At 42.0% G+C, this 271201-nt stretch overlaps 1 protein-coding gene and 1 long non-coding RNA gene across 3 annotated transcripts; both read right to left on the bottom strand.

The window, feature by feature from the left end:
• Positions 1 to 79413: 79413 nt before the first annotated feature.
• CDH20 (cadherin 20) lies at positions 79414 to 143592 on the bottom strand. 2 transcript variants are annotated; one of them, XM_063130270.1, is made up of 10 exons: positions 143379 to 143393; positions 119491 to 119610; positions 115092 to 115259; positions 112985 to 113172; positions 107408 to 107661; positions 98493 to 98629; positions 95937 to 96058; positions 91163 to 91280; positions 82241 to 82492; positions 79414 to 81033 (listed from the first exon to the last, which is right to left on the bottom strand). In XM_063130270.1, exons 3-10 carry the CDS (start codon positions 115237 to 115239, stop codon positions 80534 to 80536), a joined length of 1719 nt encoding a protein of 572 aa, XP_062986340.1. In that variant the 5' UTR covers positions 115240 to 115259; positions 119491 to 119610; positions 143379 to 143393; the 3' UTR covers positions 79414 to 80533. The 2 variants fall into 2 exon arrangements, with proteins under 2 accessions (XP_062986340.1, XP_062986338.1); XM_063130268.1 differs by lacking the exons at positions 79414 to 81033; positions 82241 to 82492 and adding an exon at positions 122236 to 122530 and having other exon boundaries at positions 91155 to 91280; positions 143379 to 143592.
• Positions 143593 to 143599: 7 nt separating this feature from the next.
• LOC134401384 (uncharacterized) lies at positions 143600 to 269710 on the bottom strand. The gene is made up of 3 exons (XR_010025649.1): positions 269684 to 269710; positions 176439 to 176590; positions 143600 to 143741 (listed from the first exon to the last, which is right to left on the bottom strand). It is a non-coding gene; the product is annotated as an uncharacterized LOC134401384 (long non-coding RNA).
• Between the last annotated feature and the right edge of the window lie 1491 nt (positions 269711 to 271201).

Here is a 271201-nt window from a genome sequence, read left to right as displayed (position 1 = left end):
TACATTTGGGGGTGCTGGGGGAGAGGTGCATGGTCCATTTTTTCCATATTCCCAGTTGGCCTATTTATTTATTTATTACATTTATATACCGCCCCATAGCCGAAGCTCTCTGGGCGGTTTACAAAAGTTAAAATCATCAAAAGCATAAAAACAACAACTTCCATTGAAAACAATCTATGCTGACAGCTAATGTAAGGCGGCAATCAACTCCATTCTTTGTAACGTCGTCATGGCATAGCTTTTTATCCCTTACTCCTGCATGGCTTTACCTCACCAATGGCATTTCTCCCGGTATATATCAATGACAGTAAAGAAACAAGGTGTTTAAATTCCCAAAGAACAAAGCCCTTCTGAAGAAAGGATTTATTTATTGGCAAAACAAACTAGCGTCACTAGTCTGTCATTCATGGCTCATTAGGAGGTTCACATTTAGCATTCAAGTGGCGATGTTCCTTCCCTGGTGTCTTGTCAACAGACAGATAAAGAGTGGGGTGTTTTGGATCTAGTTAAGGAAAAAGCTAATTTTTGCTCCCCTTGGAATCAGCTTAGAAACCACAGCAGGCCCTGGACCCCTGCTTTCTGCCAGGTCTCAGACCTGCTCTGAAGGTCAGGGAGGAGGCGATATCTCTGTTGCTTCTTCCCTACTTTGAAGGCCTTGGGATAGGAGTCCAGCCCAGCACTCTTGAGATGTGCAAGATCTTTTCCCCTTTTCTGATCTAGATAGTAGAAGATACAAACATATTCTTGATGGTTTGGAATCTTCAGCTGTGCTATAACATCCGAACAAAGACCCATCTAATCCTTCATCATTCTGTTCACACTGTAGCCAAACAGTTGTCCATGGGAAGTCCACAACCAGCACCAGAGCTCAACCGCACCCTCCTGTTCATGTTCCTCTGCAACTGGCATATAGAAAATCACAGCGCCTCTGAGATTGGAAGGAATATAGCCATTGTGACTAATAGCCACTGATAGCTAGGGATGGGCATATGAACAACTTTGAAGCTTGTTCTGTCTTGTGTGTATCATATTGCAAGGTTTGGGAGGGGGGTTGCATGAAGATTTGTGTGCATTTCCCCAAATTCTGCACATATTTGAAATGTGCACATTCTTCTCTGACTCATGAAAGTCCATTTGTGTGTATTTTTCAAAAGCGCACCATTTTCCTGTGAGCATTTTCCAAATGTACGCATGCCGTCGAACACATTTTGGGAGGGGGGAATCCGCAAACCACACTGCAAGCTCAGAATTGTTTGGATGTCGATTGGAGATTATATCTGAGTCCATGCTCAGTCTGGGAGGTGCAAAGTGGAAAAATCCTGATTAAAAAAATGAACTGAACTGAATTTCTTGTACATCTCTATTGATAGCCTTAACTTCCATGAATTTGTGAAATTGTTGAATTTGTGGAATCAAAGGAAAGACATTGTCATGCTGTCTCAAATCATCATCCCTGCAAGGAACTCTGCACATGCTCTGAAACTCAAGATTCTTCTCAAGCAGTTATTATCATTATCATTATAATTGTCTAATGCATTTCTATATCACCTTTCTGCCAAGGCATGAGATGCAAATTACAATTTTAAAATACAAAAATCAACGCATGTGAGTTCTCTCAGGCTGACTGAATGTTTCTTCAGATGCTGATGGCAGAAGATGCCGTGTTTGGGTTCTCCTCTGTGGATGTCCATTTTCTAGAATTATTTCCTTCATCTTTGAAACATGGGTGGTTTAATCTGGAGAATAGCCATGGATTCTGTTTGGAGAGTCTTTGGCAGGGGGAGGAGGAATGGGTACAATTGATCACGGTCTGGGGGTTTACAGGAGCTTGGACTTTACTTTCATATTGTTATGAAACAATAACAATATTGTTATTATTGTTATAACAATAACCATATTGAGAGCTCCAGCTATTGGGGGGTATAGAAATGTAATAAATAAATAAATAAATAAATATTTGCATCAGATAACACAGATGCGTGAATTGCACAAATGTTATTTTGGGACTGCACATTCCCCCCTCCCTGGACTGCACATTTTGTGTCTGGTTTCACATTTTGAAAAGCCTTGGGAATAAAAGGTGAATCTGCATTATTATATATCTTTGATGGCTCATCCACACATCACTTGCTTTTGCAGTCATCAGGTGATAAAGATGCATGGGTGAACCAGCCATGGGTAAAAAATAATAATCTCAAAAGGCTTTCCTTGTAAGCTTTCCCCATCTTTGCAGAGTAGCCTTTTGTAGCTTGCCATCCCAAAAAGCACTCGGCTAATCAGAGCTGAGATGGACTCTCTCGCTCTCATTACTTCCTGAGATGGCTTGTATCTTCTCTAGGGACAGGGGCTTTACAATGTTTGAGATTCGGGCCCCCATTGTTATAAGATTATCTGAATGTCCACATAGTCAAGAGATATTGAATTTAATATTTTCACAGTAGTTATTGTCTGCCTTTCTTCACAGCCCTTATCTCCTTCTCTTTAAATCACTTTGATCGGATGGACTGATTTATGTCCAGCAGTTCCGATAGTGCCATCGTTTGCCTATTTACCCTTTGTGTAGCCGGGCCAGTGCAAACAGTTGTCATTCTCTTTTATTTCATGATTTGCTTGTGTGATATGCTGTGTTTGGTTGCTTTATCACTTTAAAAACCTTTGTCCCAGGTAAGCCTACACTTTATTTTCCAGTCCCCTTTAAGATCTTTTGTTAGTGACATTATAGAGAGTTGTTTTTTTTTGCCGATGTGCCTCTCAGCGAGGTTCTTTGCAAGTTGTTTTTAAGCCAGAAGCATCAGGATTGAACATGGTGTTGACATTTTAGGCTGTGCTATTTCGACCTTTGCTCATGTGAAATGTTCTTTCCAGCGGCTGGACACACTTAATGGTTCCGCTCAAGAGCTGTGAACAAACCCAGGTGAGCAAAGAGAGAACGGAGTTTACGTGTGATGACTTGCCTTTTTGTCAATAGCTTCCAAAAATATACTCTGCTCCAGTTTGATACATACCATGCTTGATTGTCTACCTGATAATACCTTATTACTTACATGATATTGATCGGAAGGAGCTAGTTCTGAGCCGTGAGGTTTCATTGATTCGTGGTGTACAGGCAAGCTGAATAGAGGATATTGTACTGATCTGTCTTGGAAATGTTTATTGGAGTGCATGCCCAAAATGTAACAGAGCAAATGGCAATTATTAGTATAACTCAGTGGACAAAAATAAAAATAAAATAAACACCAGGAATGAATTTGGCACGATCTTTCCCAATTGCAAGGAGGAGAAGTAAATTTTGTATTAGAAGCCTGTTGAAAATGGAAAGGTGTTAAAGAGGAAGGAATGCATTGCTTTTATTGATTTCTGCAATAGGTTGGAACGCTAGAATACAAATTGCTCTCAAGATGATCCTCTGCTCAGACTAATTAATTGATGGCAGGTGAGGCTAGGGCATTAATTGCAACAATATATCACTGATTCATGGTCATTTTTACTGCAGCTGCTGAAGTGAATGGTGCTTTTCTAATTCCACAAATCATATAAGACTTGTTGTTGTCTTTGACCCCTTCTTGTGAACTTCGGTTGCCCCAACTTCCTGGCAGCACAAATTCACTCTTTGCCTCTTACATCGATAGAGCCATCCAATAACATTTTTGGTCCCTTTAGAATAAGGGCTAACACTAACAAAGTTCTTCCAAGTTCCTAATGGCCGGAAGCCATTTGGATAAAAGAATTTGGGGTTCAACTTCCAGCATTCCTGGCCATTGGCCATGCTGGCAGGCAGGGTCTTCTGGGAGTTGAAACCCCAAACATCTGGAGATTTACCTTCTGCCCACTCCTGCCACAGATGACATCCGATAAGAATTTTAGTGGGCTATGATGACTTGCATACATATGAAATGTCCATCTTGCATCAAATGCCACAATCCTCAAAAGCAATATTTTTTGATGGTGGTAGTTCACACTCTTGGCCATGACTCATTTTGTGATCTGCAACACGTCAAACTGGCATTTAAATTGCTTTATTTGCATTTCCTATTATGGTCTGAGCAGGCAGTTTATATCCTCCGCTATAGTATGCATTGTGTACAATCGTCTTATGTACCATAACCACAACTATTTATTTATAGGGATGGATAACTCTGTCTGTTTTGTTAGCTTCCTCATTTGATTTCTTTAAATCTCATGCTCTTTCTGTACCATTTATGAAGAAATTCATAATGTGAATTTTGGTAAAGTATAAAAAATGAACCAACCAAAATTCTCACCCATCCTAGGGGGTTGGACTTGATGGCCTTACAGGCCCCATCCAATTCTACTATGCTATGATTCTACAGTTCTATTTATTTAGGGCACAATACCATAGCCAGTAGACCTTATCTAGAGGGCCATAAGATTTTTCAGTTTTTTCAGAAATTGCACTCCCTGCTCCTGTCCCTTCCTCTCCCCTTCATAGCCAGTATGGTTCTCAACATGCTGGCTACATCTCCACATTAGGAAACAGAGTTCTGAGAGGCTGAAAAGGAGTCAGTCCCAGGGGCAGGGAGGGCAGGAGACTATGGAAGCCCTTTGATGTAGCATCTTATCCAGCCCCCTTCCTTCCCCCTTCCCAAAGCTGGGCGGCTGGAACATGGAGGAGAAGATACCTTCCGTGCTCCAGCTGCCCTGCATAGGATAGTTGGCAACTTCCAATTTCAGAGTCTGGTGATTATCCGGCTAGAATTGTGCCCTTAATTGACTTTACATGGGCTTCTTGTAATGGAGCTGTAGCATGAACAAAAGGGTTAAAATTCCAATGCAAGTATAAATGAGTGGAACATATGATATCAAATTGACTATGTTCCACCAGGCCTAGAAAGAGAAATACAGGCGTAAAGCAGTCTGTCCTGTTTGTGTCGGGGCCTTTCCATTGCAGCAGTTGGAGAAGCTTTCAATCCAATACCAGAAGGTCAGGTGGTGGCGCACCCACCTTTCCTTAGTTCAAAAGGTATGAGCAAGCTGATTTCTTGACGAGAATGTGGTTTTCTCTCCATCCTCATCATTAACAGCCACCTGCCCATTTCTCTTACCTCAGCTCCTTTCAGATGCACAATGAATAGGTAAGGAGCAGGCTCCGATCCCAAACTAGGTGTGTTTGTTCTTAGGTTTGAAAAGATCCTGCATAGCTGAAGAGACCACACTACTGTTTTAAAGCGCTTTAAAGCGCTTTATAACAGTTTTGACAACTGTATATGGCATGTGTCCTGGGCCCCAACAGTTGTCAAAACTGTTATAAAGTGCTTTTAAAGTAGTAGTGAAGATCCTGCCCAGTTTTTTTTATATTGTATTTTGTATTTGTGCTTCTAACCTGTTGGTTGTCTTACTATGGTTTTAATTTTTGTGAACCGCCCAGAGAGATTCTATTACATAGAAATGTAATTAATAATAATAATAAATTTTCCTAAGGTTCTTGAATGCACGGAGAGTTCGTTGTGGGTACAGTTATATTATGTGTGGATTTCTTTTCAGACCTTACAATGAACACACATAGGCTGGAAGGGGGAGGGGGGCAGAGAGTGTCAGTGTGATGCTACCCCCATCCCAGAGAGCTTTGGCTATGGGGCGGTATATAAATGCAATAAATAAATAAATAAATCCCGTGTACGTCATCAAACATACTGATGATGTCTGAAGAGGGCACAAGAAAGCAACCACAAATGTTAAAGGTGTGCAGCTTTGACTCTGATCCTGATGTGGTTCTTCAGAAAACGGCCAAATTTGGCCCAGACTGATTTAGAGGCTGGCCACTTTGACATGGTCCTGCACCCATCAAGGTTCTGAAAGTGAAGATTTCATACTCCCCCCCCCCCCACACACACCCTGCTCATAATTAGCATTTAGAGAAACAAAACCAAAAGACGCTCTTTGCAGGAGATAGAAAGTCTGTCCATCTTTGAACCCTGGATTGCTAAGGATGCCTTGTTCTGGAGCAGCTACGGTTCTGTCCTTTGGATGGAAGCTTACTTTGCCTCAGGAAGCAATAGAATCACCCCAAAGTGACCTGATTCCGCTCAGGCTTTGTCCAAATCCAATGCATATCTTTCGCCTCCCTTCCAATCCATGATTCACAACTGCTTCAACATTCCTGAAATACTAGAGCATAGAAACAAAATAAAACTGTTTGATAACTCAGAAGAAGACGAAGACAGAAAAACTGAACGTGTGCAATTTTGCATTTTAAACTCATTTAATTTATTATAGCATCATAACTACAGGAATAAAATGGAGTTTACTTCTGCTCCCTGGTGCTAAACATACATAATTTGGAAAATAATTTTGTTGTAGAAAAAGATAATATGTATTTTACAGAAACAATAATAAAATTAGCATATGTAGCTATGGCTGTGCCCAGTCAGTTGCCCCTTAACTCTAATATGTTCTTTAAAAAATAAAAAGAAACAGCATCAAGACCCCTTCGTGACCATGTTGGTCCAGGTGCTGATGCAGGGCCTTTTTGCCACTGACCCCATCACTTGCCACTCTTTGGGTGGCTATATGGAGGTCTAAAGAGCTGTGGGGACACTGGACCTTAGCCCTTAGGTCCAACCCTAGCAGGCCTACTGTGGATGGTGTCCCTCTGGATGGGGATCACTGTTCAGAAATTGGCAGAGAGATGAAGGCCCTTCATCATGTCTGGTGTGTTCTTTACAGGACCATAGGTCAGTGGCTAGAGCACATGCTTTGAATACAGAAGGCCCCAGGTTGGATCCCCAGGATCTCCAGATTGGGCTAGAAAAATTCCTGCCTGAATCCCTGGAAAGCTGCTGCCAGTCAGTGTCGATAGTACTGGGCTAAATAGACCAAGGGTCTGTCTCAATATAACACAGCTTCCTATGTTCCAGTCCAGAAAGTATAGAATGGTGGATGCATTCAAGATGGCACCTTGATGTCTGCCCTTTAAATGATCCCTGGCAGATACTTTGGGCATCACCGAATTAAACAGACTGCCTGGCATTGAAAGTGGCCAGTAAATCACCCCTGTGATGTGATTTTGTTTATTTGAGATGCATCACAGGTTTAAAATTAACATAGGCATGACAGCACATTTCATTAGGGTGTGTACCCAGGGAATTTAATTTTTTTTTATTGAATACTCAATCGTAAAGGACATTATATTTATTTATTTATTTATTTATTTATTTATTAAACACTGTAAACATTGATGCCCTATTCTGTGTTGAGCTTGCTTGACTGTAAGAGGACCATTGCAGATGGGGAAAGGGAGTGAGGAGACGCTGGCCAGACAAGGGGTTTATGAGGTAATATTAGCTTTCGGAAGCCCTCCTCCTGGCCTTTTTCCTGGCTCCCAACAGAGCGATTCTTTTTCGCTCCTGCTGCCAAGAGCAATGGTGCTCTCTTGGAGGCAGTGGTTCTTTAGCGCAGCAGTAGATCAACGAGAGGCAGCTGGAGGACCCTGGATCCCTACTTAGTGGCTCCTCAATTAGCTGCTTATTGCTTGAGACATTAGGGTGTGCCTGGACACACCCGGCACACCCCTTGCACACGTCTATGAAAATTAAATAAATACATTTCCAATGAAGTCTGAGAACCTTTGCTTAGTTTTGGGAACAACACCTGCTTATCTTTAAACATAGGGACGGTAACCTTAGAGCACCTGAAGGGTATTGCAATACATTTTGAATGACTTCCATAAAACTGGTTGGAAACACTGCCGTGTATTATTTAATTCCATAAAGCATTTTTTTTGTGGTGGGTGGGTGAATTGTGATGTGTGGAACAGATACTACACAATCAAGCCATGTTTTAATGGGCTGAACTATGCATCACCCCAACCTATAAGAAGGGTTTAATGCTTTGATGGATCAGTCCAAAAGCAAACAGTAGTAAAAGTCCCAGGCTAGACATGATTTCGCTATTCCCTTTGCTAATGTATGTATCAACCTTAATGGACTTATCTTCCTCTCTGACTAGGCATACACAGAGCTATTACAGCAGATATTAGATAATCTAAGGCTGTTAACAGTTACAGCTTAGACTTTATCCTAGTAATTTTGCCCATTATTAAATAAGCATCAGCGTGGGTTCTTCCATGTTTGCTGAGATGCACATTTAGATTCATAATGATTACCAGCCAAATGACTGCTGTAAAATCTGCTTCAACATTCTTTGGGAAGCTTCAGCTGCACAGAATAGGCTCAGGGGAGAACACCACCATCTCAGTTCTTTTTAGGTAACTTTTCGTCGAAATGAATAACAGTGGTAGTGAATATAATTCACACAGAGGTGTGCTCAAAGTCCCACTCTCAGTCTTGCTCTCTTTCAAAACCGTTCCCCTCCTGCTCAGGCAGGCAGGGCTGGTGCTGCCATAGAGGCAGCTCAGGCGGCGGCCTAGAGCGCCAAGAAAAGGAGGGAGCCAAACAGCGCACCCGGAAGCTGCTCTCCTAGAGCGGCTTCCGGGTGCGCTGTTCCAAAGCCGCTGCCCTGCCCCCCAACCCCAGCGTCCTGGCTTCCAAGCCAGCGCCTGCTCCTGGCTTCAAAGCCAGGATGCTGGGGGTGGGGGGCAGGGTGGCAGCTTCAGAGTGGCGAGCCCAGAAGCCACTTCCGGGCGCGCCGCTTCGAAGCCTCTGCCCCGTCCCCCAACCCCAGCATCCTGGCTTCGAAGCCAGCGCCCGCTCCTGGCTTCAAAGCCAGGATGCTGGGGTTGGGGGGCGGGGCGGCAGCTTCAGAACGGCACGCCTGGGCGCACCATTCTGAAGCCGCCCCCCCGCCCCCCAACCCCAGCATCCTGGCTTCCAAGCCAGGAGCGGGCATGGGGGGCAGCTTCAGTATGGCATGCCCGGGCACGCCATTCTGAAGTTGCCACCCGCCTCCCAACCCCAGCATCCTGGCTTCCAAGCCAGGAGCAGGCAGCTTCAGTATGGCGTGCCCGGGCACGCCATTCTGAAGTTGCCACCCGCCTCCCAACCCCAGCGTCCTGGCTTCCAAGCCAGGAGCAGGCACGGGGGGCAGGGGGTGGCTTCAGTACGGCGTGCCTGCCTAGGGCGCAAAATAGTCTGGCACCGGCCCTGCAGGCAGGGTCCATCTAAGACAGTGGTCTATCAACTGGTCCAGACCTAAGACCCACCTTGGACTCCCAAATTGCAACGTGGGCCCCACTTTCACAATTTTCTCCATGCCCAACATGGCAACAGCTTTGCTGTGACCCAGCTGATCTCACCACCCACTTTTGGCTTACAACTGACCAGTTGAAGACATTTTGCTGCCTGAGGCAGAACAGCAAGCCACCCCCCCTCCCCAAGTCAATCATCAGTGTACTGATGACACTTTACTTCCAATCTCCTAATGACCACTATCAGCAACTTCATATAGGTGTTAAACAGCATTGAGGATGAAATGGAACCCTGAGTATCAACTAGACTGCCATGTTGAATTACATTTTGATATTGATTTGATTTGATATTGATATTGCAATTGGAATATTGATTTTGAACTGTTGGAATTGTAATTGGACTACTGACATTGTATTTGCTATATGCATTCTGTATGTATGACTGTATGTATGACTGTGGTAAAAGTATTTATTTGTTAAATATACATTACTGAATCAACAAAAACATCTCACAATATAATTTGCATTCTAAACTTTTTAAATATTTTAGGACTTTGAACTATACTCCATAGGTCCTTACCTATACTTGACTATTGCGAAGGCCACTCCCTTCTTTTTTCGTGTTTGGACTTCTAAATCCCTACACTGTGGTGTAATGGTTAGAGTTAGGGAATATATGAATTTTGTAAAATCCACTCCACCAGCATTTTGCAGATTGTCAGGTCGCTTTTGTTCTGTCGCGTAGTTATTAGTGGAATCATTTTTTTTCATTTTCCTGAGTTTGTGCAAATTCGCATTTGCACCAATTTGCATTTGCAAAAAAGGTGCAAATTGCCCCCCCCCCCCATGTGCATTTTCATGCTTTAGCACATGGGGGAAATCCACATGTCCATCTGGTGTTTTATATTTTAGGTATTTTTTTATGACTAAATTTGCGTAAAATTCCGGAAAGTAAAAACAAAACAAAACAACAACAACAACATTCGACAAGTCTGTGGAGTCCATGCAACTCAGGAAAAGCTGGTCTGCTGTGGAAGTTGCACTTCACCTCACATTGCCCATGCATGGAAGGCACCAATCAGCACGCAGAAACACCAGGAACACCTGACCATGTGTCCGGTATAGGTACAAGGCCGGCCTTATACCTAGTAGGTAGATTTATTAAGAAATAGTTTGAGAATGTCAGACGTCTCCGCAAGCTTATATTTTATGATTTTATTTATTTTATTTATTACATTTCTTATACTGCCCAATAGCCGAAGCTCTCTGGGCGGTTCACAGCTTATCTCTGTAAGAAGTTCTCACGGGATTTAGCTTCCTTACTTTCTGTTGTGGTTTTGAAGCTGCTGGTTCTCTGGGAACTTGAGAGTGTTTTGGATAAGGACGTGGCCACTCTTGGAAGCTGTCACTCAGACATTGTAGTAGGTAGTGCCATCCCGCCCTTTTGGCACATGGGCATAGCTTACAGGTCAGAGGACCTGTCTGTCAAGTAGCTTTGACTAGGCCTTAAATGCTAGTGCAAAGCTGAAAAAGCCTTGCTAGGTTTCATCTCTCGGCACAATGCCTGACCTTCTCGCTTTAGATTTCATCTCTGATTGGAACTTTAAAAGCGTTGTGCACATGGACGCTTTGCTATTTAGACTTTAGATATCTAAGAACTGTGTCATAAAAAGTAGTGAACCATAGACTTGGACTTGCATTTGCTGTGGAGTGTGTGTGTGTGTCCGTGTGTCCTAGACTCAAGTAGCAAGAGCGCTTCCCCGGAGCTAACGTTACATGCAGGGGAGTTCTTGAGCCTGAGATGTTACTTTCCCTGTAGTCACGGTAACTAGGGTCAGCTCAGTTGTGGCAGGCTGAGATTGACAAGTGTGTGACCGGTCTTTTCTGCCCGACTATAGTAGCTCAGAGCAACTTTTCTCTGAGATTTTGTTTTAGGCAATTAGCTATGTCCTTTGAGGTGCCAGCGTATGCAGCGACTAGAGAAGCTCAAATAGGATGGTGGCGTACCCTAAACACCCCCCTCCTGCCCCAAGTGTTTGGCTTAAAGGTCATTTCAGAAAAAGAGCCTAAAGCTTTCTAACCATTGTTCAGCTTTGAGTGTGGTTTAGAGATTGTGTAACCATTAAGCTTGTCTACCGTGTGATTTCCTCAATTAAAGAAGTCTCACTGATGTGAGTGTCTCGTGTCAGCTTGCCAGCACATGTGAATGCCAAAGGGAACAAGCGTGAACACGACACTATGGTACAAAGTGCCCCTTTCAACAAATGTTTTCTATCAAATGGTTCTATCAACAAGTGATGTAGACCCGCTCCGCACAGCTTGATATGTACTCTGAGCCTGGAGCTTACCTACTTGTAGTGGTGCGCTGTGATTGGCTCCTGAGTTAGTCAGAATCCTATTTTCCATTGTGGTGGAGGGGCGGGGTTTGGCAGACATGAGGAGCCAGTTGTCCAGTGCTTTCCATCAACTTCAGTGGCAGTGTTCTTACTTACATCACCACTTTTGTTGGTGCAGTACAGGGGTGGGCAACACAAAGCCTCCAAGCCAGATGTGCTCCCCGGCCTCTGGTGCAGCTGCAGCAACAGGACTGCCACCCTTGAGGGGGGGAGGGTCCAAGAGGGTGGAAAGTGGCCCCTGAAGTTGCCCACCCTTGGTGTACTGTCATGGGAGTAAGCTTCCCCATTGGGTCTCCAACTTTTTCCAATTTGTCCCCTTGTACTGGTGGGAGTCCCCCCACCAGGACGTTACTTCTGATAAGGTTGTTCCAGTGTACCAAGGCCAGCTTAATAGTAAGGCTGGCTTTAACTCCTCCTCAGAATATCCAGGAGAAGAAATTGAATCGCAGGATGAGGGGTTAGGACAAGTGAAGGCTGATGGCTCCTATTTCAATGGGGTGGTAAATGTGCCCTGGGTTTCAGTCAGAACTCAAAAGGAGCTATCCAAAGTACTGAACCACTTTTGGGGTAGGGTTCAGCACTTTGGATAGCTCTTTAGAGTTCTGACCAGTTCTGACTGAAACCCAGAGTAGATTCACGGCCGCACTGAAATAGGAGCCACTAGCCTACACTGGTTAGAAGCAAGGGCCAGCCAATTTTCTGAAAAGCTTGGTGAGAGCTTTTGCTATTAGCTCCCAGCAATTCCTAACTGAAGCCTTCCCTCACCCACTAAATTCTCTGGAGCGCCCCTCCCCTGTGATCAACTTGGTATTTTTAGTTGGGAAAAAATGATTTTGACCCAATCTTAGTGCTATATTTCCTGGCATGAATAAAACAAATTAATTTCTGGCTGCTTCCAAACACAAAAACCTACAGCACATGTCCCCCCCCCCCCCCATCATTGAATAGAATGTTATGTTTGGAACGAAGTCCCTTTCCGCCTGATCGTGTGAACAAATGAATTACTAATCTGTATATCAATTAAAGGACATAAACTATCAGATGCCACAAGAGGCAAATGAAAATGGATGCCGCACATTTGAGAAGTTCATTCACAGAGTTTTTCAGAATTACAACAAGAAAATGAGAAAGATGTACATGTAGCTGACTTTCATTCAAGTATAGGCTATAATTTAATGAAATGGTTGTGGTTGTGAAACATTTTCCATTTATTTTTTTCACTATGATACTACGGAGTGTCACTCAGCAAGGATGAAGGGTCTAATATCTCAACTCCCAGTCTCCGGAAAACACCCATGCCCCACCTCCCATTTCAATTCCTGGGGAAAACACTACTCCATCTCTACATCCATGGGGATCTATTACGGGGCACTACACAAGGTATCCCTTTCTCCCCAGGTGCCACTGGCTTAACCAACCGATTAAGTTCTCATCCACATCACCGCAAATGAAATAAATTATTCTATTAATTTGCTCGGCCACCTTGATTAATCTCTCAGGGTCTGAGATTTGGCAACTGTCCAGCGCTGGTGCAAAAGTGTCACTGTTAGGGACGGACACATCCATCACTTTTGGTTTCTCTCAGTTTCTCATCTTTTTCAGGTATGTTTGCAATAAAATGCAAAGTAAATAAATTTCTCCACCCATACCTAGTCACTAAGTGGAGATTCTCTATGCCAACATATCCAGCAGCCATAACTCAATAGACACAGTGAGAGTGTGAGAAATACATTTTTAAAAAATGCTGAAATGAGTACCTGGTACAATATATTTTTGTTTACAATGTAGTTCCATACATGTCTACTCAGAAGTAAGCCCTACTGAGTTCAATGTGACTTACTCCCAGTCCCAGGTAAATGTGCATAGGATTGCAGCCTTACAGCATCATCAGATGAGTGTTTCATACCATGCTCATTACTGGGCACATTGTCCATCTCCCACTCCTCCTGATCATTTTCCCGTCTCAAAAAAAGATCCAGCAAAATCTGGTTTTCTTTCCTGTAGTGAAACATGCCACCATTTCCTGCTGTGTGCAGGAAAAGCAGCACAGCAAACAAACCAACAAACCGCCCACTGAAAGGGCCATGTGGTCTTTGTTTACTTCTTTTTGCTACTACCTCCTCCATCTGAAGAAAGAGGAAGTGCTCATTCCTATTGTGGGACAGAAGCACGATTCAAAGCGATGGGAAGGAAACACGATTTCCCCTCTGGTCTGAAGAACCAGTGTGGTACGTTTGCAATAAAATGTGAAGTGAACGAATTTCTCCCAGTGTGGGAGACCCAGTGTGGGAGAGCTGTTAGAGTGGGAGTCAGGAGATCTAGGTTCTAGTACCCACTTGGTCATGGGAGCTCACTGGGTGACTTTGGGCCAGTCATAGACTCTCAGCCCAACCTACCTCTCTGTTGTTGTTTGGATAAAATGGAGGGGAAGAGAATCATATATGCTGTTTTGGGTTCCATGGAGGAAAAAAGGCGGGATATAAATGCAATAAATAAATATATCCTGTTCTACAGGGGTCTACCCAGAAGCAAGGCTCATTGAGTTGAACAGGATGTGCTTCCTAAATTGCAGCCTAAATTACATAGCATTCCTTATTTGGAAATGTACTTTACAGTCTTCTTTTAATGAGGCTTTGGAACAGTTGTAAGGGAAGAATGACATTGTTCCTCTTGGGAGAAGAGGCCAGTGTGTTCTGAAGGGGCTACTGAACAAAACAAAACAAAACACAAGAAGCAAATTAACAAGAAGGAGAAATGTTGCGCAGGAATGACCTCACTGGCTGTTACAATGATCAGAAACAGGTCTGAGCTCTTGCCGAAGGCTTCCGGCTTAGCTTGCACTGCCCATCCTTGCAGAAAGGCTTGTGGTTGTGAATTGAAAGGGTCACTTTCTCAGAGTCAGCTGCTCTCCCTTCTGAATTTGGCTTTTTTGGCTGAAATCATGGTGGGAAATACAGCGAACGCTGCAGGAGTTGTGCAGCCCCTTTAAATGAATGTAGGTGTAGGATAGGAACCTCTTTCTCCAGCTTGATTCCACCCCCACCCCCCAATTTTTAGCTCTTTGTATGTGAAGCTCCTGTCTGAAGCTGGCTATCTCTCCTCTTGATTAATGGGAACTCCTCTTTTGCCGCAGTGCTCTTGGCTCTTCTCTCTCGAGCCTGTCCAAAAGACTGCTTTAGTAATTTTCCTCTCTTGCTCCCCTGACGGTCACTTCTCTTCTGGTGGCCTCTTTAAAAAAAAATCACCCTAGAGACAATAAAGCTTCACTTCTACCCACCGTGCAAAGTTTTCCTTACAGTGATGGATGTCCTTTACCAGGAGGGAGAAAGATATGTAATTCCCACAATCTTTCTTATAAGAGTCAATAATAAATGGACATCTGACTAAGTCAAAGGGGGCTGGCAAATCTCATGACTCTGGCTATTTTCCTCTGGATTCTGCCATATTTAAACAAGCTCTTAAGTATATCCTGGGACCGACAATAGATGTAGGGTAACGGAAGCGGCAGGGGATAAAACCCATTTATAGATTTCACTCCCCTTAGAAATGTGTGTGTCTCCATTATTTATTAGTGTTTATTCATATTTAAAAACAAATTAAAAAAAACCCTTTGAGGATTTTAAAAATACAATATGTGTTTTATTCATCACTGTGCTCAGGATTGGTTTCTAACATTCATTCATCAGATGTATGTGTTTTAAATTATTGAGGATTTTATATATTATTATATTTCATTTGAAAATTGTATGTCACCTTGGAAAGGCTTCTTATGTCCTGGAAAGTGGTTTAGATGATGATAATAATAATAATAATAATAATAATAATAATAATAATAATAATATAATTGTTTAATAATAAATAAGTAGGATGAAATTAGGAAATGGGAAGAAACTTGGGCAAAACCAGAGTGTCCAAGGACACAATTCTAGGCATGTTTAGACTGAAAAAGTGTTGCAATTCCGAGTATGCTGGAAGCTGTAGGACTTTTTTTGGTCAAAACATGTATTTGATTGTGCCCTAATTGTATTTTAAGAAGGTTTTGTTTCCTGTATAAAAGAGGTCCGAGATGAAGACTCCAGAAGAAGGTATGTAGCAATATGGTAGAGAAAGGGCTTTCTGTTATGTTTTTTCTTTTATGTCTTTCTTCTTCATCGGTGTAGGTCTGAACTCCTCCTAGGAATCTGTAATTGTAGAGCAGCAAATACTGAACCATTTTCCTCTGGGTCATTTTGCAGGTGGCACCCATGACGCAGAAGTGAGAAATTGATGTGGAGTTGACATTGAATGACAAATTGATGTTTTTTGAAAAATGGAATGTAAATCAGATTTGTGAAGTGACGCTTGTAGGGGACACCCTGCTCATGCAGAAACCTTGGTGAGTAGCGACCACTTTATCATTGTCATCATCACGCCGGGATCTCACTGGAGCTTTCGATCTTCAAGGCAGCTTCTCTTATTGATATGTCTGTTGCGAGCAACCACACTCATCATTTTGTGCAACGTTTTCCAGCAAACAGGCATATATCTATGTTACAAACCATACAAACCTACCATTTATTCTGTCTTTTTTCCTACCAGAAAAAACAAATCATTAAAGAAGAAAGGATTGTATAGCTGCACCATACCTTTTGATCGTTAGCTATAGGAGCCCTCTGTTTGGAAGGACCTTCGGATGTTGAACAAAGATCAGATATATTATTAAGCATTTTTGGGATCACTCCTCCATTCATGGAGCACGTGAGGTGATGTACAAATAAAAGCAGTAAAAGAATAAAATATTTAAATTACTAAAAGCTGAACAACAAAAGAACAGATATCAATAATAAAAACAGAGAGTGGGATAACTTCTTCTTCTTCTTCTTCTTCTTCTTCTTCTTCTTCTTCTTCTTCTTCTTCTTCTTCTTCTTTATATACCACCCCATAGCCAAAGCTTTCTGGGCAGTTTACAAAGATTAAAAACAGTGAACATTAAAAACAAATATACAAAATTTAAAAAGCCTAAAAACAGACAATACCCATTTAAAAACTACTATTAAAAGCTTGAAGAAACAGTGTCTTTGTTGTTTAAAGCAGCGTTGGGCAGAATGTAACTCTCCAAATGTTTAGGTCTTTAGGTCAGAGTGTGATTTAGTTAACAACAACGACGACGACAACAGCTTTATGCTATGGGGATAATTCGAGGGAAACGGGTACGTGGGATGAAGCTCTTAGTCCGGCTCTCAGGGAAGGTCTTCCCCTAGTCACCTCTTGTGATGGGCCGGTTTGCAGAAACCTTACTTCTCTATGCTGGCCCTCCCCCTTGACCCTACGTCCGACCCTTGCATGTGTCATGCCCACCTCCTCTCTCCCTGTGAGTTGCTGTGGTCCCACAGAATGATAAGTTATGGTTGGTTTTGATCTAACTGATTCGTTGTTACCTGGGTGTAGATTCTTCCCTTTCTCTTTCTCCTTGAAGCTTGGGTTCTGCCCCCATCCCTTCGCACTGTTCTCCATCTGACTCTGACTCCTCTCCCATGGCCTCTGCACAGAGCCTGGGCTCCATCCTGACATGTCAGATCTCAGCGGCTTTGTCTTACTTACTATACTCAACCCCTCACACAACTCTCTAGCAATTTCATTGCATTATCCTTATATCTCACTGGGACCTTTTAAGGGATAGAGAAATTTAGTGCCAACTAGAGTAGCTCCATATTAAGATTTCTAATGAGACATTCACACAGCCATTTATTTCATTTCATTTATTTATTTCAAATATTTCTTGGCCTCCTTTTAGGGCAGAAGCCCTCCCAAGGTGGCTTACAGCAATAAAATATATAAAAACAGGTGAAATGTTAAACATGATTAAAAATATGAACACATAAAAATGGCAATAAAAATTACCATAGAAGCCATCAATAAAACCACCAGCACCAGCAGGAACAACAAATGAAATAACACCAACAGGTCTATTGGTTTTGCTTTTCTGCATGATTACTGCCAGCATAAATGCAAGAGAAGGCAGGCTAGAAACCAAGCAACAAAACATTTTGCTCACTGCAACTTATTATTGCTTTCCAGTAAGACAAAGAACAAAAAGCCCTTTGTCTGAAATTTGACATGAACATCAAGATTTATGGATCTGAGAAATAAATCTGTTTTAGAGATAACATATCTCCTTGAGAAGTAACAAAATATAGCATTTCATCAAGATAAGAAGCCGCTGTGTGGACTGTTGCATGAGTTCAAGAGCACATTAGGCTAGTACATTAGTTAATAGGAAACCAGACGAACTCTTTAAATGAGTATTCACAGGGGTTGTTTACATGATCAAGGACCATTTCGAGTCTGTTTTAGGGAATTTGTTACACACTTGCAGATGGGTAATAATTTATGATCCAACTGTGATTTTCTTGTGGGTTGAGTTGTTGTTTTTCCTTTTTTTAAAAAATTTAAGTTGCATTGTTTGAAATTGCTTGCGATTTTGTGATAACACATTGAAATTACACAACTGAATTAACAAAACGTCACAGAATGGAAGTGGCTTGAGAAATCTGAGGTATGATCATTTGTATTTTGAACAAACTATGTACTTCAGGATAGCTCAGGCTTTAAAATTTTCACATCTTGGGAAAATATATATGATTAGACTTAATAATAAATGTGTCTTGTGAAGCAAGACCTTCAATTTGTTTGAGTTGTCTTTAATGCATTCTGTTTATGCTTTACAACCTATATATTGTCCAATTTTGCAACCGCCTGCTTGGTTGGTCATGGTTACTACCATTTTGCATGTGATAAGAGAGCAGAGGTTGGAAGTGACATTTATGGCTTCTCAGTTCAAAATTCAACTCTATATTTTCTGATGAAAATGTTTATGAAAAACCATCCATTCTCCCAGGACAGCCCTTGTTAAAATCAACACCTTGAATTGCTGTCACAGGATCATTATTATTTTTTATCAGTCACAACTTTTGAGTAGTCGTTAAAGGTAGCCCTTTGGCAGTTCCTTAGATTTACGTTTATGAAGGCGTATTTGTGCTGGATAGAAAACTGACCACTATTCCCTCTAGCAACTTTCCAAGTCTCAAAGCCTGGGAAGATGGACTTCAAATATGGTTTATTTGTGCTGTCGCTATCTTCAGTTGTGATCATGTAAAAAAAAAAAGTAGTGAAATATTCTCTTAGTAGATGCAAATGGTGCCATTGGTCTTGGAGATAATGCTATCTACTCTGTCATATTGACACAAGCTGTATGTTTAGGAATGCTAAATGAAGTGTACTCCTTCCCCTACCCCCACTCCCATGGCTGACACATCTTACTGTCACTTACAATTTCAGAAAATCCCATCACCTTGGGCCCTCCACTTGAAATGTCACTGTTTTGTGATTAATGAACATAACATGGCATTTTCTGTTATGGAATATGCTCTGCCAGATGCATCCCCAACTTCCATATTAATGGGCCAAGAGGGCACCATTCAGATGTATTATGTATTGTCACTATTTGTTATCAACTTTTATAGTAGGCCACTAACCAGCATGCTTAAAAAAAAGAATCCCTGTGGTGTTTGGAAGATTATTCTCAGGTTGCCAACATGGTTTCAATAAAGATCAATGTAACATCAAGAATTTTTAAGATGTATTGATTCCTGTTCTAATGTTGTTCCCCGCCTTGATCCAAAGGGAGAGGCGGGTAAGAAATAAATAAAATATATTATTATTATTATTATTATTATTATTATTATTATTATTATTATTATTATTGGACCCTTGGATGGAACTCAGGGTCAGATCTGTGTAGAAAGAACTAGTGGAGTCTGGGGCAGAGACAAGAGAAGTTCTAGTAGGGAAGGAACAGAGCCAGGATGGAATTGGGTGGATCAGGGAGAGAGCCAAGGCAGCATTTGGCAAGTCAGCTGTGAAGCAAATTGGCATTATAGGTTGCAGCTGTTCTTATTGATAAGATACGGTTTTTCTGTTCATCGTATAATACTGGCTGGTTGACAGTCAGATTAGCATGTTGCTCCAACATGGGTGATCTATGCACAGATGCATGGATCCCCTTGCATAGGATTAGGTTCTCAAATAGGTCCTGGATTAGGTCCCTTTGCTAGATTTCATCCTGATTTCACCAGTAGAGGCTGGTGGCTGCAATTTCAGTGGAATCCATTCCAGGTTTCATACAGAGCCAGCCAAAACTCCAAAGGAACTATCCAAAGTGTTGAGCCCTATTCTCAAAATGTGTGTGGGCTGAATCTCACTTGAGCTTTGGTGCTGAGGTGAGGTGGGCAATTTCCAAAGCACTCTGAGTCAAATTTGGAGGCTCCGAATCGGCCTCCAAGGCAAGTCGGGGGGAGGCTGTGCACAGCCCTAGTAAATTCGCTCACGAAAATATTGCAAAATATTATGGTGGTAGCGCAAAAGTGGGGACACTCTTTTAGCCTGAGGGTCAAATTCAATTTCAGAGAAATTCTCAAGGAATGAATTCCAGTTGTGAGCGGGGCCAAAGGAAATAGGGGTGAGGCCCAAAATACAAAATAAAATAAAATAAATACCAGTATATTGTAGCTTAAAGCACTTACTGCCAATTACTCAGAGGCATTTAAACCTCTTAGAATACACAAAAGGTGGAAAACCACTTAAGGATCAGTAGTTGGGAGAAAGTGGGTGTGGCCAGAGGAGGGGCGGCCATCTTGGGAATCATAGGGCTGGTTTGAGACGTCAGGAGAGGCAGCTTTAGCCCCCACCCCACCCCTCTGTTATAGTAAAACCTCTATGTTTAAGACTGTCAGGGAGAAAAGCTATGCTTTCTAGAAGGGTAGCTGAAGGGCCATCAGATGCTGCTGGCAATGGGTGCTTCCAGACAGATGCCTCCAATGAAATGACATGGCATGGCTATTCCATCTTCCCTTCCTTAAGAAGAGGTGAGAAAACACTGGGTGGTTACAAATGGAAGGTGACATTGTTTGGACTCTGTGTAACTTTCTGTGAATGAGGCAGGATGATTTCACAAGAGAAAGCTTGTCTGGAAGTACCTGAAACTAGGGGTGTGCACGGACCCCCCGCTCCGCTTCACTTGCAGATCCGCCATTTTCCGGATCGGGCCGCTCCGCCCCGCCCCCGCTCCGCCCACTTCCGCTCCGCTCCGCTCGGAGCTCCGGATCCGGATCCGGAGCTCCGTTTCCCCCCCCCATAGGCTTGCATTGAAAGCTAAAAAATTATACAACTTTTTTTCTGTTCAAGTTAGAAACCTCATGTTTGGCACCATGACACCTCATGGGGATATACACATGCACGCCAAGTTTCAAAGCAATCCCATCATCCCCTGATTTTTGGGGAATTTTTGAAAATCGGGCACCCCACACACAACATCCCTGCGAGGTGGGCAGGGGAGGAGGGAGGGAAGGCAGGCAGGCATGCAGCTGGCATTTCTGGGGGCATAAGGAAGTGAGCCAAGGATAAGCCAGTAATGCATATAAAATGGAATAAATCAATCAATAAACAAAGGAGGGGTGGAATTAAAAGCAGCAGTGTTGCTTAATAAACAGCAAGAAGAATTTTTTTAAAAAGGCTATATCTGTCTTTTACCAGCAATAGGGGGACGTGCCCGGGGGAGGGGGAAGTAGCTGCCAGTTCAAGACAGCCACCAACAGCTCTGAGAAGAAGTAAAACGCTCACTTCAACTCATAACAGGCATTGCTCCACCACTGAAAAGTGACCATTCACTTCAACTCATGATAGGCATTGCTCCACCGTTTTACTCTCTTTGGAAGGCTCTAATGGCCTTCCAGTGCAGGAGAGAGTGGGGGCACGTCCACGATGAGATGCCCTAGGGGAGCTCATCCCCTTGCACCACATCTATTCAGTTGTTCCCCAAGGTTAGGGTGGGGAGCAGTGCTGTGTTTCTATCTCTTATTCTTGGCTTAGTATATGATTTCAGGTTGTGTTTGTGCATTTGGTGGGGCTACTGTGTTAAAAAACACGGGGAAAAGCCCGTTCAGATGAAGAAAGAGAAGTTTCCCAGAATCCCAAGTTACCCATTTTGCCTATGCCCTCCTCCAACTTTGGGATCATCATGACCGGGAGCTGACTCTGCCCCTCAGCCCTTTGAAAAAGGTATTTTTCCCGCCGATTTTTTAAAAACTTCTAGCGCGCGACCCGTACGATGCAGAAAGTTGAGAGTAGTCTCAAAATGACCCCCATCCACGACTCTCTGTGCACAAGAATTTTCAGAATGATAGCTTAAACCCCCCCCAGTTATCCCCGATTCTTTCCCTCAATGCAATCCTATGGGCGAAAAGCCGAAAACGCCGTTTGAGCCGCGCGGTTGACCCGATTTTCACAAAAATATAGCACGCGACCCAGACAACGCAGAGAGGTGAGAGTGGTCTCAAAATGACCCCCATCCACGACTCTCTGTGCACAAGAATTTTCAGAATGATAGCTTAAACCCCCCCCCAGTTATCCCCGATTCTTTCCCTCAATGCAATCCTATGGGCGAAAAGCCGAAAACGCCGTTTGAGCCGCGCGGTTGACCCGATTTTCACAAAAATATAGCACGCGACCCACACAACGCAGAGAGGTGAGAGTGGTCTCAAAATGACCCCCATCCACGACTCTCTGAGCACAAGAATTTCTAGAACGATAGCTTCAAAAACAACCTAGTTATGCGCGATTATTTGCTGCAATGCAATCCTATGGCGAAATGTTTTCAAGATGGTGACCGGAGCGCTCCGCCTGAACTAGGAGCTCCGAAAAATGGCCACTTCTCTTCGCCTTGCTTCTAGGGGGTCCGCGGTCCGCTCCTACTCCGCCTCTGGGTAAGGCGGAGCAGGCCAATCCGCTACTGCTTCTACGCTCCTAATCGGAGCGGATCACACCCCTACCTGAAACCATTAAATCCCTGAAACAGGAAGTAGCAATGAAGTACTTCCGGCTGTGTCATCCCACCCCCAATCACTGGCAGGAATGGCATGGTTTCCCAGGTGCACTTTTCATAGCACAACATCTTGAGCCTTGTTCCCTCTCTACACACATGATTGACAGCAGGCTGCTCTAAGCAGGCCGGTTCTGTTAAAATCAATGGCAACTTGCCAATGATGTCGGAGGGATGAAGACTGCAAAATGAATGTTTTCACTTGTACTACGTCTTCTAGTATCTCCTTGTGTGAAGGTATTGAAAATGGACCCTTTGCATACAAAGCATGCCCTCTGCCATCAAGAGAGCAATCCTATGACCCCTGGATGGTGTATAAGAGGCCTCAGGATACTGGGGATTTCCTCACCAAGGCATCGGAGGAGAAAATCCCCTCCCAGCTGCAGTGGAAAGCTCCATGGCAGCTCCACTCTGGGCTTGAGATCTGACCTTTGACCTTGGGGAAAAGATGAAGAAGGTGGGAGGGCAGGAAGGAGGGAGGGGAGGTGCACCTTGTGTGTGGGGAAGAGGACAGAAGAGGAGAAACTGTGGCGCTGCCAGGCGACAAGGCCTCTCAGCTCCTGTCCTTACCTCTGGCAGTGGAAGATTGGTAGATGGGCTCAGATGTCCATCTAGCACAAAATACAGCAAAGGAGGACAGAGAGGCTAAAAGGTCTCCTGCTGTCCTGCTGGCAACAGCCTGGCAGGGCACTGGGTTCTTGGAAGCCTCTGATCTCAGAGGGTTCTTTCACGGGGGTGTCAATCCCACAGGAAGGCACCCTAAGCTCGTTATATCTTGATCTTAGCTGGGCTTCTTAGATCTTTAGTCTTTGTACCCTGAGAACACAAGGCTGGGAGGAGTGGGGTTGCACATGGCTTCCCTGCGTTCAAACTATGTGAATTCACTTGAAGGCCTAAAATGAGCTCATATGTGTACAACTCTAAAGACACAGAACTCTTTCAGGGCAATCCAGAATTCTGAAAAAGCAAGTCCCTTGTGGCATGAAAGCCCTATGTGCCGCTGGAAGCTGTAGGCTCTTTTTTGACCTTACAAACAAATATCTAGGAACATACACATGGGGGAAATGATCTAGCATTAGCCAAAGGCTGGGGATGGTGGGAGTTGTTGTCTGCCAGGTTGGGGAAGGCTGCTGTAGGGTATTAGCAGAGTTTTTGAAGCAAAGAAAAAGGTTAGTTTTCCTGACATGAAGTCGTAAATATTAATCGAAACTTAGCTGAGGCTCTGCAGACACGCATAATGGAAATTTTCCAGCTGCCATTCACTTCTGACTCTGACAGTCGTAATGAAATGCTGCCGGCATAGAGGGTGTTCCTCAAGGACCTTAAAGGCTGAAACAGGTTTCTGGCCTTATAAAAAGATAAATGATAGGCTGTCAGCCAATTTTCTTCCCATCGAGAAACACAGAACATTTTGTGTGTGTGCACTGGGCCAAAGAGCCCAATATTAGGGCCCATGTGGCCCACAGTGAGCTTTGGAGATCACCGGCCTTCCTCAATTTCCACTCCTTTCACTCATATTGTGAATATACTTGACTGTGTGAGGCAGCATTTAGGGCATGAGTCTAATTAAGAAGGCCATTCTTGTTTCTTTTTTGAGAAGATGGAAATGTCACAGAGAATAGCCATTAGTTAAACATTGGCAGCTGGTGGTAACTATCACACACCAGCGGCAAAAAAATAATGTCTGGGGCATGGTTGCTCTGTAACAGAACTCTTGTCAGAGTGAAGGATCTGCTTCCTTGACACCTTTAGCGACAAAGACATATTTTCAAGGAGAAGGATGTGGGCATGTAAATAGAGATGTAAAATTTCTGGAAATTTTGAAGCCATGGAAACATTTTTTCCCCATTTTAAATTGCAATTTTTGGAAAATTGGGGGGGGGGAATGCAATATTAGGACTTTTTACAGACAGAAAGTCACTTTGTTACTTTAAAAACATAAAATGTAATTATGCCCAAGTTGGTTTGGCATAAAATTATTACATTTGGTATATTGAAAGTACGGTGTATTCAAAAAATGATTACAAATTGAATTTACTTTTTAAACGTTTTACTTTTTGGGTAACAAATGTCGCTACAAGCTCCTGAACAGTGAAGAACACCTGCATTGTAAGGAACCTCTTTGATTTTGCCAGTTTATGAGGAGCAGGCAAAAAACCCCAAACAATTTAAAAAACAACAACAGAAGGAACCGTCAACATTAGTAACAAAGAAAATTATGTCTCCGCTAGTCCTCTACAGTGTCAAGCAGACATAAAGCACCCATGCCCATAAAAAGAACTGAGGGAAAAAAGGACCAAGATTCAATGAATATGCATGACATTTAATCTGACTCATTTCCTGATCTATAGCTATCACTATCAGTTCAGCCTCTGCTTCAATGGCAGTGCCCCTAGAGGCAAAAATGCACCTCGCTCTTGCATTTCCTAGTTGTAGTCTCAGTTTGCAACCTCGGACTTACTTACTTGCACAGAAATTGTAATAATCTGATACTGTACATAGTTTTTAGAAATCATTTGGAGAAGGAAATAACTGGACATCTTGTCTTAAACATTTTATTCTTCATGCTAAAAAAAAACATTCCATAATCCATTTTCTTCATTTCCCCCCCCCAATTTTTCCAATTTTTTTTTGAAAAAACAAAAACAAAAAAGGCTTTGTAAAAAAACAGGGTGTGTGGAAATGTCCCCCCCTCCATCCCCCCCCAGCCTTTACATCTTTACATGTAAATAATTGTTTCAGTGCCTGTAGTGTTCTCCCAGCATTGAGACCTGTTACCTGTCATGCAGCATGATGGTGCACTTACTTTGTAGCAGCTGGAAAGGTAGACAGGGATTCCGTGGCTCTGCCGGCCACACCCTACCGCTGCCACCATCTCCCCAGATCCCTGCACCTGAGGCTTGGAGGAAACTTGTCAGGCGCTTGAACGCTCACAGCCAGATACTACAGGCAAGTGACCCACTAGATTTAGTGCTTGACCCAAAGGAAAGAAATAGTGGCACAAAATATAGAGATAGAGAGTTTATTTACAAGTTACGGGTAAGGGAATGGGAAGAATAGTGAGTCAAAAATACAGATCCCCCCCCCCCAAACCCAATATCTTGTTTGGAAACCTAATACATCTAAAATAATAAAACTACCTGGCTAGCTACTTACTCTTAAGCAGGGTCCTCTCCAGCAACTGAGGCAGAATCTACATTACTGCTTTATATCAGTTTATAACAGTATTAACATCTGTTGGGGCCCATGACACATGTCATATACTGTTTTCAACCTGTTTTCAAAGTGTTATACGTTGAAACCTGTTTTCAAAGTGTTATACTTGGTGTAGATCTGGCCCAAGACACCTCCACCAAGGCAGGATGGAAACCAAAGGATAAAGAGCTGAAATATCCCTCCAGGCTATATACCATCTCAAACGCGGCTTCAACTATTCTACTCACCGCCATCCTCCTCCAAGGGAGGAGGAGATGGCATATTCACACCTCACCATATGGGACTAGTCTCTCTGTAGGCGGAAATAGTTTACAGCCTTGAATTGAGATAAAAGTCTTGCCTGGAGTCTTGAGATAATCTAGGCCTTGCAGAAAATGGGAGTTTTCTGTTTTTCCAGGAAGTCAGGTGCTGTGCTTAGGGATAGATTTTTGGTCAACAGTTTGTTTCTTGCCCTGTTTGATTTTTAAAAACCAGTTTGATTTTTAAAAACTGATTATAGTTTTGACCAATAGCATGATGCTAATCACAACTAACTATGATACAGTATTAAACTGACACCGGTGGTATTTAATATCACTTAGGGTTCCACTATACACTGTGAATGCTGTGACAAACATTTATTTTTTACCTGTGTTTTATGCAATAGCTGTGTTAATTCTGAAGGTAAAAATATGTACACACATCTTCAAACAGCCTTGTACACTTGTCTGGGAAGCCTAGGCCAATCAGAGCTCCTGAACCCTATCCAGCCATTCTGATTCTCTGAAGAGTGTGAACACTTCAGGAGGGGCAGCACGCCAGCTGTGCACCCCTCTGTCATCACTGCCGTTGCTCTGAACTTGTGGAGGGCCACTCTCTGAAGACTAGAGCCTACTGTACCCATGGGGGCTCTCCACAAAATTTAGACTGCTGATTTTCCAACGTTCTGAATCCTGCATTGAGCGGGGGGTTGGACTCGATGGCCTTACAGGCCCCTTCCAACTCTACTATTCTATGATTCTATGTGGAGAAACTGTAGGGATACAGGAGGCTCTCCTCTTCAGAAAGTCACCCTCCAGATGCAGAGGGTGATGAATGTGATGGATTGTGATGCGTAGCTAGTGCGCACACCCTCCCAATGTGTTTACTCTACGCAGAATCAGAACACCTGAACAGGGTTCCAGGCACACATACACGAGAGTTTAAAGAGGCACGTATACGTGCATTTTACTTTTTACTTTTGTTGCGGAAAATACTGGCACAACACTGACGTTTCCTGCAGCAAACATAATATATAGCGCCCTATATCATAAAATGTAGAGGGCTACAAGATTATGCTTTCCCCCCTACCGATGGTTGGAGGAACAAATGGCTGCCACAACGATTAGAAGCATACTGCATGGTGCATTGGAAGTTGGGCACGGCCTCTCTGTTTCCAACTGAAATATCTAGGCAGCGCAGTCTCTTTTCTACAAAATGAAAAAAAAAAAGTTATTAATTTTTAAAGCGTATTAACATATAATGAAGTGCATACATAATTCAGCTTGGTAAGCTCTGCTACTCGTGCCTCTTAGTTGTTATAAAGTACCTATTTAAATATACTGCATTCTCTGTTTTACGTTCTGAGGCTGTACACGTCCCATAGATGCTGCCTTTCTGTTTGTGTTGTTAAGGCTAATGCAAGCCTAGAAGTGTTAGTAGATATGTGCATTTTCCAGTGCCCTAATTCATTTGTTTATAACAGGGCTGTCGAACCTCTTTAAGCCCAAGGCACGAATTCCGTTCCGGAGAATCTCTTGGGGTGGGGGCTATATTCTGGTGGTGGGAGGAGTTGAATTCAAAAGGGGTGGAGCCAGGATGCTAGCATCTTTTAGCAGAAAGTTCTTACTGTCGTTAACTAACCTGTCCATCTCTGCTGTAAAACACAAATTCCCTCTTCAAGCCTCCATCTCTCTGGGCTCCATCACACCAGCTTTTTATCACACTCTCATCATGCCTGGTTTGCCGTTTTGCAGCGTGGTACTAATATGACATCATGCCTGTCCTGCAGTCACCCTGCCTCTTCCCCTTCTTTGTTTTCCTAGAGTGAGGAAAGTTTGGTTTATTTCCTCCATGTGGGATTAAAGCGCCCTTCTGCCCCCATGTATTGCCATCCTCATGCTATGTCCTTTGTTGGGGGCATGTGTTTTGAGGTCTTTCTGATGAAAGAGGAGGGCAGGGCGGTTCTCCTCCTCCAGCACACCATGTCGAATCAACAGGCTTGTGCTGACTCAGTTGAACAGACTTTTGCTGCTCCAACACCACTCACATTGCCCTCAGAAATGGCCCCCAGCCAATGAAACGTTAAATTGGTAAAATGCTAGACAACAAAGCCCAAGTGAGAGGGAGAAGGCGCCCGTCCATCACAATATCCATCAACGACAAGAACCAATGAACTGGAGAGGGAAGGAGAAAGGATAGGGCAGGGTGGAGTGGGAGAGCAAACTAGTGAAAGGAGATTTCACTGGTACTGTGGTGATACCACAAACACACGTGAAAGGGACCGTTAGCTTGATGTACTAATGAAACAGAGGTGGAAATCGCGGAGGCAAACCAGGAAAAAAAAAGTAGGTGTGATGGAGCCCTCTGACTCCATTGGCTGCTGCCATTGTTCAGCGAAGCTCCAAGTGCCTTGATGCTCTGTTCAGCAGTTGGGACAACCCCCCCGTCCTGACCCATTGCAATTGCACACGCAGGTTGGAAAAAGCCTAATTTTTGTTTCCTGCTGGTCCTCCATTAAGAATCAGGCTCAATTTTTCCTTCCTGGCCCAAAGGTGAGCAGCCAAATTCCATGCATAACCAAGCAGACCCGCCCCACTGCCATCTTCTAACCCCACAGAATTCTAGCTTGCCAGACAAAAAGATCTGCGCTTTGCTGGCAACCGGTTTTGTCAAAGGCTGCCTTGCTTAAGGTACATGAGCCGAGGTTTCCTTTGCCCTGAGCCACGCTAATTTTTATCATATATTCTGAGCTGCTATCACTGTAACTCACACCATGGAGTGGTGGCACGCTCTGGGATTTCCCCCCCATTGTAGCCATGGCGGAGGCCTGGCTGTCGCATTCTTTCCACGAAGTCTTGTTACAAAGCCTTCATGTGATTTCTAATTGTGTCCCAGGAGAAGGTTTCTGAATCACGTTGCATGTCGGTGAATTTCTCTCACCCAACTTCAGTCTGTGGTATAGCTTAGTACAGCCTCATTTGTCCGTGCATGCATGCGTTTTATTTTGCAGCACTCATGGTATATAGAATAGAAAAGGAATTAAAATGGAGAAGATATTACTGTCTATGGTTGTTGGAGGGTTTTTTTTTTCCTTTTGCTAATTGTGTTGCCCTAACAGTTGTTTTGCCTCCGGCCTTTTCCAGCTGTACCCGAGTTCAGCAGCACACTATTGCATTCTCTAAATTTAGAATTCTGCTAAGATAACAAGAGGGCTTATTCTTTAAGCCCTTTTAATTAGACATATGTCTCCCCGTGTCTCCGAGTACTGATAGCACACTCTGACATTTCTCTTTTCTCGAGGAATCAGAGGAAAATGGTATGATCTGCCTTGCTGATTTCCATTTAATGAATTTCTTCTAAAGTGATTTTTTATTTTGGTTCTACTTGCCATAATATTTTGTTTGGGAAAATAAATGGAGGATCCCTGGGTCAAAGTACAAAGAAAGTTGTTAGCTGAGATGTGATTACATTGTGTGGTAATGTAATATGAACCTCATATAATTAAGATAATGGTGAGATGATGATGATGATGATGATGATGATGATGATGATGTGGTTACATCATACTTTGTGTACAAAGTTTGATGTAACTGTAGAGGTATACAAAAGTATGCACAGCATGGAGAAAATGGATAGGAAAACATTTTTCTCCCTCTCTCATAATACTAGAACCCGGAGTCATTCCAAGAAACTGACCTGTGGGACATTTAGGACAGATAAAAGGAAGAACTTCTTCACACGGCAAATATACTATGGAATTCACTCTCACAAGTTGTAGTTATGGGCACTGATTTGGATGGCTCAATGGACAAATTCCTGGAGGATAGTGCGACCTAACAGCCCTTTATTAATTAATTAAATTAATTAATAAATTTATTATACATCGCACAAACCCTTCTTAGGCCGAGCACCACCACTTGAAAACCTGAGGGAAGGTTAATTAAAACCTTTCCCCTAGCTTTGAGAGAAACAGGTTTAACATTGGATCTCTCTGAATCTACTGTGGGCATAATCTGGTGTAGGTGTTTAATAACTGTAAGGCAGGTAAATAATGCCAAGCTGACGTGGTATTTTGTAGCTAACAAAATAATAATAATAATAATAATAATAATAATAATAATAATTTTATTGTTATTTAAAAGCTTTAAATCAAAATATAATACTTTCAATCCTGCCTAATCTAAACTCTCCACACACCAACCATCTCACTGTCTTCACACCAATCCTAAGTCCCTAGAATTCAAACACCTCAATAAACAACTCTCTCTCACTCATTCCTCAAACTCACACCCATACCTCACAAACTCCCAACACTCTCCTTATATACTCCTCTTTCCCCCCACCTATGACATCATAAACCACACCCACTCAGTTCTAATGTTCCATACTTACCAGACATACTAATCTAGACATATACAAGATACTAAATTGTGGGATAACACCACAGATAGGGCTATCAAAACTATTAGTTGTGATGGCTATAAACTGCCTCCAGTATCAAAGGCAGTATTCCTATGTACACCAGTTGCTGGGGAACATGGCCAGGGGGGTGCTGTTACATTCACGTCCACTTTGTTGTTGATTTCCCGTAGGCAGCTGATTGGCCACTGTGTGAACAGAATGCTGGGCTAGATGGACCCTTGGTCTGATCCAATATGGCTCTTCTTATGTTCTTACTTTCTCTAAATGTTATAAATACATAATTTTAGTAATCCTTGTAAAAGCCCTGTAAAATAGACCACTATTATCACCCCGAGTTTACAGACACAGTCTGAAGCTAAGAGGTGGTGTGGCTTGCCTAAGGCCACCCAGCGATTTCACAGCCCATGCTTGAAATTTGCATCCCCCCCAAAAAAGGTCCTATTTGTTTCAATGAGACTTCTCTCTCACTTTTGCAATGCAATGAATAAATAAATAAATAAAAATAAAAATATGTCAGGACCACGGTGTGGGCAGGCAAAGAGTTAAAGCCCCCTACCTGCCCGCCACACTAGAGATCCAGTCCAAAAAGGTCTGCCTGCACTGGCAATTTGTATAGGGGGAAAAGACAAGGCTGAGTAATTTGGCCCTTCATCTCATAGAATTCTTTAAGTGACTGTAAAAGACATCCGAATGGGCAAAATATATTTAGTAGCAAAATTTTATGGCTGCTACTAAGAAGAAATGTAAGGAGGAAAAATAATTCAGAGGACAAGCTACAATGTTTATAGAGCAAACTTTAGAACTATAGAAGAGGCTGCACCTATAGGAATAATTGGTATTGGCTTAAATTCAGTGGTTGAACCCAAACTAAGGTACTCACATTTAGTTCAGTTAATCATTACTAACTTGACATGTTGATTTCAATGGGACTGAAGTGGAAGCAACTTAATCTGGATACAACCAAATGACTGAAGCATTGTTGCGTGAAATTATAACCAGTCAATTTGCAAGTATCTTGAAGAAAATATGGGTAATTACCTGCAGCCATTGGGAATCTTTTTGAAGTAAAGCATAACCATGCCAAGAATTTGTTCTTTGGAACTTAAATAAAACACAAAACTTTAGCAATTTGTTTTATAGAAGCACCGCAGAGCATCTCACTGATAATCTGTGTCAGGCGGGGGAATCTGTGGACCTCCAGAAGTTGTTAGACTAAAATTCCTATCATCCCCACTGGCCACGGTGACTGTGGCTGATGGGAGTTGGAGTCCAATGACATCTGAAGGGCCAGAGTTTTCTCTTTCCTTCTTCATGTAGAATGGAGCCCACCTTTCAACAAAGTTCCCAGCACATGCACTTTATCCACTGGCCATGCTCCCAGCTTGTGTGTGCCACCTGAACCCCTCCAGATCTTTCTGCATTGGGCAAGATATGGAAATGGTATGAGTGAGGGTTCTATAGTCCAGTCGCATGTACAGCATAGGTAATGCCCATTTTTACAGTTCACCCAATTCAGGAAGGTTGGAGGCTGGGTCAGTGGATGGGAACACGAGACAGGGGCTTATGCCTCCCAGGTAGCAGGTGAACTCTCGTTCAGAGTGTACATCTTTTTTCAGTGTACCTGAATTGTGCTCTTTATTGGCAAGTAATGCTCTGACCAAACATCTCAAAAGAAAGCCCCTGAGCAATGAACCTGGCCATTAAATACCTTTCCTGAATCAGGGAATGTTTTTAAGCACCTAATTAAGAATTTTAATATGTTACGCTAATTGGAATTTGGTAAATGAAACCTTCCCCTGCTTTGTGCAGGGTGAGATGCTAGAAACAGGTTTTAGGGAGCTGATTTGTTTATATAAACTGGAAGTCAAGTACATAGGAACGAATCATGGTTAGGGTAGTCATGGTTAGGTAGGCCCATTGAAATCAGGGCAGTGCAAATCGGCAAAATGCACGCTTGCTGAAATTCTCCAAGTTCCACTTTGAAGCTTGTTCTGTCCATATCATCCATATCAGATTTCGAGCTTTGTGTTTCGCTTTTCCAATGAAAATCTGTGTGTATTTTCATATGTATTTTATTTTATTTTATTACTATTTACACTAGCAGTAGATTTGGACGAAGAAAAAGAAAAATAAAGAAAAGAAAAGAGAAGAAAATATTTTTGGCTGTTCCTTTCCACTTTGTCCTGGTTCTGCCATGTGCAACAAAACAAACTCATTTGTTACTCTCACAGCGAATGATCTATTTCTAAGGTGTGACATGGTGAGCGTGCTGCTGCTGCTGCTCCCTTCAGAGTGTTGTATCTTGGTGTCCTTCCATCTCCGCAGGAAGCAAGGCAGCCTGGGTGAAATTCATAGAAAAACAAACACAACTATTAGTGTTTTGCTTACGTCCTTTGGAGGACTCAAAAGAGAATTCAAGATCTTGTTGACATTAACCTCAAATGCTTTGCTGGCTTTTGTTAAATTGACGCTTCCATCAGTTCAAACGGAGGGTCAGCCCTCCTGCAAGGGGAAAAGCACGTATATCTCTGGCAAAGTTAGCAGTGTTGCCAAGAAGCAAGGAGGTAGAGGACGGGGATGGGGCGGCGATCTTGTCTTGGGAATGAGAAAGACAATTGCGCCTGAGGACTGCCTGAAATTGAGTATCCCGTAAAAGCTAATGTGCACACCATGTCAGTGATGGAATAAGTAGTACGTAAGGTGCAATCCTGTGCAAGTTTAGACAGACAAAAGTCCTACAACGTCCTCATGGCTGGTTGAGGAAGGCTGGGAGTAGTAGGACTTTTTCTCTCTGCATAGGATTGCACCCTTACATTGATTAGTTTAGACGACGACTGTAGGTCAAAACAAAATTTAGAAATCAAATAAGCAACTAAAAACATTTCATCTAGACAGTCATTTATCATTCAAATAACCCACGACATGTTCAAAGACAGATGTTACTGCAATTAGAAATGGCATGAAGTGATCAGCAGGCACAAGAGCTCATGGAAAGGACATGGTGGGCCTCAGCTGCTGCTAAAATGAAAAAAAAAATCCAGGCGTGTGCAACAAACTCATGCGAGTTATGGTGATAGTAGCTCAGAAGATCTGATTAAGATTAGTATGACCTGATGCAAAGGAGGGCTGAGCTCAGGTACCTTAAACAAGTTGCCTGGTTTCCAATAAAGCATGTGAGCAGGGAGTGTGGCTGCGCTGTGTATCCCCACTCCTGATATCATATGTGTGATGTATAATATAGGCCTCCTCAGGTATTTGTGCATATGGTATGAATGTCTGCAATCTGGAGGGCGACGCGTGTACAGCTGTAGGCTACATCACTTGCACCACATCAAGGGGCAGGGCTACGCAATGTGGCCCTTTTGCCTACTCATGAACTGTGATAAGCATGTATTGAACACCTGAATAGGACTCAGAAGAAAGGAAAGGAACCTCTCGTGCAAGCACTGAGTCATTACTGACTCTTGGAGGGACACCAGCTTTCGCTGACGTTTTCTTGGCAGGCCTTATAGCGGGGTGGTTTGCCGTTGCCTTCCCCAGCCATTATTACCTTTCCCCCAGCTAACTGGGTAGTCATTCTACCGACTTCGGGAGGATGGAAGGCTGAGTCGACCCGAGCCGGCTGCCTGAAACCAGCTTCTGCTGGGATCGAACTCAGGCCATGGGGAGAGTTTCAGCTGCAGAAACTGCTGCTTTACTGCTCTGTGCCACATGAGGCTCTCGGAATAGGACTCAAGTCTTGTCCTATTCTGGTCTCTGATGGTTATTTCAGACTGGACCATCTCAGTCAGGACCATCACTTTCCCATCATCAGTTATGCTCTGGGTAAGGAGGGAAATCTCTTCCCTTCATAAAATTCATAACTGATTTTCCTGATGGTTGATATCTTCTCTCTCTCAGACCTGGTTAACATGACACAATAACCCATGGTTGGTGGTGGTCCATGTTTTGTCATGTGAACCCAGTGTGGATGCTTCAGTGTGGTTTGTTAACCATGCACAAGCTACCCTAAGAACCCATGGCTCATTGTGTGTTTGAGGGATGCTTCTGTCATGATGTCCAAACCTGGCAGCGTGGCTTATGAATGACTTGTCAGCGTGGGCTATGGTGCTGCCTACCAAGAGTGATGAAAAACCGAGCCTCACTTCACTGTCTCACTAGTCCGACTATTTGTGTATCCAGCTCAGTATTTTCAACACCGGCAGTGGCTCTCCAAGGTTTCAGGCAAAATTCTTTTCCAGCCATTCCTGGCGATGCCGTGCATTGGACCTGGACCTTTTGCATGCAAAACATGTGCTCTACCACTGAGATACACTGCCACTGCCCTGGTATTTCAAGTTATGGTCCAACTGATATGACAGATTAATAAATAACTCAGCACTGAATCCAGTCTATGGTGCCAAGAGATGTTTCAGTCATATCTGAATGTCAGGTGTGGTTTGATATTTGGACTGATAGCTGCCTGGTAGTTAATTAAATGTACAATCGACCATTTATGATCTTTAGTACAACCAGTGAGGTTTACAGGTTAAAGGGATGTTCATGTTGTCGAGAGTATTATGCATCATTTGTGTCAAGGGTTTATTGAGTGACATTCTCGTAGAGAAATATGAAATGTAAATTATCGTTCCGAGCTGTTCATATTTGTTTGCTGCTCATGGGCTTTCGCTCAATTAGCGCTGCCACTTTCCCTCTGTACAGCATGCTTCAGAAAGGGGCACGGTTGCACAGGCATTCCATTCCGCTTAGACAGATAAATGAGCTTTCTCCAAGGAGTGCAGGTTTATTACAGAGCAACGCCCCTCCTAGAAGCCCATTTTACATTGAGTGGGTAACTCATGATTCACCGAAGTTTTGGCGTATTCAGCCTGACACAGCATTCGCTGAAAACATTCATCTCTCAGAAGCACTCAGAGCTGTTGGCTAAAACATTGAGGCCCGTTCTGAACGAGCTCCATAGCCTTCAGTTATGTCCGGCCTTTTCAGTTGGTATTTCATTAATATGACAAAATGATACTCATCCTTGTCCACATTCCACACTGATGACTTGCATTCTATTGTATCTTTGCTGATCACCATTAGGCAAAGGTACCTCTGAGCGGGTACGCATGCAGGCATTAATTTCGTTGGGGATTTTGAGTTTGCAATGTTTTGTCTTGGCATTGGGGGAAGGAGCCTCGCTGCCTGTGGATCCCTAAAAAACAAAACAAGAAATTTATTTATTTATTTATTACATTTCTATACCGCCCAATAGCTGGAGCTCTCTGGGCGGTTCACAAAAATGTGTGCTCCAATGCTAGAGAGGCAGAGGGCACCAGAGACACGATCCTTTCTCTTGATCACTGTAATCCTTTATTGGCTAGAATGGACATCACCAACGCCAGAGAATGGAAGTATTGCACAGGTGCCTTAAAGGGCCAATGACAAAGATGCAGCATAGCCATTTTGGTTCTATTTGGGTGCAAGGCCCAGCCAGGTTGGTGCCAGAGTTCTGCACCAACTTAGAATATGCCGCAGAGCTCCATGTGGCAGTGGACAGTCTTCTGTGGGTCAAACCCAGTTCAAGTCAGCAAGGTAAAAAATAATGGCTGGGTTCACACAACATAACAAGACAGAATAGTACAGGTTGAGTATGGGTTGAGTGTGGGTTGTGACTGTGGGTTGTTCTTGAAGTGTGGGTTATTGTGTTAAGTGAACCCATATGTATGAACCCATCCGGATTAACCACAAACAACCCATAGTTTACAGACCAACAACAAACCTTGGATTCTCTTCATGGGTTGTTCATGGTTAACAAACCATGGTTTGTTAGTGCAGCTGGGTTCACACAACCCAACAACCCACACTTCAATGACAACCCATACTCTACTCATATTCAGCCTATATTCTAGCTTGTCATGTTGTGTGAACCCAGTCAGTGTGAGCTGCCTTCAACTTTCCAGGAGCCCTTGTTAAATGGCAATACACCCCAGAGTCCAGAGGAGTCTGGGATATTGTTGCATTTAGTTTGCCTGGACCTGAGAATGTATATTGGATTTATCCCCTCCCCCCTTCTTTTTTTAACCAATGGCTTTCTTTTGATTTCTCTCTTGCATTAATGCTGTAAGCAGTGCTCTTAGTGATTAGAGTTGTCATGGACAGTTTACTATCTGGGCCTGATCTACACCAAGCAGGATATAACACTTTTGAAGCAACATGAAAACGGTATATGTAATGTGTCCTGGGCCTGAACAGTTGTCATAACCCTTATAAACTGTTACAAGCAGTAGTGTAGATCCTGCCCTGGTTAGGTTTGGGTTGCAAGCTTCCTCTACCCTTTGCAGGGGTGGACGTCCAATGTTAAAAGTCTGCCCTTGGAGATTTAGTAGATTGTAGATTTTAAAATGTAGTTTTAAAATGGATTTACAATCCATTGTAGATTTTAAAACGCGTTTGAAAACTAATTTGTTTTCAATAGCTTTTGGTATTTTAGCTTGATTTACTGTTCTTATTACTATGATTATTCTCTTATTTCTGTTTTGTGATCCCCTTTCCCCCTTCATATGTTTTAATGTGATTTCAGGTTGTAAGCCTCTAGGCAGGTTATCGCTGTTTTATTTGTATATTTTGTACAGCACCAAGTACTTTGTTGGTGCTAAATAAATAAATAAATAAATAATAATAATTACAAAGATGAATGGTGTCCTGACGTCACTGGGAGAGTTTCCTGCAGAATTTGCCAGTAGTTCTGAAGTACTGGTCAGCTCCTGGAATCAGGAGGTGACTAGGGTTTCCATACAATTGCTGTTAAACATCTTCAGCTAAACCATAGAGTCATATTAGCTTCCTAGCATGCTGAAGAGTTGAAAGTGATGACTAGAATGCAGATTCAAAGTGAATATAATCAAACACAGATTAGAACGCATTTTAGGGCCCATTTTAGTGGTTGTGGTAGCAGTGAAAAAGCTTATTTCTCCACCATCACAATGTTGGCTAATGGAGCTCTTTCAGATAGTCCAATGGGTTGGCAGTTGGAACATTTGAAGGTCCATTGTGATAATTTTGGATTGCATTTTGCAGAAAGCAAAATGCTTACTCTGACTTGGATACTACAGTTTTGACAGAATCCTCCTCTTGTTATGAATAATTTTGAGCTTGTGCAGCCTGAGGACGTTGTCAAGCTGCTTGGAGGACTAAGGCCGACCACTTGCTCTTTAGATCTTTGCCCCTCCTGGCTAAATGCAGTTTGTCATACCAGAAGTGGTCAATGTCTCATTAAGGGACAGGGTAATTCCAGTGGTCCTGAAGGAGGCCTTTAAAGCCCATTATCTGAAAGATCACCTACACCTACGAGCCTTTCCCCCCCCCCCCACCTGGCATTTGAATAATGTGTATGTTATCTTGCACCTTATGGCCTTAGCTAGACCTAAGGTTTATCCCGGGGCCATCCCTGCCTGCTCCTGGGATCCCCTGTGTGTCATTTACATGAACAGGGATGACCTCGGGACAATCCCGGGATAAACTTTAGGTCTAGCTAAAATCTATCTATCTATCTATCTATCTATCTATCTATCTATCTATCTATCTTCTATCTTGCTTCTTATTCTCTGGTGTAATAACCTCACAAAATGCAAGGGATGTTTTTATTTCAGTCTCTGCAGGATTCCTAACAGACATTTTGCTTTGGCACCATTACTTCCCTCTATTCAGATTAACAGTGGAGATGGAAAAGCAACTTCCTCTTATCATGTATTTTTCTTTGTGTTGCTGCTCACTTTTCTCCTCCCATTTCAAGAGATCTCTCTGTCTCCAAGTAGCCAATTGCTGCTGGCCAGCAGGCAAATGCACAACATGTGCCATCCATGTATGCTATGTATCCATGTCACTTCCGTGACCTATTTGCGACACTAGCCACATGCCAGATGCTTTCCTTAGGGTAGCTTAGGAGGGGGAATACATTAGAAAACTGGGAAGGCTGCAGTGCCGTTTAGAAGTCTTTTCCTGCCATAATTCACAATCTACTTTCTCTCGATGTACTCAGCATTTCTAAGGTATATTCATAACCTTTTAAATTTGCTTTAGCTATACTATCATATACACAATCAGGGAAGATAAAGGACTAGTTACTTAAGTTACTTAAGTATCTAGTTACTTAAGGTTGTTGGTGTTTAATTAACATTTTATTGAAAGATTTTTAAAAATTTTATATGTGGATAAACACTCTCCATTCCCCTCTCTGCTCTATTTCCTACACATTTACTTCCCTGTCATATCTATCTATCTGCACACCACTCATATTAACACGTATAGTAATATATAACTAGGAGGAGGGCCTTCTCTGCTGTGGCACCCCGGCTGTGGAATGAGTTCCCCAGAGAGGTGTGCTTGGCAGCTACACTGTACTCCTTTCGTCGCCAGCTGAAGACCTTTTTATTTTCTCAGTATTTTAACACTTAATTTAACTTAAATTTAAACTTTGCTGTTTTAATTCCATATTTTAACCTATATCAATTTTTGGTGTGTGGTTTTAATCTTGGTAGTGCTTTTTATATTGTATTTTGTATTCGTGTTTTTAAATTGTTGGTTGTTTTTATGCTCTTCATGGTTTTAATTTTTGTAAACCACCCAGTAGAGCTTCGGCTACTGGGCGGTATAAAAATGTAATAAATAAATAAATAAATAAACAAACAAACAAACATTAAATAAAGAAAAAGAAGAAGAAACTCACACAATGGACCTCCTCCCTATGTACATCCAAATCATCCTTATTTTTACCCTCCACCTCATCTTCTCTTACTTGCAAATCTGCTTTATTTGTTTGGGATGGGCCATGAGAACATACCTCCTACCAGGGCCTTCATACTGTCATGTGGAGTGCAACCCTCTCATTTTTCAAGAGGGTTTGGGAAATATGTTCTTGGGCTATCCCTTAACTCAAATTATGCCCTCACCCATAGTTCTACTTGATATGAGTAAAGTGCAGAGAACAGCACTTTGGATGCATTGCTGTTTTCGGTCACACTTGGGAGACAGGACACTGAAGAGCTCAATCCAGTTCACCAATTTGTTTAACCAACCAGTAAAACCTTTTTGTACTTGGGCAGGTTCAACAGAGCTTTATGATACTTTTGACCTCACGAAAGCCCTGTGATGATGAGTCACTGGCTGCTATTCCAGTGCATGGAGGTAACCAAGGTAGAGAGCAAGCGACCTGCCCACATCTACCCAGTGACCAAAGCTGTGCTCTGAACCCAGGTCGATGTCCAACACTCTTCACTAGAAACCACTGGCTTAAGAAAGAAGAAGAGCTTTCATTCAGTTCAATCCCTTTAATCAGGAGCCAAAGGTGGCTGTTCTATTAATTTGCAGCAAATGGTGTGTGTGTGTGTGTTATTTTCCGGGACAGTGATATCCCAGCAATGGACACTTTCATTAAGGACGTGGGGTGGGGGAGAGGGTTAAGACATGCTGAGGCCCTAAGTCATGTCAGCATTCAGAGGCCCTATACCATAAAATAAAGAGATAGAGAGAAATAGAGAGATAGAAATCTATTAGATTATAATAGAAAGGGTAATGAAAGGGTACTAGCCAGCATTAGGGGATGTTTGTAGTTAAACGGTGTTAAATTGCCTTCTCTGAAGATGTGTATAAAAGCACAAATAAAGTAAGTTGATTTGAACTTTTTAAAAACTGGCTCTCATTTGTGCTGATTGCCTTCAATATGAAATTTATTTATTTATTTATTACATTTATATATCGCCCCATAGCCGAAGCTCTCTGGGCGGTTTACAAAAGTTAAAAATGCTGTGTTGCCATGCTTTCTCTCTCTATAAAGCAACTCTGCTGTAAGTCATACCAGACTTTAAGCCAACATATTTAAGCCAAAGTGATTTCATCTTAATTATCATGCATCTTAGTTATCTCCAACATATTTAGAGGACTCTCATAATATGAATCCCTTAACCATGGCTTATTTAGCTTGTTCCTAAATCCAGCACTGCTGCTCAAGCATTAAAATCACACATAAGAAGCCTGCAGGCTTGCCCCGCCCCTGCCATCAACCACGTCCCATTTGGAGGGCCTCTACGCCATCATATGTGCATTGAACTCCTCCAAATTAGAGGATACCCTGGGGCCTGGCTAGCCCACACAGACCCACAATCACTTCATGCATGCTTTTAAGAAAGGTATCTAGACTCTTCTTCCAATGATGTACATTTGCTGACAGACATGGTCTAGGAAATTGAACAGAGGGTGTGAAAAAATATGTGTGCATTTGTGTGCGTGGAGAAGGCATAACTAGAAAGTTGCTGACATCTGTCTGTATCCTAGAGCCAGCATAGATTAGATATCACACCCCCAGACTAATACGGATGTATCTGTATCTGCAGGCATTGCTTGTGCTATCCTATTAGCAAGACATTTTGAGGTTTCTCCCTCATTCTCGCTGCTCTGTCTATGCAACCGTAACTACCTGATGTGCAGTTCTGCATCTTAACACTGCACTTTTGGCAGCCCAAGGGGCTTGGAAGTATTGCTTCCTGGAAAATTAAGTTGATCTAACTCGAGCATTGGCTTCTGTAGGGGCGGAGATGTTTTGCTATTTGGGCAAACTGCTGCCCCCCTCCCCCCAACCCCTGCTGCAGCATTTGCTTTAGAAGCACAACTGGTGGGAGGTAATCAGTAACCTACTGGTCATTTGTACCTAGGAACAAAAGTTTTATGGAGCTACATAATGGCTATTAGCAAAAGCAAAACTTGGCACATCAAACTCGCAAATGAACCTTTTTTGGGTTTTTGTGTGTGTGTTATTTTACCAAGAAAGGTAGCATATAAAATCAATACAATATTAAAATAACAATCACAGCATCTTAAAATTATTATGTTTAAAAATCATCTGGGTAGGCTTGCTGGAAGAGACTAGTCTTTACGGCTGTCTTAAACTCCAAGAGAGCATTAAGCTGATGAATCTCCTGTGGCAGGCCATTCCACAGTCTGGGGAAGAAAAGGTCCTTTGGGTAACAGTTGCCAGCCTAGTTGTGGCTGACTGGAGTAAACCCTTCCCAGAGGAACTGAGTGTATGGGGCAGATGGTATGGGAGAAGGGGATCCTGCAGTTAACCTGGACCTAAACCATGAAGGCTTTTAAAGGTAATAACCAACACTTTATACTTTGCCCAGAAACTAATTGGCAGCTAGTGAAGTGATTTTAAAGTTGGTGTAATATGGTCACCCCTAGGTGTACGGGTGACCAACCTGGCTGCCATATTTTGAACTAGTTGAAGTTTCCAGACTAGGCACAAACGTAGCCCTATTTACAGCACATTGCAGAAGTCAAGCCTCAAAGTTACCAGCACATGCACTACAGTCTTTAGGTCTAGGATGGGGGGCAGCTGGTGTATCAACCAAAGCTGGTAGTAGGCACTCCTGGCAGTTGCAACTATCTGGGCTGTCATTTGGAGCGATGGATCTAGGAGCACCTCCAAGCTGCAAACACAGTCTTTCAGGGGTGCATTAATAATATGCTGTAGTTGTTGTCTAACTGCATCTCTTTCCTGGACAACCAGCCATGAAGGACAGGGATCGAGAGGGCAAGTTGTTCTCACTCGTTCAAGCAGCTTGTCCATGTCCTCGGTACTCACCAACTGAAACCGATCCAGTGTAATCTTGGATCACTACTACACTGGTAGTAAGGATAAGAAAGAGGATGAGGTGACAATGGCAGTGAGAAAGTAGATTCACTGAGGGAGGGGCACACTGAGGGCATCTTGCTTAAGGGCCCTCACAAACCTGGACACGGCACTGGTGACGGTAGAACAGTTCTCCACTTATTACCGTCCTTTGCGTGTGGAGATGAACTAGAGAGCATGTCGGTGTTTTGCTCTTTAAATCCTACATTTTGCAAACCTTCTGTGCCTCCTCCAGAGCTGAAACATTTGCAACAGCACAAAGTGGGGTCTGGCCATCTCAGTGGGGATTCGGAAACCAGAGAAGAGCTTGGCGGAGAGGTTTTACCAACCTAGCAGCAAGTTGCCTCCGTGACATTATGATGGATGACTCAAGCGGGAAACTTGCATAGGAACAGCCATGGAGGGGGGCGGGCAGGCGGGATCGTACTTGTGCATAACGCAGTCTTTCTGATATGCTCCTTTAACGTAACCTTGGAGTGGCCGGGGTTGGGGGGGGGAAGAGAATTTTTTTTAACCAACTTTGCAGTTGGTAATTATTCCACACAATCTCCATTCGATGTCCAGGACCAAAACTACTGCGAGGTCCCTAAAAATCTTCTCCTTGATTCTCAGGCAATCCATAGCCTAGTGGGGCTGATTTCTAGTGATAAAGGCACACTAAGGCCTAATCTACTCCAAGCAGGATATTCCACTATGAAAGCGGTATATAAAAGGCAGGAGCCACACTACTGCTTTGTAGCGGTATTGAAGTGCACCGACAACTGTCGGGCCCATTGGCACATACCACATACCGCTTTCATAGTCCTATATCCTGCTTGGTGTGGCTCCTGCCTTTTATATACCACTTTCATAGTGCTATATCCTGCTTGGTATAGATTAGGCCCAAGGCTAAATATTCTACCCCAAAACTGCACTCACTCTCTGACCTGGAAGTCCTACCTCTCCTCCCAATGCTTGAACTGGAATGAGATACCATCCCACCTTTTCAGGTAAGCCTAAAACCATCCCACTACTTTTCAGCAGACGCATCCAAAGCTAACAGAAAGGTAAAAGCATCAGCCACCACAAAATGATCTGCAAATGAGCCTTTAAATGTCTGATTCTAAACATGGAAACCCAGTGAGAATCCCCACTTGAGATCAAAGTTAGACTTACGTTCCAGTAAATATAATTATTAAGAACTGCATGTGAGTGACTGTGTGTATGGAGGGGAAGAATGTGGTTTGTGTATTGTGTGACTAGCTTTTGGGAAACGGGTACACCCCCATATATCGATATCATCTATTTGTTATTTATTTGTGAATTGGATTTCCCCTCCTGAAATGGCTAAATTTATTTCATAAACTTTGCAAGTCACGACTAACTCCGAGTTTACTCTGGGCAGTGAGTGAGTGATCTGCCTACCATGAACTCAGCACTCCTGCTTTGCATCTGCTTTCATGAACTTGAAACTCTGGATTATAGAAGGACAAACAAGCCAGACTTTTAACCCACGATTTGTTGTAGTGTTTCGGCATTCCTGGGTTGTTCATGAAAATAGAAGCAAAGCAGAAATGCTTAGTGTGCAGGAGACAGTACCCTTGCTCCCTCCCCGTCTTTTTGAGGCTCCATGATGTAGTAAGTAATTTGCAACCCAGCCACATATTTTTACAGGCAATCCTCAAGAGACACAACATTTTCTTTAATTTTGCATAGAATATTTGCACCACAATGTCTGGCCTGTGTTTGGGGAATGAGTTCCTGCCATTTTGGATTACACATAAATGTGATACAATGAGCTGGACTTCCACATCTATGCACCACCATAGCTATAGCATCTTGATGTACAATTGTGACATTCCTGGGAGGCTACCCAAATAAGGGGATGGTAACTAAACCTGCTGGAGATGGTCTGACTGTGACTGCAAAACGCATTGCACAAGACACCATAAACCCTGCTGCTTAACCGAGAGTCTTAACTAGCAGGGTTTAAGGGGTCTTTTGAACAGGTCCAGTATGTTGCTCTTTCAAACCATTTCTGTATGTATGTGTGCAATCCCAAATTGAGGAGAACCAAAGATTTTGAAGATGTGTCATTTAGTTTAGCCCTAGCGAGGTGTATTTCCTGCCTAGTTTACAATCCCTCCTCCCCCTTACAGAAATTAGGGTGAAATTAGCTACCCTAGTTCCAAGGCTAATTGTAGCTGATGGGCCAGATTGGGCCAAGATTGGGGAATGGAGTGGCTTTGGGTTCAGCAGACCCAAGCTCCTCCCTTCCCCCAGAATGCCCCACTATGGCAACATTCTGCCCACCTAGGGCAGAGGGGCCTTGGCCACAGCAGAGCCTCCCATGGCTGTTATGGAAAAATAACTGATTTCCCACTACTCCCTTCGCCCATCTCTTCTCTCCCCTCCTTCTTCCAAGATCCCTCATTTCCCTTTCGCAAAATGCCATCCTTGGGTGATTTCTAAGTGATTTGGACGACTAGAATAGACCCTCTACTCCCAGGTAGGAGAGGAAAGTCCCATTTACCTATTTGGGTAAGGTCGCTTACTCAGGTGTAAAGGACGAGCCCTAGCCGCTGGTTAAATCGCCAGGTGCTTGCTTGCGCAGCTGGCATAAACGCACACTCCTCTTATTTCCTTTCCCCACAGCTCAGCGGGAAACCAGGGAGAGAAATAAGAGGTGCGAAGCTCGCCCATCGAAAGGAATGTCAGGCGCCATCTTGAGGGCTGGGGACTTCTTCTTCACCTTCCTTTCCACACGCTCCGGTGGGAATTTGGGAAGGGACAGTGAATACTGATTGGATGGAAGGAAGGTGACGCGGGAAAGTTTCTGCCACGTAGGCAAGGTGGGACAGGAATGTCCCAGGGGACATTGCGAAGGGGGGGGGAACCAGGGAGGGAGTGGTGGACAGGGATTAGTTAAAGGCAATGGAATACGTGACAGGAATGTCCCAGGATTCATTGCTAAGGGAATCATGTGATAATGGAGTTTTGCAAGGTCAACGGGGTCTCTCCCTATCTGAGCATGCTCGATGACACTAAGGATGACGATTTGGGCTAATAGCCAATCATAGATGTAAGATGTTTTGCCTTCTGTATAAAACTAAAGGTCAACCTTTGTTTGTTGTCTCTCTCGCTCATTTTGAACTGCGGGAGGGAGTTCAAGGGAACGTTGCGCAAGGGATTTTTGGTACGTAATGGTGGAAATAAAACCTTCTTTTTAAAACTGCATCCGGATGTCTTTTTATTTGATTTAATTGGGTTGTGATCTACAATTTTTGTAACATGGCCATCAACATAGGGGTGGACTGGTGCCTTAAGAATGCGCTCTACATTATATAATGTAAGTTTTCTCTCTCTTTTTCTTGGCATTGATTCAGCTTCCGTTTTTAATAGTAAAGGGTTTTTTTTTATGGCAAATGGAGCACAGCTGGACACTCTTGCCCTACTTGCCAAGTTTATGGTGATGCTTTAGCTGCCACTGCAGAAAATTGCCCCCTTTTTGCCACAGCAATTCAAACTGATAAATAGTATTGGGCTCTTAGTGGAATTTATTTTACCCTGCCTTAGAAATGAGTTTATTATATTGGAAGTTCACATTGTTATGCCTTTTATGTGAGACTGTGTCTGTGTCAAAGGAAGGACATCGAAAAATATGAAATAATGAAGGAGACAAAATAGAATGCAGCAAAAAAGAGACCAAACGAGGATGCTGATTTGTATCAAATTTGCCTATGCTAATTTATATGTACAGAAGCAAATTAAAAAGTGATTATTACATGTGAAATAGAAACACAGTACGTCTCACCATAGTGTGGAAGACTGCAGCCAGGGGACCAGCCTGCCTTTCTCAGTCAGCTGTCCAGGTGCTGTTGGTGGGCAGCTTCTAGGCCCCTGGGCTCTTCCTTCTGATGGTTCTTCTGGACTTGGACAGGATATCCTGTCAAATAAAGGATGCCTTCAAAATAGAGGACACTAGTCTGGCAGCCCTTCAAATAAAGGACTGTCCTCGGTAAAAGAGAACACGTGGCTACCCTATCATATCCTTCATGTGAGTCCGCGTCATGAAGATTGATGTCTGAAAGGGTGTTGGGTTCTGAGCAGGGTGCGTGGGATTGCTGAGCATTGGGAAAGGGCGGGGCAACGGAGATAACCAGGTTTGCTCATTTGCACGTGGGCCATGGCATTCTCTCTCTTTCTGCTGCCCAGTTGCCTAGCCTGAGCTCCACCTCCTGCCCTTCACATAGGAAACAGGGACACTTTTGAGTACTTTTAGCAAGGGATGCTATGTCCCTATGTATTTCCCATGTGTTTTCACTTTATATGTTTGACTTTATAAGTTTACCAATCCCATAGGCTAGAGCATATCAGGGTTGGGGGTGGGGGTGGGCAGAGGCAATGCCAATGGGATTGGCCCATGGGGACACTGGACTTGTTTCTAGGTGGAGACAGGAGTTTCCAGTGTTTGTTCTATTCTTCTGGAAGAGGTAGAGAGTGAGACCCTGTTCAGACAACACGCTAAGCCATGGTGGTTAAGTATTTTGAGCTAAACATTATGGCTTAGCATGTCATGTGAACCATTCCTAACCATGGTGGCTACATAACCATAGTATAAACATGTTCACTAACCATTTGCTGCAAAAGGTTTAGTGACCTAACCATTAGGGGTGTGCATGGACCCCCTGCTCCGCTTCACTTCCAGATCCGCGATTTTTGGATCGGGCCGCTTCGCCCCGCCCCCGCTCCACCCATTTCCGCTCCGCTCGGAGCTCCAGATCCGGATCGGAGCTCCGTTTCCCCCCCCATAGGGTTGCATTGAAAGCTAAAAAAGTAAACAACTTTTTTTTGGTTCAAGTTAGAAACCTCACATTTGGCACCATGACACCTCATGGACGTATACACATGCACGCCAAGTTTCAAGCCAATCCCATCATCCCCTGATTTTTGGGGAATTTATGAAAATCGGGCACCCCATTCAGACCCCTTTCCATAGCTCCGTCAATTTGCACGTTAGAAACCTCAAACTCGCCACCATGACAGCTTATCCATGTGTCCACATGGATGCCCAGACTCAAGGCAGTCCCATCATCCCCTGATTTTTGGGGAATTTATGAAAATCGGGCACCCCATTCAGACCCCTTTCCATAGCTCCGTCAATTTGCAAGTTAGAAGCCTCAAACTCGGCCCCATGATAGCTTATCCACGTGTCCACATGGACGCCAAGTTTCAAGGAAATCCCATCATCCCCTGATTTTTGGGGAATTTTTGAAAATCGGGCACCCCATTCACACCCCTTTCGATAACTCCGTCAATTTGCACGTTAGAAACCTCAAACTCACCACCATGAAAGCTTATCCAGGGATACATACGCACACCGAGACTCAAGGCAGTCCCATCATCCCCTGTTTTTTGGCGGGGCTTAAACCTGCAGACATCTCAATGGGGCCATTTCAAAGGAAATCCCAACATGCCATGAATTGGGGAGTATGAATCTTCTTCCACACTTGAAAAATGGATTTGGAACTTCCAAAACTCCAAGTGAGCGCAGGAAGGACTTCTCCCCTGAGTCAAAGCCAGACACACACAACACCCCTGCAAGGCGGGCAGGGGAGGAGAGAGGGAAGGCAGGCAGGCAGGCAGCAGACATTTCTGGGGGCATAAGGAAGTGAGCCAAGGATAAGCCAGTAATGCATATAAAATGGAATAAATAAATAAATAAAAAAACGAAGGAGGGGTGGAATTAAAAGCAGCAGTGTTGCTGAATAAACAACAAGAAGAACTTTTAAAAAAAGGTTATATCTGTCCTTTACCAGTAATAGGGGGGCATGCCCGGGGGAGGGGGAAGCAGCTGCCAATTTGACTGGTCCTAGTAGTGACCAGTCTTTTAAAAAGCAACGCTGTCAGTTCAACTCATGAAAGACATTGCTCCACCACTAAGAAGTAAAACGCTCAATTCAACTCATGATAGGCATCGCTCCACCACTAAGAGAAGTAGAACTGTCACTTCAACTCATGATAGGCATTGCTCCACCGGGTTACTCTCTTTGGAAGGCTCTGATGGCCTTCCAAGTACAGGAGAGAGTGGGGGCACGTCCACAATGAGATGCCTTAGGGGAGCTCATCCCCTTGCACCACATCTTTTCAGTTGTTCCCCAAAGTTAGGGTGGGTAGCAGTGCTCTCTTATTATTGGCTTAGTATATGATTTCAGGTTGTGTTTGTGCATTTGGTGGGGCTATTGTTTTAAAAAACACTAGGAAAAGTCCGTTCAGATTAAGAAAGAGAAGTTTCCCAGAATCCCAAGTTACCCATTTTGCCTATCCCCTCCTCTAACTTTGGGATCATGTGATCATGACCGGGAGTTGACTCTGCCCCTCAGCAATCGAAAAGGTAATCTTTTCCCCGCCTTTACCCTACTTTTTTAAAAATTCTAGCACGCGACCCGCACCACACAGAGAGCTGAGAGTAGTCTCAAAATGACCCCCATCCACGACTCTCTGAGCACAAGAATTTTCAGAACGATAGCTTAAAAAACAACCCAGTTATCCCTGATTCTTTTCTGCAATGCAATCCTATGGGCGAAAACCGCCGTTTGACCCACGCTGTCCCTGTTTGTAATGTTCGTTTACCCGATTTTTAAAAATATATAGCACGCGACCCGCACGACGCAGAGAGGTGAGAGTAGTCTCAAAATGACCCCCATCCACGACTGTCTAAGCACAAGAATTTTCAGAACGATAGCTTAAAAATCAACCCAGTTATCCCCGATTCTTTCCCACAATGCAATCCTATGGGCGAAAAGCCGAAAACAGCCGTTTGAGCCGCGCTGTCCCTGTTTGTTGACCCGATTTTTTAAAAAATATAGCATGCGACCCGCATGACGCAGAGAGGTGAGAGTAGTCTCAAAATGACCCCCATCCACGACTCTCTGAGCACAAGAATTTTCAGAACGATAGCTTCAAAAACAACCCAGTTATCTATGGGCGAAATGTTTTCAAGATGGCGATCGGAGCGCTCCGCGGAAAGAGAAGCGCTCCAAAAATGGGCGCTTCTCTTCGCCTTGCTTCTAGGGGTCCGCAGTCTGCTTCTACTCCGCCTCTGGACAAGGCGGAGCAGGCCAATTCGCTCCTGCTTCTGCGCTTCTAATCGGAGCGGAGCACATGCCTACTAACCATGGCTTAGCATGCTGTCTGAACAGGCCCAGTGAATAAAAAATCTGGTTTAGATTCCTGACTGCTCCATCCTCTAAGCCAGGAACCTTTCTGGGTTTGGGAGCTGGATTCCCCCCAGACAGTGCAGATGGCCTCAAGGCCCCTCCCCACACCCATTTTTTCCTTGTTTCATGCTTCTTTCTGCACAGAGAAAGACCAGCCACTGATGGAGCGGTTCCAGCTGAGTTGCACACACTAGTTCTCCCAACTGGGATAGCACATCATCATCATCATCATCATCATCATCATCATCATCATCATCATCATCATCATCTTTATTTGTACCCTGCCTTTTGCTGGGATACAATGCTGGGCCTCAAGATGGCTTTACAGAATTAAAACATATACAGGTAAAAGCTATAAGTAAAAATATACAAAAGTTAAAAATATAATTAAATAAGTTTTGATATTAAAACATTTCAACATTTAAAATACATATTAAATTTAAAACATAGATGGAGGTCCACATTATTCAGCAAAGGCCTGCTGGAATAAGAAAGTTTTTGCCTGTCTCTGAAAACACATCAAAGAGGGAGCCAGTCTAGCTTCCCTGGGGAGGGAGTTCCAGAGCACTGGAGCAGCCACGGAGAAGGCCCTCTCCTGTGTCCCCACCAGGTATGCCTGTGATGGTAGTGGGCCCAAGAGAAGGGCCTCCCCTGAAGATCTCAAAACATGGACAGGCTCGTAAGGGAGGATACGGTCTTTCAGATAACCTGGAACCAAGCTGTATAGGGCTTTATAGGTCATAACCAGCAATTTGAATTGTGCCCGGAAACAGACCAGAAGCAGTGCACCTGTAATCAGCCCTGGTCAAAAATCTGGCTGCAGCTCTTTGAAACAGCTGAAGTTTCCAAACACTCTTCAAAGGCAGCCTCATGTAGAGCATGTTACAGTAATCCAAACGGGATGTAACTAAGGCATGTGTCACCGTGGACATGGTGTGCAAAGCTGGCAATTGGGGGACCAGCTTCTCCATTCACTGGCCAGGTAGGGTGCCTGCTTTACCCCCTGCTCATTTTCCCAATGGGGACAGTGTATACTGTGCAAAGGAACTTAGACAACACTTGGTGGAGAAGCTCTTCCAAGCACTGTCCAAAGAGCTCACCTGGGAATCTGCACTGCTATTGGAAATTCCTCTCCGAGCGCCAGAGAAATGGACTCTCAGGCAAATGAGGACAGTTGGAGGGTATGTTCTCCCCCATTTAGTTCTCCCCCCACAGAAAAGAAAGGATACAGGCATTACTGAGAATGAGGCGTTAGGGATTTCTCTCTCTCTCTGTGTTACTATCATTTGCACTCAATTGCAGTTCATATCACAAGGAAGGTCAGACTCTCGGTGATTTAATTTGAATGGAGGAGATAGACCCAGAAGATTGAATTTTACCTCTGATCTGACCCATGATCTTTTGAGCTTTATGCTTTCTTTGAAGAGCATTCTTCACAGATGCACGTACAGCATAAAATAGAAATAAGGAAAAGAATACTGATGATAATGAACACTGACAGAGAAATCTGACAGTGTTTGCAGCACGTGTATTTCCTTCATCATGTCGACAAAATCTAGATGTGAAGCCCACAGATAGATTTAACTTTTCTTTATTTGAACAAATAATCCCTCATAACAGGATTCTAGTGTTTATGGACTGCAGCGCACAACTGCTGTTGAACTCCAACCCAAATGACCAAAACAATCCGTGACTGATATCGAGGCAACTCTTAGGGAGGCTGATGGTGCCATATGGCTGCACAGGGACTGGGCAAACTGCTTTAGTGAGATACATTGTTTGTTAATGGCAGAGAACAGGGGTAGTCTGTCAAGGGCTGCATTTCTGCAAAGGGCCACATTCCCCCACAGGCAAACTTTTTGGGGTCATATGGTAGTAGGCAGGCTAAAGCCAGCAATGCTCATGGCCAGAAACAAAAGTATGTAAGTCAGCCCTTTACTCTCTCTTTCTACCACTCCTTCCTCTGGCCAGATCTACACCAAGCAGATACAACACTTTGAAGACGTTTTGAAAATGGTATATATAATGTGTCCTCAGCTCAATCAGTTGTCAAAACTGTTATAAACTGTTATAAAGCACTAGTGTAGATTCTGCATCTCTCTCTCTCTCTCTCTCTCTCTCTCTCTCTCTTTCTTTCTTTCTTCTACCCCCTTTTTCTCTCTCTTTCTGCCACTCCCTTTCTCTTTCTGACACCCCCCTTTTCTCTCTCGCCCTCATGGCTGGCCTTTGGGGTGAGTGAACTGGGCAGTCACTTGGAACCCTTTTCTCAGAGGGGCACCAAACTGAGCTCAGTGGCTGTTTTTTTTTTTTTTTAATGTACTGTCTGCAGTGAGCTAGGATGGCAAAAACGAAGTGTCTGTAACCCCTTTTTTCAAGTTTCTACAGGTTGTTTGGGTGCTAACTACATAAATGATCTTCCTTCAATTAGCTTTAAAGTGGGCCTGTTCAGACGGCACTTCAGGCTCTGTGGTCCGCGAAACTATGGTTCTCTGGGGTTAACACTAACCACAAGTCGTACTGTTGCACACAACACTTTAAGCCATGGTTTGAGCCACTAAACCTGTTACAGATGGTTAGCAAAACGCATGGCACAAGACACCATAAACCCTGCTGCTTAACCGAAAGTCTTAACCAGCAGGGTTTAAGGGGTCTTCTGAACAGGCCCAGTATGTTGCTCTTTCAAACCATTTCTGTATGTATGTGTACAATCCTAAATTGAGGAGAACCACCGATTTTGAAGATGTGTCATTTGGTTTAGCCCTAGTAAGGGATTAACGTAGGGGTCCCCAACCTTTTGGGGTCAGTGAGCACACTTGGAATTTTGAGAGAATGTCATGAGTGCTCTCACAAAATGGCTATCATGGTCACAAAACACTTATTTCCCAGAAAGCAAAATGGGGACACTGAAAGAAAAGTAACATGGCCAAGAACTTAAGTACAAGGCGGGGTGGTGCTGGAGGGACGATCTAAGCTCCAAAACACAAAACTACTCTTTGAAACCACATAAAGATGGCACTGGAGGGCAGCCCTTTGTTTTGCAGCATTCCATCCTCTCAGTTTAAAAAAGTGAAATTAAAAAAGAACAGACAGCTTAAGAAATAAAATAGTAATGAGGAGGGACAGGGAGCCAGATTGGAGCATGATAGCTCTCTGTTGCCTCTCCTTAACAGTTGTCATTTCCTTCTACATGTTCAGGGCACCTGTCTGTAGAGAAAAAGCCTCCTCCATCCACAGTGACTTTCCCTGAGATGTTAGAATTTCCCAGGGTTCCAAAAGTCTCGAGAGAACTTACACATGAGGAGAATGCCTGAATTGGGCAACATTTGCATTCTGAACCAAGTGATAAGCATCGTGACATGGCAACAAGTGAGAGGGCCTTCGCAGTGGTGGTGCCCCAATTACCCCACCCCCCAGAGAGGCCCGCCTGTTGCCAACATTGCTATCGGTGCCAGGTTAAAACTTTTCTCTTTTCCCAGGCATTTAGCAATATGTGACAAGCTTCATTGATCCTGGATCTGTTTTTATAGTTGTTTATAATCATTTTTAGATATATGTTTCTGTGTATGTTGTATATTTTTGTGGTTTTAAATTTTGCATATTGTTTTCAATTGTTTTAATCTTATGTAAATCGACCAGAGAGCTTCGGCTATGGGGCGGTATAGAAATGTTATAAATAAATAAATAAATAAAATTAGAACTGCTAGCTATGGAGTTCTTCATTTTTGTTCTTCATTAAAGCAGCCATCAAAAGGACTCTGTTTTTGTTTTTAACTTGATAAGCACTAGGTTCTTAAACTGTGGGGTGGGCCCCATTAATCTGGAGCACAGGATACTTGTGAACACTTTCAGGGTGGGAAAGGAGGTAGTTCTGAGGCAGGCAGAACCTTTCCCTCAAAATAAAGATTACACAATTGGGGGCAAAGAGATACCGTTTGTACATTTATTAGATTCCTCCCCCCCCCCCCCCATTAAACATGGAGCAGTCTCCGTCATTTAAATGTTCACCAGTTTACAGAGTTGGACCCTTAAAAACTACAGCAATATGCTGCATTCACTGAAAAAAACTTAACACCCCCAAAATACAGTCTGGCCATGTAACTCTAACATTCTGAAGCACTGCCATCTTGTGGCAGCAACAACGTACGGTTTTTCTTGGGGTTTGTGTTGGAACGTTATCAAGGTGAGAATCATGCACCCTGTTGTGTTTGTTATTTTTATACTCTTTAGCTTCTGTGCATAAAATAGTAATCCAGGGTTTCATGTTTCTGCATGTCTTAATATAGCATGTCTTGAATAATTTAATTTTAATTAGATCTTAAACACAATTGAATTTTGAGGCAATTAGTCTCTGAAGGTTTCTAGAATCAGGGTTATTCTGCTGTTTAAAAACGCCAACATATTCTTGCTCATGTTATCATTTATTTATTTATTTTCTTTATTGAGCTCATCACTGCTCCCACTCGCTGCTACTAAGTAGGAGGTCCAACGTAGCTCACAAAGCAGAAAAATATGACACAGTTCTGTTTAGCCAGTCCATATAAATAACAAAACAAAAGAATTCAAAAGCTTTGTAGGCTGCAATCCATATTCCTGCTTGCCTGGAAGTACATCCCATTCTGAATTTGTATGTATGGTATTGTGCTGTTAATCTTGTGAATTTTTTGGTTGGTTCTTCACCGGTATACATTTTTTAAAATATGGCTGAGTTCTTGATTAAAACTGAGCCGTTTGCCTGTTTTTCCTCATCTCTAATGCATGGGTTCTGAAACATAAATCCTGGCATTACTGCTCAATTGGATTAAAATAGGAAAATTGAAAATAAGTATGTGACTGATCAGCCTTGTTCAGCTGACATGGGAGTGGGGTATCAGTGTGGTGTAGTGGCTAAAGTGTTGGACTGGGAGTCGGGAGATCTGGGTTCTAGTCCCCACTCGGCCATGGAAACCCACTGGGTGACTTTGGGCCAGTCTCAGACTCTCAGCCCAACCCACCTCACAGGGTGGTTGTTGTGAGGATAAAATTGAGAGGAGGATTATGTATGCCACCTTGGGTTCCTTGGAGGAAAAAAGGAGGAATATAAGTGTAATAAATAAATAAATATCATCCACTGTCTTTCCCAAACTCAGCATGTTCAGCTGAAATTCTGGACAGACCCTAAATGTGTGGAATTGATTCCATTGTGTTGGCTGTGTACATGCTTTTTGCAGGGCTACCAATAGAACAGAGAGAACCTAAGCATGCATACTTAAGCCCTATTCACACCTGCAGCTGAATGCATGGAGGCCAGGATTGGGGAAAGAAGACACAATCTTACTCTTCGCTGTCAATCTGTTTAGTGAATGGATGAAAAGGGCTAGAGCAGGAGTCCCCAAAGTTTTTGGGTTGGCGGGCACATTTGGAATTTTCAGACTGTGGCTGAGTGTGGACGACATGCTAATCAACTGGGGTGGTAGTAGGAACAGAATGGGAAACAACCCTTGATTAACGTGTCATCTGAACTCAGCCTGTGTCAAGGAGTTTGCTCACAAAATGGCTGCCATAATGGTGGGGCTTGGCTATTCAGGAAATGGCTCCCAAGGTTGTTCACAAAACACACCTTTCCCAGAAGGCAAACTGGTGAGACTAAGACCCTGTTCAGATGACATGTTAAGCCATGGTGGTTAAGCATATTTTGCTTAGCGGGTCGTGTGAATCATTCCTAACCATGGTGGTCACATAACCACTGTTTAAACATGCTCACTAACCATTTGCTGCAAAAGGCCTAGTAGCTTAACCATGGCTTAGTGTGTTGTGTGAAGAGGCCCTAAAAGAAAAGTAACTTGCCCAAGAACATAGGTACAAAGCATAGATCTGAGCTCCAAAACACAAAGTCAAGTTTGTGAACGCAAATAAAGATGGTACTTGCACTTTTCTTTGCAGCATATCAGTGTCAATAATAATAATAATAATAATAATAATAATAATATAATAATTCATACATCTTAAGAAATAAAATAAAATTTGGAGGAACAGGGAGCCTGGTGAGCACTGTGGGCATTTTTGATACCCCAGGCTAGAGAGAGAGAGAGAAAAAATCTGTCCTAAGTCTGCTTGGGACCTTAGATATATGCTTCAGCTTCATGTACAGAAGTGTTTTACCCTGAATGGTCTACATTCAAACCAGTGCCAAAAGAAGGTCCAGCTCCCCCCCACTTGCAAGAATTTCTCCTTTCACTTCAGCTAAGGGGTCAGCTTTGTGTACACAAAGGGATGCAAATATGAGGCTGCCTGCTCCATTGAAGTGAATGGGGGAAGCTGACATTCAGGATCACTGTCTATGCACTGCAGCTTACAGCACATTTCTAGATTGGTCTTCCTGTCTTCCACACATGTAGATAATAAGAACACATAGAGTATGTCCCAGACTCCTCCTGTCTAGCACTTTGGACTCAGCCAATTCATTGAATTGCTATGTATAAATAAGTGTGTGCCTCAGTCTCAGTTCCACATCTGTAAAACGTGTGTGTGTGGGGAGCTGTTACACAGCTTTCTATTAAACATTTTTTTTATTATAAATGAATAATAAAAATATGATTAAAACTGAGGGCCAGGATCTCTTCTTGATTATCCCAGAGTGCAGGACTCAGAATAATGGGCTCAAGTTACAGGAAGCCAGATTCCAGCTGGACATCAGAAAAAACTTCCTGATTGTTAGAGCAGTAAGACAATGGAACCAGTTACCTAGGGAGGTTGTGGGCTCTCCCACACTAGAGGCCTTCAAGAGGCAGCTGAACAGGCATCTGTCAGGGATGCTTTAGGGTGGATTCCTGCATTGAGCAGAGGGTTGGACTCGATGGTCTTATAGGCCCCTTCCAACTCTACTATTCTATGATTCTATGATTTACTGTGAAGAAATGCATAATTCCTATGCACAATATCCAAAGCACATGCAGCATTTGGACACCTTGAAAGTAAATATTAATCAGGGGTTAATTGGATTTACTGAGTGATCTCTCTATTTGGGGAGAATAAAGTACATTCTTGTGCTGTCAAGAGGTTGAGCAACGACCTGTGTGGCACTGTCATGTTCAGACAAATGAGAAATAATTACCTGAAAACGACAGGAACACTGTGAGTGATTCTCTCTCTCTCTCTCTCTCTCTCTCTCTCTCTCTCTCTCTCTCTCTCTCTGTGATTGACACCACTGTTGATTCATGACAGGGAATCCTGACTCACTGAAGATCTCTAACCTTGATCCTTGCTTGTGAATCTGGATCAGCCCAGTGCCTTCCGATGAACTGGCATTCATAAAATAGTAGAGTTGGAAGGGGCCTATAAGGCCATCGAGTCCAACCCCCTGCTCAGTGCAGGAATCCACATCAAAGCATCCCTGACAGATGGCTGTCCAGCTGCCTCTTGAATGCCTCTAGGGTAGGAGAGCCCACAACCTCCCTGGGTAATTGGTTCCATTGCCGTACTGCTCTAACATTCATTGGGCAAACGTAAGGCTTGTGTTCCCCATCCATTTGACCATCTATCAACCAGTCAGAACTCTAAAGGAGCTATCCAAAGTGAGGAACCCAATTGGAGATAGGGTTCAGCACCTTGGACATCTCATTTATAGTACTGGCTGGCTCTGACTGTAACCTGGAATGGATTCACAGCCCCACTGAAATTGGAGCTACCACCCTCCACTGGGCTGACTCAGTACAAGGCAGCTTCCTATGTATGTATGTGTAAGCCTACCTTTGGCCTTGACAAGGCAGTCATAACTTCTTCCAGCTTTCCCTACAATTGTTTACTTTGGCACTCTCCTCCGTCTCCTATACGGCACACATCTGAAGCCCTGCATGTTACACCGGACATGGGAAGGGGTGGAAGACAAGAACGAGAAAGGAATGTTTAGATCTCTGTGGCTGTCTCATCTTCCACCACGTTGGATAGTTTAAAACAGGGGTGTTGAAACTCTTTCAGCCAGAGGGCCAAATTCCATTGTGGAGAAACTCTCAGGGGCCGCATTCTAGTGGTGGGTGGGGCTGAAGGCCAACAGGGTGTGTCCAAAAAATACCAACGCATTTTAGCTTAAAGCTCTTACCGCCAGTAACGAAGTCTTAGGAGTGTCATTTCAACCTTTCAGAGTTGGGGAAAACCACAGCTAGGAAACCACAGAACAACCAGCAGTCATATTTTGCTAGCCCTCCAACCTCTCAGAAATACTTTGCTGTCCTCCCCTCCCCTATTCCCTTGTGGGAATTTGTAGAAGTAGCAAGAATCCTAGGAAGCCATAAACCATTCCACCGCTGACTTAGCTGGGATGAAATGACACCCACTTCTTGGTGAGGTAGAACAGGTTGAAACCTTCCTTCTGAATTAATCAACAGCTGCTGTCAATGAAGTTAATTTTCCTTAGTCTGAATACCTAGGAATTCAGAAGTTTTGGTAGAGGAGGGGCAGATACTGTGGCTGAGTTCGGACAACACGCTAATCAACGGTTGTTTCCCATTCTGTTCCTATTACCCGCCCACCCATGCAGTTGATTATCGTGTCATCCGAATTCAGTCTTTATCTCCCTATAAGTAGCCAAGTAGTTTAGAAACTGGCACATAGGTGAGACCGATTCTGTGAGTGAGCAAATTGATTTAGGGGCCAATCGTATGCATGTTACAGGAAAAAACAGTTCCCAGCATTCCTTAGCTGAACATCTAAACATGCATAGGTTTGTGCCTTTAATCAACTCCAGGCTTCAGATTCATGATATTGATTAACGTATTCAGAATAAGTGAATAGGAGAAATAAAGCAAATAGCACAAAAAGAAAAATAAACAGCATTTTTCGAGCTAACAGGGATACAATCCCCAAGAGGTTCTCAGCAACGCATATAAAGCACAGTATCTGTATATTTGCAAGGTGCCTGGGACCCATCTCTTAAAGGAGCAAACCAAGGAATTCTCAGTTAAATAAAACGACAAGGAGGATCAGAAAGACAGCAGTAAAAGCCAAACAAAACCAAAACAGACAACTGCAATGTTTAATTCCAGATGAATTTGTGTGCTGACGCTTTGTGGGACGGACGCAAGAAATGAGAGATGACACAAGTGCTGGAATTAAACTGGGCCACTTTTATTCAAGATCTGCAAAGGGGGTTCTCCTAAGGCATCCAGCCAGGCCTGCTTGCAGGCCTTCCTAAGTGAAAGGGCGAGCTTTCCTGGTACAGCCGGTGGCGCTCAGTTTCGCCACCCTGCTGTCCATCCCCAACCAGGGGTAGGGAGACCTTCCCTTGTCACCCCCAACCCCTGCCCCCCCGGGCTCAAGGTGGGTGAGCGAGGTCGGCCTCAAAGGTGGTCCTTATCCCCCGGCCTGGCCACAGGGCTCAACACCGGGAGCCCTCGGGAGTCACCAATCACTGGAACAGTGCCTTGGAATCTCGCCATTATATTCCCTCTGGATGCCTTCTCTACCTGCCTTGAAAATAGGTGACCAAATCGCTAGCAGCCGAATTGACCTAGTTATACTCCCCCGATGTCTCACAGTGTGGAGTAGGCGAAACAACTCACGTCCAATTCAGTGGCGACCCAAAGAACACACTGTCTACAGGGAGGGAGGGAGGGAGCCGTGGAGCACGAGGGCAAGAGGGCTTGGAGGGGTCGGGCACCCCTTGATAAAGGGCCCCAACCCCTCCCAATCCCCAGTGGCCCTGCCAATGCAGGGTGACCACGTCTCTGGCTTGCCCCGCCCACAAAACCCTCCCCATGCCCAGGCTCTGCCGGGCATGGCAGAATGTGCCTTTTGGAAGATTTCTTTTCATCGAGGGCAACTGAAACATTTGATACAAGGCATTCTTTAAAAGTTAATTCACATCTGTAGTGAAAACATAGTTGAGATACGTTTTACATTTTTATTCACTCAGTATTTTAACACTTAATTTTAACTTAAATTTAAATTTTACAGTTTTAACTCTGTATTTTAATCTTATATCAACTTTGCTGTGTGGTTTTATCCTGGTTGCGCTTTTTATACTGTATTTCGTAATTGTGTTTTTAACCTGTTGGATGTTTTTTGTGGTTTTAATTTTTGTGAACCGCCCAGAGAGCTTCGGCTATTGGGCGGTATAAAAATGTAATAAATAAATAAATAAATAAATTTAAAAGTAACGTACATCTCTCAAGAAAAATGTTTTTGGTATGTTTTTTAAAATGTATATCAGTATTTTTCTTCTTCTGAGATATATATTATTATTTTTTTTAACTGGAAAAATGTATCTCAAAATGTTTTCTTAAGCGATGTGAACTAGCTTTTAAAGAGTTCCTTGTGTCATATGTTTCAGTTTCTCATGAGGAAAAGAAGTTTCTTGAAACAATCAGCACACAATAATTTGGGAATTAAATCTTCCAGACTTCTAATGTACCCTATTTTTATGATGGGATCCAGGACGGGCAATGATTGAGAAGGGGAAAGTTAGTATCCAATCAGATAGGAATCTGGGCTGTCAGCTCCAACACAAATGCATAGATAACCAGTGAGAGACAGTGTGGTATAATGGTTAGAGTGTTGGACTGAGAGTCAGGAGACCCAACTTCCAGCCTCCACTCAGCTATAGAAGCTCACCGGGTAACTTTGGACCAGTCACGGATTCTCAGCCCAACCTTCCTCACAGAGTTGTTGTTGCAAGGATAAAATGGAGAGGAGGAGGATTACGTATACCTCCTTAGGTTCCTTGGAGGAAAAAAGGCGGGATATAAATGCAATAAAGGAATAAATAAACAAACACATCATTCTAACCGTTCTTAGCCAACGGAAGTAGTGTCAGGAAATGTACATCTGAGGAGATGCCTCTCTTCCCTGTCTGTCAGAGGTTCTTATGTATTCTGGAAAAATGTACGGACTACATGGCTTGCTCACCTTGCTGTTACAGAAGCAGGAATCTTTGACAGGTATAATGACTGACGAAAGAGGCAGAAGGCTGAAACATGGGCTTTTGTTACAGTTACTCCCGCCTGTTACTTCTCTAGCACCACCACCAGTTTCCAAAACAGCACACAATGACAACAACAACAACAACAACAACAACAACAACAACAAGTTACAACAACAACAGAACCCTTATTAAAGTGTAAAAACGTCCTTTGCAAGATCAACAAAAGCACTCTGGGGCTGAAGGGCCGACCCTAACATTGGGAAGAATGTGACAGCTGCCTCAGGCAGCTGGTCTGGGGAGTTATGAAAGGGCTGCAAAGGTATTTGTTGTTATTTGCTGCCAGAAAGCAGAGAGCTGCTTGTGGGAGTCTCTGTCTCAGGTTCCAAAATAAATTGATTGGCCTTGGGCTAAGCATTATGGGAGTTATTGTTGAGCACCAGGTTGAGGAGAGCTGCTCAGACATTGCACTGACTATGGACAGGGGCCCATGTGCATTAACGCCCATGTGAATGGTCCCCAATCATGCAGCCCATCCATTGTGGAACAGAGATGGATCGTTCATGTGAGAAAGCGAGCACGAGTGTTTATGCGCATAGTTCCCTGTTCATCGTCAAGGTCATATAAGTGATTGGAGAGCGTGCTCTCGTGCCCTCCCGTGTGTACAACCTACACAAAGCAATTACTCAGTTTAATTAGTATAAATGCAGTGTGATGTAATTTGTATATGTGAGAGTGAAGGGGCGCAAATGTATATCTGTGGGTGTTGGCATCACAACATTCCCAAACCTGATGTGCATACATAAAGTGATAAATATACCATTTTATTTCTATCTATATTTAAATGCCCTTTCTTCTCTTAATCCTTTGTATGAGATAATCCATTGTATCCCCTGGGCACTTATTCATCAAAGCAACTTTAAACCTCGTCTTCAAGATCAAATGGCTCTTTAATCCATCTGCCCACAGCTCAGTGTGTTATAGAAAATTAATCAGAAGTATTAGTTAGCATCTGCGGCACGAATCCTCTGAAGCCCTGTAACATCGTTATCATCAGTAATTCTCAAAGGAGAGGAATGAGAAATGAGATTTTTTTTTTAAGTCTTCTGATGTCTGTTGCTACCTTTACCCGTTATTACTGGTCACTCCCTGTAGTGCATTTATTTCTAGCTAATTCTTTATGTTTACTTTTAGGTTAGGTTAGGTTAGGTTAGCATTTGACTAGTCAAAACCAGTTGATGGGGTTGACAGGTCAAATATTAGTCAAATGTTAATCCTATTCAGGTGTTCGACTTTGGCATAGCATCAACATACATGGGGACAGAGCTATGACAAGCACGCTCTCGCTCAGCCTCCCATCACCCCTGCATGAGTTAGGGTGGGATAACCTCTGACGTGGGGAGGTGGCTCTACTCCTGTAGGCTCCCCCATGCAATGTGGAATCCTAGAAAACCAGAGTTCTACAACATGCGGAGAGTCTATACATGGCACATGTGCAGATTCCTCCTCCTTCCCACTTCGTGATGAGGATGTTTTCTTATTTGCCCAGAGACTGAAGGTTTGGCCTACTTGCCTCAGCCTACTTGCTTAGGAGGACCTTAACCCTGCAGATGCTACAGTTCTTTAGAAATGGGTTGGGCAATGGAGGCTGGTTGCTCCCATGTCAGTGGGGCAGTGAATCCACCTTGGATAGCTCCTTTAGAGTGCTGGTTCTGATTGAAACTTGGAGCAGGTTCACTGCCCCACTGACGTTGGAGGCACCAGCCTCGTCTGGGTTTGGGGGAAAACTGTTGGCAGTCAGGTGGAGGGTTCATTCAAAAGTTCATTGTCCCAGGATCCTCCCCGCCGCTCACTATTGAGGAACTCTGTCTTGACTTGTATAAGGCCCCTTCTTATGAGCTGCTGAGGGTGTGGCTGGCAAGGGGCGTGGCTGGTGCTTGCGGTGGGGGCGGGACTACTAGCATGACTCCTCATGCCTTCTTTCAATGTGTAAACCAGCAAGTGAACCCGTTATTGGATTGAAATGCCCCGCTACTCAATTTGTGGGGGTTGACTTTCCACACACACACCACAGCTCATCCCCATTCATTAGAGCCCCCTGACACTCTGTGTAGCAGTGTGGTGTAGTGGCTAAAGCATTGGACTGGGAGTCGGGAGATCTGGGTTCTAGTTCCCACTCAGCCATGAAAACCCACTGGGTGACTTTGGGCCAGTCACACACTCTCGGCCCAACCCACCTCACAGGGTTGTTGTTGTTGTGAGGATAAAATGGAGAGGAGGGGGATTATGTACGCTGCCTTGGGTTCCTTAAGATGAAAAAAGGCAGGATATAAATGCATAAATAAATAAATAAATAAATAAATAGGAACCATTTGGCTTCCCCTCTGGGTATGCTGGTTTATCTGCATTGCATCTAGAAGACCAACAAGCACACACACAAGGGGTTGGGTCCAGATTTAGGTTGGATCAAAGGCACTGGGCAAAATGGACCCTACTCCCCACTTCCCATGGTAGCCCCTCTGCCCCATGAAAATGCTACAGAGACAGTCAGGGGGCTCTGCTGAATGGGGGGGGGGTGAGCTGTGGTGTGTGTGGGAGGTGGGTCCCCACAATTTGAGCAGCGGGGCATTACATGAGCGGAGCACCTCCTCTTGTAGAAGGCAGAGCCTAGATCCATCATGATACCTACAAAATGGTGCTAGCTACCTCCATGGCACTCCCTTCGAACATAGGGAGCGGTGTAGTCTGCATTGACAGCGCAAAGCTTTCAGTGTTCACATGGTTACCCCTCTCATATCTAGTGGGGGTGGAAGTAGGGGTGGAAGGCTTCCAGTTTTAATTCAGAAAAACCTGTGATTTGGGGGCTTAGACATTTGGAAAACACGGTGTTTTTGTAAAGATATCGATGCTTCGTCCGTCTCATTTGCATCTGCTCACCATAATTATGCTGCCACCAACTTAACCAAATTGTTAGATCCGATTTAAAATGACACTCAATGGGTGCTACTGCAGCAGCGTTAGATGGGACGTAACGTAACAAGCCAATATTGATGTCAATCATGTCTTCCAACATGGCACCTCCAAACAATCTCACAATATCCACTTCACTTCCAATTACTTATATACCCGAGCTGGAATGATGGCTGAGCAGCTTCTTGTTACAGGGTAATGATCGGCTGATGCCAAAATAACAACCAAGGAAATGGGTTCTGTTGCAGCAAATGATTAATGGGGCAGACATAGTCATGTTCAGTGTTGCATGTTAATGGGTGCATGGGAATGTTCCCACAGATCCATTATGGGAAAGCTGATGGGCTTTTGTGTACAGGTCATTTTACATAACAGCCATTCAGGGGCCAAGTCCATTCCTTAGGACGCTGCTGCTGTCTATTTCTCCATTTACTTCTGTCCGCATCGAAAGGGTGTGGATTAAATGCTGTGCTTCTTAATTCTTGTGTTGGTAAATAAGTCATTTGCTGCAATCACAGCGCTTGATACTGCTATTGATTGCATTTTATAGAAGTGCTGATTAAAGGGCTGTTGAAGGCAAGATAAGAGAACGCAGCCCAGAATGAGGAGGAAGTCAGCAATGATAAAAGAAGTGGTGGTAAATTCATAGCTTCTGCCTCCCAAAAAGTGTACTGAATGTCACCCACTTATGCGATCCAGGCGATCCTTAAAGCAATTGCAATCATCTGACACGGAAAGAGCTTTTGCAAGGTTCCTCTGCAGTGAGGAATAGTGCAATTGGGTGACATTTTGAGCTTTTCTACAGGAGGCATTTATTGAGCGCTCGCTATTCCCTACTCACAGTTCTTGGTGGCTTCTTTATATGACATCACGACACTACAATTTGGCTTCTGTTTTAAACAGCACCTCTGGAGCTTTTCCAAATGAGGCTGTTAATCCACTACATCTACTTTTGGTTTCATCGCGGAATTGAGATCTGAGCTCTACACCAAGAGCTTTCCCTTTGCTGACTTTCTGCTATATAATCTCTAGGTGGCACTGTAGTATAGCAGAATTAGCACAATTACACAAGTGGAAAAAGTGTTTTCTTTTGTTTTCACAAATAAGACCACATTTTCCACATGGGGATGGGCCATAACTCAGTGTGAAAGAGTACATGCTTTGCATGCAGAAGGTCTCAGGGTTATCCAGCTTCTCTGGGGAAGGGGAGGTAGAAACTTTCCTGAAGCCCCAGAGAGCTACTGCCATTCACTATCAACAACAGTGGGCTTGATGGACCACTGGTCTGACTCAGTATATGGCAGCTGCCTTTGTTTCCCTGCTTTTTTAAAAAAAAACTTGCAGAAAGTGCTGCTTAAAAACAGAAACTAAACTGGAGTGTCTAAAGAACCCATAAAGAATTGTGAGTAGGGGATGATGACGAGTGCATTATAAATTGCTTGTGTAGAAAAGCTCTCAGGAGTGAGAGAAATTATGCCACTAAAGGCACAATCCTATACAAGTTTTGGCAGAAAAAAGTCCTAGTTTGGCTAGTTGGGGCATGCTGGGGATTTTAAGACTCCCCCCCCCCTGTCTCAACATGCATAGAATTATGCTCTAAATACCAGTTGCTAGGGAATAGAATTGCCCACAGGCCCTGCTTTAGTGTTAAGCAAAGACACGTCTGGGCAGGATCTACACTACTGCTTTAAAACAGTTTAGAACAGTAGTGACAACTATTGAAGCCCAGGACACACTCCATATACAGTTTTCAAAATGTTTTCAAACTGTTATATTCTGCTTGGTGTAGATCTGGTTGGCCTCTGACAGAAATAGGAGGCTTGGTCAGATAGGCCCTTGGTACAATGTAATAGGGGCCTTCTTGCATTCTAATAATTGAAACTGTCTCCTTTTCTCTAGAGTAAGAACATTCAATTGTCCTGTTACTCACACTGCATTTACACTGAACTATCAACCTGCCACTGTTTCCTGATAAATAAGTAAACAGGCCAGAACACCAGAAAACTCTAATGAATCCTAGATGTCCTCAGTTGCTATGGGTAATAGCTACTGTAGAGCCAATGCAATTAAAATTGGACAGCAGGGTCACTTCGGCTCCTCTTTAATTTGTGCCTTTCAATTTAACGCAATTAAAGCTTTCCCTCAGAAAAAAAAAACCCATGTTGTGTTGACTGTGTCACAGCCTTTTCCTGCCGCTAAAAAGAACACAGAAATAATGCTAAAGTAGCTACAAGCTTTCTGGTTGTGGGTTGGTGAACGGTCTTGTATCTTGTTCCAATGATGTGTTGAGACCTCTGAACAATCTTCTTCCATGTCGTTCAAACAGCTGGTGCTCAATTTTTTACACTGTGGTTACTCTTTTACTCAATTTTTTACACTGTGGTACTCTTGTGGGTTCCTGGTCATCAGCTGGTTGACCACTGTGGTTGACCACACGCTGACCACAGCTGGTTGACCACACGCTGAGAGGTCCAGGAGAACCAACAGGGTCGCATCCCCCCGTCTCTCTCCTGACAGGGCGACCAAGGCAGTTTCCGTTCCAAAACCAGGCCTGAAACCCGATTGAAATGGATCTAGATAATCCGTTTCATTCAAGAGTGCCTGGAGTTGTCCTGCAACCACCCGCTCAAGCACCTTGCCCAGGAAGGGGATATTAGCCACCGGCCTGTAGTTGTTAACGTCCTCCGGGTCCAGATTAGGCTTCTTGAGGAGTGGTCTAATTACCGCCTCTTTTAAAGGCGGTAATTTTACATTGCTCCTTCCTCCAGTCCAATTCATAATAAATCTAGGAAAACGGGAATAATCTGGGTTTGCCACGTTAATTATAAATTGGCATACATCAGGGGTGGACAACTCATGGACCTCCAGATGTTTTTGCCTACAACTAATAGGAACATAGGAAGCTTCCTTATACTGAATCTGACCATTGGTCCATCTAGCCCAGTACTGTTGATGCTGACTGGCAGCGGCTCTCCAGGGTTTCAGGCAGGATTCCTTCCTAGCCCTATCTGGAGATGCTGTGGATTGAACCTGGGACCTTCTGCATGCAGAACATGAGTTCTACCACTGAGCTATGGCCTCTCCACAAATTCCCATCACCCTTCACCATTAGTTATGCTGACTAGGGTTGATGCGAGTTGTTGATCAAGACATCTGGAGGGCCACAAGTTGCCCACATCTGGCATATCCCCTTCAGCTGAAAGAGGGCATCAGCTGTGGGGGGGGGAGTTCTACATCCTCTACATTCTCTACATCCCTCTCAGTATTATATGGTGCTCTCTCTACCTCCTTAAATGACACCATGGCAACAGGAGGGATGGAGGATGGCAGGACCCAGTCCACTCTATGCGGGGGATACAGTAGATATGGAGGACCATTCTGTACCCAATGGCAGCTTTGGATATGCAGTGAGTTCTAGAGGCCTCAGGAAGTCTAGATGTGTGTTGCTGTTTTACATCAGACTCCGGAATTTGTAAAACAAAACAAAAGGAAAACCAGCTCCCTAGATCTGCCAACCAGGCCGAAACATTTTAGTTTTTTGCACCGACTCTGTTATTCAATTATGAAGGAGATGCAGTTTCAGCCCCACTCTTTCAGTTTAGTTTATGCGTTCTAGAGTTTGATCCCAGAAATTGAGAACAGATGCCATGCCAGTATGAGCTCTGGCACAAATAAGCCCGGCTCACAGTATAATAAATCACACTGTCCAAACACAAATGGGGAAAGTAAAAGCTAAAATTCTCGATGAAGAAAGGTACACCTGTTGAATTTCTACCTGCCACGCAGATATTAAGGTCACAAGAAGAAAAAATGCAATAGCAACTTTAGCCTGACTGCTGGATTTTTTAAAAAAAATATTATTCCTGTAATGCTACGTTGATATTATATACTCTAAGGCAGAGTTTGTCTTGAGGTACTTTGGCATTTACAGCAAACTACTGAAACAGAGCTCTGCCTCCCTCCAGAAACATTTGGGCTTGGTTCATTTCATCACCCGTTCTACAGAGCCTGCTAACCTGATCATGCTTTGGAATCATTTCCCTCCTTCCATTCTATGTAGTGAACGTCTACACCTCCTGGCGTTCCGGGAGGGAGGGGGGATCTCGTGATATGCTGACTGTGAGATCCTCCCCCTTGGACAGATGGCATGGGCGAAAACCCCGGGAGGAACGAGGGATGCCACACCTGCCCTTTCTTAAAAACTGAAGATGAGTGCATGCGTGCTCCAATGAAAGAAGTAAAAAAAAAAAAAAAACCTGCTCCCCTCCCCCCACCCAATGGGCATGGAGTGCCTGTAGAGCTCCGTTCCCCATGCCCGGTTCCCATCTCCTCACGTTTACTTGCGAGGAGGTGGGATGAAGCCGGGATGGCTGCCCACACCTCCCGCTGTCTCTGGATGATCCCGAGACCACGGGAAAAATCAGGCTAAAAGTCGTTCCGGTTATCCTGAGGAAATGCAGGAATCTTTCCTCCCCGCCCCCGGGATCCCCTGTGCATCATGTGGATCCACAGGGATGATCCCAGGATGATCCCCAGGATAAGGCATGGTCTAGGTATGCCCCTAGTCTCCCAATGGGTTACCAGTTCTTTCCCTCTATTTCCATTGTTCAGGCTTTGAGTGCCATTAATTATCTATCTAAAATGATAACACCCATATACAAAGATGATGTATCAGCAGGCTTCTGGAAACCTCAAGGTTTTCAGAACTTAAAAAGAAAAAAAAAATAGAAATGAAAAACACCTAACAGAGGAACGAAACACCGAAACAGCCCCAGTGACGACTGAGCATGCTCAGTGGTCAAAGGATGCTTACTGATTGTTGTGGGGAAAACACCTGGAAAACAAGGGTGTGGGGAGGAGGAACGGAGTGGCTGATGTTCTGGAAGGCAGGTCAGGTCACACTCCTCATAGTGGATTTGCTCTTTGTTGATGAAGGACCGATGCACATGACTGTTGTATCACAATTACTCCTGATGTTGCAGAGTTATTTGATTTTGTCCCCTGTACTTTCTCCCAGGCAGATTTTTGTGAGTGTTGTGACACGACTACTGTTTAGGTATTTTTCAGACATCGATATCCATTGAGTTGTGACCAGAGAGACTCAATTCTCAGTGGAAAAATTTGTTTATGTGAATCTTCTTCTTCTTCTTCTTCTTCTTCTTCTTCTTCTTCTTCTTCTTCTTCTTCTTCTTCTTCTTCTTCTTCTTCTTCTTCTTCTTCTTCTTCTTCTCCTCCTCCTCCTCCTCCTCCTCCTCCTCCTCCTCCTCCTCCTCCTCAGTGTGTGTGCGTAAAGTAACATAAGAACAGGCTTACTGAATCAGACCAAGCGTTCATCTGTTTTAGCCAGCTAAAAACAGATTTGCTAAAAATCTGTGACATAATCAAATGGAGAGATACATTTTAAGATGGGTGATCTCCTGTATATTGAACCCCATTTTTATGGGGTATATTTGTATCTAATCCATTGGGCTGCAAGGGAAAACATAGAGACCTAACCTATATATAAAACCCTTAGGTATGTTTTCGTTAAGGCTTCAGCTGATACAGGTTGCTAAGCAACAGTAACAACATGTAATGTCAGCTGATACAGGTTGGTAAGCCCCTCGCAAGACTCCTCCAGGCTTTCCAAGGTAATCCTACTCCCCTTTCTGCCTCTTTGCTCCCCCCCCCATGAAGGGGGTAGTGCTATGGTCTGGAGCATGAGCGAGGCATGCCCGGGGCCCTTGGTGGCTGGGTGGGAGGCCGCTCACATGCTGCGAGCTGAGGCCCCGGCCTAATCTCATGCGAGCTGGGCGGCTGGCCCAAGGCTGACAAGAACCCTGGGGAGAGGGTCTGGATCATGAGCGAGGCACGGCTGGGGCCCTTAGTGGCCGGGTGGGAGGCCGCTTGCCTGCTGTGAGCCCAGGCCCCAGCCTAATCTCATGTGAGCTGGGCATCCGGCCGAAGGCTGACAGGAACCCCGGAGAGAGGGGGACACCTGCTCCCCCTTCCCCCGACCTCCCTGCCCCCGGGTCTGTCAGACGGTGCTGTATCGGCGGCCTCCAAGCAGCCTGCGCCCCCATGATGATATTTAATTAATAAACTTTAAGATATGCTACAACGGCGTATGTTACGCCGGGTACAGCTAGTATGTAATATATTTATCCTTGTCTCCCAACAGATAAAACATCTTCTGTCTTCAGTATTCTAACAGCGTCCAGCCATATGCTAGTTGAGGCCAGCTGAAGTATTTTCTTTCTAACTTCTTGTTCCTGTACCCAGCTCAGTTGTTCTTCACTGCTGTGTGTTTTCCCTTTTAAATGAACTTCTGCCCTTCATGGGTTGGGAGGCAGATTATACTGCTGATTCTCTGTTAATTACAAATACCATTATTATTGTTGTTATTTGCAGTGCCCCAGCAAGTGCGGAAACAGTAGGGTGAAGTCACATTTGCAGGGTGAAGTCACATTTGCTGCAGAGAGCGTGACTCAATTAGTGTTTGTGGGTAAACAGATACCTTGTAATTGAGGTTGTGGCTGTCGCAGCGACACATAAATGCCAAGAAACCCGTTGGTGAAGAAGAAATGGCAAGGCTGGCAGATAAATGAGCCCCTTATTTGTTTTTCATGTTGTGTGTTTGGAAGGGGGAGCACATGTGGAGCTGGCACTGAGTTGCATGTCCTTATCTACGAGCTTCTTAGGGAACACAGGACATTGCCTTATACTGAGCGAGACTACTGGCCCATCTAGTTCAGTATTGTCTACACTAGGGCCGGCCCTCCCATGAAGCAGGGTGAAACCCCTGCCTCAGGTGGCAGAATGGGAGGAGCACCGACTTGCACCACTCCCTCAACCCCTGCCAGGAAGGCCTGCTGCCACTTCCTCTAGCAGATGTTCCTGAGAGCCCTGCCAGTCACTCTTTTTCTGTGGCATTTGCCACAGTGAGACAGCAGACGGTGGCATTCTCCGGGGTGGCTAGCCTCTAGAGAGATGCGATGACTGACTAAGCAGCCAGTATGGCTCTCCAAAAAGCCCATCTGGCCAAAATGCCTGGCTCTGAGGAGGGTCCTTCCTCAGAGCCAGGCTTGGGAGTGGTGTCCCAGGAGATCACAATGCAGGAAGGGGGTGAGATGCAGTAAAGGGAAGGGGTGGAGCACAACGTAGTGTTGGGAAGCAGAAGGGGATTAGGAATGGTGGTTTGCAACGTGGTGGTGCATATGCTTTCTTGCCTTGAGCAGAGGGAGACCTTGCACTGGGGCTGATCTACACCAATTGGCAGTGCCTCTCCAGATTTTCAGAGAAGGGTCTTTCTAAGCCCTACCTGGAGATGCCAGGGATTGAACCTGGGGCCTTATCCATTCAAAGCCTGCTGACTGTCGCCGAGTAGCTATGGCCTTTCTTCAAGTAGTCACAAATATATTCATTAACAAAAAACACACCTTCTGGCTTAATGTGCTGCGCTAAAATAACGCATGTATTCAAGGCATGACTTTTCATGTTCATTCAAGGGCCAAAATGCCAGGAAAGTATGGCTGTTAAGGGCCATGCCTTGAACAGATGCATTATTTAGGCAATATGGATATGGTATGGTATCCTTTGCTGTAGCTACTTCCAGCTTCAACATTACCTTGGATAGCAGAGTGGTGGACCTAAGACCCAGATTTGTCTTTTTGCTGGAATATACACATGGAGTTGAGTCAACGGAAGCTACCATTCCATTTCACAAGTACACAACTTGCAACCAATACGATCCCTGTAGAATGATAGAATTGGATGGTCCATATGAATATATCAATTGTAATAATAATAGATCATTATATTGATAGCAACCAGAGCAATTGGTTTCACTAATACTAATGTTCTGACATTTTAATTTCCTTGCAAAATGAACAATATCAGCCATTAAAACATAACTGGGTTTCTTTTAGGTATGGATAAGTCTGGATCCAACTCAAGGGTAATGCCACATTGCCTCACATCCCTTGTATCCTAAGATGGATGAAGGATGTGTAATAAAAGACGAGGAAACATCAATGAGGAAATAGCAGACAGGGCTTGATGGGGGTGCGTGGGTGGGTGCAATTTTCTTGCTTGAGCCTAATGGTACTTTAAACAGCCAAGCTTCAATGCAACAAAGCACTGGGAGGCAATAGTTTAAAAAGATTATGAAAGGGAACTTTTGTATGAATGGTTGTGAGATAACCACCCAGAGAACTTAGGCTTTTGGGAGGTATAGGAATGAATTATCATCATCATCATCATCATCATCATCATCATCATCATCATCATCAATAGGCAGGACTGATTCATCCTTTACTTACCAGTTCAGGATACAGGAACAATATAAAAAGCAAAATACAACATATTTGGGGTTGTGAATGGTTCCAGGCCTTGGGGAGCCATTGAGCAGCAGGGGGTCAGAGGGCTGCCACCCCTGAGTGCACCCACTTTCTCCTCCTTTTCATGATCTCCACTGCCCATTCTCTGCCCTCTGCTTCAGGGTCCCCATTCTCACCAATTTCCAGAGAGAGAGAGAGAGAGAGAGAGGGCATAAGGTTGAGAAGGCTCATGTTCCTTCCCCTCACTTCTCTCATAGCTTGATCAATGAGACAGCACAGGTGAGCAGGTAGCAGGTAGGAGGCCCCTGCAAGTGGGGCAGTGAGTCCCCTGCTCCAGCAAGGACCATGACAGGTTCCACTGACACTGAACCCTGACACTGGTCCTGCGATCCAGGTGAAGTTACATTTAATCTCAGCGGGAGAGATTTAAGCAGCTATGTAAAGCAGAATGAGCTCCCCAGAGAGGTTCACTTGGCGCCTACAGTGTACTCCTTCCTTCGCCAGCTGAAGACCTTTTTATTTTCTCAGCATTTTAACACTTAATTTAACTTTAATTTAAACTTTGCTGTTTTAATTCTGTATTTTAACCTATATCAATTTTTGCTGTGTGGTTTTAATCTTGGTAGTGCTTTTTATATTGTATTTTGTATTCATGTTTTTAAATTGTTGGTTGTTTTATGCTTTTCATGGTTTAAATTTATAAATAAAATAAAATAAATGTAATACTGGGATTAATAGGCTTTAAGAATGCTGAAACTGCTCTTCCTGACCGAAGAAAACAAACAAACAAATCCAACACCCCCATCCTAACCCAGAATTAAAATGATTGTATCTCCAGATTCTTTTCACTGTATCCAACATTTATTCTTCAGCTGTTGAACAAATGGTTTGGGAGTCAGTTTTGAAAAGAAAACTGTACACGTCACATTTCAAAAATGCACCATAGGGAGTGCAATCCCACAGTCTTCAACGGGACTTGCAGAACAATTCTAGTTGTGTGTGTGTGTTATGTGGTAGGTGATCATCCTCTTCCCAAACTATACTGGTTTGCTGCAGCCACAGCAGGAGTTAGAGGGGAGCCTTTTTAAACCAGTTTTTTTTAATCCTTTCCCATTGAACAGAAATTAACTATGTCAGCTTTTGGGGGACGTATGAGGAGAGCAAGAGAGCTTCGAATACAGCAGATGCAAGGCCAACACTGACCTGCCCACCAAATGATCATTCTGCCATGCCCGGCACAGCCTGGGCATGGGGAGAAGATTGCGGTCAGGGCAAGGGAAGAGGCATGCCCAATGGTGATTGGGCATTGGGTTTGGCACCACGGGGATGGGAGGGGTGACCCAAGGGACAAAAACTGGGCACTCACCCTCCCAATGGCTGCCCCACACCTGCATGTCTACTGGGGGCTTTCAGGGTAGACATGTGGCTGCCCCACTAGCTGAGCTCCTTCACACTGGCAGACCAACACTTCTGCCCTATCCTAAAGCCCCACAGCCAGCTTTCAGGATTGCTCCATTGCTTCCTAGCAAATATATTTCGCTTCAGAGTGAAATTCTATGTATGTTTTCTCAGAAGTGAGTCCTACTCAGAAGTAAGTCATATACACATGTACCCAGGAGTAAGTACCATTGACCTCTATGAAACTTGCTTCTAAGTATACCTGTGTAGAATTGCTGTGCGTAACATTTTATGAAAATTCTCACGCACGTGATGGGAAAGCAACATGTTACGTTTCTTTTCGCTTTTACTAATGGCTGCTCTATTAATTTATGCCTTGGGAAATGTTGGGGGGGGAATCTGTTGGCAGAAGGACTCCTTTGTTTGTTTGTTTGTTTTCAAACCGTACTTAAATGCTGTTGCATACTAATGATTTTGGTCAGGTTGTGCTTGAATAAAATACAAACTTTAAAAAGACAACTCTGCTCCTGAGATGGAAAGCAGTACATCATTTTACCACCGGGTGGCAGTGTGGTTCAGCAAAAATATCGAAATTCCTCAATCTGGTATTTCAAAAGAGACTGAAATACTGGTGGTTTCATGTTATGAGCAGATGATTCTAAACTTACACACCAATCCAGTTTGCCCAATGAGGCATATTCAGTCCGCCTGCAAGTTCACTTCTCAGCTTATGGGAAGGTTGCCAACAGGGATGTGGCGGTAGGCAATGCTTGTGCCTGGAGAAGGGGGAAAGGTGGCAGGCTACAGATGCATCCCTTTAGATGTTGGTTGACTGATTCAATATTACTGAAGACTTTTCCTGTCTAGCTATGAAAGTTTTATCCAGTGAGATTGTAGCTCTTGAAAAAGTGTTTGTAGGTGTTAAAAAGAGACTGTCAGTGACCCAGTCTAGATTCAATGTTCCTGGCTTAATAAACCATAGTTCATTAAACCAGGAATGAATGTTAGGACCACATGTTCTTCCAGTGCTCTTCACCTCTGCTGCCTTCTTCTCTTCATGCACGAAATGTCCAAAGTGTGGAACTCTGGTTTAATGGCAGTTTATTAATCAGGTTTTAAAGTCATGGTTTGATCATGGATTAATTAAGTCACTGTTTTGGACTCTGATTTAAACAGATCATGACTGATGATTCAAAACCAGCATGCAAATAGAGGAAGGGAAGGGGAAGGACATAGGCCGCACACTCATTCATGGTTTAATAAACGATGGTTTATTAAGCCAAGAACATTATAACTGAAGAGGCCCAGTGTGTCTTTTATTGAGAACACACACACACACACACACACACACACACACACACACACACACACACACTATTATAGCCTTCTGTTGTGAAACAATTTTGTTTCTTTCCCGTTTTTTTTGTGGGAAAGCAAATACCATGAACTTTCCCTTCCTTTTGAGAAAGTGTGGTATATGTGCTTATGTTCAAAATACAAAACCGTATTGGACTGTAAAACAAAAGGGAATCATAACTTTAGTTTGACATATCAGCAATACCAATGCACTTTGCAGAGCATTCCCAGTGACCTCCCCCCACCTTAGTATATAATGATTTATACATATATATTCTTCTAAGGAAAGTTCTTTGGATACTGATTATGGGGCAAGTTGGTCTTAGGTGGCGTCACTGACTACATGGACACCTTAATCCAATAGCAGAAAATGCCCAGGCAACATCCAGTCATGTGTACACAAGTTTCTTCCTACTGGATTGAAGTGACAGAGAGAACAATGCAGAAGGCCTAACTTTGGGAAGGTTCATAAGATCACTTGACAAAACATGATAACTAGGGTGACCATGTATCCTATTTATTTATTTATTTATTTATTTATTTATTTATTACATTTATTATTGCATTTATATCCCACCTTTTTTCCTGCTGCATACATAATCCTCCTCCTCCTCTCCATTTTATCCTCACAACAACAACCCTGTGAGGTAGGTTGAGCTCAAAGTCTGTGACTGGCCCAAAGTCACCCAGTGGGTTTCCATGGCCGAGTGGGGACTAGAACCCAGACCTCCTGACTCCCAGTCTGACACTGTAGCCACTACACCACACTTGGCTGGTTTCCTATTTGCAAGTAGGTTAAAAATGCCGCAGTGCAAGGGGACATTTTAAAAAGTGATAATTCTCAGTTTGAAGTGGTACAGTCCATTCTGCTACCTCTGCACTCTAGTACCCACTGAAACTCCGATTAGATATAGATAAAGGGCCAAACTAAAGCCTTATTCTGGGGTTCAAAAAAGGGTTAAAATCAATCCGTGAGGAGAAGGAACACTCCAGCCCCGTCCCTCTGCCCCTCACGTATGTTGCCTCAACTCATGAAAGGTAACAGTCTGAAGAAGTCAGCCTCCTGTATCTGTGGACACTTTACAGACGAGCCAGAATGCTAGAGTACTGTTTCTCCTTGTGCACCGATTTTAACCCTTTTAAGAATGCCTGTATGTTCTGTTAATTGACTTACTTAATTTAGTGTAAGTGTGCAGGGGCTAGATTCGGATCAAGGAATTATGCTCCCCACTCCTGTTTTCGGACGGAAATTCCACATGTACCTCATCAGAGTGGGGATTAAAAAAAGAAAAGGCATCTTCATTGGATTCCAATGGGTCCAGTTCCCCCCTTTTAAAACCCCCTTGTGTGTGTGTGTGTGTATGTGTACATGTGTGTGTAATTTCAGCCCAAAAATAGGAGGGGGGAAGTTTAAATCCCCCCTCCTGAATTTCCATAGTCCCAATCCAAATTGGGCCTGTGCACTCTTACACTAAATTAAATAAGCCAACCACATATACCTCTGCTATGCGTAATTTGCAGACTGTTTAATTTGGCCCATAGATGCTTTCCTTTCCCCCCTCCTCCTCCTCCCTCCCAATCCCCTTTCCTTTTGTGTCATGTCTTTTAGATTGTAAGTCTATGGGCAGGGACTGTCAAGAAATACTTTTGTAAGCTACCGTGAGAGCCTTTTTTGGCTGAATGGCAGCATAAAAATCCTTAAATAAACAAAAATAGATTCAAAGTCCAAATTTCAGCTTTTTTGAAATCTACTGGTGACATTTGTCTATATGATTATTCCTCTTGGAGGAGCTGTTCTCCTGATTTTCAAAATGATGTTTATTATTTGATAATACTGCAGTTTGCAAAGTTTTTGGAGTAGTGAAATAGGGCCCCATTACATAAAGTTTATGTATGATGCTGCCATCTCTCTGAATGTGCATGTTGTAATAGTCATACAATAAAACAGTCACTTCTTTCCCCCCTCTTATATACATTACGGATGCATGACAGAGGAGTGTTCTATAATAGCAAACTCAGACAGTGAGTGCCAACATGATTGGAGCCAGAATGGGATCACTAGAAACACGAGGAGGCTTTTGGTATGCTTGGGCAAACTCTGTAGTTTGGCGAAGTACACAAACTCATGAAGCTGTGCTGCAACATTCTGTTGCAGGTCCCAGTTATGAGACTTTAATGTGAAAGAGGGAACATGCTGAAATGTTTGGAAATGAGATTTTGCTTGGAGAGTGAGTGAAAATCCTTTATGCAACTCCTGTATACTCAATGGACATCGGGGCTGGAGCATTCCCACAACAGCAGGTTTGTAGGTAATTGGCTCACTGAATCACAGTTATGGTGACACAGAATAACTGCTAGTGTTGTTAGACGAAGCAGAATCGCCACGAACACCAGAGCTACTACAGTGTTGAAACAACCACATACACCCCCCCTCCAACAAAACGTGCTTCTTTTATGCAGCCTTTCTCGTTGCACTTCTTCTTCCATCACTGATTATTAGAACATCTGTGAGTGCCCTTAAGAGGAAGAGCCAATGAGATGGAGGTATAAGACGATAAGCTGTGAATTTGGAAAACCGGGACTCTTGGCTAGTGAAACAATTAAGAATATGTCACCGCTTTTGTAGCTTCCATTTAGAATGTTTCATAACAACGGTATTCTGTTTCCCCCCAGCTTCAATTTGTATAGGAAATGGTACTTGTAAAACACTGCAATTTTCAGTGCTTCTGTAGATCTAGTTTCTAGCGGAGGGGAAAATCCTTGTCTGACCTCTGTGTGGTTGTGATTCATTTCCTTAGGGGGAACAGCTGTTTGGTAGCAGTTGCTGCCTTGAATACATGGATGCGACAGTGTTCTAAAAACTGTATGGTAGACTCTTCATTACTCTAACTGCAATAACTGAGACAAGTGAGCCAGAATGTTACTTAGTATACAAAGAGGCATATAGTCAATACAATGACACCAAATGGTCATTCTTCAGCAGCATTTTATACAAGGAGAGAGAGAGAGAGAGAGAGAGAGAGAGAGAGAGAGAGAGAGAGGGGGCCCGTTCAGAAGACACCTTAAATCATGGCTTCAACCACGGTGGTCAAGCCAGAAAGCCAGGTCGTGTTCAGAAGACACCTTAAACCACGACTTAACTACGGTGAATAAGACTTTTTGCTTTATTCACAATGGTTAAAGCCGTGGTTTAAGGTGTCTACTGAACACAGCCCAGCTTTCTGGCTTAACCACCATGGTTAAAGCATGGTATAAGGTGTTTTCTGAATGGGGCCAGAGAGAGAGAGAGAGAGAGAGAGAGAGAGAGAGAGAGAGAGAGAGAGACTTTCTACACCTAAGGATTACCCCAGGTAAATGGAGGGATCATCCCTGCCTGTTCCCGGGATCCCCTGTGTGTCATTTGGATGCACAGGGATGATCCCAGGACGATCCTGGGAAAAAAGGCAGGAGTAGAAACAGAGCAGCGAAGAGCATTGTCTGCCTCCTTCTCTCTCTCTCCCCAACTGTCCTCTGTAAAGTAGAACAGATAGCTATCCTGCATTCCAGTGATGACGATCAAGTTTGCCTTCTCCAAACTGGGTCCCTTCAGATGTTTTGGGGTATAGCATCCATCAGACACATTTATGAATGATGGGAATTGTAGTCCAAAATATCTGAAGTTTGGGGAAGGTTGATCTAGAGTTTCCTGAAGAACTTGTTCTCCATGGCCTTCCAAATTCTTGTACAGGTTGTTTGTTTAGGGTCATCCAAATTCTTGTCTGCATTCACAGTCTGGAGCAACTAGCCTTATGTAAATACGTTTTAAAAGTGTTATTAAGGCTGGATCTACACCTCGTGTCATATAGATATGATCCCATCATGGTGATGCCATATCCCTTTTGTGCATTTATACCTAGAGGCTACACAATGATCTCTTATAGTATTTTGGATAATATGGATGAAAAGGTGAGAAATAACACTAGAAAAGCGATATGCGGAATATGTAAATTGCCCCACTTCAATACTGATAAAAAGCTAGTATAGATCTAGTCTAAGCTAGGGTGACCAACTGTCAGGATTTCCCCGGATTTGTCCTGGTTTTTGTTCTTTCCATGTTGTCGGGGGATTTTCTATAATTTTCAATAATGTCCTGGAATAACACACCTTCCCCTTTAAGGCTGCCATTAGCATGGCAGGAGGGAATGACATGCTTTCTTGAGGCACATCATTCCCCCACCCCGAGCTCCAATTGAGGTCTTGGGGGGGAAGTGGGTCATTCGTGGACATTGCCCCAATTGGAGTGGATGGTGGTGGTGCAGAATGAAATCCTTTCCCCTCCTCCGCTCCAATCGGGTTCTTTAAGGTGGCGGGGGAATAACGTACTTTCTGCAGGACTCAGAAAGCTGCTTCCACACACACACACTAGGTGTCCTCTTTTTTGGTTTCCCAAATATGGTCACCCTAGTCTAAGCCCTGATCAAGGTGGTCATGGTTGCAATGCAAGTTTGATCGCAAATGCAGGTAGTCACAAATGCAAGTGGTCCTGCAAGCAAATGGTGGACATCTATTGGAAGGATTCAGTCCCAGAGTTTAAATGATGTTTGTGTGATACAAGTATAGGGAATATGAGGTGTACTTTAGGGCTCTTCAGATGTTGCCAAATTCCCACACAGAAGACACTTCTGTATAGGAAATTGTACAAATTTGATATGCAAACGGTCACGTGATGATCTTGTATGCCCATAGTTCAGTTTCAGCAAAGCTTTAAGTAGCTGTGGCGTCCAAATATTTGTATGTGACATCTACATGCAGCAATTTACATGCATGTATGATTGTAAGCCTGTTGTAATCAATAGACCTAAAAGTGTTAAACTGTTTCCATACATTTCATTGATTTCCTAATCCAAACATGGGAAAGCATTGGAAAAATCATCTCATGAAACTAACTCATTGGGGGCTCTTTAGACTTGTTTTTCTTGTGTAGTATTTGTGACATGGCATGGGAGAAGTAAGATGGTGGCCTAAGGCATTCATCCCTTTATTTTTCAATTTTATTTATTTATTATTGAATTTATATCCTGCCTTTTTTCCTCCAAGGAACCCAAGGCAGTGTACATAATCCTCCTCATCTCCATTTTATCCTTACAACAACAACCTTGTGAGGTGGGTTGGGCTGAGACTCCGTGACTGGCCCAAAGTCACCCAGTGGGTTTCCATGGCCGAGTGGGGACTAGAACCCGGATCTCCCGACTCCCAGTCCAACACTTTAGCCACTACACCACATATCTTTAGCTCGTAGACAATAGATAAGACACCCAAAACATCATCTTCAGATTTTTCCCTTCAGTTTAACTTTTATTAAAAGAGGTTCTAAGATACTGTACTGCATCCAGTACATGATATTTATTACCAAAATTATTAACAAATATACAAAACTTATATATGGAATATTTATTACATCCATTTATTCCTCTATAATACTGCATTTGTTCAAGTAGGTTACCTACAGTGTAAACTTCCCTCAGTTTGATCTCGCATAGTTTGGGAAAGCCCCTCTAACTCCATATAGTTATCAATATATTTTTTAAAAACTTTATTTGGCTTTTAGTGGTAGCATCTGATTTTCACATTTGGCACGTGGAGGAAGAAATATCTACAGTGCAAAAAGAGGCATATTTTTTTCTGGTTTAATTCTGAACCACATTTTTCAAAACTGAGGAGCGAGAACTCAACATACACTAATTTGATATTAGTATTAATGCTGATGAGACACAGGTCAGATGTCATTCAACTTGAGTGCAATTCAATTGCTTCCCCCCCCTCTCCCAGCCCCCCTCAATCAGACCTTTTTGCTGTGCAAGTTGGCAAAAGTCAGGCCCTTTATAAGGGCTAAATGACTCTTACTGGCAACAGAAACCCCCCAGTTTTGTGTTTTATTTTGTTCCGTTTTGTGCCTTCTTGAATTTGCTAGCAAGCAATTATTTTATGAACAGAGATAGGGGAGGAGGGCCCCAATCCACTGGGGAAGGCTTTCTGCAGACAATTTCCTTGTGAACTGAAAATTACGGGTCTTCGCACCCCAGATATAAGGAACGTATTAGCTGTCATGTGTTTTTTTTTTTTTAAAAAAAAAATCAGCAAAAAATGATGTCATTCCAGTCCAGGAGTGAAGCTTTCAAGTGTAGCCATAAAACAAAATAATTAAAAATAAAATCAAAACGCCCAGGAAATACTTTCCACCCCTTTTCTTTTCTACTTGTCATCGTTTACAAATGTAGCTTAATGTAACTGAGTAAAGCTGATCCAGAGAGAGCTTTTATTTATTTGCACTCCTCTTCTGCATTCTCCCTCAAGCACCATATTGCTATTTGTAGGAGGCCATCTCACCCATGTCCTCATATCTGATGAGTACCAATTCGGATGGCTGCGTTGAGTTCCGAGTACTCGGCCTTTTCCTTTTCGTTACCAAAGGGCCCCGCTCCCTTCTGTGGCACCGTACATTTCAGCCAGCTTCTTAAAGCGAGGTCCCCAGTCTGTCAGATAGTCATAGCTTTGCTCAGAGTCCGTAGTCACAGACTGTAAGGAGCTGAGTGACTCTGCCACTGAGCCATTGCCCTCAAACATATAGGTCTGGAGAGAGTCAAAGGGAGGGGCCCAGAGGTCCATGTCGGCTTCATAGAGCTTGGCCAACACGTAGCTATGAACGCTGCTGTCCATCGTGCAGGCCTGAGGCACATATCTGGAGAGGCTTTCGATTTCTGGCATCATGTCCTGCCTGGTCTTCAGCACCACTTGGGCCTCTCTAGGGTTCCACAGGGCTGCAATGTCAAAGGCCTCCGTGTCTTCCTCCCCACCCCCCTCGTCATCGTAGCGGACAATGTTCTCATGGATGTTCTCCTCTTCATCAATGATGTAAGGCTGCTTCCTGTGCCTTCTCATGGATAAGATTAGCAGCACCAGGACTATAGGGAGGAAGCAAAAAAACACAAGGCCTTTAGCGAATATTTTATCTTCAGTCAATGTCACACTGTCCCTTAGTCAAAGAATTTGAGATGAAGGGTGTCAAGGCTGATGGGCTTGTGAACACTGCAGTTTTTGGAGACCTTACCCTGGGAATAGCAACTACCTGATTTAATGCTAGGCTAAGCAGTGGAGTGTGGTGGCTCTGAGTTTACTGAAGCTGTGAATCCATTCTGGGTTCCATTCAGAATCACCCTGAGCTCTAAAGGAGCTCTCTAAGGTGCTGAACTCATTTTGGGGATGTTCATAATGCCCACTAGCATTTTAAGTGCTGCACAATTCACTTACCCTATTATAGTGAATCATCACCAGCTATTGTGTAAGGGCTTGTGGGATCTACTGTTGTTGTCATTTTTCTAGAGGTCTACCAACTGGAACCAGATGGACATACTCTAAGAATTATGGAAGTGGTTGTTTCACCCCAGGAATTTGTGAACAGTACCAGAACGAAGCTTTGAAGTCTTTCCACATAAAAAATCACTCCTAATTTTTGAGAGTGGGGTGGGTTTTTTTTTTTTGGGGGGGAGAGTTTTCAATTTTTGATATTGTTAAGATAATTGGGAGTCAGTTCCACTGCAAATCACTAGTGATGAAACTACCTGCAGCAGATGGTACATGCGCTAGATCAATTACTAGTCAACTGAATAAAAATAGGAAATGTTAACAAAAAGTCCCACACAACTTTAACAGGAGCATATAGCCTTTTCAAAGGCTTACTGTCTATTTCTAGAAGCCATATGGTGTAATACCTTTATTAGACTAAATGTGTGGGCTTTTGAGATCTCCAGATCTCTTCATCAGGCAAGATGTTACAAAAAGCAGGTTGACAAGGGGGCTGGGAGGAGAAAGAAAGGCTAACTATGCAGATGCCTGGATAGAGGTAGTCTAAAGATGACATGGAGGAGATGGGTTGCAGACATTCAAATTGGGCTCTGCAAATTGGTTTCAGGTTTCAGTGCCCCTAGGACCACCAGGAACAAGTAGCAGACAATTGTTAATCCTCCATTTTTTTAAAAAATATAAAATCCAGGTGACTCCATCCTGGGTGAACATTGGGTCTCCAATCCAGTGAGTATGGTAGCCTTCCCTATTGGGATTAAAATACACGTGATGTTATCCTTCAATTCAAGCAATGATATGTATATTTACCTAGCAAGACAAAGATGCAGGCTAGAATGGCAATAAGTGCTCCTCTGCTCAGGCTGACGGGGAGTACGTAGGCCTCTGCATTACAGGACATCACAAGACCTTTTTCATCACAGTTGCAGACGTGAATGGTTACAGTCCCCGTGCTGCTCAGCATGGGACGCCCATTATCAGCTATCAAGATAGGAAGGTAAAAAGTGTTCTGCTCATGCTGCCGGAAGCCTGATCTCCTGGTTAAAATCCAAGCTGTGTTATCTAGAGTAAAATTAGAAAAGCAAAGAATCTGATATTAATTTGCAGTGTCATAAGTCCAGCTTGGGAAGTATGATGGGAAAGGATGCAGGGGGGAAATCAGAAGGTGGTGGAAACCTGCACCCCTGCAAATATGAATTGAAGCACACATTTGCAGAGGTAACACGTTACCTGAAGATATGCCTGCTCAGAGGTCAAGCCTCACCCGAATTGCTGTCAGAAAGCAAGATAAAACTAGACATTGTGGGCTGCCTTTCCTTAGTAGATTTTCTCATGCTCACTGATTTTGTTTATTTGTTCCTGGAGAATTGAATTAGGCTTCTTGATTTATTCTGGGTGCAAGAAGTCCTGGGCTTAATTCCTCAAGAAACCCATGTCTTAATTTAACCCTTACACCAAAGGAAATGTTGTTCAGGGGACAATCCTATGCATATTTAGATGGAAAAATATCCTGGCTGGTTGTGTGTTTGTCTGTGTGTAGGGGGTAGCAAATGCTATTTTGGGATGCATTAATAGAAGTATAGCTTCCAAAATGAGTGAGGTACTAGTTCCCCTCTATTTGGCCCTGGTTAGGCCTCATCTTGAGTATTGTGTCAAGTTCTGGGCACCACACTTCAAGAAGGATGCTGACAAGCTGGAGCATGTTTAGAAGAGGGCAACAAGGATGATCAGGGGTCTGGAAACAAAGCCCTATGTGGAGAGACTGAAAGAACTGGGTATGTTTAGCCTGGAGAAGAGAAGATTGAGGGGAAACAGGATAGCACTCTTCAAATACTGGAAAGGTTGTCAAAGAGAGGAGGGCCAGGATCTCTTCTTGATCATCCCAGAGTGCAGAACATGGATTAATGGGCTCAAGTTACAGGCAGCCAAATTCTGGCTGGACATCAGGAAAAGCTTCCTGACTTTAAGAGAGGTACAACAATGGAACCGATTACCTAGGGAGGTCATGGGCTCTCCCACACTAGAGGCATCCAAGATGCAGTTGGACGGCTATCTGTCAGGTATGCTTTAAGGTGGATTCCTGCACTGAGCGGGGGGGGGGGGGGGTTGGACTCGATGGCCTTATAAGCCCCTTCTAAATCTACTATTCTATGATTCTACGAGTTGTAGGATTTCCCCCATGTCTAAACATGCATAGGATTGTACCTCAGTAGTTTAATTTGGGTGCTTTTATTAGGAGTGCATCCATGCGCTGTGGGTTCAAATCCCAGGTCCTTCCATTGCTATAGGCTACCTGGTGGTATTATTATTATTATTATTATTATTATTATTATTATTATTATTATTATTATTATATTTGTATCCCGCCTTTTGCCCAATGCTGGGCCTCAAGGCGGCCCTACAAAGTTTAAACATACATTGGGGGGGGGGGAATCCATAAAAGTTTAAAATAAACAACAAAATTATAAGACTTTAACATAGATGGAGGGCCAGCTTATTCTCCAAAGGCCTGCAGGAACAAAAAAAGTTTTGTTTGGTTTTCATACATTAAAAAAAAATGCTATAGAAGGGTTATAGCTCAGAGGGAGAAAGGATTCACTTACCCACTTTTCAAACAGAGGATCAGCACACAGTATCAGAGATAGGGCCGATGGGAATACTGTGTGTACATATCCAAATGTGTTCACCCAAGTGAAGGCAATATGCATGTGGAGCTGTGTTTCTGCACATGGGTTTCCCCCGCTGGACAGAAGTTTCTGCAGTGCCCTTAAGTTTTACCTAATGTTGGAACTTCACTGGCATGTGAACCCATTTTGTCTGATACAGTATTTCCCAGTCTTTGGAAATGATTCCCACAACTTGGCTTCTATAGATTTCGAGGTTTTTTTTGTCTTATAACAATAAAAGCAGATAACATTTAGACATCTGGCTAAGACCTTCCTCTTCAAGCAGGCATTTCATCTTTAATCTGTTGCTCTGATTATTCATTTTACTGCTGTCTCATTGCTTTTAATATTTTAAAAATATTTTAATGTTTAATACTGAAAGTTTAATTCTTGTATTTTTGTTTGGTTTTATTCTTGTATTGTTGTTTTGGGTTTTATGATACCCCAAAGGCATTTGCCTGTTGGACAGTATGCAAATCTAACTAACTAACTAACAAAGTAAAACAGATGAACTTTATAAATGCTCTGTCTGTATATCTTGATCCCAAGGACCCTTGGAAGTGCCCTGCTCATATCCATACCATGAATCCCTTGTTTTCTATAACTTATCAGCTTATGTACAGATAAAAGTATTGATGAAAAAAGAAAGTCAGACAAGGAAAAGAGAAGAGAGTGAAAAGAAAGGAGGTTAGAAAGAATGAGAGAAAGAAAAGGCGGAAAGGACAGAAGACAAAGCATGTGATAAAAGAGCTAGAGAAATATATAGTCCTATAAGATACTAAGGGGTGTATCCAGAGTCACACTGGATCAACAACAATGTTGGAACTGATCTTCCACTCCTTCCCACAGCAGCTCCTCCAGCCCTCTAAAAATGCTACATAGAGTCAGAAGAACCTGCCAATGAATGGGGCAAGCTGTGGTGTATGGGGGAGGGAAGATCTCCCCAAATAGGGTAGGTCTTCTGTAAGTGGAGCCCTTCCTCTCATGGGAGGTAACCCAAGGATTCATAAAGTTCCAGAAAATTTGATTAAATTTGCTTTGCTCTTTTTAATTTTAAGTAAGTGATTCTATTTTTTTTTTTAAAGTTGGACGTTATATGGATTTCTAGTAAAGGGCTTGGAGTTCAGTTTGATTTACTTACAAATTCCCTGGTGCTGTTAATTTTCTTACTAAGATGGATGAAAAATAACCACATCTAACTGGTTTCTTAGAGTTTAATTTTCCAGTAACATCTATGTTTTTCCCACCCTTTAACTTCTTTGACTAGTTTAATGTAAGGGCAGGCATCCAGTTCACCCCTACGGAAATTTCTAGACTTGTTGACAAATTGACAATTCAAGTGCAATGCATGTGTGCCAAACCTTGTTTGTGCTTGTCTCATAAGATGCCAGAGTGATTTGAGGCCATAAGTATTGGTTGCAAGTAACGTGATGGGATAAGACATGGCTGTCAGAAATCCAAGGCATTCCCATTCCCACCCCCAAGACCTTGCAATATGCCATCACATAAGAGAGACACTGGCTTTGTCACATGAAAGTTAGATGTCGACTACGTTTATCAGCCCACTCTCTATACAGTATAGAGATGTCACTTCTGCTGCGAGATGTTTATATGACAAACGCTCTGTTCACACATGCTATGACAAGGCTGCCACCCAAAAGCCACTTCTGGATGATCAGGTCACAGAAGTAACTGACGCAAGTGCTGATCACATGGCTTGTCCAGAGGTCATGTAGTAACATCCCATATCAGGAGCAGTCATGATGGGGTAGCACTAGTGTGGGTAGCAAGTATCCATTCTGGATGGTCTGATTTTTGCCTCTGTAAATATCGGACCATAGTATTTGCCTATGTTACTGCAAGAACTTAGATCCTGACTGTAGGGAAGTTGTAGTTTGATGACAGCTGCAACTTAGTGGCAATACATGAATTGGACCAAATGCACTAATTGGGCCAAAATAATCTCATGAACTATATTCTGAAAATATCCGTGGGCTGGATCCATCATCATCATCATCGTCATCAACATCCTCAACAGGATTAGTAGGAACAATTAGTGAATGGGTCATTTTTGTGGTTGTTGGTCCCTCACCCCAAATTACAGACCATTTTAATTACTATGCTTAAAATAATGCAATAAATATAAAAGGTTCCTATTTTACTTTGACCTTTAGCATTACTGAAGCCAAACATTTCTAATTCACAGTTCTAAAGATTCCGATTAAAAGTGGAAAGGGTTTAATGTTTAAATGAACATTAAATGCCAAAGGCCAGAACCATCTGATAACGGACATATACCTATAAACTGTCTATTGTGATGGGTAAAAACTCAGTCACTGCTGTCATTCCAGATTACACCGAACTTTGACTTAAGATATATATCTGAGGCTGATAATTTTTCCCAAGTCTCTGTCTCTCTCTTAGCATAATGCCTCAAGGGTTAAGTGAGCCTGTATCATCAGCAACGCATGTTCAAAAGAGAAAGACAAGGTCAGAGTGTGTTCCAACAAGGCAATGCCCTGGAAACTTGGGCAGCCATTTCCAAATAACCGATACGGGCAGTTTATTGCTATAACATTCTGATGTGGGAAGGCATTCTGTTTCTTGGTAGTGGTATCCTTTTAAAGATTCCAGTTTTGTCACTGAAGGAGAAAAGATCTACTAATACTTAGAATTTTCTTTAAAACATGTATATGTAGATTTCTGTCAATATGTATATTCAATTACGTTGTAATCTGATGATCTAGATGTATATAATCTTATGCACCTCAGCAGCTATAATTTTTGTGAACCGCCCAGAGAGCTTCGGCTATTGGGCGGTATAGAAATGTAATAAATAAATAAATAAATAAAAGTTAGTTTGGTGGAGAGAGAAATCCATCCTTGGAGGACTTGTTCTGACCTGAGATTCCCCCTCCCTGCCCTTGAGATAATCTCCACGACCCTTGGTTCTCAGAGCTCAGATGCAGTAGAGGCACAAGGGGGGCAGATCCACCACATCCAAAGCCCTCACAGTCCCAAATATGTCCTTAACACAAGGAAAATGTACAAAAATGATGGAGCTGGTTCCAATGGGAGGGAAATCGTTCTGCCACTAAATACACCATCTGGATTAACAGAGACAACCATATGTGTGGAAATTACTTATCTGCTTTTGTGAGTAAAGTATCCAGACATGTGTTGTAACATTTCAGTGGGGCAAATATCTTCATGGAAATAACTGGAAGTTTTCCATTCGTGCTTCGTTTGATATTGAACTAGTTTTCACCACTAGGTGATGCTACGGTGCTATTTATTTCTATACCATCCCATAGAGCAAACACAGGCCATTTCTACATGAGGCTTTTCTTCCTGGAATTGCACCATTGTTGCTTCTCCCTCTTCAATCACGGGCCCGTTACATTGGCGGGTTTTATCCCAGAACTTTCCATTTCTTTTCTTTACATGGAGAGGCAACACCTCTCTGGAGCAGCAGCACTGTTGCGAGTCAAGCCTTTGTACGATGGTTTGACTCTCGCACCTTCCTCTGTGGTTCACACTCATTTCCCTCCCTCTACGGAGCTATTGGTCACCCTGTCATGAATGGCTCACCCGTCCAGTATGGGTGAGCTTCACTGTAAAGAAACTACCCACGTTTCTCCAGGCAGGAGGGAAATCTCAGGCGCCAAAAGGCAAAGCAAGTGGAAGGAAAGTGGCAAATTCCTGTTCAAGATTGAAGTGATATGCAGGCGGTATGGGGGGGAGACTTAAAATGGATAAGGTAGAGGAGGGGCTAATGATTACATCCATACACAAGCATTTTTACTTTTTACTTGTGAGAGCAGCCCTCTGTCCTCCCTTTCTCCTTGCTGAGCCTGGGGTTGCAGCAGGACCTCTGGAGGGTTCCTCAGTGGACATATGAAATGCACCTTCTTCAGTGGAAGAGGCGGCCAAGCGCTCCATTCTACCTTTCACATGTCCACGCAGCGTCATAGAATCATAGAATAGCAGAGTTGGAAGGGGCCTACAAGGCCATCGAGTCCAACCCCCTGCTCAATGCAGGAATCCACCCTAAAGCATCCCTGACAGATGGTTGTCCATCTGCCCCTTGAATGCCTCTAGTGTGGGAGAGCCCACAACCTCCCTAGGTAGCTGATTCCACCGTCGCACTGCTCTAACAGTCAGGAAGTTTTTCCTGATGTCCAGCCAGAATCTGGCTTCCTTTAACTTGAGCCCATTATTCCGTGTCCTGCACTCTGGGAGGATCGAGAAGAGATCCTGGCCCTCCTCTGTGTGACAACCTTTTAAGTATTTGAAGAGTGCTATCATGTCTCCCCTCAATCTTCTCTTCTCCAGGCTAAACATGCCCAGTTCTTTCAGTCTCTCTTCATAGGGCTTTGTTTTTAGACCTCTGATCATCCTGGTTGCCCTCCTCTGAACACGCTCCAGCTTGTCTGCGTCCTTCTTGAATTGTGGAGCCCAGAACTGGACATAATACTCTAGATGAGGCCTAACCAGGGCCGAATAGAGAGGAACCAGTACCTCACGTGATTTGGAAGCTATACTTCTATCAATGCAGCCCAAAATAGCATTTGCCTTTCTTGCAGTCATATCGCACTGTTGGCTCATATTCAGCTTGTGATCTACAACAATTCCAAGATCTTTATCGTTTGTAGTATTGCTGAGCCAAGTATCCCCCATCTTGTAACTGTGCATTTGGTTTCTATTCCCTAAATGTAGAACTTGGCATTTATCCCTATTAAATTTCATTCTGTTGTTTTCAGCCCAGCACTCCAGCCTATCAAGATCACTCTGAAGTTTGTTTCTGTCTTCCAGGGTATTAGCTATCCCACCCAATTTTGTGTCATCTGCAAATGCCGGCGTGTCATCCTGTCAGCAACCCTTGTTCAGCAACGGCCATCCTGCTGACCTGCTGACACAACTGCAAATGGCGAAGGAGGAAGTGCCGGGAATGGGGAGGCAACAGACCGCCCCATCGTTGTCACAGCCTGATAACCACACCCCTCAGTTCTGCCCACATACATTGACGTGGCAACAATACAAGGACAGGCAATGGCGGTCTGACAGCATGCGTAGAAAAAATACTGCATTTTCCCCAGCTTAAAATAAAACTATTTAGGGAAGGGGAAATCTCAGGAAAGAAATGGCAGAATGATTGTGTCATATAAAGCTCCTGGTACATTCTGTGCCTGAGGATGTCGATTGCATCACAAAGTCATCGGTCTCCCATGTGTTGAGCCTTATGCAGCTAAAACAGCAGCAGCCGTACACAAAACGGAGGTGTCATCAGGCTTGGGAGAACCCAAGTATTTGCAGATTAAAGGGGAAAACAGCCCTAAAATGGCTCAATGAGAATTGAGCATGCTCCATGGCCATGAATTTGGCTGACATTTGGAGCAGGGATTGGAAAACCAGAGGGAAGGGGGAATGGAATGGAATAACTTTGAAGAGGGCATGACTAGCTAGCTTGACCTCTGAACAAAAGCACATTTTCCTCATGTTAGAGGCATTTTGTTGCACGTTCCACTTGTTTATTTGTGAGCTCAAGTCATTTATTTAGGTTTTTGTAGGTAGGAAGGGGGGTGGCTGGGTTGGGGAGTGGCAATGAAGGTATTTGTAGATACATCATTAAGGGCACAATTCTATGCATGTTTAGATGGGAAAAAAGTCCTAGAACTCCCAGCATTCCCCAGCCAGTGTCTTTTAATCATATAAATTCATCACCCTGGTGCTTTTATGGATAAAATCTGTTCAACCACACTGCAACCAAATGCAACGTCTCACACACATAAGTAACACCTGAATTAGATCTGATTTTATCTGTGTGCGTTAAATCCAGGTATATAGCTTATTTGAATGAATGCCTGCTCTAAGTAGGGATGGACAAATTTCTCAGTTTCAGTTTCTCTCCATTTCTCATTTTTCCAATCCTAAATTTAGCTCATCTCAAACTTTGAGATTTTCTCCAGTCTTAAATTCAGTTCGTCCCAAACTGTAATGATCTTTTTGAAAGTTATATGATAATTCATAAGTATGTTTGTGCACATTTATCCTAATACATACTATTTTTGTATTCATTTTGCCTAATTCCCCCCTTTTTTGCAAGCAATCTTCCTAAGCTAATACATTGTTTAACATTATTTCCCCTAACATATGCATTTTTTTGACTGGGGAACCCAATTGCAAAATTCTGAGCAATGTGAATTTTGAAGGAAAATTGAGTTTCAGTTTGCATAGTGGTTCAAAATTGTGAAACTAGGTAAACAAATTTCCCCTCTTCCCTAGTATGTAGCTTATATTCAGGAACAGCATTGGCTTGATCCTACCACATAAACCCTTATATATCAAACTGTTCAGTTCTCTTATATTCTGACTGTATTTCAAAAAACGGCAGCATATGTTTCTCCAGACAGAGTTGGATAACTCTGTATTTCTAAAACTTGTGACCAATTTGTGCGTGTCTCCTCATGGCTAGGATTTTCTTCTAGTTTTATATTTTTTATTTTAGAAAAATGCCTCTTACCTTTGTGCCAAATGTCTTCCTATATGAAGTCACTTCCATTTTAAAAGTAAACAAAATTAATTTAAGAAGAATAAAACTAAGTGAAAGAAAGAAAGAATCTGAAATATTAAGAAAATGACCTTTGCTATGTGGAGGGAATATGGGGAAAACTTGGGATACAAAAAGAACAAAATAATGTCCCTCTTATTCTCTCCACCACTCAATTCCACTTTTAAACCTGACCTTTAAATCATTTTGTGCAGAGTCCCATTCACAAAAGATGCCCACAGCATGAAAACAAGGTTTGGATTTGCACAACATTGGCATATTTCCTCAAAATAAAAGAACCTGTCACTGGGAAATATGTATACAGGGGCAAATTCGGTGTAAATGTTCAAAGTGTAAAATAATATGTCATTTTATCGTTGCTTTTAAGGAGCAGGTGTCACTTGGCATTATTTGTCTTGACAGTCACATGACGTACTGTTAAGCCAGAGCCTCTTAAGTCCAAAGCATTCTAGAAGACATTAGTTAGCAAAACAAATGGGTGTCCACTCTAATTACCTTGATTGTCCCTTAGTGTAAAATTGGGGTTGTTAGCTGCCTCGGGAGCCAAGCTGTAGTAGAAGTGCTGTCCCTCCTGTGGGTCATCTTGGTCTACCGCACTTACTGTCTGAATCAGCTGTAGGATGGAAGAGCAAAACAAAGAGACTGATGGCAGCTCCATTGGAGGAAGAGAGCAGCTTTTAAGGATTACATTGAAAACCAACCAAGCCTAGCATTTGAGCAGATCTTGCAAAAGAAGTAGACAGATCCATGAAGGCAATCAAAATGTTGCAGGGATCAATGGTGAATCAAACACAATGCGTGAAGTTACTTGGGCCAAAATATGTGAAGGACAAATTCCGTGAAGGACAAATTTGGGTGGTAAAGCACAAGGTCCAGCTGAAAGAAATTCAGGTAGCAGAGTTAGGAAAAAATTGTCTGAAAAGTTGGGGAGAGGCTACTAGTTTGTTTGTTTGTTTATTTATTTATTTACAGGATTGTAATACTGCTCTATATCTAATAAGATCCCCAAGTGGTGAACAATGGAAAAGAAGAAAAAAGAATCGAAATATAGAAGTGAAATATTTAAAATCAAACTATGCAAATAAAACATCTGTCAGGGAAGGCTTCTTTAAAGAAAGCAGATGTGCCAAAAACAAATCAACATTGGTGCCTACAAGTTAGAATAGAGAAGGCCAGACAGACGAACGAACTGACTTTGTATAACACAACTGAATAGACTGGATCCAGACATAGTTATACTCAGAGTATACCCACTGAAATCAGTGAGACTTCAGATCCAAACTTACTTGGATCCCATTGATTTCAATGGCCTTACTCTGACTAAGTCTGGATCCAATCATTTATGTTCAAATTTTTGACTGCAAAATCTATTTTAGTTCCAATATATTCCTGTTTTCCTTTCTTCCTTGGTAGGGAGGTGTTAGAGCTAATTTTACTCTGTTGTTAATGCTGCGGTGTATTTTTTAGCATTTTATTTGATTTTTTATCATTGATATATATATCCATATTTCTTTGATTGTAAGACACCATTGATTGTAAGACGCACACTAATTTCAGTATCACCAAAAGAAAAAAAGCTTGGATTCTAATCGCACCCGTGATTCTAAGACGCACCCCGTTTTTAGAGATGTTTATATGGGGAAAAAAGTGCGTCTTAGAATCGAAAAAATATGGTATATACGTATATCGTTGTTGTAATGTGCTTCTTTTAGTGTAAGCCACTTTGGAAAATTAGTTTGAAAAGTGGAGTATAAATAACAAATTCAAGCCCATTAAATGAAAAAAAGTTTCTAGATGCACACTACAATATGCAACTGCTATGAAAGACCTGTTGGCAAGGTAGTTTAAGGAATTTTTTAATCCCCCCCCCCGAAGACATTATATACAATTTGTACAATTTCTGTCTGAAGAAGATTTGTACATTCAAAACTGTAAGTGGAAAAAAGTCACCTTGTAATGATTTCCCCCTATTGTTCATTGTTTTCGCTATCATTTCCGCTATCATTTCCTATATCCCCTACAGTTAAACTTTCATACAAAGGCAGCATATATGGTTAGATCTTTTTTTACTACACTTTGAACAACTTTTTTCTAAAAAAAGATCCTTTACAATATGAGATTGAATTTGAAATAAGACTATGTGGGGTCCACCTCCACATATTCACCATGGACAACCAAAGTTAAGGTATGTGACTTCTTGTAGCTGTAGCTGTGAATGAGGTAAGCAGAACTGCATTGGACAGTGAGAAATGACCCAAAAATGAAGTCAACCAAATGAATTAATTAAATTTCTTTGGATAATGAATTGCGCAAAGAGACCCTGCCCAAAGCCCAGTGTCTACACAGCAACCCTGGAAGGAGAAGGGGCAAAATATTTCAGACTTCAATCCCTTATCCTAAACTGCCTTTTCTTGGTGGTGAGGTTCATGTTCTGAACCCCCTCAGTTTTCTGTCAATATCACAGTGCAAAATCGCAGTGTCCGATCATGTGGTATCTCTCTTATTCACTGGGTCCAGCACCGTAAACTTATTCAAAATAACGGAAACAGATTGATTTACCTGGCTTTTCATAATGATACGATTTTCAATTTTGCTTGCAAGCAGAGCTTCCATGTAAACTCTAAAAGTTTCAATTGAATTTGCACCAGAGCAGTGCTTGTGGGTGGTGGTGGTTAGGTAGTGGTTGACACTAGAGATGTCGTGAGCATTTGAGAAGAGAGGTGCTTTCCTAGGCCAACAGCCCTCCTCAAAGTTGTCATAAGCAGGAGCAGGGTAACCTGAGCCCTGCTCTTAGCCTGCAGCAAACACAGCTGTGTTCGCCTTGACCCTGCATACCACAAGCCTCCACCTCCCCACGCCTGAAGGCAAAGTTGTGTGCCGTTGGACCGGTGAAGAAAATTGGTCACAGGAACTGCTCCCAGTCCTCAGTGGAGTATTTTTTCCAACCAAGGAGACTAGCATCTCTGGTGGGAAAGCGATGCTGTGTGCCATTCCTGCCAAGAAGAAGTCTGGCCCAAAGGTACACTTCTTCAAATTATGAAAGATTGGATCATATTAACTGCCTTATCCAAGGTCAGACAATTTGGGATCCTTCACATGAGCAAAATAAGGACAGCTCATGACTGGCCACTCACTGAAGTTCACGGGTCCTTTTGACAACAACATGAACCTTCTTTATCTCCCGCTCCTTCCCCCCTGGTTGTTCAGTTTCTTAAAAAAACACCCTTAGATATCCCACTTTTTTCTGAAACATCTCAGAATTTCCTACTGTGCACAAGGGAAGTTGCACTACAAAACACCCACTACAGGGTGCTGATCCATTCAATACCATGACACTTTGAGCACCAAAGTTTTCAGTTACAGGCCACGTGGGGCCTTGCTAGACCAGGCCTTAGCGCGCCTTCAGACCCGGTTTCCCTGCTGTGTGTCCACATGACGCACAGGGGAATCCGGCGGCAGGCCACGCTGAGGCCTGGTCTAACGCGCCATAAGCGAATTCGCTTATGGCGCGCCTTTTCCCCAGCTCCGGCCTCAGGCTGGGGAACGTCTAGCGACTTCCGCGGCTTTTCGCGGTTACTCGCTCACTCGCGAGTAGCTGTGAAAAGCCGCAGACCTGCCTACGAGCGCTGTGCCCATCGGCCCGGGGGGGGGGGGAGAGAGGGGAGGGGGAAGGATGGCAGGGTGGGTGGCAAGGGGGCAGGGTGGGTGCGATCGCGCTGCACGCCGCCCGAGCAAGCAGCCGAGCGGCGCTTGCCCGGGCAATGCCGCCCCATGCCAGGCATTGCCCGGGCAAGCGCTGCTCGCCTGCTTGCTCGGGCGGCGAGCGGTGCGATCGCACCCGCCCTGCCCCCTTGCCACCCCCCTTGCCATCCTTCCCCCCCGTTAAAAAAAAACCCCACTTACCTTCTCCGTCTTCGGGGCGCACCGGCCCCTTTAACAAAAACAAAACAAACAAAAAAATGGCGGATGCCGCAGGGACTCGACGTCCCTGCGCGTCGTGCGTGTGGAAGCCTGGGGGAGGCGCACTAACGTTAGCGCGCCTCGGCCCCGCCTCCCTGCCGGCGTAAGCCGGCAGGTCTAGCAAAGCCCGTGGTCGCCTCTCTCCTTCTGTGTAATTCAGCTCATTACAATTGCAGAAGAGAAACAGGAAGCAAAGCACTGGTAAGCAAATGTGATTTTTCTTTAATCTAAAAAAGCCCTTTGTCTATCTGGCTCAGTATTATCTACTCTGAATGACAGCAGCGTTGTCAAAAAGCCTTTCCCATTCCTTGCTACCTGGTCCTTTTAACTTGCAATGCTAAGGTCTGAAACAAGACCTATTGGGTACCACTAAGTTATGGCAATAGTCATGGGGCAGGGAACCAGAGCAGGTGCTTCTTTAGTGCCTCCAGTGGCATTGCATGCATTTCCTGAGAATATCCACAAACCTTCTAACCCTTTCAGGGTAAACACAGGGATTGCTCAAGCATCCCTAGCTAGCACATCCCTGGAACCCATCCCCTGTGGTTGATTTAGGGCAGGGCAAACAGCTGTAATGATCACATTGGGTTTCTACTGAAAAATAATTTTTAGAAATATCATGGATACAACTGGGGTTTTCAGGGGTGCCAGCTGAAACATTAAAGGCTTGATTCTTTTATGTAGTAAGGTGAATGCTTTGAAAGTTGCACTGCGACTAGAAGCAGGGCAAAGAAATGAGTTAGCAGTTATAGTGGGAGTGGTTTTAGTGTGAAATATAGATGAAAGGGAAAGAGAAATAAAGCAGGTTTGCAGGGCCTTTTCCCTGAGTTCAGTTATAGCAGCAGAGATATAAACATTCATTGAATTTTGTTAATACCAATTGTGTTTGAGGGGAAAAAGATCTACCAGACCCATCACTTCAGGGATGTCATACTACTGGAACTTAAATTGACAACATCCATATTGCAACAAATGGAAATCCCAAATACAATTCTGCCTTTGTTCAGCATAGCTCAGGGGTGTCTCTCCAGCACAGTGGAGATTTGCACCAACCTTCTCTGGCATCTATGCTCAGCAGCCTGGCAATTCACCCATCATGATTCCTCAGTGACTCAAGTGCAATGATAGGAGAGCTACTATTGTAATTCCGTTATAGGCAGTGCACAAATCCTTAACTCAGGGATGCACAAGTAGTACAGACCAATTCCTCTTTTTATTTGTTAGCTAATGCTGTACAGTGGCATATTCACACAGAGCCATAGATGATGTCACCAGCCTTATACATATAGAATTTTTCTTAGTTTCTCACCTGTCCAGCTTTTGCATTTTCACACACAAAAGCCTCGTAGAATCTGGAAAATTCTGGCGCATTGTCATTCACATCCAGGACTCTTATTGTGACTGAAACACTGCCAACCTGTGAGGGATTGTCTGGAAGAAGGTAGAACGAATTAAAATCAGAGCGGTTTGGTCTTGGCATAAATTAATTCTGGGACTGTGAATTACGTTAGAGATTTCTAGCGGAGAACACACTGCCCAGGAAGAACAGGTGGGCATGCAATGTGTTAGGGTATACATGTTGAGCTCTTGAGGCTCTGATTTAATTACTTGTGTGTCTATGAAAACTTGCCAGCTTTTTATATAAAAGTATCTGTTGCATTTACTTCTGCAAGTGTGAATCTGAACAGCTAAACATCTTTTTTTTTTAAAAAAAATAGATTAATGAAATGATGGTGTTTGGCATCACAGTGATTTCATTATATTGTATTTAAGGATGTATGAGAAATTAATTCCAGCTGATTTTTGACCAGAATTTACCTAGTTCCTAGCTACCAGACCCAAAGTCAGACCCAAACACAATCTGTAGTCAAAATTCATACCTTTCCTAGCTTGCAATGCAATTAATGTCATGAAAAATGTGTTTCAAGAATGCATACATTTGCAAAATGCAAATGAAAAAATGCATACATTTTAAAAATGTGCACAGGCACCATTTAATCAGAGGAAGAAAATGTGTACATTTAAAAATGCATACAATTGATATGCAGTTCTGGAAAAAACGTGCACAAAAATACACATAATAATTCAGTCTCTAATTTTATTTCTAGATCCTATTTGTTACAGCAAATAGGACAAGAACTTGACACCAAGTCTGTTTGTTTGATGCCCCTGATCTGATTTGCTCGAATGTCTAGTTCCACCCAGTGTGTCATAGATTAAAACTCCAGCATGCATGCATGCATGAGTGCCGAGGGGTTCTCAGAAGTGCCACAGTAATTCTAAAGTCGCAGTGACCCAAAACTAAGTTTTTGTACATATCTGAGACTTTGGCAAGCAGCTTTTTCTGACCTAAGCAAGGTTTGTTACAAAATCATTTCTACAAGCCAGGGGGGAAAAAGGGGTGGTGGTAGAACAAGCAGATGGCTATGACAGCTACTCGCTACTGGCTCAAGGAGGGTTTGAACCAGTGACCTAGAAGTGAAAGGCTCTGAGCTCATTAGCAATTCCCTGAGCCATCCAATCCTTCTCGATAATGCTGCTCTCTACTCCGATAAGCTCTGCAATATTCAGAGCAGCTGTTTTTGCTACTAATAGTTCCTGGAGAGAGTGCGTGTGCTCGCTCTGATCTGAACTGCATTTCAAAAAAAAGCAAAGAAAAAGAACTGAACAACAATTCCCGTACATGCTAATGATCTGAGTAAACAACTTCACATTTCATTTCCAGAACCCCACAGGAGTGTAAAAATTAAATGCTAGTTTCATTCCCTCAATCAGACACAAAATGTGGTTTCCAGTTTCCACTGCAATGCATATAGATATGCATGCCCTATGGAGGATGTAGACTTAGCCCTGGCTTCTTTTTAACTGCAGTTAAATGATTTGAGAGCTGGTTGTGAGTTACTGGCTCTACATCCTGATTAAATGGGAAACCTGGTTAATGTTAATTGCAGTTAAGGTTGGTCCTTGTATATCCCTTAACTGTGGTTTAGGCAGGAAGGATGAATTTTCTCCGAAGAGGGAAGAGGATAGGAAGATGGTATTCACAATGTGTAGCCAGTTTTCACTCTTACCTCCACATACACATGCATCACAAATTATAAAGGGAAGAGATTATGAAGAACTGTTTGATCAATATATTTTCCTTCATTATGTGTACAGGTGTAAATATCTGTTTTAGTTCCAAAACGTTAAGCATCTCTAACCAGCATAATTTGGAATGTAGGAATAAGGATAAATGAGAATTACAATAAAGAGATTAGAGGAAGGGGTGGATGGGATATATGGGTAGATAACTGGGGTTCATATGGATGGTTAAGAAATTTGTTCAGTTTGCATTTTAATATGAACTTACTGAATTCTGCACTTTCAAAACACGGTGCAAAACAAAACTCAGTTATGCTTTGAAATTCATACGTCTCCAGATTTTGCAATGGAGTTCTCCACTCAAAAGAATGTGTACCAAAGATGTGTATATTAGGCAAAAATGCATACAAAATGCATGTCTTAGGAGAAGTGTGGACAAAATGCTTATGGGAGTTCATGTAAACTTTATTTCCTTCCTCCCCCCTCCCTCAAAGTTTGAATTTAATACCTGAGAAATTCTCAGAGTTTGAAATGAAATGAATTTAGGACTGGAAAAAAATGAATCCTGAGAGAAATGAAAACTGGCAGACTAGGAATATGTTTCTATGGTAGTGAAAAATCTCTTGAATTTCTATGTTAAAACCCAGTAAAATATAATTAAAAGAAGGATGTGGGTGGAGCCAGTGTTGCTTCTGCACCAGCCTCTACAGTTGAAGCAAAGCTGTCAACAGTGGCCACGCCATCCCTTTCCACTTTATCCCAGATGTTTTTTCTGCCTTACTCATCTCCACGGCAAGGACGGTGATATTGTGCCATGAAATGTCTTCCCGATCCAGAGGTCTTGCAGTCATCAGAGCACCCGTTGTAATGTCAACATAAAAGAAGCGTCCAGGATCACTGCTTCGATCAATGGAATATCTGTAAAAGTACAGATTTGGAAAGTATTATATCCACTGTGTCAAGCCATGAAACATTTGAGTTCAGTTCAGCTTCATTAGTATGTCTTTTTAAATCTCTGGGTTTGTTCCAGTTCAGACAGTAACTTGAAAATGTGGTTTGATAAGCAGTTCACCCACTTTAATCCGTAAATAGTCTTTTAATGCTGATTAGGGTAGCAGGAATAGAGGAGAACCATTTTAGCTAATTTCAGGTATTATGCTTTCGTTTTTCCTGGCAATGAAGGACCAGTATAATGCTGTTTTGCACTTATTCTTGGAATACTGGCTACTCCATCTCAAAAGGGGTATAAGAACTAAAATGATTGAGGGTTGGTGGATCTTCCTATGAGGAAAGGCTAAGGTGCATGGAGCTTTACTGCTCAGGGATGTCTGAGTCAACATGCATATGAGTAGGCACAGGGTCCCTAATCTGGATTAGGACCTGGAGTAGTAGGGCTAAGGTGGGGCTGATTCAATATACTGAGGAAATGTGTGCAAATTAGGGCCCTTTCTACACCTAAGGGTTGTCCCAGGAAAATGGAGGGATCTTCCCTGCCTGCTTCCGGGATCCCCTGTGTGGTATTTGGATGCACAGGAATGATCCCAGGATGATCCTGGGATATAGGGCTGGTGTAGACATGCCCTAGGAAATTTGCTGAAAGAGAACTCAGAATCGGGAACAAGACAAATGTGAGCACTTGTTCGACAATTTGTGAATATTTAGTGAACAGGTTCATGGTTGGAGCATCGAAAAGGGCAGGCTCACATGTTTTGTGAGCAAAAATGAAATTCTCATATATTCCTAATTAGGCCCTATCTACACCAAGCAGGATATTCCACTTTGAAAGTGGTATGAAAGCGGTATATAAAAGGCAGGAGCCATACTACTGCTTTATTGAAGTGCACTGACAACTGTTGGGGCCCATTGACACATACCATATACCACTTTCATACCGCTATATCCTGCTTGGTGTGGCTCCTGCCTTTTATATACCACTTTCATATTGCAATATCCTGCTTGGTGTAGATTAGGCCTGTATTATTTTCATCATCATGGAGATGAAACCCACTGAAAAAAGGAATGCAGGTAAGGACCAATAAGTATGTGAATGCTGTTGGGTTAAGTTTCTTGCTTCTTGCAATTCTCACATACTGCAGTGTAGCTCGAACAAGCCAGACATTTCTGTTTCAAAAAACAGCCCTGTTCTATTCACCATTTAAAATATAACTTTTTGTTAGGAACAGTTTTAATTCATTTAAATGGGAGAGTTAAGCATATGCTTACATTTTTCTCCCATTGAATCCCTATGAGATGGAAAAGTGCTTCTTCTTCTTCTTCTTCTTCTTCTTCTTCTTCTTCTTCTTCTTCTTCTTCTTCTTCTTCTTCTTCTTCTTCTTTATTACATTTATATACTGCCCCATAGCCAAAGCTCTCTGGGCAGTTTACTAAAATACTTTTTAGTATTTAAAATACTTTAGTATTTAAAATACAGTTTTAAAATACTTTTGAAGTCTACAGCTTAGTAGCTGTCATGCTTTATTGTCATACTAGAAAAGCAGTTTTTGCCAGGGTCAAGGTAAAGTCAGAAGAATGGTGGATCTTAGAATCTGGCTCTTTTCTCTTCTCAGATCTTCTCTGGTGGTTCTGTCAAAATATGCTCCTTTGTTGGTCTGTCTAGGGCAGGATCTACACTACTGCTTTATAAAGGTTTATAACAGTATTGACAACTGTTCAGGCCCAGGACACATTCCAGATACTGTTTCCCAAGTGTTATATCCTGCTTGGTGTAGATCTGGCTTAGGACAGGAAGAGAGAAGAGCCCTCTCTGATTACTGAAAATCCAACCACTTATTTGAAACTTTACACGGTGTGTGTGTGTGTGGTTAAGAAGTTAGTTCCAGTTTAGATTCATGGCAACTGAAATATTTTAGTTTCAGGTTCAGTTCTAGTTCAGTGAAAAATAATTCCCTGAATGAACTGGTTTTGAGGCTTGGATTCTGTTTCAGTGTGACTCCCTGATTACATGGTATCTTTTTGCAAAAGCATTCCAAGCAAGAGAAACATTGCTGCCAGCAAAGTACCTCATTTGCTCTGTACATTGGACGCTGTCATATAAAAGATAATTGTATTTCCTCTAGGCTTGATGCTATTTACTTCAGTTCGTCCAGGGCTGGGTAATTTTAACTATCAGTAGTTAAAATAGGTTCATGTTGCTAATACGTTGGATGATAGGAGATGTGAGGATAGAAGCTGTTCAGAAAGACTTTGTGGCAGCATGCAGTGAGGAAGTAACATGCTTCCATCAAGGTGTCAATATGAAACCACTGATGTAATTGGCAAACTCCCAATGATCTTAGTAATTCAGGATCAGGGGAGTGACACGTGCCCTTATTTATGAAAGAAGACAACTGTTCATTTGATCCAAGTGATATTACGTACAATACAAATATTTTCAGTAATCCCAGGGTAAACCTCCCAATTCATGAAATGTTGTCTACTTTGGCAAAGAACTTGGACAACATGGGCCTATGTCAATGGAAACAAATAGCTAGGCCCAGCATTCTGCTCAAGAATCCACAGCAATACTAAATTGGCTTAAATCTAGGTAGCTCAGTTTATCAAACGGAGAGCCGGTGTGGCATAGTGGTTACGGTCCAGTGTGTCTCCTGATCTATGGTGCTCTTGTGCTATCAGAGTTACAATAGGGTTTGTGCAGAAGTCTAAGTCATTTTTGGACTAGAACATGTTGGAGAATGCCTCTATTCTAAAAGGGTAACCCCCTGGGTAGTCCATGCATGTACAACTCCGTCTTTTGGTGTTCACATGCTTTATCCTAGTGCTCTTCCCACCCTCCAACAAAAAGTCTTTATTTTGGATTGGGGATTTGAACCAGACTGCCCTTGTCATTGACACCACTCCACCTCCTTATGCGAGCAAGTGATTAAGAGCAAAAAGGGGACATTCCATGTTCAGATCTCAGCTCCATCATGGATGGACCATGAGAAGCTACCATCTCTCTGCTCAGCCTCCCACCCATAATATAGAGATGCAGTCCAATCTTCTGCAAATGACTAAGATGCTGTATGAAAGGCGTTCTGAGCACTTAGGAAAAGTGCTATACAAAGAGTTAAATATATGAGCTGAGAACTACTTGCTTTAATCTCAGCTATGAACTCAGTGGCTAGCTTAGGGGACGTCACCAACTTTATCTCTAGTTGCCATGGCCAATGTTTACTGTCAAAACATCTGGAGGGCACTCCTGAGTTATTTATTATGTATTTATATATTTATTTTATTACATTTATATACCGCCCCATAGCTGAAGTTCTCTGGGCAGTTTACAAAAGTAACATATTGTTGTTGTTTATTTAAAAGACCGATAACATTCCCGACTTAAAACAAAAATGAGAAAAGGACAATGTTGGCCCGACTTTGGTCCCATACTCCAAAATGTCCAGTGAGCCTTCATTTCATTTAATGTTGCAATAACAGACCTAACCCTGGGCTTAATGAAGTAGGCAGGCCTTGTGTGGAGACAGCTGGCCGAGAGTTCCCCTATGACCCAAGGACTAATTATTGATAGATTATTAATTAATTAATTAATTAATTAATTTATATAGCACCATCAGTGTACCTGGTGCTGTACAGAGTAAAACAATAAAATAGCAAAACCCTGCCGCATAGGCTTACATTCTAATAAAATCATAATAAAACAATAAGAAGGGGAAGAAAATGCACCAAACAGGCACAGGGTAGAGTAAAACTAACAGTATAAAAGTCAGATAGAAACACATTCCCCCCTCCCAGAGAGATTTGACGTTGAACTGGGGTGAAAAATATGTAAGAATTGCATAGTAACCACATATATTTGTTTTTTAGCTAGGAAGTTATGTGAAAGAAGAGGAGGTTTTTCACAATGAGATGAGTGCTAGTTAGGGCTGTTGGAATCTGTGGGCTTGCAAGTTAGGGAGACAGGGGAAATTATTTTTATATCCTGTCTTGGGCCTATGGAATTTGAGGAGAAACACTCATTGCATGTTTAACACTTTATTTTTAAAACTGTGGATTGTATGCAGTTTTCATCATTCTGAGAGAAGACTCATTGAAATTCAGTGGGGCTTAAGCAAATCATGACTAACTTAGGCCCCATTGATTTCAATGGGGCTACTCTAAATATGACTTCTAGCTGTTATACTGGGCTTTTAACTGGAATGGAGTAAAATGGGTAAGGATAATAACATACGTATGTTTTTTTTCAATAAAGATATATCTTTATATAAAACAATGTATAGGAATGGTATGGACTTGTGTACATAAATGCAGTTGGTACAATTAACCTTACAGTTTAATGTGGTCCTTCTTGATCAGGGAAAAGCAGTATAAACCCAGATTCAGTGGGCTTTCTTTTCAATAATGTCTCAGTTCTGGGGTCTGTGGAAATCTCTGGTCAAGGGTGGAAGGGAATCCAGACAATAATATGGGGATCACAACACTGGCCTACTTCATGATGTTTGTAGTGATATCCACCTTTCCGTCCCTTAGGTATGTCTGAGTTTGTATGTCTAGCAAGTGCGGAATATTTGACTGAGTGGGTGTGGCTAGTGATGCGGTGAGAAAGGGGGAGGGAGGAGTAAAAATAGTTTGGCTAAGGGGATTGTGGTTTAGTTTGGTCTTGTCTTGTCTTATCTGATATTGATTCTTATTCTTGTGGAGTGTCTGAGGCTTGTGCTTCTTGAGAGTGTTTGGTGTGTGAGGAGTGAGAAGAGATAGGATTTTAAGGGACTTAGGATTGTTGTTTTAAATATAAAAATAAGCAGGTTTGATCTAAATTGAAATACCAAAGATCTGTTCAATTTCAAGAAACTTTACTGTTACCAAAAAACCACGTGTCAGCTCAGATTTGTTACCTGCTATTTTACACAGTGTAAAAAACATCTACCAATACACCTGCAGTTCAGTACCTCAACAATAGAACCTATTTTTCAAAACTCTTTACCTTTTCCCCTCACATATAGGGGAAAGGTTGTGTTGTTTTTACCCCTTCCTCAGGCTTTTCAAGAGGTGGCGCTTGGCTTGAGAAGGGTGTGCTAGGCAAGGCCTTCTGTGTGAGGTCGGTGTCATTGCAATGTTGTTAACAGGATTGAGAAAACACATGTGGCGGGCTTTGAGAAGGCAGAATAATTCTATATAAACGAAGGGCCTGTTCAGAAGACACACTAAGCCATGGTTAGGCCATTAATCCTTTTGCAGTAAATGTTTACTGAGCATGTTTAAACCATGTTTATGTAGCCACCATGGTTAGGAATGGTTCACACGACACACTAAACCATAGTGTTTAGCTCAAAATGCTTAACCATCATGGTTTAGTGTGTTGTCTGAACAGGGCCAATGTGTTATTATGCAAGAGAAGCACATGGAAAGGAAAACTCTTGGTACCCAGCATTGTAAAGCAGCTTGCAGGGAAAGAAGTAGCTTTATTTTGCATAAAAAATAAAGAGAAAACATTGTCATTGTCTACTCTCTCCCTTTTAAAATAAAGATGTTTCCTAGGGTGCTAAATTTATTAAGGGAATCTGCACAAAAGCTTTGTAAGACGTTGAAATAATGATCTTTCTTGCAAAGGCCTATTTAAAAAAATCTCCTGTGACAGTTTAAGGCTAACTTGTATCTGGAAATGAATATGGCCTTGAGATTAGTGGTGCAGCATTAATCACTGGTGTCATGTGGCACAGGTGGAAGCTTTGTATTGCATTCTCTGCACATGTTTGCCTATTATTAATAACTGATTCTCGACAGTATTCAAGTCCATTGAACTGTTTACATAATCTCCCTTAGTCATTCAGAATTAATCAGGCCATGCTTTCAGCAACCAGCATCTCCCAGTGTGGGCAATCCAGATGTCAAGAAAGCTAAAAATAAGAGGATTTGAAAGTTCCCAGCATATTCAGTGAGCACTTTGGAAATGTGATCTGGCTTTCTAAAAATTTCATTGACAAATCTTAGATGGCCACTTCTTATCAAAATAATCATTGGAATCTCAAAATATCTTGTGGTGGAATTAGTATTGTTATAATGACGCTCCATATACACAACCAAAAAAGGTCACTTGTAATGACGTCACCACCACCAGTGCCATACAACTGCAGAAGTATAGTGATCTTGTTAAGATCGCTTAAGACTAGAGGAGTTAATTAAATGATCAATAATGCTACAGTCTTAAGTAACTACGTTGGTCCATTAGGATCTGTGGATTGATGGTTCCTGAGGCCAGGAATTGGGAAGCAACCTGTTCTGGTTGGGGTAGCATTTATTGATTGCATTTTTATTCTGCCCCAAAGCCGAAGCTCCCTGTACTTCCTCTGAAGGAGCAGGCATGTAGCTTGGGAGTATTCCTAGATTCATTGTTCTCACTGGAGGCCCAGGTGAACTCTGTAGCTATGGAGTACTAGGTCTGCTTTGGCAGATGTGCCAGCTATGGCCTTTCCTGGACAAGGACAACCTAGCCACAGTAGTCCATGCGCTGGTAACTTCCCTATTAGACTACTGCAATGCACTCTACATGGGGCTGCCCTTGAAGATGGCTTGGAAGTTGCAAAACGCAGGGGCTAGACTGCTCACCGGAACATCTTATAAAGACCATATAACACCGGTCTGCCTATTCGCTTCTGGCTGGAATTCAAGGTATTCGCAACGGCACTTAAAGCCCTAAATGGCTTGGGACCTCGGTACTTGAGTGAGTGCCTCTCCCTATATATGCCTGCTCAAGATTTGAGACCTGTGGGAGGAGCCTTCCCACCAACACAAGGGTGGGACATGGGAGAGGGCTTTCTCTGTGGTGGCACTCTGGTTGTGGAATACCCTCTCTCTTTGGAGGCTCGACTGGTGCCAACGCTGGCTTCATTTTTGCGCCAAGTTAAACATGGTTTTTATTAAAGCCTTTGAAGGCTAAATTCTCCAAGGTTGCAGATAGTTTTAATTGTTTTAATTGTTTTTAAACTTTTCTACTGGCTTTAGTTTGTTAATGATTTGATACATTTTTAGCCGTGTATATTTATTGTATTACACTGCTCTGATTTTATCTCTATGCCACTTTGAGATCCCAGTAGATATAAGGCAGGATACACACATTTTAATAACAAATAAATAAATCGAAAGTAGGGCAATGCCTTTATTCAGCGGGTATGAAATCTTTTTCTTTATAATTTCAATGGCCACATTCCCTCAAGGGTAATCTGTCAGGGGTTATATGCAGGCAATGGGTGGGATCATCCACTTTCTTTCTCTTTATTTGCTATGTCCTTCTTTTCCTTTCTGCCACTAACTTTCTTTGTCTCTCCCCCCCCCCCGGCACCCCTTTTCTCTCCCTTTCCCTCCTTGTGCCTGCAGGGATCTTGCCAAAGGTCTGAACTGATTGCTTGCACAGGGCTTTTGAAATTAGGCTGAGGGTTGCCCATGCAGCCCTAGGTTGTCCACTTCTACATTATCATGACCAATCACAATATCACCAAGCTTTTCAGTTCTCCAGAACTCTTTTCCCCCCAGGTTGGGCATTAAACAAAGGATTGTGTTAAATGGTTACAAACTGCAGTCTTAGGGTTTTTAACATCATGGCATGCTAGTTCAGTGACAGAGCATATCCTAGGTTCAATCCCTGGCATCTTAAGGTAATAATAATAATAATAATAATAATAATAATAATAATAATAATAATAATAATTTCTTGCCCGCCTCTCCATTTTGATCAAGGTGGGGAACAACAATAAAAGATAAAATACATAGGCCTGAGAAAGATCCTGGTCTGAAACTCTGTATAGCCACAGACAATAAAGTGATGGCCAGATCAATGGATGGACCAGTGGTCTGATATGGTACTTCCTGCATGCTATATTATACATTTTAACATCCAGACTGAAAAAGAATTCTGAAGAATCTGTTCATGACTTTGTGACAATTTGGTTGGTCCTAATTAAGATTTTTGTATCTATACTATGGCAATTGACTTAAAAGAGATGCTGGTATACTGTTGGTGTAGCTAACTAATTTTTGACCATATAGATGCAGTCGAGGTTAAGAAAATTCTAGCTTATTTATGTGAGGAGTGAGAGAGAAACTAGGAGCCGGAAGGGGTTGTTGTTCCCCACAAACATGAAGGTAACTGGCTCTTTACGTTGGCCATGTAAATGCATCCCCAGGTAGGTATTATGTGGAAGGAGATTTTGGTTGCATAAGGTGCAATCCAAAGCATACTTAGATAGAAAAATGGGCATGCTGGGAGTTGTAGGACTTCTTTCTGTCAAAACATGCATAGGATTGTATCCTAAATCAGCATTCCCCAACATGGTGCCCTTCCAATATTTTTGTCCTCAACCCCAGCCAGCATCAGGGATGACGGGATTTGAGATCTAAAACATCTGGAGGGCACCAGGTGGGCTAGAATAATTATTTTCTCTTAACATTGGAACTGAATAATAATATGCAGCCTCCTACTGATAGAAGGTTCAGGGTGCTAATCTGGTGAAAGAATGGCTTTGGATGTGCTAGAGAACCAGGTGTTCATTCTAAGAACTGGTAGATGAGATTCTGACTGCAACAAACCGGTTCAAACCAAAGACTGCACAGCTTGCTAGCACTTAAGGATTTATTTCGGTTTGGCATTCTGAACCTGCATTACTCATCCAAAGCAGAAGAATCATTACTCATCCAAAGAAGAATGATCCTAGCAGTTGACATAGCAGATATGAGAGTGGTGAAAAAAACCTGATTGAGTTGTTGGTCACATCAGGGTCCTTGGCATAAATCATTTGTATGGTGGTCCCAATGTCCACATCTTCAGGTACCTCCACAAAATAAAAGCTCGGCTCAAACAGGGGAGGTTCATCCACATCCTCCACACTGATATGCACAGTTGTGGTGTCACGGAATGGGCCTAGATTCAGGAAACGCATCTCCAGGTGGGGATTGGCACCCTCCACTTTTAAAGTGTAGCTTTTCTTGCTCTCAAAGCTCAATGGCTGGAAGAGGAGGAGAAGGAGGAGAAGAAGAAGAAATAATTAGAAGACCATGTCTCAAGCTGAAATGAACATTTTGAGCCATATCATCCAACTCCCTTAAAACGTTTTCCATTTAGTTGTACAAACAGCAGGATAAACAAGACAACCCCACAAGTTTAGTACTTCCATTTTATCAATATGCACTCCTGAAAGTATTGTAACTTGGTGGTGGTGGGCAATTGTTAGTAGTTAGCGGTGCTGGTTAGCGGTTTGTGATCCATCTCAGGATATAGCAAGGGTGAATTTGTGCACTTTTGTCTGAATCTAGCTATAGCAATACTTAAAGAAGTATTTGTGCATAGTTATTCCTGAATATAGAAGGGAATGTATATTTGAATGCATACCCAACTGAAAACGGTATGATATGGTAGACAATATCTGTATGATGTGCATTTTGATACACATTCACTTTGGCCCTACAATTCCTGTCTCAGCAAGTTACATGCATGTGGATGATGTCTGTTCACATAAATGGATCTCATTAAGTGGATAGGAGTATTTTAGGGTGACCATAGGAAAAGGAGAACAGGGCTCCTGTATCTTTAACAGTTGCATAGAAAATGGAATTTCAGCAGGTGTCATTTGTATATATGGAGAACCTGGTGAAATTCCCTCTTCATCAAAACAGTTAAAGTGCAGGAGCTATACTAGACTGACCATATTTAAAAGAGGGCAGAGCACCTGCAGCTTTAACTGTTGTGATGAAGAGGAAATTTCACCAGGTTCTCCATATATACAAATGACAACTGCAGGAATTCCCTTTCCAATACAACTGTTAAATATACAGGAGCCCTGTCCTCCTTTTCATATTTACCTGTATATAAATACAATGCACACTTTGCATTTCTGTTCAGGAATTTACGTGCAGGCAAGAAACAACTGGTTACTTTGGTAGCCACTTCCATATTGTCCCCAAAGAGAAAATGTCTTACCCAAAAGAGAACTAAAGGTATGGATCTGCATATATCTGCTATGCTAATTTATATGTATAGATGCAGAATTAAAAACAGTATAATTTAAATAGAAAGTCTGTGACCTGGTGACCTTTTTGCCTGCTCAGTCTGCTGTCTGGTGCTAACTGTTGATGGGCAACTTCAAAGTCCCTGTTCTCCCTTCTGTTCTTATGGTTATTTATCTTTAAACTAAACTTGGAATGGACATCTCTTCAAAGAGAGGACACCTTCAAATAGAGGAAAGTCCTCTGTAGTTTAGGACACATGGCCACTCTATCATGGATTGTGGAATGGCCTGCCGGAAGAGATTCGTAAAATTAACTCTCTGTGTGATTTTAAGGCAGCTTTAAAGACTAGCCTTTTCTGGCAGGCCTATCCAGATCAATGTAAAATCAAGAATTTTTAAGATGTATTGATTCCTGTACTAATGTTGTTCCCTGCCTCGATCCAAAGGGAGAGGCGAGTAAGAAATAAATAAATATATTATTATTATTATTATTTACAAGAACATATAAACTTCTGAAAAAAATGAAGTATATTGGCGAGATATGGATGTGTTTAATAGTATGAGATGAAAGTTCCTGGTTCAAACCTTTCTGTAGCCATGAACCGACTGGGTGGCCTTAAGCAAGGCATCGTATGTTATCTTCATTTCCCTCCAATAATGCAGTGATAATAACACTAGGCATTTTGCAATTTTTTTTTGCAATATATAGGGTGACCATATTTTGGAAGCCAACAAGTAGGACAACATGGTCGGCCACCAACATGTCTGGCCCCAGGGGGCATGTCCAGCACCAAAGGGACGTGCCCACCTGAACATAGCCTTGGTCACATATTTGATTTTACAGCACACAATTAGAACAAATCTGTTCTACACAACATCTTAATATTAAAATCACTGAAATATAGATTGCTTTATCTACTCTCCAACCTTAACTACAGGAATACTGCTGTGTCCCTGTAAAACAGTTGAACCCAGCAACTGTTGGGGGAACTGAAAGCAAAGAGGGGATGAAAAACATCAACTAACGCTTTCCTTGCCTAGAAGGGCTAGGCAGTAACTTACTTCTGAGTAAACATTTTATTTATTTATTTATTTATTTATTTATTACATTTTTATACCATCCAGTAGCCGAAGCTCTCTGGGCGATTCACAAAAAACATGCATGGGATTGTGTGATAAATCCTAAAAACTGGTACAAATGAAACTCTCTGGTCAGTTCACAACAATTAAAACCACAAAGCACATTATAGATTACAATATAACATAGTGTAAAAGTTTTCCCCAAAGTTCCACCTTTTAATTTTTTTTAAAAAATGAAAATAAGTGAAAAGCTGCAATTAGGGAGGAAGGAATCTTGGTAAGGGGTGTTTACACTGCTCAGTCCTCACTGAAGTGTTTTTGAGATCCCCCTGCCCACTTAGGACTTCTTCTGTAAATCTTTGGGTTCCCCCAAGCCTACTGATACCTTTATCTTGCACATGGGTGCTGCCAATTGGGAACTGATAAGAAACAGCACCTGGAGAATTAGTTCAGTATTAGTAGGAATGAGTATTAGTAGTAATTCATTAAGTGCATTAAGCATTTAGCTAAAATGTTATGTAGGTGATAAATTATTACATTGTAATAATAGCTATAATCCAGCCATGGTTAAACACTGTTAATCTCAGTGTGAGATCGTTAAACACATGCTTAAGTATTACATTGAAATCAGTGAGACTCAAATATGCTCAACTTTGACTGGTTTTAAGCACTTTATTATTATTGCTGAAACTTTAGAGGAGGCCGTTATCATACAGTATATCCGATCCTGAAAAGCACCATGCTAACGTTTCCCTTTTGCAGATGAAATTCTATTCCATGCTGAGTTTTCATGCCTCTTTTCTGGGTACATTTTACATGGAAAGGAAATCAATGCTGATAATTGTACTGCAGTGATGCTTAATGTGTGCTTTTTATGTGTAACGATAAAATGATAATTGAAAAGAAAGTTAGTGACAACAGCAAAGCGAGGCCTAGGAATGACCAAAGAAACTTCATAAAAGTGGATATGGAAATGGTTGCAAGAGTCTTATTGAACATTATGAGGCTTCCTGCTGATAATTTAATTTCCAAGAATGCAACGGTTATATGCTCTTTACTTTTACATAATGGGTAGTTTAGTGCTGAATATTAGCAAAATGGAATCCTTGTAATTGGCACAGACCTTGATCGGAACAAAATGTGTGCTTCTTTAAGCAGTTGTCTCAGTTTGAGAGGCAAATGTGTTGGATGCGGTTCATTTTCATTTTCTGAATTGGATCTTTTAACACAAGTCAATGGCTTATATTTACTTTCATTTTTTGGCACGTCTTTTCTTGAGTAAGGCCAATGCTGCATTTTCACATTCAGGGTTGCTTTACACACTTAGCAGCAGCAAATCCAAGTCTGCTAGCAAACATTCAAGAGGCATTTATTGCCATCCAGTCCCATCTCCTTGACAAACATTCACATCTGATGCATGTGTCTGCAAACATGTATTTGTTATATTTATGCTTTCCTCTTGTTGAAATACTTGTAAAACACATGTTCCACTAAAATGGCCCTGATCCGGCTTCAGTTAGTTGCAACAAAGGTCCATTGAAGCCAATGGAAGATATTTTGTTCCCATCGACTTAGGCTGCAAGCCTAAACTCATTTACCTGGGACTAAGCTCCATCAAACTTAGTGGGGCTTACTACTGAGTTGACATCTGTAGGATTGGCTATTAGTCATAAAGAGCTTTACCTGGATCCAGGTCTGGCACAAGACCTCCTGCTACCTGAGGCGGCAGGTGATGTCACTTCTCTTTCCTCTACCCCTTGGCTATGATGACAGCTGAAAAACCCTTAAATTTGGGAGGACTATTCACTGATCCCTTGTGGTGGATTAAAATAAACTAACGAGCAAATGAATAGATCAAAGCACCTTGTTGTTGAGAGAGAGAGAGGGAGAGGGAGAGGGAGAGGGAGGATGAGCTATGTGCATTCACTCACTCACAGCAAGAAAGTAAAAAGCATGCTGGTCTATTAAACTGCCTTGAGGATCTGTAAGAGTGGACTAGCCGACTTAACCAAAGGTTTCTGTGTATGTAATATAATAAAATAGCAATTCACAGCTGGAAAAACAGCAAGTATCTCTTAGCCTAATTGGCATTTATGGATCTTCAAGTTGCAATTTTTTTAAAGATTGGATCTTCAAGTGGCAATTTTTATAGATTAAGGCCAGATCTACACCAAGCAGGATATGAAACTTTGAAAACAGTTTGAAAACTGTATGTGGAGTGTGTCCTGGGCCCCAACAGTTGTCACTACTGTTTTAAACTGTTTTAAAGCTGTAGTGTCGACCCTGCCTTACTGTTAACTGTATGTCTCACTTTATGATTGTTTATTGGTCACTAGAATGAAAAATGTGGATTCAGTTAAAATGCAAATATTGAACAAATCAGTCACCTACAAAAGTTATTTAAAAGTTTGCTGACTATGATGATTTTTGTGGAGAGGTTAATAACATAATTCTCTTTTAGGGTAGTTTTGTGAATAAAACTATCTATCTATCTATCTATCTATCTATCTATCTATCTATCTGTCTATCTACACACACTTATAGCCTGATTTTGTAATACACATGTATTACACAAGATGGCTCGCACCAATTCAAATTACAATATAAAAATTATAACAACAGTACCTGCAATAGAAAAATTGCAACAATCAATAGCAAATTCAAAGTATAAAAACAATATCAGCACTTGAACAGGACAGGAACAGCAGATATAACACAGCTTTCCACAAACACCAATTCAGACTGATAAATTAAAAGTCTTCTGAATTTTTTTTTTAAAAAATCTTACAAGCCAGCAAAAGGCAATCAAAGATGGAGCCACATCATATAACAGTGAGCCATACCACTGCTGTGGCCTGAGAGGAGGCCCTATTACAGGGCTCTTACAACACGAAGTTACTTAGTTACAGAAACTCATTGATAGTTCTCTCAGTAATAAGACAAGTATAATGTAATGAACTCCCTAGCACAGCCCAAAGATGCTGAAAGCTGTTCGGAATTTAAGGAAAAAGAAAAATCTGCCTTAGAGTGCAATCCTGTGATCCCTTGGAGAGTCTCCGAGGGACCATGGGATACTGAGGATTCCCCTTCCCTGAGATGTAGACAAATCTATAATCTCAGAGGGGGGGGGGAATACCTACTTGAATTTCCCCTTCCCCGACCCCCAGCCACTGCAGAGAGCTCTGTTCAGTAATTGTTGTAAGCGATTTAAGCTGTACGTTACTGAGAGACGTAAACTTATTACCTTTCTCACTGTGATGATGCCAACTTGGTAATTAGGATCAGTGGTAATATCAAAAACATCCAGCCCATCTCCATCCACCAAGCTGTATTTCATTTCCGCATTAATGCCTTCATCCAAGTCTTTAGCAAGAACACGGCCTACGGTAGCGCTGATGGGAGCAGTCTCCAGTACGGTCATCTGATAATGTTCTGGGGGTGGCGGGGGGGGGGAGACATTAATTGTGAAAGAAAAAGAAATGAGTGCAAAAACAAATAATCAAGGAAATAATCCAGCAAAGGTTAAACACTTGAAAGCCCCATATTGATTTTAAGGGGGAAATTAAATCAATATGCCTGAACGGTTCTTAAATGTAGCTGGATGGTGCCTTAAATATATAAATAAATTTAAAGATGTACAGAAATGAAATGCATCGGCCACTGTCAAGAAGTCTATAGGGAATTAGATCTGAAAGTTCCTAATGCTGGACTGAGAAAGCACACAGTCAACTCCAGTGGAGAAAGCCCAAACAAATTTAAATCTCCCTTGCTGAGATTCAATAAGCTTCCCAGCATATCGGGGGCATATTTAAATGGTTCTCATCAAAGCATCCATGCTTCCTGTGGCAACTTGAACTGAGAGCAAAACTGATGCATAACTGATTTGTTCTAATGGCAGGCCTGGGCCTGGGGAAAGACAAATCTACAGTGTTAAAAATTCCCCCTTGACTCTTACGAATACACCGTAGTTTGAATTGATTCCTTTTGCTACCTTCTCTTGTTATATGATTTTTTTAAACTCAAGAGCTGCACTATTTGTCGTCTTCAAACATTGAGTATGATATGATTTATTACTATAGGAACTTGGACTAGAAAACAGCAGGGGGAAATGGCCTAGTATAATTATTTTACTGAAAGGAAAACTAAATTGGAATAGATGAGCAATGTTGTATTTTAAAATGTAGGGGATTTAGGCTTGGAGCTGATTCCCATTGGAAATCGCAGAGCTTCCCATGAGAACTACGTAAGTATTCCTCCTCTCACCATCAGCAATTCTACATCACTGAAACGTAAGAATATCATGTCTGACAAAAAGCTCCATTCGATGAGCGTTTTATTGCACGCTTGTTACTGGGAACTCACGGAGTATGCTCAGGTCCCTCACATGATGTCGTCTGCCTTCAGCATGCCTTCCGCCCCTTCTGGCCTTTCTTGTGCGACAAAAAAACCCCTCATTAAGCGATGTTTTTTTAAACTCGGAATTGCTGCTCTCTCCTGCTGTGTGCAGGAGAAGCAGCGCCATTAAAACAGCAGACTCAATGGGCCTCGTGCTCGTTGCGTACTTTCTCTTTTGAAAAGAGGAAGTAATTGAGGAATGAAAACACTGGTGGAGAAGCGAAGGTAGGGAACGGGTTAACCCCCATTGTGATGGAGCTTTAAATGGGCTCAGCTCTCAAAAGCTGGGAGCACAGCAATCCTAAGGTGGCGGGCTAATTCTGTGGTGGAGCAAATGTCACATCTAAATCCGTCCTGGCATGGCTCTTTCAGTTTTTCCAGTTCTGTTTCTTCTCGCCCCCCCTCCCCCTTGACTGCAATGGGAGGGAATCATCAGCTCCAGGGCTGGCATAGTTTAGGGGCCTTTGGGAAGTGAATTGGGGAACAAGGAGGCTTTGTGTTCTGTGAATCCACAGTCTCCCCAACACCCCCCCCCCAGAATGCCCAGTTTCAGCCCCCACCATGGCAAGACACTGATGGAACTTTCTGCCACTTCACACACTTCCTTTCACACACGTGTGTGTACGTGTGTGTGTGTGATATAGTACCTCCAGAGGCAGACCTTCTTGGGGTGGGAATTTGTCTTGTTGTTACACAGATTGATGGCAATATATTTTAAATAATAACTAATATATACAAATCTTTATTGTGCAAATATTACTTCTGTTTACTTCTTTATTGTGCAACTATTACTTCTGTTTACTTTGGTACTATCCCAGAGATCTGCATATCATGGCCAATACTTACTGTGAGGACAGTTGAGTAGGGAAATAATAGTGCACCAAGTGAGGCATGTCCTGGAATTGAGAAATCTCATTTGGGGCACCCAAGAATTCTGAAACATAGCTGATACTTACTTTGTGGAAATCTGGGTGGATTGTCATTGACATCAGAGAGAGTGATATTGACCGTAGTTGTTCCGGCTAATCCTCCCAGCTGTCCACCCATATCTTTGGCCTGGATAATCACTTCATAATATTCTTTTGCTTCTCTATCCATGTTCATTAGTGCTGTCCTAATTAAGCCTATGAAAATGGCAGGGGGGTGGGGGAAGAAGCAAAAAAGACATTTCACTGAATAATAAAATATATATTAGTGTAATAATACCACGCCAATGTATTAACATTTTGTTTGAAAAGGCTTCCTTTTCAAAATGAAAAACAAGATTTCCTGGCAGCCTCCAAGAAAGGTCTTGCCCCTTTACAGAATAAAGGCAGGCTGTGTTCTCAAATCATCATGGCTTAGATGCCAATGTTGACCTCCACTGACGTCATTCTTGATTCATTGAAGGAATTGCTGTGAAGGATGCACTCGAGAATTAGTGAAATAAGAACTCGTACTTAGTTCTTTCTTCTGCTTTTTACAGAGATTCAAGTAGGAAAGAGTTCATTCTTTTCTCATATTTGTGTCATAAACTTGAATCAGTGCTGGGGTGGGGGTGCAATTTTAGGCTGAGCAAAAAGAGGTGCTTACGTTTTGGAGGTTATTCTAGTTTTGTAATAGGGAATACAAAAGAAAATATTAGAAACGTCTTCTTCTGACATTGAGCAGTAGCTACACTTTCTGACATTTTAAGTTATCTCACACTGTAGTACCTAAAAAGAGGCATAGAGGTTGTAATAATATGTACTTAATATTAACAATTAATTAATTAACAATTAATATTAACAATTAATTAATTAACAATTAATTACAATAATATGTAATTAAAATTAACAATGAATTAATTGGTTAAAAGACAGTTATTTAATCAGCAAGACTCATTTAATTTGTGAGCACTGAGCAATCCCAATAATTAATCTTTTGTAATCATGTTAACATTAGGCACATATCTGTGATGTTGTGCTCTTGACATAAAACCATGTACATTGATGGTGCAATATAAATAAATAAATAAATAATAATAATAATAATAATAATAATAATAATAATAATAGTGTATATTTGTTGTTGCAAGCATGCTACAGGACATTATTGCTATATCCATGAAAAAGTGGTGACTGGATGCCCAAACTGTTATGCACGTAAACTAGTTGTACACAAAATGTGAAACATTGATTCAGATCTTCATTATACTGCTTCAAGGGTGTCTTTCAGCGTGGAACATGATGTGCAGTTAAGCCAAGTGCAATTAACAATATACATAAGAAGAGCCATGGTGGATCAGACCAGGGGTCCATCTAGTCCAGCACTCTGTTCCCACAGTGGCCAACCAGATGCCTGTGGGAAGACCATATAAAGGACATGAGTGCAATAGCACCCTCCCACTTGTGTTCCCCGGCAACTAAGTACGCAGAGGCATATTGTCTCCAATACAGGAGGTAATAGATATTCATCATGACATTTCAAGCACATCAGTGATTGGATCTGTACTACAAAAATTGCATAGCCACTCTTTTGGATGGTGAAGATGAAAAGGTTCATAGAAATGGAGAACGGGTTCCCTCATCCCTGTTAATATCCAGGGTCAGTGAAATCAATTTTCCTTTCTGAGAGTTTTACTGAAACAGAACATGAGGTGGCAGCAAGGTGTCTCTGATAAAGCCTGTCAAGAGCTTCCAAGTACAATGACTACCTTTGTTGAATACTATTGCTCATTGTTGTAGAAGTATAGAATCCTAGGTCTAAACCTGTCTGGACTTTCAGGTAATACTTTATTATCTCTTTGCCTCCTGCTCCAAGGAACTTGGTGGAATAGATGATCTGTTTACGTGCATTCTCAGCTTACCTTCCAACCACCCTCTTTCTCTTTCCTCCCCTCCCCTCCCCTCCCCTCCCCTCCCCCTCTCTGGGTTTTCATAAACCTTCCACTATGTCCAGCAAAGAAACAAAGAATGTAAAACGTAAAGAAACCAGGGTACTGGGATTTTTTGCACAAAATCAATGCATGTGACAAAACAGTTGTTAAGTGTTATCATGCAAGCTATTGTAATCTCAGATAAAGGATTAAAAAAGAAAAGAAAAATAAGCAACTCATTTAGTTCTTCAGCAACCTTCCAACTTAAAACCTTTTTAGTTTTTGTGCCTTTAGGTAAACTGTCACGCACTTTCACTGAGTTAAAGCAAATGTCTATGGACTTCATGTCTTCATTGAATTGGCTTGGTGTTTGATGATGATGATGATGATGATGATGATAGTAGTAGAGTTGGAAGGGGCCTATAAAGCTATCTAGTCGAACCCTCTGCTCAATGCAGGAATCCACCTTGAAGCATCCCTGACAGCTGTCCAGCTGTATGTTGAAGGCCTGTAGTGTGGGACAGCCCATAACCTTCCTAGGTAATTGGTTCCATTGCTGTACTGCTTTATCAGCCAGGAAGTTTTTCCTGATGTTCAGCTGGAAGTTGGCTCCCTGTAACTTGAGCCCATTATTCCCTGTCCTGCACTCTGGGATGATCGAGAAGAGATCCTGGCCCTCCTCTGTGTGACAACCTTTCAAGGACTTGAAGAATGTTATCATGCCTCTTCTCTCCTCCAGGCTAAACATGCCCAGTTCATTCAGTCTCTCCTCATAGGGCTTTGTTTCCAGACCCCTGATCATCCTTGGTGATGCTGCTGCTGCTGTGTGTGATCCATCATTCCTCCGAAAAGACTAAACCTCACACCAACCACATGAGGCCGCTTAGGCTATGGTGAGTAATGATGGGACACCCTTGCAACTGCATAGCAGTGCAGGATATGAATCTGGATTTCCCCTGTATAAACTCAGTGCTGTAGCACCAAGTGCAATCTACATGGGTGTGGAACGAAAGCATATCATGATCATTCGTGACATGTGATGCATGGGACTGAGGCTGTGCCTGTACATGTAGGTTTGGTTGAGGATCTTTGCCTTGAGATTGATAAGGCCACCATACCCTCTTGATTCTTTCGGGGTACTATTTGATACTATTGTGCAGCCTTAGCATGTCATGTGAACCATTCCTGACCATGGTGGCTTGTGAGGGAACAGTGGGGTTCTCTGCCTCTTACCAAATGTCTTACAAGTCACTTATGGGATCACTGTTTTTCCCTGCACATGCTGAGACCCCTACGACAGTGCGAAGGGCAAGGACAGAGTGCCATGGATGGTGAGGGTTCAAACAGAGAGTGTTGCCAGCCGTTGGGTGCCTGCAGTTGGCCCCATCAGCCCCAACGAGCATCACCTGCAGTGGGGTGGTGGCAGCAAGGAGAGGGAGAGAAGTGAGGAGGATAAAAGGAAGACAGTAGAGGAAGGAAGGTGGCATCGGCAGGGAGAGCGAGATTGCCCACGAACACAGACGGCTGAGGAGGCAAGTCCAGACAGAGAGAAAGAAAGTCAAGAAAGGGAATTGACAAGGGAAAGTTATACCTGCCAGGGAGGGCAGGGTGCTCAAAGGGGGCGAGGTGTTTTGGGATGACTCTTGCTGGCTATGCTGCTCCCCCCGGTCATTAACCCTGGCATGGCAGGATGGACTGAGTGGCCTAGAGATTCAACTGTTGGGCATTGGAGAAAGTGGAAATATGTTCACGATTGTACATTAGAAACTAAACCACCTGGGGAATTGTCTGAGAAGGAGTGGGCAACACTGGGTTTAGTGCAGAACCTTCTTCAGTTAATGTGCTGTACAAGGACTGTACAAGGAGAAGATCCCTGCCTTGAATGTTGTCAGAGATTGTTTTATGGAGAGCTAAACCCTTTGTTGTTGTAGTAGTTTTAAGAGGACTGACAGTGAATGTAACTAGGGCAGTTCTATCAATAAAACCTATCTTAACACTCACTAACTGTTGCCAGTCTGATAGAGGGGGGTGTTGATGTTCCCCTTCTTGAAGACCTGCTAACATGGCTACATAACCATGGTTTAAACACACTCACTAATCATTTGTTGCAAAAAGGTTAGTGGCCTAACCATGGCTTAGTGTGTTGTCTGAACAGGACCTATGTGATTTTCTACCCTGCACAAAACTGTCTTTGCTAGTTTTCCAAAATCTAGTCTATCCATTTTGCATATTTCTTTTAAACTTCATTTTACTTATGTTGTTTTGCTTTCCTAGAGATAAGTGCAATGTCCATTGAGGTTTATTTTCCATTTATTTCACAGAATAGGCTATAATTGTTGCTGGAGTAGACATGCCATTGCTCATTCATGTTTTTTAGGGTGCTCTATTGCAAAACAACGGGATGCACAGGCACTGATGACTTAGATGTTTGGAGATATTTGGATCTTAAGGTGAATACCGAAGGAAAGCAAATGGAAAATGTCACATTCTTGGCTGATTTTTCTCTTGAATGAAATTACCTGTTCTGGAGTCCACAGAGAAATATGGCTGTCCTTGGAGAATGCTGTAGACTACCCTGGCACTGTTCCCATAGGTAGGGTCATCAGCATCTGTTGCTGTCACTTGGATAACAGAGGTGCCTGACAAAAACAGCACAGAACCTTGTTAGATTTGTAGCTGTGGAGAGAGGACACGGATCTAACGAGGTTCAGTGAATTATAAATGTTCCCCTGAACAGAAGCTTTGCTTAGGAGCCTGTTCTCTTTCGCTAGTTTGAGGGATTGACACATACAACTCATTAGCACTAATGGGAGTGACAGACACAAATCCATCAGAAATCAGTAGGACAGTAAATAATTTATAGAGAAACAACAGTTGGCATTCTTTTAAGAATTATATGGCGTTCATTTGCTGCCTTCTTTCTGTCCTGTACATTTTGCAGCTTTAAAATACATTTGTAAAACACATTCGGTATTTTGCTAATGGGGGAAAAAAAAGAATAAATTGCTGGGATAGGCCACCGAAAATTATATGTTGCAGAAGAGAGGAGAACTGAAGGGCAGATTGTGATGGGAAGGAAAAGGTATGTGAAAAAGAATCCTCTTAACTCTTCCCCCTACACCATTGTGAAATATCATGAATCATCCCTTATTGAATGTAAACACACAACCATGAATATAGTAGGTTCCAAATTACTGCTGGTGGATAAATTTCACTTATTCTAAACTATTGCTACTCATTTTATCATCCACAAAATGTGAAAAAATGTATGAGTCACAGTGTAATTCAATGCACTTCTATTCAGACGTAAGTTCCATTGAGATCAATGGGGCTTTCTCCCACATATGTGAGCACAGAATTGTAGCCTTAGTCTTTGAAAAACCTTGATATTTAAGCATAGACTTTTTATTTGTTCTGGACTCTGACAACCCTATCAACATTTATTTTTATGCAAGAATACTGATATTCCACCTGCAATGCTGGTAATTTTGTAGGACATGATCCAGTCACTATTAAGCAGTTTTAAGTCCCATTGGTTAATAACAGAGTTCAGCATATGTTCAGTTTTCTCTTACTAAAATCAAAGGTACTTAACTTTGGCTATATTGCATAGTATTGTGTAGCAGTGTGCAACACTGGTGTACTTATTAGCAGACCTTTCCTGAAATTTATCTTTGCAATTTTAAGGACTGGAAGCTTTTTAAAAGGCAAAAGTTGACTTTGCAGGGTTCTAATAAGAACTGGGCGTTATATGCACACATCCACACACAGGCATACACAAAACTATAAACATGCCTGGTGGTTAATAGAGCGATCACAAAGCCATCATTCCACAGAACATTTAGGCAAATGTTGGACAAAAAAAGCAACAATGAATTAAAAGCTGGAGAAGAGAATGGGCTCACGCTATAATAAAACGCACGTAGTCTTGGCCAATGTTATTAGGAAGGAGAGTAAAAAAGAAACAAAAAGAAACATTTACCTATATAACTATGACTATGTATCATGTCTGTCCCTCTGTATGATAATATGTTGTATATGTGAATAGTATTTGAGATTAGGAGGGCGGGATTTCAATATTGTCTTAGAAATAACAAAGGGTGTGGAGGTTACATTTTGTTCTATGCTTGATAATACAAAAAGAGCAGTGGATTTCTTATCTCATATACCTGTCCAAGTTTAAGGTGCTTTAAAACCACCATTGCTGTGCCTTGATCTATGGGCAGTCAAAGCCTCTTTTAGCTCCTGGTGTAAAACTGGCCAAGGCTCATGACTGATCTAATTTACACAGGATGATGATGGGCCCCTGGGGTTCGCTAAACAGCTTGAAAATCAATGAAGCACAAGGCTTGTTGCTACAGGTCTCCAGGGTCTCGTCTCGTCCTTATGGCTCTTTGCGCTCTGTTGTGGGCATATGGATGGCAGGTGGCAGCATCCCCTGGTTGAGCAGCAGAGTGTGCCCCCCACATCCTTTCACAGCCACAGCCTGCAGCAGACCAGTGTAACGTCATACTCAAGAAGCAAACACATCCCCCTCCTCCATGTGTAAACGTCCTATGTTGTTGCCATCTGCCTGGAACTTCAGGACAGGAGTGGGGGGCTTAACACCTGGTAGCAGGCCCTGGAGGCAAATGTCCCAAGCCTCACATAAAGAAGGAGTCAAATCAACATTGATACACCCACTTGAGGGGGAACCCCCACACACACCGATATTGAACAAAGTGCAGTGAGAAAAAAGGGGGAAAGGTTCAAATGAACATCCATTTCCCTGGCCTCTCAGACAGGCCTGTTTCCTAGGGCACCAATACACGTGTATTTGGCTGTGTTCACCTTGGCAAGACACAGCCATGCAAGTCCAATTTATAGAATTTGCTGGCAAAAGAGAAAGTGCAGAGGAGAGGATTGGGAGAGGATTCTCACATCAGGAACTGGATTACAGTAACCTCTTTCCCCAAACTAAGGAGACAATTTTGCTGATGGGAAAGTGCTATTAGACATTTAGGGTCATACATTTCCTGGTCCTTCTCCATCTCTTGTACATTGCTAGGAAAAGCAGAGTAAGGAATGGAGCAAACGCAAACAAAACATCCCCCCACCTCCTGCATTGTGCTTTGACTGGCTGAAGTTAAACTCTACATTGTAAATCTAATTTCCATCCTTCATTTTGCATTGTTTATATTAAGGAGCATGGACAAAGATTTCTCTAGTGTCTTTACGGATTAGTTTATTATGCATTAAAAGTGTGTTCATGAACTCCCCCTTACCCACTGGTGACATTTCTGGCACTGAAGCAACATATGGTCCATCCAGGAACTTGGGTTCATTGTCATTGATATCTTGGATTTTGATGATAAATTCAGATTCCGGTTCCATAGGCCTGCCTGTCCGTCTATCCAAGGCTTGAGCCCTTAGGGTATACTGTGATCTTTCTTCTCGGTCTAGTCTCTGAATGGCATGGATATCCCCAGTAGTGTCATCGATGGTAAATACAACACCTGCTCCTTCTCCTGACAGAATGTATTTGATTGATCCATCTCCTCTGTCCATATCAGAATGGAGCTGCAAAAAGTAACCAGATGAGGTTGGGGCTTTAGCACACATTATATACGGTGAGTTGATTAATGAGTTTGCTTCAGGACATTTTAGATGAAGCCCATTAACATTAGATCTTCTTCTTATCACCATCCCTACCATCATCAGCACCACCACCACCTCTGTCATCTCTTTGCTATTTGTTTTGGCAAGCTGCTTTCTAATCCATATTGCGCTCATGAGATATCCTTATAACACATACTGAGTTAAGTAATTAATAATACCCCCATTTTACAGATGGGGAACTGAGGCCCACAAGTGGAATTTGCACTCAGGTTCCCATGTTCTGTGGCAGGAGATATTTATGGGAAGGTTCAAAGACCCACTTTTGTGATTGTTCTTAAACCTTTGGATACAGAAATTTGAAGAAATGGAAGAATAATTTTCATAGGGTTCTCTAGATGTAGAACTGAATGACAAAGCACAGATAACATTTAGAAATTTAGAAAATCTAAACACCTAAGATTTAGGTGCTATTGATTATGCTGGTGAATGAGGTAGGGAATAAAATGAATACTCTTTGCTTGACTACCCATCACCAAGCAAAACAAAGTCTAAATACATGTAGTTTTTTTTAGCTTACATTTATGGAACTGCTTTTTACCCTTGCCATTTCCTATCCCCCGTTTTCTCCAGATTATGTAGACCTGTCTATCCAAAGTTTACTTTGTAAGTTCCTTTGAGCAGGGATCTCTCTTTTCATTGGCCATAGCTAGACCTAAGGTTTATCCCTGGATCGTCCAGGGGTCAAACCTGTTCATCTAGGTGACACACAGGGGATCCAGTGCTCAGGCAGGGGCGAACCCTAGATAATCCCAGTATAAACCTTAGGTCTAGCTGTGGCCATAGTTTTTGATGCTGTAAATCAACATGTACTTTGGTCTTGATGTATCTACCTGTATAGATGAAAGCTAGTTCTCACCATTCCATCCCAGAGGGTGTCAGTACGGCACCACTTTGGAAGGAGATCAGCTCAAAAGCTAAATTTAATGAGGAACATGGATAAGGGGGAGCATGGGCTATCTGGCCGGAAAAGCCCGCCCACTGCCTTGCGTTCCTATGCTTCCCATCATCCTCATCAACAAAAGACTCAGCCTTTCTGTTCGCCAGATTCCACAGGCAATTGGAGATTATAATACCAACTGGATAATCTGGAGCTAAGGTAAAAGCCGCCGTAAACTGGTACTTTGAAAATGCACAATTTTGGGGGTGGGGGGATCTTGATGTGGCTGCAAGGTGGCAGCTGTATCATTTAAACAACTCAGTGCCACTGCGTGGCCACACCAGGGTTAATACAGCGTACAGTCCCCCACCCCCCCAAGTCTGTCAATATTTTGTCACACTGCAATGTAACCAGGAAACATAACTAAGGGACAGGATGCAGATATAGGATGGCTCAGTTCTATGGGACAAAGTAAACAGGCTGAAATCCAGTTCACAGCTGGGGAAAAGCCTGCTTCTCTCTGGGCTCACTAAGAACAGGGAGAAGGTTTAAGGAATGCCTGTCAGTCAGTCATTCCTAAACAGGAAAGTGAAACATGACATGGGGTGTCCTAGCTACCACCTTCTCCTCCTGAAGGCAGATTCAAAGCTGTGTGAGATGGGCAATAGTTCTCTGACTCTGCCCTATCTAAAACAGGCTGAAATAGAAGGGAAAGAGGTAATACAACTCCTAGATTGGGAGTAGAGAGAAGCATTATCGTTCTCCTCTGTAGGACTTGAAGATTGCGTTCAGTTTGGAGAGTATTTATTTGCTTACTTATGGAATTATGTTGATTTATATCCCTCCTTTCAATATTTATTTATTTAAAATATTTCTTGGATGCCTTTTAAGGCAGGAGCTCTCCCAAGGCAGTGTACAACAATAAAACATATAATAAAACCTGATGTAGTAATAAAAACAGTGAAAATACAGTAAGAACAGCAACAGCAGCAGATAATTCTAAAAAACAAAAACAAAATAACGAACACCAGCATAAAATAAAGTTTACAACAGACAATTGCAGCCACAACCCAGTCCGATAAAACATAATCAGGGGAAGCCCACAGTACAGTAGGACCTTTTCAGGGCCTTCTAAAAAGTCTGCAATGATGGGGGCCTTGAACCCCTTACCCATCAATCCAGTGGTGGGGTCTTGGAATGCCTTTTTTAAAAAATTCCCTTCTGTTGATTTTTAATGAATATTTATTTATCCTATTAGAGTGAATTCATTAAACAAAAAATCTACAGTTTACAAAACAACGTTAAGACTCTACATTTTTCAACTAAGCACCAAAAAGCAGGGAAATTGGGAGTTAAGGCTCAAAAGCCTTAATGCCACATCCTCCCTAGGGTGGCAGAAAGTGCCAGTGAAATGCTCATTCTCCCAAAGCAGATAAACCATGAAGACAGGATGGAGAATATGATATGCGGAGGTGACTGTAGGGTTGTGGAAAACTGATGACAAACAACTTAGGGCCACCTACTTCTCTTCTTTTGTTTAGAGCAGCCCTTCCCCAACCTGGTGCCCTCCAAAGGTGTTGGACTACAACTCCCATCATTGCAAGTCAGTATGTTGCCCCATGGTCAGGAATGCTGGGACAGCAGGATGGGGAATGCTGTTCTATATCCTTACCAAATACAGGGGCTGCCCAATATTTTTCTCTCTCACACATCTCGCATATAGCAGCACGATGGATAACAAAAGGGGCACTATTTGTTGCAGATGTAGAACCAGACCATGTGCTGGTTTTTTGTTTAACGATATAAATATATACATAACAGGTTGGATGAAGACTTAATTAGTTGCACATAGTTCTCACTGAAATTAATCGGACTTAAGTTAAGTGATGACTAAATTACACCATTCATTTCAATAGGAACTAAGTAGCTGGATCTAGCCTGATCTAAATCTAAATATTTTCAGGGTGATTGATTTCCAGCATTAAAGCAATACAGTAAATTCATGATGACTATGAGAGGAAAAAAATAGAGCTTGAATACAAGATACGTGAAAGTTATAACATATCCATTGCAAAAGAGCAGGCCAAGGTAAGCAGCTTGGAACATCTGAATATACACACTAGCACAGCTGCTGGAGATGATAATGCATCCTAGAATATTAAAGGGAATTAGCGAATTAATGCACTGCATGGTTGCTAATTAGTTCTGAGTAAGCGTTGATAATTTGGGAGGCAACAGAACACAGACAAGCAAACGCAGTATCAATTATCTTTTACAAAAGGTAAGAAAAATGATTCAATTAGTTACAAGTCTGCTGAACACCTTTGCCTTGTGAAATAATTGAAAAATATTAAGAGCAAAATCACTTGAGGCTTCATAAAATGGCTCACGGAACCACGAGTAGCAACACTCAGAATAAGTTCAGGAAGAGTTCTTCCCTGTATAACCTGCCTGCTTTTCTTTATGTGGTGGGTAGTTGAAAAAGTAGAACAGCCAGAGCCTGAATAGATGTGTCTCTGATAAAATAATAATCACCAATGAGATAACTTTATGGCAACACAGGCCTTTTCTTCTCCAGACCTGTAGATTCTTTGCCAAGTGTGGACCAGGACTGGAGAAACCCAGAGTCAAAGTCCTACTGAGCCATGAAGCTCACTGGGTAGCTTTGGACCAGTTACTCTCTCTCAGCCTAATCTACCTCACTGGGTTGTTGTAAGAATAAAATGGCAGGAGGGAAGAATGATGGGTGCACCTTGAGATCCTTGGAGAAAAGTAGCACTATAAAATACAGTGAATGAATGAATGTGGAAAGGCACACCATATGGCTCCTTCCAATACCCCAGTTCCTAAGATGGATGTAGAAAAAAACTACACCTCCCACATGGCCTACATCGTGTTACATAACCAGAGAAACTCAGCAGGCTGTCTAGCACGTTTGTATCTCACCTTCCTCCAAAAATCTTTGAACAGAGTACATATTAGTGATTCCATGTTATCCTCACAGTGAGGTAGATTAACCCACACATGCTTCAGTGATTCCCTCATTCCAGACTACTGGGCAGAGCGAGGCAACTGCAGAAGCTGGGAATGGGGAGAAATGGGGAGGTGTATGTGTGCCATACAACCCCTAAGCTACTTTGCAGCCTTCAGGCGCTATGGAGGGTGTTTCCCTGTTGCTACAGTTGAAGGAAGAATCAACTGACTTTACAGTTGGTTTCTGTACATGGAATGGCGGTGGATGTGCGTGTATATGTGTGTGCATGGCCGGTGGTGGTGGTAGATGGACATTTTTGCCTTCTGCTTCAAGCAGAAAAATGAAGATGAAATCACATGATTGTGCAAACATGATGAAAGAAAAGGAAAACACATACAACAATGAGAGGGAAAGGCATAGGTTATGTCAAAAAACAGGAGGCAAGATATTCTCAAGCGCCTGAAAATGCTTTAATAAGCCCAGCATTCCCACCAATTATGGAATGGTCTCACTGACACCGACTTTGTCATCTTTTTGGCACCATATTAAAACTGCCCTATTCTCTCAGGTATTGGGCAGCACATGATGAAGTTTTAATCAGGTCCTGGGTTGTCTTTGGTTGTTTAAAAACGGTTTTAGATATGATCTTGCAGTTTGCATAATATATTTTAATTGTTTTATTATTATTTTTGTTAGCTGCCCAGTGAGCTTTGGCTATAGGGTGGTATAGAAATGTAATAAATGAATGCATGAATGAGAAGACGACTGAGGCAAAATAGGAGTTGAGTAGTTCCACCTTCTCTCCATCACTGGTTAACATGGGTTATTGATAGGAACTTTGGATGCAGTTGTGAAAGTTAATTGTTTCAACTTTGTATATATTGTTATAGTTTTTAGCATGTCCATAGTGGTTTGCAATGAAATTTTATCCCCGCTCCACCCAACGAAGAAAATACCTTTCCAAAAAGTGTTAGGCTCATTAAAGCATTTTCAGGCACTTAAGAATATCTTCTCTCTCTCTCTATCTTTTTTTACAATCAAATATGATGGTCAGTCACCGAAGAACAATGTTGTGGAACCACCAGTGGTTGTGGAATTCCAGGAAAAAAATAGATATGTGTGGGGGCAGGTTTACCCATCCTCTCCAGGGATGCCATGGTCCTGATTCAAACTCGGGCCACACACCTTTACACAAGAGTAAAGAAGGTAATTTAGCAATTAATCAATGGAGCTGTTCACACATAACACTAAGCAATCATGGGTTAATTTCCCCCATGAGGCTTAGTAGCATGTGTAGAATGCTCGTAATTTGCCATGTCATGCAAACCCAGGTTCTTAAAGTGTTTGAGTGGGTAGACAACCCACAAATAACCCATGCCTTGTTTTAGTGTTATTTGAGGATTTTCTACCCCCTCACACAACCTAAAATGCTGAGTTCACACAGCTTGGCAAAGCATAGCAAGCAGGTATACTAGGGTGACCATATGAAAAGAAGGACAGGACTCCTGTATCTTTAACAGTTGTATTGAAAAGGAAATTTCAGCAGGTGTCATTTGTATATATTGAGAACCTGGTGAAATTTCACCCAGTATGATACAGGGGCCATCACAGCTAAGTTTAGCTGTGGTGGGCTGTTGTGTTGTGCGAAACAGGTTACTATCAACAATAGCTCAAGAATTTTGAGGGAGGAGTAGGTGGGGCAGATGCACAGGACAAAAACCTGGAGCACTAGAAGTTCAGGGGGAAAGAGAAGAAAGGCAGCGGTAGAGGAAACAGGCTCAAGAGGATTGGGTAGAAAGAGCAGCTGATGAAAAGGACCAAAGAACAGAAGTTAAAGAAGGGAGTATCAGAATGGGGGAAAGAGCAGGTGGCCAAAGAGCAGAAACACAGGAGAGACCTTCCAACACAGTTAACATGCAGAGGAAGAACTGAAGAAAAAGCCTTGCTGAATTCCACAGCCAGTTCAGTAACATCATCCTGACTCTACAATTACTTAACAATATCTTGGATAATTATATAAGCATTCTCTTTAACCCTATACCTACTGACTTTTATTGCTCTGTAGACATTCACTCTGGCCCTGCAGCTACTTACCTACACTGTAGATCTTCATCCTGATTCAGTTAATGCTTACCTGTATTATGTTATAGGCATCCAGCCTGATCCTGCAGACACTTACCCTTATCACCCAGCATGCATCCATCCTGGCCCTGCAGCTACTTACTCTGTGATCTTTCATCCTGGCCCCAGCAGCCACTTGTATTGCTCCAGAGATATTTTTTTTTGCCTTATCCTGCAGCCACTAACTACAATTTCCAAGAAGTGATTCTGATCCTGCAGCTACTGACTTGAATGATCCTGTGTTGTAACAAGGATTAAGTATAGAGATGCTGCATTTACATGATCATGTTGTTTATTTGGACTGAGAAGGGAAAAAGGACATTCCCCTTTGGTGGGGGAGGCATACCTTGGAACAGAGACCAAGAAGAAAAGAGTTCTGGAGGAGCTGAGGAGCCTTATGACAAAGGTAAAAGAAGAAAGTGCAAAAGCTGGGTTGCAGTTAAACCTCAAAAAAACCAAGATTATGGCAACCTGCTTGATTGATAACTGGCAAATAGAGGGAGAAAACGTGGAGGCAGTGACAGACTTTGTATTTCTGGGCGCAAAGATTACTGCAGACGCTGACTGCAGCCAGGAAATCAGAAGACGTCTACTTCTTGGGAGGAGAGCAATGACAAATCTTGATAAAATAGTTAAGAGCAGAGACACCACACTGACAACAAAGGTCCGCATAGTTAAAGCAATGGTATTCCCCGTAGTAACCTATGGCTGCGAGAGCTGGACCATAAGGAAAGCTGAGCAAAGGAAGATAGATGCTTTTGAACTGTGGTGTTGGAGGAAAATTCTGAGAGTGCCTTGGACTGCAAGAAGATCAAACCAGTCCATACTCCAGGAAATAAAGCCAGACTGCTCACTTGAGGGAATGGTATTAAAGGCAAAACTGAAGTACTTTGGCCACATAATGAGAAGACAGGATACCCTGGAGAAGAGGCTGATGCTAGGGAAAGTGGAAGGCAAAAGGAAGAGGGGCCGACCAAGGGCAAGATGGATGGATGATATTCTGGAGGGGACAGGCTTGACCTTGGGGGAGCTAGGGGTGGCGACAGCCGACAGAAAGCTCTGGCGTGGGCTGGTCCATGAAGTCACGAAGAGTCGGAAACGACTGAACGAATAAACAACAAAGGGGGATGATGTGGAAGAACATCAATCAGATGTTGACCTTGTGTATAAATAAGACAAATGTGTTCCTGGTACACCTTGGAGAACTTCCTCACTTTCAGGGCTAAGTGTAGGGTGACCATATGAAAAGGAGGACAGGGCTCCTGTATTAACAGTTGTATTGAAAGGGGAATTTCAGCAGGGGTTATTTGTATATATGGAGAACCTGGTGAAATTTCCTCTTCATCATGACAGTTAAAGCTGCAGGAGCCCTGCCCTCTTTTAAATCTGGTCACTCTAATATAGCTCCTGCAGCTTTAACTGGTGTAATGAAGAGGGAATTTCATGAGGTTCTCCATATATACAAATGACACCTACTGAAATTCCCTTTTTATGCAACTGTTAAAGTTACAGGAGCCCTGTCCTCCTTTTCATATGGTCACCCTAGCTGAGTGTTTTCCCTCCCCCACCTCCATAGAACTTTTATTAGAGAGCTTCCTAACCTTAGGTCTGTGTCTCCACCACCATTCATTGAACTTTTGACCCATTGTTTCAACTTTTTCCACCTGCCAAGCAATGTAATGCAACACAAACCATTAAATTGAAGCACAATAATTCTCTCTCTCTGTGTGTGTGTGTGTGTGAGAGAGAGAGAGAGAGAGAGAGAGAGAGAAATCTGAAACAATAAAAATTTAATTCAAAATTGGTTAATTTTAATTTGCATTTATTAAAACTGAATTATATATGAATGGGGCTCTTTCACTCCCGCCCCACCCCAAGTCCTTTGAATTACATGAATGTACAGTCCTAGCATACTGGAGGTTAGAGCAGAATGGATGCTTGGTTGTTTGCATCCAATATAATAACAAGCCATTGTATGACAGCTTTCTACATATCCTTAGAATAGTATGCTGTCCGAAATGCAGGAAATACAGAGGAGGAGGTGAGAGGTAAATTCATACCACTGCTACATTATGGAAATAGACTGTAACAAGGAGAAAACATGCTGGGGAATGGGAACAAAACCAAGACTATGAAATATTAATGGAAAAAAGTAGTAGTAGTAGTAGTATATAGCCACATCTCTTGAGACATTTATCATCAGACTAGAAATAATTTTACTAATTTGGGATAATTTTCCTGATCCATAAACCAATGGACTGCATCACACCTCTTGTCTGATCATCCTTAAATTCCTATGAGGAATCAAATTATTATTGATTCTGTGTCAGTGGGGTTTTAATGACTGAAAGAGCTGAATACCAAGTCATGGTAAGAGAAGGCCTGACCTTACAACTCAATGCATCTTTGGGGAATGCTGTTCTTCCCAACCTGTCAAAGTCCTTCTTTTGGCCTACATAAACTCTGCTCCTGCTTTTATTGAATTCAGAAGATGTTGTGTAGGTCATACCCTGAATCAGCAATACTGCAGCTGGGATTGAGGAAACATATTACCAAACTCCATATTTGTGTTTAGCTAAGGCCTCTGTTTTAAGCTCATTGCCAGTGCATTCCCTTGGAATAGATCAAGATGACTAAAATGTCAAAAACAGAATGTAGGATCAGCATTTTGCTCGGTAATCGAGGTTATACCACAATATGCGATCTGTGTTCCTAAAAAGAAAGTTTGGTTGAGTTAGGGTGACTATATATGGAGAACCTGGTGAAATTCTCTCTTCTTCACAGCAGTTAAAGGTGCAGGAGCTATACTAGAGTGGCCAGATTTAAAAGAGGGCAGGGCACCTGCGGCTTTAACTGCTGCGATGAAGAGGGAATTTCACCAGGTTCTCCATATATACAAATGACACCTGCTGAAATTCCCCTTTCAATACAACTGTTAAAGATACAGGAGCCCTGTCCTCCTTTTCATATGGTCACCTTAGTTGAGTTCATTCAGTGTAAGGGTATGTACTCTTTTTTGGAAGGGGAAAAAGGCTTTATCTGGTTCCAGATATGCTGCATATTAAAGTTCAAGGAATTAGGAAACTGTCTTTGACCAAGGCCATGGCTAGACCGGCTGATATCCTGGGGATCGCCCTGGGATCATCCCTGTGTGTTCACATGATGCACAGGGGATCCTGGGAGCAGGGAGGAATGATCCCTCCCTTGCCCCAAGATATCAGCATAGCCGTTTAGCCCGCTTTTTCCGGGGTCTCGGGATGATCCCGAGACCGCAGAATGCATGGGTGTGCATTGTGGTTTGTCCCGGCTTCTTGTGAGTAACTGCGAGGAGCCAGGAGCCGGGCACAGAGCTCCTCAGGAACTCTGTCCCCATTGGGGGTGGGGTGGGGTGAGTGGGGATTTTTTTTTTAAAAAAAACATACCCTTTTCTGCATGAGCGCTCATGCGCTCTGTCCCCTTTTTAAAAAATGGCGGGCATAACGGTCTGTTCCTCCTAGGACGTTTCTAGGAAATGTGTGAATGGGCTATTTTATCTGTACCCACCCTGTTTTGATATAACCCCCTTCTATTAGAAATTGAGTTCTATAGCAATTTGATCCAGACTGTAATGGAAAATATATTGAGTAACACTTGCTCAACCAACAAGAAGTGTTGACACATTAGTCAGAGTGTGAGCCTCCCGGTGAGGACAGGAGTAGTAGTAACCACAAAGGAGCAGATGTTCCAGGATTGCAATACCCATCTATGTATTGTTTTTCTAGTCTTAGAATTATCTGCACTCTGCACATGCATAAATGCCTTGTCTATCATTGGTTACTGTATTGCAAAATTGTATTATGATTGGTTTATTATATGAGGAAGTTCTGTTGTTGCTTCTGAGGATGTTACCCTATACGTATCTTAGCTTTGCCTGCAACTAGTGGGCAGTCCTTCAGATCCTCTAGGGATTTGCCACCTTGCAGCACTGCAGGCTGCTCGTAATAAAACTTTTCCAAGATGAGAGAAATTGTGTCTTGAGAGTCTTTGACCGCCACTCAGCGAACCAAGGGAACCTGCCCTTTTGGGTTCCTCCACAGACGTCAAGCGGCACGTGTAGACAGAGGGGAGATATCGCGATAACCACATCGCAAGATCCTCACCCCTCCGTCGCTCTAGACCAGGTAGGTCTAGCCATGGCCCAAGTCATACCATTGAACTATGTAGCTACAGTCAAATAGTTTGGCCCTAATCATAACAGCAAATATATATATATTCCTGTAATATATATATATATATATATATATATAGAGAGAGAGAGAGAGAGAGAGAGAGAGAGAGAGAGAGAGAGAGAGAGAGAGAGATGGTACCAGGAACAGCCTTATAACTAATTATAAGCCAAGCACCAAGTCCAACAAGGTTTAGGTTCAGTTGATAATGAGCTCACCCTGTTGCCATCATTTTCTGCTACTATTGCTGCCCCTTCTCTTCCCTAGCTGCAGTGAAGGGAAGACCTTTATTGCTTCCTATGTCCTGAAACGCTGAAATGGGCAGCATCCCAGATGCTATGGACCTTATGGAATATCATTCTGCTGGGTGCTTGAGAACTCAGTAGGAGCATCTGGCACCCAGGCAGCTACATGTCCCAGGGCTCTTCAGTGGCACCATTTTCATTCTTATTTACGCACACTGTAAAATGAGGTCAAAGAAGAAAAAGAGAAAAGACACTGTGAAGAAAAGCACTGAAAAACTATCAATGTATTTGCGAAGAAAATAGGAGGAGCTTTTTGGCAAAGTAAGTATCATCCCACAACTCCCCCACATCTGGCCTGGTGGATCTCCCAACCCCCCAAAGCAGATTTTGAGGGTGGATGAAAGTTCGTAGGGGGCAATTGCCCATTTCCCCATTCTGCTATTTAAGGCATTCTTTCACTTAATTGGATTCTACCCCAGATTAAGTAGCTTTATCTCCATAGTGTAGAAATACTGAAGATTTTAGGGTTAAATTCAGACATTTCCCTTCAGAATTGAATGAAAACTCTGGTAGAATAAAAATTGAATGAGCTTCCTTCTCAATATTAGCAAACGCTTTTATTTGCATGCATAAGTATTGCTACAAAATGGGAAGAAAAGCTATGTTTGCAAAAAGTAAATCCATGCATGCTTATCTACAAAATTGCTTGTTACAGCAATTTTGATACCATAGGAGTGTCCATCTGTGATTTTTTTTTTAAAAAAATCATCAATACACACACACACACCTAGAAAATATTTATGCCTTTATAGAGACAGTATTTTAGAAGTTTTTTAAAGCTGCACCTAAATCACCGAAGCAAATAGCCACTGCTGATCTGCTGTCCTAGAAAAGAACTCTATTTAAAATCAATGAGACCACTTGGGGAATAATCTGTGAGGAAGATACGACCCATTAAGAAATACAGTAAGAATTGTTTTGTTCTTAAAAATGTTAGGTTTGGGGTTTGTTTTTTTAACCAAGCCAGCCTTTGATGTAATACTGGATGCATCCAGAGGAAGAGTTTTGTGAGATAAGTTTAAACAGAAGTGAAATTATATATATATATATATATATATATATATATATATAAAAAAAATGACTTAGTATTATGGTTTCTCTGGAATTTGGTAAGCATGATCATATATGATCATGAAAAGCAGGGTCACCTTATTATATGTATGCATGGTGTAGAACAGTGGCATTGTGGTCAGCTGATTTCCAGGCTCACCTTAACCGTAGTATTCTTGTGTATTACCATCTCACTGCATATCTCTTCAAGTCCCAACAGGAGAAAAAGGAATTCAAAATCAATATACTTTCACTACTGAAATCTTTGTTCATATGAGCTTAAGCAGAACAGGATCTGCTCTACACCTTCCCGGGGTGCCTTTATTTCCCACAGCCTTCCCTGAACTGGTTCCCTCCAAATGTCTTGGACTACAACTCTCTGAATTCATGATCATTGCCCATAATGGCTCAGGCTGATGGGAGTTGAAGTCCAAAACATCTGGAGGACGCCAGGCTAGGAAAGGCTGGTCTACCATATATTAATGAGTCAGACCTTTGGTCCATGGTGCACAGTATCCCATACTCTCTGGCTGCAGTTCTCCAAGGATCAGGCAGAGTTATTTTCCTATGACCTGAGACCCTTTTAGTTAGGGGTGTGCATGCTCCCCCGATTTGCTTCAGAGGCTGATTCAGGGGGGCTTCCAAATTGGCACTAATTCAACACGTGGTGCTTGGGGCCCAGGCAAGCCACTTTGGAACTGTATCCAAAGTGAAATCCAGACACCCAATGTGGTTTGGCCATTGAGGGTTCCTGGCCTGAAGTGCTTGGCGGATGCCCGTGAAAGTCTGATGTGAGGCCAACCAGGCGTCCACTGGACCACCTCCCAGCTCACCCACCCAAACTTAGAGCAGCTGCCCCTGTCCACCCACCTTTTTCAACAGAGATGGGGGGTCTAGAATTTCCTAAGTCTAAGATATTAAACTGCGATGGAAATAAAGGGGCATTTCTAGAAATGGCCCTTTACAACTGCTGTAGTTTGAGACTTCAGACTTTGTAAAACTCAGAGCCCCCATCTTTATTGAAAATGACAGCTCTCATTGACAACAGGGGTCTGCTGGGCAGCTCATGGACAGGCAGGCAGGGGCAGGGGCTCACCAATGCCCCAAGTTTGAGTGAGGTGGCCTGAAGATTGGGCCTTGGCCCAATCTGATCCTGATCTGGATTCTGGCCAAGGCGGGCCGAATTGGCCTGCCTCAGCTCAGATTCAGGGTTCAGCCCTGCTTTTAACTGTAGATGCTAATGATGGAATCTGGCTCCCAAGAACCACACAACTGGTTCCACATGACCAAAGAGATCTTGGGCTTGCGTTCCTTGGACAGCAGCCTTCTATGCTGCATATTGAGCCACTTTGGAATGATAGATGGCAACTTTCCAAAACTGTTTTTTAAAGACACACCTAAGCCCATTGGCAGCTCTTTGTATCCCATCTATTGTATAATTATATAATTAATTGAGCAATTGTAGAGATGCTTTTTAGTCCATATTATGTTCCCACTATGTGCTAAAAATACATTGTAAGTATTTATGAGATGATTGCTCTGGCAAACTTTATGTAAGATTGTAAATGAACAGTGTAGGTTTACAGGGCATATTCGTTATAAGAATAGAATGCTGCAACACACAAACACACACACACACACTACTACCACTGCCACACACGCAAGCAAGCAAGCAAGCAAGCAAGCAAGCATGAAAACGTTTGTACTAGACAAGGCTTTGAGTCTTGGAACAAAAAGGCAAGAACTGAAGCTGGCTGGTAAATAAAAAATACCCTAGCTCTCGTTTGATCTAAACATTTTCCAAATTATATATGAAACACAGTGTGTTTGTTTTTTGGTCTCAAAATAAAACTTAAGGGGAAAATCATCCTCTATTTTGCATGCAAACCAGAAAAGTACTGTCAGAAGTAATATATCTGAATTGGATTCTACTGTCATAAGAATAAAGTGAACTGAAACAGTCTTAAAAGGAGAAATCTGGTGTGATCCAGACCATCATATTTTGTGCTTCTTTTCATTGCCCACTGGTCATTTGAGAGTTATACCAACTTACCCACCTGATTCTAGTTTAATAATGTGCCAACCAAATCATAATTTGGGGAGTCTTTATACTGTCAGAATTTAATCCATGACACTCAAGTGTAATTAACAAGAAGAGACATCAACAAGTGGAAGCTTGAATTGCAGGCTTGGTACAGTAATTTTGGGGAGATGGTCCACATAGGAATTGCTCCGATGTCCATCTAGTCACTATTGCAACAGTAAGCAGCTGGATGTCTCTGGAAACTCATAAGCAAGGCATGAATATGATGCCCACTCCCCTCTTGTTTGGCCTCAAGCAGCTGATATTCAGAGAATTAGTCCCTCTCTACACATTATTTCATATGTTAGCAATTAATATTCCATCAGCTGATGGATTGGACAGAATAAAAACTAGCGATCATTAGCTTTTCTTCTGGGTACTTGGTAGCTGTGTTTTGCCTCTCTAAGGCCACAGCTAGACCTAAGGTTTATCCTGGGATCATCCAGGGTTCGCCCCTGCCTGAGCACTGGATCCCCTGTGTGTCAACAAGGGCCTTGCTAGACGAGGCCTTAGCGCGCCTTCAGACCCGGTTTCCCGGCGGCAGGCTGCGCTGAGGCCTGGTCTAACGCGCCATAAGCGAATTCACTTATGGCACACCTTTTCCCCAGCTCCGGCTGGAGCTGGGGAACGTCTAGCGACTTCCGTGGCTACTCGCTTACTCGCGAGTAGCTGCGAAAAGCCGCGGACCTGCCTGGCACAGCGTTCATATGAGCGCTGTGCCCATTGGCCTGGGGGGGGGGGGAGAGAGGGGAGGGGGAAGGATGGCAGGGTGGGTGGCAAGGGGGCAGGGTGGGTGCGATCGCGCCGCGCGCCGCCCGAGCAAGCAGGCGAGCGGCGCTTGCCCAGGCAATGCCGCCCCATGCCAGGCATTGCCCGGGCAAGCGCCGCTCGCCTGCTTGCTCGAGCGGCGAGCGGCGCGATCGCACCCGCTCTGCCCCCTTGCCACCCACCCTGCCATCCTTCCCCCCCCCATTTAAAAAAACCCCTTACCTTACCGGAGTCTTCGGGCTGCACCCGGCCCCTTTAAAAAAAAAAAATGGCAGACGCCGCAGGGACCCGACGTCCCTGCGCGTCCGGCGTGTGGAAGCCTGGGGGAGGCGTGCTAATGTTAGCGCGCCTTGGCCCCGCCTCCCTGCCGGCGTAAGCCGGCACTCTGTACAGCACCATGTACACTGATGGTGCTATATAAATAAATAAATAATAATAATAATAATAATAGATGAACAGGTTTGACTCCTGGATGATCCAGGGATAAACCTTAGGTCTAGCTATGGCCTAAGACAGCCTTCCCAAACCTGGTTCATGCCACATGTGTTGGACGACAACTCCTATCACCTTCTTGGCCATACAGGCTGGGAATTATGGGAGTTGTATTTATTTATTTATTTATTTATTCATTCATTCATTCCTATACCATAAAGTAAAGAAGATAAAACGTAATATAAAACTTTAAGACTTTATAAGTAGCATATAAAACCAAAGTCAAACCCAATAGCAGTTACAGCCCAGGGAAAATCTGGGTGAAATTGTGAGGTTACCAGTGCATAGGTCACTGTGGCTAGGCCTAGGTGCAGTCACCCAATGCTATTTTCTGAAACTGACCCTGCAAGTACAAGTTGAACCACTGTAGAACAGTGCCTTGAACTCCCAGCTCATGGAGGCAGTCCAGGAGGATACCATGGTCAACAGTATCAAAAGCCACTGAGAGATCAAGAAGCAAGCAACAGGGTTGCACTCCTCCTGTGCCTCTCCCAACCAAGGCCGATTCTGTCCCAAAACCAGGCCTGAATCCTGATTGGAATGGATCTAGGTAATCAGCTTCATTCAAGAATGCCTTCAACTGAGACATCACCACTCTCTTGAGCACCTTGCTCAAGAATGGGGTGTTTGCAACTGAACGATAATTAGCATAGACCCCTGGATCAAGGGAGCATTTTTTTTCATGAGTGGTTGCACCACTGCCTCCTTCAAGGCAGTAGGGACCACTCCATCATGCAGTGATATGTTCATCACTTCCCTGACCCCTCGAATAAGCCCTGATCAGCAAGGGTGAAGATAGCATGTGGTGGGTAGAACAGATGCAAGCATCTTGTTCACATCTTCAGGCTCCAAACACTGAAAATGATCCCACAAAACAGAATAAGATGATGCACTGGACACCTCAACAGACCTTGCATCATAGCAGTGTTCATGTCATCATGAAGGTGAGCAACTTTGCTCTCAAAGTGTCTTGCAAACTCATCACAGTTGTAGTCCAATGCATTTGGAGGTTGCCAGGTTGGGAAAGGTTGTTCTAAGCTGTCACATACTAGCAGCTTTAGGGAGAGAGTGGCATTGCTGCCAAGTGTAAGGTCAGAGTCCTAGGTCTGCAAGTGACACATTAAAGGGGTACGCAACCAATGTGGAAATTTTAAATGGAAAAGAAGTTTGGCACAGATCTGAAGGAAAGGATGATTTGCAGAACACCAATGATGCTATTGGGACTATCTAGTAGGTACCCATGACACTCATGCCACCTCAATTTGCACAATAGCCTCAAGACCAATGGAAGGAAAAGAAGGAAGGAAGGATACCTCCAGGTGCACAATATATTGTTTTTAATGAGACCAATGTTTCAAACAGAGATCTTTCACAGGGGCATTCTTGAACAATGAATTTCAACCTGCACACTGTTGTAACGTAATTGTAGGAGAAGTAACTGGGGCAAACCTTTCTATATAGTGAGGTAAAAGCATGAAACCTGTTTGGTGCTGTGCTGCCAGTCAAAATGGTTGAAGTGTGCCTCTAAGGAAGACCTCTCTTCGAAACTCATTAGGCTCAATTGATTTTTGCCTGGGTGTGTGCATGTGGAGGTCTACTTCTTTCCTTTCCTTGTGATTAGTGACTTCCCACTCTCCTTTCCCTCAAGTGTATTGGATGCACTAGCTGGGGAAGAATCACATCTCCCAGCAGTGTGCAGCTAAAATGCAAAACCCCTACAAGAGATCTCTACTCCAAGGAACACATCTCGATTTTTCACAAATTAGTAACCATTGTGCATTTATTGCAGTGTATAATGATTGGCTGGAGTGAGCCTTAGAAATCCTCCCTCTGTACATTTATAGTAGCGATGCTTGTGGAATTCAATATTTGTGAATTCTGATTTGAACTGACCTGATCAATATCTCCCGGACTAAGGTGTGAATCAGAACTTAGTCAAGACCAGCTTTTGCTGTTCCCAAATATTCTGACACAGTTCTTGGCAGTTTCAAAATACTTTTAAAAATGTGTATTTTGAGGGGAAATGTATACTTTGAGAGAAAACACAGTTTAAAATACATATTTAAATACTATTTCCATGTGAATTTGCAGTTAAAAGCAAAAACAGGATAGAACAGATTTAAGGGTAAACACATTTGAAAGTGTCACAGACCAGAAATAGATGTATTCACCCATCCCTAATCTAGAACAACAATTCATAGAGGCTAGAAGCCAAACCTTGAGCACCACTGAACTACATACTCAAAATTGTTCCTGTCATACTTAAACTTAACTGAAATTTTATTAAAGAACAGAATGGGATGGTAATGCGAAATGGTCTAAGGAAGCTTATGAGTAAAGAATAGAGTACACCGAATTCCCCACTATTGCTAACCCTGGGGCTGTTCAATCAATACTACAAGGATCTCATCTGACATCTACATGGGACAGCCTGTCTGAATCGGGCCTATGTATGTAAACTCGGAACTTGCAGCTAGTGCAAAATGCAGCAGCTAGACTGCTGGCAGGTACATCTTACAGAGCCCACATAACACCGGTTTTAAAGGAACTGCACTGGCTGCCTATACGCTTCTGGTCGGAATTCAAGGTGCTGGTAATGATGTTTAAAGCCCTAAATGGCTTGGGACCTTGATACTTGAGAAAGCGCCTCTCCTTATATATCCCTGCCCGAGACCTTAGATCTGTTGGAGGAGCCCTTCTCCGCATCCCACCAATGCAACATATACGTTATGATGGGACAAGGGAGAGGGTTTTCTCTGTGGTGGCACCCCGACTGTGGAATGCCCTCCCCTCGGAGGCCCGATTGGTGCCAACATTGATTGCATTTCGACACCAAGTAAAAACATGGCTTTTTAATAAAGCCTTTGATGGTTAAACTCACTGGCACATTGTTTTAACTGTTTTAACTGCATCTATTGCTTTTAAATTATATATTGTTTTAACTTGGATTATGGTTTAATTTGTTTTTAACTGTGTACATTTATTGTTTTATACTGTATGCTTTTATTTGTATGCCGCCCTGAGATCTTAGTAATATAGGGCGGGATATAAATATTTTAAATAAATAAATATGTACATAAGCTAGGGTGACCATATGAAAAGGAGGACAGGGCTCCTGTATCTTTAACAGTCATATTGGAAAGGAAATTTCAGCAGGTGTCATCTGTATATATGAGGAACCTGGTGAAATTTCATCACAACAGTTAAAGCTGCAGGTGCCCTGCCCTCTTTTAAATCTGGTCACTCTAGTATAGCTCCTGCAGCTTTAACTGTTGTGATGAAGAGGGGATTTCACCAGGTTCTCTGTATATACAAATGACACCTGCTGAAATTCCCTTTTCAACACAACTGTTAAAGATACAGGAGCCCTTCATATGGTCACCCTACATAAGCCAGAGTCGCATGGTTAATTTTTGGGTTTTGTTTTGGCAATTGCCAGTGCAATTTTGGCCTATACCCCCATGTGAACAGCAGGGTTGGCACTGGTGTGTTGGTTCCATGTGTAAGCCTGGATCAGACCTCTGAACCAACCAACCAACCAACCAACCATTTATATAATCAAAGGAAGCATAATTATTTGCATTCATGCTCAGAATATACACTGTGCTTGCTTTTACTAATGAAAGAAGATCATATAGTATATGAGGTCAGAAAAAAACCAGGCTGCAAGTGCATATTACATAGATATGCCCCAAACTCCAGTATCAAAGAAATGATTCCATTATGCATGCCTTAAAGACTGATCTCTTCCGGCAGGCCTACCCAGTTGAATTTTAAGATGGTTTTAATAATGTGCTGCTTTTAATAATGTATTAGTTTTATATGTTTTAATTAATTATATGTATTTTATGGTGTTTGCATTTGTGTTTTAACCTGCCTCGATCCAGAGGGTGAGGTGGGTAACAAATAAATAAATATATTATTATTATTATTATTATTATTATTATTATTATTATTATTCTCCAGTAACATCTAGAGCAATACATTCTAATATCACCATAGCATGCAGTTCCTTTCTGCTGTATTTCATTGACTATCATTGCTGGGGAAAGGAAATGTGGTTTACAGATAAGTTGTTCTAGATGTTACAGAGAGATAAAGGGAAATTAGATTCTGTTTTCAGTAGCAGCTGGACATTTAATATAACACGTAGTTCTGACCTTAGGTTAGGGATGGATGAGCCTGTCAGTTTCAATAATAATAATAATAATAATAATAATAATAATAATAATAATAATAATTTATATTGTGCTCTGTACCAGAGCACATTCCAATTAACCAAACCACACAAAACACAGCAATATAAACAAAAGTCAATAAATGCACATTAGATAAACTACTAATAAAAAATTAAACTAATTCACAACCAGTCAATTAAAACAACCAAACAATTTAAAACTCAAAACCAAACCGATTGTCCCTCACTCCATACATCAACACCTATGGCTCTGACATTAACAAATAGGCTTTCAGGCCTTGTCTAAATTTGTCCAACTCTGGTTCCATATGAAGGTGTGGAGGGAGAGAGTTCCACAATTGTGGGGTGAGATGGGAATATGCCTGGAGCCTAGAATTTACCATCTTAGTCCAAGGAACCACCAGAAGTCCGGAACCACCAATTCTGTTCAGTTTCTCATTTTTCTGACCTTAGGTTCAGTTTCACCTGATTCAGCATTTTAAAAAGTCCACGCAAAAACTCGCATGCATTTTCTTGCACACTTTTTCCTAGTGTACACATTTTTTGCAAGCTATTTTCCCTATAATGCTAAATTCCTCTGCATTATTTTCACTATTGTGCACGTTTCTATGCATATTTTACCACAGTGTAAGGATTTTAGTGTGCACTTTCCCCTCAGATGTGCATTCAAGAACTGTGGTTCTAAATTCAGGGAAGTGCGAATTTTTGTGTGCAACTCTGTTCTGGTTGGCACATTGGTTCAGCAGGTGCAAAACTGATAAATTTGTGTACAAAATCAGACAGAACAGATTTCTCACCCATCCTTATCCCAGGCTACCTTATTACAACTTTCCTATACTCATTCTTTAGGAAATAAGGAACAACTCCTATGAACTTAGAGGAAGTCCTTTGAAGAAGCCCAGTCTTAAAAATCTGGTGGCTATTCCTTTTTTATATTTGTTTTCCATCAACCTTTGCCATTGACAGTTGTGCTACTGCAACCTCCCTCTGTCTGTACCCAATTCCTCTGTATCAAAATGACCAGTCTGTGTTCTGACACTGAAGCAGTTCCTATAAAGGCTGTCTGAGATTTTGTATTGGTGACATCAGTTATAGCTGATAATTGCTAGTGCTGATCTTTTGGAAAAAGGCAAATCATTGACAGCCTCTCAAAACAGACATTATTCACAGCTCAAGGTGACACTAGTCAGAAGCTCTCATGAACTGAAATAAATTAGATGTCCACAAATACACTGCCAGAAAGAAAACAGAATCAAAAACCTTTTTGTCAATTTCCCCCCCTTAAAACTCACCTCCTCCAAACGAAAACTAAGGCCACAGCTAGACCTAAGGTTTATCCTGGGATCATCCAAGGTTCGCCCCTGCCTGAGCACTGGATCCCCTGTGTGTCACCTAGATGAACAGGTTTGACCCCTGGACGATCCAGGGATAAACCTTAGGTCTAGCTATGGCCTAAGCCTAAGCAGGAATAATTCTGTTTGCATATATGAATCCTGCCATCTTTGTCTCTCCCAACTATGAGAACCTCATGAGAGTGAACTGTCTTTTGTGTGTGTGGCTAATGCTACTCTGTGACGTACCAATAGCAAATAAATAACTTACTTTAAGTACTACACATACATTTTTATTGAATGAAAGCAACACTCTGATACCTCATCCTGTATTATGCTGCTTACCTTTCCCACGTACAAAGGGTCAGTCCCAGTGTATTCTTCCAAAACAAAGAATTGGTTCCACACCCAGCTCCTCTTCATTCGCTGATGAAGAAGCAAGCTGTCTGACAGACTATTTCCTTGGCCTTTGCTGGATGGTCTGGTGCTCCCAGATAGTACAATTGTAATGAGGTTCATCGTTAAGCAAAAACTTAAGGATATACTGAGTCCAAGCCACTTCTTTCTGCATGAAGTCCGCATTGCTGTACTAGGGTAGTTTCCAGACTTAGAGATGGTCCTTCAAAGAATCCAATAGATAGGCCTTTGGAACTTCCAAGAGCAGTCTCTCAGTGATACGATGCCAACCACGTTAGGGAGAATGGTCTCCTGTAAAGTTAAAGAAAAGCTACTGTTCAAGTTTCTTATAAGGAACTCTGAATATAGTTCTTCTCTTTTTTATTTTAAGGAAGATGTGTCATGGAGTGTTTGATCTCCTTCATAAAAATGAGATGACAAGGTTCTGTAATAAGTAAGACTCTTTCCTTATAACTTGTAGTACTACATTCTCAAATGAAAGTAATGATTGAATAGCTAGAAAGGAAGACTGCTACTTTGCTACTAGATTTCACTATATTATTGATTGGCTTGAGTTAACAGGATATGTGTGCGTGTGTGTGTGTGTGTCGGGATATTTATGAACAACTGCCTTTGAGAATATTTATAAAGGAGATTCACATCATAAAATTTATAATACATAACTAAAGCCCCTGTATCAACTTGGTTCTCCTGGTTTTTTTTCTACTTCTGCAAAATTCTCCCTGTCACCTCACACGCATATACATGCATGTGGATATTACTGAGACATTGAAATACTTTGATTTAATTTTAGCAGCTGTAAATTATTTCTGACTTTATTCTTTTAGCACCCAACCTTCGGCTGCTTCAAGCCAGACTTCACACTTTGCTGCCTGCTCTCTGAGGAACTGGCCACCGCAGCTAATGTGACATTTCTAGAATTTTGAATGGTCAGTTAATCATTATACCATCGACAAAAGGTCTCAGAATGCTGATAGTGGCATGCTATTGTGGCATATGCCTCAGTGAGTCAAGCTAACAATTTTTTCCTCCTTGAGCCTGAAAGAATCATTAGGGCCAAGGAATGCTGACCTCCATCAGAGGACACTTTCTCATCAGTCAAAGATCTTTTGTTGTCATGAAGTTAGATTAGCTGGTGACCTCACTCCAGGCCATGCTTTGTAGCAGCATTTTCTTTCACTGTTTTGCTGTGTTTAATGAGGTGGCACTGCAGTTTGCTACTCAGTCAAGGCAGTTAAGGAACATCCTCCATGTGCTTAATTTCCAGAGGGGTAGCCATGTTAGTCTGTTGCAGCAAAAACAAAAAACAAAACAGCCTTGTGACACCTTAAAGATTATCAAATTTATTCTAGCATATGCTTTCGTGGACACTGTTCACTTCAGTGTCCTCAAAAGTTTATTGTAGTATAAATTTGTTAGTCATTAAGATGCCAGAAGACTCTTTGTTGTTAATGTGCGCTTAACGTTTCAGATGTTCTTTTGGGGTGTCGGGGAAGAAAATGTTTGCATTCTCTTTGGCAAAGTGCATTCTTTAGAAAGTTTTAATATTGATCTTGTTAAAAAGTTTTAAAAGTCTACTAAGATTTCACTCTACTTGCTGTTGTTAAATTTGATTTGACTTGCCACTGAATTGTTTTATCTAAAGTTCATTTTAAAACCAAAACAAAGCCAACAGATGATGCCAGCTCCATCATGCTCATAAAGGAAGCCTCCAAAGAACCAAAACCTCCTATTATGAAATGATTATGCTGTACAGGGGGAAAAAAAGCACACATATGTAAACACAATTGGAAACTTATGAACATCCACACACTTTAGACTCAGGAGATTGATGTTTGCTGGGAGTACAGATATTGTCTTTTTTCCTAGAGTGACAGCCACATCCAATGAATAGGGAGAAATTGATTGCAATCAATACTGAACATGGCTGAATTTGTTTTACAGAAGGGAGTAATTTCAGAACTAGTAAATACAGCTTGCATTCTACAAACATAAACATATTCCTTCATGCCATCTGGAATCCTTCCTCTCCCCTTCAATTTAAGACTCAAAATAAGTGTTTCCTCTAGCCCGCAATGTGGAGTGATATGTGTTAGTTTTCTTTACTTCTGTGTAAGTGTGCATGGCCCTGATTCAGATTAGGCCCAGAGTGCTCAAGGAGGGGGGAGGGTAAAAACTTTCCACCCTACCAGTTTTGTGTGTGTGTGTGTGTGTGTGTGTGTGTGTGTGTGTATGTGAAATGCCACTCCACCACTTGGGGATTTAAAAAAGAAATGGGGCTCCATTGATTCCAATGGATCCTTCCACCCATTTTAAAGCCCCTTTCCCTGTCTGTGTGTAATTTCATAATATAATGGGTGGTGGTGGGGGAAAGATTAATACTCCCTGTCCTGGAATGCCATAGTCCTGATCAGGGACCACAGGTGCTTACATGGAGATAAAGAAAACTAACATGCATAGCTCCACAATGCATATTAGACAGAATGGTTAATTTGGTCCCAAAGCTGCCTGAAGTGTGATGAAAGTAATTCCTGTGATCCAAATTCCATCTTACCTGTTTTTCAGGTTTCTCTGTACTGGAGTGTTAGCTGTTGGCATGAGGAAGAATTCATGTCCCAAGTTTGGAGAGAGAAAGGTAAAAATGCACAATTTTTAAGCAAGATGTGCTGAGCCATGCGTGGATAAAATTTCAGCTTTCTATCTGTTGTGAAATGCCTTAAGAATTTTCATGCCCCTGTCAGTGATGCAAGTCAGTGAGCATCACTGATTCACTTACTGACAGGGCTATCAAAATTCTTATGTACGGTGACTAGATATCTATATAACCCATTTCTTTTGGAAATCTAAGTCAAAACATCCACCAGTTTTGATGAATCAGGATTGTACTCATTTGAGCTCCCAACAGAGACTTGTTCAAAGGTATGCAATAACCCTTCTACTAATCCCATGGTGCAGGGATCTTACAATATGAGTCACCAGAGGTTCTGCTTAAAGTTGTCTTGCAAGCAGTCTTGTTTATTGAACATCTGTGCACATCAGCAAAGCTTAGGATAATAAAGAAAACAAATGATCTAGCATTAAATCCATTCTCTCTGGAAACAGAAGGCTTTAGTTTGTTTGCTTTGGCAGGTAATGTTAATTGCCATATTTGAGTTTTAGCATGGCTGGATTCTTCCTCTGCATTACTGAACAAGGATAAATGGTTGTGGCTGGATCCTCCATGGAAATCCACTTTCCGAGGAATTCTGGGCAACCTTTTCCCCATAGAATTCCAATCTAGCGGAATTCATTTCAGCACCATCACAGTATAAAGTTAGAATATGTGGAGAGAGCGAGAGCGATAATAACTACAGTATCACACTAAAATAGCAGGTAAGCTATGGATATACAAAACAAAATAATTTAAAAAAACTTTCTACTCCTGCCCCCCAGCTAGCTGCCCTAGTTATAGATTCTGCCATCCAAAAAGTGAGAAAGGGGTATGAAGAGGCTGGGAACAGGATTTGCTAGCAGGCCACTTTGGGGATGGACCCTATGCATTTGATTCCATTAACAAAATGCCCATCGATGAAATTTAGTTGCTGACAAGGGCTGTTCACTAAAAACTGTCAAAGGGATGATGATGATGATGATGAAGAAGAAGAAGAAGAAGAAGAAGAAGAAGAAGAAGAAGAAGAAGAAGAAGAAGAAGATACCACCAATATTTCTCAGAAGGGAGAAGCAAGCATTCAATCTTCCTGCAAGTCATCTTACTTAAGGTTTCAGCCCTCTGCAGATTTACCTTGGAGTAAGCTCTGTTGAACAGAGTGGGAATTACTTCCAGGAAAACGTTGCACTGCTTAAATACAGCAAAAAATATATATTTTGTACCCAGTTATAATAAAAGCCTGCCTGTGTCCTTAAAAAATAAAACCTGCTTTTGCTCAGAACTAGCTGCATTTTTTAAAAACATTCATCATGACAAGAGATCTCATTGAGAAGGGCATAAGTACACATTGGTTTTGATTAACTGGATTACACAAGCCTTTTGAAAATCATCTGTCTCATGTGTGCGGTATTTGCTTATTCCTACCAAACACCAAGCAGTCAGTACCTTGCATGTTAATGTGAATGGGCACATTCACTTGAGGAGAAACTTTCAGTGCATCAGTGGACTATATGCAAGCACTCCATAATTGTATAGGATCGAGCTCGTACATCAACATGATTATTATTATTTAGTTGCTTTGATTAATTAGCAGAGCAAAGGTAAGATGCACTCTGTATGCATGCATGATTAATGTAGTCATTTAGTTGGATAGTAAAAAGCCATTATAAGGCAATCCATTCGCTCTTGTTGTCAATTTATAAAAGAATAACAACAACCTTTTGCATTGACATCATATTATGTTGTACGTATGTTGCCAAAGGAAAGGAAAAATACACGAAAGTGGTGGTGGGGGCCATGAGAATGTATATTCTGGCAACGTTTCTGCTATGCCAGTATTCAGCAGACCATTATTATGTATTTTTGGGACTAGGGGAGTCTGTAATTGCATAGAACTGAGCATGGCCATTAATGATGGTTTAGTATGCAACAGCCATATTCTTTTCTGCATTTAGCAACATCATTACCTTCAGGCACAGTTGAGGGATGGAGTCCTCTCACTCAGCTATGGGATATTCTTAATTTGGCAAATCCTCACTTACTATTCAAGTGCTCTGAGGCAGAGACAAATGTACTATCCTATTCCCTGCCCCACATCCATAGGATAATGAGTCTACCCATAAATTAGAGGCACAAGCAAGCAGGAGCTTGCAGTGCACATAAAAGAAAGAGCAGCTATAATTTAAAAATAAAAATAATTGCAGGTTTTCTTCACAATGATGAACATTTATGAATTGGTGTGTAATGACACAGTGAACCATAAATTATCTTCTTGCGAAGGAATGCACAAGTTTTCTACATTGCAAGTTAGGCATCAATCAGTAAAGTAACCCCTATCAAGATATCATTTTTTAAAAACATACTGATGTTGTCGTTTTTAAGCTTTTAAATTTTTGTATATTTGTTTTTAATGTTCACTGTTTCTAACTTTTGTAAACCGCCCAGAGAGCTTTGGCTATGGGGCACTATATAAATGATAATAATAATAATAATAATAATAATAATAATAATAATAATAATAATAAGTGTTTGTGGGGGTTTTTTAGTAGCAGGGAACAGCTGATTCTATGATTTTCAAAAGCACTTCTGTTAAATTCTTTTACAAAGATCCTTATGATTCAGCAGATCATAATGATGGATTTGGATTTTCAAGAACAAAATTGGTCTCAATTTCAGTTTAAAGCTTGTTCTCTTGAGAATAATAAATCCATGTAAAGAACAAAAACAGACTAGTTTTTTTTTTAAAAAAAGAGCAGAGGTGATGATTTAAAGAAATGGTTCCACCAGAAGCCTTGTGGTGTAACACCTAAGCAGCAGCCCACATTGCAACCCCATAGTCTAGTACAGTAGAAACACAACACACTTCAAGGAAAATAAATCTGACCAGCCTGTGCATGCAAACCTTTGGCACAATAAGGCCACAGAATTATGCATGCTTAAATATACAAGAGTCCTACAACGGGGATAGTGTGGGAGTTGTAGGACTTTTATCTGTCTAATCCTAGCATAGGATTGTACCCTAAAGGACCTTTCAAGGCCTTAGCTAGACCTAAGGTTTATCCCGGGATCATCCCAGGGTCATCCCTGTTCATGTAAATGACACACAGGGGATCCCGGGAGCAGGCAGGGATGGCCCCGGGTCGATCCTGGGATAAACCTTAGGTCTAGCTAAGGCCCTAGATCGTGGCAACTCATCTAAATCTGTAATTCAAAAACTTGCATTCCAGTGGGGCAAACAAATATCTCAACATATGAAGAGAGAAAATAAATTCTGGATCTATTAAAGTCAAGGGTAATCTAAGTATAGATACATACATACATATGCAATTTTATAAATTTGATTGTGCCCTTCTTTCTCCTTCTCACTGCCACTTGACTCAGCTGGATGAAACCCTTTATGAACCAAAAACGGGTTCAACACCTTGGATAGCTCCTTTAGAGTTCTGTCTGGTTCCGACTGAAACCCAGAAGGGATTCACAACCACACCCGGAAATGGGTGCCACCAGCCTCCACTGATTTAAAGCGGCTTTCCAACACAGTCCTGACAAAAAGTGCTCCTTCAAAGCTGCTGTTGCACGTATGCTTGAATACTTTGACTGGATATGTATGCGGAACTTTATGGACATCAGGTTGGCTCCACAGGGCATAAGCACCAGGGAGAAGGGGCTATGCAATGCCATGCATTGAGCTGAGTCAAGTGGCAGTGAGAAGGCGAAAGAAGGATGCAATCAAATTTATAAAATTGCATATGTATGTTTCTATACTTAGATTTGATTTTTATATATATTTACATAGTAAGCAGTTTCTAGCAGCACATACCCTGTTGCAGGAATACATTAGTGGAGACTGACTTGTGTGGGTAATGACTTCTTTTAAAAATATATTTCCTCTCCCGTCCTTATCCTGCCTTAAAGAAAGCAAACAGCTTGGTAATGAACACAGTTGGAAGAAATTAAAGTAGAGTGCAGAGTGTGCTTTAAGAAAGCTGTTTATTTTGCCTTTTAATTTGTTGCAATATTTAAAAGTGAGAGCAGGGGGTAAGTACTTTTCTTCATTACATCGCTTACTTTTCATGCTTTCCTTACTTTTGCTGTTCTCCTACATACCTTTTAAAGCTAACACTATTCTCCTGTAATGTTTGCCTAGAAGCCCCCTATGAGTGCTGGATAGGTAAATGAGTCAATTGCAATATGCCGTGCTTTTGAATGCCACCAGTCCATCCAAATCAGGATAGTTGGAAAACTGTATATTATGTCTCATCCACAAGTAAGGGGCATGTCTGCACCAGCTTCTTTTCTAGGATATGTCATAGAAAAAGCTTGTGTTCTTCAATTTCCAAGTACAGCCACGTTAGTGCTCTACTTCTGGGTTTGGTTGGACTTAGGTAAGCCCCTCATTAAATGCTAGAACATTTTGGGAGGGGGGAGCTTTGCATCTTCCTTAGGATCCTGTAATGGTACTCTTGAATAGAGTTGGAACAGCTTTTCGATCTCAACTAACTTTTGGCTTAAGTTTTTAAAATCAGTCATCAATAGCTCTGAACCAGATTAATGCCATGAGGGTCACCCCTTAGCCCTTGTACAATTTTACAAAATCAAATAGCACCTCCCTCCCAAGCTGTTATCTGTCGCTCTACCATACAGGTATCTGCAGCCCACTCCCCACAAATAACACTCAGCAGAGGTGCAGCTCCAATTGAGAAAGTGGCTGTGAGGGCAAGTACTTAAAAATGCTAATTTAGCATCTCAGGTAGATGCATTTACCACTGATCAAACACCACAGCTGGTGGATCTCCTGATGATACATCTGGTTTAGCCCCACTTTAGGTCTTGGGCATAAGAGTTCACATGTTTTAGTAGACTTGGTATTGAAAGTCTCCTCTTCCAATGTGTCACAAATTCAGAGACATTTATTTTTGTACTAATTTTAAAGTTTTGTTTTATCCACACAAGGAATGCACTTCTCTGTGATGTCTGAATTGATATAATGAGAATGCTAGATCCGTTGGGTTGGATCCTGTCCTGAGCACATAGCTGGAGCAGAGAGCTCAAATGAGAGCTATTAACCCAGCAAAGGCCTGGGGAAAAATGGAGGGCTTACATACTTGCTTTCCCTGATTCAGCAGTTGCAGCTGGATCTGCTTCTGGCTACAGCTGGGACTTTGCCCTCAGAACCCTGCTCCCATGTAGACCCTTGCTTCCCAGAAAACACTAGTTGAAAGGGACTTCTGATGGCCAGGAGGCAGTCCGGCAATGACTCACCTGTTGCTGCTAGTGCTGAAGGGCTTCTTCGGTAGCTCAAGGCAAGAGATCCCTGCAGTGAGACTCCTCAGGAGGCCCCATGTCTTCTGTGGGAGTGAGATTTGTGAAGAAATCCTCCTCTGAAGAGGTCTCCTCTAAGCTTGGGTCAGGCTTACAGATCCAGACTGCCATGCTTAGAGTAGACTCATTGAAATCAATGGGATTTAATTTAATCATGACAAACTTATCCTTTTGATTTCAGTTCATATTGACAGGGACTGTCTTAGACTCTAAGACTGTCTAAGCTGGAAGACTTTTAGCCTCCTTGAAGGGATATCTGTACCAGTCTTTTACTGGGTGCTAATCTCTTAACTGGAAATGGCGCCGTTTTAAGTGGGAGTCTAGAGTTTTCCCTGTCAATATGAACATAAGAAGAGCCGTGCTGGATCAGACCAAATGGCCATCTAGTCCAGCACTCCATAAACCAAGAATGCACAAGCAGGACTTGAGTGTAGCAGCACCCTCCCACACATGTTCCCTAGCAATTGGTGCACATAGGCTCACTGCCTCTGCTGCTGAAGGTGGCACATAACCATCAGGACAAGTAGCCATGGATAGCCTTCTCCTCCAGGAGTTTGTCCAACCCCTCTTTAAAGCCATCCAAAGTGGTGGCCATCACTACATCTCGTGGTAGTGAATTCCACAGTGTAGCTATGTTCTGTGTGAAGAAATACTTTCTAAATCTGCTCATGATGGGTATAGAGCCCTGCGCTCTGTTTTCCGTGGCCATCTGGGCTGGTTACACACTGTTTGCATTGCAGGTACAATCTGCATGCCTTCAAAAAGTAAAAGGATCTAAAAGAAAGACAGCTAAGAAGGGATTATGTTTCCTTCCTTGCATCAGAAAACAACTGCCTGGTGTGCTCATACCATTGGATGCTGGAGCTTATTATTTCAGCGGGATGACTGCTTTACACGAGTGTGAGTTCCTTTAAAAAACTATCCTAAGGCATTTGTTTTCATTATTGAAAGAGACTGGTTTTAGGTTTTTAACTACTTTTCTTTTATTAAGATCTTGGAAAAATACAATGAAACTTGACAATGCACCATATGGTGCATAAACATTAACTTAGAATATAATCCAATGTCACAAAGTTATAACCACAGATCAGTCAGCAGATTCTCTTGGGACACATCAAAAACTCATTCCACTCAACATTCAAAGTATTTCATCTTTTTTTTTTATATAACAAGGGTGTGTGTAGGGGGGCAGGGGGAGAACACCTCTAAGAACTCTAAAACTCAAAGAAATATTGACGCCTGTAAATCCAGAGGAATACTAACAGAACCAAATGCATAGTATCACTTTTTTCCTTATCTTTTTTAAAGGTTCTCCATATAGAGTCATGACAGGAACTTTTTCCAGCTGAGAATATTCCTGTAAATGTTCTCCAAAAGAGAACTATTTGGTAAGGGGTGTGTGTGTGTGTGTGTGTGTGTGTGTGTGTGTGTGTGTGTGTATGCATGCATGTGTGTATACACACACACATACAGAGAGAACGAGAAAGAGAGGGATGCCCTTGCAATTCATTTGATCTACTTTTAAAGTGATTTTAAGTTTGGGAGCTGAAGAATTTGCAAAATCCAGATTAATAATAATAGCATTCATATTGCACTTTAGAATGTTCAAAGCCTTCTCATACATTATCATGTAATCCTTAAAACAGCTCTCTTAAGGTGGATCAATATTATTACCATCTCCATATTATTCTTCATATGAGAGGCTGAGGTTGACAGTAACATGCCTAAGGCCACCAAGTGAGTTCATGGTTGAGATGAGATTTGCAGTTTAGCTGCTATGCTACAATAGCTCTATTGTAGGCCTATAAGAACAGATTATAGTCTTGCAAGAATCAAAGAGCTGAAGGAAAATGGAAGGTATGAACTATGAAGTAAGGTGAAGTAGGAACTTTAGGTGGCATGTTCTAGAGGGGCAGCTTCTCTTTTGTATGGTGGCCATGTGTCATCTTTAACAGATAGCAGTCCTCCATTTATAGGGCTGCCAGAGGACTTTCCTCTATCTGGAAGGTGTTCTGTATTTGAAGTGCTGTCTGGTCCAAGTCCAGTTTAAAGATAAAGACCCATCTGAAGGATGAGCTGGGCCTTGAAGTTGTCCACCAACAGCACCTATATAACGGACTAAGCAAGGCAAATAGATCACCTCATCACACTGTGGTGAGATATATGGTATTTCTAGTTAAATTATAATAATTATTTCTAAATTTGCATCTATACATATAAATTAGCATATGCATTTTTTATGAAAATAATCCTCCTCCTCCTCCTCCTTCTTCTTCGGTAATGCATCTCCTCTTTTGGGTGATTCACAAGTGACTACCCTACTTGTTCTATGTGTCATTTGAAAAACACAAGCAGTGGATGGGATGCCATTTTGACTTTTCATTACAGGAGTCAGATATGAAAACTCTACGCCTAAAGTTATCATCTTTACACATCAACTCAAGCTTGCGAATAGTCCTTTGCTGATGAATGATTCCAGGCAAGACTTCTTTTGTCAAGATAGTCGCCTCACTTTTCTTCAGGTAGTGAATGTGTGCCACAAATGACTAATACAGGTATGTGCGGGCAAACAGGCTAGTGGCCTTCGCTAAGTTATATTTGAAAGACTAAGCCAGGGTTTCAGTTTTCCTACAGTGGACTTGTTCAGATGCAACCCTACCCTCCTGCAAACTATGGTTTGTAAGTCAGGAAGCAGCCTTGAGTATGTGTTCTTCCTCTCCTTCCCTCTTCTCTCTCTGAAAGGAATTCCCCTTGTTGGCATTGACTGGGGTTCAGTTTTACATCATGTGAACTAACAGCAGCCACGGCTAAAAACGATATATTTATTTGGAATATTTTTGGATCACTTTTCCAGTCAATGAGCACTTGAGGTGCCGTACAATAAAATACAAAGATTAAAATATCTAAAAATACAGAAACTAAACAATATTTTAAAACTGGGGATTAAGGATAAAAACAGAGAGAAGCATTAACTGTTAAAAGTTTGGCAGAACAATATCATCTTCACTCGTCATCTAAACTAAGGGGGAGGCTATCCTAACCTCCCTGAGAGGGAGTTGCAAAACTAGGGTGCTGCTGCACAAAGGCCCTGTTAAGAGTTTTCACCAACTCACCTCTTTAGGAGGTGGGACATGCAACAGGGCCTCAGGGGATGACTGCAAATTTCAGGCAGCCTCATAAAACAGAATTGAAGTCATGGTTTGAAGTGGATTCACAGACAATAGTTATGTAAGAATCTGGAAATAAATAAACCATTTATTTATTTCCAACCCCCCACCAACATTTATATTTCACCAGTCTGTCCTAAAAAGTGACGCAATGCGGCTTACGTTTATGAAACAAAGTAGTCAATTACAATCGAAAAACACTTTAAAACCAAGCCAAGAACATTAAAAACAGCAATAAAACACAACTAACCAGCAGACGGGAGAAAATAAAGTCAAACCAAATGCCAGGCAACATAGAATGCCACATTTCCCCATGCAGCTGATTAACGTTGGTGCTTCAGTAACTTTGGACCATGACTTGTACTTAGAAATGAAGGTGTGGGGTTTTTGTGCTTTTGCGGGGTGGGTTTAGGATGAGTGTGTATGAAAATGTTATACATCTAATACTCAACAAAGAAATAAAGAGCTCATTATTGAAGAGCTTGCTCTTCAAATACCTAAAAGGTTGTCACACAGAGGGTGGCCGGGATCTCTTCTCGATCATCACAGAGTGCAGGACACGGAATAACAGGCTGAAGTTACAGGAAGTCAGATTCCGGCTGGACATCAGGAAAAACTTCCTTATATAACTCTTCAAAAAATTCCTGAATTTTTTTTATTTTGTCCTTCATCATGTGACAGTAATTACCTTGCTTATTTTTTACTGCTCCTATCCCATTTTTAGCTTTTTCCTTTTGTGTGAGCTTAGCAAGCATTTTCGAATTCTTATTACTATTTTGAAAATATTCCCTTTTCATATAAATTAAATTCCTCTGAACTTCTGCTAAATTTATATTTTCTAACTCCTTTTTCTTTGCCTGTAATTCTATTAACTTATGTTTATTTTTTGTTTGCCAATATTCTTTTTCCAGCTTTATTATCTCTTTCTAGATTGTAAGCCTATGCGGCAGGGTCTTGCTATTTACTGTTTTACTCTGTACAGCACCATGCACATTGATGGTGCTATATAAATAAATAATAATAATAATAATAAAGTTACCTGCAATACATCCTGTTGTCTTTTTAGGTTGCACGTTTCCCTGATACAAATCCCCCTAATCACAGCCTTCATGGTGTCCCAAACCACTGCCGTCCTTGTTCCTCCTTTTTCATTTATTTCCCAGGTTTCTGACAATTCCTCTTGCATTTTTTCAATCACTTTACTATATTTAAATATCTTGGTATTCAATCTCCACCTTAACGCTTCTTTGTAGTCCTTGCTAACTGTAAAATCTAAACTTAGCAATGCATGATCAGTTACTCTAATTACCCCTAATTCCATTCTGCATAACTTAGTTACAAACTCTCTGGAGACAAAAATATGATATATCCTAGAATATGTATGATGAACTGGAGAGTAAAAAGTGAATCCAGGATCCACCCCTCTAAGAACTCTCCAACAATCAACAAAATCTTTTTCTTTAATTAATTTATTTAAAATAGTAACGTTATTCCTCTTTTCTAACTTAGTGGGGTTTGACCTGTCTACTCTATTATCCGTAACCATATTAAAATCTCCTGCCAAGATAACATATCCCTCCTTAAATTCTTCTATCTCTCTGAGTACCTCTTCATAAAATTCTCTTTGTTTGTTATTTTTTGCATAAACATTAATCAAAGTATACATTTTCCCTTCAATTTGACCTTTAATCAAGAGATACCTCCCATTACCATCCTTTTTAATATTCTCCAGCATAAATCCACTTCTTTTTGAAATTAAAATAGCCACCCCCATTTTTTTGATGTCCCCAACAACTTTTCATAATAAACTGACCATTTCAAGCGAATTATATTTGTGTCCTCTCTACATTGATGCGTTTCTTGCAGAAAAATAATATCAGAACCATCTCTATTTAACAATTGTTCAATTCTCCTCCTTTTCACGACTGCCCCCAGACCCTTAACATTAAGCGTTGAGATTCTTATCTTCTTATCCATACACAGTTCTTTGGTCTTCTTTCCGATCCCTTGTGTGTTGAAAATCTAATTTATATACATAAAAACATAAAACCCCAATCATACCCTTCCCTCCCACCCCACTTCCCAACTCCCTTCCCCTACCCTCCCTCCCATATCTTTTCCCCCCATTACTTCCCCGGGAGTCTAACACTCCGGCCATAATAGTTAACCCTTGAGGGGGGGAAAGTGAGCCAGGAACACAGAACAGTAAGGCATCTAATATAATTATACTACTTATCATCAAAATATTAACCAGTTTACAACCCACCCCGTACTGCGCCTCTTTCTTCCTCATCGTCATCGCCGACATCTTCTCGTGGACCCATGCCTAAATTCTCAAGAAGCTCCATGCCTTGCTGAAAAGAAAAAAACGTTGTAATTTTTCTCCTTATATGAAAAACGCAGAAAAACTGGATACCCCCAAGCATAGGGTATCTCCCTCTTCTTCAGTTCCGCTGTTATGGACTTAACACTGCACCTCCATTCCAAAGTTTGTTGACACAAATAATTAAAAACCTGCACTGGAACTCCTTGGAACGTCAACTCTCCCAACGCTCTCAGCTCTCTCATCAACTGCTCTTTTTTGTAGTAATTTGAAAATTTCAACAAGACATCTCTAGGATTTGAGCCCCCTCTGTAGCCTCCAACCCTATGGACCTGCTCCACTTCTTCTTCCCTTAATTCCAGGGTTGGAGCCAATTCTTTAAGCCAGCTTGGGAGGGTCTTTCTGAGGTCCTCCCCTTTTTTTCAACCAGATTACGAAAACGCAGTGTTGATCTTCTAGAGTTATCTTCCAAAGATATCAGCCTCTTCTCATGCTCATTAAATTTCACCTCCTGCTCCTCCTGGATCTTCTTGACTTGCTTAACTTCCTTTCCCATCTGATCTACTTCTGACTTAAAAGAGCTCATTTGCTTATCTCTCTTAGCCATCTCTGCCGCCAGATCATCCACACATTTGTTTGTTTTCCCGAATTCCTCTTCAATTTTGGTGAAAATCACATCCTTGACTCCTTTTAAAAGGGCCGTCATCTGCTCCATGGAAACTGGGTGTATATCTGGCTCCGAGCCAACTTTGGTGGCCATTTTAGAATCTTTCATTTCTTTTTCCAGCTCTTGTTTATTATCTTGTTGTTCCGCTAATTTATGAAGACGAGAAACTGTGTTGTTTGAAGCATGTAATCTTTGCCACTTCGGTTTCACCGATAAATCCTTCTTGGGTGGCATAAATCACTTTATTTACGGGCTGGTCTTAACTTCACTTAACCAGTTGTTTACGATCCTGATCTCTCTCCTCGTCACTCTCACTAGAAGTAACTTTTGTTAAACGTACATGTGATTTATCAGAGGATGAATTCTGTCTCTAGTTCAGGTGGGTTTTCTTTTATTATTTACTTTATTTTTACGTTTTGGCACGACACGTTAATTACCGAGCAGAAGTCAGTCCTTTCAATAAATCATCACTTCGACTCTTCCTTTAGCTCAGCAACATAAGCGTCTGTTATATATCCTCCAAATGCTGATAAAGAAGTTTAATTATATCTCTGCACTCCGAAAGCTATAAATTACTGTTGGCCATCCGAGCTGCGTTCAAAAACAAAACTAAGTTATTTATAGCTTCTTCCAGCTCCTTGCAGCACAATTCAAAGCTTTTCACTGGCAGAGAGATCTCACCAAGCATTTAGAATAATCATCTCTCAAATATCTTGCCAATTTGAAGAGTTAATGACGCTATTAAGCCTCCCGTTCAGGAGAATTTAAATTTGCTTACCGATCCATGGCCCTAACCCTAACCCAAAAGATGAGGATGGAAATGTATGTGGATAAATTTTTGAAGAAGGGATTAGAACAAGAGCATAAGGAAATAATGGATAAAAATATATTGCAAAGTGAAATAGAGGAGGTTATAGACCAGTTGAAAGTAGGGAAATCACTTGGGGCTGATGGGTTAGGACCAGAGCTTTATAAAATTTTTAAACCATTAATAGTGCCAAAGTTACTGAGGTTATATAATGCTATAATGGAAGGGGAGAAGATTCCAGAATCATGGGAGCACTCTATAATAATTTTAATTCCGAAGCCGGATAAGGATCTGGCTCTCCCTGATTCATATAGACCGATTTTGCTAATAAATCAAGATGCAATTTTTTTTTCAACTATTTTGGCTAAAAGATTAAATAAATTTATAGCTAAGTATGTAGGGGAAGACCAATGTGGTTTTATAGCAGGAAGACAGATGCACACTCTAGTTGGTAGAGTTCTGAATGTAATTCAGGGGATAAGAAAGTCAAAGATTAAAGCGGGTATCTTAGCGTTAGATATTTTTAAGGCTTTTGATTGTGTGAGTTGGCAAGCGCTAAAGATGGTTCTAAATAAAATGGGATTTGGAAACAAATTTAAAGCAATAATAGAGCAGTTATACTCCCAAAATACAGCCGTAGAGGTAGTAAATGATGGAGTTACGGACAAGATACGACTAGCCAGAGGGACAAGACAAGGTTGCCCACTCTCGCCTGTCCTGTTTGTATTGGTTATGGAATTATTGGCAAATGTAATAAGAGAGGATGGGGAGATAGAGGGGATAGATAGCAGTAAAAAAATTAAACTGAATATGTTTGCAGATGATACTTTGATAACTATTAAAGATCCTATTGATAAGATGGAAAGAATTAAACAGCAGTTGAAAGAATTTGAAGAAGTTACGGGGTTAAGAATAAATTGGGCAAAATCAGAATTGATGATATTTAACTATACTAAAAAGGAAGAAAAGGAGTGGGAAGGGAATGTTACAGATTTGAAAAGTAAAGAAAAAATTAAATATTTGGGAATTAGGATTACTAAAAATTTAGAAGATTTAGAAAACGAGAATTTAAGTGGTTTGAAAAAAGAGATATTAGAAAAATTTTAAAAAATTAAGAGATTGAACCTTTCTTGGTTTGGAAGAATAGCTTTAATAAAGATGAAGATTTTACCTAAGATTAATTTTGTTTTTAGGATGCTACCAATAAGAATTTCAGATTTAGAGTTTAAAAGTTGGCAGAATATTATAAATAATTATCGTAATGCAGAGAAGAAATCAAGGATTAATAAAAGTAAATGGTATTTAAGCCAAAGAAAGGGAGGACTGGGACTCCCAAACATTAATTCTTACTATGTAGCAAATAGGTTAAGACATATTGTTGAAGCAATTTTAGGTGTAGGTGATTTAGATTGGATGGAGGAAAAAAGCACAAGTAATATAGAATTAAAGTTGCAGAATGTATTTTTTAAGGAAAGGGAAAAGAAAATGGGTTGATGATTTAGGTAATCAGTTTCTGAAGTTCCATTGGGAACTTTGGAACAAATATAAAAAGGAATTGCTCTCAAGCAGCTCCTTTTTAACACTGGTGATAATGTTAAAGAATTTCCCTGAAGATTTAAAGAATAGATTAAGTAGAAATAGAGAAAAATAAAATGAAATTAAGAGAATGGTTAAGCGGGATGAATACAAGAGAGAAGATGGAGGAGGTTTTGAAAGATATAAAATTAACGTGGTTAAACTATGGGCAATTGGAACAATGGACTAAAAATTGGGTAAAAGAAAATGGAGAGTGTGGAGAGATGACGAAGTTTGAGCAACTAATTGAAAAAAAAGAAATCGATAATTGACAAAATATAGGGACAAAAGGGTTAATGAGTCAATTATATAATATATTAACTGAGAAAGGAGTGTCGGATAGTGTAGGAAAATTGGTTTGGGATACAGATTTAAAGATACAGATAAGACAGCAGAGTTGGGAAGGACTATTGAAACAGAGAGTGTTGAGAAATATGTCAGTAAGAATAAAGGAGAATTATTATAAAATTTTATGGAGGTGGTATCTAACTCCGGTTAGATTAAACAAGATTAATAATCAGCATTCAGCAGATTGTTGGAGGGGTTGTGGTGAAAAAGGAACGTATTTACATATGTGGTGGGATTGTAAATATGTGCAAAAGTTGTGGAAGATGGTGTTCACCGAGATTGAGCAGATTGTTGGAATGAAAATAGAGGACACACCAAGGATTGCATTACTCTCACTGCAAGAAGATCTTAAATGTAGTAAAGAAACTAAGGAACTGATAACGAATTTGCTGACGGCTGCAAGGTTAATCGTAGCTAGGAGCTGGAAGACACAAGGAGATTATTGTATTGAAGAATGGTATAAAGAAGTGTGGGATATTGCTATTAATGATAAATTGACATTATTATTATTATTATTATTATTATTATTTATTTATTTATTTATTTAGCACCATCAATGTACATGGTGCTGTACAGAGTAAAACAGTAAATAGCAAGACCCTGCCGCATAGGCTTACAATCTAATAAAATCATAGTAAAACAATAAGGAGGGGAAGAGAATGCAAACAGGTACAGGGTAGGGTAAGCAGGCACAGGGTAGGGAAAAACTAACAGTAGAAGACATGCGATATTAAAATGAAAAGAGGTATAGTAAAAAAGAACAATTTTGAGGGAATTTGGAAAAAGTTCTTAGTATTTGTGTTTTCTAAGGGAAGCGGGAAACCACCAACAGAAGAAACTATGAGTTTCTGGAAACAGGAATGAGATCCCGAGGTGGGGGGTGCACTTTTATGTTTAGCATGAATATGTTTAATAGACTAGTTTGAATATATGATACAAATGCTATTTTATGTTTATGTATTATGTTTCTTTATTTTTGTTAACTGTTGTAAAAGTTAATAAAAAGAATTCAAAAAAAAAAAAAAAAGGAAAAACTTCCTGACTGTTAGAGCAGTACGACAATGGAAGCAGTTACCTAGGGAGGTTGTGGTCTCTCCCACACTAGAGGCATTCAAGAGGCAGCTGGACAGGCATCAGTCAGGTATGATTGAGCAGGGGGTTGGACTCGATGGCCTTATAGACCCCTTCCAACTCTACTATTCTATGATTCTATGATAGTCTGAATGGTTTTGTGAAATTTGCATTAACACCAAATGGGTCCAGAAAAATCCATCTGAAGGGGTACTACATAATATGCCAACAGTTGGGCTAAATAGGGTTGTCATGTGGCAACCCAATGAAACCTATGTATGCAAAGGAAGATGCAGCTGAGTCTTCTCCCATGGCCAATTGACCATCTCTCCACTCACAGGAGCATGGAGATGTGTGGGTAGGTAGAATGGGGAGCTGTGTGGGTGAGTGAAACAGGGAAGGGTAAATAATTCCTTCTTCCTCCATGACAACTGCACAGTTGCTAAAGAAAGAAATTCTCTGGCAACCCTTGTCAAGTCTCCAGTGGAGGTTGAACCTAAGAAGTGCCATGCTGGATCCAACCGAGGATCTATCTAGTCCAGCATTCTGCTCACACAGTGGCCAACCAGCTGTCAACCAGGGACCGACAAAGCAGGACGTGGTGCAACAGTACCACCCACCCACCCATGTTCCCCAGCAACTGGTGCACACAGGCTAACTGCCTTGGAAACTGGAGGTATCACATAACCATCAGGGTTAGTAGCCATTGATAGCCTTCTCCTCCAGGAATTTATCTAACCCCCTTTTAAAGCCATCCAAATTTGTGGCCATCACTACATCTTGTGGTAATGAATTCCATAATTTAACTAAGTGCTGTGTGAAGAAGTACTTTTTATTTGTCCTGAATCTCCCACCAATCAGTTTCCTGGGATGACCCCTGGTTCTACTATTTTGAGAGAGCGAGAAAAGTGTCTCCCTATCCACATTCTCCATACCATGCATAATTTTGTACACCTCTATCACGTCTCCCCTTAGCCTCCTTTTTTCCAAGCTAAACAATCCCAGCTGTTGTAACCTTCCCTCATGCGGAGATGCTCCAGCCCCTTAATCATTTTAGTTGCCCTTTTCTGCTCCAATTTTGGTGGGGATGTGAATCCATTCTGGGTTTCAGCCAGAACTCTAAAGGAGCTTTCCAAGGTGCTTAACCTATTGTACGGACTGGAATCAGCACCTTGGATAGCTCCTTCAGAGTTCTGGTTGGTTCTGACTGAAACCCAGGATAGATTCACATCCCCACTGAAATTGGAGCCACCAACCTTCACTGCAGATCTCCTATAGCTTTTGAAAAGAAAGTGAGAGCGGGTTGTGGTGGAGTAGTGGTATATCACTTCAATTTTTAAGCTTGTTACTCTGTCAGCAGCTTATCTGCTTCTATTAACCCCTAGTTACATTCCTGGAGGCGAAGGCTATCAATGGCTACTAGCCCTGATGGCTGTGTGCTATCTCCAGTATTCGAGGCAGTAAGCCTGTGTGACCAGTTGGTGGGGAACATGGGTGGGAGGGTGCTGTTGCACCATCTCCTGCTTGTCCATCCCTGGCCGATGGCTGTTTGGCCACTGTGTGAACAGAGTGCTGGACTAGATGGACCCTTGGTCTGATCCAGCATGGCACTTCTTACATTCTTAAGCATTCAAATTGTGCTTAGTTTTTATTTTATGCATTTACATTTCTATATGTAGGGCAGGGGTAGGAACCGCAATCTGAGGTTTGCTGCTAGTTCATCCTGCAGTGCTGCTATATGTGGTAACCTCAGGGCTAATTTATCTTTCTTGGAACTGACATTTATAACTGCTGGCCAGAAGCAACATCTATACTGTCTGGTCCTGACCTTGCTGATTGCCTCAACTGCATGAAGGAATACTATTAGCCAACAAGATAAAGAACATTTTCAGCTGTCTGTGAAATCAAACCTGGGAAAGAAACGTGAGTCTTATAGTGTATGTGTGTGTATATATAACTATCTGAGGTGCAACAGAACTATCTCTCTCATCCTTATATCCAGGCTTCAAAGGGCCTCTGGGAATATGAAATATGAGTCCATGGCCTTCACAGCAGTCTTTCAGGCTAGAAGAATAAAGCAAAAGGAAATAAAGACACCTCGACCCTATTCATCCGAGAACAGTCCTAATGCTGTAGAAATGATGATCCTGAAGATTCAAATGCCACCTCAAAAATCTTTGCATGGAAACCTCTAGATTTGTTCGTTCTGCTCAGCGGTGGCCCCAGCTCTAGAGGAAAGGTGTGCAAGGTGATATACAACTGACCTAGTGAAGGTTGTAAATTATAAGCATTAATAATACACTTCAAAGTGCATTATTCTGTAACCCAGGCTTCTTTTCTTTGCTTTTGAACAGTGTTTTGTGCATTTTCCTAAAGCTCTCTCTGTCTCTCTGGTGTATATATATAATCTCCCATGTGGATATTTTTTGTTCAGCACAAGTGTTTTAAATTGTATTTTAAGGTCCTGCTGACATGTGAAGAGCAAGTTGGAATTTTACGAAGATTGTACACAAAAAAACGGTATTCTCGATAGAATAGGATCTCAATCTTGCATGTAAATAAGGCGCAAATAATGTGCAAACTACTTTGCACATTAAATGAGGAAATGGAACATCAAACCAATATCTGTGCAGACAGTCTGCGTTCTTAAGCTTTGGGATTCTAGGTATTCAATGAATGCATATAGGGTGGGAGGGGTCTAGCCAGATGTGTGAGACATTTGGGAGCAGTGCGTACATGATCACATACGTCCCATCCCCAGTTTAGCTGTACGTGTGATGCAAGCAAGTACCTGCATAGGGCCATTAACCAACAGTTAATGGGATTTCTCCGAGCTATACAAAATTTGCCCAAGACATTAAGCACACACACAGAGGAAAGCAATGGAAAAATCCGAGAGTATTTCATGTGCATTAGTCTATTTGCATTTAAAATGGCACTATTATCTTCCTATATTTGTATGGTTCACCATTATTTATACACATTTCATGTAGCTATTTCTTTGAATGTTTTATATTCTAAGACCTTAAGAGAGTAGTCCTATGCATGTTTACTCTGAAGTAAGTCCAAGTGTGTTCAATGGAGCTTACTCCCAGATAAGTGGGTATAGGATTGCAGCTGTAATGTTACTTATACCTCTAGTGAGTTATTTTGTGGAACCACATCACTGGGTAGTAAGCTGATTACCCAACTATGAAAGTGGCCAAGAGATGATTCACTGTTGCACGTACTATACCGATGAAGTGAAGATGCAGATGGACTTCATAATGGCAAGCTGGATTGCCATGAGAAACTAGGCCACAGGCAATGTTTTTTTAAGAGAGTTGAGTTGGTATGATAAAATAATACCATCATTAATACCAAGTGGTTGTGCATTCACTTTTTTTTTAATCCTCTTGACACTTCTAGTTGAATTGGTTTTACAGGTTCCTGAAGCATAACAACATACAAGGTCTGATTAATTGTGGGTGTGCCATAGGCAATGATGGCTCTGTATATTGCTGTCTTCAACTCTCTTCAACTGACTCCAGTGCAGGTGTCTTCAGAAACCTCACATCAGAGGGTAAGTATACCAATGACAGTAGAGAGGAATTTATTGGAACACAATGATGTTTATTTCTATCATCAAAAAACCTGCCAGTTTAAGTTGAAAGCAAGCACAACTTGGGGACATTCCACACCATCATGACTGATCACAGGGCACGTCAGATAAGGCAACATCAGCCTTAGTTTCCAATTCCCTGGCTATCTGGAGTTTGGACCAATGTGAGATAGCCTGATCTTCTGGTCTTTAAAACCAGCAGATTTTTTAATGATTGAATTATAGTTATGATGCTTGTGTTCAATAGGTAGTATAAGTTGGTGTGTTTTAACTCTTGTAAATCCAATAGCTTTTGATTAATTTCTCCTTTTGTCCAGTTGAGATGATACCATAGTAGCAGGGTAACCAGAAATAAAAAGGCCCCCACATAATACTCATCCTTTAGAGCACATGCTTTGCATGCAAAAGAACCCAGGTTCAATCCCTGGCAAACCAGTCAAGGCTAGGAAAGACTCCTGTTTGAGACCATGGAGAGCTGTTCTCAGTCTGAGTGCGCAGTGTTGAGCTAGATGGACCAGTGGTCTGACTCTGTATAAGGCAGTGTCCAATGCCACATTATCTCAGTAATGAATGGAACATTGGATCATGTGGAGTTCCCCAAGGTTTTATTTCCCACTGCTATGGGAATAATGCTTCTTGTGTTCAAAGTGCTTCACATACATGACCTTTGCAACCTCTAAAGCAACCCTGCATAGTAGCTCAGTATTATCATCCCTGTGACATATCCTAGGTTTCCTCTATAACCTGTGCCATAATCTAGAGGTCTCCTAGGGGCCCTGGCCCCTAGAGGTCACTGAGTCCAGACTTTTCCCAGGACTTCCCAAAACACCAGCTGTCACCACCTTCTGGTCTATTATTTTATTTATTTAGCCGAAGCTCTCTGGGAGGTTCACAAAAATTAAAATCTAGAGAAACAAGTAGGGCTCTCCTCTCTATATAATTAGGCCATGGAGTGAGACATACCAATCGTCAGTTCCACCCAGACCAGAACACAGGTATATAAAAGAATAAACATATGCTTATTTATTTAACAGGTCAATGTTCAGAGTAAACAATAACTAATCAATAACCATAATGTTCTAAAAACCTAACACCACATATCTGGTTTGAATAGCTTCTTTTCCTCCTTTCCCATTTACACCCTGACTCTTATTAAGCTCCCGTACTAACTCCCTCTGGCCCCTAATTCCTCTCACTATCTTGACCCATCCTAACTCAACTCTGCTACCCTGACCTCTCCCTAACTGTCCCTGTCCTCCTTCTAATGGACTTTCTTGAACTGTCACTAGCTCCACCCAACATCCCATTCTGGTCTCAGCTGTCAATCCACTCAGCTGCCCTCCACTTAGTTTTGTTACACACTCCTCTTTTAAACAATCATTCGAATTTGATGTCCTACGACAACAGAGGATGATTATACACAAAGATTGTCATTAGGATGTCCACAATCAAACATATTTAAACATCACCAGGAGAGAGGCGGCTGTGGGATTTTCTGCCTCAGGTGCTAAAATAATTTACCAGTGTTGGCTATGATGTACCTTGATTGTGGGGGTGGGGTACTTGCTGCTCTGCCTCAGGCAACAAAATGTCCCCAAAGAGCTCATGGATTAGCCATGGCAGCCAATCACCCTAACCAGGTTTGCATGACATGACAAGCTGCGTAGCTGAGGGTAGTTATGTTAATCTCCGTGGCATGTAACCACCATGTGCAGGGTGGTTAACAAGCCACTGTGGCTTATTAATCACTCTACGATTGTTTGAACTAGGTCAATGACTTGGGCCAGCCCTGATTGCAGCCCGAGTATCTTAGGGGATAATCCTATGCCTGTTAGGACAGAAAAAAGTCCTACAACTCCCTGCATGCATAGGATCACACCCTTAGCTACTAACCTATATACTTGCTCCTTCTTTGGTACTAAATTTTGGCAAGTTCTGTCAAGTAGTGCTGCAGTTAGTATGACCATGTAGTCCAAACTTCCATATGCTCAATAACTGGTAATATCTGGTAACAACGTTGTTGTTGTTATTTAACATTTCTGGATTGCCCAATAGCCAAAGCTCTCTGGGTAATTTACAAAAGCTTAAAAATATAATACAAAAACTATAGAAAGCATTTTTATACAAGAACAATTACAAACAAACAACAATAGGAATCTCAGGACTGATTAAAACCTTATGCTGTCCAATGCCTGGACATAGAGGAAAATCTAAAGTTGCTGCTGAAAGGATAACACCATTGCTTCCAGGCAGACCTCACTGGGGAGGGTGTTTCATAATAGGATGGGCACCACCAAGAAGGTCCTCTCCCTTGTGGTCATTTTCTGACCCTCCTTTGGAGAAGGCACCTGGAATAGGGTGTCAATTGGGCTTTTGATACTAACTAGGCACTTCCTAAGAAATTACATGTCCCACAGCTCTTTTTCACATTAGCAAAATGTTAAATGGACAAAAGCAAGGGAGGACAAAAGTTACAGAAGTATAGCATTATATATAGTTAACTTTTTTCACGGAATGTAGAAAGCATGGGGGTTTAGTTAATTTATGTCAGATACTCAAATAATATTAGAGCGACCTTGACTGAATATTGTAGGCCTGATAAAAAGATCTTTGTTTGGGGTATGTTAAACATTACAGGAAGAGAGAGTTGAGCCTTCAAAATGGAAGCACTAATGTAGAAACTCTGACAAACGTCTTATCCTTGTTCCAAGGGGATTAAGGCCATCTATGTGAGGGCTAGGATTATTAGAGTACATGAATTCACTACTCAAATCATTTTAGTAAGTCCCATTAAATTGGCCACATAACACTATATCACCAGATAGCTAGCCAAGGACCCAAGCGTGTGTGTGTGTTTATTCATTCATTCATTCATTCAGGCCTTTAAAACAATCCTTGGGCTTTCTCCATTTTAGTAAAGTTGTTTAGTTGCTTTTTTAATCTGAGCATCTGATTGTTTTATGCTGTCTCTTTTCGACAGAAAGTTTTCATTGTATTCTGCATTTTTATTGTTTGTTGTTTTCAATTATTGTATTTTGTATTTTATCATTTTGTCTGTTTAAATCTGTACACTGCCCAGAGAATATTTGTTGATATGTGGCCATATAAATCCAGTCAATCGATTTCAATATTGTTAATAATTTAGTTTAAAACATCCATAGGCTAACTATGCATTATGTGCAAATGAGACTCCAAGCTACTTTACCCTCCCCCCTCATAGGGTTTAAAATATTTGCTTTGTCGACAGGGAAAGCTTAAGCACTCCCATCTGCTAACTCCTAATCCCCCATATAAACCTACTTTTCTTTTAAAACAAACAAACCTACCCTAGCATCTACTTAGCTCCTCAGTGTGCAAAGCATCTTAAGAGCTTTATCTTGTTCACCACAAAATGCACTGTGTCAGCTACTATATAGAGAGGAAATTGTGGAGAGATTGTGATTTGCCATGGCTATCCATATGAGTTTCAGCCAAGATTTAAAGGTAGGTTCCCAGATCCAGATCTTGTACCCCATTCATGCTAAATTAAATGGGCTTTGCATATGTCTGTTGTCAACAGTGACCTGGTGCCTGAAATCATTATAATTTCCAATAAAAAATAGCAATAAAAAACAATGTTCCAACATATTTACTTTATCAATTTATTAAAGAGATTAATTTTTACATAGAAGCAAAGTTGAAACCTGTTGTTTTTGATGTGTGCCAAATAAAGACAATGTCTGCAGTCATGAGTTTTGTAGGTCTTGTAGGTAGGGCTAACACTTTAAAAGTCAACAGAAGTTGACTTGGAGAAATGGATTGGTGGTACAAACTGCCATTATGAAAATTTTGATGTCCACCCCCCAAAAAAAGTCCTTCAGGAAGTGCTACAGTGGTCCAGTTTATACAATCAGCAGAAATGATTTTGCTGGGCTCTACTACTTCAGATAGCAGGCGTGTGTATAAAGAGTGTCAATTTCAAGTACCATGGACAGAGCTTTACAAGTTGATGCTGATGATTTCCTCTAAGTGCTGCAACCTTGTGGGCCAAAGGATTCACAAAATCGCTTCTCTCCCAAAGTCAATCAATTATTATGTGATAATGGTGGTATGGATGAACCCTGAGTATACAAGGCAGCATCTGCAAGGCCTAGAACATCTGGGCAGTTATAGCTTAGCTACAGTTATTCATGCTCTGATAACCTCTCGTTTGGATTACTGCAATGCGTTATACGTGGGGCTGCCTTTGAAAACGGTCCAGAAGCTTCAGCTGGTACAAAACAGGGCAGCCCGTTTACTAACAAGGACTGGCCGGTGAGATCACATTACGCCAGTCCTTTTACAACTTCATTGGCTGCCAGTCCAGGTCCGGGCCCAATTCAAAGTGCTGGTATTGACATTTAAAGCCCTAAACGGTTTGGGGCCAGGTTATTTGAAGGAACACCTCCTCCCATATGTACCTACCCGGACCTTAAGATCATCTACAGGGGCTCTTGTCCATGAGCCCCTGCCAAAGGAAGTGAGGCAGGTGGCTACTAGGAGGAGGGCTTTCTCCGCTGTGGCACCCCGGTTGTGGAATGAGCTCCCCAGAGAGATCCTTTCGTCGCCAGCTGAAGACCTTTTTATTCTCTCAATATTTTAACACTTAATTTTAACTTAAATTTAAATTATACTGTTTTAACTCTGTATTTTAACCTTATATCAATTTTGCTGCGTGGTTTTATCCTGCTTGTGCTTTTTATACTGTATTTTGTATTTGTGTTTTTAACCTGTTGGTTGTTTTATGATGGTTTTAATTTTTGTGAACCGCCCAGAGAGATTCGGCTATTGGGCGGTATAAAAATGTAATAAATAAAATAAAAAATAAAATAAAATAAATAAATAGAACATGGGTGGGCAGACTTCAGGTTTCTGTATATACTTTGTTCTTTAATGGAACCGGATGGGAGCCTTGTGCAAAAGACATCCATGACGGAAGCCTGGTACACATTACTGTTGCTGTTGTTGTTACTTTGAAGTAAGTGAAGGGAATCCAGTTTGGATCAGAACCCTCATGTGGAGGATGGGGAGCTTCAACACTTTGGCACCCATTGTGGTCCAACTGCCCTGAACTTGCAATTTAGATTGCCCAAAAGTGATCTATTAAAACAAATAAATCACTTTTTGGCAATACAAATTGCAGGCATATAAATATGTAAAATAAATCAATAAAACACTGTTATTCAGGACCTTACAAAGTTTAGGGTTGGTTCAGGCATGCATGCATGCACATCACTTGATAATGACAATATCAAAGGGCAACTTGTGTGTGATGAATGAGCCATCACTGATCAAAATCCTTCAGGTAGAATGTTCACATCATCCAATATTACCTCAAATGCTGTATTATTCAGTGGTATCCATTCACATAGTCATATGTTTTAAAGTACTGGCTTACACATTCATGACCATGATTTCTGATCATTTTGACTACTTGCAGCCCAATGTGTGAATAGACTCCATGGAAAAGCATTGGTTTTGATATGATGAGAAATGATCTGAAACGTTTGTTTATAATGCCTGATCTGTGATGGCTCAATTGTATGCATTATTAGTTAACCACATTTATGTACTCCTAGATTTCTTTGTCAAGTTCCCTTCCTGCCTCATGAGCTTGCATGCATGTTAGCAGTGTAATGTGTATCTGCATCTTTATGGGCATAATCAAATGCTGAGTAATCAAGTGGTAAGATATCAAATGATGCATGTGCATGTGTGTATCTGTCCTTGTGGTTCACCTAGTCGGTCACTGTCTGGGTTCAGACAACATGATAAACCATATTCAAGTGCATTGTCATTGAACTGTGGGTTGTTGTTGAAACATGGGTAATTGTGTTGTCTGAAAACAGCTGCACTAACAAACCATGGTTTGTTAACCACAAATACCCCTTAAAGAGAAGCCATGGTTTGTTGTTGGATTGTGGACTGTGATTTGTTCATGGTTAACAAACTATGGTTTATTAGCATGGCAGAGTTCACACAACACAACAACCCACAGTTCAATAACAACCCAAGCTTGAGTGTTGTGTGAACCCAGTCTCTGTGCTCCACTGTTTTTATACTCAAATGTCATTGGCACCTTGACTGAGAGTCCTGAACTTCCAAGACAACCCTTGCATAACCCAACAACAAGCCATGGTTTATGTGAGGAATGTTTAACTCTCCTCTAAAGACAAGAGTTAAGGTAAGTAACTATATTTACAAAATCATGTCACAAACAGTTAACATCTGAAATAGACATTAAATAGACATTAAACTTGCAAATAAACTGGTTACTAGTTTATTTGCAAGTTTAATGTCTATTTCAGATGTTAACTGTTTGTGACATGATTTTGTAAATATAGTTACTTACCTTAACTCTTGTCTTTGGATACCAGCTTGTTTTGGTTAAAGTTTATACCCTTTTTCGTATATAGTTACTCTCCTCTAACCCATGGTCCCTGGGGAATTATCTCTGGAATTATCTCACGGCCAAAGTCTGGCCCAGGTTATATCCCATTAAAAACAACAACAACAACAACAACGTGAAGTCAAGGCATTAAAAAAAAAGCTTAGTTACAAGTTTTATTTATATGTTTTGACCAGTTTTTTATTTTTGTTCTTAAACTTGTTAGTTATTAAGAGCTGAATGGGAGAGAGTAGGAATTAACACAAAAAGAATGCATTAAAATCTTAAAAGACTTTATTAAGGAAGTAAAACTTTTTCTATAGTGTTTTATATGTTCTCTGTATTTCAAGACCAGTCTAATGTCTAACATTTAATTAGCATAGCAGGGCTCCATTGAGCCATTGTAATTTGTCTCTCTCTTCAAAGAAATACATACATTGTTATATATCCCTCTTTTCTTTTGCTATGAGGCATATTTCAAAAGAACAGGCACACTTCCATATGCAATACCATATCAGTCTGATTATACCCTCATAGCAAGGCATGCCTCTAGATAAAATAACACTCAGATATTTATTTGGAAGGGCTACTTTGATGTTAAGTCAGCTAACAAATTCTTTAAGCTATCAAAATGAAATATGGAGAATTTCTGTGTCATTGTAATCAATCTAAATTCACAGTGGAAGTGAATGCTTTTTACAAGTGCTGTTGTACAACCTAATCCAACTGGCAATGTCCTTGTGCCCAGCCCCAATGCAACAAAGGAAAGTTGTGCACAAACACACAATAAAGGGGCATTTGCTTTCCTGCAGCTCTCACACATGTTGCCAATGGGGGCTGGGGATTATGTTGCTAACCATTAAGATTGCTAGATATATGAGAATTGATAGTTTTGGCCATAGCTAGACCAGGCCTATATCCAAATGACACACAGGGGATCCCAGGAGCAGGCAGGGACAACCTCTTCATTTGCCTGGGATAATCCTTAGGTCTAGCTAAGGCCTTTGACACCAACCGCCAGCTCCAAAAACACAATTTCTCTATCATACACCTATGTGTGTTTGTTCTTCATTGAGCAGGGAGGTGGACTCAATGGCCTTAAAGGCCCCTTCCAACCCTACTGTTCTATGATCTTAAAAGGTTGACCTGTACCTGGAAAGAGGCTTCCATATGTGGCTTGCCCTTTCAGATGTAGTCATAAGGTTCATTCCCATACAGTTTTAAGAGGAACAACAATGGTGAGGAAAGAAGTTGTATCATCCCTAGGTCATTTAACATGATTAGAGACATGTAGGAGGGGCACATGCTATGGTAGCTTCTGTTCAACTCTGAGGGTCAATGTACCTGTTATGTTAATTGCATAGCATGTAGCTGAGCCTTTTTTTTTTACTCAGGGGTAACATGTGTGGCTCTGATTTGGATTGGGACCTGCATGCACCAGGCAAGGAGGATTAAATCTTGCTTACTCCACCTATTGGCCTTTGAAATTCTCCCTCCTCCCCAGGCATGGGGATTAAATAAAAAGCCCCCAATGGAAGTTTTTTTCTTCATTCTTTTCAATTCTAGTGTGTGCTTGTGTACATTTTGGAAAGCAAATGGATTGGACAGAAAGGTTTAATCCTCCCCTTCTGGTGCATTCTGTTCTCAATCCCAATTGGGGTCGTATCTGCTTACTCTCAAGTAAAAATAGAGAATAGCCTCAGTTACACGCTGCCCAATTAACAGAACATGTGATGTGACCTTAAGGTAGCCTCAGAAGGGTTCCTTGAGCCTTAAATAGAGGTTTTGATAACAAGTATCTCAAAAATACTTGGTTTAATTTGTTTATATTTAGTGTTTTATACTGTATGTTTTTATCTGTACGCCGCTCTGAGATCTTAATGATATAGGGCGGGTTATAAATGTTTTAAATAAATAAAATAAATAAATAAATATAATTTTAGAATAAATTGGGATTTTAGGTAGGGTAAGGTTTGCATAATAAATGATAATACATGTCCCTAGGAGGAACAGTAAGGTACAAATGTGATTAATAAACCAATCAATCAATAAATAAAAATATTAGTATTACAGTAACATTCTGTGGTCCCTTGCAGGCTGTCCCAACAGCTATAGGGTATTGTGGACCTCCACCATGGATGACAGTGGAGCTTTCTGTCATGGCTGCCATAAGCAGGGGCAAAAAGAGGGCATTTAGTGGTCAAGTCAGGGGTGTATCTTGGAGGCTTTGGATCCACTGGATCCAGAGGCCCCCTCCACATTCCATGGACATGTCCCCAGAATGGTATGTATGTGTGGGATCTGCCCTGGAGGTGGAGCTGGCATAGGAAATATCTTTCCCATTGAAGGCACTGGTGCTAGATATTTGGGGGGGGGGAGGAAGAAAAAAAGGGCAGGAATGGAATGAAAAGGGTGCTTCTCCCTTTCCTTTCTCCCAGCTGGTGCAAACCCTGCAGGGCTTTAGATATGGCATTCTTTCACCATGGATTTCCCCTCTCCTGCCACCATAGCGTTGTTCTGCCCATTAGAAATGTGAATACCCCAGAAACATTAAGGGTGAAAAGTCTCTCCCTCTCAACCCCGTTGCCTTATTAAAGAAAAATTTGAAATGTTCCAAAAACCATTTGCTCACAAAAGAAAATATGAAATAGTTTTACTTAGGGTGACCATATGAAAAGGAGGACAGGGCTTCTGTATCTTTAACAGTTGCCTAGAAAAGGGAATTTCAGCAGGTGCCATTTGTATATATGGAGAACCTGGTGAAATTCCCTCTTCATCACAACAGTTAAAGTGCAGGAGCTATACTAGAGTGACCAGATTTAAAAGAGGGCAGGGCACCTGCAGCTTTAACTGTTGTGATGAAGAGGAAATTTCACCAGGTTCTCCATATCTATAAATGACCCCTGCTGAAATTCCCTTTTCTATGCAACTGTTAAAGATGCAGGAGTACATGAATTCACTACTCAAGATTCATATGGTCACCCTAATTTTACTATGTGTTTAGCACTGTCACTGCTGCCCTTAAGACCTCCATAATTCTTTCAATATTTATACCATAAGGTGTGTGCTTTCCTTATGTTTCTTCATTTGCATTACATTCTTCATAGAAACCATAGTAAGAATCTCCTCTTTGATGGAGGCACAGAGGACAGGTTGGTTAGGTTATTCCTGTGGGAACACACTCTTTCTGGAACTCTCTCCTCAGAAAAGGTCAGACGGCTAACTTCTTTGCATTTTTCAGAAGATTGGCCCAAATCTTCTATTTTTTAGGAGGACCTTTGGATTGCTGGAGTGGATAGTGTAGCCTGTCTTTTTTAATCTGCTTCGCTATTTCATCAAGTATATTATTGAGGTGTATGTTTGTAATCTGTTTTTAAACAATTAAACTGTGTTTATTTTTATGTTGATATTATGTTTTTTTTTGTTTTTTACTGGAACTAAGAGACTCACCAAGCGGAGCCAGGTGCAAAATAGTAGCTTAGGTAGAAGGACACTCACTAGGAATTAAGGAATGAGGTGCCTCTGGATACATTATCATACTAGGAATTTGTGATCAGGACCAGTCCTTGATTTTGCTCTAAGCATTCTTTTTCAGCAACCTAACTTGGCTGCGGTGCCAGTGGGTGGGGGAGCTTTTGAGTTATTGCTATTGTGAGACAATTGGGAGTCTGAAACCCCATATACTACAAATCACCCAGATATCCACCTTCCAGATCTACCTTCTTCCCACCCCTGGTATAAGCCAGAGTGAGAACTTTTTTATTAAATATTCAGGGGTACACACACACACACACACACACACACACACACATATTTTGTGAACCGCCCAGAGAGCTCCGGCTATTGGGCGGTATAGAAATGTAATAAATGAATATATATATATATATATATATATATATATATATATATATATATTACAGGACTTTCCTGGTTTCGGCTTCCAGCAGCAGCAGCAGCAGCACCGTTCTCCCACCCCCCAAAAACCCCTGAGTCTGGCATTTGGGAAACCCTCCAGAACTGCACAGTATGTGGCACAGAGGGTGTAGCAAGAAGGGGAAACAGGGAAAAAATGGCAGCCTCCCTTGCATGGATGCCATTCCACTTATACAGGGCACCATTGGATTTAAACTTTTGTATAAAACGTAGGCATAGCTAACTGTTCCTATATATAGCCTCCCAGCATAGCATAGCCTTTGTACCAAGCAACCATTGATTCTTCTTATCAGCCTCAAATCCCTACAACTGCAATGTAGATGACACTGGGGCATGCACATAGTCATGTGAAATAACTGAGGCCCTTTCTACGCCTAAGGATTATCCCAGGCAAATGGAGGGCTCATCCCTGCCTGCTCCCAGGATCCCCTGTGTGTCATTTGGATGCACAGGGATGATCCCGGGATGATCCCAGGGTAAAAGGCAGGTGTAGAAATGGCCTGAGAAACTGGTTTCGATCCATATATTTATATTTCAGAACTTAATGTAAGTTATCATAACACAGGACTTTCAATTCTGGCATTAGTGATCCTTCAGATACTGATTATATTTTAAAAATGTAATCCACCTTTATCTTTTCAAATGTTTGTGTTTACCCTATTAAAACAAAGTTGTGTGATTCTATATGCTCCAGCTAAAAGCAAAATATTACCTATTTTGCATATAATTTCTGAACCCAAAATATATTTTGAAGTGATAATTTATGATAAAATAACACTTAAATATTTCAATTTCCTCTATAAATTCTCATTTTTTCCAGGAAAGATTGGCATTTTTGAAAGTGTCTTTCAAATATAAATTTTACACTTCTGTTCTTAAAGCTTGTAGACTGTTTCAGGATGCATTCCTGTGCACATGTGGGATCTACATCTCAATAAACACACATAGGATTAGAATTCAAGAAACACAAACTGTTTTAGCAGCTTCTTCAGGCTCTTACATGAAAAATTAATAAATACATTTATTTCTGGGCGACTGACTGAATTTTAGCAAATTGTTTCCAGGAAAAAGGCGGGATTCAGAGCATGTTATGCCAGACAAAAATAGCATTGTATCATACCTTTCTGTTTCTTTTACTGATGTCACTCTGTTGGCCTTTTCTCTATGCTCCTGTCACTTACTGCTGCAGTTGGGGTTATAGTTAGATACTTCATTCGACAGCTTCTCTGGCAGGAGCATCAGCAATTCTTTCTTTTTATCATCACACCATAGCTTTAACCAAGAAGAGAAAGAAAGGGGGAAAAGAGTATTTCATTTGTAATTTAAGACTCCCATCATCTCTCAGGCAGGAAGCATCATCTTAAACCTACAAAAGAATTTTTAATCTGAAGGTTTTGCCTCCTTTTCCCCTGGAGCGCTAAGCACTGAATGGCTACAGCAACAGGCAAGGTATACAGAAGCCATTCATGAGGAAGACGCTGATTTGAACACAAGCCACTTGGGTGGACAGTGAGAACAATAGGATACCGTTTTATTATGCCAAGTTGGTTGGAAATGAATAATGCATGTGTGGGGATAACGGCTACTTCATTTTGACATGAAAAAGATGCCCCAATAATTCTCAATTCAAGCCTGCAATTCCAGTGGAAATAACTTATACATTGATCACTACGAGAACGCAATAGTAAACATTGAAGTGGAAACTAAGCAGTAGTTTGTTCCGCTGTCCGTGAAAGAGAAAATAGCCCATGCAATAGGGGAGGGTCTGATGCAACAGAGGCAGAGGTTTCCTATGCCTTAATAATTGTGCAGGGGAGGGAATTTTGGAACATGTATCTTCTCCCGCCCTTCCAGAGAATCTGCACAACTATCTGAACAGAAGGGGAACTAAGCTCTGCGTGACATTTGGTCAAGCTTTTCATAGATAAAAATGTATCTGCACACATGACGCAGTTTGGATCCGAAACAAATATGCACTTGCTCCTGTGCCCATGGTTTCTCTTAAATTCAGCCAGCCTGCTTCACTTACTGTGCAATCCTATCCATGTCTACTCAGAAGTAAGTCCCAGTTGCGTTCCCAGGTAAGCGTCCATACTATCACAGCTGAACTGTCCTTTCAAAGTATCGTTAATTAAGTAATGTCCCTGAGAAATCTCTCATTGACAGCAGCATGGAACTGGTTTATTAAGTTTCTCCTCGACCCCAGGCGCTGAAAGCTTAAGAAAACTAGGGGGGGAATCTACACTACTGCTTTAAAGCGCTTTATAACAGTTTTGACAACTGTTGGGGCCCAGGACACACTGCATATACAGGTTTCAAAATGTTTTCAAAGCGCTTTAAAGCGCTTTAAAAGCAGTAGTGTAGATCCCCCCTAGTTAAGCAACACCAAACTTATTTCAGCTGGGTTCCTTCTTACATTTTTGGAACTGGCTAACAACATTCCTTGCTCACTTCTACTCAGCTGAAATGGTGTTTTGGTGGTTTTCCTTTTGCACAAGTAGACCAAAGGGCAGTCAGAGGGCAGTATCATTGGTAGGTTTCCTCCCACTTAAATATCTTGTTTATAGGAAGAGAGGGTAGACAATAATGTAAAAGGCTGTACCATTTTAAAATCTCCCCTCCCCAAAACTGCGCAAGATTGCAATGCTTATCATTCTAAACAAGGTGCCTGATTGAAGTTTCACTTGTCACTTCGACAGCCATTGGAGGAGGTCACCGTTTCCTACGGCGGTAGATTCTGTTTGTTAGTTTTCAGTTCACATCACTGCTTTCTCTTTGAAATGTATGTTATTAGCACAGTGGGGGCCCGTTACTTGTTTGTCATGAACCTAATGCTGACATCTTTTCCTAACAACTGTTTTTGGGATGTCATATGGCTAGAACAATTGTCAAACTTGTTAAACAAGGGGGGGAAAAAAACTAAGAGAAATTCAGGCAGAAGCAGAACAAACCAAGAATTTAATGTGATTTCATTGGCAAAAGCTTCCTCCCCTCTTTTGCTCACAAGCGGAGTGTGGAGGGGGGGGGAAGCTTTAAAGGAAAAAGCTACCCTTGTCATCACACTTTTAAAAAGCACTTGCATGCCAATTTAAAAAGAACTGCTACTTCAGCGATTTCTTAAATAACCTGTTCTTTTCTTCATAATCATCCAATATATTTCCTTCACCTTTTGACTATTTCAAGGCTTTTTAATAAAGTAAAATACTCGGGTTTTGCCAGAATTATATTTTAGAAAGCTTCTCAGAAATATATTATCCTTACATACTTTTTAAAAGATTGAATTAATGTGGAATCCTGATTTGCTGAAAAAAAGGGACCCTGCCCTTAACCTGTACCCTGCCTCCAAACACACTTTTCTTCTATTCACTCTCCCAAATTAATCTTAGAGTAACCTTTATCAGTAGTAACAGAATCACCGAGATAGCTATAAATCACATATAAAAGCATTGTAGTAATCTATGGAAATAAGTACACAAAACAGATTTGACCCTCTTCTCACCAGTTCACAATTTGTGCTCATTTCTTCAATTTTAGTCCTCACTTGATAGCTTTTATTCTGTACTTTTTAAGGTTCTTCTTCTTTTTCTTCTCTCTCTCTTTTTCCCATTAGGATTCGAATGGGCTGGTTCTTTAGCCAATATGTCGGTACATGCCTGAATACACTTGTAGAAAAGCTGCTTCGCCTTTTGTTTGGGTCCTGTATGGGTGAGCGTCCTTCCACGCCAATAGGCAATGGCTTGCCTCACAGTGGGAACTTTCCAATAATTGCCAGAACAAATTAAACTGGAGCTTATCTGTTCCCTTCCCCTTTCAGTTGGAAAATGGAGGGAGCTGAAGAACAAGACCAATTTTAACTGGTGACAATATAGCGTAGAAATAGATTGGATACAGCTAGTGCAAAGTCATGTTATGGACATGCTGCTTTTCATGGGTGAAATGGGTATTGCATCACCATTGCACTGAAACCATCTCTGCAATCTGATGAAAGGATGCCAAAGTGTTCTTGTAGGCTAAGAATCCATCCATTCAAAATTGTGGAAGGCCGTCGCTAAGGATTTACTCGTTTCATGCAACATGTGACCTCAAGCAGGGCACTTAATGGCTTGGCAAATCCATTTTTTTTTTTTACGATGGGAAAATAACAGCACGAAGACCACAGAGGGCCAGATTTTGAAACGTTTATGCTAATATTAGAAATGAGGAATGTTAGACATTCATATAGGCATTTGGGTGCTGTAGGCAAAAGCAACAGTGCTGTATCCCCATGAACAAAAGTCATTTGATACTTCTGTAGTGGTTACTGATGAGTCCTTTATCCGTCTTTTCTGTTCTCACACACAGCATTTTCCTTCTCAAGGAGAACCAATGGCATCATGTGAAGTTATCCAAGTTTTTTTTTCTATCAGTCCTTGCCACCCAGGAAGTAGCATTTACTTCTCTTTTGAGGATGGCACTTCCAACCTTATTCATTTAAGCACTCTATTAGTCACACAAACAATGGCATGACCCCATCTCTCCCCCCCCCCACTCAAGGGACTAAGCATATCAGGATATTCAATTGCCACCCTCTCAGAATGGATCTCTCCTCTACATGCTTTCCCCTAGACACTGAAAGCAATTTTTCACACCATTGCTTTCTAGACAGATGGATAAGGTAATGGTGAATTGCTTACTTTGGTAACAATCTTGTGAATAAGTAGTTCAGGACTTGACAAATATATTCTTCTTTAAAGAGAAATGTATATTTTCTCCTGTAGTGTCTACTATAATCACAACCACTTTATAGAAAACTTGGGTGTAGCCACATCTGAAATATTATGCACAGTTCTGGTCCATCTAGTGCTGGGGGAAAGTATAGAAAAGGGCAGCTGAAGTGATCAAGGTGGGTTGGAGCATCTTCTCAAGGAGAAACAAAAAGAAAGCACTGGTAGCTTCTTAGTTTAGAAAGCGTAGGGACCAGAATCAGGACTGGAACTATAGTATGGGGCTTCAATCTTTTATCTTTCACTTTCTGATCCAAATAAGGCCTCCGTGCTTGCAATTTGCATAGGAAAAAAGTCCCCCATTGAAGATAATGGAGTGTGTGTGTGTCCCCACCCATTACACTAGATACCGAAGTACACTAGATACTGGCAACTGCCACCCCAGCTGATGTCCCTTGCCTCAACAGGAACAAAGCTCTGCACTTTTTTGTTTTTTGCTTTACATAGCACTAGAGTTTTGTGGAGGGCAGGGCAAGCTCCCAGAGAGGATGATATATTAGAGAAATATTGCTGCATATGGTGTTACAACACCATTTCGCAAATGTATTCACATCCATTACTGAGCTGTGATATAGACAAACGTGCTTGTCCTTTAGCAACAGGCTTTTCCAGAGTAGGACTACTTGGTGTGAAGTGTCTTATTAAGCATTAATAAGAGTTAACAGGAACTGGAGCTAGTATGGTGAGTGTTACAGTAACAAGTATTAATCACTTTCCGAATAGCTGTACCATGTTTAGAACCAAAAAGTCTTCCAAGAAATGCAGTGACTCTGATGGAGCTTTATATTACGCTCTTATATTAAAGACATGATAACGAGAAGGGGAGAAACACACGTACACCCTCCCCCAGATGTGGCTGAGTTTTTGTTCAATTTCTGCATGCTGAAATTCCTGTAACCATTAATTTGTGTCTGAAAACCAAGAACAACTAGAACGAAGTAGCAGCATAGATATTGAGCCAAAAATTAATCAATTAAGACCTAATTACTTTTATTGTGAAATGTTCTTGGAATCTTTTGCAGAAAACAATACAATATATATTCTGCACAGCTTTCTCCATGTTTTTTTAAACAATATATTTTCTTGCAAGTAATATAGAATACTAAGACCAAAATCCAGAGAAAATTAATTTCACTTACACTGCAATCCCATACATGTCTTTTTGGAAGTCCCTTTACATGGGCTTAATCCCAGGTAAGTGTGTATAGGATTGCAGCCTTATATACCTTTGATGTTAATGAGATTTAAGTTAACTGTGAAACCCATGGATTTCAATGGAGTCCTTTGAATTGAAGCAGTAGTCACCAGGAAATACCCCTAGAACTTGTTTTGAGTACCTCTGCTCAGCCTGGCAATGTTAAGTAATAATTAGGAACAGAATGACTTTCGGCATGTTCAGGATCAACTTCTCTAGCTATAGAATAACCAAACCCATACTTCATACATCTGAATTGGGGGTGGGGGTGGTTTCAGTTTCTAAGGTCAAAAGGTATGGCTTCATATACTACAATGAGATAAATTCCATGAATTCATATTCTCAATTTAGAAATCAAGATCTTCCCAGTTCTATATGATCTATAAGATCCATGTTCCCAGATTCTAGGGATCCATGGATCCCTATGATCCATATTCCCAGATCCATATGATCCATGTCTTGTAGTGGTACTGATCTATCATAAAAAGTAACTTGTGTGGACAGCACTTAATTGGGTCCAGCTGGTGAAGGGCTGAGAATGAATGGACACTCAGGCATAGCTGGAATAATAAATTGACCACAACTTTTGATTGACATGAATAGGCTTGGCAGCAGCATAGGGTGTGGATCTTGTAATCAGCTAGCCTGCCTGCTAACCCATTCCTCTGGCCTGCATGCCAGGAACACTGGTGGTGGTTGGAAGGGCCAGGGGCACCCCACAATGCAGACCGCTAGTGTGAACCTCTTGCCACACCCTGGACGTGGCCAGCTCGCAGCCCCCATGCTGGTCTAGTCTTGGTGCGATGTCCCTGGGATCCCTTATGGGAATCCTCACCGTGGGATATCAGGATGCCCAATCCTGCTCCCCCTCACCAATGGATCCAGCCCAAAATGAAGCATCCACAAAGAATTCATTGATAGTCCAGATCAACTTATTTACAATGGAATTAATCTTGCAATGGGGAAGGCAACCCCTACCCCCTGCATAGTCTTTGCCAATTGGTGTGCAAGTAAAATTCCTTCCCAGCCCCATTAACTGGCAGCTACTTCTGCTACCGCAAGACATCTTACTTCTGGGAGTGGGTGGGGAAGTCAGCAACCACAATCCTGGAGCTGCATGGGAGGTCTGCCTTTGGGAGCCTCAAGTTGAACTGGAGGCAGCAAAATGGAGTGATCACACTCTGCTGGGCCCGCGTCTTTGGCCCCACTCCACCATTGCGCTGATTGAATCAGCAGTCCCCTCCTGGGAAGGAGATGCTGCTGGGGGGGGGGCTGTGCTGCTGCGGGGGCTATGCAGCTGCACTTTACCAGCCTTCCTCGTTTTGCTGCTGGCCTGCTTGTCCCCACAATTTGTCACTCCCCATTAAGGGCGGAGCTCAGCTTGTCATGGCACTGAAATATATTCTAGTTAGAGATCTTGAAGTTGCCAATTCAAGCCTCACCTCAGCCATGAACTAACTTGCCTTAGCCATAAAATAGACCCAAGACATTTTGCTGCCTGAGGTGGAGGACGAGATGGCACCCTCTCCCCCATCACACGTACAAAAACAAACGGAACTTTTGGTTCCGGATCCTCCACTGCATCTGAGGTCAGTAGGCTAGCTTAGGGGTCATAGAGAAGATTGCATGCCACATGCAGCTCTGACTTCCAACGCCTCACTGTTCTGCATAGTGCCTGTTGTTTGCCTGCTCAAACAAATGCTGCAATGCAGAAGTGGCACGCCAGTGTCCATTACACGAGCAGAGCAACTCAAGTGGACATGCGTTGCTTGCTTGTGTGCATGGCAGGGCTCAGGTTGGGTACTTCTCTGCCTGTTCACTCAGTCATGGGCCTTTCCCAATGGCATCAAGTGAAACAGTCAGCCAGCCAAACCATTATACTTTCAGACTCAGCCTATCACACCACCCCAATTTGCATAATAATAATAATAATAATAATAATAATAATAATAATAATAATAATAATAATAATGGTCTATCTGATAGAGGTTTGGTAAAGATTAATGAGAGAATGTATATGATTCATTCTGAACATTTGGAATATATATAATATTATTACAGCACAATCCTATACATGTCTACTCAAAAGTAAGTCCCACGGAGTTTAATGGTGCTTACTCCTAAGTCTGTCTGTAGAGGATTGCAGTCTTAGGCCTTAGCTAGACCTAAGGATTATCCCAGGCAAATGGAGGGGTTGTCCCTGCCTGCTCCAGTATCCCCTGTGTGTCATTTGGATGTACAGATGATCCCGGGATATAGGCCTGGTCTAGCCACGGCCTTAGTTAGGTTAACAGGAAACCTGGGCATTCCCTTTTGACATGGGAAGTATGGAAACTGAAGCCCATGTATTACTCCATTGTCCTAATTTACTGTGACCTCCGCAAAGATCTTATTACCCCAATTCTCTTTAAAAAACCAGGGAGATCTGAAGCATTTTATTTTAAATACCTATTATCAGATAGGAACCCCCTGATTACACACAATGTAGCATGATTCTGTGCATCTGCTATCACCTGCAGAAAAATTATAATAAATCAAGTATAGTAAGCGTTTGTAGAGGTACCAATACTATTACGTTTATGACATCTTGTGTTTCAGATACATGACTCTTGTTCCCCTGTCTTTAACTGGATTGCTTTCATTATAGTTGCAACTGTAGTTATTTTAACTTGTTGGTTAGCGACTCTTGACTCCTTGTTCTTAATTTGGCTTGCTTTTATAATTACTGTATCACGCTTTTATAATTACTGTATTTCTAGCTATTTTAATCTGGTCTATGACTGTAATAAATTTGATTTGAATTCGACTGATATATAACACAAGTAAATTTCTCTTCCGTAATAATATAGATTTAAAATAATATAGATTTAAAATAATATCCAAAGTGGCTTGCAAATATGAACAACAATCTATAGCACAATCAGTACATAAACACTTTATTTTCTTAAAACAGCAATCAGTAAAACTCAGATATAATCACAACCAAAACTGCAACAATAAAAACTATAAAACCATTAAAAATTTCACTGAGCAGAAAGACATGTTGTGTCTCCTAACAGAAGGTGGGTTGGAGTTTCCAATTAGGGAAGGGCATTCGGCAAATAGGGTGCCACTATGAACAAGGCCTTTTTACTGGCTGCCACCTGAGTTTTGACAGAGGTACCAAGAGGTGCAATCTATTATCCTATTCTGTATTTTTTTCACCTTATTCTGCAGCATGTGTAGACCAGGACCAGGATGTGTAGGAAACAGTATTGCTCAATGGCATTTTGTGGGCCATAAGCAGTGTATTCACGAAGTTCTGATAATAGCACTGGACAAATTTCATCATGAAATGTAGCCTGTTTAGGGTCACATAAATCAAACTGCAGTGAGGGAAGAAGAGGAGGAAAGAGGACCTTCATCAGCTCTGCTGAGAAGCCAGGCTTCTTCCTCCTTCAACTGTCACCTGGAAGTAGCCACTCCATCAGGGAGGAAGGGAAGAAAAGCAGGGCCCCCTCCATTGGCCCAGCTGAGGTATGAGCAACTTTTGACTTTTCCTCTCCTTGAGCAGTTTTCTATTCCAGCTGGACATTAAGAACTTTGTAACAAAGAATTAGTGCCTACATTTGTATTTTTCCTCTTCCCTCCCAATCCCTTTTGTTTTTCTGCCATGTCTTTTTAGTTTGTGAACCTGAGGGCAGGATTGTCTTGTTTATTTATTGTCATGTAAGTCAATCTGAGAGCCTTTTTTTATTATTTTGCTGAATGGATGAGTAAAAATTCTTTAACTAACCAACTAACTAACTAGCTAGGCTTTGTTCATTCTTCATGAAGATATGTGAGAGGTTTGTTGTGAGTGGCAGCCTCTCCTTCATGTGAGCATTCGACAATAGGAAATTGTACAAGGACCAGATTTTCCTTTTCATTATCATTTACAATCCCACGAGGACACTCATTTTGACATCTCTATCAAATCTCATACCGGATGAAAAATAATGAAATGAAACTCAAACACTGGTGAGGAAAGTACTCTGAAGAGAGAAATAGATCACATTAATTAAACTACTAGAATTTGAGCCTGGCCACTGCAATTTTGCAATTTGTACAGTACTCGTAAGAATCTTTAATGTAATAATAACAATAATAAGCACTATTATGTTATTAAGTATTTTTTATCTAGCTACCAATTTACACTTTTTAAATTACATGTTTCATTTAACTGATGGTTGAGAAATTTATAATATATGCAATATATAATCTATTGGGGGAATTCTTTTCCCAGGCAGGGAAGTAAAATATCTCTGCATTGATTTAAAATAGGAAGTAATAAAAAACCTGACCGCTGGTATAAAATGTTAACTAAGGGTTCAATCCTATGCATGCTTACACAGAAAGAAGTCCTACAACTCACAGCATGCCCCAGCTAGCCATTTCCCTCTATTAAATGGGAAAATAAAAGGGAAAAAAATGGTTGGTCCAACTAAGTCCTTCCACAGATTGAACTGCTGGATTCAGCCTGAGTTGTGCTTCTAGGGCAGCCTTCCTCAACCTGGGGCACTCCAGATGTGTTGGACTGCATCTGGAGCGCCCTAGGTTGAGGAAGGCTGTTCTAGGGGCTTCTGGCCTGAGGAGAGAAAGGGTGTAGCAGAAAGCCTTTGCTTGAATAAAACGTGTAAGTTTGTTTGGAAGGCAGAGACTGTGAGGTGCAGTCCACCAACTTTGAAACAGAGTCGGCAATTTTCTCATCTCCTTGCAGTTGCCTGTGCACCATACAAATCTGCCCCAAAGGAAGGGAGAATCTTCTGGAGCAGTATTTGAAGGTACATGGGGGGCGGGGAGGGGGTGCAGGAGGGAAGGACGGGCATTGAAATTGCCCATCAACAGTTAGAATGCGGACAGCAGACTGAGCCAACTTACACAGTCTTCCTATGGTGAAATGTATTGTATCTATTGAAATTGTAGTAATTATTTCTAAATTAAGGGGGTTGTTGAGGAATCATCTTTCTATTTTTTTTTTTAAAAAAACAGCACTTCGAGGAGCCTGGCAGTTCTTCCTGAATGCCTATTGGAGATCATTTGACCTCTCTTTCCCCAACAGACATCCAGTAGAAACTCCTGGGCTCCTGCAAGTGCCAGGGGCATTTTAAACTTTTAAAAATAATAATAATTGAAAGAAGACCCTTCAACAACTGCCAACACTTAAAAAGTTATGTGGGAAACCTGTCCTGCTCCCCAAGGAGAATAATTCTTTGAAATTCTCACCTCTCCCAGCCTCTTTCACCAGAGTTTTTTTTTTCTTCCACCCCCCACGAAATGCCAAAAATAGAATGGTTGAAATATTTGGCACAGGACTAGTAGAAAAGCTCTGGGACTAACACCTTTTTCCTATGGTTATAAAAAGTCTTCTAATAAGTACCATGCCAGCCCTGATTCTATGTCAAAAGTTTGGACACAGCATGATATATCATCTAGTAGAGCATAAACATCTTCCTAATAGCACATTGGTCTGGTTCACACAAACCCTTGGTTGTTGTTGTGGGCTGTTTCACCCTCCAAGAAGCCATGTTGCCTGGGTTTGGATGACATGGCAAGCTGTGTCTGAGTGGGTGATTAGGCAAATGGTGCCCAGCAGGCATGAGGATTAAACAAGCAATGTGCCTTTCTTTTACACATGGTGATCATGCAAACCGGTTCACTATCAGTACTCTGTGCCTTATGCTTTCACAGTCTTGGATCTGTAACAATGTTTTGGCCATAATTTAAACTATCTCAATGAACTAGAGTTTAGTTGCTTATCACTCTAGCTTTGCAATTTTGTATGAGCTTGATGAAAACATCTGCTTGCTGCCAGTAAAAGTCTCCCCCACAATGATTTCAGCAGGCTCTGCTGGGAAATGTCCATAAAAAATGTATTTATTGTATTTATATCCTGCCTTTCCTCCAAAGAGCTCAGGTTGACATACATGGCCATATCCTTGCCACAGATTTTATCCTCACAACAACCTTGCGAAGTAAGTTAGGCTGAGAGACAGTACCCAGCCTACCTAGTATGAGCTGTTTTACCTTAAGTAACCTGGGATGAAAAGGATATTGAATTCTGCTTGTAAACTGAGACAGGGCTAACATACGGTTATACATATGGACAACATAGGGTGACCATATGAAAATGGAGACAGGCTCCTGAATCTTTAACAGTTTTATAGAAAAGAGAATTTCAGCAGGTGTCATTTGTATACATGTAGCACCTGGTGAACTTCCCTCTTCAGCACAACAATTAAAGCTGCAGGAGCTATACTAGAGTGAACAGATATAAAAGAGGGCTATTTGTTGTCTGTGGTCACTGAAAAGCTATTACCCTTGACTTGCAACTGGAGGGGAGTGACATACATTTAATTCTCTACTCCTGGAAATTTTTCAGTCAGCCCCTATTTTGCAGTTATTTTTCTGACTGTGGAGCAGCCGTGTGACTGGCCATTGAAGAAGACTTCCGAGTCGAAACGCGTCTGGCCAAGCCAATCAAGCTTGTGAAGCACTTTTTTTACTGTATTTTTAAATGTGTAATGTACTGTGTATTGTAAGTGTTTTATAGTTTTGATTGTATACTTCATCTTATTTTACTATAAAATTTTGTTGAAATTTATCACCTTAACCTTTTTTGGTTTTCTAGTATACTGTTTGTGGTGAAGGACAACACCTGCTTTTTGTGCAATAGCAGCTGGGGACAATGGTGGTGAGAAGGTAGACTCACTGAGGGAGGGAGGCCATTGAGGATGTCTTGCCCAAGGGTCCTCAAAAATCTGCACGTAGCATTGAATTGAAGTACCATGAGATATCAAGCCATGACTGCCTGCCAAATCCTGATGGGTGTAACACAGAATAGTTTGGTTTCCAATGAAAGAGGTCAAAGGGCAAGATTGGAAAATCTTGACCTGGTGGTCCATATGCATACAAGAGCACCCTTTCTTCCTCCTCTGCTCCACCAGCAAGCCTATACTACTTCCAATGTACCTAGCCATCCCTGCACAACTATAGTGTTCAAAAAAGCCTACACACCTAAAATCCTATGTGCATAAATCTATTTTGTAGAGCTGATTTCTCAAATACCACTTTATGATCATGACCTACACACATTAAATTTTGTGTGTGTAGGCTAAATGGGCAGGCATGTCTTTATTTATTTAAACACCAACTGCAACATTCAAAGATGATAACTTTAGAACTTATATATGTTGCACCACTACGATGGGAATTTTTTTTTTATGACATTCACTTGGGGAGAGTGAATGTCTAAACTGGCCTTCAGATTGTTCTGATGACGTTGTTACAAAATATTTCACTTATGACATCTTAAGAAAATATTGCATGCAGTTTAGTTACTCAGACAAAATACCAAAGAGGTATTCTCCTTTCTCCAGCCATAATCAGTCTAGAATCACCCCACTGACAAACAAACAAAAAGTTGCCTCTGGGAAAATTCTCTCTATGTCTCTCTCTCTCTCCCTCTCACACACACATGCACACTCATTCACACACACACACAGTACAGGGACTCTGCAGACATATAAGAGGAAACGTGTGATCACATCTTAAGCTTGTCAACACTTGAATGAAACCCTTTGACCTTGAAAAATTTGTTTTGACTTGTGAATCTCACACAGAAAGTGATTGTGTTTCTTAAGCAGCCTGCAAATAAGCTAATTACCCAAATGAGGCCTATGGTTTTGGATTATTTTTAAAATATCTCTAGAGAAACGCAGAACCCAAATGCAAATCATTTTCATTACCACATGATGAAAGAGTGATGATTTTTGAAAAGTAATACATGCTAGTTCAGTGCAAGGCTTGAAAGCTGATGCGAAGTTTGCTAAAAAATAAATAATAATGTGATGATGCCTTGCTAAAAATTACAAAGGCAAATTCCATCTTGCAAAACAGCCTTTGTCACAAGCATAATCCAGCTTTTTACAAAAGCATCACACCATTCCCAGCTGCTTGGTCAGTTTTGAATCACAAGAAGGCATGTTTGCTAACGGTCACATTGATGATTTCATGATGGATAATTTTTGAGTCCAAGACATAGGAGAACCTTATTTATATGGATTTCCTACCAGACAGGGGTTGGGTTAAAGCAAAGCAAAGTATCCTATGAACTACTTTTAGTCCGTCCAGGGGCTTTTGGGCATCAGACAACTTTTGCCTCTTCCCCTCCCCAGTACTCTAATCTTCAGAATATCATAAAATGTTTTTGGAACTTTCACAACCAATTTGCTATGCAGCTTGGCAGTGGAGTGTAAGAGGGAATGGGGAGAATGGAGTGCTGGTGTATGTGTGTGTGTGTTTTAAAAAAATCTAAGGCACAATCCAATCCATGTTTAGACAGAAAAAAAGTTCTACAACATCCTAGACATGTTTAGACAGAAAAAAAGTCCTGCCTAGGACAAGCTGAGAATTGGAGGACATTTTTCTGTCTAAACACACCTAGAATTAAACCCTAAATGTTCCATGTAGGCAAGGAACTAGTTGCATTTGTGGGGTTTTGTGGGTGGTGGGTTGAGTTGGTGGAATCCTAGCTAACATATACTCTTCTAGTTACAACTAGAAATGCTTTTGACTTCAAAGAGAGCAGATTTTTATAATGAATCTAATAGGTAAATTTAAATTTCTAGTGATTATTTCACAAATAAGATGAGAAAACAGACCACTTTTTGTTAGCAAAGACCTAGGTTTGCCGTCTCAGTGAGAACCATACCTTGGGCTATAATTTCAGATTTCTACATTACTGGGAATAGTCTCACTAGACAACTAGAGACAGGGCAGTCTTGGTTACTAGGGGTGTGCACGGACCCCCCGCTCCGCTTCACTTCCAGATCCGCGATTTGCGGATCGGGCTGGTCCGCCCCGCCGCCGCTCCGCCTATGTGCACTCTGCTCCGCTCGGAGCTCCGGATCCGGATCGGAGCTCCATTTCCCCCCCATAGGCTTGCATTAAGCTAAAAAAGTATACAACTTTTTCTGTTAAAGTTAGAAACCTCAAGTTTGGCACCATGACACCTCATGGAGGTATACACATGCACGCCAAGACTCAAGGCAATCCCATCATCCCCTGATTTTTGGGGAATTTATGAAAACCGGGCACCCCATTCACACCCCTTTCCATAGCTCCGTCAATTTGCACGATAAAAATCTCAAACTTGCCACCATGAAAGCTTGTCCAGGGATACATATGCACGCCGAGACTCAAGGCAGTCCCATCATCCCCTGATTTTTGGGGAATTTATGAAAACCAGGCACCCCACTCACACCCCTTTCCATAGCTCCGTCAATTTGCATGTTAAAAATCTCAAATTCGCCACCATGATAGCTTGTCCAGGGATACATATGCACGCCGAGACTCAAGGCAGTCCCATCATCCCCTGATTTTTGGGGAATTTATGAAAACCAGGCACCCCACTCACACCCCTTTCCATAGCTCCGTCAATTTGCACGTTAAAAATCTCAAACTCGCCACCATGAAAGCTTATCCAGGGGTGCACACGCAAGCCAAGACTCAAGGCAGTCCCATCATCCCCTGATTTTTGGGGAATTTATGAAAATCGGGCACCCCATTCACACCCCTTTCCATAGCTCCGTCAATTTGCATGTTAAAAATCTCAAACTCGCCACCATGATAGCTTGTCCAGGGATACATACGCATGCCAAGACTCAAGGCAGTCCCATCATCCTCTGATTTTTGGGGAATTTATGAAAATCGGGCACCCCATTCACACCCCTTTCCATAGCTCCGTCAATTTGCACGTTAAAAATCTCAAACTCACCACCATGAAAGCTTATCCATGGGTGCACACGCACGCTGAGACTGAAGGCAGTCCCATCATCCCCTGATTTTTGGGGAATTTATGAAAACCGGGCACCCCATTCACACCCCTTTCCATAGCTCCATCAATTTGCACTTTAGAAACCTCAAACTCACCACCACGATAGCTTGTCCACGGATACATACGCACGCCAAGACTCAAGGCAGTCCCAGCGGCAGAGCCCGGTAAGGGACCAAGGGAGAGGGGGGCCTTACCTGCCTCCGTCCGTGGTCCGTCGCCGTCTTCAATTGAGCCCGCGGTTCCACCAGGAAGTCTGGGCTGCAAGCGACGGACCATGGATGGAGGCAGGTAAGGGAGAGGAGGGCGGGGATGGGGGTTACTGGGCTCTGCCGCCGTCGCCGCATGGGCGACAGCGACAGCGGCAGGGCCCAGTAAACCCCACTTACCTTTCTGTCGGAGCTCCGGATCGAGGCGAAGGATCCGCCTTCACCTCGATCCTCTTCGCCACGCTCCGCCAGCCCCCCAATCCTCTTCACCTCCGCCTTAAGGGCAGGCGAAGCCCCCCGCTCCGCTCCTGCTTCTCCGGTCCGATTAGAAGCGGATTACATCCCTATTGGTTACCTTGGCTTAAACTCATCTATTATAATCTTGCTTGGAAAAAGTAAGATGAGCCCTGCAGGTTGAGAGCAAAGCCTTATTTATACCAGCTTCCTCTATCCCACAGTGAAGCAAACCATACACACACACACACACACACACACACAGAGGCACAAGAAAATATAATTTTATAAAAGAGTAAAATGTCTTTATAATGTTCTGTTTTCTAGTATTGTTATGAGGATTTGCCTCCTTTGGTTTTTTCTTGTGTTTCTTGATGCCCTCTTCCCCCTCCCTTCATTAGCATGCATCCTCTCCTCCCACCCTCAATGTCAGAACATCCAATCGCAGAAACCAATCAGGTTCCCGTCTCCAAGTTAAAGCTGATGCATGCTAAAGCTGGCACCCTTCAGTCTCATCATGCATGGGCTCAGGGGTGTGGACGATTAATCATCAAGGGGCAGAGCTAGTCCCATGCGTTCTCATAGGCCCTTCACATGTTCATAAATGAACACCTGAAGAGAGATAGAATCTCTGAATTATCCAGATCCACTGGGTATTTGCAATTTAATATTATTTATTTATTGCATTTTTATACCGCCTAATAGCCGAGGCTCCCTGGGCAGTTCATTATCAATGAAACAAAACCTTCTACGCTTCTCAACTGACCATTCACATTACGTGTGGTGCATGGGCGACAGTGTATTATCTGAGCCAGGTTTATCCGTTCTTAATTTGCCTCTACCTTTACAGACCTCAACTGAGAACAACTTTGGACGTCACAGCAAGAGGTTGAGTTATTTTAGTGGAGGGTCCACGCAAGCCCTATTACCATGACTCTGTCAAATAATATGGAAAAAGCAAGTTGTACTGAGAGACTAGGCAAGTGATTTCCCACCTAGAACTTTCTCATATTCTTGCCTTACACCAGGAAGGGAGAATCTCTTTTAGCCCCAGGGCTGAATTCCATGTTGTAGAAGCGCTTGAGGGCCACATTCCCATGGTGGATACAGCCAAATGCAAAAGGGGTGGGGCTAAAGGCAAAGGGGTGGGGCCCCAAATATAAAACAAATCAAAATATTTTAGGTTAAAGCTCTTACTGCCAGTAACGAAGCCTTAGGAAAGGCATTTCCATCTTTTAGAATGGGGCAGGGTGAACTGTACAAAAGCTGGAAAACAACCAAATAATTGGTGGTTAGGGAGAATGGAAAAGAGCTTCGGCTATTGGGCGGTATAAAAATGTAGTAAATAAATAAATAAATAAATAAATAAATAAATAAATAAATAATAAAAGAGGGAGTGGTCTTCTGGCAAGCCATGGAGGGCTGGATTTTGCCCCAGGGCCTGATCTTCTGCAACTGCTCTGTTGCATGTGTCCTCTATGGCCACAGTACAATGTGGCTACTTACTCACATGGAGGAAAATGTTGCACACAGCCCAGGGTGGTGATTATAGTGGTTTCATGGCAGATGAGTGCACTGATGGACAGGCATAGAGCTTGACAGCTTTTCAGTATTTCTGAAATACCACGATTTTGGCCACCTTCTAAAATGGACCCCAAGAACCATTAAAAACAGGTGGGCTGTCCGTTTAGTAGCTGCTACTAAAGTATAAATTGGTGAGGAATTTCTAATGGTCTGGGGGTCATTTTCAGTGTGGGCTGCAGTTTGTGCACACACACCCAAGCCGTAATCGCCAGTAGCACTACAAAAGCACTACAACAGTTAATTTTAGCCTTCTTCTTTTGGCACTCATTAGTGGCTATGGATGCATTTTTTGAAAGAGTTTGGGAGGGGGCGGGCAACAGCAACAGGGAATGGAGGGGGGCACATGTAGCCCATGGGCAGTGTGTTACCCACCCCTGTTATAAATGAACCTTATTACCTCTCTCTCTCTGGCCATGGCTAGACGAGGGGGATGGAGGGGGATGATTTCGCGATTTTATAATCACCAGATCGTTGCCCTTGTCTACACATGGTGTGCGACATCGTGGCCACCATTTTGGGTTTTTTTTTTAAAGGAAAAGGAGCGCACGAGCACTCAAATGCAATGGTGAGTCCCCCCCCCCCCCCAAGACCGTGGAAAAAGCAGGCTAAAAGGGTAGGGCGATATCCCTGGTCAAGGGAAGCATTATCCCTCCTTGCCCCTGGGATCCCTTGTGTGTCATGTGGATTCACAGGGATGATCCTGGGGTGATCACCGGGATATCGCCTGGTCTAGCCATGGCCTGCCTCCCTCCCTCTCTCCCTTCAGAACAGCATACTTGCTAACATTAAAGTTCCGGGGAAAAGTGCTTTGCAGATATTGCAACATAATAAAAGTGCTTTAAAGAATACTTTCAGCTTAACTAAATTCCCATTAGCTTTCCGATGACATATGTTTTTCTAATGATATTTTCTGCCGTAAGCTATGCTTGTTTGTTTCCACGTTGAGTTCAGCAATAATTCTTTAATTCCAAATGTGATTGGAATTAAGTGCCGAGTGAGGCGGTCCTCTTACATGTACCCTGGGGATTCTTAGACATGTGTGGTGCATCCCGGGTAGATACAAGCTTACCATGAATCAGCACTGTTATTGCAACAATAAATAATTTTCTTTGGGCTGTACAAATCTCACTAATATGCAACCCTAATTAAAAAAGGGTGGTTTTGTTTTTTTTCATTTTACTTACAATAGCAGGGAATGAATTTACATCACAGATTCAGACTACCAGACTATTTTTTAATACACAATTCTTCATCATTCTGTAATGATTCGGGAGTTGAGAGATGAAATGAGCTGTAGATCAAACCAATAGTACTTCAAGAGGTCTTCACATGAGATTAATTGTAATGCTCAAACCTAACCAATATATAGCAGTACAGAATTGGAAGATACTGGATTCCGCTAAGATGTTCATCTTAAATGAACATCTTATCGGATCATTCACAAACACTAAAAAGCTTGTCAATGTCAATTAGCTATTAGCGGGAAATAAATTTAGGGTGCAATCCTATGCATGTTTATACAGAAAAAGTTCTGCAGCTCCCAGCATTCCTCAGTGAGCATGCACCCTTAGTGAATAGCTTATTTCTGAAGTTGAAGTGTCAATTTCCTCTAAGGGATAATCAACACAAAGGATCCTCTCTGCAATGCCTGGCTCACTTGCTGCAACTCCTGGTTTACTAGCATAGCAAATGATGCAATTGCCAGACCTTTGTCCTTACCCTACTGCTGCAATCCCCCCACTGCCCAGACTACTTTTGTTGCAGTGTCCATGTAATATTTTTTTCCTGGTGTGTGCCACCCTCTTGGTATTAAAGTTTGGAAGTGGCATTAACTTTTATTGATGGGAATTTACTTTCACTTTTGATCTTGGGTGGTGGGGGAAGTGATTTTAAGATTTTATTTATTTATTTATTTATTTTTATTTATTACATTTTTATACTGCCCAATAGCCGAAGTTCTCTGGGCAGTTCACAAAAAGATGTTTCTAGAATGTTTTTTTTAGGATGTTTTAACAATGTATATTATGTTGTAATTCAGTTTTATGTATTTTACCATTTATTGTTGTTCCCCGCCTCAATCAAAATGGAATTATTATTATTATTATTATTATTATTATTATTATTATTATTATTATTATCTGACTAGAAATTGTGGTTCTCCATTTTTCCTCCAGCCTTCTTTTTATGCTATTGATTAAAGTGTGTACTGATCATGTGGTGTTATTACTAATACATTCCATGTTAGGTATAATTAGGAAAGGAATTTCTAATTATCGTAACTGCCAATATCATAAAATCCTTATATTAATCTACGGTGTGACCACACTTAGAATTCTGTTTACAGTTCTGGTCACCATACCACGAAAAGGATATTGTAGATTTGGAAAAAGTGCAGAAAAAGGGAACTAAAATGATCAAGGGACTGGAACAATTCCCCTATGAGGAAAGGTTACAATATCTGGGACTGTTTAGCTTAGAAAAAAGGCAACGGAGGGCATGTATAGAGAAAGTGGATAGGGAGATATTTTTCTCCTTATCTCATAGTACTAGAATTCAGGGTCATCCCATGAAGCTGATCGGTGGAAGATTCAAGACAGATAAAAGGAAGTACTTCTTCACATAGCACATAGTCAAACTATTGAATTTACTGCTACAGGGTGCAGTGATGGCTACCAATTGTGGGTTTCCTGTGGGCAGCTGGTTGGCCACTGTGTGAACTAGTTGGACCTTGGGCCTTAGCTAGACCTAAGGTTTATCCCGGGATCATCCTGGGGTCATCTCTGTTCATGTAAATGACACACAGCGGATCCAGGGAAAAGGCAGGGACGACCCTGGGACCCGGGATAAACCTTAGGTCTAGCTAAGGGGTTGGTCTAATCCAGCACAACACTTCTTATGTTCTTATGAACTGCAGAACTGATAGGAGTTCTCTGGTAAGAACTGAAGAAATCACAATGTAGAAAAAAAGAGTAGTCAGGGATGAAGTAAGATGTATCAGAGTCTCTGACAGGAATCTTGTATTCAGGCTGTTGCTTATTAACTCACCAGATATCCATGGGGGTTGATGTGCACAAATGAATCACTACACAATTCTAAGTGGGAGTCATGGAAGAGCTCTTAGGTTTCTTATACACATCACCTGTTTAGTTTTTGGGCCAAAAAGAAGTCAAGTCTAATTTAAAAGACCAGTTTTTTAAAAACAACAACAGCAACAACAACACACACACACATATATATCACCTTAGCTGCTAAAAAGCCATCAGGGCTTTATTTATCTGTTTGTTCGTTTTTTGTAAAGCCAGAATTTTATTCCTCTCCTCTAACCTACTCCATATTTGTAATCTTTCACAGCAGGGTCGTTGAGCCTGAACAGGGCTTCTCTGTGCAGCTGTCATATGTGTATGCAAATAATCCATAATAAATAATCTATAATCCATAATGGGCATTAGTTCTCATCCAGAAGTGTGGCAGCTCTGTCATCATTTCACCTTATTTATAACTCCAGCAAGCCAGCTATCCCTGCGTGGTTTCTGGTTATGACCTTTTAGCAGTGACAGCTCTAAAAGACATTTTGAATAATTACCCATGAGAAAAGATCTTTAATATAATTTTATAGGCAACCTACAGTGAGGTGATCTTTCACAGAATCTTCATTCCCATTATAAAAAAAAATGGGCTGAAAAGAAGAAGAAAAACCACCCCATTTATAAATACAAACAATCTACTCCTTATGAGTTCTGAGCTCCTTTCCCAACACTAAAATTATCTCAGAATTAGTGTTGAGAATCCTTGCAGAATATAAATAAAACTGGCCAACGTTTCCCAAAGATTCTAAACAGGTCAGTTTACATGAAATACAACGCAAACCAATTAGATTTTTTAAATTACATTTTGCTATTTTGTTACTCATGAAAGAAGGTCTACACCAGAGTTACCCAACTCAGAGCCCTCCAGATGTTTTGGACTTCAACTCACATCAGCCCCAGCCAACATCTGGAAAGTACCATGTTAGGGAAGCTGCTCTACACTTTTATTCTGTAAACTCCAGTGACTAAAAATGGACAGAATACCTTAGATGCCATCCAATAAGAACATAAAAAGAGCCATGCTGGATCAGATCAGATCGATCTAGTCCAGCATTCTTTTCACACAGTGGCCAACCAGCTGCCTGTGGGAAAGAACTCTCTGAAATGTTTTAAAGCAGCATAATGTCTCTTTATTTATTTATTTATTTATTTACATTTATATACCACCCCACAGCCGAAGCTCTCTGGGCGGTTTACAACAATTAATAATACATGAATTGCACTCTTTGCTGAACATTTTGTTTGTATTTTGTGCTTGTGTACCCTTACTAGAGAGAGAAACATATCTTGAAGCACTGTGTCAGAAAACCATATTCATCCCACTGAGATCCTTGGAGAAAGTATAGGGTATAAATGTAATAAACAAATAAATAAAAGAAGCTTTGGAGCAGGAAAAATACAAGACTTGGGCCATAGCTAGACCTAAGGTTTATCCCAGGATTGTCCCTGCCTGAGAGCTGGATGCCCTGTGTGGCACTTAGATGAACAGGTTTGACCCCAGGACAATCCTGGGATAAACCTTAGGTCCAGCTACGGCCTTGGGCTCAAAGTAGGAGCTTCAGACTCCTCAGATGATCTGAATGTTTGGCTCCTGTGAAAAAGCACCACACAGTGACATATCAGGATGGCATTCTTGACTCTTTCCTGCACCAGATTCTGAAGCTCAAGTGACTGCCAATTTCTTCTTTTTCATTCTGCATAGCAGTTTTTGCCTATTGTGTGCCCTCAACAAAACCATGTATGCCTGTTATGGGAGGCGGTGATCCCCTCCTACAAATCCCAGCATTCTCTAACCAGCATGGCTGGCTGGGCAATGCTGGGAGTTGCAGGACTTTTCTTCTGTCTAAACAATGCATAGGATTATGCCCTAAGTGGCTTAATTATTGTGACATGTTATGGAGGTATGCCTGGGTTATCTTTTGTTGTATTCTGGAATGTAATGATTTTAGCCTGCTCTCAGGGTAGCTGGGGTGTGGGGTGGGGTGCCGAGGACAGTTTAATATTTTTTTTATTTGATTTGTATTAAATAAATACAAACCACCTTTATTCCAAGAAAAATGGCATTCAAGGCAGGTTAGAATAACAAATAAAACTTGATTAAAACATTAATAAAATAAGTACATTACAATTCACAATTAAAAACAAAACAATAACAGAATAGACAGCCAATGTATAAAAATGTATCCAAAAGTGTTCTTTTCAGCACACATATACTTTATGGAATATCCTTCTCTTGTGCAACTTCTTCCTTTGGGGTTGGCAACTTGTGGGCATCCAGGTGTTTTCACTACAGCTCTCATTGTTCCTCACCAGTGGTATGTTGTCTAGGGCTGATGGGGGGAAGCACAACTTGGGGGACTGGACACAAGTTGTCCATCCTTAAGTTAAGAAGACCGTTTATTTCAGTTGGTATTCACAGCTAACCAGCTAGATTTTTTTCAAACTTTGCATTAAAGTCTCTGATTGTGAATTTTAAGATTTGTTTAAAAAAATCTACTGCTCTGCCTCTCCTTTTCATCAAACCCAGGTGAGGCAGTGGCTGTTCTGAACCAGTGCTTGGGCACGGTAATGGACTGGATGAGGGCTAACAAACTGAGACTCAATCCAGACAAGACGGAGGTACTGTTAGCGGGTGGTTCATTTGTCCGGCGAGGTGATATTTGCCCTGTCCTGGACGGGGTTGCACTCTCCCTAAAAGATCGGGTCCGTAGTTTGGGGGTGCTCTTGGATCCAGAACTGTCATTTGAGGCACAGGTGAACACAGTGGCAAAGAGCACCTTTTATCAGCTTAGGCTGATATACCAACTACGCCCTTATCTGGACAGAGATAGCCTAGCTACAGTTATCCATGCTCTGATAACCTCTTGTTTGGATTACTGCAATGCGTTATACGTGGGGCTGCCTTTGAAAACGGTCCGGAAACTTCAGCTGGTACAAAACAGGGCAGCCCATTTACTAACAGGGACTGGCCGGCGATACCACATCATGCCAGTCCTTTTACAACTTCATTGGCTGCCAGTCCAGGTCCGGGCCCGATTCAAAGTGCTGGTATTAACATACAAAGCCCTAAATGGCTTGGGGCCAGGTTATTTGAAGGAAGCCTCCTCCCATATGTACCTGCCCGGACATTAAGATCATCCACAGGGGCCCTTCTCCGTGAGCCCCTGCCAAAGGAAGTGAGGCAGGTGGCTACCAGGAGGAGGGCTTTCTCCCCTGTGGCACCCCGGCTGTGGAATAAGCTCCCCAGAGCGGTCCGCCTGGCGCCTACACTGTATTCTTTTCGTCGCCAGCTGAAGACCTTTTTATTCTCTCAGTATTTTAACACCTAAATTTAAACTTTGCTGTTTTAATTCTGTATTTTAATCCTTTATCAATTTCTGCTGTGTGGTTTTATCCTGGTTGTGCTTTTTAATATTGTATTTTGTATTTGGGATTTTAGATTGTTGGATGTTTTATTATGTTCTTAATGGTTTTAATTTTTGTGAACCGCCCAGAGAGCTTCAGCTATTGGGTGGTATAAAAATGTAATAAATAAATAAGTAAATAAATAAATAAATCATAATCAAACTTACTAGCGTATTTAGGATTGCACCACTGGAAAATGAGCAGCAGAAAGTGTGTGTGTGTGTGTGAGTGACCATGAAACTGGAAAAGGTTGAGGAAAAGCCCTGTCTGCTACAGAATGCTCCCCTGGGGTAACCGAGTGTTGAAGCCGACACCATATATTCCAAATGGGTGTTCAAGAAGTAGGGGGAAAGAAAACACAGCAAAATACCCTCCTCCCCAATAGAAATAACCCAATATGAATAGCATACATCTTTAGTTATGCTTTTTATGAGAAGGCACTGAGGTGATGTACTACTCGTAATTCATTTCATGAATTCTTCGGCATTATTGCCTTTCTGGATTAAGGTCAAGGCTGGGTGGATGTAAACCCTTTTAATCCACAAGAGAAATCCCAAATCAATATGCCTTCTTCATTTTCCTGCACTTTCAGCATGATAGACAGAATAAAGAAAGGATAGAGAAAAAGGAATGTATCTATAATACCCATTTCTCACAAAGGCCCATATAAAAGCATGAAAGGTATTTGCATGAAGCATGTTATATTCAATTCTTTAAAAAAAAAAACATTTGCTGGTGAATCTATAGTATAGTGATTCTAATATCAATATGCATACTTCCAGGGGAAGATTACCTGGAGCATTAGAGAATTGACTCTGAAATTCAAATGAACGCTGTTCTTTGAAGACTGAAGGAGCCTCAAACCCTACTCACACAATCTTTAGACAAACTGATCTGATCACATTTACTGGGTTAAACCCCACTCTCCAAAGGTTATGAAAGCTAAGAGTGCAGTGTAGTGCCTAGGAGTATGAGCTATGAAGTGATCGGTTAAAATTGGATCTCAACTATGAACTTACTGGATTGGTTTTTTGCAAGCCATTCTCTCTCTCAGCTTTGGTTCACCCCCCACACCTGCAATACATGGTAGCACAAATGTTATTGCCGCCTGATACCATCATCACAATGCTATCATAATTCCATGACCTGCGTGTGTGAAACAGATCAAATCTATTACATCAAACTCAATACATTTCAAGGAAAGGGGATGTTCAAACATTCAAATCACCATGTTTTAACTGTAGCAATATTTATTTTTCATTCATTCATTCATCTCTTGCAATTCTTGCCAAAATATCCCATAGAAGCTAATCCATAGAGGTCACCTGAAGCTATACAATGTCAGGGCCTGGTAAGCCTCCCTGGGGAGGGCATTCTACTGCATTGGCACCACAACTGAAAAGGTCCTGTTCCTAGTGAAAATCTGCCATATCTCATTAGGTGGAGTCACCTGGAGCATACCATCTCAGATGACAACCAGAGGGAAGTAGATATCAGAGAAGGCAATTAAGGTGTTAAAGGTTAAACTGAGCACTATTCATTGACTTCAGATATGAATGATGTGCATGCATCAGCCCTAACTTGCTTGGATTCTCTTGGTTGGAAACAGGGGTGTTACTAGGCCTGAGTCCATGGGGTTCTGGCCCCAGGTCTATTTCCCACAGCTTTGGATATATTCATCAGAGCCCCAAGTGTCAACTGGTGCTAATGGAAGAGCCCCCCCCCCAGCTTAACTGGTGTGCAAGGGGGAGGGGATTTTCAAGGGTGAATGCAGCTTAGGAGGAAAGGGTCAACCCACTCATTCCCACATGCTGCAATATCACTCCCAATCCCCTTGTATGCCAATTAAACTTAAGGGGGGGGGGAATCTTACCGTTGGTGCCAAATAGCCACGTCTTTTCCTAAGCTTAATTGCCATACTAGAGGGGGATTTCCAGAGGGATTGGAGCTGGGGAGGGAAGGGTTAATTTCCCCTCCCTGTGTGCTATGCCCCCCAAATCCCCTCTCCACATGGAAATTAAGCTTAGAAAAAACTCTAATTGGTGCCAATGGAGGCTCCCCCCACCCCAGCAGGTTTAATTTTATAGGATGGAAGCAATTTTCTCCATGAGGGAAAGAGAGAGCAGGGGTCCAGTCCTACCTCCATCCTTCCCTTCTTCCCCAAACCAGTCTGTTCCTTCCTTCCAAATTTCCCCTGGAACTTCCTTCCTAATGTTCTTCCTTGCCCTGTTTCCTCTGCCCTATTCTCCAGCCCTATTCCTCCCATCACCGACCCAGCTTTTTAAACACACCCAGTAGAATTCTGCACCATTTTATTTCATTTTGAATTTAATTTATTGAGGTAATGATTATTCATGAATGTGGTAATTAATTGAAGGTGAATTCATTAAATTTTGGACCAGGATCTGGGTCAGAATTGGGAAATTAATTGTTAAATTAAATTAACTCACTGATTTGCTCTTGGCTTACTTTTGGATTAGCACGCTTATCATATTTTTGAAACTCTATTTTGGTGCGAAAGTTGCCATTTTTAGGTGTGGGTGCATGTAGCTTTTCATACTGCTGCACATTTATTTTAATTGAAGAGGATCTACTAATTTGGGAAGATCTAGGACAGGATGCAAATCAATGAAATAATTTATTTTATTTGAGGTGATTTGAATGATAAATTAATTGTCTGGCTTTGCCTTCTGTGAAATTTAAATAAACCCTAGTAATAATTTATAAATTTGCATACATTGATATAAATTATCACTGGGATGCCCACACAGGCATGTTCAATGTTGCCCATGAACAGGTCCATTGGATGCACCTGATTTTTTTTTTTTACAATTTATTTTTGTCTTTTGTTTTTTAATATATGTGCATCGATTTGTATGAAACGCATACAACTTTCTAGCAATTATACATAGGTTTCAATAAATAGCAGACAAAATATCCAAATAAGCATCCATTTGAAAGTGACATCTATAAGCCATATTGGAAGTGTTGTAAGATCCTCAATCCATTGCATTATAGGAGGTGAGTGTTTGTGGGACGGACGCAAGAAATGAGAGATGACACAAGTGCTGGAATTAAACTGGGCCACTTTTATTCAAGATCTGCAAAGGGGGTTCTCCTAAGGCATCCAGCCAGGCCTGCTTGCAGGCCTTCCTAAGTGAAAGGGCGAGCTTTCCTGGTACAGCCGGTGGCGCTCAGTTTCACCACCCTGCTGTCCATCCCCAACCAGGGGTAGGGAGACCTTCCCTTGTCACCCCGAACCCCTGCCCCGCCGGGCTCAAGGTGGGTGAGCGAGGTCGGCCTCAAAGGTGGTCCTTATCCCCCGGCCTGGCCACAGGGCTCAACACCGGGAGCCCTCGGGAGTCACCAATCACTGGAACAGTGCCTTGGAATCCTGCCATTATATTCCCTCTGGATGCCTTCTCTACCTGCCTTGAAAATAGGTGACCAAATGTCAAAAGGGTGCAGAGAATTCATTTATGCTGACCATTCATTAAACTCCATGAAATAGGTAAATAATTTAAAAGAGCATGCAGATCAGTGAATAAGACTGTTTCAGTACAAAATCTATCTGATTAATAAGTTCACCACCAGAAATAGCAACTACCGGACATTGCCAAAACATATGTTTAAAATAAGCAATATCAGCCATTAACTGAATTAGACAAAGAGATGTTGCAGTTTCGAATAGATATTGAAACTAATGTTTTTGCTGAATAAGATGCAGCATAAGATCCATAGAAGAAGTGATCTACTGATTGGGCGTTTTGTGGTGGTGCATGCATCCCTTTGCTCGGCCCTCCAAAGTAAATGCAGGAAGTCTGCACATCTGTATAAGTTTCACATCTGTATAAGAAGCATATAGAGCTCTGATGTTTTCACCTCTAGTCAATGTTTCACCCCAACTACTTAGACTTTATAAGCCCCTATATTCTCTTTAATTAAGATACTGACAGGTATTCTTTACCTGAATTTATGCCTAAGGATTTATTTAATCTCCTTGTTTTATGATTTCCCATACTTGAGAAGTGGGGAAAAAATATTTCCTAAATCCTCCCTTGACGGGAATTCCCTGACTTGCTTCGTAATGATACTGAAAGCCGTTGAGATTCTGTTGGAGGTGAAATTGCTCAAACAAGCCATGTATTAGCAAGTTAATACAATTTTCTAAAAATAAATTATTACATCTTTATTCAGAGTGATTAGTACTCTAGTCCACAATGTCAAAGGCACTAAAGCTATGATGCCATTCCTGCTCTTGTATGGCAATCAGGATATGGGAACTTTTGATTCAATATATTGATTCACCAATGGATGCAAGGTCAGAATAAGAGGAGAGGTCCTCTTATGGATCAGTAACTGGTTAAAGAACAGAAAGCAGAGAGAAGGAATAAATTCTCCCAATGGAGGGAAGTAAACAGTGCGGTCCCACAGGGATCTGTATTGGGACCAGTTCTTTTCAACTTGTACATATGTAAATTATCTGGAATTAGGAGTGAGCAGTGAAGTAGCCAAGTTTATCAATGACATGAAATTATTTAAGGTTGTTAAAACCCAAAGGGATTGTGAAGAGCTCCAAAGGGATCTCTCCAAGCTGGGAGAACGGGCATCCAAATGGCAGGTGTGGTTCAATGTAAGCAAGTGTAAGGTGATGCACATTGGGGCAAACCCCCCCCCCCAACTTCAAGTATAACCTAATGGGATATGAGTCGTCAGTGACTGAACAAGAAAGAGATCTTTGTGGTGGACAGCTTGATGAAAATGTCAACCCAGTGTGTGGCCACTGTAAAGAAGGCGAACTCCACGTTAGGCATCATAAGAAAAGGAATTGAGAATAAAACGGCCAGTATCTTACTGCCTTTATACAAATCTATGGTGTGGCCACACTTAGAATACTGTGTACAGTTCTGGTCAACATACCTAAAAAAAGGATATTATAGGTCTGGAAAAAGTGCAGAAAAGGGCAACTAAAATGATAAGGGGCTGGAGCATCTCCCTTATGAGGGAAGGTTACAACAACTGGGATTGTTTAGCCTGGTAAAAAGGAGGCTAATGGGGAGACATGATAGAGGTGTACAAAATTATGCATGGTGTGGAGAAGGAGACATTTCTCTCTCTCTCTCTCTCTCTCTCAAAACATTAGAACCCGGGGTCATCCTGTGAAGCTGAGCGGTGGGAGATGCAGGACAAATAAAAGGAAGTACTTCTTCATACAGTACATAGTTAAATTATGGAACTCATAACCTCAAGATGTAGTGATGGCCACCAATTTGGTTGACTTTAAAAGGGGGGTGGATAAATTCCTGGAGGACTTCAATGCCTACTAGCCCTGAAGGGTGTGTGCTATCTCCAATATTCAAGGCAACAAGCCTGTATGCACCAGTTGCTGGGGAACATGGGTGGGAGGGTGCTGTTGCACCATGTCTGTTGGTCCTTGGTCGGCAGCTGGTTGGCCACTGTGTGAAGAGAGTGCTGGACCAGATGGACCCTTGGTCTGATCCAGCATGGCACTTCTTACGTTCTTATGTCAATCCTACCATTAGGCAGAGTGACTCAGCCATCTGAGGCTGCTGAATTTGGATGTCATGAAATGGCAGCAGATTGATAATTATTTAATTTATTATCATTGAACTTTACTTCCAGAAAGAGGGAGATTTTCTTCCTTAGATGCCAAAATAACTTAGCTGGCCATAGGTACTATGCACTTTCACTTGGGGTGCTATGGGACACTATTTGCTAATGACATTTTACTGGAAGTAAAATGTCTTTAGCTGGCTCTGACTGACCTAGGTGGACATAATATTGGACTTCTTTTTCATAGGGAACAGAACTTTATTCCGTTCTTTGCATTAAAATAAGGTTTCAACTTGAGTTAATTAGAAATGAAACCGGGGAAAAAAGTCAGTTCTAAAGGTAGGGAACAGAACATTATTCCATTCTTTGCATTAAAATAAAGTTTCAACTTGAGTTAATTAAAAATGAAACTGGGACAGGATAATGCAAGGAATCAATGTTTCTAGTTGGTAGTTAATAACTATACCATTTTCTGTTTCACTGTACATGAGTCCCGGCTTGGTTTAACCAAATTCTAATCTCAGCCAGCAAATCTGAAACAGTAACACCAACTTAAAAGCTTGGCTTACACCTTGAAAAAAGGAAGTTCCTTCCTTTTCATATGTGGTACTACTACCATAAGTGGCATCAGGTGGTACCAGCACATTTGTTTGGCAATGTGTTATCTGCACCTGGTATCACATGTTGCTGGATGTAGTTTTGCACCTGTACTCATGATATGATACCCCCAAAATAAAGAAAAAAGTTCAAATGTGCACATGTAATGCATATACAAGCAGTAAAATCCTATGCATGTCTACTCAAAAATGTCCTCTTAAGGTCCATGGGACTTACTTCCAGATAAGGGTATATAGCACTGCAGCCCCAGTCACACAAATGCAATTTCCTTGATATAAATTGGTGGGAAATATACTTTGATGCGTGGTATCTCTAGTTATGGGATAGGAAATATATCCAATTCAACACTAATTCTAAGGCATTTTAACGGGACTTAAAGCACTCCCGTACCCTTGAATAATAAAAAGGTTCCCACTACTAAGGTTATACTTAATGTGTTCTGAGCTATGCTAGGTTCACCACCCTATAGTTCACTGTCCACATCAAAACCATGCCTTGTAAAAACAAAGACAGAAGAGTACTGCTGAAGCCATCTACGCCTGTGGAAATTGTTTCACTCTTCCATTCTGTGGGACCTGGGAGGATATAGCAATGGAAGCTTGCTTGGAAAAGGCTGGATGTTCAAGTCCTTCAGCCTTTGTCACTCTATGTTCTACATCTATCACCTACTGTTGTCCTATTACACTTTCTGTGGCTTTGCTGCTAAGTGAGTAGAAAACACAAGAAACGAAAACTGTTTTTTATTCATCATAACTCCTTATGCCCTGCACTTATAGCCATTTGTTGATTTCCAATGATAATAGGAGGCACAAATATTTGGATTAATCAAGTTGTCTCCAAATCAGTCCCAGCCAAACCAGGTTGTTTTCCAAACTGCCAGCTTGGTTTTATGAACTGAATCTTGTGGTTGGCTGGTACAAACCCCTAATATACAGAGACTCTACTAAATCTTGATGCACATTAAAAACAAACTACTGCATCACAGTCTAGCATGAAATATAAATGAGAATTTCCATTTATTGTTTCATGGGCCAGTAGTTTCTTTTTCATTATGATTGTTTCTTTAATGTCAAAAACTCTGCCCATGATTGGGTGAACACAGGCGCTTAATGAGTCAGTATGTTTCTATATCTGTACCTCCTCTGAGAGCAATAATCATCAACTCTAACTTTCTTCTAATCAGTCAGATCACATAGGCAAACAGTGGATCCCAAAGGGCCGTTGCTTATTTTGGAGGAAAATGTTAAAAAGCGGGTGTGTGTGTGTGTTTCCCCCTCATTCGGTTTACCATACAAAGCCGCACACCACATAATGGTAATATAACACACACCCCTGTCAGACTTCATCATTGCATGCAATTGAAAATGCAATAAATTATTAATGTAAGTACTTAACACTACACAGCACTTATCAAATAAATGAGCAAACCACATTAGGTGATCCATTGTGTTATAAAATTAAAACTTGCTTGTTAATTCAAGAAACGGATGTGATCACAAAAGGTGTTTTTATACATAGAAAACAGGTAGAAAGGCCATAGATACATCCCTATCCTCACGTTTCTGATTGGCTGGCTTCTGGTACACGGCACTCTTGTATATGGACTTATGTTGGCTGACTGTCCTTGGGGCATCCAGGAAATCATGAAGGTCTCTTTCACACAGGGGATGCCCTTTTCTGGCTTTCTGGAACAACATGGCATATATTGCCCTTTTCAATTACCTTTTTTTGTTAATGTGGAAAGTGGGCAGGTGTGCAGAAAGATGTGTTCTCCTCTCCCCTCTTTTTGTAACAAACAAGCATAGAAATGAAATGGTCTTTCAAGGCCTTTCCTTAAACACCACATGCAAGAAGCACGTTTAAATTTTCAAATATACCAATTTGTTTTTGTTTCTTTGGGTTGGCTGTTCTTCCTTATTAATGTTACATTGTGTAATTTTATATTTTATTCTTATTCAATTTAATGCCCTGCCATTCAGTGCAAAAGGCCTCAGGGCAGCTTCTGAGTACCACTGAAAGCAAAGCAGACTTGTAAGAGCATACAGCTGTAGAAGAGGGCAGAGAAAGTTCCTGCCCCCCTAAATACATTTCACAAACACGTGTTTTATTCGGCTTAAGCAACACTTCTGGTGCTAGTGCATCATCTTAAGGATTAGATCTTGAAGAAGAGATGGATCCAAATTCCTCTTTAAGGGCGATGCCTAAAACAAAATTCTCTTCCAATAAACCCCATAAATGCTGAGAGGCTGTTAAGTGGGAAACAATAGAGGCCAAGGAGAATGGAGTAGCTAGTTCAATCTGTGCAAGCTCTGAGCCACATAGATATCACATCATAATGTATAATCTTGACTTTATTTATTATAGCACTATTATCCTGCCCTTTAGCCAAAAAAAAAAAAAAAAAAAAAGGCTCTTGAGGCAGCCTGCAAAATAACTCTTAAGACAGTCCTTCAAAATAATTCTTAAGACAATCCCTGCCCACAGGCGTACAATCTAAAAAACATGGCACAAAAGGAAAGGGGATTGGGAGGGAGGAGGGGAAAAAAAGCAAATTTAGGCACTAGATTCTTAGTTGCAAAGTTCAGAAGGTTGTGGGCACAGGGGAACGGCTGCCCTCTAATAGCCTCGTACAGATCCAGGCACAATGGAGGGATGCCTAGCTACTGCTTCCTTCCCTCTGATGGCCTCAGCAGCGACAGTTGGTAGCAGGAGAGAGGGGATCTCTCAGCTGGACCTGGATCCAGTCACGCTGGCTGGCTGCTGCTGCTTCCTTTCCCTCTGATGGCCTCAGCAACAAGTGTAAAATGGGTAGGGAGCTTCTAGCAAATGCAATGGCACCTCTCAATCCTGCCTGTGGATTCCCCACTCTGTCCCCTCATACCCATGTGAATTTAGTCTGTTTAAAAGCTTCCATTGGTGCTAACGGAGGCTTTTTAAAAATCCTAATGGCTGCTTAGGGGAAAGGGGGAGTAAAAAGCACTTGGTTTATACAGCATTTGATCAATTAATTCTTGCAACACAGCTCAGAGATGTTAATGACCATGATCCACGAAACTACTGGTTCTGTGTGCTATCCATGCAGTAGAGGATTTCTCAAACAGTGGTCTCTGCTGCATATTACAAGCTGCTTTGGGAAAGTTAAAAATAGAACAATTTGTGATACAGGAGTGTTGGCAGCTGTACATTTAAAGAAAGGATCGCACACCCTCCACTGTAAAGTAGCATAATGTTGTGCATGTTAAATTTTTTTTGTCTTCTTCTTCTTCTTCTTCTTCTTCTTCTTCTTCTTCTTCTTCTTCTTCTTCTTCTTCTTCTTCTTCTTCTTCTTCTTCTATGGAGAATTGAGGAAGGAAAATAGATGGAAAATATATACTCAAGTGTTTCTCATGTTTGAGGACACCTGTTTATTTAAGCTGGGGGTAGGTGGTAGAACTCCAGATGTTTTGGACTTCAACTCCCAGAATCCCCTGCCAGCATGATCAATGGTCAGAAATGATGGGAGTTGAAGTACAAATAATCTAGAAATCTCAGAAAGCTACTCTACTTGTTTTCATAGGCCCTTTCTACATCTAAGGATGATCCCAGGAAAATGGAGGGATCATCCCTGCCTGCTCCCAGGATACCCTGTGTGTCATTTGGATACACAGGGATGGTCCCAGGAAAAAAGGCAGGTGTAGAAACGGCCACAGGCACTGCAAAATGTCCACCTGCTCCTGCCTCTCAACTCTTGAAGAGTAAGTGGAAGTTACCAAATACAGAACATGCTTCATAATAAGGAACCCTTGAGAGGTGTCCCTCCAGGAAAGATTGTAGCATGGAGGAGGGTTGATAATAGCTGCACAAGGGGAAGAATGTTCAGAGATTAGCAGAGGGTATGCTGAGCCCTGGAATGGTACCAGCTCTGTCTTTTCAACTCGCTCTAACAGCTAGAGGTGCAAGAATAGTAAAACTGAAGTTAGAAAAAAGAACCTGAGCAAATCTTTGAAAAACAAATGCCACAGAGTATTTAAGCAAATTGACCGAATGCTTTAACTTGTTTAATTTTGGAATCATCTCCACATTTTAAATAATCTACAAGTTGAAACAGCTGAAGCATAAAATGTGTTTGAAATGGAACAAGTTTAAATATTGAATCAATTTTGTCACAAATGTGTTTGCACATTAAAGCATTAAAATGAATCCCAGCTCAAATATTGGGCTGATGAAGAATGAGCTGGGGTAAAGGAGAAAAAAGGATTATAGGGGGCCAATAAAATTGCCAAATATCTAAATGGCAGAAAACCCCAAACTTCATTTAATCTTAGCAAGGATGCCAAAGTGAATGAATAAGAGGAAACTCAGTAAAACCCTTTATGAGTAGAAGCTGACGGAGGAGGCATGATATCATAAAGCATGGATGACGTAGCTCCCAGCTCCTATCAGGATCCAAAATGTAGCCATCCAGCTCAGCATTAGCTACAGGGATATCTGCTTGTTCCTCCAGCTTTCTGAATGGAAATTTGGTGGATCCTCTTTGGATCCTAACTACTAGTCCCAGTATATAATATTGCTTCTAGGAACTTAGACAATAGGAATGTTGGAGAAATCTGTTTAGGAGGTGAATTTCAAGGGTATTTCCTAGGCTTGGCCCTCCAGATTTTGTTTTGGTTCCCGCTGTGGTGCCTGACTTGATGTGTAATCTTTTGGGCCAGATTCTGGATTTCCCATGAATTTTGCATATTTTGTGTGTGTGTGTGGGGCGAATTTGGGACAAATTGTAGCCCAATTTGTGTAATTTGCACAAATTCGATGGTAATTCATGCAAATTCAGCCAAAATTTGCACAAATTGCAGAACCTGATACCCACCCACCCAAATGCTCCCAAAGGTTCCTGGAGTTTGGGGAAGCCCCACAGCTTGGCTTTCAGATACAAAGCAAGTTGTACATAGGGATGTTGTGGGCACCCAACATGGGAGTGGATTCCAACAGATTCCCCAACATTTGCCCCACTAGACCCCCATTTGCAGACTGCATGGCAATCACTGGATTCATCTGTGAGTGCTGCACAGTCTGCGATAATCCGAATGCTGCCCATTCTTTTCCTGAGTCGACACTTTGCATAAGGATAGATTGCATAGATTGCATTTGCAACATTGCAGGTGTGAATCAGCCTTTAAGTCTGCCATCTGCACAACATTGCTGTTCTGGAAAAGACCCGAGTCTCCATTCGTACAGAAAATGGCAGTTTGGGGAAGGAGCGGGTGCACCATAGCAGTATTTGTCAGTTGCTTAGCAAGCTGTTGAGGGGTTTGTGCAGTGTGGCTCGGCAAAGAACCAATGGCCCTGGACGGAGGTGAATCCATCCATCCCTAGTTGTACATGCTGTGGAACTCTGTCGAGCCAAAAAAGAACCAGATTTCCCAGTGACAGACATCCCTACTAGAATAGGGTGACCATATGAAAAGGAGGACAGGACTCCTGTATCTTTAACAGTAAAGTGGAAAAGGGAATTTCAGCAGGTGTCAATTGAAGAGGGTGAAATTCCCTCTTCATCACAGCAGTTAAAGCTACACTAGCTATAGTAGAGTGGCCAGAAACAAAAGAGGGCAGGGCTTCTGCAGCTTTAACTGTTGTGATGAAGAGGGAATTTCACCCTCTTCAATTGACACCTGCTGAAATTCCCTTTTCTATATTACTGTTAAAGATACAGCAGCCCTGTCCTCCTTTTCATATGGTCACCCTATGAATATCACTCTGTGGCAGCAAAATCAATGTGCATGCAACATGGATGAATATTATAGTGCTCATGTTTTCCTCAGTGAACTTTGTGGATGCATAACAAGGGACTATTTCTATCTGAATATTCAAATACATTCTGGGAGGGACTGTAGCACATGCTTTCCACGCCAACTGTTCCAGCTCAATCCCTAGCAACTCCTGATAGGGTTGGGAAAGCTCTGCTTTCTCAAGAGCTGCACCCAGGCAATGTAGGCAATATTAAGCTAAATGGACCAGTGGTCTGAGTTGGTGTAAGGCAGCTTCATGTGTTCATTTGCAACTTTATTTATTTATTGCATTTCTATACCGCCCAATAGCTGAAGCTCTCTGGGTGGTTCACAAAAATTAAGATGAATACAAAATACTGGCTGGATCCAAAGAACCACAGAACTAGTTCCACAGAAAGAAGAAGAGAGTTTGGGGCTTGTGTTGTGCAAAACTGCAGCCTCCTGTATGTCACACATTAAGGCACTTTTGAATCGCATGTTGTGAGATGGCAGGGGGCTTTGCTGTTGTTGTTTTTAAGTTTGTGTGATGGGGGAGAGGTGCATTTGATCTGCAAATCACACACATGGGCTTGCTGAAACTCTTTGGATCCTGACCACTATTCCCAGTATTCAATGTTACTTCTAGCAACCTACTAGAGAATCACTCTGTGGCAACAAAAGCGATCTGCATGTGCAGCCAATGTGGATACATACGGTAGTGCTCATCTTTTCTTCAATGAACTTTGTGGATTCATCAGAACCATGAGACATGACAAAGTGCAACTGGATCAGAGTCAGTATCTCTTCACAATTTCTAACACCACATCTTTCCTTTAGGGTCAAACTAAACTTTATTTTACTTCTGTTGTGTGTAGTTGAGGCTTCTCTCTCTCTCTCTCTCTCTCTCTCTCTCTCTCTCTCTCTCTCTCTCTCTCTCTCTCCTAGAATAATTGTGTATGGCCCTGATTTGGATCAGGACCAGCATACACAGGGCTCATCTACACCAAGCAGGATATTCCATTATGAAAGCGATATAGAAAAGGCAGGAGCCACACTACTTTATAGTGGTATTGAAATGCACTGCAGGATCTACGCTACTGCTTTATAGGCCATAGCTAGACCTAAGATTTATCCCAGGATCATCCAGGGTTCATCCCTGCCTGAGCGCTGGATGTCCTGTGTGGCACTTAGATGAACAGGTTTGACCCCAGGACAATCCTGGGATAAACCTTAGGTCTAGCTACGGCCATAGTGGTACTGAAGTGCACTGACAACTGTTGCCTCCCCCCCCCCAATAACACATCTGCACCAAGCAGGATATAGCACTATGAAAGCGGTATGTTTTTTTTTTATATTTAAGGATTTTTATGCCGCCATTCAGCCAAAAAAGGCTCTCACGGCGGCTTACAAAAGTATTTCTTGACAGTCCCTGCCCACAGGCTTACAATCTAAAAGACATGACACAAAAGGAAAGGGGATTGGGAGGGAGGAGGAGGAGGGGGAAAAGGAAAGCAAATTCAGGCACTACAATCTTAGTTGGAAAGTTCAGCCGTTACAGGTGACAGCAGGAGGGAGGGGGCTCTCAGCTGGAGCTGGACCCAGGCACGGTGGAGAGGTGCCTGGCTGCTGCTTTCTCCTTCACTGGTGGCCTCTGCAGAGACAATGTGTCAATGGGCCCCAACAGTTGTCAGTGCACTTCAATACCACTATAAAGCAGTAGTGTGGCTCCTGCCGTTTATATACTGCTTTCATAGTGGAATATCCTGCTTGGTGTAGATGAGGCCACAGTGAGTGGAGGATTAAACCTTCCTCCCCCACCCCTTTGCTTTCCACCCCCTTCCACAGTTGGAGATTTAAAAAAGAAAAAGAAAAACACTCCATAAGTCAATAGAGACTTTTTTCTTTTCTTTTTTTTAAGTCCCACATATGGTGGGGATTTGGGGAAGTAAATAGTGGTGATGGGAAGGTTAAGTCTTGCTTCCTGGTGTACAGTGGTCCTAATTTAATTCAGGCCATACATACTTACTTTAGAGTGAAAAAAGGAAAAAGATATACTGTAAGCCTCAGCAAACTGCTATGCAATTAGCATAATACGTAGTTTGACCCTTAGAGAGTGTATCCTGCATACCATTTCTTTTTCTGGTGCACAAACTAGTAGTACAATCTGAAAATACAACATGTGTGTATTTTAAGAATACACTAGATTCAAATATTAATATGAGTAAATTTTCCTTGTCTTCTATCACAGAAATAATAATAATCATGTTAGTTCAAATAAAGTATCTTTTGTTTAAAGATGGCACACTATATTGCCATTCCTGCTTTCTCAATTTGCAAAGGTTCAATTGCTGTACCTCTTCCATGTTGTTATTCCTTGAAACATCTCTATTTCCCTTCACTTTTCCAACCACAAAGCTGAACTTTAGACATATTTAGGAAGACTTTTCATCAGGAAATTAATGTGTCTCCCCACCACACCAAAAACGAAATGAAAAGAAGAAGCCCTTTTGAGTTTTGTTAATGCCTCCAGCTTCCTTCTGTGCCTGCCTAAACCAACAGTTGCAGGAAGCCTCCAAATCAACAGCCTTGTCAGAAGGAATAACCTAAAATTAATGTGTGCTTGTCGACACGCATTACCATTCCTGACAGGGATACTTTGCCTGCACTGGCTACAAACCGACAATCCTTCAGAAGCTGTTTGCTCATTGCCAAGGTCTAACGGCTGATAGAGAGCAGAGATAAAGCGGGGAGTCTGATTTCAAATGATAAGCACAATGGGTCCTGACACGTACGACTCTAAGTGAATTTTCAGAAGCCTTTCAGAATGCTTACATTCCCCCTTCCTCGCATTCTTTGCTGTATTCTCACTGGTGATTGTTATCTCATTTATACAACCCACTCTAAAGAACCAACTTTTCAACAACTTGCGTTCAGCACACTCAAAACGTAACTTGCCATGACTGGCTGTGAATAATTCCAAATATGGTAAGTCTCAGACTGTACAGTCTGAATTTTTAGCTGTAGATATTATCGTTTACCTCTTTTTAGACTCAAAATAAATATTTGCTGCATCAACAATTAACAGATGAACACATTGGTACCATGCTGCAAACTGAATTTCAATTGCAGCTATAAAGGGTACAAAAATAATACTATGTATTGATAAAAGGGTCAAAATGCTCCCTTCAGGTGGTTTTACAATCTAGAGAAATGTATATATACAGTAAAACAGCACTTTTATGAACACCAGAGGATTAGCACTTTTGGAATTTAATCATGAATGAAAGAACTGTTCTCAAACTTTTGTATGTGAACTCAGAAAGTTGAAAATGCATTTTTGTGTTTTCTCAAGTATTCATTCATTCATTACAATCTATTGTAAGTAAGGATTCACATAGACCAAACTAAATGTACCAAACTAAATGTTATCTTGCATAGCTCTTCTATGGGTGATCAATTGTTTATTTCAGTGTAAGTGCTCATGGCTCCAATTTGGATTGGGGACCATAGTGCTCTGGGAGAAGGGAATTTAAACTTTCACCTCTCATTTTCCTCCCAAAATTGCACCCCCTGCAGGCAGAGTTAAAAAAGAGAGAAATGTCTCAATAGAATGACAAACATTTAGTTTGAGCAACACAAAACAAATAATAAAACTATATGGTTAGTAAATTATTCCTAACGACTGGGCATTGTTTGGGAACTAGGGGATGATGTGATTCCTCAGCTGTGTTATTTACAATAACTGTTTTACTTAAAGAACCCAAATCACCATTAGAACTGAGAGGGCATATCTATGACACAGACCTAATTGTACCACAACAGAGATTTCAAAGCACTTCACAAACATTACCTTGTTCTAATCCTTAGAGCAGGTTAGTAAGGTATTGCTAACTCCATATGGCAGGTAAGGGTTGAGATTGAGCGTGACTTGACTAAGCCCACTCCCTGGTGATTTAATGGCAGAAGCAAGATTTAAACCAGGAACAGATTTCTGATTCAAGGTTTCGCCATAGCTAGACCTAAGGTTTATCCCGGGATCATCCCGGGGTCATCCCTGTTCATGTAAATGACACACAGGATATCCCAGGAGCACGCAGGAATGACCCTGGGATGATCCCGGGATAAACCTTAGGTCTAGCTAAGGCCTCAGTCTTTTAGCTACTACACTACTAGATTTATTCTCTCTAATAATGAACACAGGTGATTGAGGGCCTTGCTAGACCAGGGGTTAGCCCAGGCTAACACCTGGGCTTGCCCCTGTGTGTCCAGATGACGCACAGGGGCTCCCCGGCTCAGGCAGGGGTTAACCCTGCCTGGGCCTGGGGTACCTGGATACAGCTGTAGCCCGGTATTTCTCGTGGTCTCGGGCTGAGGCTGAGACCACGAGCATGTAGCCCGTTCTGCTGCTTTTCCCGGCTACCACAATTACACGCAAGTAGCTGGGAAAAGTGGTGGACGGGGAGCAGCGCTCTGCAGGAGTGCTGGGCCCATCGGAACTGGGGGGAGATCAGAGCCGGGGGGAGATGGGGGGAAGGAAATCGGAGCCAGGGAGGAGCGGGGAACCTTTTTTAAAACAACAACAACAACAACAATACAGCTTACCTTAAGCGGTGGTGGGCTCCTGTGCATCCATCCCCTTTAAAACGAAAAAAATGGCAGACGTGACAAGGCTTTCGTGCAGCCTGCCGCGTCTGATGTGTGGAAAGGAGTGACAGCCCGCGCTACTTCTAGTGCGGGCTGGCCACTCCTCACCACCGGATTATGTGGTAGGTCTAGCAAGGCTCAGTTGAGCGTTGGCAAGATTGGAGCCAAAATGTAAAAGTACATTTTAAAGAAAGAACCCAAAGAAGGCATCCTTCCCCCAAAACAGCCCAATGAGAACTGAAAATCCACAGAAGTCTCCTGGAGCCACAAACATTGGGTGTCAGTTGAAGGAAAGATGTTACTGACAGAATAGTACTGACATTTCTGAGTCCTTGACAGTTTATGACAGCCTTCCCCAATTTGGTTCCCCCCAGATGCTTTGGACATTAACTTCTGTCAGTCCCAGCCAGCATGGCCAATGGTAAGGAAGTTGTAGAGCCAAATAGAAGGCCACAGTTTGGAGAAGACTGGCAGTGGCTTATGGCTTCCTAAAGAAAGGCATGGGTGGCTAGCTGGTCCCCTGAAAGGGAGGATAGAGGATTCACTGCATCATTTTGTTGTAGGTCCCACTTGTACTGGTTTAATAGCCATGAGCTTATTATAAGGAACCTGGTTCTGTGAGATGGGGAAAGGATCACTAACATTGTCCGTACCCTCAAGGGCCTGTTCAGACAACACACTAAGCCATGGTTAGGTTGCTAACCCTTTTACAGCAAGTGGTTAGTGAGCATGTTTAAACCATGGTAATGTATGCACTATGGTTAGGAATGGTTCACATAACATGACACGCTAAGGCATAATGTTCAGCTCAAAATGCTGAACCGCCATGGCTTGGCACGTTGTCTGAACAGGGTCAATGAGAATTTCTAGGACACTTTGGAAAAAATAATGAGAGCCAAATGGATACAAACCCCCAAAATAAATTTGTAGCATACCCAGAGAGATTTTCTACCAGTGGTGAGTTGATGTGCAGAAGCGGATGAAGTGGCAGGGAGCTCCGTTCACTTTCTGCCAACTACAGAAGAAATGGCCGTTGGTGCCCCTGTGCGCAACAGAGCCATACGCTCAACATGAGCCATAGCTGGGTGGTTTTCAAGTGTACGTAAAGCACCATCTGCTCTGCACCAATTTGTGCCAGATGGAGAAAGCATGTTACGGCTGGAAAAAGAGGAACTGAGGTTAGTGGAGCTAAGTACTTATGCTTCGTTTCTAGGTAACAAGAGAGATGGATGTCGCTTCTTCCTCATTGGAAATATCTGCCAGTAATAGGGGCCCCCTCATGATCCAAAATAGTTCCAGGTTTTCAAAGTGTGTCCTGGAGAAATGCTGCTTGTCTTTACCAATGCCTTGAATATGTGACAGACTTATTTGCCCATGTTTGTTGGTTCCCTCCAGCAGAGAGCTCTCAGTTCAGCCTCTGGTATCTTTTTTCTCCATTGAAGCACCAAGCCAAACATAGCTGCAGCAGCTGATGCAAGGCGATGCGATGGATCTCTCGGCTACTTGCTAGCAGTCACAAGGGACTGCTGCTGAACAACCATGAAAAGAGCAGTCCACGTGAGGGAGCGTTTCAGGCCTTTTCCACACAGTCAATTCAATCAGTTTGGGTTTAATTCAGCTGGAAGAAAAGGAATTTTAAAAAAGCTGGTGTAGCACAGCAGCTAAGAGCCTGAGTGGGGAAGTCTCCACTTCAAATATCCCTTAAACTCATTCATAGTGCAATCATTCGGATGTCTGCTTAGACATAAGCTCAATGGAGTTTAATGGAACCTACTCCCAGGTAAGAATGAAATCGATTGCAACCTAAAGTAGGGTGACCATATGAAAAGGAGGACAGGGCTCCTGTATCTTTAACAGTTGCGTAGAAAAGGGAATTTCAGCAGATGTCGTATGCATGTCGCACCTGGTGAAATTTCCTCTTCATCACGACAGTTAAAGCTGCAGGAGCAGCTATACTGTGACCAGATTTAAAAGAGCGCAGGGCACCTGCAGCTTTAACTGTTGTGAGGCAGAGGAAATTTCACCAGGTTGTTATGTGATGTGCTCTCATTAGACCCGTGTACAAACTTGCACACGTTCTAATGAGACTTACATCCGCTTATAAGGAATCTTTTGACATTGGCAATAGAGCGTCTGTGGCTAAGTAAGGCGATTCTTACTCAAGAAATTTACAGCACTGAAGGGGATAATGCCACAATGGCACATTTATTGACGTTGAAACAAATACAAAGGCACAAGCTAGTTTTGGGGAAATTAGCTGAGCAAGTAGAGGCTTAGAAGCAGTTTCAAGACTGAAAAATAGACTTTTTGAGACTTAAGAGCATACACACACAGACAGCAGGGGAAAGAGGAGAGGGAATCTTTAAAGGCAATATACCTTTCCTTGGGCTGCAGCCCTTTCTTGTAGAGCAGAACTGGAGAGCATTGCAACTCTTGGTCTTAAGTGAAGAGGAAAAGAATACAGAGAGGCAAAGCACTCACCCATGGCAGCTTGCTCTCGCAAGCTGGAAAGTGTAGTATGCTCTGTGTTTCTGGTTCTAAAGAGAGAGAGAGAGCTAGTCTGCTTCTTCTCTCAAACTTGAGGGTTTTTGTATGATCTTATCTAAAGATCTACTTGCTATGGGAACAAAAGAGGGTGATTTGGGATGATGGCTGTACTTGATGCAGCCTGGAGTTCAGCAACCCTGTTGGTTCTCCTGGACCTCTCAGCGACCTTCGATACCATCGACCATGGTATCCTTCTGGATAGGTTGTCTGAGCTGGGAGTTGGAGGTACTGCGTTGCAGTGGTTCCACTCCTACTTGGATGGCCGATTCCAGAAGGTGGTGCTGGGGGATTATTGCTCTGTGCCATGGCTTCTAAGCCACGGGGTTCCACAGGGCTCTATCTTATCCCCTATGCTGTTTAACATATACATGAAGCCGCTGGGGGAGGTTATCCGGAGATGTGGACTGAGGTGTCATCAATATGCGGATGATACCCAGCTCTACCTTTCCTTTTCATCAAACCCAGGTGAGGCAGTGACTGTTCTGAACCAGTGCCTGGGCACGGTAATGGACTGGATAAGGGCTAACAAACTGAGACTCATCCAGACAAGACGGAGGTACTGTTAGCGGGTGGTTCATCTGTCCGGCGAGGTGATGTTTGCCCTGTCCTGGACGGGGTTGCACTCTCCCTAAAGGATCGGGTCTGTAGTTTGGGGGTGCTCTTGGATCCAGAACTGTCACTTGAGGCACAGGTGAACTCAGTGGCAAAGAGCACCTTTTATCAGCTTAGGTTGATATACCAACTACGCCCTTATCTGGACAGAGATAGCCTAGCTAGTTATCCATGCTCTGATAACCTCTCGCTTGGATTACTGCAATGTGTTATAAGTGGGGCTGCCTTTGAAAACGGACCGGAAGCTTCAGCTGGTACAAAACAGGGCAGCCCACTTACTAACAGGAACTGGCCGGTGAGATCACATTACGCCAGTCCTTTTTCAGCTTCATTGGCTGCCAGTCCAGGTCCGGGCCCGATTCAAAGTGCTGGTATTGACATTTAAAGCCCTAAACGGTTTGGGGACAGGTTATTTGAAGGAACGCCTCCTCCCATATGTACCTGCCCGGACCTTAAGATCATCTACAGGGGCCCTTCTCCGTGAGCCCCTGCCAAAGGAAGTGAGGCAGGTGGCTACTAGAAGGAGGGCTTTCTCCACTGTGGCACCCCGGTTGTGGAATGAGCTCCCCAGAGAGGTCCGCCTGGTGCCTACACTGTACTGCTTTCGTCGCCAGCTGAAGACCTTTTTATTCTCTCAATATTTTAACACTTAATTTTAACTTAAATTTAAATCTTACTGTTTTAACTCTGTATTTTAATCTTATATCAATTTTGCTGTGTGGTTTTATCTTGGTTGTGCTTTTTATACTGTATTTTGTAATTGTGTTTTTAACCTGTTGGTTGTTTTATTGTGGTTTTAATTTTTGTGAACTGCCCAGAGAGCTTCGGCTATTGGGTGGTATAAAAATGTAATAAATAAATAAATAAATATTAGCATGTGTATGACCAGGTAAAACTCTTGCCATCCAGCATTCATATTCTGCTTAGTTTTACCCCTACCTTTGTCTCTGGGGAATGCATTTGAAGAAGTCTATCAGGAAATGGTTACTTGACCTAGGCCTTCTGTGAATGCTCTCAGTCTGTAGGTGGGGTTAGTACTGCTCACAGAAGCTACCTTGTAACAAGGTTCTCCATATATACAAATGACACCTGCTGAAATTCCCTTTTCAATACAACAGTTAAAGATACAGGAGTCCTGTCCTTCTTTTCATATGGTCACCCTACCTAAGGGCACAATCTTATGCATGCCTAGACAGAAAAAAAATGTCTTACAACTCCCAGCATTCTCCAGCTAGCCATGATGGGAGTTGTTGGACTCTTTTCTGTCTAAATATTTATTTATTTATTACATTTCTATACCGCCCAATAGCCGGAGCTCTCTGGGTGGTTCACAATGCATAGGATTGTGCCTTAAGTATATTTAGACAAGCCACCATTTCTTTAACCAAAATCCACAGTACGGACATAACAGTGTGATGTGAATTATTATTTTGAATTATTAAATGTATATTATTATTATTATTATTATTATTATTATTATTATTATTGCGTAAACACAATGTAAAGCACATTAATGTTTAATGCTTTACCATTTCAAATCTTCTTGTTTTGGGGTTTATTGTTTTAAATTGCCATAGACCACCTTGAAGGCTTTTTAGAAAATAAAGCAGTATATGAATGTTACTAAATAAATTACCCAAAGTAACACTATGTAATTGCCTCTGTTCCTGGGTGCTCTGCATAATGTTAAAATTCTCTTTCAAAGAACTTTAGAGCTTGTCCACAATAGTTGACTGCAAGTTTCATCATCCAATGCCACAGAATGTGCGAATAAAGAAAACATGAGACAATATGCACTGTTATATCAGAGGTGACAACATTGTAGAAAGTGTTGTATGTGTGTCTTAATTCACTGCATAGCATCAACTGATACATGGACATTCAAGGGAGAAGTGTGGCACATGTGTAGAAGAACCTGCCAACTGGTAAACATCCACATTAATTTTGTAAAAGGTGGTATTTCACTGTCTGCATGTCACCCATAATTTAAGACTGCATGCAAACTGGATTACAGATTCTGACATGACAAGAAGCTAGCAATACCCATAGACCCTTAAAATAAACAAACAGCATCTGCAGGAGTGTTGATATAAAAGATTTCCTCATAGTAAATTGCACACCTAGTTAAAAGAAAAGAGGGAGAAATCCAGGAGAAATTAGACAATGTGTTTCAGTCTAGAAATGTTTTATATAAATGTTTTACATAAAGGCATCAGAGTTGGCCTTCTCAAAAGAATGGCTGATCCAAACGTGATATTTCACATAATGCCTGCAAAACTGAGGTGATGGTGTTGTCATGACAGTAGAAAGCCACATTTTGTACACTGTTAGGCCCTATCCTAAGCATGTATAGAACATGACACTTTTGCTACAGGGATGCTGCCCAAAGTAGCCCTCCTCAGCCATTGCTCTGTACATAGTCTCTTGTTGCCCTCTGGGGTCATCTTGTTGCGAGGTTCTGTGCACTCCCCTGCAGACAGTAAAGATATAGGAACAAGGAAGCTGCCTTATTCTAAGTCAGAGTGTTGGCCCATTTAGTCCAGAATTGTCAACACTGAGGGCTTTGCTAGACCTACCTTAAAATCCGGGCGTGTGGAGGGGCGAGCCCACGCTGCAACTAGCATGGGCTGTCACTGTAATCCACACGTCAGACGCGATGTGCTAAAGAAAAGCCCCATTGTGTCCACCATTTATTTTTATTTTTAAAGGGCCGGGTGTGCAGGAGTGCACGAGCGCCAAAGATAAGTTTTTTTTAAAAAAAAAGGTTTCCCCGCTCCCCCTGCCCCCGATCGCCTCCTGGCAGGCCATTCCACAGTCTAGGAGCAGCAGAAGAGAAGGTCCACTGCATAATAGTTGTCAGTCTGAAGTAAATTCTTCCCAGAGGACCTGAGTGTGTGGGGCAGATTGTATGGAAGAAGGCGATCCCGCAGTTAACCTGGACCCAAACCATGTAGGTTTCACTGACCCAAGCCAGTGAAGGGATTTTAAAATTGGTGTAATATGGTCACCCCTAGGTGTACCGGTGACCAACCTGGCTGCCATATTTTGAACTAGTTGAAGTTTCTGGACTAGGCACAAAGGTAGCCCTATGTACAGCACATTGCAGGAGTTGAGCCTTGAAGTTACCAGCACGTGCACTACAATCTTTAGGTGTTCCAAGTCTAGGAAGGGGCGCAGCTGGTGTATCAGCCAAAAATGATAGTAGGCACTCCTGGCTGTCACATCTATATGGGCTGTCATTTGGAGCGATGGATCCAGGAGCACCCCCAAGCTGCGAACACAGTCTTTTAGGGGGAGTGTAACCCCATCCAGAACTGGTTGACACACCTCCAAACCCAGGTTGGGGCCTTTGACAGTAAGCACCTCCATCTTATCTGGATTCAGCTTCAGTTTGTTTTTCCTCATCCAGCCCATTACCACCTCTAAGCATTTATTCAGAGGAGACACACTATTCTTAGCTGACGCTGTTGTTGAAGGCATAGAGAAATATATTTGGGTGTTGTCAGCATATTGATAGCACTCTGGATGATATCTCCCAGCAGTTTCATGTAGATGTTAAACAGCATTGGGGATAGGATGGCACCTTCTGGTACGCCATACAACAGCTCTTTCTTTGGCCATAGCTAGACCTAAGGTTTATCCCTGGATCGTCCAGGGGTCAAACCTGTTCATCTAGGTGACACACAGGGGATCCAGTGCTCAGGCAGGGGCGAACCCTGGATGATCCCAGGATAAACCTTAGGTCTAGCTGTGGCCTTTGAGGAGCAGCTATCCCCAAGCATCACCACCTGGAACCTGCGTGAGAGATATGACTGGAACCACTGAAGCACAGTGCCCCTGATTCCCAAACCCCCTGGCATTCCAGAAGGATCCCATGGTTGATGGTATCGAAAGCCCTGAGAGGTCCAGAAGTACCAGCATATTTTACTTTTAGATATTCAGGATGGCATGATTAGGAGTTTGGTATACACATTAGATTGGATGACTGAGCTCTCTGAGGGTATACATCCAACCTCTTCCCAGAAATTTGTTTTTGCCAAATGCGGAATATTCCCATGCTAGGTACCACTACAGCCAGAGGAATCTAATCAAAGTACAACTACAGCCAGAGGGAGTGAATCAAAGGAGGCAAGAATTCTCTGCTGTGAAACTGGCTAAATCAGAAGGGTGGCAGTGGGGGTGGGTAGACACATGTTTCTAATGAAAGATTTTAAGAGACTTCCATCAGATGGCAAGTGAAATGTGGTCAGTCTATGAAGATGAAAACCTTAAATGTTAAATAAGTGAACGCCTAAAGAAAAAAAGCAGGGCAAAGTTTAAAAATCTAACAAAGATGTTGAAGGAAATGCCTAATCCTTCCAGGCCAAGCATGGAAGTCGAATGTAATAATAGCATGGTGCCTAGAGCTACGAGGAAGAAGCTAAACCCTGAAGCTAATGACTAATAAAGGGGAGGCCCCAAGACACAGAATCGAGCACCACAAATCAAAGAGAGCTGTCTGAAGATGACATTGCAAAGCATTTTCAGAAATGCCAAAGGTTTACCCAGCCTAAGTTGCGATCAACTAAAATCTTGTTTTAACTCTTATCTATACCTACGTCTATTCCTATACTCTTTAAGAGAGAAGGCCTCACTCAGTATGGAGGTAGGGCTGACCACCAGCCTAAAGGAAGCCAAATCATACCTAAGCATCATTCTTGTTCTGCTGCTTGTTGGAGCAACATACAAGCAAGCTTCTCTAGGTTCTAGCCCCTGCATCATTTCAAGCTCTCCATATTGCTGATCTATTTCCTGACTCCTTCTTGGATGGAATCCTCTGAATCTGTCTTTCCCCAAATCTTCACTGTGAATTAGACCTCATTGTGCCCAATGACACTAGGCCCTTACCTAGGGTGACCATATGAAAAGGAGGACAGGGCTCCTGTATCTTTAACAGTTGCATAGAAAAGGAAATTTCAGCAGGTGTCATTTGTATATATGGAGAACCTGGGGAAATTCCCTTTTCATCAAAACAGTTAAAGTTGCAGGAGCTATACTAGAGTGATCAGATTTAAAAGAGGGCAGGGCACTTGCACCTTTAACTGTGGTGATGAAGAAGACATTTCACCAGGTTCTCCATATATATGACACCTGCTGAAATTTCCTTTTCAATGCAACTGTTAAAGATACAGAAGCCCTGCCCTCCTTTTCATATGGTCACCCTACCTTACCACAACAGTTTTTTGGACTGAAATAGACCACCTTGTGACCTAGCAAATGTGTTTTTCTCATCTTAGCTATCATTTTATGCAAAATTTCCTAATTTAGTTTTTGGGGTCACTATGACCCTCAATTGCAACCTGTACCCTTAAATCAGCTAGTGGACAGACTTAATCGCAACTCTCAATCAAGGGCCTTTAAATGACTTTTTTCTGTTAATAGGAAGATCTTTGCAAAATGTGTTATTGAGGATTACCCTCAACACTTTTGGAGCACAGTATCACTGGCCTCCTTCAATATAATCAATCAAGTCGGCAGGTTTGATAGTCAGCTCAATGGTCAACTTCTCATGCGAGAGACAACCTTGCCCCATGTGTGATCTCTGAGATATGCTTATCAAGAGTCTTCACAATGTTGTGGGATATGTTAATCCCAATAATTTATTTGCAACTTTTACTGGAAAAGGAAAGGTCTTAGTAAAGACATGACTTTTTCCTTTGCACATGGTGTTGTGCTTAAATCCCTTCCACCAGGTATTATATTTGTATGATTTGCTTGGGTACATTTGTCCCTCAAGTTCAAGGGGTACAGCCAATTTCCTTCCTCTACAATGTGCATTCCATTCCTGTGAGAGGACCGCAGCAGCAAAATTGAACTGACTTTAAAAAGATTTTTATTTTTTATTTTGGGCGACTAGCTAGAATTGCAAGAAATACATTTCTTTATTATTACCACCTATATTTACTACTTGCAAAAGATCTCAAAGCACACAGAACGAATACCCTCTCTCATAGATATAGAATTTATCTTTATCTAGGTATAGATATAAGTATAAAATTCATTTGAAGAATATTGGCCAGATGCAAATAGCTACTGCTGTACCAAACAGATAAATGCTTATCCAAATTTGGTAGCAGAGAGTCGAAATAGCATAACTGATTGTGTTCTTGGTTTACAACAACATCAACAACATCAAAATCTGAACAGTGATCCTTTTTTTAATTGACATACAACTAGCTTAACTGAGTAAGCCATCTATCTTAATATCAATAATGTTTCTACTAGACTTCATGGAAGTTTAATCAGTGATAATATAATTGGGAGAGTGAAATGAAGTAAAATCCTTAGGAGTTGTCAATGCCAATTCAAGGTATCTCTGTACCATGACTTTTAGGGACTACAGATGGAGTTATGAAGCCTTGAGTGGGGAGAAAAGAGTCCATTTACTTAACTCTTCTCATCTATCTGGTTTCAGATCTGCCCTCAAACCAGCAGAAACAATCAGGACCTCACAGGGATATGAACCACCTTTATACCTGATTTCTGCTTATTGATTACACAAGGTGCAGGGAAAGCTGTTGCGAAGTTCCTTCCTATAAACATAAATTTTAGGAAACTGTAACAGCACCCCATAATCTTCCTGCAAATTCACCAGAGTGTCTGTGCTTTACATGTACGAACAGCTTCTCCATCTTCCTACCTCAGACCTATCTGTGCTGATGCAAGGGCAGGACATCTCAGCAACATAGCTATCAGGGGGGAAATTGTAGGTCCAGTTGATCAGCTGGTACCTCCTGAAGGGCACCATGCACAGATGGATGTTATGAGTTATCATTCATTGTGCTGTTTGGGTACTTTCTGTCCATCTGATTTTAAGCAGCTCTTGTAATAAACATGGATTTCATTTTGAGCATGGGTGGCCTTTACTACTTCAGAATCAGACTCTAGCTTGAGCGTTGCTTGGGCCACAAAAAAACTAGAAGTACTTCCGAGAAGCTATTAAGTATTAAATGTTAGGGTATAGAATATTAAGCTGATGCTTTTATCATGGGAGTTGTGCATTCTGAATGTGCACCCTTACTCTTCATATGCAAAGTCTTTGAAGAGGTTTCTCTGTTTAGGAGGGAATTTCCGCAACAGAGGAAGATTTTTTTTTTTTTTTAAAGTGACAAGTCGTCTGTAGTGAGCAAACTTAAAATATGTAGCAAATCTTTGGCACAAGTGATCCTGGAGGGGTAGATTTGTTCCTGAAGTTTGTCTCAGAAGTATTTCTGCATATATTAAGAGTTGCCTTGGGTCAATTTAAACTCAAGTATGCTGAATTTTCTCACTTTTTGAAAGAGAATTCATGCAAAAAGTTCAGCTGCACTTTAGGCAGTGTTTTTTGCTTTACCTGAACTAATTTTTGCCAAGCACTTCTTCTGAGGTGAATATTCCAAACCAAATATAACAGCAGAATTCTCCAGGGTACACACCACTATTTAGAATTAGAAGACAGGAACCATTTCCCCCAAATTAAAAAGCAACAGGCCTTTTTCTTATTCACACTCACCTCTCATTTGGAAATTATTTTACATACATTCCAAATGAACCTTTTATGCCATAGCAAAGTAAAGTTCTTAGAATTTATAAACTACAAATTGTTTTTACTTAAATGTGAGCATGATAAAATTGTTCAGCACTGTTATGAATCTCATGTGTATACCCACACACATTCTGCTGTGATTTAGCATTATAAATAAGACATACCTCAGCAATATATAGAATCTATTCCTTCCCCTAGGGTATTTTCCTAGCCTTCTCAAAACTCTTGGATTCTTTTAGAATTCCTTGGAAGTTTAGCATGAGCAAGGACCTCCAAATTCGCCCCTAAGTTTTAGCTTAGGTAATTTCACCATTCAAGTGAAATGGTTGACTGCACCAACCAGGTAAAATTCCTGGTATCTGTTCCTCCTCTGTATACTGTTCCTCCTCTGTATCAGACAATAACAGATTCCAAGAGAAGATGGGGAATCAAGTTGGAAATTAGTTGTGAATTTCAAATCAAAGAAGTACAGTCATAAGTTTGGAAAACTTCATTGATGCAATAGATGTCACCATGTATGATGATATCATGACAGTATGTTGGTGCAGTTAATAAGGCTAATTAAATTAGTTAAGTCCCTAGAGTTTGCCACCATAATGTCAGTCTCCAATGGGAGTCTGACGTCAGTGGATATCCAATTACAATACCTGGTTCTATCAAACATTTTATGGAGCAAATACAGTGATTCTACTGGTTTCTATGAATTATGATTTTTTGACATCTAGGTTAAAAAGTGTAATTTTGATATCTCTGGCATACTTTAAGTTGTTTTTTTTACTATAAACATGTCTGTAGTTCAATACACACACACACACAGAGCTCTAGGTGCACAGCCATGCTAAAATTGTTTTAAGGTTAGATTTGATCAGAATATTAAAGTATAATGTAATTCTGAAAACAGAAGTTTGTTGATTGTCATGATAAATTCAGGCCAATTCATATATTTATTTTTGAATTAGAAACTGCTATCTTAATATTTCTTCTTTAAATGGAATCATTTTTTCTTAGTCTCTCATCTCATGATCTAACAAGAAAGGATGGATGCTATGGTACACAAGAAATCACAATCCATGAGATAATGGTTTCTCATTGTAATGATATGGATCCAGCAGTTTATCACACAGAAACTTTTAAACTAATATCATGCTAAATAATCATATGGCTCTTCAACAGCTTAAGTAAAAAAAAATACCATAACGTGAAATGAATGCTATGTTAAGACCCTTCTGGAAATCCTAGTCATAAAATGCTCCAGTGTAAACTTTAAAGACACATGGTTCTGGCCGGCAAAATCAAATAGCTTGATAGAATTGTAGAATTTATCAATAAACTTCCCCATAAAACAAACCAATGCTTTTGCACTCTTCACATTCCAGTAAAGAGAGTTAAGTCGGTCTTCTGCCAATATTGTCAATTGTTATAAAACAGAGCAATCCACCTAATCTATTACAATTTATAAGCCAGATGGAATGTCCATAAGAGACCATTTTATATGGAGCATGACACAGAAGAAAGGCATATTGTTTACTGTGAAAGCCACAGACTTCTTTTTACTCAATAAAGTATCTTTATTAGCTTCCACTGGAATATTCTCTTGTGGTTGGAGGGAAAAAATACTCCAAGCTTGCTTTAAGAAAGGTGGAATAACATTTTATAGACCTTTCTTATAAATGACCATTACTCTCACATGAGACACAGTATTATCCTTGGAAATATAAGAAAAAGCTTATTTCTTTTAACTAGATCAGGGTTGGAAGCATGTTATGGCTATTTGACAAACAGGACTCATATATGAAATATCATATATTTACCTGTTGCTAAAAGTTACTTCGTCTCCGATTTATTTATTGCTTTTCCATATGAACCAGAGCCTGATAACCTAGCTGGTGTCAAGTTTCAGCACTGCCCTGAGTTGGAACCTGGGGTCATGTCAAAAAAGCAGGGGAAGGAGGACCCCTAGCAGAATCCCCACAATACCAGCAGTTCCCCAAGGATATTTGATGTCTTGCTCACAGTAGTGCAAAGAAAGAGCTCCAGGGAATTAGTCAGCAGATAATCCCAAGTCCAAACCTAGGGAGTTCCAGAGAAGAGCTAGGTTATCAGGGAAATATAAGCCTAGGCTCTGGGATCTGGTAAAGACATTGTTCCTGCACTCTATGCCTACTGAAACCCCACCCAGAGCACAGCTGCAGGAAAGGTCTATGTGTGAGTAGAGCCTTGCTCATGAGACATTCTTATTCCTCAGGTGGGTACTTCTGTGTCTGGCAGCTAGCTGAGGGTGAACCTTTGCAGGTTCACATGTGCTCCCTGCAGCTAGATAGTCATTTGGCATCAGCCTCCAAGTATGAGAAGGGTCTTTGTGTGTCTTCTGTGTCAGTCTTTGAAGCTTTGGGAAGGAAACTCCAGAACTTTGGGGCCCAGATAGTTTTCTCATCCATCCTCCCAGTTCTTTGAAGAGGAATAGAAAGGGAAAGAAAAATACTCTGGGTGAATGACTGGCTACGAAGGTGTTGCTGATGTGAGAGATTTGGATTCTGGGACCACGGGCTTCACTACTTGGAAGATGGGCTGCTGGCATGGGACGGGTTGCACCTCACAAGGACTGGGAAGAATATGTTTGGCCACAGCATGAAGAACTTCATCAGGAGGGCTTTAAACTGAATCCTACAGGGGAGGGAGATGTAAACTTGGAGGCAACAAAGGATGAAGGCTTATGCACCATAACAGAGAGAACAGCTCTAATAACACCCCAAAATAGTCTTCACAATAATATAGGAAAGAAGCCAGACTATAAAGCATGTGGGCTTTGATGAATGCCCAGAGTATGGGAAACAAACAGAATGAACTTGAATTCTTAACACATAAAGGCAAATAAAACTTGATAACTGAAACTTGGTGGGATGACTCCCATGACTGGAATATAGCAATTGAAGGATATCTTTTTGAACAAGAAATAGAAAGGGAGGCGGAGTTGCACTATATGTTAAAAATTCGTATCCCTGCACAGAAATTCAGGAGGATGAGCCTGATAGCCCCATCGAGAGCATCTGGATCAAAATAAATGGGGCAAGGAATAAAAGGAGCATGATACTCAGAGTTTACTACTGACCACCAAATCAAGGAAAAGACGATGAAATTTTTGAAAAGCAAATTGCCAGTGTTTCAAGGAAGTGCAATGCAGTAGTGATGGGGGACATCAATTACCCCAGTATCTCTTGGGAGACAAATTCTTCCAAAAGTGGCCCTTCCAAGAAATTCCTGACTTGTGTGGCTGATAACTTTCTCCTACAGAAAGTGGAGGAAGGAACTAGAGGATTGGCTATCCTTGAGTTGATACTGACCAATAAGGATGACTTAGTGGATAAAGTGGCAGTTACAGGAACTCGGGATGGGGGAGAAATGACCATATCATACTTGAGTTCTTGATTTTAAAGGAAGCAAAAGCTGAATGTAGCAATATACGTACTCTGGATTTTAGGAAAGCTGATATTATTAAACTCAGAACTATGATAACTATGGCAAGTGGCTCTAATGAGAAAAGGAGTCCAAGATGGGTGGAAGTTTTTAAAAAATGTTTAAAATGGGTGGAAGTTTTTTAAGCATATTAAAGCTTAACTGTTTTGGAGCAACCCACGTATTGCTCAATTAACTGATTGCTTCTGAGAGAGCACTCCAACTTTTCCCACATCTTCTCCAGTATAGGATAAACTGAGAAAGACTAATGGAGATTCCACCAGATCAATTGAATTAGGGAGTTTGTTCCAGTTGATTAGGTTTTAATATGGATTTTGTTCATTGAACATATATTAACTCATCCAAGGGAATGCTTTGTTCATAAGAAGTAACACCTTCTAATGTTAGAAAATTATACTTATATGGATCTAGAGGTAGAAGTGTGAATTTCAGGCCTGTGAGCCAAATCTGGCCCACCAGAGGTCCCAATCCATCTCTCTGGGTTTCCTCAGATGGCCATGTTCCCTTTCCCTGGCCCCACCCCCTTTCCTCTTACCACTGATTGGTGTTTTCCTGGCTTTGCCTGGTTTTTCCTGTTCTAGAAGGTTGGATAAGGTGACCATATGGAAAGGAGGACAGGGCTCCTGTATCTTTAACAGTTGTATTTAAAGGGAAATTTCACTAAGTGTCATTTGTATATATGGAGAACCTGGTGAAATTCCTTCTTCATCAAAACAGTTAAAGCTGCAGGAACTATACTAGAGCGAGCAGATACAAAAGACGGCAGGGTCCCTGCAGCTTTAACTGTTGTGATGAAGAGGGAATTTCACCCAGTGCTGCATGCATACAAATGACACCTGCTGAAATTCTCTTTTTTATGCAACTCTTAAAGGTACAGGAGCCCTGTCCTCCTTTTCATATGGTCACCCTAAGGGTGGAATACCTCTCCTAAGGTTTAGTTACTCCTTGAGAGGCTTGAGATTTGCAGCTTTGGATTTGAGGCTTCATCTGGTCTGCTTATATAAAAAAGTAGTGCTTTAAAAAGCCACATGGCAGTCTCGCCATGGGATCATCTTGGAGCAAAAGTTATTCAAGGTAGAGACCCAAAGATCAAACACTGATATCTTTGCATAGCCTTCTGTTCTTTATTTCCACATTGCTTCTTAAACATCCCCAAAGCCTCCCAGCCATTACATAATTCAGGTATAATCCATTTTGGTCTCTGTGGAGAAAGGAACCTGAGTCTCTGTGACATGTTACAAAATATATTACTTGGAATGCAAGCAATAGATGAAACAAGGGAAGACAAACTAAGGTCAGTGGCTGTAGTTGGGGTTTAAAAGTTTTGCTGACACTTCTACATATCGTATCTGACAACATAAATGGTTAGTGCTGCAATTTCATTTTTATGTGACGCAATTGCTAGGACGAGATAATGGAGGCAAGAAGTCTACATTATTTGAAGAAGATAGAACTAAGGACAGAATTTGGCCTTTTGTGTTAGAAAACAAAGCCCCTCCAATTGGTGAGATCAGAGATGTAGATCCCCATCTGACATGGGTTTTGTGGATCATATGCATGTTTGGGCTTGAATTTCTCCTTAAGGAATCTAAGACCAAACAATGCTTCTTTTACAAGCCACAGGGACATCCAAGCAGGAACAGTAAATCATGAAGATGGAACTGAAACACTAATGAAAACTGTTCTGGGAAGATAGGGGCCATATCTGGAAGGGGACTGGGTGGGTTTTTTTGTTTGGAGAAGACCAGTAAAGCAAATTCCATAGGATATTGAGGCCTTGCTTAACTCAAGTCTTGCAGACAACTTTCAAGCCAGCCATTGTGCTCTGATTGCCTTAATTCCTCCATGTTAACACTTGCAAATTTCAGATCTTGCCTCAGGACAACAATGACAGAAGCCCCCACCATGAAATAATTTACTCTAATTTCTGACCTGGTTTAAATAAAAGAAAAATAAAGAATTCAATGGGTTTTAAAGATGTAATACCCTAAAAATACTGTGTACAAGCCTGCCTACATGACTCTTTTGTCACCTTTGTTTAAGGCAATCTCTCACCTGGACCTGTGATAGCCAGAAATAGGCAACCACCAACTCCCATCTTTTCCTTACACCAGGAAAGAAAGAGGAGCCCATTGACTTCTTTCTTCCCTTAACACATGAAACCAGACAATCTTATAAGAAAGACTTGTTTTGTTTTGATTACTAAATTCTGAGAGAAGAGAGGTTAAAAACAGCAACTTAATTTTATAGAAAATGCAGAGAGGGAGGGAAGGAAAGAGGGCTCCTTCCATCATTTCTGCTCAGAAGAGCAACCCAACCTTTTCTTCTCATCTCCCCTTCTTTTCCAGAGAAGAAGCTCAACAGACCTTCCCATCACTTCACAAGTCAGCAGATATGGAGAGGTAAATCTTTGCATTATCTTCTATTTTCCTTCTTTGTTTTCCTCCTTCCCCTGCCCTAATATTCCACCCCATTCCAAATTCCAGAACTCTTGGCTTTAGCTCCTTCACCATCCATTTTCTTTCAAAACCTCCTGCATTTGCTCTAACCCCCCTCCTCCAAAATTCTCTCACAATACCCCAAAAGAGTCTTCCCCATTCAGCTGATCCCAAACTGAAATATCTTTCTGTTTCCCCACTTTCTTCCCCTCCCCCATGATCAGACACACTCACACCTTGCTAAGCATTTAAAGTGTTCTTTGAGGTGCTGCACTTCTATCAAACCTCCTTTAAACCCCCTTGCATGATTTTCTATGCATCCCAGTATACCCAGATTCACCATTGACTTTAAATTATTGTTACCATTAACTTTCTCAGAGTTAATACATGTTTCTGTGTTAAGGATGCTCAGTAAAAAGAGCATTCCACTATGTTACATCCAAGTCATATGGGATTGTGCTTTGGGATAGCCAGGTGGAAAGAAGCTAACCTCTTGGATGGATTTCTCAATGTGAGCTAACTGAAGTGGGGTGGGGGGTTGCCTGGGCCCGCTGTCGCCGCTGCAGTTCATGCAGTGGTGGCGGGCCCAGGCAGGATGGGGGCCTGCAGGTGCGGCCTTGCTTCCGGGTGGACCAGGGCGCTCAGTTCAAGCCTGGGCTAAGCGACGACGGAGCAGTTAAGTGGGGTAGGGTGGGGGCTTGCCTGGAGCCACTGCCCCATGTTCCCCATCCTGCTGTCCCAGCATTCCTGACCATGCGACATACTGACTTGCAATGATGGGAGTTGTAGTCCAACACCTTTGGAGGGCACCAGGTTGGGGAAGGGCTGCTCTAAACAAAAAAAGAAGTAGGTGGCTCTAAGTTGTTCGTCATCAGTTTTCCACAACCCCACAGTCACCTCTGCATATCCTATTCTCCATCCTGTCCTCATGGTTTATCTGCTTTGGCAGAATGAGAATTTCACTGGTACTTTCTGCCTCCTTAGGGAGGATGTGGCGTTAAGGCTGGCGAGCCTTAACTCCCAATTTCCCCGCTTTTTGGTGCTTGGTGGAAAAGTGTACATCCTTAACGTTGTTTTGTAAACCGTATGTTTTTTGTTTATTGAATATATGTAAAGTTCTAAGTCCCCTGATGTGTGTTTTTAATTCATTTTAAATTCTTACTTAATAAAACAAAAAATTGTTTCAAAGACCTTGTTGTGGTCTCTTGACATTATCAGCTTTGGATATCACGTTTTCCTCAGTGCTCAGCGTTCAATGCCAAAAGATCCCTCATATATGTGTTTAGTTTACATATATGTGAAATGCACATTCATATAAATTAAAACATACTTTGTAACAGGTTATTTGGAAGAATCATCATAAAGGTAAATTGAATTAATTTGTTATTGGAGTGCAGGTCATGCATTCAGTTGTTGCAAAATGTTCATTTTGTTAAACCTGTTTTGGATTACTTTCAAGTCTGGAAAATAAATATTATGAAATTGAATTAAATATAGTTTGTGATAAGGATCTCTAAGAGTTGCAGACTGTGACTTTATGTCATTGGCTCTCACATGTAGTCTAATATAATATGATATTTGTACCAAAAGCTGGAGGATTTTCAAATTACAGAAGTGTGTGTGTGTGTGTGTGTGTGTGTGTGTGTGTTTAATAACTACACAAATTAATTAGTGCTTACTTACTTACTTGGGCCATAGCTAGACCAGGCCTATATCCCGGGATTGTCCCAGGATCATCCCTGTGCATCCAAATGACACACAGGGGATCCCGGGAGCAGGCAGGGACGACCCCTCCATTTGCCTGGAATAATTCTTAGGTCTAGCTAAGCCTTGGTCTCTTGGCCTGGCCTATCTTTTCACTACCCAAATAAACCCTCCCCTCCCTTCTTTATCACATTCACTAGAACAGGAGCCTGAATGTTCTGTAAAAACAAAACAAATGGAAAGCGAGCCTCCGATATTTCCATAACAATATTCAAATAGCTTTCAAAATTGAATTAAGAAAATGTTAAGATTGACACAATCAACCAGAATCCCAAGTTATTTGTCACATTTACATCCCACCCTTCTTCTAAGAGAATGAGGTGACATAAATGGGATTCTCATAATGATTTTCCATTTTCCATTAGACCTTTAAATCCACCCCACTTAACAACAAGGGATGGGCATATATCTGTATTTCTGGTCCATGCCATTTTTGTATATTTTTTATCTGTAATTTTATTCTATTTCTATGTTGATCTGCATTTTTTTTTTAAAAAAAACTTTCAATATGTACACACACACTTCAGTATGTATTTAAGTTAATACATATGTTCTCTCTAAGTATTTATTTAAATGTGTATTCTCATAATAGCATTTAAATGCATGTTTTCTTTCAAAATATATATTTAAATGTGTATTTTGATGTTTAAATTGCTAAGAACTGCATTACAAAGTAAAGATAAGTGCAAAATTTAATGGATAGCTAAGTTCCAATGAGCACACGTCTGATCTTTTTGAAAAAAATAAGGTCTGTTGTATTGGAATTCAGAAAACTCTAATTCCATACTTGACAGAATAATAAAAAGTAACTGCCTGGTATGATTTAGTGAGAATTAACACTTTCAGGTTCCATTGCAACACATTCTGTGTAGCTCTACTCAGGCATTCTGTTTCTGTGGGGGTGTTTCGGGCTAACATGCTCCCTCTCCCTCTACTCTTGGAGGATGACTTTCTGAAGAGGAGGACCTGCTGTATCCATGGAGGCTCTCTGTGAAATTACGAATGTTGATTTTCTAGCATTCTCAATCACATGGAGAGCTTCCACAAATAATTAAGGCTTTAGCTAGACCTAAGGTTTATCCTGGGATCATCCCGGGGTCATCCCTGTTCATGTAAATAACACACAGGATATCCCGGGAGCAGGCAGGGACGACCCTGGAATAAACCTTAGGTCTAGCTAAGGCTGTAGTCTCTCCTCTTCAGAAAGTTGCCCTCCATGAGCAGAGGATAATGGAAGCACGTGTGGAATGGATGAGGTTAAAGTGCTCCTTCTTCTTGCATGTTAAGTGTACACAGAAACAGAGTACCTGAATAGGGCTTGAACTTGTGTGTGCGTGGTAACTTATCTCTCTTCACATCTCTTAAACGTGAGATTAGTACCTAACGACGTTACATTTTATCAGTGCAAGTAAAAATATGTACAAAGTGAAATGATCTCCCTTTGATATGGAGGCATTAGTAGTAACACTTGGATATGAGGATACAACTATTGCAATCTATCAGTTGATTGTAGACCCCTTTTGGTAGACTGACATTTTCTCTGCTCTTGCTGGTCCCTTACAACTGGACAATCCCTCAACTAGGATGGCAGCAGTATACACTAGGGGTGTGCACGGACCCCCCGCTCCGCTTCACTTCCAGATCTGCGATTTGCGGATCGGGCCGCTTCGCTCCGCCCCCGCTCCGCCCATGCCCGCTCCGCTCCGCTCGGAGCTCCGGATCCGGATCGGAGCTCCGTTTCCCCCCCATAGGATTGCATTGAGCTAAAAAAGTATACAACTTTTTTTCTGTGAAAGTTAGAAACCTCAAGTTTGGCACCATGACACCTCATGGAGGTATACATACGCACGCCAAGACTCAAGGCAGTCCCATCATCCCCTGATTTTTGGGGAATTTAGGAAAATCGGGCACCCCATTCACACCCCTTTCCATAGCTCCGTCAATTTGCACGTTAGAAACCTCAAACTCGCCACCATGACAGCTTATCCAGGGATACACCTGCACGCCAAGACTCAAGGCAGTCCCATCATCCCCTGATTTTTGGGGAATTTATGAAAATCCAACACTCCATTCACACCCCTTTCGATAGCTCTGTCAATTTGCACGTTAGAAATCTCAAACTCGCCACCATGATAGCTTATCCAGGGATACAGATGCACGCCCAGACTCAAGGCAGTCCCATCATCCCCTGTTTTTTGGCGGGGCTTAAACCTGCAGACACCTCAATGGGGCCATTTCAAAGGAAATCCCAACATGCCATGAATTGGGGAGTATGAATCTTCTTCCACACTTGAAAAATAGATTTGGAACTTCCAAAACTCCAAGTGAGCGCAGGAAGGACTTTTCCCCTGAGTCAAAGCCAGACACACACAACATCCCTTCGAGGCGGGCAGGGGAGGAGAGAGGGAAGGCAGGCAGCAGACATTTCTGGGGGCATAAGGAAGTGCATATAAAATGGAATAAATAAATAAATAAACAAAGGAGGGGTGGAATTAAAAGCAGCAGTGTTGCTGAATAAACAACAAGAAGAACTTTTTTAAAAAGGCTATATCTGTCTTTTACCAGCAATAGGGGGACGTGCCCATGGGAGGGGGAAGCAGCAGCTGCCAATTTGACTGGTCAACCAGTCTTTTTAAGAAGCAAGGCTGTCAGTTCAACTCATGAAAGCCATTGCTCCACCACAAGAGCTCTGAAAAGTGGAGCTCTCACTTCAACTCATGATAGGCATTGCTCCACCGGGTTACTCTCTTTGGAAGGCTCTAATGGCCCTCCAAGTATAGGAGAGAGTGGGGGCACGTCCACATGGGATGCCCTAGGGGAGCTCATCCCCTTGCACCACATCTTTTCAGTTGTTCCCCAAAGTTAGGGTGGGTAGCAGTGCTGTGTTTCTGTCTCTTATTATTGGCTTAGTATATGATTTCACAGGTTGTGTTTGTGCATTTGGTGGGGCTACTGTTTTAAAAAACACTGGGAAAAGTCCGTTCAGACTAAGAAAGAGAAGTTCCCAGAATCCCAAGTTACCCGTTTTGCCTATCCCCTCCTCCAACTTTGGGATCATGTGATCATGACCAGGAGTTGACTCTGCCCCTCAGCCCTTCGGAAAAGATATTTTCCCCGCCGGTTTTTTAAAAAATTCTAGCGCGCGACCTGCACTACGCAGAAAGGTGAGAGTAGTCTCAAAATGACCCCCATCCACGACTCTCCAAGCACAAGAATTTTTAGAAAGATAGCTTCAAAAACAACACAGTTATCCCCCTTTCTTTTCCGCAATGCAATCCTATGGGCGAAATGTTTCAAGATGGCGATCGGATCAGACCGCGGAAACCGGAGCGCTCCGAAAATGGGCGCTTCTCTTCGCCTTGCTTCTAGGGGTCCGCGGTCCGCTTCTACTTAGAGGCCAATTCGCTCCTGCTTCTGCGCTTCTAATCGGAGCGGAGCACATGCCTAGTATACACACAATCTGCAAAACCCTAAATTGTGAGAAAGAGTACTGTGTTTTGTGACAGGCTGGCCCTGTGGACTTCAATGGGACTAATTGGATCAAAAGCCCTTCTCTTGCTTAGACACCGTGTATGTATTTGGCTGCAAATGAAGTGGTAGAGAAAGAAGGTGAAGCATCCTTGGTTTTCACAGGTCGAGTGCAGAAGTGTCATTTGCATCTCCATTAATAATGCCTGTACCTTGTAGATCAAAAAAAAAAAAAGCATAAAGCTAACAAATTATAAAACAGCAAAAGAAATGGCAGGCAGGATGGGGGTAGGCCAGGAGAGGCGAAACACTGCCAAAACTGAGACAATTACTGTAGGCTCTAAAAACTTTCCTCTCTTTTATTATTGTAAATCACAAACTTTTTTTTATTGATGCATATTTTATCACAGCACTCTTGCCATATGTGATCTGAAGATTCAGAGCTTGTCCCTGGGGACAGCAGTACTGATAAAGATAATGAAGAATTCCTTTCATGCTCCTCTCAACACAGGCACAGCTCCGATTGAAATTAACATCTTCTTACAATGAAACACCAATTTGCTGCCACAACCAGAAACGACAGCTGCAGAGTTTATCCAGTTATTCCCTTCAACTCTTACCCCCATTATGGCTGGTGAAGATGTGTGCTGTGCTATATATAAGCACTGCAAATGGTCCCCTTGAATGTGCAAGAGGAACATAAAATGTGGACACATAGAACTTGCAGAAATCATTCAAAATATAAATGTAATGCCAAATTTAAAACAAAGTTAAAATCAGAAACAGGCTCTAAACCATGTCCAGAAAAGTTACTAGCTAGTAGGGCTGTGCACAGCTCCTCCAATTCGCCCCAGAGGCTGAATTCAGAATCGGCTGTGATTCAGCTCGGGGTGCTTCAGAATCAGTCCAGCCCATTTCAGATTCAGATATGAACCTCAGGACTCCATAGGACTCCCCTCTTGCTCACCTGCCCAAACCTAGCAAGCCACTGCCACCCACCTGCCCAAAGAATTTACCTGACCCATCCGGCTGCTGTAGTTTTCAACAATAGATTTACAGAGGTTGGAGCCATCATCTTTCTAAAAGATAGCAGCTCTCCTGCGGGATGGGTGGCTTGCTGGCACAAGCAGAGGGGTCAGGTAAGTTCCATGGGCAAGCAGGGGGCGGCAGCTCACCATCAGGCTGAAGTGCTTTGGCCACTTTGGGCTGAGGTGGCCCAATCTGGCCCCAACTTGGATTCAGGTCAAGGCAGGCCAAATCTGCCTGCTTCAACTCCGATTCAGGGTATGGGACCAAGGTGGTTCCCACTCCTACTAGCCAGCAATTGTTATTACTAGCCAGGAGCTGGACAGAAGGTGGTGGTAGCTTTCAGCAATCTGCTTGATTCGTATGCTTGGCTCAGAGGAGGGGTTGAGTGTTCTGTCCTTCCTCTGCCAGCCTGCTCACTTGCCTGGATGCCATTCCATGTACTTGCCTACATCTTCTTCTTTGTCACCCATGTCTTCCAAGCTAGTGATTAAGTGCAAGGCTGCTATACACAAGGAAGAAGAATCAATGTGGCTTCACACTCCCTGTTTCCCAAAGTGGCAGGATGTTCCAGGATGGCCTTCTTATGAATGGTTGTGCCCTTTATAATAATGAAGGTGGTGCCCTTTATAATAATGAAGCAGGCACACAGAATGCCAGGTTTGAGTCTTTTAGCAGCATTCACTCTCCAAAATCAAATGCACAACCTCATATTTACCCTGATGTGCACACCCTGAAACACAAACCCCATGCTCATGATAGTTTCTGCAGTAACCTTTAGTGAAGGATAAGCTGATCATCTCTGCTCATCATTTTACAGTGCCTTGCTGCACCTCCTGTATGATCGGTTTTTTTCACATAGACCCTCCCACTAACTAATAACATATTAGTGGGGGCAAAATAGATTTGTAAACATAAATTCTCTAGCTCCTTTCTCTTGTCATTAACACCGGCTTGGTGTTTTTCACTCCACTTGTATTATGCTTCCCCCTCCCCCTTAAAATGCTGCTACAGCAAATTAATTCAAATATTGTTAATGGCCAGGTCAGCAGAGAATATGATTATTTGGAAGTATAGGTTTGCACTTTTCTGACCTCATTATGTGGACAAAGCTAAATTGGCAACGTTGCTTTTCTTCCCATGCTGTCCAACATGTGCCGTAACAGCTTGAATCATTGTGTGACACATTGCAAAACACATTATGAACTGGGAAAATAACCAGTGAAATCAGAAAAGACAAACTAAGGTCAGGTTGTTGGAGACCTGGGACTGGATCCAAATCAGGAAACCATTACATATTAGGCTTCAATCTAAGAAAAAGAAGATGGCAACTGGATTGTAGCCAGGAAACACAAATTTTGGCTGGTCTAAGGCAAAAAGTGCACCAACTGAGATGCACTGCAAAGAGCAAACGCCATCTGGTGCATGCTGAGGCCTTACATAGGAGACAGTGAGAAGCCTATATAGGAAGTGAGAATAGAGTGACCAATGAGGAATACCACAAAATGCTTCTTTTTTGTTATAAGCTACCAGGGGGTTTAGCTTCCTAAATCTAAGAATAGAAGGCCTGGAACTACAGATTAATGTTTGCACTGCTGAATGACCAGGGCAAATGCCAGGAACAAGACATCATACCCTGCTCCATCACCATGTCATAAATGTGGTTATTGCTTCTAACTATTTTTCGGTCAAGAATAGTGAAACAGAAGGTAAAATGCTAGATCATGAAGAAAGAAATCTTGTTTACTCCACAGTAAACCAAAGGAAGATATAAAAACAATAAAAACAATAACTCCTTTGCATTACAATGAAGATACCAATGATTAAACTTCCATTTTTCAAAGAAATCTTGAATAATAAAGCATGCCACTGTTTCCCAGTGACTTCTAGAAAAAGAAATTAAAATTGACATAAATAAAATACTCAAGTGTAATCAGCTAGTTTGATTAGTAAAGTAAGGGCAAAGTTTAGCACACTGCGGTAAGGAAAACACAAACCTTGTGGTTACAATCCAAAATGCATTAAGTTTACAGGCATTTGGCACAGAGTGTAGGGTCTTGTTTCCCTACACCCATGCGCCAGATTAGTTATCTGTCACTTTGTTGTAAGGTTGCCAGTGTCCAGAATTCTAGAGGCCTACCCAGCATTTTACTCTCTTGGGCATTTGCCAGAGCTGGAGAATGCAATGCCAGAAAAACAACAATCTGTCTGTAGTTTGTGAGTGTGCTTGTGTGCCTGCCTGCCATACTGTTATATACATATTCTTAGAAATCACTTGCACTCATTTATACACTGTGAATTGTGTATAGAGGTTGGCATATTATGCCGCCACATGGAGGCCATCCCTTAGCTTAGAGGCAAGGATTTCTCAGTTAAATCAGTGTATTTGCATAGTCACTCCCAGGTTAAACAGGCAGGCTGCAGGCGGTGCAAAAGACATCAGATGTCACAACATTCCTTCATAATCTGTAGACAATGGGCATGTCTAGACGGAGCGATATCCCGGGATCATCCCTATGCATCCACATGACACACAGGGGACCCCAGGAGCAGGGTGGGATGATCCTTCCCCCCGGGATATGGCCCTACACTTTAATCCCAGTTTTTCCCGTGGTCTTTGCATGATCCCTAGACCGTGGGAGGTGTGGGCCGCTGTCCTGGTTTGTCCTGGATCCTTGCAAATAAAAGGGGAAGAGGATGGGGTGGGGGAGCGGGGTTTGTTTGGTTTTTTTTTTTTAAAAAAACTTACCTTTTGCGTTTGAGAGCTCATGTACTCTTTTTCGATAAAAAAACAAAAAACAAAATGGCAGGCGCAACGTCCTCCCATGTGTACACACAGGGCGACAATCCCAGAAGTAGGTACGTCCGGGATCGCCCCCTCTCCAGCCCTCTACACCGTAGGTATAGACATGCCCAATGAGGGAGCATTCCCTGTACAAAAGAAAGATATTCCAAACATGCTCAGGGGCTAGCTTAGTTTGATGGCACACATTTCATATATCTAATCCTGTAACAGTTTGCCACATGACTTGGAGGGGATAAACAAAATTAAGGGTTTTCAAACCCTGTCACAGTAAGTCACCCCAAATTGAGAATAAGTGAGTTCACCCATCTAAAATGTAATTAAGTGTATGGCTCACACTCTTGTCCAAGACGTGGCACATGGGACATGTTCCTTGGAGTATCTTAAAATGCCTGAAGCATGGTGCAGCATACAACTGTTAACCAGAAATTCTGTTCCACATGCAGCCCCCACCACTGGCACAACTTTTCTTCCCCATCTGTACCTCTGGGTGTATGTACATCTGTATGTGTACATATATTTCTCACACATATGATGCATGCTCAGCTGTGTGTGACAGTAATATGCAATAGCCAACCCCCGGTGGCAACTGAGCAGCGAGGGAGAGGAAGCATATGCCCAAACCAACGAGTGTCACTTGCAAGCAGAGGCAGGGAGTGGTCAGGGAGTGGACATTGTAGGCCCTTAGCTGCAGAATGGCCATCAGTGCCTAGCACGGACTTATGGCATCTCCTATCTTCCTTCTACAGTTCAGGGGGTGAGGAATGAAAGATTAGTTAAATGTATACAGTAGTCTAAATTTCCTGCACCTGGACTTCAACTTGTAGACTTTCACCTGGGTTGTAAGCTTCTGTTCTGCAGCAGACTGTGTCTGCATTCTCCCTGTGATAGGGATTAGTGCATGTGTGAGTGTACCATTTCCTATTGATTGCAGATATCACCCTTACAATGGAAAGCAACATTTTACAGAAGCCAGCCACATAAATACACCACCTTGTAACACAATTGATTTTGTCTAGACTGCTTTGCACTACTTTATTCTTGAAATAGGATCCTTTGCTTTGTACAACATTTTAAAAATGTTAACTGAACAGAGATATGACAGCATGTTAAGCTATTTAAAAAGAACTTTTCAAGAAGAATAAGATCAAACAACACTTTTCGTCATTTGAAAGCTTGTAAGCCTTATGAAAAAAAGTCAGATTTAATATTGAGAACAGAGAAGGGAGTGAACTGCTGTTGTATTGTACAGCTTATCTCAGCTTCTGGAAAATTTTCTAGAAGTGTGGTGGTCAGCAAAGAATCAATTTACAAATGTCTATAAAATGTCTGCAGAGGTTCATCTGTTATATTTGCTTTGATGGTTGACATTTTTCTTCATAAAAACCTTCTTTATGAGTTTCTGAAATACCTGAAGTCTGTACAGAGGTGATCATTTACCAAGCAGTAACTTATGACACTGTACGTTTACCACTTGATAAGGCGTTCATCTCATTAAAGATAGAGGACCTTTACACCACACATCTGTATATGGTTCTTCGTACTATATAACAGGATAATACAGATGACCACATAACCTTGGCATGAGAGAGCTCACCCTGGGCTACTTCTTGGGTAATCTTTATGTGCTCCTCCTTGTATTCTCCTACCAAGTAACTAGGAGAATCTTACTACTCTTCTGCTTTTCCAGATTTGATTTTTGATTAGGTGCAAATGTGTGGTAAGATTATTCCGGTAACACTGCAGGGTACCATTTTACCACACACCTGCACCTGATGTGTGATAAAATCCTCCTTACCATTGACAAGAAGATAGGCAACCAAGCAACCCCAAGATGAGGTAGTGTACACTAGGGGTGTGCACGGACCCCCCGCTCCGCCCTGCGGGCCAATCCAAAAATTTCGGATCGGCCCGCTCCGCCCTGCGCCGCTCCGCCCATACTCCGCTCCTCTTCGCCGCGGAGCTCCGGCTCCGAATCAGAGCTCCGCAGTGAAGGGGAGTGGCACCAGGTAAGGCCGGGAGAGGAGGGCGGGAGGTTTACTGGGCCCTGCCGCCGTCGTCGCCCATCCGACCCAGACTTCCTGGTTGAACCGCGGGCTCAATTGAAGATGCCGACAGACCGCAGACGGAGGCAGGTAAGGGAGAGGAGGGCGGGGCGGGGGGGTTACCGAGTCCTGCTGCCGTCGCCGCCCATGCGGCGATGGCGGCAGAGCCCGGTAAGGGACCAAGGGAGAGGGGGCCCTTACCTGCCTCCGTCCACGGTCCGTCGGCGTCTTCAATTGAGCCCGCGGTTCAACCAGGAAGTCTGGGCCGCAAGTGGCCCAGACTTCCTGGTTGAACTACGGGCTCAATTGAAGATGCTGATGGACCGCGGACGGAGGCAGGTAAGGGAGAGGAGTGCGGGGGGGGGGGGGTTTACCGGGCCCTGCCGCTGTCACCACATGGGCGACAGCGACAGCGGCAGGGCCCGGTAAACCCCACTTACCTTTCCGGCAGAGCTCCGGATCGAGGCGAAGGATCCGCCTTCACCTCGATCCTCTTCGCCACGCTCCGCCGGCCCCCCAATCCTCTTCGCCTCCGCCTTAAGGGCAGGCGAAGCCCCCCGCTCCGCTTCTAATTCGCCGGTCCAATTAGAAGCGGAGCACATCCCTAGTTTACACCAGGTTAGTTTGTCATTTGTATGGGCCCAAAATATCAATTTGCCAAATAGCTACATGAAGTACGTTACCACCTTTGTTAATGGCCTTCTTAATTCACCTTTTTTTCCCCTTATGCACTAGGCTTATCCTTGCCACAGGATAATTCCTACAGGAACATGGTGCCTATATACAGGGTGGTTGCATTCAGCAACCATTAAAGGAAAGGACTTGATAGTGAGGAGATATGAAAGAAAATTGTTAAATACAGCAGCAGCCTGGGAACCGAGTAAGAACCTGCCACTTATTATGGACTTCACTAAGGAAACAATGAGATGGCAAGTCACCTTGGGGGCTCTTTTGGGGCTGAATGGGAACTCAAAAATAATAGGTAAAAAAATAAAAGAACTGTTTGGTATTGAAATCAGTATCCCTAATACTGTGATCATTATCAACCCCCACTGCTACCTCTGAAAATGAAATGGGATTTGGAGAATGTGACCAAGTAACACCAAATGTTTTATTGGTTCTATAATATAGAACCCACTCAATTTGGCACTTATTGCTTGAGACATTAGGGTGTGCCTATGGTGTCATCACTTTCAAGAATAGGCTGTAGACATTCATAATTCACTTCAGTACCTTTAACTAATGATAAGCGGAGTCCTGTGTTCTTATGTGGATTGTTTGTAGAAAGAGTTCCCAGGGCATGAATCTGGCCTTTACAAAGTCTTCATCTAGTGATGATACTCTGCAATGCCTGTCTGAATTCTTCCAAATGTTTGTCAAGATCATTCAAATCTGAACTAATACTGTTGTATGTCACTGTTCAACTGTAAGAGAATGCCATAACTGTAAGATAACGCCACATTATTACGTGCCATAGTGTGTTGCATGTGATAATGTGGCATAGGGCTAGATATCGCAGTTGTGAGTTTCCTGTGTAAGGAAATGTCCACCTTTTGTGTAGCATAACTATAGATTCCAGTCATTTGATGCATTGCTTGGAAAAGATGAGGTTCAAGTTGACTGTAGGATCATGGAAGGAGGTGAAATCTTGGTGACATTTTGAGAAATGTTTCTCAACATATGGCCAAATAGCAACTATATTATCAATGTGATATAATCACCATTTGCCAGTTGAGCTAAATGATATATATCAGAAATGCCGTGTAGGATCACAAAACGTTTTCTCCATCAAATATGTGACAGTTCTTCAAATATTTGAAGATAGCTGGCATATTACCTCTTGTTCAACCCTTCTCAGGCTAAACATACCAAAACTCCTTCATTCTTTCCTCATAGCACTTTGTCTCCAGGTGCCTCACCATCTTCAGTATTTTCCTCTGTGCACAATCATGACAACAGCATTTCAGAATTATGCCTATTCAAATTGTACTTGGCTCATTATTCTCTACTGCTAGGTACTGCTTTTGTTACATTTATATCCACCATTTCTTCCAAGGAGCCCAAAGTGTATATTAGCTTCTTCTCCATTTTATCCTCACAACAACCCTGTGAGTTGCAAGGTTAATAGGGACTTGAACCAGAGACTTCCTAGTCAAGTACTCTAATCACTGCAACAGACTGGCTCTCTTGGGCCATGGCTAGACCTAGCAGTCTAGCACAACCGAGCGGGAAGGAACTCACAATTTTATGATCACAAGATCTCTCCTTTGGTCTACATGCAGTGCGCAACGTCCCAGGAAGAGAAGGATGTTGCAGCCTCCATTTTGTTTTTGTTTTTAAAAAACAAAATGGAGTGCTCGAGCACAAAAGGTAAGTGTTTTTTTTACAAGCCCCCCTCCCGCTCCCCCAGCCCACCCCCAATGGGCACAGAGCTCCTGAGGAGCTCTGCGCCCCATGCGCAGTTCCCGGCTCTTTGCAGTTACTTGTGAGGAGCTGGGACGAAACTGCGATGTCCGCCCACATGTCCTGCAGTCTTGGGATCATCCCGAGATCACGGGAAAAAGCAGGATTAAAGGCTATGCCGATATCCCAGGGCAAGGGAGGGAATCATCCCTCTCTGCTCCCAGGATCCCTTGTGTGTCATGTGGACGCACAGGGATGATCCTGGGGCAATCCTCGGGACATAGGCAGGTCTAGCCATGGCCTTGGTATGCCTTAATGTGTGCAGATCCTAGAATGTTTCATATTCCTCTTCCTGAAGCAATAGATTCTGCTAAGACTTAAGGAGAGACACTCCAAAATCTGATCCCTCCCTCCGTCCTCTGCGGTGCCTACTTTCCAAGGTGGCAAAGGTCCATAGTGACAAGACCAATTTGAGGAAAGATGTTGGGGACAGGTACCTGTTATATGCTAATTTTCATTCTTTAATAGTAAGGAGGTCTTAAAGTCACATATCTAATTGTGCGATTTAAAAGGTTTCCCTCTGCCAAAGCCAATCATTTCCAGCAATTGAATGGGATAACAGTGAACACATTAACAAGGAAGTTTTAGCCACAAACTTTGCTAGGAACATACTACAGGCTGTGTTCTAGAGAGGTTACTGATTTTCTCTGGATTTAATTGTGAGCATGCCTGCCACAATGCAAATGCAGCAATGTTTAACACCTGACTTCAGTTCCTTTTGAAGTTGGTAGCAAAGTTTTGATTTTCATAGTGCTGACACAGGAGTTATTTTCACTTGTTAAATAGTTGTGAAAATGTTCGCCGATGTTTTTAAGGGTTTGTTTGAAATTACCAATCTTATATGAAGGAGAGTAATTAACTCAAAAAGTGCTACTCAAAGGCATCCCTGTGTGCCCTCTGCTGGTCTTACCAAAACTAGTAAGCTCCAGTTTGCAGCTATAGACAAAGGTGATGCCCAAGTAACCAAATAAGATCAAATTTTTTTTTTACAACAGTTTAGAGAAAACAATATTATTAAACAGTTAGATACTAAAAAGCAGCTTTTTAATAGGAAAAAATACAGCCTTGTTTTTTGGTTTGTTTATGGTAGTATTTTAATGTGCATTTCTTGCTCACTGTGAAAAAGTCACTTTGAGTGCATTGAGGGCAGAAGAGCAGGGTATATATATACATTACTTACTTTAAGTGTAAGCATTATTAAAAAAGCAGGCTAATTTTTCGAATTGTGTGAAGGTGATCAGAGTTTAGCAGTTTCAAAAAAGATGCAGTGCTTTTTTAGACCAAAGGGAATAATACAAGTAAAATCTTGGGAGATGGGTGAAGTGCCAGATGACTGTAGGAGGGCTAATGTTGTCCCTAGCTTTGTTCTACCAAAGTTGTGTTGTTGCAATAACCTTTTTTTTTTTTTTTGTAAAGCATGTTATCTCCTCCACCTCCCCTTTTTAAAAAGCGCTTTTTTTTGCAATTTCTAGAAAATATAAATGCATTTTGATCTGTATGCTTGGAGTTGGACATTTTCATTGGTTTCCCTCTCCAAGGGAAGCTGCTTCTAACTTTACACCTTGATCTCAAATACTTGCAGTTACTCTTTTTGTGTGTGCCTTGCTACTTGAATAATAGCATAAAAGATGAATTTGAAGAGAATTGTTATTGGATTTGTGCAAAATGCTCCTTTCATCCACACAGCCTTGAAATGAGAAAACACATTGCTTCCTTTGCTAGTATGATCCATCGTGTCAATATGTACTTTGGGATCTAAAACTGAAATTCCTTTGTGTCATTTGCTGAAGATGGTACAGTTTAGAACATTTTTTCAAGCCATAAATAAAAATGCACTGAAGGAACAAAAATATGTTTGTGTACAATGCACGGCCCTTGTCACATGGTGTAATCATTTACATTTTAGATGCAAACTAAAAGGTTTATTTTAAAATGACTAAATGCTAAATGCCTTTTGTACATACAGAGAGAGCCTCCTTCTTTTCTTTGAGGGTGAATATAGATGAATATAGTGTTAATATTACGTGGCCTGCTGTTGTATCCTTGTAGTGCCAATCCCCTTCCCAGTTTGTTTTTCAGAGATTAGTCCCTAAAGAGCCTCAGTAGAAAGGTGGGAGGGGGAGAGAAAGAAGAGAAAGGGAAAATGAAGGGAGGAGAGAAATAAAAGGGAAAAGAAACAGAAATTATATTTGAAGGGCCGTCCACTCCAAGTCTGGCTTAAAGACAAAGAACCACAAGAAGCCAGGAGAACAGGGACCTTAAAGTTGCCCATCAAAAGCTGCACCGGGCAATAGACTGAGTTGGCACACAGATCTTTCTGGTCACAGCCTTCCCCATTCTGGAGAGATGTATTGTATTTCTGTTTAAATTATACTAACTGTTTAATGGAGTGGATCATCAATTAATATTAAAGATCGTTCCAGTACAAAATTTATCTGTGTAATACTGTCTCCCCAAAAGGAGCAACTACTGAACATTGCCAAAGCAGGTTTAAAAGTTGCAATAGCCATTGCAGGATACAATAGAGATGAAACAAGAGGTTTTGCTGAGTAAGACACAGCCTAAGATCCATAGAAGTGACGGGTAGATGCCAAAGCAGCGATCCACTGGTTGGGTATTTTGTGATGGCGCCCACAGCAGTTTCTCATTTTCCAGATGTGCCCACAAGTCCAAAAAGGTTGGGGAGGCTTAATATAGTGCCTCATTTTCTTTGCTCTGCATACTCAGCAATCAACCCTGAGTTGTGGGTGCCTTTGCAATATTTCCTGCAATGTAACATATCCCACTGGATTTTTCTCCAGGACCCATGGGAACAATACAAGTAAAATCATGGAAGACGGGTGAGGTGTCGGACGACTGGAGGAGGGCTAATGTTGTCCCTATCTTCAAAAAGGGCAAAAAGGAGGAACTTGGGAACTAAAGACCAGTTAGTCTGACATCCATTCCTTGGAAATTTTTGGAGCAGATTATAAAGAAGTCAAGTCTGTAAGCACCTTGAAAAAATGCAGTGATTACTAGAAACCAGCATGGATTTGTCAAGAACAAATCCTGTCAGACTAATCTGATCTTATTCTTTGATTCGGTAACTTTCCTTGTGGACTGTGGGGATGCTGTGGGCATAATATATCTTGACTTCAGCAAAGCTTTTGACATAGTGCCCCATGACATTCTGATTAACGAACTAGCTAAAAGTGGGCTAAATGGAACAATTGTTAGGTGGATCCACAGTTGGCTACAGAATTGGACTTAAAGAGTGCTTATCAATGGAATCTTCTCAAACTCGGGGAGAGGTAATGAGCAGGGTACCACAGGGCTCAGTCCTGGGCCAAGTGCCTTTCAACATTTTATTAATGATTTGGATGAGTAGGTGCAAGAAATGCTTATCAAATTTGCAGATAACACAAAATTGTGTGGGATAGCTAATACCCTGGAAGATAGAAACAAACTTCAAAGCAATCTTGATAGGCTGGAGTGCTCGGCTGAAAACAACAGAATGAAATTTAATAGAGAAAAATGCCAAGTTCTACACCTAGGAAAAAGAAACAAAATGCATAGTTATAAGATGGGGGATACTTGGCTCAGCAATACTACAAGCGAGAAGGATCTTGGAATTGTTGTAGATCAAAAGCTGAATATGAGCCAACAGTGTGATGTGGCTGCAAAAAAAAAGCAAATGCTATTTTGGGCTGCATCAATAGAAATATAGCTTCAAAATCACGTGAGGTACTTGTTCCCCCTCTATTCGGCAGTGATAAGTCCTCATCTTGGGTATTGCGTCCAGTTCTGGGCAACACACTTCAAGAAGGATGCAGACAAGCTGCTGGGGATTCAGAGGAGGGCAACGAGGATGATCAGGGGTCTGGAAACAAAACCCTATGAGGAGAGACTGAAAGAACTGGACATGTTTAGCCTGGAGAAGAGAAGGTTGAGGGGAGACATGAGAGCACTCTTCAAATACTTGAAAGGTTGTCACACAGAGGAGGGCCAGGATCTCTTCTCCATCATCCCAGAGTGCAAGTCATAGAATAATGGACACACAGGGATGATCCCGGGATATCATCCCGTCAAGTTACAGGAAGCCAGATTCTGGCTGGACATCAGGAAAAACTTCCTGACTATTAGAGCAGTATGGCAATGGAACCAATTGTCCCACACTGTCCCACACTAGAGGCATTCAAGAGGCAACTGGACAACCATCTGTCAGGGATGCTTTAAGGTGGATTCCTGCATTGAGCAGGGGGTTGGACTTGATGGCCTCATAGGCCCCTTCCAACTCTACTATTCTATGATTCTATGATCTTCTGGGAGCCAAGGTTGTGATTGTTGACTGCTTTTGTCACTTCCCTATGCCTTATCTAGAGATGAAGTGAAATCTGATGAGGAGAGGAATACACAGGCATTCATGGGATAGTTTCAGTTTCAGAAAAAGACCAAGAATTGAAATGAGATAAAGGGTAATTAAAGATGGTACTGCCAAATATAGTTATCATTTGCTATCTATCTGTTTGTCTATCTGAAAACATATGACCATTTCAATATATTTTCCAGGTTTATCTTTTTTTTTTTTTTTTAAATTATTTTAAAAACACAAAATAAACATCTTACAAAAGAACAACACCACAACATACTACATACATTTAAATAAATGTTGAATACATATATATTGAGTAAATATTATCTATTACCTATCCTATCATACAATATAACCATTCTTAACATATAAGTGCCCCCCCCCCCCACCTCAGGATCTATTCCTGCTTCCAAAATCTCATGCTTTCTTCTGCTGGCGGTTTCCCACTTCCCCTAGAAAACACAAATATTAGGAACTGTTTCCAAATTCCTTCAAACTCATTTATTTTGGTTATACCTTTCCTCCATTTAATATTACAAGTCAACTTATCATTAATAGCTATATCCTATATTTCTTTGTACCATTCTTCAATAGAATATTCCCCTTGGATCTTCCAGTTCCTAGCTACAATCAATCTTGCTGCAGTCAGCAAATTCGTTATCAGTTCCTTAATTTCCTTTTTACATTTAAAATCTTCTTCAAATAGTGACAGCAATGCAACTTTTGGTGTTCGTTCTATCTTCATTTCCACAATTTCTTCAATCTCCAAAAACACCATCTTCCACAATTTTTGAACATAGTTACATTCCCACCACATATGCAAATACGTTCCTTTAACCCCACAACCTCTCCAACAATTTTCTGATTGCTGATTGTTTATCTTATTCAATCTAACCGGAGTTAGGTACCACCTCCATACAATTTTTAAATAATTCTCTTTTATTCTTACTGACATATTTCTCAACGCTCTTTGTTTCCATAATCCCTCCCAACCCTGTTGTCCTATTTGTACCTTCAAATCTGTCTCCCAAACCATTTTACCCGAATTATCCACCATCCCTTTCTCCACCAATATTCTATATATTTCACTCATCAACCCTTTTAACACTGTTCTTTTCTCCCTTTCATTTTCTTTCTTAACTATTAGTTCCTCAAACTTCGTTAATTCTCTACAATCTCCATTATCTCTTACCCACTTTTTAGTCCACTGTTCTAATTGCCTATAATTTAACCAAGGTAGATGTCATGTGAGAAATGATGGTATGGCTGTTCTGTCAAATTTATAGTAACATATGAGTCAATTGTCTTGGGAAGGGTCAGCTGGGAAAGAGCTAACACAATGGTGACTGAGGTCTTTGCTAGACCTACGGTTTATCCCGGGATCGTCCTGGGGTCATCCCTGTTCATGTAAATGACACACAGGGGATCCTGGGAGCAGGCAGGGACGACCCCGGGATGATCCCAGGAGAAACCTTAGGTCTAGCTAAGGCCTGAGAGAAGACTTTTGGTAGCCAAAGATAGATAAGTTGAGGAGACAAAAAAATGTATTTCATGCATCTGCACAACGTGACAAGACACAGAAGTCGTACTGTACTCTTTTCACACCAGTTGACTATCCCTTTGAGCCAAATGCCTCCTGAAAACACATAATTTTAGACAAGCTTTCCTTGGTTTATAAATTTTCCTGGTTTTATATGACATTTTTTTTAAAAAAGAATTAAGTTTTAAATTCTGACTTTTGTATATTGTGGTTTTAATTGTGAAATGCCAAGAGAATCATGGCTGTTGGGCAGTATAAACATGTAATAAATAAATAAATAAATATGGGGCTATCAAATATAATGGGGCTATCCCCATTATTTGCCAGTAGTACAAAGATTTGCCTTAGCAATGGTGGACTGTTTTTCAAAATTCAATTACCACTGTACAATTGGTGATTAAATTCATGTCTTCCATTTTTGGCAGGAAGGATTTCTGTAGAATTTACTTCTACAGTATTGGCATCAAGCAAAACCCTATTTCTTTGTACCATCCAAGAGTTAACAGCCTGTTTGATAAAATGAAAAGATGGACAAAAGAGTCTATAGCTTGCTAGTAGACAAACGGCACCGTGGGAAGATTCTTTACAAGAAACAATTTCTGCTACCAGGCCTACTCTACACTCAATAACAGGAGCATCACCCTTTAAACTATTAAGAGGAAACAAAGCCAATACAAGACAAACCACCTGTCCAGCACTCTTCCTGGCATGCAAACCTCTGCTTGGACATGTTTTAGGCAAACAAAATAGAAACAATATGCACGCAGACTATAAAAGGGGGGTACAGTTAACACATGAGAAAACGGGCATTCCAGATAGTCAAATCTTTTACACATTGTAGACATGCAAGCAGATTCAGCTGTTCTCAAAGATGCAAAATGTTGGAAGCAGCTCAAGACTTGCCAAGGCTCAGCAAGCAGTGAATGATGCTATGCTCTCTTTTGGACTAGAAAGCCCAGATGACACTGATTATGAAGGACAGGGCAGGGTTCTCCAAGATATGTCACTTGAAACCTTCAGGTGCCTCTGTGACTATAAGAAGAAGTGTGAGACAGAACAGGCGATTTAGGAGATTTGAGGATTTTGAAACTAATTTTGATTCATTTTATTTACATTTTGTTGTCTCAAGGAAAGGGTGTGCAATATACTTCATAACTGCAGTTCATTCCTAGTTTGTTTTTCGCAGGTTTGTCCCTAGAAGGCCCCAATGAAAAGAAAGAGTATGAAGTAGAGGAAAGAGGAGAATGGAAAAATGGAGGGAAGAGAGAAAGGAGGCACAGATTGTAAGAACCAAACAGGGAGCAAAGAAACAGATGGTTTGCATCCAGCCCTTGCCTGCTGTATCCTTTCTAGGAGCAAAATATTAAATCTGCATCAAGGCAGGAACTGGTCATCTGTAGTGCTTGCACACATGATTAGGAATGTTTTCCTATGTTCTTTAGTCCACTACTGAATGGGAATGGGGGAAAGTAAGGGCATTATACAATTCTCACCATGTGGGCAGGCATTAGTTTACTGGTCTTCACACGGTTGTATGTGCACAGCAGTTAGTTGTCTTTATTTATGTAGACTATTTCACCACACATTGCATCTGATTCTCCTTACTTCTTGTTAGGGTGATACAAAAACAAGCTACCACAGGGGTGAGAGTCCTCCCTGCCCCCTAAACTCGGTCCTCTGAATGGACCACTGTCAGACCACTGTCTTCGCATGTGATGATTGCATGCACACTCTAAGAAATAGGACTTTGTTAATGTCATCTGTGGTAAGTATATGCTGACCTACATAGAACTCATGTGACCCAGTCAACTGACCCACAGAAGCATTGCATAGGTAGGCTTTGATACTTATAGTGTATTATATGAATAGGGGAAGTTTGCTGTGGAAGCTGTTGAGCCAAGGAATTCACATCCTATCCCCTGGGCTGAAAGCTACAGTCAAGCTAGGAGGGAAATGCTAAGGTGGTAATTGGCCTTCCAGCTGACAAGTAAGGAGGTGAAGCTTTAGGTAGAGAAATCACTTTGGGTAAGCATCAGACCAATATACAGTGCATTGAAGCATCTACTAGTTCAAATTCTGCCCCCAACACTTTGGAGTAGCAAATACTCATTACTAATCAGGAAGAAAGGCAACAGTTCAAGGTGGTTCTCTTGAAACACAGGCTTCAGATAAACAAGGGGGTTGGAGGGAGACAATCTTGTGATTTTATGATCGCAAGATCGTCGCCCTGGTTTACACGCAGCACATGACATCGCTGTGCCATGACACAGGCTCTTTACAACAGGCCTGTCTGTGGACACTCCCTGCTCAAGCTAAGCACCACCACTTTATGAGCCTGAGGTGAGGGACGAACACCACCTTTCTACAAACTATGTGGAGAAAAGGGTTAAACAGGAATAATTTCAGGAATAAAATAATGCGCAGTGAATTATATGTGCTGATGGTGAATTAATGTCAGAACGGGTGTTATATGTATGTAACTGCAGATGATGAATGCCAAGGAGACACATGGGATTTTTGTGGTAGTAAAAGAAACTGAAAAAAAAATATTTCAATATTCACAAACTTTGTTTCATAATAAAACTTTTCAGACCCTTGTTAAAAGCTCTCATCCAATCCTTTCTCTCTTCTCATACACACTTTCCTTTCTCTCACACCTTCACTTTTGAGCCCTCTTTATTATCAGGATTGTTTAATATACACCAACTGACTATCTGCCCACTACACTCAAAACAACCCTCTTTACCCTGATCCTCTAATTCTTCCTCGAACCAAAGTACTTTAAAAACACCCCCCCATCACCTAAGTCATTCCCTTATATATCCTCCTCCCCACTCCTAAGATATTCAATCTCCACCCACTCAGGTCAACGTTCCAAACACAATAGACTTACAAATCCTAGACATACATGTGGGGTGTAATGGCACAATCGCGTCCGCCATTTTTTCTTTTAAAGGAGATGGAGAGCATGAGCGCTTGTGTGCAAATCGTGTTCTTTTTAATTAATTTTTTGTACACCCCACCCCACCCCCGATGGGCACAGAGCTCCTGAGGAGCTCTGTGCCCCATGTGCGGCTCCCGATTCCTTGTGGTTACTTGCGAGGAGCTGGGACAAACCGTGACGGTGGACCACACTTTCTGCGGTCTCAGGTTCATCCCGAGACTGCAGAAAAATCAAGAAAAAAGGGTAGGGTGATATCCCAGGGAAAGGGAGGGATCGTCCCTCCCTGCTCCCGGGATCCCCTGTGTGTCATGTGGACGCACAGGGACGATCTCCGGGATATCATCCCATCTAGCTATGGACATAGCAAACTTTGATAACACACACACAGCCACCTCTTTATGGTTGTGAGCCAATGCCCTACAGTATGGTATGTGTTTAGAGAGAAACAGCATCGTAAATGAAGTCTTGGTGTTAATTAGTTAGCAATTATCTTTTGAGTTACTTGTCAACTTTCATTTCCTATACAAGTCAAACAAAATTTAAATTTGTTGCAGTACTGCACAGGAATAAAAAGTCCTAGATGGTTCTGAACAACACTAATCATACACAAGATTTCGGTAGTTAAAGGGTAAAAACTATGATGTCTGGGGACTCCCCCCTTCTAGAAGTCCCTTTGGCATATTCAATTGAACAAGATAAAGACATCTTTTATACTACTTTATTGGATAGTGACATGTCCCATTCTTCTCAGTACATGCAATTTTATAATAACTTGCAACTCTTCCCAACCCTGTCCAGGATGCTCCTAATCATCTTTTGTTGAAATGAGTCTCTCCTCTTTGTGTGCCTTCCTTTCTTTTCTCTTTCTCATCACTTGTTATCGCTGCTCTAAATTTCCTGCACTGGCTCCGTGTCACACTCCATATCAAGAAAAAGTGTCTAGTCCTCAACCCCAGATATATTTTCCCATTACACCATCGTCTTGCTCCAACATCATGTTCAAATCCAGAGTATCCAATACATGAACACTGGGTCTACTATGAATGGTAAATATATCTAATAAATGGTTGCTTTTCTGACCAATATAAATGGAGTGGTGATCTGAAGAGCTCTGTCCCCTACCTCTGTGTGTACATTGTGGAGGAAATTGACAATTCACAATTGACATAATGTGAATGTACTTTGTATTCAGTTATGCCCATCCAAGTACAAAGAGTAAATTGTGAATCAGCCCTCAAAAACTTGTAGGTTAATGGCCAATACTGTTCCCAGATGCTCTGCACAACTGCTGCAATCATAATTTGCCATGTTTGACCATTCAGCCATCTGCCCAACGTATTCTGTTATGACAATCAGATGTAGACATTGCCATGGAATGAAATTATCTTTTTTATTAATTACCATTTAATTAGTTGACACATGCAGTATTTTAGCCATAATTGGCCTGAGATGCAATACTTACAGGGATGGAATGTGATTGTGAGCCTGCTTGTCATGAATAACAATTATGCCTTTGACAAAGCAATCTCATTATTAAGATGTACTGAACAGTACAAATCCCTCCTTTGCACAAGATAATAATGAGCTAAATGCTGGAATGTACTGGCACACATAAATGCAGATACACCTCACATGTGGGCAGTGTGTGTATAAATTAGGATGGACTAAGATTTTGCTAGGATCATCGTTTTTTAAGCATGTCACATCTGTTACTATCTACAGAGTTGTTTAAGAAACAAGGATTAAAATCATCCCAAAGCCACATTAGATTAACAGTGCAATTCTATACATGTTTATTCAGAAGCAAGTCTCATTGCATTCAATGATACATTATTTGCAGGTAAGCATCATAGGATTGCAGCATAAATTATCTGGTCTTCAATACTATTTCTAGTACTGGGTGATAAAAGACCCAATTGTGATATTAACAAGAATAGATGTCCTTTCCTGTGCCACATCAGTGACAATGTCCTCTTAACAACCCTATTAACATGTTGTGGATAGTCAGTTTTCCAATACCTTTCTGTCCATATGGACTTTAGAGGCAAGGTTTAAGCTATTGGAAAAGAAGATCTCTGCAGTTTAAATTGGGTTTTGCATTAAATTTAGTTTGCTTTTTGTTATTATATTTTAGTTGTTATTATATTTTAGTTTGTTTTATATTCATCAACAGTCTACCCACAGGCCCAAGATTTTGGACTGAAGTTGGTACAGTTGTTCCTCCAGCCATATATGCAAGTGCAAAGGGCATGAAGATGTGAGAAATTATTTATTTATTTGCATATTTATTGCATTTCTATACCACCCAACAGCCAAAGCTCTCTGCACTTATTCCCCCCCCAAAGTTGATTGATTCAATCCATGTATTCAGAGAAAAGAGTGTCTTGAAACGGTGTGCTAACAAAATAAACAACAAATAAGAAAACCAAAGAAATTTCCCCTTCAAATAGGGCATATTTTAGTTACACACATATTTTTGTGCTTTCTCACACAGTACTACTTCTCTTACCATTTCAGCACAGAAGTTCAGATAAAAGACTTTGTAGCGCTTTACCAGAGGACTGTATCTTTTCTCTACATGCTTCATAACCCTTCTTATAATCAGGCAACCTATTGTTTTGTGAAAACTTTATTTGCTTTGTGGAGTTTGGAATATACAGGTCATACTGTGTATTGCTGCTTTTGTTGCTTCAGGCCAAAAGCCCTAAGAAAACAATTGAGTTATTCCTGAGACAATTTGTGACGCTCCCTTTCTCCAGCATACTGAATCATGTCAAAGTTCAACTGCGCTCAGAAATAATAATAAAACTTACTTTCAGGCTGGAAGATGGATGTGTGCCTGCAGCTTTTCTGCTTCCTTTCCCTGACTTAGTAACTTCCCACTTTTCTAGCATATGATAGTGACAAGTTTGACAACTATGGCTCTGTTTAAAAAAAATATGAACTACCAAACCATTAAGCATGACATAACCATGTGGATGAGCTTCTCCCAACCTGCACTGAAAGCCAAATTAATCCCTGGCATAAAATCTTGTCTGTCACCTGAGTCACACCAAACGATAAATGACCCAAATTTTAATATTATATTGAAATAATCTCATTTAATTTTAAAAACAAACAAACCTTCATTTCAGGTTATGATGTGAGCGGATGCATCCAGTTCTCTACCCTCATCTATCTTGTTTTCTACAAGCTTATTAGAAACAAGTCTATCAGTGCAACAGTAATTTTATTTTCATTCTCCCATATTAGTTATTGCATTCATTTCATTATTAAGATCTATATACCATCTTTCAATCAAATTATCAGGGTGGTTTGTCCTCAGTCTTTCACCTCTTTTCCTGCTGTGTCTTTCTTTTCCTTTAAAAAAACAGCTACTACTTACTGAGTTTTGTCAAGAAGTACAAATAATACAAGGAAAAAACAATGGACCAAATAAACCAAAATTAAAACAAAAACATAAAACCACCCTTCTGTAATTGACTAATCTGCATATTACAATGTAGGGGTGTGCACTCTGCCAGGGAATTATCTGGTAACCATGAACATCCACGGAACATTCAATCTTTAGAGCAGAGATTGGCTGCTTCTAAACCCATCAAATAATATCAGAGTGGAGATACGCCCAATCGGTGCTTCTAACATCTCCAAAATTATTCTACCATTTTGTGTGTGTGTGTGGTGTGTCTAATTGAAAACCTCCCAATAAGGAACATGGGGTGATGGGGTGGGGCAGTTTTCATAATTTATATTATTGACATCTGTGGCTAGCCAATTAGGAATTACCACAATGCTGTCCATGACCGTGTTCTGTTCTCCTCCAATCGCAGTGTTCGGGGGAGGGAATTTTCTCATGGTCCTTGATTCCATACACTCATTGCTGTTCTTAGTCTTGCAGCATTCATTTCGGTCACACAGAGAGAGAGAGAGATTCTTTTATCTTTGCACACACAGTGCAAAGTGAGTGTTTGTTTGCAAAGTGAGATTTAGAGGGGGAGAGGGGCGGAGAGAGAGATCTACGAGATCTCAGACGACTCCGTTTCTCTGCAGATAGAGGAGAGAGAAAGGGACCTGTTTCACCTGTTCCACCCCCAGTGTGCACGTGGGTGCCTGCCTGTTCTGTTAGAGCTTTTTCCTCCAATCTGCCTGCCCGTCCCACCTTGCAGGGCTGGGTTGTGTGATAATGATGATCATGATTTCCCCTTAGTGGTTTGGCATGCTGTAGCTCTCCTTCCTCAAAGTTGAGCCTTCCCAGCAGCACTTGGCTTCAAAGTTACAAGTGTCTTCTTCTTGTACTTGTATGTTTGTATGTTTTAGGGTTGTGCAGTGCACACAAGCAGTACACAATTAATAAAGCACACTTTGATTAGCATTCCCTCATGAGGCATGGGAAACACTGACTGCTGCTGCTGTGCATGTTCTGGCCATGGTGGGAGAGGGAGTGCAGGGCTGGTTGCTTGGTTGTGCCTTTCTGCTTGGACTCATAAAAGCATGAATGTGCTGCTGGGCTGGCATCATCAGTGAGTAAGCTTCTACGCCTGAGTCAGGCAGGCTGTTTATTTCTCAGTTAAACTATTACTCCCATTGGTTGGCTGGGCTTCCAGTGTGTATGTGTGTGTGTGGGAGGGTTGTCGTCATCCTCCTCCTCCTCCTATGTAGCCTCCTACAGGGAATCTGTTGCTGTTGCCTTGACTCGACTCGCTCCAATGTGCCTGACCTACAGTGGGGGAGGGGTGCCTCCTCGTCCTGCAAGATTCCTTTCCTCTCTGAGATTGGGCAAGCTGTGTGCTGCTGTTGTGACATTTATTAAGATATTTCTTATTTATTATTGTGCTAAGTGCTTTCCCGCTGCTTTGTTTCCCTCTCCCCCGAGAGAGGCGCCTGAGACAGGACATTTGAGTTCAGACTTTTAAAAAATCCCTATAAATCACTGCATGCAGAGATCTGTTCTAAAATTGGCATGCCTAAAGCCCTATTTAAAAGTTGTCATGGTGCCAATTTTCATGTGTTTATCTTTAAAACTGAGGGAGCTGTAAGCATTTCTGTTAATTCCCATTGACGAGAATGTATCAATTATCCAAAAATGGAATGGTTCTTCAACAAGGTGGAGAGAGGGACCTACTCCAGAAATTGAGGCGGGGAAACACTAGATTAAATTTCGAGGTGGAGAAGACCCACTTTGCACACCCCTATTACAATGCCCTTGTGCTGACAGATATGTCATGACACCTCTGCTTGCCAATGGCTTACTTGCTGTCATGTCACAGAAGGGACATAACACTGCTGACCAATCAGGCCCACTGTGACATCAGGACAGATCAACTAATGACATCAAGATAGTTGGATTCTAAGGTCCAGGAATAATTTTTTGCAACAATGAGCTTCACTGAGATCATTTCAATGCATGCTGCTCTTGAACCATGCAGTGTAGCTGTAATTATTTCACATCCACCTGTGTGTCTGCATGTCTATACTCAATTCAGGGTGCTGACATACCTAAAAGACCCCTCTCATCCCTATGCTCCATCATTAACCTTTATGACTGTCCAGAAACACACTCTTTGAATATATCAACTAGACATAAAGTCAGGACTGTAAGAACATATACAGAGGAAGAAAAAAATGCTAAGCAGCATAAAACTGCACAAAAACTGAGTAACAGCCAAGACAGTGGGGTAAAATGACTGATATAATGTGTGAGCAAGAAAGAAATTATAATAGGTTAGAGACATATAACATCCTATAAGATAACATCAGTATACATATGACAGAGTCAAGTACAAAAAAAGGTCCATGTATTTCTTTCATAATTTCTTGTGATGTTCATTACCAAATACATGAATGTTTTTGTACTTTACTCTGTCATACGTATACTAATGGTATGATGTATGGTGTTATATGTCTCTAACCTATTATAATTTCTTTCATGCTCACATATTCTATCAGTCCTTTTACCTCAGTTTTTGTGCCTTTGTGTGCTGTTTCGCATTTTTTTTCTTGCTGGGTAACTGCAACTACTGCCTCTGTTTTTGCACTTCAGAACATAAACAGAACCACTTTTAGTGGCTGCCTCTCAGCTTTGAAATTATCATTCCTTGAAGGCCTGCCAAAGGCCAAGCCTCTACAGCTTTGGAAAGTGCAGCAAGGCATTATTATTCAAACTCATTTTCAGAGACTAGGGCCAGGTTCGGATGAACACGAGTGAAAGAATCCATTGTTGGCTCTTCCCCTGCCCTTGCATGTGCTGCTTCATGCAACCGTTATTTACTTAATGCCCCACAACACTGTGCAGGTTGCCATATTGTCCAAACTTGGGGTGGTTGGGGTGGCTTCATACCTACAACCACAGCTTGCAGTAGGGCTTGTAGGGTGGGTACTAAGCCACCCTTGTCATGCCATGCACTGGGTTCAAATGACATAAGTACAGTGAATTGCAGGTAATTACATATATATCACAGTCATACCACTGCCTTGCACAAAGGTAGGGAAAGAACCAATCATGGGTTCTTTCACCCCCATGATCATTCAAACATGGCCTTGTGTCATATCGATAGGATCCCATCATGGTGATGCTATATCCCTCTTATGCATTTATACTTCACACCATGTACAATGACATCTTTTTCAGTTTTATTCAATATGGAATAAAAAGTTGGATATAACACTAGAAAAGTGGTATTCGGAATGCCTACAGGCTCATCAGACGAGTGTTTTATCACTTGCTCTCTACTGCCCATTTACAGATATGTGCACGTCCTTTAAACTGCGGCATCCAACTCCCATGTGTCTCCTGCTCCTTCTACTTGTTTTTCCATAGCAAAATAGACTCCTTTTAATCTGACTTTTTTTTTAACAGAACTTGCCACTATTTCCTGCTGTGTACAAGAGAAGAAGCGTGATCAAAATGGCCCACTGAATGGGCCACATGCATGTTGTTTACTTTGTCTTTTGAAAGAGGAAGTAATGAGGGACAAACGTATGAGCGGAGAAGCGACAGTAAGGAAATGCAATTTCCCCCTATGTCAGATGTGTAATATGCCCCAACAGTTATCAGCGCACTTCAATACTGAAAAAAGTACTAGTGTAGATCTATCCCAGGATCAGGGAAGCTAGAAAAGTTAACATATTGCGACTGAACCTGGGGAATAAGGTGAGATATATGGCCAAATAAAAGTAAAATGTTGCTTTAAAATTTAAAAGTCTAAATGGCCAGGTTCTAAATCACTTTTAGGGAGCACTTCTATACACACAAGCTGTTCTGTTCATTAATATCTTTTGAGGGAACAACCATATGTAGTAGGGCCTATTCTTTTATTACCCCATCATGCTTTTGGAACTTAGAAATTATCAAGAATGTCTGTACAGGCCCTGCATTTTTAAAATCCCTTTCTTCCAACAAGTATTTAAGAAATAATGTGTTGGTCTACACAGTAATTTTGCATTTTCTGTTTGTATTGCATCCAATCTAAAAATGTTATTTATGACAGCAGCTTTTTTATATTAAGAAGAACAGGGTATTAAGTTTGTGAAAAGCAGAATTGCCTGCAGGCTATGGACTCTTGAATGACACCTTTTCCCTGCAAATTGGTTTAGTGGGTTCCAATCCAGAGCCTTGTAGCACCCTGTTGATGCTCACAGACAGGTGACAGTTGCTGCTTATAAGGTAGATGAGGTTACAATTACATTTCACTCGCACTCCACCTTTTTTTCTCCAGCAAGTGTCAAGAAGACACCATCTGCTATCTGGAGTTCAAGTTCTCTTCCTTCAAATCCTTTCTTAAAACTAACCCGTTACAATAAATCCCTTGGTCAGTCATTCCTCTCCACCAGCATGTTTTCATAACCAGTGACATCTTAATATATTTACTGACCAACACAATGGGACTTCTGTATACACATGCATAGGATTGTGCTGCAATTGGTGTAACTGCAGTTTTGTAACTCCATCGCCATAACCCTTGCCTCTTGCCACCATTTCTTTCCTTTCCACTGTCTGATTTTAAATGGTAAGACTTTTTAGCTGGGACCAATCATTTGTGAGTGTGTGCTTACAGTGCAAAACACTACTGATAGTGCTATGTAAATAATAACAATAGTTTCTCTGATTTAAAAGTATCAGCAAACATTTCATGTTCCTGTAAAGTCATGTAAGATAAGTAAGTGATGATGTACAAACTTTTTATAATGCCAGTTGGGCTTTTGATAGAGCAATCTTCTTGTAAAGTAACTTGTTTCAGACATAATAATTACAATGTTTTTAAAAACACCCAACAGTTTAGTGCTTGAATCTTGCAAGCCCTGCTTGAAGAGTGTCAGAGCACACAAAAGCTGACACCATTAGCTTTTAGCCATGCTGAGTTGGCAATAAAGTGAGCAGAGAAGAAGAATATATTAATTGCCATTAGTCTATCCATTTAAGATGCTCATTCTGTAGCCACCTATACATTTCTTTCCCTCCATTAAAAAGAGAGCCAGAGAACCTGAACTGAAATAGATTATAGATATAGATAGATAGATAGATAGATATAGATATAGATATTCCATACCAAGATTTGCCTTTGAAAAAAAGAAAAAGAAAAAAGCCAAGTTCAGATATCTGGGTTTTGTAACCCTAAACAGATTGTAAATATAATGACAGGTAATAAATATTAGAAATTACAGGGTTGTCCCCCTCTCTCTTTCACTTGTTGCTCTTTTTTTTTTACCATGCCTTGCTGATTACTGCACCTTTGAATCAGAATGAACAATTAACTGACTAATTATTCTAGTCACACCAACCCACAATGAAATCTTTATTCAGTGTTTACAGCAATCTTTGGCAAAGAATGCCTTGCTGTTTTTAAACTAAGAAGAACTGCACCCTTTGGCTTCTCTCGGCATCAGCTGCCTTGGTTTCAGAGCTGGATGCCAGTATTCAGTCTTCTTTTTCTTTCTTCTAAAGTGGGCATTTTTTAAAAAAAGCGGTGAAAAGAAGTATTCTCATCAATGCCCCATATATTCTGCCTGATTTATGTCCTAGCTACTGGGTCTCTTCCTTCCGTATCTTTTTTACATTTATTTTCTTCTACCTCAACTTCATCCTCTCCACCTCTTTCCCCCCCTTCATATATAGAAGCAAAATAGACAGATTTTGGAAGTACCTTATGAAAGGACTGTCCATGATCAGCCAAATGTCACCAAATAAACTGGTCAGAGAAGAACATAAATGGATTTTGGGAAGAAGGAAGCGACCAAAAAGGGAGTCCCTTTACTTTGTCTAGAGCACTCTAGGGTGACCAGATACAAAAGAGGGCAGGGCTCCTGCAGCTTTAACTGTTGTGATGAAGAGGGAAATTCACCAGGTGCTGCATGCATACCAATGACACCAGCTGAAATTCCCTTTTCTATACAACTGTTAAAGATACAGGAGCCCTGTCTTCCATTTCATATGGTCACTTTACTAATAAAACTCACTTATTTTCACATATTTATAGTAAAATTAAAGTATGGGGTGTGGAGGGAGGGGAGAGGAATTTATTGTCCTGCTGATGCTTATTCCTTCCTGAATATACCATCCCCTTCTCAATGCTCTCACAGTTCTCTTCATTGATATACTGGCTCTCCTTTCTAAAAGGATGTTGTACTTCAGATGACTACATGAATTCTTCCATATTTGCACTTGTGAAGGTTAAGAGGCCGTATTGAGGATTCTTACACAGGGTCATCTCCCCATGAGTTTCCTTCAACAGAACCCCACATCTCTGCAAATGATCCTTTTACCTTGTCTTGTGCAGTGCTCTTTCAAATGTATTGTCCTATCACTCTAATGCCTGTTTATATCCTCAATACACTCAACAGCACCCACAGTAATCTGTGTTGAGATTACCTCTGTGTAATTATCTCTTCCCTATGCCTTTTCTTTTGGTCTACAGATGTCACAACCAACCAAGATATTGCTGCTACCCACCTTCTAGAGAAGACTTCTCCACCAGATGTCCGCTAAATGTGTTGGACTAAACAGGTATTGCCCCAGTCAGCATAGCCATTGGCCATTTTGACTTGGGATGATGGGAGTTGTAGCCCAAGACATCTAAAGATTGGGGAAGATTCTCTAAAGAGGTCTTATACAGACCTCTCACATTGTCCCCAGGTACCATTATTTCCATCATTCCACTCACTCTTCAAATATCATTTGTCCAGACAAGCTGAGCTATATTTTATTTATTTATTACACTTCTATATTACCTAGTAGAAGGAGCTCTCTATATGAAACTGTTCATACATTAGAACTTTCTTTCTTTTTTCTTTCTTTCTTTCTTTCTTTCTTTCTTTCTTTAAAACTTCCTTTAATCTATTAAGATTTCAGGGCAGTGTACAACATATACAAATCCCAATACAATAAAACAAGTAACATAAAAGAGGCAGCAATATAAACCAAACACTGAGGCATTACATACATTTAAATCTGTCTGGGCAAATAACAATGTCTTAATGTGGCATCTTAAAGCTTAAAAAGTAGGTAACAGGCACACCTCTTTAGGAAAATATTTCAAAGCCGGGGAACCACCACTGAACAGTCACTTGCAATGAAGAAGGCATTTGGAACAGGACCTCAGTAGAAGACCTTAACACATGGCCAGGTGGAGAGAGACACTTCTTCAGATGTTGGGATCTCAAGACATTTAGGTCTTTAAAGGTAAGAACCAGCACCTTGAATTGGGCCCAGATCTGAATTTCTTCAATAGCCATTGCCACTGCAGCCACACTAGAGGATCTCCTTAAGCTTAGTTCTCCATTCTAGAGACCTTCATCTAGGGTGTCCAACATCTATTTAGTTTCCATCCTATAGGGCTCCCTAATGAGTTAAACTTCATTTTTTAAACTGAACCTTCTTCTCTGACATTTGCAGGGCCCATTCCCTTTTAAATATGTCCCTGAGATAGCACCCCCATTCAGATCCCAGCATCAATACCTGGATATGTAAATTGCATGTTTCCCTTCAGGCAGAGTTTTTATTATTATTTATTTATTTATTAACAACTATAACCCACCTTTCTTCAACAAGTGAATTCAGCTTACAAAACACAACCTCAGAATAACATAAAAATAAATTCCTCACCAACATTTCATAATACGTAATCATAAAGGGAGTGGCATCAAAATAACAAGCAAGATTCACTAATGTGGATTACAATCCCCATAAGCAAAGTGTGAATTGGATGGGGGAGATCCACTTTCCTATTTAATACCCTGCTTGGGGTATTAGGGCAATTAAATGAGGCAATTATTACTCTTGTCATTCACCTACACTAAGGCTACAGTCCTTTATGCGCTTATGATAGGGCCTAACTGCTTAATACTGCCAGTTTTATTTGGAAGGAAAAGCAGCTGATCCAGTGAAGAGAGGCTATCAAATAGTAAAAGTAATTAAACTGCTATCTCTCTCCCTTTCTGCTTCTCTACAGCAGAGACTGGGAAAAAGTGGGGAGGAACCTCCCACCCCATCCGAGGAGTCTCCAGGGGGGAATCCGCACGTCGTACCGAGATTGCTTCTAAGCGACCCCAGTGCGGCGTGAAAGCGATCGTGTAACTTGCCTTTGGAAGAGCCGACGAAGAGACGTCTTTCCCGCCGCCGCCGCCACCCACAGACCTCTTCGCCGGCTGGGACGGAGAGCTCGGGGGAAGAAGGCAGGGTGGAGAGCTTCTTCCGCTCTCAACCCCGCCTTCTTCAGCCGAGCTCTCCTCGCCAGTCGGCGAGGAGGTCTGTGGGTGGCGGCGGCGGCGGCGGCAAAGACGTCTCTTTGTCAGCTCTTCCAAAGGCAAGTTACACGATCGCTTTCACGCCGCACTGGGGTTGCTTAGAAGCGATCTCAGTACAACGTGCGGATTCCCCCCAGTTCACCCTCTCCCTCCCCCCTCCCCCCCCCACGGCACATCCTCCACCTCTGAGTGTTGCCAGTACGGAGGTGTGCTACTGCTTCCTCCTCTCTCTTGCCCCCTCTCTCTGGGCATCATGTCAGGGAGGATTGGGCCCACAATGATTCCTAGAGAGTGTGATCAGCCACCTCTGCCCACTTGCACTCTCTCTTTTTGGCCGATGCAGCATAGAGTGCTGGTCGTTGAAGGAGCAGCCACTTCATCCTCTTCTTCACTTACTTAGTACTTGGACATGTAGTGGTGGAGGTTGGGCCCAACTAGTCCACCCCATCCTCCACCCTACCAAGTGAGGGAGGGTGAGTGAGCAGGCAAAGATGGACATGAAGTAGAAGCAGCCTTTTGCTCCCTCCCTCTAGATGGCCCTGCTAAGCCCACTTCTTCCCTTTGCATCACCGAAATAGATAGGATGCACAAGCAGGTAGAATTTTCCAGAGAGCAATGACAAATCTTGATAAAATAGTTAAGAGCAGAGACACCACACTGACAACAAAGGTCCGCATAGTTAAAGCAATGGTATTCCCCGTAGTAACCTATGGCTGCGAGAGCTGGACCATAAGGAAAGCTGAGCGAAGGAAGATAGATGCTTTTGAACTGTGGTGTTGGAGGAAAATCCTGAGAGTGCCTTGGACTGCAAGAAGATCAAACCAGTCCATACTCCAGGAAATAAAGCCAGACTGCTCACTTGAGGGAATGGTATTAAAGGCAAAACTGAAGTACTTTGGCCACATAATGAGAAGACAGGATACCCTGGAGAAGAGGCTGATGCTAGGGAAAGTGGAAGGCAAAAGGAAGAGGGGCCGACCAAGGGCAAGATGGATGGATGATGTTCTGGAGGTGACAGACTTGACCTTGGGGGAGCTAGGGGTGGCAACGGCATAAAGCTCTGGTGTGGAGAGCTGGTCCATGAAGTCACGAAGAGTCAGAAGCGACTGAACGAATAAACAACAACAAGAGAGTAGGAGAGGAATCCGAGACAATGGCAACCGTCACTTGGGGCTCATCTACACCAAGCAGGATATTCCACTATAAAAGCGGTATTCAGGAGTCGCACTACTGCTTTATAGAGGTATTGAAGTGCACTGACAACTGTTGGGGCTCATGATACATACCATATACCACTTTCATACCACTATACCCTGCTTGGTGTGGCTCCTGCCTTTTGTATACCGCTTTCATTGTGGAATATCCTGCTTGGTGTAGATCAGTCCTTGGTCTGTCCTTCATGCCCCGAGAAGGAAACACTGAGCAATTGTATGGAGAAAGCTGCTGCTCTTGCAAGGAGCAGCTGCTCCCTCCTCTTGCTCCCTCTCTGGGATAGGGAACTGTGCAAGCAAGAAAGGCACCAGCTGTTTCTACCTCCTCACTCTCTTGCTCAGTCTGTCTGGGCTTCACAGCAGGGAAGATTAGGCCCATAGTGCTGCCTACAGAGACAGAGTCCTAGCAGCCACCTATGACCACTTACCCCTTCTATCTCTGGGTGGTGCAGTGTACAGGGCTGTCTGTGGAAGAAGTAGCCACCTCAACCTCTCACTTACTCACCAGAATTCACCCTGTGGAAAGTACAGCAGTGGGAATTCTGCTCAGAGAACCGGACAATTCTGCCCAGCGAATTCTACCCTTGCAGGAGCAGCCACTGCCTCCGCCCAAATCACACAGCCTCGACTTTTCTCAGCAACTCTCTCTCTCTCTCGTTGCTCCCCTGGCCTCTCCTTCTGCGGTGCTCTACCTTACCTGTGCATCCTCCCTCTTCAGGCAGTGCAGGAAGGATGCTCCCTGGCTCTCTACCTGTGCCTGCTCACTGGCCCTCTCTCGCTCAGTGGTGTGGTGGAAGACGGTTCTAGCTGCGCCCCATCCGCGCCACTCAGGAGAGAGCAGATCCGCGTGTGCGTGAGAGGCGGGGAGGGCTGCTCCTTCAGTTACCAACCCTCGGGACGCTGCACTGCCCAGAAGGCGAGCAACGGGCAGAGGCAGTGGCTTGTGCTGTCTCTTTAGGGAGAACCACGGGCCCAATCCTCCTTGTTGCCCAGCCGAGAGAGAGAGAGAGAGAGAGAGAGATTAGGGGCATCCACTGCCTTCCGGGGCTTGCGCACTTTCCTGCCTGCCCCCCAAAGTGGCAAAGCTCAGCCGGGGCGGCACCATGGGCAAGGAGGCGCACCTGGGATCTTCTTGGCTGGGAGGGGAGATGCCGTTTTCTTTTCAGCCTCTGCTGCCGGGCAGGGGGAAGGAGGAGAGCTGGCTATTTAGTTGCGTCCGATTGCCTCGCCTTAGTTCCAAGGAAACCCTGGGCAGTTAGGGATCTGGTTGAGTATGCGCTCGCTCCCCCTCCAGCTCCCCATTCCCCTCCGCCGAGGTCTCCACCCCGCCACCGCCACCCCCACCCCGCGCAGCCACGTCTCCGCTCCCAAAGCAGCCCGCGCGCAATCGCCTCCGCACACCGCCCAGCGCGGAACCCTCCGCAGGAGAGCGCGCCTGCCCCTACAGCGCCACTGCGCATCCCTTACCCAGCGAGGCGGCGTCTCTTCCTCCTCCGCTCGTCCTGAGAGAAGTTGCGGGGAGAACGCCGCGCCAAGGGCTCGCCCACGCCTGCCTGCCAGTCCCGTCCTTCCCTTCTCCAAGAAGCCGGCGAGTGGCCTCACCGCAGTGGCAGCGATGCCTTCTTCTCCGCCACCTCGGCAGCCCCGCGGCACCGGACCTGGCTGACGCTCTTCCTCACGCGCGCGCCTTCGCAAGGTCCCGGCAAAAACTCCAGCCCGGCGCAGCCTGGAGCGGCCTCTCAACCGGTGCCCGGCGCAGCCCGGCGGCTCGCTCCTGCCGCCTGCAGCCCGGCGAAACGCAGACGCGGGCTCGTCCCTTTCCCCTTCAAGCCGAGGCAGTTTGCCGCTCAGGAGTTTCCTGCGGGTTTTCTTTCCCCGCCTCGCCGTGGCCGCGTGTTTGCCTGTTTGGACACCCTTTTACCGCCCGCTGCCTAAAAGACGCTGCCTTCTCCCGAGGGGGGAAAAATGAAACAAAACAAAAGCCAAGAGTTATCCTGGACAGTCCCGTTTCCCTCCTTCGTCGCCTCTCGAAAAAGTAGCGCAGCCTCTCTCTCTCTCTCTCTCTCTCTCTCTCTCTCTCTCTCTCTCTCTCTCTCTCTCTCTCTCTCTCTCTCTCTCTCAGAGATGTGGCTTCTGCTGAGGTGAATGTATTTAGTTTCTTCTCCCTGCTCCGTTGCTTTCTGAAAACGCTTTCCTCAGGTAGGCGGGAGGAGGAGGAGGGAGCGTGGTTCCTTCAGCTCAAGCTAGTTTGGAACAGGAGACTGGAGAAAAGCAATTATTATTATTATCATTATTATTTGGGGGGGAAATGTTTTCTTCCCCTCCCCCCCACCTCATCTGGCTTGCTCATGGTCTAAGTGGCTGCTGTCTGCCTGAGCCAGTGGTACTCATTCCGCTGCTCATGAATATTCTGACAGAGGCAAGCGCTGCTGAAGTAAATTGAATTAGCCAGTTGGTGCCAGGAATGTGCGCTGCTCCTTCCTCCTGGAGGAGCTGTCTGGAACCCCACCAGCTCCGAGTAATTAATGGCCAGTTGGCACCTTGAGGAGCAGACAGAGGCGGCAGCTCTCCATGGGCGCCTCAGCAAGGACAGTCCCCCTTTCCCGGATTCATAGTCCGCGCAGAACTCCTTGCACGCTGGAAATGCAATGCAGGAAATGCAATGGTGAAAGCAAATGCATATAGACTAGTGCCATCCAGGGCTGGCCCAAGGCATTTTGCCGCCTCGGGTGAAGAACAAGATGGTGCTCCGCTCCCAGTCCATGTACAAAAGCCACCTGGACTGGCAGATTAATCTGTCTTCAGCACTCTTGATGAGGCGGCATCATTCACTGCATTTGAAAGCATGTGGCCAGAGCAGGCTGCAGGGCATACAGGTCTCCCCTAAAACTCCTTGCTGCCACCTTGCCTGAGGCAACTGCTACATTGTACCTAATGAAAGGGCTGGCCCTGCTGCCATCAGGTTTTTTGGTGGTACAGGAGTAC

This window comes from Elgaria multicarinata, chromosome 7, assembly GCF_023053635.1.
Source record: "Elgaria multicarinata webbii isolate HBS135686 ecotype San Diego chromosome 7, rElgMul1.1.pri, whole genome shotgun sequence".
Classification (NCBI taxonomy): domain Eukaryota; kingdom Metazoa; phylum Chordata; class Lepidosauria; order Squamata; family Anguidae; genus Elgaria; species Elgaria multicarinata.
Note: the sequence above shows the minus strand (reverse complement) of the source record. Positions and strands in the feature narration are given on the sequence as shown.

What these genes read in the sequence shown, in the direction of transcription:
- CDH20 (XM_063130270.1), bottom strand. Translation starts at nt 115,239, where the DNA reads ATGAACATGGATAGAGAAGCAAAAGAATATTATGAAGTGATTATCCAG. An exon ending in TACACTAAGGGACAATCAAG is followed by an intron (nt 82,493 to 91,162) that starts GTAATTAGAGTG and finishes ATTTTACTCTAG; the next exon opens with ATAACACAGCTTGGATTTTA. An exon ending in CTGCATCTTTGTCTTGCTAG is followed by an intron (nt 81,034 to 82,240) that starts GTAAATATACAT and finishes TCCTCCCTATAG; the next exon opens with TCCTGGTGCTGCTAATCTTA.